General features: G+C 40.4%; 7 protein-coding genes across 8 annotated transcripts; 4 read left to right on the top strand and 3 right to left on the bottom strand.

Annotated features, from left to right (window-relative positions):
- Positions 1-12,448: 12,448 nt before the first annotated feature.
- VDAC2 (voltage dependent anion channel 2) lies at positions 12,449-24,572 on the bottom strand. Its single transcript, XM_086467499.1, has 9 exons — positions 24,536-24,572; positions 20,268-20,339; positions 19,196-19,245; positions 16,841-16,993; positions 16,699-16,751; positions 16,038-16,265; positions 14,805-14,955; positions 13,835-13,892; positions 12,449-13,001 (listed from the first exon to the last, which is right to left on the bottom strand). Exons 2-9 carry the CDS (start codon positions 20,332-20,334, stop codon positions 12,910-12,912), a joined length of 852 nt encoding a protein of 283 aa, XP_086323625.1. The 5' UTR covers positions 20,335-20,339; positions 24,536-24,572; the 3' UTR covers positions 12,449-12,909.
- Positions 24,573-46,575: 22,003 nt separating this feature from the next.
- Positions 46,576-54,549, bottom strand: SAMD8 (sterile alpha motif domain containing 8). Its single transcript, XM_009957904.2, has 6 exons — positions 54,260-54,549; positions 52,508-53,115; positions 50,653-50,748; positions 49,804-49,921; positions 48,860-49,010; positions 46,576-47,915 (listed from the first exon to the last, which is right to left on the bottom strand). Exons 2-6 carry the CDS (start codon positions 53,086-53,088, stop codon positions 47,611-47,613), a joined length of 1,251 nt encoding a protein of 416 aa, XP_009956206.1. The 5' UTR covers positions 53,089-53,115; positions 54,260-54,549; the 3' UTR covers positions 46,576-47,610.
- A 13,574-nt stretch (positions 54,550-68,123) lies between these two features.
- On the top strand, positions 68,124-70,056 carry DUSP13A (dual specificity phosphatase 13A). Its single transcript, XM_009950668.2, has 3 exons — positions 68,124-68,284; positions 68,581-68,798; positions 69,857-70,056. Exons 1-3 carry the CDS (start codon positions 68,124-68,126, stop codon positions 70,054-70,056), a joined length of 579 nt encoding a protein of 192 aa, XP_009948970.2.
- A 23,494-nt stretch (positions 70,057-93,550) lies between these two features.
- Positions 93,551-96,468, top strand: LOC104341803 (dual specificity protein phosphatase 13B). Its single transcript, XM_009954340.2, has 3 exons — positions 93,551-93,753; positions 94,872-95,092; positions 96,242-96,468. Exons 1-3 carry the CDS (start codon positions 93,593-93,595, stop codon positions 96,466-96,468), a joined length of 609 nt encoding a protein of 202 aa, XP_009952642.1. The 5' UTR covers positions 93,551-93,592.
- Positions 96,469-113,853: 17,385 nt separating this feature from the next.
- Positions 113,854-122,893, top strand: DUSP13B (dual specificity phosphatase 13B). The gene is made up of 3 exons (XM_009946042.1): positions 113,854-114,044; positions 114,725-114,942; positions 122,679-122,893. Exons 1-3 carry the CDS (start codon positions 113,854-113,856, stop codon positions 122,891-122,893), a joined length of 624 nt encoding a protein of 207 aa, XP_009944344.1.
- Positions 122,894-149,315: 26,422 nt separating this feature from the next.
- DUSP29 (dual specificity phosphatase 29) lies at positions 149,316-164,737 on the top strand. Its single transcript, XM_009946041.2, has 3 exons — positions 149,316-149,500; positions 159,410-159,630; positions 164,490-164,737. The coding sequence occupies exons 1-3, from the start codon at positions 149,316-149,318 to the stop codon at positions 164,735-164,737; spliced, it is 654 nt and encodes a 217-aa protein (XP_009944343.1).
- Positions 164,738-174,309: 9,572 nt separating this feature from the next.
- Positions 174,310-280,075, bottom strand: KAT6B (lysine acetyltransferase 6B). Of its 2 annotated transcripts, none has more exons than XM_086467481.1 (16): positions 279,455-280,075; positions 228,658-228,766; positions 222,395-222,510; positions 222,163-222,244; positions 221,049-221,181; positions 216,556-217,487; positions 215,495-215,616; positions 213,753-213,868; positions 211,629-211,770; positions 208,635-208,796; positions 206,156-206,249; positions 183,543-183,774; positions 181,264-181,423; positions 180,382-180,648; positions 178,835-179,144; positions 174,310-176,910 (listed from the first exon to the last, which is right to left on the bottom strand). In XM_086467481.1, exons 1-16 carry the CDS (start codon positions 280,073-280,075, stop codon positions 174,437-174,439), a joined length of 6,072 nt encoding a protein of 2,023 aa, XP_086323607.1. In that variant the 3' UTR covers positions 174,310-174,436. The 2 variants fall into 2 exon arrangements, with proteins under 2 accessions (XP_086323607.1, XP_086323608.1); XM_086467482.1 differs by having other exon boundaries at positions 217,105-217,487.
- Positions 280,076-288,358: the final 8,283 nt, after the last annotated feature.

Raw genomic sequence — 288,358 nt, 5'->3', positions numbered from 1 at the left:
TGCTTTAATATTTACTCCTATTACAGGAAAAGTAAACATTGATGATAAGTCTCTGCTTTCCAGGATTAAATTTCATATTTTAGAGACTGTTTTAAATTAATGTAGAAGCAAACATTATCTTTTCTTCTTATTCATATATTTCCCTAATGAGTTCCAAGCAAATTGTGCCTACTTATATTTTATGATTTTAAATAATTAAAACATTTTATGGAGGCAACTAAAATTCTCCCTGGAGTTAGCAGAAAGATTATTGATTGAACAGATCTCAAGCTACGAGGAAAAAATTATTATTTAGTTTAAAGGCACATAATTTTCTTCCTATTCACCAACTGGAAAACCAAGAGACTGTGCACTTTTACAGAAACCTTTTGAGTTACACAGGGGCAGGGACTTGGGTTATGTTAGTGAGCTGAAAGTAGTAACTTTTTGCCATCGTGAAATTAAGATTTGCAGAAGATAGTTAATAAGAGAGTGTCATTGCTGCTGTCACAAGTAAATGCAATGCCTAACTACTGCGTACACACACGACAATGCAGTGTTCACTACCCAGGACAAAGCCTAGCCATACATACACAACACTAAGAATTTGAATCAAATCCACAAATGCAAAACATCAACAGAAGTCCACTCTCAGGAGAGGACTGGTTCACAGGACACCCAGGCTCTACGTGCTATGTCAAATGGCACGGCTGTAGGTTATGGCCCAGATGTTACTGGCCTGTAGCACAACCCCCAGCAACCGAAAGGGGGTTTCTACCAGCATGATAAGATAAGCAAACCAACCAACCAAACCGCAACAACAAAAAAGAAACAGAAACAAGAGACAAATGTATTTTAAAACAGGTGCAGAGAAACCTGTAGAAGGGAAATGGGTGCTTGCAAATCTAAATGGAAATAAAAAATAATAACAGCTAGAGATAAAATTTAGGCTTATTTGCAAGGAACCTCATGCTTGTCCATGATGTCACTTGTATCTTTTAACGTGTAGTTTTTTAGGAAGCAAACATTAGGAGTTTACATTTAAAGGTAAGCAAAACACATAGCTCCTTGGACTAGTTAAAAAAAAAAAAAAAAAAAAAGAGAGAGAGAAATTACAAAACTTAGGCAAATACATATAAAGATCCAAAATGCTGACTTTAAGCATTATTGTTCACGCTGCAGGTCCTACCCTTTTTCCTATAACAACTAAACTCACAGGACAGTGGCTCACTGTCCTGGTTTCATCTGTGATAGTTAATTCTCTTTCTAGTAGTTGGTGTAGTGCTGTGTTTTGGATTTAGGATGAGAATAATGGTAATAGCACACTGATGTTTTCAGTTGTTGCTAAGTAGTGTTTATACTCAGTCATCAAGGATTTTTCAGCTTCGCATGCCCTGCCAGTGAGAAGGCTGGAGAGGCACAAGAAGCTGGGAGGGGACACAGCCAGGACAGCTGACCCAAACTGGCCAAAGGAATATTCCATACCATATGACATCATGCCCAGTGTATAAACTGCGGGGAGTTGGCTAGGAGGGGCCAAACCCTGCTCAAGGACTGACTGAGCATCAGTCAGTAGGTGGTAAGCACTACATTGTGCATTGCTTGTCTGTCTTGGGGTTTATTTCACCATCTGTTTATTTTCCTTTTCATTACAATCATTATTATTAGTAGTACTACTATTATTATATTTTATTTTTAATTCAATTATTTAACTGTTCTTATCTCAACCCACAAGTTTTACTTGTTTTTTATTCTCCTTCCCATCCCACCAGTGTGGGAGGGTAGAGTGGGGAAAGAATGAGCAAGCAGCTGTGTGGTGGTTAGTTGCTGGCTGGAGTTAAACCACGACACTCATGACACTCAATGCTTACTTAATTTCTTTGTAAGGTACATGTTTTTGCATTTGCCTACTACAAGTCAACATTGCTGATGTCTGCTACAGGTCAAAATCTGGAAGGCAGGAGGAGCAGTAACAGCTGCAACCATCAGAAGTGGAAAGTTTCATCAGATGGCAATGGACACATTTGAATCCAGGCAGACCTGTAAGGGCTGTGCAGGGACAGGGAGGGGGCAGTGAGACCTCCACACTGCTCTGTGTGGAGGGATCCACATCCGCCTCCACCTCTGGCAAGGTCCAGCTCCATGGACAGAGGTGAGAAAGGGTCCCTCGGGTGCCTTCACCCACAGCTCCCACCCAGCTACTGACATCTCAATCTCCCGGGCACTTCAGTAGGGTATTGGTGTGTCATTTCTGCAGTGTCACCTTCAACATCTTCTAGCCATCTAAATGTCAGCTGCTATAAAACACCGTCCCAAGACACTTAATCCATCTTTTCAATGTAGAGTAATTAGTGGGGTCGTTCCAAAGCAGAAAGCCACAGTTAATTGTGCAACTACTATGCCATCATATATTACATCAAAGAGATTAATACAACCTGAAAGAAATTGCAGGGCCCTCCTTGGTTTCCTTTGAAGAGCAGAGCTACATTATATTCCAGTGAGCCTCAAAGACATCCCCAGTGCAGAGGAGCATTAATTCACTATCAAAGTGCAATTACAAAACAATACTTACTAGGTCAAACTCCTAACAAAATGAGCCCTGTACAAAAAGCTGCAGTTTCTCCACAGATGTGTGGAGCCAGCTTCTACATCACTGCTGCGTCTTCCCACAGCTGTTATGGATTTTGGGCACAGTCATTTCCTCAGAACTCTTCCTACCAACAGGCAGCAGTCCATCTCCTCAGGTCGGGAGGACCATCAAGATGGAGCCAGGAAAGTGTCCCGCTGAGGGGGCCACCGTACCAAAGCTGAGCTCCCTTGACCCCCACCAAGGACTGCTGCAGGGACGTATCATTCTTGAACCTATCATTCTTGGACCTATCCTTACAATCCAAGACGGATCCGAGTTATCACTGAAGACTAACTTGAAAGAGGCAGAAACACAGACACATTTAATCAACACCCAGAGATCTGGGGCCCCAAAATTCCTTCTGGTGTTACAGAATGTGTCCCAGGTATCATCAAGACTGTCACACTCCCTCTGTCACACAGCTTTGGTTACTTTGATAGGTTCTACCAAATTCTCCTTTCTTGATTTTCAACAGTCACATTCAGCAGATATTGAATGATACCCTTTAGCTCAAACTTAACTTCAAGTGTATATTTAATGTTCCAGACGGGGACTATGGTAAACTCTTAATGAAAACTTGAGACTTACAGCTAGGGTCTGCCTATTGACCTTAGAAACCACTTATGGTCACCTTCACAAACTGCATTAAAGGCACATGATTACAGCTCCAAAGCTAAGCACTCAGAAGGTTACAAAAGACTAAATTTGGCCAAGCAATCTTAATTTTTACCATCCCTATTACTTATAGGTATTATAATATAGATTTTAATTTTATAATCAAACATTTCTGCATTCTACCTCTTATGTGCTCCTTCCTGACCTTATTAGGTCTCATTGTGCTTCTTTTGCTTTCAGGCTAATAAACTCAGAACGTATAAACAGCAAAATAGCTGGCTTTAGGCAGCCTGTGCCAGTAGAGGATTCCCAGGTCTCAGAAGAGCTAAACAGTCTTCTGCTATGGCCACATTTCTCCAGCAGAAGAAGTGGAAGAAATTAGGGAACCACCAGCAGAAGTTATAACTGCCTTTTCTGTGTTTAATTATCCTTTCTTTCTGCTTTGTGTTTACCTTACTTCTCTCTGTAGCAGCTACAGCAACACCAAATCATCTCAGCTAACTCCCCATACTTTTCCTCCAAGGGATCAAAGACTACTAAGCAGAAGAGAAGAAAAACAGAAGAGGGGTAAGCATAGGTTTTCCTATGCAACAGGAAACTTATTCTGCGAAGGAAAATACTAAAATTAAAGCCCTTCTTTTCCTGGAAAGTTTACATTTTGAATGCTCCTCTGCTCTCTTTCCTTCTCTCTCTTGCTGCTAACTGGCTGAGGTCTTTGTGCCTGAAACCCTGCCCCTCAGGTACCCATTTGCTGCTGTGCAGGCAGCTCAGCTCACACAGCCCGGGCAGGCATGTTCCCACTTGCAAACACAGCCACACTCTGCAACGTGGCCAGTGTGCAGGGGCCAGGTATGCCCCAGCCCCACCAAACTAAGCACGAGTCTTACAGTGACACACTATATTTTTAATTCAAGAAATCCCAGAGAGAAATATGAGAGCAATCTCATGTCAGGACGAAGAAGCTGGATTAGCCTAACACAAAGGCCTTGCAAGTCATGAGGCTTATGCTTCCTGCAGAGCACTGCCTTCTGTGCTCGGTAGTGAGTGATGCTTTGCCAAACACAGGGGGAACCAAGAGCAACCACCTAACTCCCTGGCGCTCCTCTTGGGATGGGAGTGTCCTGTGAGTTAGGAGGAGCTGTGCTGGGAGAGGCTGCTACGAATGACCACGGTGGGACTGCATGGTACACCTCTCTGCTACAGCTTCCCACAAAACAAAAAGAAACGGTAGAAAATGTGTCTTTGAGCCAGACTGTTTAGACAGCCCATGAGAAAGAGAGATTTTGAAACGGAAGGTAGATTCGTTGGGTTGTGCTAATGAAAGAGCTAAACCCTGACAATCCCTGACTAAGGCCTCACTGTGATACATAAAAGCTTTACTCATATATTTTTGTTTAGTTTCACTTATGTCTCTGTTTTCCTGAGTTTTCCTTCCCCCACAAGGATGGTTTTAGCTATTTGCTGAGCAAAGTTGACAAATAAATAACATCTTGCCTGACATCAAGGAGACAAAACTCCAGATATCAAGGAGCCATCTAGCAAACATCTACACGACTGCTTGTTACAAGAGGAGGTCACATCAGAAAAGGGGCCCTGGCTTGTGCTGAAGGAGAATTCAGCTAGCGTGAGGAAGACTATGAGCGAGCACCAGAGGGTGAAAAGACCCTAACCCTAAATTTACTGGGCATGCTTGGACTACATAGATGAATTCCGGGAACTCATCACCATAAGACTGCCCTTCTCAGGAAATCTGATGAATATGTATGATTTTTGTGTATATGAACTGATGTGTTTTGCTAACCCGTTGGAGCACTCATGGAGGAACATCCCCAGTGCTGCCCAGCACTGCAATAAAGAATGCCTGCTTAATAACACTCTGTTACTGAGTTTTCATCTCAGAATCCTTACCCAGCCGCACCTAGCCTCCCACCTTGGTGAGGAGTGTTAGAAAGCAAGGGGGTTTGGAAGCTCTGAATTTTGTATTGTTGCATAAAATCAGATTTAAAATGTTAGAACAGTGTGTGTGTTTTGAAACCTGTAACCATAGAAACTTCACCAGGTGATTGCAGTTTAGAAACTAGAGAAACTTGAAGCCTGTTATGCACCAGTAATGCTGTTTGAAAACCCCTTACCCCTCTTATTCTGATTTGAATATCAAGAATTCTAATTAGTAGATATTAGTAAGGATGACTAGTGATAATTTTAGGTAGATCAGTCTTAAATAGAATAAATGATTAAATATAAAATAAAATCTGTATTGCTTATGCTGCTAGCATGCCTCTAAAATTCCAGACCTAAGGTATTCATTAACCAATAATCTGCTAGCGGTTAGAAACAAGGATAGTATGTTGTAGTCCAAGATGTCTGCAAGACAGGATTTATGATGGTACCCACTGTGAATAATCTTTGAATCATGACCAAAGCAGGTACGAGCCAAGAGCCTGTGAGCCAAGGACATGTTCCCTGACCATACATGGTCAATTCGAGGAGTGGTCGAGACCTCCGACTCACGGACCACTTACCCAAATTACACCACCTACTCAAAAGAGAACAATAGAAGACTATGATGGAGGCTGCGTGCTAATTTGCATCAGAAGTGAGAAAAGAAGAACCAATCATTGAGAGGATGAAATTAAATATGCATTGTATAAACTAAATATATATGAATTTAATGTATAAATATCTGTTGATTGCAATGTGCCAGTGGACATCTTTGGAAAGGATCCCATGTCCCCGGTATGCATTGTTATTAAAGGACATCTCTACTTATCTAACTTTGTATAGATAGGTTTTTCTTACCCACTGCAGATTTGCAACAGTATCGCTAGCTCAGCAGGGAGACCTACCAAGACTCCCAACGTTTATGCATGCTTGTGAATTCACCTTATGACAAGCATGATGAAGTTAAACCAGGTGAGCTTCAGGCTATATGAGTGTGTTGTAAAAAATTTCAACAGCATGCTGATGTACCTTGAAATGCAGAGAGGAATTCTGCTATGAAGAGTTAGGTCTCACTGAAAGCCTACCAGTCTTGCACCAGGACTGAACGCTGTACCAGATTTCCCAAGGAACTTCAAAAAAATGAAACAAAAATATTTCCTCAAACACGGTGGAAGGAGATCAGCCTTCTGTTACAGAGGCTGTAATACAAGCTTACATCCACACTAAATTACAGTACCCTGAAGAGGTATTTGTGAATTGCGGTTTCCTTAAAAACATGTTATAAAACATGGATTCCTGAAACACTGGAGATGCCTGTTCACTCACCTGGTACCATCTCTGCCAACAGAGACTCATCAGCTGGCAGCCCACCACCTCCACTTGCCACATCCACAAGGATGTCCATCAGAGCTGGTCCCATTCAGCCCATCTGATGAACTTCCCAGGTACAACAGCAAAGAGCCTGCATCCAAACACTACTACAGCAAATGCCACTACATCCTCCTCTGCTACAAGCGAGCTTTTGTCCAGGCTAAAGGACACACATCAAGTACCACCACCATGAGAAGGCAGAAACACTCCCTGCCCTGCTCCCCAAAGCACATGCTGCCAATCAGAGAAGTGAAAAGGATACCAGGTGACTCTTGTGATCAGTTGCAACCCACCAAATCCACTCAACAAGTTACCAAGGAAAAAATTCACTGTAACTGTAAACTTGGCCTGGGCTCAGGCCCAGGCCACTTCACCAGGGCAGCTGGCAGTGCACCCACTCCTCCTGCCCCCCCGGCACCTGAGGGGCTCAACCCACCTGGCAAAGAGGTGTCTGCATGCTCTGCTTGGGCAGGGAAATGAGGCCCCAAAGACCAACAGAAGCCCCAAAGAGGAGGGCAGGACAAAGTGAGGTACCCTCCAGGAGCAGGCAGTGGGGAGACTGGGGCAGGAGTGCCGGCTGCACGGTTTGTTGCCCAGCATCATGGACACACTAGTCATCTGGTTTTGTCCAGGAAAGACAAATTCTGTACATGCATGAACACAATAGCCCAGACAAAGTTGTCTCTGCTCCCCACCCTCAACTGAAATATCCTGCACAACAGCTTTTCAACAGCCCCTGCGTGTGAAGGGGGTGGTGGTAGAGTTGCTCCTTACAGGAATGCTGACCACCCTGTGGCTGCTTCTGGTGGGAGGCCACTGCCCCACGGCACTGGCAGCTCAAGCAAGCCAAAGGGTACACATGCTTCACCACAGTGTCCCCATTGGAAAGGCCCTGACCAGACTTGCTGGGCTCTCTTCCCTGTCTCCATGCTCCAACCACTTGATTGGGATTTACATTAATTGCAAAGATAGGGGAAGACTTTGTGAGCTACCTCCATCGTGGTGATGCAAGATCCCTGGGCTGCAGCCATACACTCACACTGCTGGCACACCATGCGGCCACCGCAGGTTTGGTCAGCCCTGCTGTGGTGCCTGATGCTACCGGACATGGGAAGATCACACAACAGGCCACACTTTGAATCCTTCCCCTTTGTCTTCTGTTTTTTAGCAGCTGGTGTGCCCTGTCCTCCTGTCAGCAAGCGCTTCTTGAGAAGCAGAGTAGTGGAAGAGTAGTCGGAACATTTCTTTGGAAATCAAGGGATCTCAAGCCCTCTGGAGGTTTCTAGAAAAGTATTGTCAAGTCAGGAGCAGAGCAGCAGTTGGGAAGATAACCTGCTTCGTTAACTAATTTTGCATGGATAGGAGAGGAGATGCACCCAGGAACCAGCTGCCAGCAGCCCAGTGTAGAGGACAGGATCAACTGCTCCTTCAGAAGCTGGCGTGTGCCACACGGGGCTGGAGGACACCCGAGCGCCAGCGTACGCAGGGGTTTTCCTCCACCAGTTCTGTTTCTCCAGCTCAGAACCGGGTTTAGGCTTACCGCAGTTACCGCGATTTTCCCGCCGCTTTCTCTCCGACGGCGAGCCCGAGGGAAGGGGCCCCGGAAACACCCGGCGCAGCGGCTCCCCGGAGGAATGAAAGGCACCAGCGGCCACCAGGTGGCGCCGTTGGCCCGCGGCCAGCGCGGCGCGGAGCAGGGCGGGGCGGCCGGCGGACTCCGGCCTGTCCCGGCCGCCCCGCTCCGGCTCCCGCCGGGCAGTCACCGCCTTGGGTGGCGAGCAGCAGTGCGTTACAGCCACGCGCTCCCAGCGGCTGCTCAGTCGCACCTGTGCGGAAAAAAATACCCCTCCCCACAGCCCTTACCCACAGGGCAGCCAAGCCTGAAACGCAGCATCACAAAATTCGCTATTTCTTAAATGAAGATGTCATGTGTGCCTAAGAAGGGCTCAGTTAGGGTGTATTTTTAATGCCACCAGGTAGGAATAAAATACCCAAGGAGAGAGCTCATTGGTGCTTGCTCCCGCTCACAGATAGCACTCCACACCCGAACCCACCCCATGAAGCACATAAAGTCAGATTCGTGAGATTTTTGTAACAGCCTTTTCATCTTAATGCTCACAAGAGCACAGGCAAAGTAAAAAAAGGTACCGAGTTGCTATCAATACAAACGCACGAAACAGAGCCATTACTTCAGTTTCAGGGTCTTTCCCCACAGATCCAGGACAAAGAACATCCCATGAAAACACCCACAAACCCTTGAAAAATTTATGTGTGCACTACTGTTAACAAGCGGTAACTGTATTGCCATAGTGTTGGTTTCAGCAGAAAATTCTCATTTAAAACACACATGCTGTAGTAAAGGTCAAATGTTTGGAGCTGAAATCAAAGTCTGACTGCTTGCCACCTTTAAAGGTCTGTCAGCACTTTTCCCAACAGCAATAGGTAAATACAAGCATAGATATAAACGAAGCCTCACAACACCCTACATTTTGTCTAATAGCATTTTTTTGTAAGTTTTAATTGCATATTATTTTTCAGAAATTGCTGTGTAAAGAAAAAAGTTTGCCTCTTTTTACACAAGCATCAGTACCAAACTCATAGCTGAAGTAAAGACGCTGTATGTTAGGCTCATAAAAAAATTAGTTCAGTTGTTCATTGCATTCCATTTGACCCAGCAGCACATGGAAAGAAGAACAGAAATGGCAACTAAAAGGCCCAGGAACAATCACAAGAAGGGAAACATCACTAAAACACAATGAATATACACTAGAATAATTGATAGAATCTCTGCTTTTATTCCTATTCCAGATCAGGAACAGAAATATTCCACTGCAAAGGGAGGCTGACAAACACAAAATCACTTGCAACAAACGTAGCTCTTTCATGCCACATAACACAACCAGCTTTTTCTTTGGATTTTCCCTTCTGCCAGTTCACAGGAAGCATTTGTACCTGCCATGAAGACACTGCTGCCGCAGGCATGACCCAGTATTTACCATCATTAGTGGCTTACCTTGCATAGAATTGCTTCTGTCTTTGCTGACTGGTATGATAAGGAAACCAGGACCTTTGACATAAGCTGGGCTGAATCACCCGTGCAAGGGCTGTCTTCTGTTTGCTCCGTTCTACTTCCTCTGGAAGTGCAGCCACCGTAGATGTAAACGCATCTTTGTGCCCAGCAGGCAGCCTGTTCCAGTAATAAGCCAAACACCAGAGGAGGACATGAAAGGGCAGTAAGCGCACTGTCGCTGCCCTCTCATGTCCCAGCGATAGCTAACGGAAAGGTAAAAAACCATGCTTCAATGCTTGGGAAGGGAAAGGTTTCCATGCCTGTTCTGAAATAGCTGCAAATTTCCTGGTTTTGAAAGACCACAGCATGCAAGAGGCATTTAAGAATATACCACAGCAAGCTGAACCACGTGAAGAGTGCAAGGTTAATTGAAACGAACCTTGAGAATTTCTGCAGCACAGGAAGAACATAAAAGTCTGAGTCACTCAGTAAGTTGCAAAATCCACAGCATCATAATCTCATGTGAAAGGATTTTTATTTATAAAGCATAAGTAAGTCTCCTTGCAATATGCAGACAGCCCGCCCCTACTCCAGCTGTACCAGGCAGGAAGGCAATGCTACAGTTCACACAAACAAGACACACAGCCATGATCAGGTCACTGGTTATCTCAAGTGTTTTTGTTTTATTCAGAAGGGCACCTGAGGAAGGACTGGCTAGCACTGAAAGTCATCATTAAGCCTTTTTACATGTTCTAACAAAATGGAGCTATTTAAACTACCGACACTCTTTGCCACAAAATTCCAATTCACCACCACCTTCCCTAACACACTTGAAAAGTCTCAAAGCCATTTTTATAACCCTCACTTGAGAGACATCAAGAGATGGACAATGAACTTCCATTTTCATGTTCAAAGTAGTGATTTATGACAAAATATTTTAGGAAAACTCACACTGTCAGTTGTCTTAACTACTGCAGAGCCCTTTTATTTCTCCAGTTGCCTATCAGCATTGTAACAAACAAAACTACTTAAGGTTTAAACAAAGGCTGAGGACTAGTAAAGTGATGCACATGAAAACTGACTAAAATGAATGGGTTCAAGCTTTCCGTTACTAATTTTTATGAAGAGTTGGGGAGAAACGCTGCAGTACCTTATTTTATTTCACTTCCCCATTTTGTGACCTCAGGAAAAACAGCTAGTGGTGAGCAGGTAGTGAAGAAAACAGAGTAGTTGTTTCTAAAAAAACCCTCCAAAATAAAACACTACCACCAAAAAAAAACAAACACCTGTCAGACCACTTCCAAGAACTGGGAGACATCAGTGTTGCAACCATGCTGGTTTAAGGATGCAAACAAGGCATCTTTCATAAACAAAGGACAGAGTCCTTTATTTGCCCAGGTCCTACAGCTGGACCATGTTTATAGGCACACAGCATTTCTTTTTGAGAAGAAGCCTGGACACACTTTCTGAAGCACCAAGGTGGTAAGAAAAACTCATACTGAAATTCATGTCTGGCCACACAGTCCCTAGCTTTAAATGGTCTAGCAAGTAAAAACACTTCAAACTAAAAATAGAGTTTATGTTAACATGCAGTAAGAAAGCACCAAATTGCACCTTACATGCTTCTTCCATCACCAAGCAGTGGAAGCACTCCTCAGAAAAGAGCATTTAGGGACAACAGCAGCAAAGGTACTCCGAAGCACAAATGCTGCCAAACCTTCTCTTTGACATGTAACAAAACTAGTCAAACACACAAGCGAGCCTGAGCTGAAAGCTCAAGCTCTGCTCTATCTTCTGAAAAGGTGGCTCAGCTATTCCACAGCTAAAGCCTAAACACAGGCAGTTTACAACTGAGTACTTAAGAGTTTGCGTATGAGGGCAACAATGCAGGACAGAACAAGACCCCAAGCAAATCACTAGGACTTTTATGGGGGTTAAGTCTTAATCCAGCATGAACTGATTACAGCTTGTAAACTAGAGATAAAGCACCCTGATCATAAGCTAGCCACCTGCCCTATAAAGAAAGCTTCTGTGAACTACAGATTGTGAGACTTAAGTATCAAGATACCCTTCTTAACTATAAGAGACTGTATGAAGTAGGCTCCAGGCACTCCCCTGGACTCAGTAAATCCCCATTCTTACATGTAATCACTGTAACTACGTGTATTTAATATATTCCACATTAAAAGCATTCCCAGCTAGTTATGCTCGACCTCAAGGGATGTTATGTTCACAGATCAGATATCCCTTAATCTTCTGTTCTCTCTTAATCCTACCCTGGAAAAACATGAGAGTTTTTTCCATTATTCTGCATGTTTCTGGACTTAAATGGGTATCTGCCAAGATTTATTAGTCAAAAGGAAAGCAAAATCGGATGCATTTTCCTCCATCTCCATTTAAAATGAAGCCTTTATTTCAGCCATTTTAAGCAGAAACCTCTCACAGCAGTTGGGATAAGCAGGCTGTTATACTATTACACTGTTACATTCAGTTGCAGAGATACGTCTCACTTCATACAAATATAAGCAAAAGGTGTGCTTGTGGTGAGGTTTTTCACCCCCTGAGCAAAAGCATCAAGGAGCAGTTCTTAAACATCTCTGTGTGCCAAGTACATCATTCTGCACTCTGCAACAGGCCAACTAGCAACGCGGTAAATCTTGCCTATGGAACACAGGGGGAAATTAAAACCATCATGTCATGACAAATCTTACCCAATAGAAAGCACATTCAACTTGCTTGAGGAATCCAACTCTTCAGTGAAAACCATCGATATTCAGTGTTGTCACAGGTGAGGTGGGAGTCCTTAATTGCACAAAGGTATAGAGCACTACTTCTTGGATTATTTCAAGTTAAAACTTAACTGAGCACTACCCTCTTAACTCTTAAAATATCTGAGGCACAAGTATGTGTGTGTACTTGTTTTATTCATAATTTGTCTTGGGATACCAAATGTATTTCTGCTTCAGGTGATTTAACAAAATCATTGACCTCATTTCAAAACATCCACTGATCCATTTTTCATTCAATGGCAATATCGAATGTTAAAAGGAACATAAAAACAAACATGCACACAATTGTACAGTTTTCATAAATGTCTATTTCATTGTTTGTGGGGAGCGCATTAAACAGTTAAATACATTTAAATAATGTTTAAGTGACTGCACTAATGCAGAATTTTAACTAGATGGGTAACCAATTTAACTAGAAACCAGCTAACAAGTAACTGTCTAAATACTTCAAATACAGCTCTTGTTCTAGGTCATCCTTCTTGGGGAAAAAAAAAAAGCCTGCTGGTCACATTGGAAATACATTTTAAGGCCAAATTCTTCTGATATCCCTTCTCTGCAGCAGCTTCTTCACCTTTTTAAGCCTCCAATTCCAGGCCAAGACCAAGTTTATGGCCACCAGCATTGATGCTCTTTCCATCTAACAGGGCAGACAGGGTAAGCTTCACACCTGTAAGATTTTTAAACAGCATGTTTACAACATACAATCAAAGTGGCTTTCATGCACCTCAACCTCCAGCGTTACAAGTCCCAGTTTTCTATTTCGTTACTATCCTCTAAAGATTTCTACAGAAGAATCCATTTACCCATGAAATCTATTGAAAGCTCGTCATGTGAATCAAGCTAGATGCTTTTTGTAAAGACAGTGTTGTAAAGCAGATATACAAAGTCTCTAACTGTAAGTACACAAGACCTCTCCCTTTCTACATTAAGGTGTGCAAAGGTGGAAAATTATGCATAGAAACACAGACCCTTGTACTAAGGAAGAGATGGAATGAAACTACAATTTTTATAGGTTTCCAAATAAGGAACTAACCAATGACAATACAGCATTGACATGTGTTTTCACATTTACTCAGAACAAGTTACGTTCTGGAGGTATTTTTACTAAATACAAAGAGCACGACGTGTGTTCTTTTGACAATCATTATTTCAAGACCTGCTATGATTCAATATGATATGACTGGAGAAAGCAATGCTAAAAAAAAAAAAGAAAAGACTGCTGCACACAGCCTAAAGCTAAGCTGTCCAACACAATACAGACCTCTCCTACACAGATCAATGAGAAGTATGATGCAGAAATACTACTAGATACAATGCAATTTGTCTTGTTTAGATAAAGGTTTGATGCACAACACAAGCTACTGTAAACATCTACTTTGCCTTCAAGACAAAATTATTTTGAAGAAAGGAAAAAGTTGCATATAAATGCATAGATCTCAAAGATTTTCTTTGTGACGCATAAAAGACAGTGTTTGATATAATTCACGTGACAACCCTTACCTGGCCTCAGGGTCTGGGTGTAACCCACTCCAACTAGACTAGAGTTGTTCACTTTTGCCTGAAAAACACCCAAGACAAAAGCAATTGAAATACTGTAACTGATCAGTTCTTTGTTACCATTCAGAAGCTAGAATAATTGCAGTGTTGCCACAGTTACCAACTTAACCAAATTTCACTCAGTATCTCTGTGTTTACGGGATTCTCTCTTTCCAGCTACACCCTTAACCCACCACTTAGAGCTGAAGAAGCAACAGTATCTAACAGCAGACAGGACTTAAGGGCAGGGAGAACTGTTCCTGGAATGTAGTTTGGCAGGTGAACTTCCACCCTCGCTCTTTTCAGAAGGCCATAGGAATTTACCACCACAGCCTCCCAAAACAAGCCACTTTAGAAGAATCCTCCATGTTCGTATGTTTAAAAAAAAGAATTAGTATCTTGCAGGCTTAATCAGTCAAGCAGCAAATCATTTCACAATATCATCATAAACGATATGTACAAAATTATTCATCACTTCCTCTATAGGATGAACACCAATCCAGGTTAAATTCTAACTACAAAACATACAGAAAATTTTTCTGCATATTGTCTTTTCAACCACTATAAGTGTTACATAAGAGTTCTTATCAGCAGAACATGACAAAGCTCCCCAAAAACTGGTTTTAAAAAAATTATGTAAACTTATGGAACTAGACATGAAGGTTTTGGTTGTTTGAGTTGTGGGGTTTTTTTTAAATAAATACATAAAGTCCTCTACAGCAGCACATTTGACAGTCAGATTCTAAAAGAGACTTTGCTGTATGCAACATCACAGAATTTAAATACCGCTGGTTTAATTATAACTGCCTGGACTGTAAAAGTCCTACAAGATTTCCCGACCTATTACCTTCTTTTGTACCCGTAACACACAGATTCGCAGAGACTGAAAATAAACTGTGCTTAGCATAACCCCTTTAGTTACAGCCATACTTACAGAGATAGAAGCAGTGGAATCCAACTTGTACTTAGCCGCAATGCCAAATCGAGTGCTGTTGCTACCTGCTGTCCAAGCCAGGTTTACAGCAGTTTCAAGATTGTCACTCACTTTCTGGTAAATTGACCCACCAAATTCTGAACCATCATTGCTGCACAAGTTAAGAAAAAAGTTAGTTTCCTATATTTACATAATCCAAATATTTTTTTTACTAGTTCAAATTTTTATTCAAATAAGAATTTCAAAAGTTTGAGCTGTTTCACGTTTTTCAACAGAAAGGTAGACAAACATAATACTGAAATAAGTACTTGAATGTAACTCCAGATCACATCCCCACAAAACTAACAGGCATTCTGAATTCTATGATTATTGAATGCATAAATACATGCTCCCAAAGAATTAGATGACCTCTTTAAAAGCCTGTCACAATGTCTGACTGAAAGAGAATTCTTACAGCTCAGACTATAAAGTGTTTTGTAACATCCTCCCACACCTCCCAACTTCCATAAATCCAGACAGATACAATCCCCATTCTCCCCCTCCAAAAAGGCAAACTTCTACCTCAAAAATCAAGTTAGTTAGTTCCTAACTAAATGTATTAGAACACCACCAATTTTTATTAACTTGGATTAAAAACACCATGTTCTGATCAGCTTGGTCTGAAGAACATTTAAGATCTAAAGGTAGCAAGTCTGAATAAAGTTCATAAACAAGATGTCTTACACTTGTTTAGTTACGCTCTTAAGTGTTTCATGTACTCTTCATCCCAGACAGGCAAGAAGATGAACCTACTCAAAAAGCCCAAAAGCAAAGCTCTAGTCTTGCTCCAGAAACTGCTACTGGCCTACTTAAACAGTGCAATGCTAATTACTGCCTCTAACAAATCTACTGCCCTTAAATTATTAGTCAGATACAACCCAACGTAAGGGGAAAAAGCATATGATCAGCTCTGCATAACTGAACTATCGCACTTCCAATTTGGATGTACTTCAGTATTTAGTAAGCTGTAGCATGTATTATGCTCCAAGTGCTAACAAGCCATGGGTGTTTACTGTTTTGAAAAAGAGATACAGAAAGTAACATTTATCATTTATTTAGTTTCCAATTGAAAAATGCACTTCACTTAATGGCCTTGCAAGCACCTCTTGGTATTTCAAGCACTTGTATTCTGACTAGAAGGAAAGGTAGAGAAAGCCTGCTTCTGTAAATCTGAACACAATTTTCAGTACTTACACATTAGTGTGCAGCTGGAAGTCTCCAGTCTTGTAACCCACAGAGAAGTTATTTCTTGTCAATTTTGATTTGGCACTATCAAAAGTCATCTGATAACCAGCAAGCCAGCCTTCATAACCAAAGACAGCTGAACCATGGATTGCAGGTCCAGCAAAATCAAAGTCAACATCACAACCTAGGTTTAGGCATTCACGTTTATAAGCTGACTTAATTTTACCACTTTTCTTTCTGAAACAGAGAAACAGTTATCTTAAGACAAGGCTTGATCTTCCCCAGTGAACTACCAAATTTGAGTCATATGACTCCACCCGATTTATCTAAATGCCATGCACATGCATCCTCTAGACTGGGCTGAAGCACAGCTAGCCCATCAAGAAAGCACAGGGCTACCCCAAAGAGGCATTTTCATGCCTTCTGCAATCTTCCAAGTATTTTTATCCCAGAAAAGAAGCAAAATGGGCTGTTGTGAAATGTCCAATACTAACCCCGTAGACTAAGATGTGACACTAAAGAGCAAATGCCTTTAGCACTGGGATTTGCTAATTCAGATCAATAGCCAATGACACAAACATCTCTGTAAATACAACAGACCAGATGAACATTTACTGACCATAGGTGTTGTTACTGCTCTAAATAAGGTAAAAAGGTTAACACTACTTACCCTGTATTTGGTGAGAAAGTTGTATCAAATGTCAACTTCAAACCTTTGGCAATCTAATTGAAGGGAGAAAAGAAAAGATAAAAGCTATAAATTCAGTTCTGCTAGTTAGGTAAAACAAATACATACTCTCGTAATCTATTACCTGATCTTCAATTGCAATTTCTGTTCCCAGAGTGTTATCTGTGTTCCATTTTTCTGTGAAAGTCAGCCCATACTCAGCCCACTTGTATTTGGTCTCCAAGCTCCCATTCACTTTTCCAGTGTCTGTGTTCGATGAACCAGATGTTGTGAATTCCTAAAAAGGACAGTGTCCATGTTATACAGAAGATACATGTGATCCTGAAAGCTTTACACAGTGCCAAAAGGGAAAAGACTTTTCTACAGCAAACACTAAGATCTTGTTACTCTATGCAACAAGTTTAACAACACCAGATAACTTGCAGGGGTAGAAGGGGGAACAACACGGACAAGAACAAGAAGAAGATTCATGCCCACATGGAGGCCTCCCCCCACTCCACATCTCAACTGCAGCTTTTCTGCCACTATTACAAAACGTACAGGTTTGCAACATAACTCGAAAGCAAGACAGTAGTTACTGTAAGTATTCTCCTTAAAAGCAGAAATAAGTTCTTGGAATATAAGGTTAAGTCTGATACTCCTAACAAGCAAATTAAAAATCAAATCAAGAGCCAAGAACACTGTGAGGCACATAATGCAACTCCAGTAAAATTCTTTAAGGATCACATATGTATTTTCATTATTGCAGACAACCACCTCAGAAGATAAATTATGTACAACTGTAAAATGTCATAGAATGCCATCATTTTTCAAATTGGGGGTGGGTGGTGGTTTGGGGTTTTTTTGTTTGTTTGGGGTTTTTTTGTTGCTTTTTAAGAGTCCTCAGTTTAACCAATGCACCAGCCTTTCACACAAGCCATAGGCACATGCATTTTTACTGATGTCTATGTAATTCCTATTCCCCTGACACTTTGGTTTAATGACACACAGGAAGAACATTCATGTTTGAATTGTGAGCCAAGGCAACAGACTGATTTTATGCTTCTGGTCGAGTCTTACTCTGAACTCTTGAAAGCATTTAAATTTAGCAATATCACTCGCATCCCTTTATTAAACTAAGTAGTCCCTGATGTCTCTCGCTATTTGGATTCTCATAAAGAACAGAATGAATAATTTCTGTATAGCCACTATTCAGAAACTAAAGGCAATGCCTAGTAGAAGTGGAAGTCTGGTTTGCAAATGTATGTTAAGGAGCTCCTTCCACTGAAATACTAGTTTCAAATTGATCCCTCACACTTATCTCCCCCAGAAAGAAACATGGATTTGAAATCGCAAGTCCTTAAGCATTTGTATCTTCACAGCCCAAGACCTACTGCACATTGCAAGCTCACATGAGACTGTTCTTTAATGGTGGCTGATCTAATTTCACCATTGCGAAGACATTTACTTGTATTACGTTAGTGAACCAGTAAACCATCTATACAGTTGCATAATTCTAGTAAGGTATATTTCTTGGCAAGTGACAGGGACTATACAGCTTCAAGTCCAAATACCTTCAGCTGTAACTTCTTGCTTTGTGCTATTCCTACTGCACAGGATATATATGACTGCAACCACTGTGGTAGTAGCTTCAGGAGCAGCAAATTATGATATTATCTCTTATCTCTACTTTAAAACATCTGCAGTACATACAAGCCAGCACTCTTCTCCTGGAAGGATGGCTTTTAACAGATTCACATGAGAGCTCAGATTTTTCAGAGAGTTTTACCAGTATTACTGGTAGTCCTCGAAAGAAATCAGCTAAAATAAGAACAACTACATCTATGACAGGGCTCTTTCAAACTATACTTCAGCTAGGATACAGGCTTCTAGAAAAAACACAGCATAACCCACGCACCTTGTTTCTATCAGCTAGTTACACTGTTAAAGCTTCCAGTTACAGGAAAAAAAAGTAAAATCTACCTTTATATCTTGCAAAGTCTGCTCTAGAAATAGATAAAAATTACAGAAGGTACTGCTTGCATGACCATGACATCTTGCATGAAACATTACTGCAACACTTTAATAACTTTAAAGAAGAGCCAAAGATGACAGTGCTAATTCATTGCCAACTACTTCACACAAGCATTAAAATGCCAGCAACCTCCACCAAATACAAATAGCAAGGCAATAAATTCTGTGTACTACGACTGATATATTAATCACTTAAAAAACACAGCAGCTATTTGTTCACCTTCAGACACAAGACAAGGGAGAACTATACAAACCTTTTTATTTTACAAAGATTACTAAACAATGCGGTACCTCTGTTACGCATAGAATAAAGTCAGATCCTTAGTGGCTTCTGAAATTATTTTACACCAGTTTATCATTCACAACACCTATAAAATACTTAACAGCATCTGGAAGGTGTCCTTTCTAATTAAATATCAGAACATATCCAGAAAAGATTTAATGAATAAAAGGTATTTAAACTCACCACTCCGCTTGCAGATTTTGTTTTCACATCCAGTTTCACCAACCCAAAACCTTTACAAACAGAAGTCCAAGTTACACCAGTAGGCTTTAGCTAAGACCATGCACATTTTCCAAGAAGCTGGTTTTCCAAGCAGTCCCAGCAGTGTGCCCCATACATACATATATAAAACCCACCATAGGCTGACTTCAGCAATGCTCAAATTTTAGATGCCACAGCAGGTAGAGGAGGCCTCTCTAGAACAAGCCAGGAGTTCTATCATCACCACACAGAAAGTAGGGAGTAGCCTCTCAGTTGCACACTGTACACTTAACTACAATGACTTCCAAGAATAACTTTTGTGACAGACAAAAAGCATTCTTTTCTGTCCCCGGGATGACACTGGCTTTGTAGTCAATGCCATTTGAAGAGCTATCCCAATGCACAAAATCCACCTCTTAGCACCAAGAAGAAATATGTCAAAGTAAAAAAACATGAAAGTGAAGTCACTGGGAAATACACAGCTATTGGAACTGTAATATAAGTAGGTTTTATGAAAGTGTCAATTCACATTGTCACCCTTAGAGCTGAGCGACAGTCTTCATGAAAAAGCTCCCACATGCATTCCCAAAGACCAGAAAGAAACAGCAGAATTTAACCATGCAACTGCCTGGTTTAAATAATTTTAAAATGTTGAAGGATTCTTTATCCCAATAGCTACTACTCTTTCTGTTTCAAAAATGGCAATAATGTTACAGTGGTATATAACCCTTTCTACATCAAAAAATGCAGCACTGACAGATCAGTAATGAAAGTGTATTCCCAAATTAAATTACACTTGATGTTTATATTCTTGCATACTTGTACACCTCTGACATTTATGTGGCTAAAGCAGTAAGATTTAACAGACTTCACATCAAAACAGCCCACAAAGTCTCCAATGATCTGTTAATTGACAGTAGTGATATAAAAACAACATACCTTCCCCTTCCTAAGAAACATGGGCGTTTGAGCATTCAATTTTAAATACAGGCTTAAAAAGGTAATTCATTGCTGCACCACAAACATCATGCTTTATAAAAGGTACTATTCTTACCATATCCTTTATTGAAGATATCTCTGGCAGATTTGCCAAGGTCTACATATGATGGAGGAATCGCCATTGGAGCTGAAAGGTAATGGACTAATTAATAGTGAAGTTTTTACCATTGTGCACACAAAAAATGCTGCCACAACTCTTTAGAAATACTCTTTAAGACAGATTCATATAAGACAGTTTAATAGACAGATGGCTCAAACAATTACAGTATTCTCTGAAACACCTACAGATTTTCAGTGATGGTCACTGAATGTTTTCTTGGCTTAGGTAATCTGCTTGTAGAAAGGAGGCATTACAAGACCATCCAGTTCTTAACCTTTCAGGTAGATCTCTCCACACATCTTTAGCTACCAGAAATCGACTAACAACTCACATTTCCAGTTGGCTGTTACCACCAAAAAACCAGAAAACTGGAAATCTGAAAAACTATAATGCAGACAGTTATTTCCTGAAGAGAGATGCTTATGAAAATTACCTGAAAGGACCTACAAGGTTTTATTTTCAAAATGTAAATAGAGTGTGTATCTGTTTTGTAACATCATTTGCCCCATATTTAAATGGTAGAGATACAATTTAAAAAGGAACTTCTAATGCCATTAACCAGCAATCAATCTGACGAAGTTCCTCCGTGTCCTGTCCCGCCCCCCTCCCAGCAATAACATACAAGATTTTAAGTTTGGGGGGTTATTTGTTACTTTAAAACTCACAAGTAGTAGGAGTGCTGGGTCACTGAGAAAAGCTCTCTTTAAAAGTCCCTTTCCCAAAGGGGGAGCCTCTGACAATCTCACTGTTAAAGAACCTGTCATTCAAGACCAGCTATGACCCACCTGCCCTGGCCAGATGGACAGATACCAGCCTAAGGTCTCACACAGCCCTCTGTGGTTCTCCTCCCCGTGAAGTTACGTTCTATCTGTCCCTTCCTTCATGACTGTTTTCCCATTATTTCAATAGCAAAAGGCCACTGTTACAGAGGCACTGTATTTTACAGTTTTTAAAATATGCTCTGTGTTCTGTATTTTAAGAGTTAATAACTCTCCCCATGCCGTGAAAGGAAAAAAAAGTCGGAGGGGGACCAGACAGGGACAGGACAGACGACAATGAAACTAACTAGATAAGCACCATAAAAAGGCTAAACACAAGCAAACAAAAGTCTTATCTTTTCAAAGTGATTGGTCACATTTGTTTTGCAGAGAAAGTCAGATTAACATAATTGACTGTTTATCTTGCTCTTGTGTGGGGTGGTTTTTTGTTAGGTTTTTGTTGTTGTTTACGTAAAAGGAAAAATATCTTCAGAACCTCAAAAATAACAAGGGCAGTACTCTCACTTTCAACTGAAAGCAGAAAAGATTACTTTCACTTTTATATAGTACTTTTAACCAGGATTTAAATTTTCAGCACCGGGCTATAGAATTGCTTATCTTCTGCAGATCTCCACAAGATCCTAAATGTATTCAAGAACACAGGATCAAGGGAAGTTGGCTTTTGTGTCGGTTTTTTTTTTTTTTTTTTCTTCTCAAAAGTTTCTTTCCATCTTTTCATGGCCTTATCTACACAAAGGGAGAACTTTCCTCGAACACCCCATTCAGAAAAATTTCCTTTAGGGTACCCTTCCACTAAACAGACTGCTGTTTCAGAATAGCATCCACATAAAAAACATACTGTCACACACAGTCTAATTGTAAAAACCACTACTATTACAAAAAAAAAATCCACAACACCTATTATAGCAAACAATGGTAAGGCACAAGACTGTTTCTTGTCTTTCTACAATTTCTAATGCAGTTTTTCACCTCCCTAAGCCATAAGAGGATAACTTCAACCTCCTTTGAGTAAAAACATTTACATTCACAGTTCAACTAAAAAAAAAAAAAGTAAGGAGTAGTAAGGAGTTCTAAACTCTACAACCAGGCCACTACAGCAAGACACTCATCACTTGCTCAGGAACATAAAACAACTCTGTTTTTCCACAGAGTTAAAGTAAATCTCCTCTTAAAAAAAAAAAAAAAAAAAAAAAAAAAAAAAAGGAAGAGAGGTGCAATGAAAATGACTTAAAGCATGTGAAGCTTAAAAAGGCTTAGCCCAAGTTCAAGTCCATAATAAGTAAGTCTTGAGGAAAAAAAAAATTATATAGTAGAACAGACACTAATCCCACTGACAAGACATTAATGGTTCCTATTATTTATTCAATAAAAAGGAGGTGGTAGACCAAATTATGAGAAAGTATAGGAACACTGTTCTTTCCCCTTTAAGTTTCTGCTGTATAGCAACTATACAATTTATCACAGTTTAAAACAATTTAAAGGTTTAGCTATGTATTTTTCCTTTAATGAATATGTCTTTCTTCTCACTAGCACCTTCAAAAGAATAATTATTTCTAGTCTTAAAAGTTTTACACTAACCTTTAGCACAGATATGCTTTTAAAGTATAAATAAAAGAGTTTTTTGCTTTTGTTTTCAACGTTTCCAACCTGACTAGACAGCCATTACAGACAAGATTTATGCTAAGCAGTAATGTCCTGAGAAGTTAACAAACTGGTATCTGTGTCTAAATTCAAAGGACTACTACAGTAAAAAGGATGTTGCTGTTTTATCTGGCCTCGTTAAGCATCCTTCCCATTGCAAGAAAACCAATATTTATCAGACATTCCAGTCTACAGATGCAAGTTTTGTGATAAAAAGTTATAACAGAGTAAACTGTCACACTGTTGTTCTAATTCCACACTAACAGGGACGGACTAGGACAAAAGGGAAAACAAGAGTTCATTTTGGGTGTACTAAATAGCTGACAAGCCAGTGCCATCATCAGAGTGTCCATTAAATGAAAACAGGGCCAAAAAATAATCATTCCTGTGTCCTCCAATGTTGGCAACTTAGCTAGGTTTCCAAATTCTTAGAATCAGAAGTAAATTTCTTCAACTCTATTTTGAAGTGTCTTTCACTTAAAAACTACCAGTTAGAAGTTACTAAAACTTAAGTAATATATAACAAGATGTTTGTTGTGAAAGCAGTTATCAGATAATCTGATTCCTCATTTCAAAACCACAGATCTACTTGAATCAAGTGGAAGCTCCACCTTCATCTTTGTTCTATGCCACTCTAAACCAAAAAGTTTAATTAATCTATTACTCAAGAGCCACAAACATGCTTCATTCTTCTGTAAAAGGAAAAAAAAAATCCCAAGAACAGAAAAATTATTAATGTTATCAGAATTATTACATCTCAGTTTTCCTTCGAGGTAATATTTCAAAACTCCCTCAAACTCTATAATTAAAGGAATGCCAAAGACTTCTATAAAGCTTTCTAACAAATTTAAGATCTCGGGATGTTGAATATGAGGCTACAGGCAGACTACAATAAAAAACCTTAAGTACTCATGCAATTTAAAAAAAAAAATTGGCAGTAACTACAGTGAAATTGTATTCCAGTAGTGTAAATAGCAGCAGAGAAACTGATATTATTCAAAAAATATTGTGTTAAAATACACTAGACACGCCACTGACCTTTAGACTTACACCACTGCTAAAGCTTAAAAAAAAAAAACCCGAAAACTAAAATCACCCTTGCTTCAGCTCTCTCCCTATTTACACCTCGGAGGTGGACACGCTAGTCTGTGAGCCACAGCTAGGCTAATTTAGAGACTCTAAGGAAAAGTGAAATCATTAAACATCTGAAAATGAACGGCGTGTTCAGAAACAGAAAGCAGGGGTAAAGCAGAGCCTTCCAGAAGAGAAGGACACTGAACAGGAAAACTGGGGTGCAAAAAGCCAGGCCGGGACGCATGGGGAAGCAGCACACCCTTCCAGGGAAGGGCGCAGGCGGCGGCGCCCAGCGCCAGGTCCTTCCCCCGCGTCGGGCCCGCCGCCGCCGCCACCAAGCCCGCCGCCAGGGCGAGCGGCGCCCGCGGCCGCCGCAAGGTGAACTCCTCCACGCGGCCATCTTGGGCATCCCGGCCTGACCCCCTCCCGCCGCGCCCGCCCCGCCGCCCCTTATGTAACCGCGGCCCGGCCCGGGTCCGCAGGCCGAGGAGGGCGCGGCGCCCGCGGAGGCCATGGCGGGAAGCGGAGGGAGGCACCGCATGCGGACAGCCTCCCCGCTCCCGGCCGCCCCCGCCCCGCCGTTGGCCTGGGCCCCAAGGAAGGCGCCTCCGGCCCCGCCGCCCCAGGCCCCCGTCCCGCTCGTCACCCCTCCGCCCGCTCGCACGCGGGCGGGCGACCCCCGCCCGCCTCGCCTGCTCCCACGGGGCCGGTCGCGGCCTGGGCCTGCACCTGGCTAGCGCGAGAGGGCGGCGGGGCCGGGGGCGCGGGCGGGTGTCGCCGTGAGGAGGCCGGGGTGCTGCAGCCGCTGGTACTGGAGGGCGAAGTGAAGGAGACACCGATCCGCCCGCCCGCCGCCGCCGCCCCGCAAGACCCCAACGAGCCAGGGCTGCCCCGCCCGCCGCCTCCCCTGCCCGCCGCACCGCGCCGCCGCCTGGCCGACGAGAGGCGCCGCCGCCCAGGGACCACAGCCGGGGGAGACGGCGAGAGACGTCGCGTCCCCAAGCAAGGAGCCGGGCGGGGGCGACGGGATCTGGCAGGCGCTCTAAGGGCAGCCCCTGCGGCGGAGAGAGGTCCTTCTGGGGGCGGGGCCTACGGTGGAGGGCGGGGCCGCCCGGGGGGAAGGGCGGTGACGGAGGCACCAGGGGTCTGCGGGGCGGGAGGGCGAAGCGTCCCGAGGCGCGGCCGTGGGAGCGGCGGGGCGGGCTGCGGCCGCCGTCGGGTGCCGCTCCTCTGGGAGAGCGGAGCTGGGGAGTGGCGGAGGTGGGCAGGGGAGCCCAGCGCCGCCCACGGGGACAGGGAGGCAGAGGGCACCGCAAGTACCGGCTCCCCAGCCGGCCACACCGGAGGAGCGTTTCTCCTTAAGAGGGAGTTTAAGTAAGTAGACGTTTTCCTCCACACGGGGACGGGAGACTGAAGCGCGGCTCTCGGCAGTACTTACCGCAGGATCCACGCCCAGGGCTACTGCCCTTCCCGAGAAACTACTAGTGTTCCTTTCAGGGCCCACCTGCCCCCAGTCTTAGCACGCCGGCTTGTGGCGTCCTTCGCCTAGGAACAGCCACGGAGAGCAGCTCCGCAGCCGGGCAAGGTGGCGCCGGTGCATTTGCCCAGAGAGCGCTTGCTGGAGGCGGCCCTCGCCCTTCGCAGCCCCCGAGACCCCTTCCCCACAATGGCCAGCCCTTGGGGGAGCATTGGGGCGATGACACCCCTCCACAGGGAGGCTCCCATTCGCTCTCCTGCTTCCCACCAACTCTGAAATTCTGAACACGTTACAGCTAACGTGTTGCTCTCCTGTTGCTACTCCAAAACCCCCTGACACGCAGCAACATCCAGCAGCACAGTGGTCCCATAGCTGGTCTAGCAGCTTGTACTCCATCTAACAGGCTTCACTACCTCTTTCAGATAAGTGCCACAGTCTCTCCAAATGCTTAAGCTCCAGTTTTACCTTCCAGTTACCTCCCACCAGAAGACCCCACAACAGAAGATGGTGTATCTTAGGTCAAGAGAAGCAATAACCCTCAGAAAGCTTTCTTAGATAGTGCTGTCCAGCTCATAAGTAAGACCTCTTCGAGAAAACAGTCAAACGACGGTTCTGCAGCAGTCACTGCACAACTCTGCAGCCAGAAGTACTGAGTCACCAATGCAGACCGTTGCTAGGCCAAGGAACTGAAGGACAGGCATTTCTGAAATTCATAGTTCTCTCCTCCTTACTTGGACTATGACATGACCAAAATTCCTCAAGAAAGTAAAAATTAGTCACAAATACAACTTATATTTGCATAATATGAAAAATATATATTATCATCCAACACTACCAATTTACCAGAACACACAGTACAACAGTAATTTTCCAGGTTACTAAAAAGAGAGCAGATTAGCATCAAGGCCCAACACAACACCAGTCAGCACCTGCTAGTTATATCAAAAGATATAAGCAACTAATTTTTTATATATATAAAAATCAAATACTTTCACATCAGAAGATCCAACAGGTTAGTATGTTTCATTTTGATATTTTTAAATAAGACAGCTTGGCATTCCACAGAAGGATATGTATTGACGAAATAAGAAGGAAAACCACATGCTGAGAGAATAAATAGCAGTAGGAAAAGAAAACTCATTTATTGTATTGTGCACAGGAACATACATTAGAAATAAACAGAGGTCTGATTAAATAAAAATAGATTGTGGTGTAAGTTGTTCATTATTTAAAAAGACATGCACTTATTTTTCATACCCATAGTATAAATCCATTCTGAATAAAAGTTCAATTACTTACATGAGACATCAGCTTTTTGCTTTTTTTTCCTTTTAAAGATTAATATTTTAGTCATGGTTAGGCTTTATTTTTAGCAATCCAGGAAAGCAGTTACTGCCCCACCCTGAGCAAAAAAAGCAATGAATCACTTGCTTTGTGAAACAAAGCAGAGACATCATCTGAGACAGGCAACAGCACACCAACTCTGCATTAACATTCCAGGCTTTTGCAGCGACAGCCTCTGTCTGCCAGTGTTTTTCACTCTCACTCTCCCCACTCCTGACTTGTACAGCCATGCCTTATTTCTCACAGCATATCTGCTAAAGCTTAGAGTGCCAAGAAAGGCATGCCTTCAGGCCTGCAATTGCAAACCATCTACATTATTCTGGACCTTTCTTTAGTGCTCTCTTCACACCATTGAGTGCACACACCTCCCGTGCAGGTACACTCACTCTAAATGGGCTGGTGTGCCCCTGAAACTAAGCAGCTCTTGGATTTTGTGCCACTTGCAGTTTAACTATTATACTTTGTATGAATACAGCCATGCATATGCATAACTGACCTCACAGAGCCATATGTTTTACTGGTGCCATGTGGAAAAAAAAAAACCCACACATCACTACATAAGTTTACTTACCGCCATTTGAACACAAACTCTGCTTCTCTCTCCATATATTATCATCACAATTACTTAAGTAATGTATGTGACCATCAGCAAGAGAGCAAGTGGCTAGCTACAGTGCCTATCAGTGTCCATCAAACAGCTTAGATAAGTTTATGTTCCCTTCTAACACAAGCCTGAAGTCATTGTTTGCTTTGCCCTCCAGATGCAGACCTTCAAGTTGAAGATTCAGTGGAGAAGAAACCTTAGCAAAAGTCTAGCAATGAACAACTAAGTAAATTAGGTCTTCTCATTCTGAAACAAGTTGACCTAAGGGATATAGCAGAGATTATGAAAGTATAATCAGCAGGGAAAGTGTGGAAAATAATTGAAGCTAGCAGGACACAAATTCAGAACAAGCAAAGCAAAGGTTTTCTCACCAAAGAATGCAGTTCAGTGGAATTACCTGCCACAACAAGTTTATATGGGCTCCAGGGGAAAACAGACAGGTTTGTGGAAGAGAAATCCAGTGAGGATAACCAATTACTAATCCATTCAACCATTACATACAGCTGTATGACCTCTCTGGAGTCAGAAAATCCCTGAGCTGCAAATGGCAGTATCATTTAAGATTATACTGTTCTTATACTCTTTGTGGTGGTTTTTTTTTAGGCACACATTGCCTAAATCGTTGCTTAATTCATAGTCTCAGAGGCAGGAATATCAGGCTAGCTAAACCTTTTGGTTGATAACATACAACAGCCCTTATGCAAACCAGGCATCTGGAAAACCCTAAGACAACCAGCAGAGGCCCGTACTGCAGGAATCCTCTAGGCTGATAGACTTAATGCCTTTTAATGTTTTTTCCCAAGCAGTTTTAAGTAGTTTTCTTTCAGTTTAGCTTAAACAATTAGGAGGAAGTTTAACTTAAACTAGATTCTAAGATACACTTAAACCAACAAGTCCATACAGAAGCCAACAGATTTAAATCATCTGACACAGGTACCTGTGCAGATAATTCCTAAGCCCAGTAGAACACAAATTAATATTAGCCTGTGATTTTAGAGCTGGTAAAGTAAACAGAAAGCAAATTTGAGAAAGCCAACTGTTTGCAGGCCCTACTAAGGCTAATGGAGACATAGAGCACCTTATAGCTACATAGTGAACAAAAGCTGATTGCCCATAGCTCTACAGCCAAAGCAAACTGAAAATCCAGTCATTCTTGTTATGGCTTGTGGGGACACTACACACTCTTCTAGTACATGTTCAATGCTAAAGCACCCTATTCCCAAATAGAGAGTAAGAGGAAAAGGTGGAAAAGGTTCTGTTAAAGAACAAGAAGAAACTGAAACGAAAACTGACCCACACAGAAGAGCCTGTACTTATTCCTTCTTCTGGATTTGTTTTGGTTGATTGTAAATTCTTTTCCTTCATTTTTCTTTCTGTTGCAGTTTCCATTGCCTCAGGATTTTTTTTTATCCTTAGTAGCTCAAGGAATAAGCAACTTTTTAACAAAGCCATCTACCACCCGATAAATCTACAAACCATGTGGTTTCCTGACACGCTGATATAAGTAAATTAATAGGCTTCATTCCTTGGAGGAGATACCTCCTGGAAAGGGAAGGGCAATCAAGTAATCAAATGCTGGTTTGTAAGCAAAACGCAATCATTCATGCAAAACTCACTGAGAAACTCAAGGAGATATGCCCAGTGTTCCTAAATCACTTACATGGAGCAGTAAGTTTGAGTGATTGGTGCAATAATTCTCAGCTGAGGTAAATATGAAAACAACTACTCATTTCTGCTGTGTTGCTGACATTTCTGCTCATGGTGCACACTGTAGCCATTACTGTGTCAGATGGATGCACAGCACTTAGTTTTAGAGGTTACAAATTTTTGAATTATCTCAAGTTTTTTCGTAAGAAGTTGAATGAGGATTACACGCCACAGAAAACTCAGTGCATTTTATGCATTTTACACCGAAGAAATTATATTGCAGAGCAACAGGCCTCCAAGACTTTACTTGCCTAGCTGAAAACAGTTTGCTTTCCTCCATGATACCGATTGCTTCTCTCGTAAAGCTTGACCCAATGAGGCACACAGGTTCACAAGGTGCTGAGCAATGTTTTATGGCCTTGTCTCTCACTGAAGCCACCCTAGGGATAAGCCTAAATCCTATAAACACCGTGAAGGTGTGGGGGAACAAAGCTTAGCCATGGAGGAGGAGGAACAGCCAGAGGCTGTGCACAAGCTGTTGCAAGTTATGGCATTCAGAAGTGCTAACAGGGGGCTTGGGTGGGAAGAATGGGCAACGGTTTTCCCTCAGACAAATCCTTCCCTGAGAAAAAAAAAGATGCTTCCCTGACATCACAACCTTCTACATTATTTATAGGGTGCCCTTTATTATGCTCAGAGTATTCTGATGATGGTTTTTACTGTAAACTGTTCTGGATGCGTAGCTCCAAACCCAAAAGCATCTCTACAGTAACAGCAAATGTTGTTGGCCATTTGATTTTTGAGGGACTAAGTTTTCTTCCTCAACAAATAAACAATGAAAAAAATCTAAATAATATTTACTGTCATTCCAACCTGCACTTCAATCAACTTCTCCCTGAAAGTAAGTCTTTCTTAAGGTCACCTCTCTTTGTAGGGTGCCTGTTTGTATACAGCAGGCTTTACAAACACAGCAAGTGATGGGAAGCCATTTGCAATAGTCAAGCTGCAGGGGTTTCAGGCTGCTGTAACCGGAGCTCCTGCCCCTAATGGCCTCAGCCTTCGAGGAAGCTGCAGCGGGGGACAAGCTGGCTGAGGTCTGACACTGGTGCATGCCTTGGCTCCCAGAGGCCGAATGCCACCATCCCCTCTGGGTAGGTCAGGCAGTTTGACTTGCAGTAGGCCCACGCTGTGGGACATGGGCCTTTAAACAAGTGGAAAACTGAAGATTTCTGGAAGCAGATGTGTTAGAGGTAGGTTGGTGGTGCTGAGCAACAGGACAAGGCTGAGCTGGTCAGCGGGGCCCCGTGCCGTGCTGCGGCAGTCACTTTTTGATTCTGGGAGCATCTTTCAGCTGCAGAGAGTGGATCAGATGCCAGTGACCCCTGAGCGAGCTTGGGACCGACCATCATCCACCCTTAAGAGTGTGGAGTGGCCTCAATTTTATCCTATGGGCACACAGGAATGAAGTGCCTGCTGTACAGGTCTGCTCTGTTCTTCAGCCCCAGCAGCAAAGACACTGCTGAACAATGGATTCCCTGTCTGCTGCCTTTCAGGAGCACAGGCAGTGGAGGGCAGGCTTTCCCAGCTGGCTGAGCGCTGCCAGGTCCAGTTGTAGAAGGAAAACTGAACTGTAGATACTGAAACAGAGTCCAGGCTGTATAAAACAGGAGAGAAGCAAAGAGGGGGGAGTTGGATTTCTCTCCACCATCTTTGTAAAACCAAACTGACATCCCGTGTTACACTAGTGCTCGTTGGTATCTCCTCCACCACCCGGCAGCACATCCTATGGGGAAACAGACAACTTAAACAGATGACCTAAACCCGATTGATCTGTGATCAGCTAGAGTTTCACCAGAGCAAGCTGACATATCTGGTTATCTGGAAGGAGAGGCTTGTCTTGATAGGACAAACCTGTTATAAAACCTACAAGAAGTGATTTATCTGTAGATCTATTTTGACAGCTCTCATGCTAACAAATACCTTTTCCACCTCTGTGATTTCCTTAGAAAAGGAAATTAGACCACACCCTCACATGGCACAGGCAGGTGCGAAGTGAGCAACCTTTGCCAACGTATGTGAATTCTCCAGTCCTTCAAGGGTTTGCATTTTCATCTGAATATAAGGTATTAGAACACACAAAAAAGACCTGCAAGGTAATCTACTCTCTCTCTCTGGCAGATTTTTTTCCCTTTCACAGAAATTTGACTACCTGTATTGACGATCACTTTCTAGTTAGTTGCCAGGTGCTCAGTGCAGGACTCAGTGCAGCAGAGCTGATGGTAGTGAGTCTTATAATTAGGTTTGCCTAAAAACCCCCAGTAAAATATCCTATTTTAGTAATACTTTATTTCATTGACTCCTTTTCATTTACTCAGGGTGGAGGTTCTAGTCCAGAAATTTGTGTCAGCCTGAACATTTTGTCAATTTTTGATTAAAATGTTCAGTGCTTTATAAGGGAAAAATGCTGTTTACTCAATTTAAATAGTTCTTATAAGGGTTTAATTGAGAAGGCTCTGTGCTTTTCATGTTGAAGCAGGTATTTCAGACATCACATGGAAGGACAGCCCTTTTGCTGTCTAGTAAAACTCACCCATTCAATCTATAAACTTCAGAAGGATTTCCCATGGTATGATTCTTCAGTTGATTTCTCCAAAGGGTGTATTGATGGAGCAATCTTAATCTCTGCACTTAATGTAATTGGTCTAAACCATCTCCCAGGAGCAACTGAGCATACTTCATCCCACAGCTGAAGAAATGGGATGAGATTTCTTACAGGATTTTGTCTCTGTATTGTAAACCTGACTGTGATTCTGAGCAGAACAGACAGCCCCTACATGTAACCATTCAGGAGCATAAGAACCCCAAATGCCTCATATACGGAGGAGCAAAGAACAGAAAAGGCTATAGAAACAAAAGGCAAGACAGACAGGAGCATGAGTAAGCACTAACACAAGGGGATAATGAACTGTGAATGGAACAAGGGCAAACATGTCTGTTGACAAGAATGAAGAAATCAGGGCTTGACTGCAGATTTACATGCAGCAAGTAATTTTACTTCTCTTTAGAATTCTTTGCCCTTCTGCAAAAAGGGAGTAATGACATTGACCTCTTTTGTAGAGTCCAGCACAAAGTGAATGTTGAAAAAAAATTGTCCTGCTTTCCACCTGTTACATAACTACAACTTTTTTTTTAATGTCACATTGAAAAACTTGCGCACCCAGGTGTAAAACTAACAGAGCATGTAATAGAAATACGGATAAGATATTGCTTAAAAATCCACAGACAAAAATCCTCCACAGGTGACAAGATAGATACAATGAATGTGGCCTATCACAGTCTAAAGAGGCAATATTATTTGTATACAAACACACTACCAAGAGAAATCATGCGCTATTCTAAATAAAACTAAACAACTTCTTAGCTGTCCCCTTTTCTTTATGTTTGGAAGGAAGATGTGTCTAGGCATACCTATTTCATACCCTGAGAACACATTCACCACATACTTAGAATTCAGGCATTTAAAAAATTTCTCCTACACTATGGGTTGGGGAGACGTTTGTCTGGCACTGCTGCATATTTGTTTTAAAATGTATTCCTAGTGTTTATTATACAAATGCTGAGCAATTTCTGGAATAATGAAGTGTTAAGATAAATTTTAGATGATCCAAGAGTTCAAGCATAGCTGAAGATGAATATACAGACACGCTGCTTTATTAAAGCCACAAAGCTCCATCTCTCTGAGCTGGGAGTACAGACAAACTGTGGTGTTCCTGTGGTGGGAAGTTGACACAGATAATTGAGACTTTAATAATATTTTATGAATTAATATTGCAAATATGTATTTTGATGGAGGAACAGGAAGAAATACTTCTTATAGGGGTATCTGTTTATAAACATGTTTTCAAAACTACTCTAGACAGTATGCATCAACCTAGGAAAAATATCAAGAACTATTCTAACAACCACAATGTTACTGTCTTTGTGGCCTGAAAGGCAAATAGGCATTAATTTTGTTTTAAAAAGTTGTCTTCCATTAGCTAGATATTTCAAATGTGACATAAAACTAAGTAGAAGAAGTTATTGCTTAAAATGACTGGCTTTCAGATACAGTGTGATGCAGAGACTTGAAAAGCCTGTGTTAGGGAAAATGGATGCTATGTGTTTGCAGACAGGCTCACAGGTGCAGGCTGTGGAAAAATTCAATGTTATTCACTTCATCAGTGTCAGTTAGGACCGGAACAAAAGACAGATCTTTAGAACAAAGACCTGCAAGTAGTGAACCACAAAATACGTATTTCTTAAAAAGAACATCACTGAGGACTGGCAAACGAACAAACCTTTGTCACTTGAAGGGTTTTCACAGCAGGACACAGGCCAACAGTTCAATTAACCCAGCAATAGATTAAGGAAGTCATAAATGTTAAGAGGCTAGCTAGGACATATATAGAGAAATAGCCCCTGGTTCATTCATCATAAGGAACCATCACAAGGAAGGAGTCCTTTCAGAGAGAGAAGTGAGCCTTTGCTCCATTTTTATCACATAGAGATAAGTTTTCTAGAAAGATGTTTTCAGACCTAGGAGGAAAGTTTCCAGGCTTCCACATAACTCACGTGATTCAAGCAGAAAATCTAACCTTAAGGAACAGACTATAACAAAGAAATATAATTCAATTCAATATATTTTTATACACATTTAAACTCCACATTTCCAGCTGAGTTTTGATTAAAACTTAGGTACACACTACATATTTTAAGTTTATGCATGTAGTAAAAAAATGCTTCTTGAAATAAGTTGAATATTTTTACCAAAATAGCTTCACACATTAGAAAATTATTGGAACATATTATAAACCATACTGTTTTATACTGGTTGTCCACAAATGTATTCTCAAGGTGAGCATCAACAGCTTAGTAATGCTTCTTAAGTGACACTGAGGTTGGAGTCCTCCACTATGTCCAGAGTCCTCCTCGTGTGAATCCACACACTTTTGTCTGACAGGACCCATGAAATTGAGAAGTACGAATGGGTTTGATGCTTCAGTTACTAGGTATCTGACATCATGCATTTAGAAGTTTACAAAGCCAGAAGCTTTCCTTTCTGATGTGTATTTGCACTAAATTTGGCTTCTCATGTGTCTTGTTTTCAGTCCCATGTGCCGAACTGTTGCAGAAATCACCAGATTTAGGATTTTAGGATACTGCTTAGAAATCCCCTTACTTTTCCCATCTTGATTTGAATATCAAGAGTTCTAATTAGTGAATATTAATAGGAGAAACTAATGATTATATTGGGAAAATAAGTCTCAAATGGAATAAATTATTAAATATAAAATAAAATCTGTGTTGCCAATGCTGCTAGCATACCCCTGTAAAATTCCAGACCTAAGGTATTCATTAACCAATAATCTCTTAGTGGTTAGAAACAAGGATAGTATGTTGTAGTCCAAGATGTCTGCAAGACAGGATTTATGATGGTACCCACTGTGTATAATCTTTGAATCATGACCAAAGCAGGTACGAGCCAAGAGCCTGTGAGCCAAGGACATGTTCCCTGACCATACATGGTCAATTCGAGGAGTGGTCGAGACCTCCGACTCACGGACCACTTACCCAAATTACACCACCTACTCAAAAGAGAACAATAGAAGACTATGATGGAGGCTGCGTGCTAATTTGCATCAGAAGTGAGAAAAGAAGAACCAATCATCGAGAGGATAATAATGAATATGCATTGTATAGACTGAATATTTATGAATTTAATATATAAATACTTGTTGATTGTAACGTGCAGGTGGACATCTTTGGGAAGGATCCCTTGTCCCCGGTGCGCATCATTAATAAAGGACCTCTCTACTTATCTAACTTTGCGAAGATGTTTTTCTTACCACTGCAGATTTGCAACAAAACTGCTTGAAGTTATCCCACCCCAGGTATCCCTGCGGAAAGGGCTACTTCCATTCTTTTTGCAGATAGGCTTGGAAATTCAACCAAGCCACAGTAATTATAGTTCTGAGTCAGGCTTGAACAGCTGTGCTTTCTTTATCAGTACAGTCTCTCCCTATTTTCTCTGGTAATAGGGATAAAAATTAGAGCTTTTTATGAATGAAATAGAAAGCTACTAATTAGAATAACCTAGATATATTCATTCCTTCAGAGACTTTTTTAAAAAAGATTATGCTGTACCAAGGTTGGAAATAATAGCAGTAATAGAGATTTAGCTATGCAGGAAGTCTCATGGTTGGCGTTTGCAATCCTGCATTTCCAGTATTATTAAATCAGTGGGTACCCAGAAGTCATCCTTCAATATGTTGAATTCATGCACCAAGATGAGATACTCATAGGAGAAAGCTGTAGTGAGATTAGAAGATACTCATGCAAGATTTCTTATACAGTGCACTAAAATCTAAGTTACAGAATGACAAAGATAAAACTTGCAAGATGCTTCTATATGGAGATCTTCATTCTGTTTGGCCACAGGAAACAGCTCCATCAAGCAGCAGCCTAACATGCCTCAGCTTGATGACATCATCATTCAGGGATGAAAATTCACCCAGCAGCAGTGAACGGAAACATCTACACTTTGGAAATGTGAACTCCATCAGACAAGTTCATGGCTTTTTCAAACTCTTTTAAGCCAGGAAGGGCAGAAAAATCCTCCATTTGAAAGTCAAACTGTGTGAAATCCAAGTTTTTGACAGTCTCTCAGGTTGGAAAAAAGCAGTAATAAAAAACAAAACAAAAATCCTAAAATAAAGATGACCTTTGCATTAGTAAACTGCAGTTTCAAGCTGTATATCATAGAATCATAGAATGGTTTGGGTTGGAAGGGACCTTAGAGATCCACCACATGGTCCAGGATGACTGATTTAGTGACACTGAACTTTATGCCATTATACGGCTGTTAACATTTGCTCAGTACTACAGCATAAGATTAACTGCATTAAGTGCCAAATATGGCATGGGTCATATTGTGTACAGCTTCACCCCGTCCTGGAGGCGTCTCAGCTGAGCTGTGGTCGTTCCCATAAGGGTCTCCAGGCTTTCATGCTTCCAGCACCATTTTCAACATACTTATAATATATTTCTTAATATATTTAATAAATACAATAAACAACTTAATATATTCCTCCTGATTCAGGCTGCAGTTAAAGTAGTGCAAAGTGATACCATGGATGCTTTCTGATGCATCTGCTTCCCCGCCTTTTCTCTGCAATATACAGCCTTGCCTTCTCCTTGCTTCTATAGCTGGCGCTGCCAGCAGCTCATGAGGTTTTTGTGAGTTGGCTTATGTAGACTGCTAGATGCACGGGACCAAGAACAATTGTGTACATGTTATTTTTCTCTCTTTTTTTTTTTTTTTTTTTGGTGGTTTTACTCAGCTGTTCATTGCAGGCACAAACAGGCAGTTTTTCTAGCAGCATGTTTATTTTCTTTGACTGCAGTTCTGATTTCTTACTGTTCAGGGAATTTATATATAGGAGACTATGATTTAAAGATACTCTCTCTGTTTTAAATAAGCTATCTGAGAAGCCAGATGTGGTATAATAGGCTTCCCTGATTAAGCCCATTGCAATCTTTGGCATGACTGGGACTACTTCTGTGCTTTCATTTTCCAGGAGGATGAATTTCAAATTAAATCCTCAGAGCAGGATACAGATGTTCAAGTGACAAAAGCTAGTGCTCAGTAATCTTAATGCATGAGCATACTTCTTTCGGTAGGATCCTGGCACTCCAGCTGTTATTCTGATCTGCTGGCCAGCTGCTTTCCATTAATCACTTCTGGCAGAAGAAAAGGCCTTCCAAAGATCATTCACCTTTGGCCTATACTCAAGCAGCAAAAAGGATGTTGAAGAATGTAAGGCTTGTGCCAGAGGCCTAACAGAGAGAACGATTCATAGTTTTTTGCCATGAGATTCCCCATAGGTCCATCCTGGAAGACCCAACAATCTTGTCAGCCACACCACACCTTAGGTTTCTATATCTAAATAGGTGCGAGTCCTCAGTTACCCTGTCTGTGTTTGTAGCTAACTGACAAGTTAGTTCATGCCTAGCAGAGATCTGGAAAGACAGTATCACAGGGATGATGATTAGAAGACAGATAATGTGGCACAAGCTTTTTAAAACTTCTGTGCTTGAGGGGGGAAAAAAAGGAATCAAGAAAATATGGATGTGAATCCAAGTCAACTTCAGCCTTTTCTTTCCTGCACTTGAGAATGTTAATGTACAGAAATCGTTAGACAAAACTAAATTCCTCTTAGCAATCTAAAAAAGCAGAAAACTTTTAAAGAACACTACATTTCACTCAACATTAAGATTAAATGTTTAAGAAAGTCCGTACACTTGATTAAGGAACCCAATCTACCTTTTATTCTGCTTCTGATAAATGCCCTCAGAAACACTGATGAGTTTGTCTGTCAGTGCACTCTTACTAAGCTCCCTAATTTCTTACTAAGGGAGGTAAGAAAGTCTCCTTCCTAAGCCAGCATCTTTCTTACCTGTCTAAGGATGAATTTTCACAGTTCTTCAGCTGTTAGATTGGAGTTTGAGACACCAGGGATCCACACCCAAACCACTTACTGCCCCAGGATCCAACTGGGTTTAAATTCCCACAAGTTACACATCTGGAGACTGGTGACAAGTGCTGCCTCTTAAGAGCTGAAACAAAGAATGACACTGAAAACTTTATATGCATTTAGCTTTATGTGGTGGATTTCTTAAGATCAAGTCAAAAAGTTGAGCCAGTTTCCTTAGTCTTTGTGGAACTTGATGTGTAAAATCTTCCTGCATCTGATGTGTTCGCATTTATTAGGATTGGATTAGTTGGCATCAGACTTTGAACACCTAGATGGGATGTGAATATGCACACCAGGTAGCTAAAGGCTACTGTCTTCTCATGGATAATGTGCTCACCACATCACGTGCTGGCAGGGAAGAGGGAAGATCCTGTGACTTCCTTTTATGCTGCAGTGATCCGGGATATTCTGTCATTCCTTGCCAGTTCCCCCACGCCACAGCAAAAGCAGAGGAGGGATTTACGCATATAAATAGTATGTGGAAAACCAAGTGCAAATCAATAGCCATCAGATGATGTAGTCTACATCCCCACTAAAAAGCCAAAGTGAAAACAACACAAATTGTACACCATCCATCAACCATGCCAGCTAGTGCAGGTTTGAATTTAACTCAGATGCATTTGGATGTGGTAGAGATAATGCCCGAGTAGGACACTGTCTACGGATTTAGCTAGTGGTGTAACTCTGTCTTGTAGGCAACTATTCTTGGAATAAAATAAGTTAATTCTGGCATATAAACCCCAGTCCATTCCCGGTCAGTGTGCACACCATATCAGTGCAGCAGTGCTGCCGTAACTTGATCATGTCATCACACCAGTCCATCCCTGCTTCAACAATCCCAGTCAAGCATTGAGGCAGCATTTCTGCAGCACTGGGACAGAGATGGCACCTGTGTGGTCTTTCGTATTGCCAGCTAGCCAGAAGCAGACACCAGCCTTCTGCTCTGGTTTTTAATTACTGCAACGCACATCTTTGAGAAACAGCCTGATTAGGAGAAAACCAGAAAAACCAAACAGAAGACCACCTTTGTGAAAGACGACCTTTGTGAAGGAGTCATCTCACGAATGGCTGGAGCCTTCAGCAAGGCCTATGTTTAGCAGAGCCCATTGCAAACCACTCTCCTTCTTCCTCTGCTGTCTCCTGCTTATTTAATGCAGCCTGCAGGAGAGCAAGCACTTTTCTAGGTATTTCCAGTCTCATGATTGACAGCCTGTGATTGTCACACAAAGGGCTGTTACGCCCCTTGGCATTAGCCAGGGTGTCTATTTTTAGTAGGCAGGACAGAAATGGAGGTAGAGCCTTCGGCTGAGTACACTGCAACCCTCTGTTACTCACAGATTGAATCACTTTTTGGCACCCTCCTTAAAGCATTTGGCTAACAAACCCTGTTTGCTTTCCTCTTCAGAAAGCAAGCAGAAGTTGCTGACTGTGAACCAGTACCAGCAAGCTGTTCCCCCTGTAATACACTGAAGTGGTTTTATCCTGGGGTGGGAAGCAGGAGGGCACACCTTGCAGAGTCATTCATCAGGACACTGCTAACTGAGCTGACATGGCCCAGAGTCAAGTTAATATCTCACATGATAAGGCAGAGCTTGCTAAGACACACAGAAACCTATGGCGAAGCAAAGTAAGGGCTGCAAGAATCTAGGCGTAATTTGGGCATTGGCTACAATGTAGTTTGGCCAGAGCCTGATCTGGTGCAAAATAACATTTGCGGTTTTACAGAAGCTGGAGCTAGTGCTTTATGTTTTTACTGCCTTCTCTCTCTCTCCATAACTTTGGCTCTTGTTTCTAGGTCAAACTGTCACTTCATGTCAATTCAAGCATGCCTCCAAAGGCCTCTTGGCGGCCATAACTCTGCTACTCAGGCAGGATCTACTCTCCTTTGCTTTCTGCTGTAACATGAAGCACAGCTTCTGCTTACCTTGGAGCACAGGAGGATGGGGAGAACATCACTCATCTTATTTCTGTTTTTTGTGATGTGTAACATTTTTTATGCATGTGTAAACAATAACATATCAGGTTATTGTTCTGTATATATTCAGTATTACAAGCCTCTCCCCAATATTAAAAACCAACAAAACACCGAGGAATCTTTTTAAAAAGTGCCGTTAGGATACTAAAGTCTTGACTTCTTCACTTTGCCAAAACCCCCCCCCACCAAATGCTAACATCATAAAATAATTTGAACCAAAAAAGTTAAGGTCTGGAGGGGGCCTTTGTGATGAGACCTGTAACAGAGTTACAAAAGCCAGCAAAACTGCAGGTTACAGTTTCATCAGCCCCTTTCAGTGCTTACATTCATACACCAGAGAGATTGCATAGTGGGCACAGTCCTCTCAAATATTTTTTGGTAATCCCCCCGAACTTCCTTCTCCCCTCTCCTTCACAGTATTTGTGAAATAAATTGCTATTCCCTACATTGACTAAAGACCCTCCTTCAGTGCTACAGTAAGAACAGCAAACTTGTTGCCTGCTGCTGTCTCCTCTTCCTTTCTGCCCCTTTCTTTTTAGGGCTATTGCCTCCAGTTATAGTACCAGTGATCAAGAGACACAGATTCAGTTTTGAGGGCTTCATCTAGCAGAGTAAGGGGAAAAAAGTTAATTGCTTTTTATATTTAAATTGAATGATGCTCCTTTGAAACTAAGCATTCCCTATCTCCTTTCAAATTGATCATGCTTGCTGTGGTATGCTAGAGATTAGAGCTTGAAAAGAACCTTTTGAGAAACTAATGGCACTGTTAGAAAAAAAAAACCCTGTTACCAAGTCGGCTGTTAATATTTTGCACAAGTCAAATGATTACTATGAACAGTCCAATGAGTACCTATCCTAGTATCAAACTTCAGTACAGTTTCAACAGCAACAGGAATTATTTTAGTATTTGGCATCTGGTTAGCAATCCAGAGAGAACTAGTAATTTCACCAGAATTTGTCATAGATCAGTGCCAAAATAAAAAGCAAACCACTCATTGGTAGCTGCGGACTTAAGACTGTAGCTGTAACCTTTAATTACTACATCACCCACAGTTATTTCTCCAGAAATAGTCTGAAGTATATGCACATACTTGTAGCAGATTCACATGGTATGTGCCAACTATATTTTATCAGCATTACTAATTTCCATACTGGAAGAAGAGCTCATAACACCATCACACCTATGTTTAAGAAATCAGTTTAAGTTAATCCAAAGTTAGTTACGACAATATGCTCAGTCTTTGTAAGCTACTTTGACAGCTCTATGAAAGGCCAAGATTAACAATTCAATATACATTTTGAATTATGAACACTAAATGAGACTGACACCTGCACGTTTAATACATAAGAGAGCATACCTTGGAGAAGTTCACTGAAGAAAGACAGGATGCAATTATAAAATTAAACAGTTTGCAAGTCCTAAAGGTGTTTTAATGTCATTCATTTAGTTAATCAGGAGAATATTTTCTGTTCTGTACCAGTTTTTCTTATGAGAGTTTTGAAAATAAAACTGAACAAAGTGGTCCAAGAAGGACAATGAAATTAGTTATCCCCACGTTCTATCAGAGTCCAAGCTAGTGAGAGGCGTTTCACCTGCATTTTAGCATCAAACCTAAGCCCATCTGCAGAGATTCCATTTTATTTCATTACAGATAGCAGCAACTTTCTCTTTCAACCTCTGGTTATAGTAGTAACACCGAGAAGTGTGAGTTATTGTGGAGGGGAAAGATTTTTTTATTCAAAAGTCACATCTCTAAGCAGTATTGTAACATATTCTGGGAAGCAGGGAGCTATTTTCCCTGGAAATTTTCCCAATCTGTTTTACAATGCACAAAGCACATACTTGTTTGTAGTTGCCTAGAACACAATCTACTACTGGTTCCTAGAATATTAGACCAAAGGCCTAAGTACTCTGCAACTGGTATGCTCAACCTTATTGCTTTTGCTTCCCCTTCTTTGTAATTTTTTTGAGAAAGGTGTATCGCCACACCCATTTTCCTTTTTGAATCTGGTCTTTCACAATTGATTAAAAAAAAAAAAATGACACTGAGGAAGGGCTGTATATTCAGGATTCCTTCTCTAAATTATCAGATTGATTAACATTTTATAATTCAGAGGGAGGTAAATGAAAACTTTCTAACAGTTCAGTATGTTAAATCTACCTGGCTCACGCTAATTGGGGAATGTTTTAGCTGGATTAAGGTCACAAAATATATTTCAAAATTGTCATTTAAAAACATGAAAATACAACTCCAGGGTGCACAGCACACCTGGTATACTGTTCAAGAGTCTCCATAGGAATCAGTGGACATCCTTCCACATATCAGAAGCCTAACATACAAAGCCACTAGAAGAATATGTAAGTTTTCAGAATTTAACTTTATCCTTTCACAGTTTTTCCAAGTTTTTATAGACTGGTGATTTACTGTAACACTATTTTCCTAGAGACATAAAATATTTACTTACTATTTACCACCAATACCTAGAGACATTCATCTGAAGAGTCTTTGAAAGCCCTTGCATACTTAAGTGAGATGTTACGAGATGGAATACAGTTTCTAACTTTTTAATAACAAAAGTATTTAAGTGATTTGTCAAAATAATTTACAACTGGCAAAAACATCAGGCAAGCTGATATATGCATTATGCAGCATGCATTTTCACACCAGTAAACCAAAGCTTTAGGGAAAACAACTCTAAAACCTAGATTAGTCAGGTATACTTTATGGTCACAACACTAACAGAGATAGTGAGCCATCATTTTATATATAAAATAAATCAAACATTTGTCATCTTTCAAATATTTTATTTTAGTACTTTTAAATATGTTTTAATACAACAAAGATATAAAACAATATATTAATTCAATCTGAGTTTAGAATCAAAACAATATTTACTTATTTACAGTACTCTAAACTTCACTGGCATACCTTCTAGCCATTAGGTAATACTATTTTCTCTGTCAGAACAAAATAGAAGTAACTACTCAGTGTTAAAAGCCATGTTTCTACATGCCTATTACATTAAGTACCATGTACAATGCAGTTTGTGGTTTCTCACATTTGACAAATTTCTCATATACGACAAAACTGAATTGAAAGAGCAAAACTAAGTTACAGTTAGTCTTTCTAAATATGCAGTCACTGGGCTAATAGGTCAGGTTATTGTGCTCCACATTTATCATCATCTTAAATTCTTATGTACCTATACAAACCGGCTTTAAAAATGTGCATGTCACTGAATTATGCACATAACACTCACCGCAAATTTCTTAAGCTATAAATGGTAAGTATGCAAGATACTGCTATATGGAAGGTTCAGTGCTCACAATACTATAGTGTTTGAGAGGTGGTGAGGGGTTTTTTTGGTGCTTTTCTTCATATAGTGAAGAAGACATCAGTAGGTTCACTCCAAAGGACTTTTTTTTTCCCAGAAATACTGAATAGTAACAATGTCAAAGATACATCAGAAATAATAATCTGTATGAATCATCAGTGGTCTATCAGTTAACCCTTGACTGATAAAGTCTACATGCACAAAACAATTCAGAGGGTAAACTGGCTCACTGCTAGGACTTCTCCAAATATACTTCTGTCTTGACAAGACTGCGATGGTTTTTGTAGATATAGGTCAAGTTTCTATAAAAGAATCCTTGATTATTCAAATAGAAATCAATATTGTCTGTAGATTACTGCAAATTCTCCCCAACACTTCAGTACAAACTACATGGTCAGGATGAAAAAACCATCATAGTCATTACAGGTTACTTTTGTTATACTCCAGTCCACAAAACCTTTTTTTTTTTTTTTTTTTTTTTTTTTACCTAAGACAGCTTCTATTTCTTCAAATGCTTATTTAATGATTAAGACTCAGCTCCACAAGAGTTTTGGTGCTGGAAAACCTAGTGGACTTTCAGAAATAAAAAACACCCTAGCTAAATTGTGATGAACAAGCGTAGCATTAAGTATGCAAGCCTGCTTAAGAATCCCAAGGACATATTAACTGTTGCAAAAGACTTGTACTGATGTCTGAGTTCAACCCTTCCCTCTTTCCCTTCAGTACTCTTTTTGACATGAGACACAGCCATACAGAAAAGAAGGTAAGAGGAACCTGTGCTTTTATCCTCATTAAAGGGTATCAATACTTCTAATTAAATTTAACATGCTTGCATCAAAAAATAACTTTTTTCCAAATAATTTAAGTGACTCCTCCTGAAAGCATTTTTATATATATATTTGTACTTTTTTTTTTTTTTTTTTTTTTTTTCTACAGATTTAATGTCTCAGAACTCAGTTAAGTAGGAATTTCTCTGAAATTCTACTGGAATGTTTTCTTTTATAGTAAATGGCAGGGGGGGAGAAATCAGGGAAAACCAAGAAGAAAGTGACATTACCTATTCCCATTACTGTAGCAGTATACCACACACAGCACGCATTTGCCCTTATCAAAGAAAATGCTTACACTAAAATGGTAACCCTCACTGAAGTCAAGAGTATTTAGCAATTTGTTTAAAGTTAAGCATATCATTTGCTTCCTCACAGGCAGTATACTTACAGGATCCAAATCTTGCTAGTCTTGATCACTTAAATACTTTAGGCTTGTCTACATTTCTGTACCAACATTTTGTGTAAGTGTTTTCTTGTTTGCCAGAGGACATTAAGATAATTAGCATATATGGAAGCTTTCTACATCATTATTCAAGAACAGTTGGAGGAATCTTGCTTAAAGATCCTTCCCATAAGCTTTTGTCAGTTCAGTCAGAATTTGCTAAGAAACACACCTATGAAAATCTAATTTCGGTATGCAGGTGTAATGTTATGAAACCACTACTTTGAGGGATCTTCCAGAAACGAAAAACTGGAGGCAAAAAGTTTAGGGAAGCTATTATAAGAAGATGCATCATATGGTACAAAAAAAAAAAAGGGGGGGGGGGAGGGGGGGAGGGTGTGCCTATGTATCTTATCACTTGCATACAGATCCCCAAACTGATAATAATAAGAGCTCAAGACTACTGTCAAGTCTCAAATATTACTAGATTTGCTAAACTACCAAAAAAAAGCAACCCTCCTCTCTGCCCTTCTTCTGTATATGCAGAGTAACTCAGTTAAGGCTTTTCTACTTGATTAGTTTGTGCACTTTGTAGTACCAATGTTGTTGGATGCTCGCTGGCATAACACTAACTCATTCATTACTCTGAATTCAGATTATGTGTGCGCTCCCACAGACCACAGAAGATGACTTTGCACAAAACAAGTGCAGCAAGTTAAAGGACAGCAAAGACTGGTGCATGAACAGGAAGGATAAAGGAAAGGACAACCCTGAACATACTTTGCATTAAATCCAAGGCCTGATGATGCCCTGCTGCCTTACTTGAAAGTGCTTGTCAGCAGTAGAGAAGCAGCAAAAAGCTTTTGAAACATGGACTCTTTAAAAACCAGGTACAGAATTTTAAGCCTGTCAGTTACTTTTAACTTCTTTCCATCTAATTAACAATAAAGCTTACATTACCAACTTTGTAGACTGACCCGTGTTCTTTTGCATGTAAAATCAGATTTTTCTGTCTTCTATCATTTTCGAGTCTTCCTCTTCCATATTTATAGACAGACAAAATGAACTCCCGAAATAGAAGAGGACAATTATCCTGACAATGTTTTAACTCACTTCAGTGCTCACAAAACCAACCCCTATATATTACTTATCTTGGAATCAGGTATTTAGCATCAAGGGAAACCGCACAAAAGAACAAGTTTCCTTTAAAAAACACTGATAGGCATTGCTGATTTAAAATATGGATTTACTTTACAGGATTTGAAAAATTAAATTAGCACAAAGAGAGAAGCCTTATGTTTTGAGGTATTTGAACTTAATTTAAAAAAAATATATAGTATTGAAATGATAGCTTTACTTTCTGTAAACATCGTTACACTGGTCTGGACTTGAAAATTCTCCTGCATGTGTAAGCTGCAAAATAATTTTTCAGTTTAGACACAGCTATGCCAGTTAGCACCGACGTGGTTCTTTTCAGAATCAAGAACTTTCCAAGTTGAATTGCACACCTCCCCACTTTATAACTCAGAATACAATCCTGCACATCCTGAGAACAGAAGTTTCCTAGAGTTTAAAAAAATAGCATCCATAACTCTGTGTGCATTGCAAAGGCAAACATAAATTAACAAATAGAGCTCTTTGATTATGAAGTCTCAAAAGGAATGTTCAAATTCTGAAATCAGAAAGGTAAGAACAGCAAATGAAAAGTCTTTAAATCTTTCATAATATTTTCTCTTTTTTTCCTTAAGTATATGCATACTCCCCCAATTTGGATGGCAAGAGCCATAAGGCTATAGCATACATTGATACAGTATTAAACCTGCAATTTTGCTAAAAAATTGGAATGTTACAAATAGAAAAGTCTGCAGAACAGTACAATGTATGTGTGCTTAATAGAGTTGGCAGAGATACTCTAAGATGCACAATTCCTCTGTGGAATAGGAGATAAATTAAGTTACAAAAGTAATACGCTACAAAGACAAGAAGATAGTCAAGTTAGGAGAACCCAGGTTTATAAAAGAACACAATTCAGTGAGGAGTAGCCCACAGTAGGTTACAAACCTCCACATACAAAACTGCCTTGCAAAATTCCAAAGGGGTTCTTTTCCATGCAAACCTAAGTGCATTGGGGCCATCAAGTCAGCTTGCACCAGGCTGGAAACGCTTGGCGTAACTTTCCAAGGCTGACTTACACTACCTTTTGCACATACCACCCATTCTGAAATTGTAATAACCAAATTAAAAGTTCTATACCATTTTTATGATTTGCACCTTTTACCTATCAGTTTTCATTTAGCATAAATCTAATTTCAAGTCCCTACAGCCAACATTAGTATAGTCCCCTTACAAACCACCACATAAGAGATCACAGTGTGACCCTTGCTTACATGTTACGGACTTGGAGTGTTGGTTTGGGGTTTTTGGGGGTATTTTGTTATTTTTTTTTTTTTAAACAACCAAAACTCATCTGCTTATGGTACTTTCATCTTTTAGTGTAGTAAATGAGCAACTTAAATTAAGAACTAGTATCTTTTCATACTTGTTAGAAGAACATACACTCTGTGTATTTATATATATAAACAAATATACTGTGTATATATATCCAGAGATATTCACTGTATTGTTGACACCAGATTGCTAAAACATATATCAATATAAGCACTATTTCCAAATACTCACTATTATTACTTTTTCTGAAGAAGTTACTACATGCATTTTCCCCATCCATTTATGGGACAGTAAGATATATGAAGATGACTGTTCTGTTTTTCCAATGTTAAAGAGCTGCTCATAAAAAGCATTCACAGGTTTGGGTATAAAGCAATTAAAACCACACAAAAGTTGTTTTGTGGCTTTAAACTCACTAAAGCTAAATTAACTTTACTTTCAGTGGATGTAACATTTGCTTTAATTCAGTTGCTTAAACACAAAAGGTGAAACTTCCAAGTGCTAGAACAACCATATAGACAACTGATAGACTAGACTAAATAAGCTCTCATTAAAATAAAAAAATAACATCATCACTGCATAGCCACAAGGCAGACTTTCATTTTTGGCAATCTGTATGCAGATCATTTATACTGTCAATTATACCTTAAGACTTGTCATTTAACAGTTAAAAGACCCTTTTAGCAAGAAACTATACTGCTTTCTTCATTACGACACAGTACTCCTCAATCTTTAAGTATACACAGAGTTTGTTTTGAAAATTACATTTATGACTGTTTCAAAAGAAACTCTTCATAAAGTTCTAATTTTTTAGTCAGTAAATGTAAAGACTGGCATGTCAGGTAACGGAGATTATTTGGACCTGTAAAGGGTATATTATATTCAGTACAAGCACATACTTGAGGTTAAAGTTACGTAAACATTCACATAGAACCATACTAAGGGTATCAGCATTCTGGTTTATATATAGCCTTTACCAGTCCCTGCATGGTTTTCTATTTAGCAACAACAAAACAGAACACACCCCTGTGAAGTACGGGAACCCCATTTTATGGCTAAGAATCTAAGAAACAAGACAAGGAGGAGGAGATCACAGAGCGAAAAATGTTACTTTACATCCCCACCACGTAGGCTTGCAGGATCTTAGTCATAATGCTTCACAAAAATCTGAATTGACCCACACGCTCTTCAGCCAATCAACCTTTTCAGTATAGTAGGTTTTGAAAAGGGCCAGCAGTACTCATTGGGAACAGTACCATTAACATTGCATTCAAAAAAAGAAAACATCGGAAACCAGATCCTTGCTCTCCTACTCTGCTGATATGCTCTAGTATTAGCTAACGTATGGTAATACAAAAAGAGTCTTGTAGTGATGTAAAAGGCAATGAAGACATCTATAGAATAATGTTCATGTGCAGCCAAAATGAAGAAGATTCCAAAGAGATTCAGGACCCAGGACAAGGTGTGCAAGAAGTTCCAGCTCCTTGGTGTATCTAGGAGAAAACAGAAAGTGACTAACCTTGAATGTCTCAAAAATCTGGATCATTACAAAACCCAGGCCTAGGCATTGCAAGTTTTTATACAGATTTTTCATCCAAAAATGTGATGAAGTTACTGTCTTCATCTGGAAATATTTGTTTACATCTACACGTCCAATAAATTCAGTGAAAACAACCACACAAGTTATAAATGTCTATCATTTCATGACTTCATTTACAAACACAGCTATTATGCATTTCTGGATTAACAGAGCTTCCTAAAATGCTTTAGGACCATGCAAAGCAGAATTCTTTGTTCAGCCAACTTCTTTTAATGAAAATCATGCCTTATGTAATAAGAGGAAAAATGTCATAAATTACTCTGTTATTGCAGTCATTCCATCACAGGTGAACTCAAACTAATTATCTTAGCTTGCTACATAATGTACCAAATCACACTTTGTATTTACAGAAGAGCACTATTGTTTCATATATACCCACTCATGAGGTTTGGTATTCTGGTTTTATGGATTATACTAAACATACAGCCACCTAGCCACGTATTTTGCCTGACAACGGTGAGTAGCAGATACTAGAGAAGTATATAGGAACAGACAATCGTAAGTATTGTCCCAGTAGCAAGCTAGAAAGTCTTTCTCATTTTCTTGGCTCATGTGTTCTTTCAAATGTGCCTCACTTCATCCTTCCATTAATCTAGGTGGTGCTGTTCCTTTCCTGTCTGCAGTGAACTGTCAGAAACCTGAGAAAGAACACAGCAATCTGCGTTTATGTTTGTTTGCTTAAATGTTACACTCTGAACTTCTTGAGGAGGTCAAGCAGCAGATATTCTTAACACTTAAAGACATTTAAGTATTTACACTCTTGCACCCTTGGTTGACAGCAAGCAGTACACATTCTTAGCACTTAAGGACATTTAAGTATCGAAACTCTATACTTACATTCTGTGACAAAGAAGTTGAGCATGGTCAGGACGACAGTGTGGCCACTGAACATATAATCGCCGCACGTATGTACTCCCGTCAGAGTCATTCCAAAGCCACTCCATATTGCAAACGCCCGCTGGAGTTTTGCCCAAACATTGCCATACAACTAAAAGACAATGACATTAACCTTTAGTAAGTGCCAACCCCACTGCCCAAACAGTATATGCTTGAAGACAGCTGTATAGCACTACGTATGTTTAATACCATTTATCATGTTTTTACTAAAACACAGGTTAGCAGATCTTTGGATTTTACTGTGGCAGTGAGTTGCATTAGTAACTACAATTACTAGTTGTTTTCATCATACCTCTGATGAATACTGGAATTTAGAGCAAGTATTTTGTTGCAAGTGATTTACATACAGAGTCTGCCACCTTTTTTTGAATATATTCAACCTCCGAATGTGTCATTGTCAAGCTTCCAACATATTCGGCTCAAACTTCTTCTAACTAGAAAAAGTTATGATAAAACCATAAAATCCCACCTTTGATGGAATATCCCTTATCAGGAGTGAAATAGTAATAGGTGGCTTGGTTTTTTTTCAGAACCATACATTCAACAAGACAAAGCAGCAATTACTCTGCTTTCAGCCTTTCTTCATGAAGTCGGTATGTTAAGTACACATGCCTCTGATGTATTCTCTCTGGTTTACATTGTGAACACCCTTCCCCAAGTAACTGTCTCCTCTTCAAAGTGGCAAGTGCTTCTAGGATCCCTACGGATGCTTGCTCATATAATGGCAATTAATGAAGGCACATGGAAGGGAACAGGAGAGAAAAAACGCTGTTCTTACAAACACACATCTAACATTATGGCCACACAATCTTAATCATATCTTCAATAAAATTTAAAACAAAAAGGAAATAAGAAAAATAATTGCAAGCATTTTAAGTTTTTACCTTTCCAGTACACTGCAAGTGCTGGCCTGGCACAGAGAGTGAGGTAACAAACATTGTAATGCAACGTAGTAAGAATACTGTCCCCATGAGGCTGCATAGCCTTCGCAGAAGTATAGATCTGGGAAAAGTACATAGGAACTGATTGCAAGAATCCTAATATACTGTATTTTTAAACCACGAAAGTTATAAAAACATTTCCCCGCACCCCAGCTTAATCCCATTAAGTCCCTTCATCATTGCTGCAAGTTTCATAGTGGAAAAAAAAAAATTAAAAAATTAAGTAGTACTGTAAAGGTACGGTTTCATATGACAGGGTCAGACACTGTAGCAAGCTTGATATAAATATAAATACCAAAAGGTACAGCTCCACTCCTCTGCAGCTACACTTGTACGAGCTTTGGCACTCATACCTTCTGTTGGCAAACTGATAAAAATCAACAAATTGGTAAAAATTTAACTTAAAATATGCACGGACACAAAAGGGTTTTCTACCCTTCAGTTATAGCAGGCTGCTAGGCTGGCTCAGTCATCCTGTGGAATTTCAGTCTTGTAGGATTTTTCTTACATACAAAATTGTTGTAGTATGAGAGTATACACTGACAACTCTGAAATATATATGTTCTGAAGGAAATTACATACAAATCTGGTAGAAAAGTAAATTCAGATTACTCCTTTGTAAGATTCACAAGTCGCCGTTCTTGATTAAATCCTCCCTAATGCATTTTGCTACATATTAGAAGCTTACAAGATTCTTATTGATGGAAAGTCTTAAACAATCATCACAAAAAATTGTTACAGTTCTTTCTCTGAATCAAAAGTACAAGTTAATTGGAATTTTATATACTGTACCTGTGTTTGTGAAGCAGAAGAACCAACAGCCAGATGTAGCAAAGAATTACGCCACATACTTCAGTCATAGCAAAAGCCCATGGTATCCTAGGGACACTAAAAAAAAAAGGATGAAGCAAGAAAGTTAACTTAAAATAAAGAGTCTTAATTTTTCTTTCTAGTCCCAGTATTGAGAATAAAGGCATATAAAGTTCTAACTATAAAACTAACTTGCATTAATTTAAACAACAACAAAAAATTATTTTGTTAGACTGAAAGAAATAGTATCTGAATTAATTTTAATTATATAATCTTGTTTCAAATAATATATTTCCAGCAGACATTTACACAAAATTCATTAAATCAAAGAAAATCTCTAGTATGCTCTCTTAATTTACACATGTGATTTACTAATAAGATGTGTTCTTCTACCATTGTTTCCCAACAATCTTTTTCATTCTGACACAAACTTCCATCATGTCAATTATACTGCTTATGCTTATAAGAATGCCATGTCAACACAACTAAGGAAATGCTGCAAAGCCTAAAATCCTAAATACTTGTAATGAAGCAGAACTGCACAGAAAAGTGTTAGAAAAAATAAAAATTGTTTTCAAAGTTAGATTTCAGTGATAATCACTACATGCAAACCTTTTAGCCTCGCTTGTCAAAATATTTAAGACTTTCTTGCACACATATGGCACCAGTAACAATTTCCACTCAACAATTTCACCAAAATACAGATCAACGGATTTCAAGAGAGGCTGCTCCTCAGTTTTGTGTTCCCCCAATACAAAGGGGTAGCAAACCACTGCTCAAATACTAGTTTTGTAATAATCCCCTTGCACTGTTTTGTGAGCTGCTGCTTTCTGACCTCCCCCATCCTCCTGCCCGTGGTAGCGTCCTGGCAACAAAATCCAGTGATGCCATAGCTCCCAGTCTCTCTCCCCTCTTCCACTCTCCTGGATGTGGTCCATCCTTGCTGAGTTATACCTATATTTATGGGGCATTCTGCACACTTACTCGAAAGATTAGGCTCCTGCTGACTTCATGAAAACAATTAACAAACATGGAAATTACTGGCAGGAATAAGGAGATCACAAAGACTAAACTCTCCAACAGTTTATCTTGTCTTTTAAAACTCTCTAGGCAGTAAGTTCTCTGTGGTGCAAGTGCACTTCCTCAAAGGAAGCATTCATCCCCTACTAAATCTGTAGTCAATAACTAGAATTTTATCTTTCCTAGTGTGTCTCTCTTCTGCCTGAAATGGAATATTTTCTTTAAAAAATGAGCAGGTACTGCATAAGTCACAAAAGCGCTTTAGTACAGATACTCTAGAGTTAAAAAAGATGCTGGTCTATTCAGTCTACTTCAGTTTCCCTAAACCAACTGCAACAAGTTGACAGCGGGGAGGCAGCAAAAATACAGAATCAATGCTAATCCCTTTTGACTTCCTTGCTCACTAGCAGACCACAATATTCCTTCAAAAGTTTTTCTATATCAAGACATGTTAAGCTTCATAGCAGCATCTGGATTTCAGAAAAAGCATATGGCTGTTTATCTATGCCAGCTGACCATCACCCTTTTTTACTAGAATCAAAGGATGGACAAATTAATTCCTATGTTGGGATTAGCTAAAGATATAGAACTAAATACAAACTGGGTAGAACAACAGCTCAACTTATTTTCCCCTGAGAAGGCTAAATCTCTGCATCCAACTGATGCGTGTTTCAATCTTAGGAGAAGGGTTGACTACAGTCTAATTACTATTTTGCAGAAGCATCTTCAAGAGCATATGAAACTTGGAGAATGAAGAAAAGACAGCCAATACTTTAACCATCAAGTTACTATTCTATTTTAAAAGAAAATTTCTTACCTATCTAGAAATATGTCTGGTAGAGGTGGATATGTTTGCATGTCAGGTACTCGCTCATGTACTATAACCATAACAAATGATGTAAAGCCAAACACTATGAAGACATACACACAACTTAAAACAGTCTTCCAATACTCTGGGTCCAGCCTTCGCATAGAGTGTTTGTTTTTGCCATTTGCATATTGATACTGATCACCATTCAAGTCAGTAATTGGTCCATCATAGTCCCGAGGTACTTCACCATTACAAAACCAATCTGTACCCTGTAGTGAACCAACACTTGGGCATGCTGTGCTGACATGACTGTCACTGTTGTAACCCAGCTCTTCTAGGACATCAACATGTTGCTTCTGTAGTTTGCGTATGGACAACATTAGCCTTTTGATATCCCCCAGGACTTTGATTTCCAAAGGAGGAGATCGTAAATCATACTCAGTAAGTGTCAGCAGTGTAATTCCATCTAGCCTGTGTCTATTGCACAAAACATCCACATATTCACAGAAGCCTTCTTCCTTCAGCCACTTGGCCACGTTCTTGGTAGTCCAACGTCGAATGCAGAGCTGGTTATTGCCTGCCATCATCCTTCTCTATCCACCAATGAAATTGACCTGTTACATATTGGAGAAAGAGACAAGACCTGAATATTTAAGGAAGATTACAGAAATGCTAGTGTATTTTGTGCAATTTTAGAAGCTTAATTAGACAAAGGCTTCTTATATAAAAGCCAACTAAAAGACAGACATATAATTAAGTAATATAAAAATGCTTTTAAAACATAATTTAATTTTGTATGAATAAAAAAATCTCACTTGTTCCTAAATAGAAATGTAAAGCTACCAAACAGCGGAATATTTCCTAGATGCATCCAGTCTACTTTTACGCTTTTGTTAAAAGAATAAATAAATCCGAGTTTGTTAATTATGCTAGGCAATGAAAGACAAAGATTACTCTGTTCAAATACCAGCTTAATCATTAGTCTTTTCCACTGTTTGCAGTTCATAAACTAAGCAAGAAAGTATAGCAGCAACCATGTAAAACCGAATTAAAGCTAAAATAATGTATTATCGGTCCAATATTCCACTGTTTTAAATATATACTGAAGCTTTGGTGGCATGACATTTCCCCCTCACCTCTCCCAAGTAAATCTAAGACTAGGTATCTGAAATAATATTGACATGAGGCATCTTAGTTGTATGTTGATGGTGCGGCCATCATATTTCTATCTTTGCTTGATCCCAGTAATTAAGATAGATGCTTATTATATTACGAGCCTTTAAAATATTCAGCTTTCAAAATGACATTTTGAAGAGAAACAAAGACATTTCAGCATTTTAGTCACATGGAGGTGACATGTCACCAGAACAACTTAGAACAACAAACAGAAAAAAACCCACAGAATGTTACATGGAATAGATGAAAAAACTTTGCAAGGCTACTAGTGATGTGAAAGTAATAAAAAGCTTATCCAATATTTAAGAACTGCACCATTACGGAATGAATTTGTGCATAATTTATATTTGGTGGCTTATGTACAGCTACCATCTAAGAAACAGCTACAGCTTTACAGCTCTCTTGTACTCAAGATACCAGTCTAACTAACTAGGACGCCAACCAAATCTCAGAAAATACAAGCTGGTACAATACATTAGTGCCACATACATCATTCAACTGTCTTCAGAATGAAAGCAAGGAAACAGTCTATTTAATCTACTATTTAGTTTCTGTTTATAGTAAACAGGTATTCAAACCCACCACGAATATTCCACAGTTTCTACATCTTTTTCAGAGGCACAGCTTTTCCAAAACCAGAAGCTCTTTCCTTCTCACTTCTCTTTTTAAAAGACGTCCTGTACCTACTGTTAGAATTAGCTCTTATCACAATTATTGGATGCAATTTTTTCTTCCAGCTTGTATCTAATAGGACCACACACTATTTTATTCTATATCAGAGAAGATTCAATTTGTCCAAAGAGTTTTCCTAGCAGTGGAAAAGAAATAAAATAGTTTAGAAGAAAAATGAGCGCACAAATCAAAACTGTCCTTCTAAAAGAAGAGAGTGATACTTCTGAAGATACTCTCTCTGGAGTTATGTATTAACAATATGTACTTAATGTGTAGCTTTAATTTCTCAAAACTCCATATACAGTCAATATGTATAAATAAGCTTTAATACCTTGATTTAAATAGTTACCAAAACACTCATAAACCACTACTAGAATCTCTGCATTTACTATACTCTTCCTTCTCCATATAAAAGGGTATTTCCTCATTTCTGTTATCTTACCACTTTTAGTCTTGCCCAAAACAACTACTTTGCTCACACACTTATTAACAAAAGAAATTATGACATTAATTGTAATTAATGATCAGCTAATTGACCTTTTCTGTACTACATATTTTTATCTTACTCCAGTAAAACAAACAAACAAACTTGAGTTGCTTATCTGGACTTCCAGCTTTCCTTACTCAGAAATAGAGATGAAATACTGAAAAAAAAAAAAACTTGTTAATCACAGTGGTTTTTAATAACACATCACAAGTTTCCTAAAAGCAGTGAATTTAGACTCACCAAAAACACACTCAACTTACTGATTTGTCTTCTAACCAAATCAACTTCTGAGGGCAAAGGCAGGAAGCTCTCCCTAACCTACAAGAATTCTGCTCATTTGTCACAAGTCAAGTAGCCTAACATCAGTCTAGTGTTTCTTTATCTGGCATTACAGGAATACCAAAAAAAAATTAACCCTTTCCAAACATGCAATAAAAGTAACCTTACATCACTGAGTAAGCACACCCATCAAAGGTCACTACTGAATGGGCTGGACCTGGGAGAAAGTCTACATTAACCATAAGATACACCTGATAGAACCTGCTCCTGTTTTTAAATGCTGTCGAAGACAAGACATTTAACCAACTGGAAAAGATGAAGAAATCAACACAAGAAACAAGTGCTTACACAAAACACAAACTTAAGCCATTCCACGCAGCTGGTAGCTAATTGTCTCCACAGCAACAGTTAAGTTCAGTTTTGACGATAAGGCAATTTATTTAAACTCAGAAACTGCCTTCTCCTTCAGACTACTCATTTAGTGCCACTTTTGTAGTTTAAAGGGTAAAAAGCACTTTCCCTAGTAATCTTAGAACAGATCTCTTTGCCCAACTGCTCCTGTCCATTTCTGAAGAATGCTACATAACACTTCCAACATTACCAGTCCGCAACGCAAGACTAATGTAGCAGAAGAGACCAAGTCACCTAGATAACTGTACTTGTCTTCTAAAAGGACACAGCACTGGCAACTACTTTGCCTTCTATATTACTTGTTTTATTGCTGAAACCAAATAACGGATAACATTATTTAGTGATGAATATCACGCATGAGTAACGCAGAGCAAGCAGACTTCAGTGTTAGAGGGCAAAATATACTTTTTGCCTGACATCAGCAATGTCTGTAGCTTGATCACTTTTCTGCTACTGTGACTTTATACTTAGTCAGCTCATCAGCAGTACATATCATGTGTCCTGTGTTCATGAAAGGCTGGGGAAGGAAAAAGGGAAACAACCAAGTATGAACATCATGCGCAGGCACAGAAGTACTTTTTTTTCTTAAAAAAGAAAAATGTTACTTTATGAGCCAGGAACATTCCTACAATTTGGTTAGGGCATTTTAAGAAATGAGATGCCTCAGAAGCTGAGTATACCTTAGCTGTTAGCACAGTATTTTTCCTAGATGTACAGTTAAATATGGAAAATTAATCTCTCTCAAAATTATTATCCACAGTTCTATCATGTTTTCCTCTACTGAATTACTGCCGATCAACCATTAAGTCCCTAACTTCCCTGGCATACAGACTTTAAGTCAGTATATTGAGGTAAAAACGTGGAAAGTTGAATAGGATTATCACTACTCTAGCCAAAGAAAAGTAGCATTAATATCATTCTAACACTAGGCTGCAATCTTGAAACTAAACTTGATTACATCAGGATCATAGCCAAAGGGTTAAATAAGATCCCCACATCTGCAGCAGTTAGCAGAACGCTGACTGGATTTGCTTATTGCAAACACGCATGCAAAACTCTACCAGCACCATTACTGCTTCACCACTTACCCTCATGTGCCTGGGAAAGCCTGTGGCTCTCCTTGATGACATGCCTCTTATTTTTTTTTCCCAGCTAGGTTCAACTCTCACCATTCTTGAGAGGAATTCCAGGAAGGACACTAAAGAACTATCAGATCTCAAGATCTACATTCCTTTGTGGAAGGTCTCAAGCAGAAGTTTTGAATATAGGCAACTCCAACTCAGCCCCTCCTTCGCTGGGTGCGCTGGCATAGGAGCACAACATCTCACACCTCAGGGGAAAAGTTTTTCTGTACCAAGGCTGCTGGTTCGCGATGTGGACAAGACCCAGGTTTGAGGCCTTGGCTCCCCAGCACAAAAGCAGCCACACACAAAAATGCGTGCCAAGCCAGCCTGCAATAATAAGGCTACTGTCACATACCAACCTACTAATGCTATGCTGGAAAAAGAACATACAGCGCTGCCTTGTTACACATCAAAAGTCTCGGATACTCTGCTGACTTGCATCAGAAGCTTGTCACTTGCTCTTTCTGAAAGCTCTGAATTCTTCAGTGCTTATTTAAAGCAAATAGCATCAAAGATTTCCTTGCCATATAGCACATAGTGACTCAATCCTTACCTTCTAAATGACACCATATATAGTACAGTATCTTGTAAACAAAAGGAGAACACCACCACTTGCAAAAACAGTATGTGATTTTTCAAGTTTTTTAATAGTTACCATGCTATATTTAAAACTCAAACACAGCAAAATGCCCACTGTGAGACCAAAAAAATGGGTATTTTCCTGAAGCAGCCATACAATAACATCAAATGCAGAAATAGTCCTGTAAACCTTGCCTTCAGTTTTACTTAGTGACTTTGCTATCAGAGTTGTTTCATAAACATTTCTAGTAAGCTAGATTACCAGCAGTATTTTAACTGTACTCAAAGGTCTTAGTGCTATTTATGAAGGTAAGAAATGTCATAAAGTAACACTTGTTTAATATATGTCTTAGGGTTTAAATGATCAAGGAAGATGTGCTTTTCAAGAATTATCTATTGGTAGTGCTGCATTGTGTAAAATACAGAACTGACACAATAAAATCAAAGATTAGCTCCATACGCTTATAAGAGTCTTTCTGTTGGAATGGCTCCATGCAAAACTGAAGGCAGCTACTACAGAAAGTCCTGAAAGCTAAACATAGCTGTCTTAAGAACCATTAAGTGCAGTTACATACTGCAGCAAACTGAACAGAATACATACTGCTCCCTGACTTTTACACCTCATTAAACCAAACGAGTTGTACTACACTCAAGTGAACACTACAAGCGGCACAACTCCTTATCTACTAACCAGCTAACAAAACACGTTTTTATTCTACCACCATAATTCAAAACACACACAAGTGATTTTTAAACAACCGATCACCACTTATCTTAGGATGTAATTCACAGTATTTCATTAATATTTGTACAAGAACTTGAACATTTCTAAATGCTAAGTGTGAAGTATTTTTTTCCTCCAACTTCAAGAAATAGTATATCCATCTCCTAACAAAATGTTTGCTGCTCTTTGTCCTTATACAACTTAGCAGTAAAATAATTCAGGTTTGCTTTTCCCCTTTTATTTCTTTCTTTTCCTCCCACACTCCCATCTTAGGATTGAAATAGAGGAAGACATTAACAAACTCTCCATCCAAATTAATACCAGAACAGTACCTGAAGTGAAACTGTGTTCTTGCTCTCCACAACCATTTACAACCTGATCCTTCTGGTTTAGTGAAAATCTAGGACCCTTCCTCATTTTAGATGTATTAAAATAAGTAAGAAGTATTTTTTTTAAAAAAAAAAAGTTATGTGATTATCAAATAAACATTTATAATGTAATATGGTTTATGGATCTCAACCAGCTTAGCAGGCTGCAAAACTGATCTCTATACAAAGAAAAGTGATAGTACAGAGCCTGAAAGATTGCAACTCCTAGGCCAAGCTGTGTTTTTAATCATATACTACCAAAAAAACACCCAACCAGAGAGCAAAAAAAATCACCTACCATAGCAAACAAGATAATTCAACATTCTGGCTCTTTATAAATCTACATCAAAGTAGCACTTTTGCAACAAAAACTTACAAAACTTCCTAAAGAATTTCCTTCCACTAGCTATAAAAAAATCACTTTGCCCCAATGCTGCAAGTTAACTCCACCTTTTTTACTATATCACTGAGAGCAAAAATAACAAGACCACAGGAATTTCGTTAACTCTGACATCCAGCAAGAGGCACCCCCTACCAAACATAAGGGGCATTTAAATGTCAGGAAATTTCTTTTCACAGCATGATCAGCTGCTTGGTGGAGGTGGCACAGACAACCGTATCCAGCTGCGCGAGGGAGCTCTGTAGAGATGGAGCATACTTAGTGCAAGTGGAATCTTCCATCAAGTCATCTTACCACACAGAATGTGTGTTGGATTTTTATAAAATGAATTCTGTAAACTGAAGTATCAAATACACAACCACGAGGCCACTTCAACTCCAATTACAAACCAATAAATACATGAATGTTAAAACTGTCTCTCATTTGCCTCTTCTTCCATTAACTTACAGAGCTGAAAAACCTTCCCTTTTGAAGTATTATTTTTAAAAAACAGCAATCAGCAATCATTAAGTCAACAGTCTGAGGGGCCACCTAATGCGTTAGCAATATAGACTTGTGAGACTGAGTGGATAACAGCTCTTGTAGAGTTTCAACTTTCTAAACACACGCAGGCCTTAACTGTCCCACACAGGCAGACTCCTCCATTTAACCCTGAAACCGCATGCATGCAAACTAGTAACAGGACTTTTCCACGCTGCCTCGTTAATTATCAAATCCTACATGCTCAAAATTTTTTTTTACTCAAAACTAAATACTCTGCCCTCAGAAAACCCACCAATTTTACACCACTGGCAGAGAAAACAGTAAGAGAGCTGAATACCTGTTGTGACCTGGACGACTGTTCTGTTACTGACACAAAGCATAATTTCCAGAAACGATGTGTCTCCTGTGGAGGCCACACAGAAATAATAAACCAAGTGACTCCCCTCTCCTCCCAGACCTGCTACAACAAAAAAAACCCAGTAACAGCAGCCCCCTGTGCACCCTGCTGCTTGACCCGGTCTCGCTCAGCACACGGCGGCTCCCGCCACCTCCCCGCACACACGCTCACACCCGGTCTCCTCCTAACATGGCTTCTTGGCGACCATCGTTGAAATAGGAACACGTACAAAGTTCAGAAAGAAATCGACACAGCCAGGCACAAAACCTAAACCGCTCTGTCCTCCCCACGGCAGACGCAGCAACTTCAGGGAGAAACACGCACGGTTTTCAGTTTCCTGGCAGACTGGTTTCCTCAAAAGCCGGCAGCGGCACCCCAGACCTACGCTGCCGAGAGCCTGCCAGCCAGCACGGGATGACAGTCAGACCGCTAGGGAGAGGTGTCCGCGAAAGATACGCGCATCGCTTACGGCGACGTAGATTTTAGCGCAAACAGACAATACGAGAGGCTTCTCCCCGCCCCCGCGGCAGATGAAGCTGTTCTCCAACGCAGCCGCTGGAGCGAAGCGGCCCTTCCCCTTCCGAGACCCGAGGAGCCCACCCGCCCCCGGCCCCGCCGCACCGGGCTCCCACCGCCGGGGCGGCTCTCCGCGTCCCCGGCCGGCAGCTGGGCACGACTCCCGGCGGGGAGGAGGGGAGCGCCCCCCACCTCGCCCCCTGCTCCACCTCACCTGCCGCCGCAGCAGCAGCAGCGCTAAGTGGCGGTGCCGCAGCGCCCGGCGCCGGGGCGGCGGCAGCGGCGGCGGCTCCTGCACGCACTCCCTCTCTCCGGCGGCGGCAGCGGCCACCGCCACCAACCCATCACCCAACCGGAAGTGGGGGCGTCAGCGCCTGGCGGGCGGCGGAAGGGGCGGGGACGGTGCGGGGGCCACTTCCGGGAGAGGCCGGGGCGGTAGCAGGGGTTTCCCGGTGCGGCGGGGCTCGGCCTGCTGCTGCTGCCCTCGGGCGTAGCGTAGGGCCAGGCTGTGGGCGGTGGGTCCGTGCCCGGTTGTTGCCGCGGGCCTTGCGGGCACGGGCCGGGAGCACTTGAGGGGTTGATGCCCGCTGGCGCCTCGCCGCTGGGCCGGGCGGGGGCTTCGGCTTCCTGGGCCCGCGGACGCGTTTACACGCTGGTATCCCCTCATGAACCTCCCCCGTGGGACCAGGCCGTGCGACACGCGAGTGGCTCATTGGGCTGCCTCGGCGCTGGACTAACGGGAGGGGAGGTGTTAACACGTGGAAGTAGAGTGACAACTCCTTCAAACTCAAAATGCGCAAATGGCTCGCAGCAGACTTTTTTAGAAGTCATAAAACAAGAATAAATCACCTGTAATCCCCACAGAGATCAGATGGAGGGAGAAACATGGGTATCTTCCTTTTCTAACTGAAGGAGAACAGAACGTGCTTAAACCAGGCTAAGGGTATAAAACTACTCCTGGAAGACACCATAGTGTGTATTTTTCCAGTGTGATCTTTGTCCATCATTCGGAAGTACCTTAGTACAGCCTGGATGTGAGAAAGAGATGGAGGTTTCTAACCACACTGAACAGGATTTCTCATTGATTTTTTATGAGACAAATAAACGCATGAGTGATCCTGACAATTTTAAAACCTAATAGTGTCGTAATGAAAATATCCCCATCCTTCATTGAAAGGCGTATGTCAGGACAAAATAGAGAAAACTTACAGGACCTCATCCTGTCAATTTTCATATCAGGCAATCATTACAAAACATTTCTCTTTAGATGCACCATTTTTTTTTGCACCATTTTTCTTTCTGGTGTCTGTAGAAAAAATAAATCAAAACTGGCAGCTGGCTGACAGTACTCAGTCATTTATCCAAGGTGATCCAAAGCACAGATGACTTACGAAAGCTTCAACAAGGCACCGTCACTTCAGGAGCTCCATAACCTGTAAATATTACAAATTGAGGGGATAGAAGGAGACGGACGAATTAGAAACAAATTGTTCCAGTAACAAATTTATTTTGTGTATCAACTGGCTGTGGTAGCAGCCAGCCCTTTGCAGCAGCATAATGCAGTTTGAAGAACATTCAGAAATTGCTTTGTTGATGATGTAATTACTACAAGATGCAAGACAAGTCTAAGTTGTAGCTTCAGTTGAAGTAAAAGCAGGTGCCAGTGTAGCTCCTTTAAGTTAATGACACTAATCTTTTCAGAAAATTCAGCCTTCTGTTCTTTCTTCACAGAGAAAAAAAAGGGTTTTGCTTCCGTGCTGCTACAGTAAAACAACGAAATTCTGCATTTCAAACCGCTTCAAAGCTACGTCAAGTTGTCAAGTCATCAAGCAATCTAACGCAAATGTCCATGATTGTGCAATCTCAATTGTAATGGGCTATATACATTTTAAATAGATCAAATGTTGGATATTCAGAACAAAAACAAGCTGTAAGAACTTCTGCTCATTGCCACATGCCCTGATACTGGTTCGAAGACACTTATCTTGAAGCAGTCTGTTCCATCCTGCTTTTATTTTTTACACCAAATGATGTGTAGTTTCCCAAAGGAGTTGCTGAAGTTGGAGGGAACGCTCCACTTTATTTGCCAGCTTAGCAGCCTCTGCAAACAATGTTGGTATTAAGTGCAATTTCAGTCCTTGCAATGTTCCCCTTCTTTCCCTTTACATGCACTAGATGAAAAACTGACAAGTCTGAATTCATCAGTGACAAACATAGAACACATATGTATGAATCTGAAAAACAACAATAACAAAAACCCAAATGGATCTTGTCTTCCTGTTAATAATGGACCTGTTAATGAAGCTGGCTGAAAGTTGAGGTAATTCTGCTTACTCCAGGTCTGCTTCTCTACTACGTGCATTCTTCTCTTTTTCTGCCATTAATTTTTCTTCACCAACTGTCAGTTAATCACAACTTTTTGCATACTTCCAAGTGCCAAGTTGGTACAATTTACAATACATTGCTGCATTTGCTTGCATCTGAAAAACTGGTTTAAGCTGAAAATGTAAAAGTAAGTAAAAACTGAAATTAAAAATTGCTACAAAAATAACTGTAGCAGGCTACAGAGCTGTCTCAACACAGAATGGGTCACTGTGTCAGTGTCCTGAGCAGAGTCCTGGAGTTAACTCACCTTTCTGGATCTCATTCTTAGCCATTTCTTGGGAGCTGCCAGGAGAGTCCTGCTTTGTTCAGAGTGCTATGGCTTTGTTGTGCGTTTTTTTAACATGAACATGCACCAGGGTCCACCAGCTCACCAGACTGCAGGAAGGAAGCAAAAATGAAAGCAGAAGCTTCCTTATCCCGTTTCCCTACACTGTTTATAACAAGACGAGCAATCCACGTACAAACAACTTCCCAAATTCAGTCTCCAGGCTTTAGGAGTCCAGGTTGGAAAATGAGCCATAAATGTGTATATATGTGAGTCCAGGACCATCTGAAGTTTACAGGCCCTCAGGTATGTTACATCAGCAATAGATTTCCATGCAGTGAACCGCTGGCCAAGAGTCATATCCGCAGTAAAAATGGAGCAGACAGACATAAGCAGCCTGGCTGTGCGTCATTGGAGAGAGCCCTGGGCCTGGCTGTGGAGGCTGCTGGGCTCATTTGCAGCAGCGATTTGGCAACCTCAGCACCAGAGAGAGCCTCGACCGGTCGGTTTCCATCTGAAGTTATCACTGCTAATGGCATTTTTCTGCTCTGTCTAGTTTTATCACCTAACAAATATTTTGAAAATTATCAAATTGCCTTGCACAGAAAAGTCATAAAGAGCACGATTTAAAACTTGTAAATGAAAGTAGACATGTAATAGCTGCTTAGCCACTGTACATCAAAGCTGAAAACTACTCCTTACTAACGTTTGATGTTCTTTAAAAGGGTGAATTATCTAAATAGTTTGTGCTTTATTTAACAGAAATTTCCAATAAACCTCATTCCATCACTTTGCATTATGTCATTTCATGCCATGTGCCATGAATGCATTGATGTAAATTTGACAGGCAGTACCATTGCTGACATGTCAGTCTGAGAAGTTATGACAAATGATATGTTACAGATATTTTTTAAACTACTCCAGATTGCCAAGAAAAAAAGTCATTAAAATATGTAATTACACTGGGTGTATCTTTAGATTGATAACAATTTATTCAATTCACATAGTTACATTGATTCAATGTTCAGGCTGACACTTAATCAAAAAAAAAAAAAAAAGGAAATTTATGTTGAAATTTCCCAACTAGCTTTAGTTACATTATATTATATAGCAAAGGAAAATGAGATGTGTTCATGTAATGGTTTTTTGTTGGTTTTGAGGGGTTGGTTGGTTGGTTGGTTTTTTAAACACTGTCATTAAGTAATACTGTTAGCATTTAATAATTTGAAATAACCAATCTGTCTCAAGTAAATATCAAGATTATACGCAGGAAAGAAAGGCCCCAGCTGAATAATGAGTTGCTTATGAAAATTCTCTTCCAGCAAAGAATACAACATGGCAAGGGGAGGATCTTCCACTAGAAGAGCTCATTGATCTAAATAATGGTTTTTTCTTTTTCTGGGTTTTGGTGTGGGTTTTTTTGTTAGTCTCATTTTTGTACAGCTCAGGTCCTGCTTTATAATTTCTTTGTAATCTCTGTACTTCAGTTGAAGCATACTTAGATCAGTCATGTGTGAACTTTCAAGCATCTATTTTATCTTCCAATTTCTTACTCCTGTAATGGAAGGAAAAGAGACTGAACACCGAAGAGCTAATCAAATTAGTGAAATGTAATAATGTTTCAAGGCAGAAAATGAGCTTATTGGGGGGGGGGGGGGGAGAAAGAAAAAAGAGGGTAAACTTATGTACTAATCAGACAAGTCATATGTTAAAAATACATTAAAGTTGTAGAACAACAGAAAACTCTGTCTCACTTAGTATTGACCTAAATGTACCAGAATTCAAGTAGTTCAATTCTTCTTCAATAGCTAACCATCCCAAAAATCAAATCCTGAAAACAGGCTGATGAGTGAAATGGATTAGATCTTCTGCAGTTGGAGATGACTGTATCTGTCGAATCATAGCTAGCTGAACGTCCATGCTGTGATGTTTTCACTATGAAAGCTTTCTTCTTTCAGGATATGTGAAATGAGCTTGATTTTGGCCCAGTTTTCTCTAGAGAGATGGAAAGGTGTCACAGGCACAGCATCAGTTAGTACCGATAGCAGGATTTTCACTAGCAGAGCCTCCATCAATGTCCTGGTTTCAACCGCTGTGTAATTTTCCTGGTAATGCCATGCTGCGTGACTAGAGCACCCCATGGCAGTTTACACTGTTGCCACCTAATAGATTATTAGCCAGAGAGTGTTTGATTTAGATTATTGTACCAAGTACTACCTACAAAGTAATCATAAAGGCATAGTCCAATTAGAAGGATGCTTTCTGTTGGATGTTCTGAAATTAATCATGCATTAATTTCCACTGAAACAGCAGCTATTTTAAGATCATATATAATTGCACACAGATGTTTGGCTTAGAGCTGCCCACCATCCCAACAGTCAGAATGTACAAATTCTCGGAATCTCAAGAAATCCCTACTGCACAAAAAGCTAATTTTGCCTTTACTCACTGTGACCATCTATCAGTTTGTTGCTTTTTACCTCCATCCTTCGTAGCTTTAGAAGGGCCAGGAGAGGAGCAAAGCCATAGAGAGCCAAAGCCATCTGGGCAAAAGATTACACCTGGAAGGAATCTCCTGTCAAATTTGAGGACAAAGCTGAGTTCATGCTTTTCATAGTTTTTTTAGCATTTGCATTCAGGCTACTTTTATACAAACTAAAATACAACAATACTTCACAAAGTCAGAGAATCATGGCCTTTTCCTGAATGTTAACACAAGGACAAAATAAGGCGCTGCAGGAGCAAGGAGATGATGAAACAAAGCCTTCAACTTCACTTAGGGGAGTTAGCACTTCCGCTGAGAAGGATCTTCCTGGGAATTTCATGTCAAGGCACATCTCAGGAGCAGAGAGCCCCACTGTCCTGGTTTGACCCGATGGCTAAATCCTGTGTAAACACATGGAAGGAGAGGTATACTCAGACATCTGAGCCCAGTGCAGCAGGCAGAACTGCGGGCAAGGGAGAACACGAGGTGGAAGAGATGGTCTTGTTGTCTTTTGGGAGGTCAGTCCTGTGGATTAGTGTGTAACAGCTAGTCTGAAAGCTGGATCTCTGCCTCCTGTCTGTTTCAAAGACAGCTCCTGGCAAAAAAAAGTCAGTAACACAGCTTTACCAAAGTCATATCTGCAGACTATTAAATGTTTAGAAGCTGCTAGGTGCGGAAGGCCAGAGTTCTGAAGTAGGTGGCCATATACCATGCAAACGTTGGAGGCACACAGGGTTTGGACATGATTCTTCTGGAGTTTATGTTTTTCTGCTCATCGGCTTTCATGCTGCAGATGAACTCCAAATTCTTAATCAGTGCATTTGGGGTAGAAGCCAATAAAAGTTTTACAGCTGAAAGGGGCCAGATTTAAACATGAGTTTAAGTCACCTTTCTGACAGAACTTGATTGGCAACAAATGGGCTAGGCTTACCTTCAAAAAAACCTGCTAGTAAAGCCTCACCTTGAGCCTCCACCCAGAAACTTGAGAAGAGTAAACTAAATTAAACAACTTCACCTGCTCAGTCAGTTAGTTTTCCTCATTCATGAGCACAAATCAAGCAGCTTAAAAAGCACTAGTTTACCAAAGGAAAAAAAAGAACAAAGCAGGAAAACAAGGTAACATATTAAGCACATATACATAGTGCTTGGAGTATAACTAACCCTTTTTGCAGTCCTATCCCCAGCTGGTTTTGGTCAGCTGATTGCCTCACTCACAGCAGAGCCTGGCTGCATGTCCCACTGCCCCCCCTAGATAAGCACTGCAGCACTGTTGCTTGTAGTTTCTCTTATTTCATCTTTTAGGCCAGAACATATATAGCAATGTGAACTAACAGTCTCTTTGTATACAGGAAGCTCTTGAACATTTTATTCTCTAAATCTACATAACTTTAGCAATTTCTGCTTCATGAGAGACTCTAAACAAAATCACTTTTCTTGCATATAAATTTTGCCCTCTGATGCTGGAAACTATTGTGTTGTATTAAGGTGATCTCTCACCCCAAGTACTCCTAAGCATAATTAATTAGTCCAGACTTTAATACCCAGTTTCAAACAGCTCTCCATGATATGCCTCTTGATAAAATAAAAGCAAACCATCTCTCCATCATAAAAAATCAATGCATGTGGAATAAAGGTGGCTCAGACCTGACCAAGGGTTCTTTTCATTCATTGCCTTTTGTTTTTTTTTTTACAGACCAGCAGCAAGCTTCTCCTCTTGGGTTACCTTCTCTTCTGGATGGCTTTGGTGGAGGAACCGTGGCTCTGCATGTCAGCTGCCAGGCTTACAAAGGAAAAGCATCGGTATTTCATGTGTTTTGCCCTGTAGCTCCATCACTGACAGTTTTGCAGCCTCCTGCCAGGGGTCACACATCCTGCAAGCCAGAAGCACAGGCACTGCTGTGCTTGAAAGGCCCACTGATTCTATGATTTAGTATGGTTGGTCTCCAACCTGTGGCTCACCAGACCTTCCTATATAAACTCAGTGGCTTACAAATTTCACCTGACAACCATTATACTCACGTTCTTTGTTCTCTTTTCAACAGAGGGAGGTATCATACAATACATGGCAGGTGTATTGTATTAACACAGTGATGAAAGTAGTGACTGCAATAGAAAAGATTAAAAGTGTAACATACAGTTAGGTTCAGATAATTTTGCTTGGTGAAAAAACAGTAGCTTCAAGAAATACGTTTCTCTAGATTATTGGTGATAGATAAGACATCATCATCATCCACTTGGTGTTTAACCTCCTAGTGACCATGTTGGTAGGACACACTGATGCATTTCTGACTCACAGCTATGTTTTTAAGCAACTCAAAATAAATGGGAGACAGTTGTTACTGGGAGAGAGTTCCCACTCTTCTTGAACTGGACAGGTTTCTATGTTTCCTTTATCAGGCCTTTAATTGATTGTGATGAGTGACCAGATCTCACTGGCAGCTGCTGCTGTGTCAAGGACACCACTGAGGACAGTCACAGCCATGTCTTGGTGGGTGTCCTGCGGGCAGGGGGCTGCCGCCACACATGGCAGATGCCCCTGGCATCGAGGCTGCTGTGCGGCAGAGCAGTGCAGCTCTGGGTATGAGACCCGGGAGTGGACTGGAGCCAGTAATGCCCAATTTGGCACATGCATCTGTTTCAACTGGCTGTGCCTGTCAGGGCAATGCACAGCCGAGCAGCCAGCCCTGGGGAGGGGGCTCGGGGGACACGTAGCACGAGGGCGGCGTGGCTCGGCAGCAGGAGCTGCTGCCCAGCACCTGCCCCAGCCCATCTCCCGGCCTGCCCCGTGACCGCGCCAGGGTTGGCAGCACCCCAGCGCACAGCACTGTGCCTCTGGCTGGTGGGAGTGGGGGTCTCTCTCTGGCTCTTGCAATGTCTGGAGCAGAGGCGCTGGGCCCCTGGGGACCTGAAGGTGCTGGGGCATGCACGGGGGATGTCCCTTCCCTTAAAGAAATTGAGGAGCTCCTGAACACCGGGCGGCCCTCTTGCAACCACGTTGATGAAGTATGGCCTAATCTCTTCTTAGGAGACTTGTAAGTACAGTTTTATGGACACACCTCTACCATATGTTCTGTCTGTTAGTATGTCTCATAGGTGTGGCTTTAGACAGCTCATAGTTTTGCTAATTGCTGTAATTTATACTGCAGACAGCAGGGTTTCCAACGTAAAATTATGACTAAGCTGGTACTTGCTTCTCAGTTTGCCCTTTGAAACAATGCATGGGCTGACATTCCAGCAAATGGTTTGGGAGATGCAATCACAGTGCTTCTTCTGCTCTGTGAATATCTCTGCACCCATCTCGATTTGTTTGTCTTTGTCTTTTCCTTAGAGTAACAGCTCACAACAGATTTGTTTTGTGGAAGATGGGTGTGACTCATGTTTTAAATGCCACTCATGGCACAGCATACAGCCACGGAGGCCAGGACTTTTACGGAACAACCATTGATTATTATGGTGTACCAGCCCATGACCTCCCAAGCTTTGATATAAGCCAGTTCTTTTTCTCTGCGGCACGATTTATCCACAACGCCTTGAACACACCAGGAGGTATGAAATTATTATTGGTCGCATTTTTATGTGAGTTGGCCGCCTCTCATACCAGGTCAGCTCCACAAGCTCAGCGGTGGACAAGTCACTACATGGTCTTCTGCCAGCGGCTGGTCACCTGCACAGTGGGTGGCAGGAGGAGGAAGTGCTGGGTACCTGCATGTAGCTCTAACTAGATCCCAAAAAGTTGCCATGAGAAAAGGGATGAACAGTGCAGGAGAGAGACCAGGGCAGAAAGGAGGCAGAGTAGAGAAAAAAGTATCTGGAAGGAAAGGTTGGTTCAAAAAAGGGAGAAGCAAAAACATACATTTAAAATGGATGCCCTCTTTTGAGACCCTCTTATGGCAACTGTATTTGTAAGAACAAATGAATAAAGAGACAAAAGTCCTGATTTCTACAGCCACCAACAGCATGAAGAGGCTCATATATTGCAGTGAACAAGGCCTGCAGGGCTGTGCTCCTAAGAAGAAGGTTTACCTTTACCCAAGGAGATCTATAGCGTGGTGCAATAAAATACTAATTAACCTGTATTACATAAAAGACCATTTCTTAGCATGAGCAAACTGGCACTAATGGAGCTGTCTCAATCTGTATCATAAGTTCTGCCTTCAAAAGAGAATTACAGTCACAGCAAATCGCCTTATTATGCAATGGTACTAGGCCAGTCATTTTTCTTAGTGGCTAATGTGTTAGTGCCATCCTTTCAGGCCAGATTTTAGCATTCTTCTTCACCTAAGTAAACCGCTCTGAAATCAATGTGTCTCTTGCTCACAACAGAAAAACTTCATTGTTTCAACAGGGTTTTCTCTGATTTACCCGTGTTTCTGAGATCAGGTTAGGATCTCATGGCACTTCTCATACAAGTGAGTGTAACATTTTTAAATTAGACTTAATTGTTAGCACTTCAGAAGGGTAAGAAATACATCATGTTTGCAGTATTACTCTGACCAAGCTGGAGGAGGCAGAAGGGGGTTGCCTTCCCTTTAAATTAAACTTCATCCACTGTACTGCTTCTTTTCTATGGTTATAATCTATTTCTTAATTTTTTTTTTAACCAGCTAAAATATTGGTACATTGTGCAGTTGGAGTAAGCAGGTCAGCTTCCCTAGTCCTAGCATATCTCATGATAAACCACCACCTCCCATTGGTTGAAGCCATCAAAACAGTGAAGGAACATCGATGGATTTCACCCAATCGAGGCTTTCTGAAACACCTGCGAAATTTGGATGTTGAGCTACGGCAAAAGAAGGACTGCTGAAAGAGCAAACCCTTTTGCATTCACTTTTCTGAGTTTCAGCCTTCATAACCATTGTACAGGTACAGCTTCCTATGATCAATGCATGTCGAAAAAGTGAAGAAGATTATGCATCAAAGAAAGAAGTGAACAGAACTGTGAATGGATTAATTCTGATTGCTCAGTTCCTCCAAGACCAGCACAGCCAACATCAGCACCATAAGCTGCTGTGCTGCAGAGCTGCTGTGCCTAGTGTGGTGCTACCAGATCACTCCACTGGAGAGGTTAAGATGGACCGAGGTTGTTCCTGGTCTGTGCTAATGCCAGAGGCATGTTCAATAATTGCATCAGTAATTACCTAGTTCAATTGTACAGTATGTTTGAGTCCCCTTTACTCAGGAGTGTAACATAACCAGCTTCCTTGGCTTGGTTACAGTTCTCACATGCATGTTCTCATAAGAAAAGCTTTTTGTGTTTCAGGCCTGGTGATGGGCAAGAGCAATTTCGTAAGAGCCCAGGCACTGCTACAGAAACATTCTTCTTTCACTGGTCTGTTAAATATTGCAGCGCTACAGAAAGCTGTGACGGCCTGAAGACCCACGCCAGCAGAATAAACTTCTGTGCAGCTCTCTCTGCAGTCTCTGGGTCAGGAAACCCATGAACCTTTTCTTGTGTAAATATGTTTTCAGCAAGTTAATGTATATTATGTAGTATATTGAGGCCATTAAAAAAAGTAGGCCAGCTGTTCAAAGCATTTTCTAAGCTTGAACTCATTCATACACTCTCCCTCCAAGTTATCCCAGATCAGTTCTGTGTAAGTGGCTTTGAATCATCCCTGGTTTAACATCAGGTGGGAACTTAGCTCACATCGATGTCTAGGCTTAATTGATACAAATTAATTTTAAGCTGTTTTGAGGATGTCACTTTTCCTATCACCAGTTAATCGGTACTTAAACCAATGTAATTTTTAATACAGCAGCAGCATTTGAAATTCATGCTACCACTCTGCCTAAAAATTAGCTTGTTACCTTGTGGTGAACCATGAAGCAATAATCAAATCTATTTTTGCCCTTTGCTACTGGTTTGATTTATTGATTAACTGGCCTTATAAACCTTCCCTGCAAGATTAAGTAAATACATTTCTGTTTGTTTGTTTGCATTTGAAGCATCAGTTCTGATAATTTTCCTCTATGCTGGAAGAGACTTGCAAGGTTATTAGAAGACTTAAATAGTGGTGACTTGTGAGTTCTTCCCAGACCTCCTATCATCCTTAATTCTTGGAGAGGTTATGACATGAATGGTGATTCTGCCTAGCACTTGGGAATGCAGAAATTCCTCCCTATTTCAGTGTACACAAATGCTGTGCAAAATAAGCATATTTAAGGTCCTTTCAGAGGTCTATTTGACTGTCTGTTCAGATTTTCCTATTTGCCAAAGAGCTCCACTGACTAGAGAAAGAGAATACATTGTAATGTGAAAAGATCAAATAGAAAATCACATTTAAAACCCAACAGTACTAGGATAATCCTTATATCTCACAAATCAGCAGAGTGGTGGAAGAGGAGCTGGGTTTGCTTTGAAGTTCTCCATTAGAGTTAATAGGGATTTATATAAGTTAATATTTCTTTATAATTTATACTTCATTCATGTTACAGTAGGTTTTAGTCTGGAAACCTTTTGAAGACATGGCATTGAAAAATCTGAAATTCATGTGAGTGAAATAATGCATCTTAATGGCTTTAGGCTGGGCAAAATTAGGCACATGTGAGCAAGATTAATGGAACCTCCCATCAGGATAATGCTTTGCATGCCCCTAAACATCTGTCCCACAAAGCCACAGCTGTGAAAGCTGCTCCTGTTGTAAATTAGTACCTGCTCTCGGAGATACTGCTTATCCTGGGAGAGTATTTTTTCACTAGGGTAGAGAAGAGAAGAGTACAGAGCAAAGCTGAGTCAGTATGGCATCCATGCCACCAATGACATGATAGTGATCATGTACAGCAAGACTTACATACCCCAGTGGAGCGAAGGAATTAGTTAGAAACTCTTTTCAAGGGCAGTGGCATGTCACAGAAGTGTTTTTAATCTGTGGAGTTGTTGCCTATATTTCCTGCCTGCCTGCATTGCTCCTTTCCTTATATAGAGTTTAACTTTGGCTCCAGGTCTGCTCAGGCAAAAGGATTCCAATCAACATGAGCAAAAGAGGTAGAATTAATCCTGTAACTTCATAAAACAGAAAACACTGTCTGCTGTGATGTGCTAGGAGGAAAAGAGACCTTCTCACCTGTCACTTACACTACCCATAGTTCAGGTCATGATGTGACATGACATTAATGCTTCATTGTTTTCCAGATCAGCAGGAAAACTTGTATGTCAAATACTGGTTTGGCAAGTGAGACTAAGGAACCAAAAGAAAAGAAAAATACTTCCTCACCAGTGGCACTTTGTTCAGAAAATGCACATCTGCCAACAGGGTCTACACAACCGGGGATACTAACGGCACAGAACGTTAACTCCTAACTGAGGGAGGGTCCCATTTTGAAAGATATTTAAGTACCTAAAGGTAAGCTGGGTACCTCTGAGCTGGTCCAGAGTGCTTAGGCTCATGCAGCGGTGCCTGCATAACTTCCCAGGAGCCCGCATGAACTGTCAGCCTGATGAGGAGCCGATTACCTTCTATCTTCTCTGAAACAAACAGGCACACAGGCCTTCCTGCCCCAGGCTTGACTCATTACAGGGTCTCTCCTCAATCTGTTCTTAATTTCTTTATCTCTTTTCAATTTTCTTTCCTAGTGTTTAGTTGGAGAATGCATCTGACAAAGTCCACAGCAGAGTGCACGCAGTTCAGGAATGAGCTCCTCCCATGGGAAAGTACTATTCCAGAAAGAAGAGTTAGACCTCCTCTGAAGAGGATCTGAAAACCAATTTTTTGTTCTTTTAAGCCACCTTACTAAGTGGGTCTTGAGGGCTAGTGCCAGTTCAGCAGAGGCTGCAAGTGTATGTCTGTGAGCAGAGAACACAGGGAAAGGAACTCTTGCAGCTACAGCTAAGGCAAATGTAAATCTACTTAAAGCACTCAAAAAACCGCAGTGTCACCTGAAGGGAGCCACGTAAAATTACAGCAAAAACTTGCCTTAATTTTATTTTCCAGTACAAGAACTGAGGGCATCAGGTGAAGTCAGTAGAAGCCAGGTCTGAAACAAGAGGAGGAAGTTTGGGTGAGCTGTGTAACACCTTGCCACAGGATGCTGCAGAGGGTAAAAGCCTGTAAGCGTTCAAGGGGTAACTGGAAAACTTCATGGGACAGAAATCCATTCAGGGTTACAAATAATTAGAAACTCCATCCAGATATGGAAGCTCATGAGCTGCAGCCAGCTGGAAGCTGGGAGAGTGTTAGAAACCAGTGTAATTCATGCCCGTGTATTCTTTTTTTTCTGTAGGCATCCACTTACAGCCACAGTCAGATGCAGAATAGTGGGCTCGATGGACCTTTGGCGAGGTCCAGAACAGCTACTCTCATGGTCTTTAGTTGCACTCATCCCTAAGATGAGCTGTCCCCTCTTTCCTGGTAGCTTATTATTAGAACTGGTTCACATGAGGCATTTGGGACTGTGTCTCTGTTGCATTGACCGACATTTCTTCCACAGGGAAAGCTCTGTGCTGGCAGGCACAGCAATATAGCCTACATGGGCAGGGGAGCAGTGGTTTTTTGCATCAGATTTGCTTAGTGCAGACTTTTTATTTTTGTGGCTGTTCCCCGTTCCATCAGGGATGTAGCACTGAGCTAATTTGGGGAGGCGTCAAGGCGCATGCAGTATTTAGAGACAGCCACCTGCTTGGGAACATCAAGCGGCAGCAAAGAGCATGCTTCAGAAAAAAAAGTACCCTGTGGATTCTGCAGCAGCGGCATCCAGCCGGCTCTTCCCTGCCTAAATCTGCATGTGGCCACCAAAGGAGTCAGCGCCTGAAGAAGGTCAGACCCTGTCAGCCCAGGAATGCTCTGAGGCTTGCACTCCCTCTGCCCAGGAACTGCCAGGTATTTTGGACAGCTGCAAGGTGGAATTAAATCACATGGGGGAAGATGCCTAATCTCTAGATAGGCAATATGTGTTATTTGAGGCTGAGCTGTTCTGAAGGGCTGGGGAATACAGCGCTTGTTAACAACATATGCTGTCCAACTACTTTATTTAGTTAGTGTTGTTAAACTTACTTGCCTTAAAATAGGCTTAAGATTAGCACAGAAGAAAGCAAAAGCACTATTTATTAAAGAAAGAACCTACACAGCAGAATAAAATTAATTAAAAGGAGAGTAAGACTCTATTGATTTGCATTATTTTATAATTATTCAACATGTAGATTCTGTAAGTGCTGCACAGGACGGACTCATGATCCTGAATAGCCTTAAAATTGAACTATGATTGGTTTTTTACCTTTTTTGGTTTAATTTTAACTAGAATGGAAATTTTCACATAATAAGTATTCTAATTTTTGCTGTTGGTATGACAACTTGATTTGCAGTTGAAATTTCTGACAAAAAAATATGGATATTCTGAATGACAGCAAACATTACTGTCTATTTCTCAAACTTGTGTGGATGGTTGTTTCACTCTAGAGCATGGAGAAAGCACGCAGACATCTGCACTCAGCATGCCTAGTGCCTGATGTTATGCCAAAACATGTTCTTTCTACCACCAGCAGGTTGCAAATTTCTTGAAATATCTGGAAATTACAATTACAATAATTGCTAAATGAGAGTAGCAGGAAGAACTAATGGTCCTTTGGCTAATTGCCCATTGATTCCAGCTAAAAGTGGGCATTCTTTTAGCTCTGAAAAAGCAAAGCCTAAAAATGAGCTAGATAACATTGGGGAAATAATCCGTGTTTACAAAACTCGGTTTTACAAATTGCAGCCTGCTTCATCTCACCACATTTCTAATCAGGAACGTGACACCCTGCAGATGAGCTCTATGCACAGCGGGTGGCTGCCCACTGATAGGCACTTGTGGGCACCCAGAAACACCGTTGTGCTGGTCTATCCCTGGGTATGGAAAGGCAGAAGCCAGCACAGCATGCAGTACTTCATTGAACTTCAGCTTTGGTGATGAGGGTGGAAAACCAACCTTTGCTTTTCCAGTTAAACCTCATAACTATGCTTGGAATTTAACTTTTTTACTTTATTAGAACCATTTGGAGAAATAAAGATTTGCAGAATTAAGCCCAACAGGTAGTAAAACCAGATTTAAGATTTTATAAAAATCACTGAAATTGTATTGTCTTAACACCATCATTTGATTATAGACATTCCTCTAAGTGCAGTTTTAAGACCTCTTTTTTATGCCTGTGGGTATATATGCTCCAAATTATTCTTGCATGTTTATTTTTAATCATGTCCTGTCTCTTGGAGAAAAAAAAATAAATGGTGGGGAAAAAATACATAGATAACAACAGCGTGTACATGTAGTAAGGAAAAGGCGACTTTGAGAACATTCAGCTAACAGGAATAAAAATGTAAACAGGTTTGCTAATGCAACAGCTGATTGCTAATGTTGAGCTTAAATACGAGTTACAGACTGCAATGAGTGAAACTGGAAGTTTATCAAGTGCTATAGATAGAATTTTCTTTATTCCTCCAACACCAATATGACAAATATGAACACCACCTGAGAATAAGGTTTCATGGGATCTTCCTGAGGTGGAAATGGAGAATGGAGAGAGTATTTGCATTTAGGGCCCAACCCAATATTCAGTCTATTGACTTCAACAGAGGATGTTTCTGTTACTGTGCAAACCTGTGCCAGCGTCAGGACTTGTGCCAGAGATAAAATAACCCGAAGCAGTACCATAAATTGTCACTGCTTGTTTCTGTGGAACCAGTTATGTGCAGTTTCTGAAGAACTACTTGGAAATTAAAGATCAATCTAGAATTAATGCTGTATTTTAGAAGAAATCTTTCTTATGACTTTACCTGAAATTTGATGGTTAGCCTCTTTAAACAAGTTACATATCTCTCGTAAAATAAAGTAGGGATGGCTGATTTTACATGATGTCTTTCATCCTAGAGGACTTTGAAGTGCTCAACAAACTGATTATTAAATATTTTTCTGGCTGTCAGCCATTGCTGATACACAAGGCCAAGGCCAAGACCCTTTGGGTTGAAAGGTAAGTTATTTTTAAAAGTGCTACATAATAAGCAGCTGAGGGCACAATATGTAAAATAGCCTGCAGAAATCAACTTCATGCTGATCAGGCAGGTTTATCAACTGTAGTTTAGCCAGATTAGCAAGGCTAATACCACTGCAGCAAAGAAACTTAATACAATTACAGGCTAAGGCAAAATGCTTATAGGCTATGCTAAAACCTGAGTGAGTTCTTTCAACATATGTATTTCAAGTCCAATTATAGGACCTGAGCTACCTCATGAAGTGAATTTTTGTAAGGTGTTTGGGCCAGTAATTCCCAATGCCTTTGTGGTCAACTGGAGCCTGTACCACTTGTTAAGGTTACAGGAATTTATAGGCAAGAAACTGTCTTCGCAGAAGCAAAATAATTTTGAATTCTGCATTTACACATGTATTTTGAGTATATTCAGAAATCGCAATCTTTTACCACTTTACTCTTTCTTACACAACATGTCTCAAAGCATGGTGGGCATCGGGCTCTACAGACAGGAATACATTACAAGACAACAAGATAACTGGACTTGCTTTTTGTCGTGAGCTTTTGTACGATTCTCCACAGCTCCATAGCCCGTAACAAGGAAGACCTGAAGAGACTTGGTGTCAACCATGCACTGAATGCAGCGCATTTTGCATGGTGGAGCAAAGGAGACCAAACTTTCCATAGGCAGGAAATCCATTATTATGGAATACCTGCAGAGGACTTGATCGACTTTCATCTTGGTGCACATTTCTGTACCGCTTCTGAGTACATTCACAAGGCCAAATGGTGAGTCCCTTACGTATGTGGCACTTTCATTAAGCAATCACAAATGACTACCAGCGTTAGCTAAACCTCACTCAACCACTTGGGTAAGCTTAATTATCCACCTACAGAGATTGTCTCCATTGGCAGGTGGGAGAACAGCAGGATCCTGAAAGATTAGGAGTAATAAACAAAACTATGTCCAGATCAGTGGCAAGTGGTCTACTGGTAATCATCAGAGTGCATCTTCTGGAGCATGAGAGAAAAAAAAACAATTATAAAAGGGCATGATGCTGTATTTTAGTGAGCAGGGAGAAAGTTCTGAGTTCTCAGATGGAAACCACAGATTTTTTAAGTTTTTCTGTATTGATTCATTAGAATACATAACAGAAAAATTGTTACTTTGTTGTTTGAGAAACAGCCAAAAGCTGCAAAGAGCTATCATAGAGACATGCCAACTGGCCACTTACAAAGCCTAATGCCATGTGTTTTCCTCTCTTTCTGGACTCAGATCCCTACTAACAAAAAGTGGTTCTTGATTTATGAAAGGCATGAACATAGTACTCTGGAGGCTATTTTATCTCAGCTACTGTAAATTGGATCTCTCAGAGATGAGAGGAGATGAATGCGAGTGAGGCAGAAGTACAAACTTATGGAATCCGTGATCATGGCACTATTCTGTGCAGCCTGGAGCGGCGCTACATGTATTAATTTCTGTTTTGAAGGGAAAATCTTTGTTCACTGTATTCTTAGAAAAAGCAGCTCTGTTTCCCTTGTGCTGGCTTACCTCATGATCTTATGTCACTTTCCACTAAGCAATGCTATCCAAAGAGTTATCCAGTAGTGAGTAATTTCATCAAGCTGAGGATTTACATATTGAACTGAGATAGAGTATACACCTATGTAAACTCTAAACTCTTATGAAATAAAATAAGATCAAAATAACAGGGAGAAACATCAGACAGGCAATTTGAATATGAGATAAAGATGAAAGGAACATGACCTAAAGCTTTGGCATCAAACCTATCTTTCCTCTCTGTCTAAGGGGTAGAAGGTTTCTGAATTTCATATGCTCCAGTCACTCTTCAATCATTTGGTTAAACAGAAGCAACAAATGCGGTAGGTACTCCTTTAGGATACGTTCCTGGTTTGTTGTCCATTCTGCTCTTTAAAACTCATAAAACCCAACTCCAAGAGAAAATAAGCCCCTGTTTAACGTTAAAGCTCTTAAGGATATCCCTGGACATAAAAAGATGCTGACCTGTTTTGCTGCTTTGGGATCAGCAAATGAAAAGGGGGAAAAAATGTCGTAGTCCAATACGTACAAGAAGTCACCCAGATGGGGGACAGAATTTTCCCACTCTGGTGACAATAGATGCTCAATGTCCAGGGACTTTCCAGAGGTACCTTCCTCCTGCAATGCCCTCTGCTCAACTCTATCTTAGCTTTATGGACCTGAGATTTACAGCAAATATAATAAATTTTCAGCCATAAATTAGCCTTCTTTTCATGCTCAGAATTCCTCTTTCCCACCAAAATTCTTTTTACACAAACATTGCTGTCTTTAGCACTAGTGAACGCAGAAAGAGCCAAGTTCTTTAATTTTACAGGAATATTTCATAAAGAAACTGGTCTTTCAACCCTACTCTGCTTGCTCAGAAGACAGGTTGTTCCCAGTACCCTGTCTTCTATCAGTGTTTTGCAAAGGAAAGGGGACTGCAAAGATCAAATACTGATCAGACTTTTGAAATGACTACCCAAACTGACAAGCTAAGCTAGACCACCGTGGGGTAGTTCTCATCTTAGAGCAGGTCCTGGAAAACGAATTGTATTTTTAGGCTGAAATCCTGGACATGCAGAGGTAAAATACCTGGGGAAAGTTCCTGGTGGCAATTCCAGCATCTCAGCAGAACTACATAGCATTTGCCCAGAGTTCATTTGCTGAATGCGTGCATTTCCATACAAGATAATGCAGCGCAACATAAGAACACTAACATTGGGCCCAAATTAATCCTTGGGGAAACTCTCACCAAAAACCAGTGGTGCAACTCAGGGCTGAATTCACCTTCCTATTTCCAAAAAGAGAAGTCTGCCAAGGACATTATGGCCTAAGAGGCACACAGAGCTGGCAGGCTCTCAAGTGTCAAAATAGAACCAGCATTGCTGCCGTGGACATCCCATGCTTCGCAGGCAAGACACAGACAAGAAAAACAATCAAGTTGTCTGGTGGATAAAGCAGCTTCCCAGGATCGCCCTAGCCACGGTGTAATTGTGATCAATCCGCATTGGCAAGTATCAGCTTTCCATGTGTGTTTCGCCTAGTGCAGGCTGCCTGCGGAGAGCAGCTCGGGCAGGCTGATGCATGCTTGTTATCGCCAGTGTAAATATCTCTGCCTTGGGTTACTGTGGCACAAAGCAGCTGGACCATTTGAAAATCATTTAAAAAGCACTATAAAATTAGGGCTCCAGTGCTCTTTATTTTATGACTTTCACGAGCAGCCATTGCCTAGAGAGAAATTATCCTCTTTATTTTCAAGGCTAAAGGTTCTTTTAACATTCATCAAAATCAAAGTGCACCCTTGATAACACATTGAGCTGTTACTTATCTAGTACAGACTCTTTACCTTCTCCATAATATCACATTTGAGATCTCAGTTCTTCATATACAACTCATTTCATTGTGTCTGCTGTTGTTTTCACCAAGTGAATTTGCATAGTTTCAGGAGAGGCTGGCTGATGCCCTGAAACATATTCTTTCCATAATTCCTATTTTTTTTTAATTTCTAGAACAATAGCCTGGAGAGTTTTTGTTACTGATCCTTCTATAGAAATGGTCAATTACCTCTTCTGGCGATGGATTTGTACAGACCAATTAAGCACTGTAAGCGAAAGATTTTCAAGGGCATAAATAGTACTTAGGTGCATATCCTGAGAGGCTCCCCTCTCTGCCTTTGAAAAATCTCTCCCCTGTACACTAAAAAAAAAAAAAAAGTCTTTGATAATTTCCTTTTTTTTTCCATTCTTGTTTTCACAGACAGCTTCTTTACCAAACTCAGGAAAACGGTGAGTGAACCAAAGCAGCATGACAAAATGCAAAGAGTACAAAGGGAAAGCCATTCTTTTTAGGAATAAAAAAGAACAGCAGCTGTATCAACCATACTTAAAGCTCAGATCTGAAAGGCTTAGGAAAAGGCACTGCATGAAATCCTCAGCCACAGAGGTTGCGGGTAGGGAATGGTGAGGCCCTGCACATCCTCTGTCCTGCAGCTCAGGAAAACCACTGTTTTCCTCTGCGTTGTTTCACCTGCCTTAGGTTTCTATAAGAGACTGGTCACCTTATTATCCAGACATCAAATACAGGCTGAAAATAAACATTTAGAAAGTCTGTTCTCATGGTTCCCTCTTTGGCTAGGATTTTGTCTTATTTCCTCTGGGGGTTGCAGGCTGCATTCCTGCACCGAAAGGTGGCACGCTTTCAGATCTCTGCAACGGGAGCTGGTTGGTGCTAATAGATCCCGCCATGAAAGCATGTGTAGCCACGTAGAAGAGCTGTAAAGTCAAGATGCAGCATCCTGCATGGAGATGTAATGGGCCAGAAGGCAGGCTGCATGTGTGTGAAGAAAGCCTTGCCACCATGCAGCACCTCTGCTAGCAGAGGGAGTTTGAATTTTTTCACTGTAAACTGCCTGTCATCACCCAGTTTGTGATTCATCAACAGGATGCTTAAGCTAACAGAGGGACGAGAGGGAGTTACTTGGTAATCGCAATTGTTTATGACCCTAGGAAGGCAGAAAATGGGACAGGCATGATCAGCAGACCCTAGCACAGTCTGCTGTCACCATGGGTGAAGAAAGTGGGACAGGCATTTAGTAAGTCAGGGTGAGAAAGCACCTCAGCTCTACAGCACATTTTTTCTGTTCCAACAGTCAGCAAGTCAGTGACCACCTTCCTGTCTCTGGTAGTTACTGACACAGGGCCCAACTGAGCTGACCTCGCTCTGGGCTCCTGCATTTCAGACCAGATTTGATCTTTTGTGTTAGTACCGAGATACCCAGTCTCAGGTCTTACTTGTAGCAAATGTCAAGAGTAAGGGGCAGGAGAAGAGCAGAGTTCAGTGTGGCCCTCTCAAGACATGATCCAGCACCACAACCGTGATTGTCACCTATGCAGGACGTTCCTCCCTTTTAAGCTGACCTGTGTCTATGCTGGTTCCCCCCGCAGGTGTATACACCTTGCTCAATAGAACAGAAATAGAAAACTCAGGTATATACACCTCACCCAGTAGAACAGAAATAGAAAATCCCTTCACCTAGAGCTTTCAAATTCCTGGAGAGCCCTGAATTTTCCTTTGCTTTGGGGATAAACTACCTGTGCTGAACTGTTTCTCACTATTGTCTTCACTAAAAAAAGATAGCAAATTGACATTTGAAGTTCATGCTTCAGTGCTGAAAGGGGAGGATTTTCCTTTCAAGCATGGAAGGGGAACAGATGTCTATAGAGAGTTGTTTACCCCATCCACACATACCTACTAAAACCTCAACCTGTAAAGGGTATGTGCTTGCTCACCTCATGTCCAGAGGAGAATTAAGTATACCCTGGAATTGCTTTGTCCTAGATGATCAGATGCTGGAAGCCTGACAAAAGGACCCCGGTTGTATGATGTCCTGGATGAGGCAGATTCAAAGTAATTTTGTGCTCTGTTAAATCTGTTCATTTTCAGGAAGGCTTCTGAATAGCAGGTGAGACCCCATAACTCAGAGGAGGGCAGCCAAAGGGCAAAATAAAGCTCCTGGATGCTGGCAGTGCTCTTGTGGTGTTGCCAGCCGTTGCAGAGCTTCCATCAGTCCCTTTCCTCACAAGATGAAGCTGATTCTGCTAACCACAGAACGAAGCTGCGAACAAAGTAATTTTACCGAAAGAAGCAATGTGAGAAACAGTACCTTAAAAAGCCAGGAAAGATCAGAATCCTGAGGGGGAAGGTGTGAGGGTACTGGGGTCTGTGTTAGCATCACCTCATGGGGCAAGTGTGTTCCTGCCCAGGTGATGGGCATCTATATTATCAGTTGTTTTTCCTCATCATCACAACAGCTGAAAGTTGCTTTAAACATTTTTCTTTTGCTTCTTCACTCTTGATCCCTTGTCATCCTCCTCCCTGCTGCCACTGTGAAATAAATCTTCATTCATTGTAACAGATGTCTGGAAAGCAGATGCTGGATGTTTGGTGCCCATGTTACCTAATTTGGTATTTAGTGATGGATGTTGTGGACACCTCATTCAGAAGATAGGTGGAAAAGTTGTCAAGGCAGTAGGACCTGAAGGTCTGGCTAGTCAGTTGTTCTCCATGATTGGAGAGCAGAGCCTAGGGGAAGACAGTGTAAGAAACAGGACGACTATAGAATGATTTATCCCCTGCGTTATCTTCCAGCTTTTGGCCTTCAATAGAGCAGCTACTTCCTAAACCTCATGATGCTTTTAATGACTGCAGACTGGACAGAAGGGCTGGTCCTAGCACAAACCTCCCGAATTACCTCCTCCTCCTGCCCCCAGCAAGCACCCTGCCTCCCTCAGCTCCAGGGAGGTTAGCTCAGGCTGCGGGGAGAACAAGGAGAGGAGGGGTGAAGGACACTCGAGCCAGCCGGCGCCGCCGGGGCTCGGGGCGGGCCCGCTGCCGCTGGGTTTCCAGCACGGCCGCAGCGGCCCGGAGCCTCGGCCCCTTGCCGGGCGAACAGCAAAGCTCCGCCGTGCCTCCCTCCGACGCGGGCGCACGGCAGGCGGCAGCAGGCCCCGCCGCACGGCTCCCACCGGCCGCGGGGACACCCGGCGGGGAGCGGCCGGGGCCGGGGCCCCACCGCCGGCACCCCCAGGGTCTGCGCAGTGCTGCCGCTCGGAGATAACGCCTACCCGTTAATAAGCGCCCGGTAATTTTCACCGACGCCCAAGAGCATTTGCAAGTTTTCTTTGGGTTTCTTCGATCTGTTGGGAGGACGAAAGGGAAGCACCCCTTCTGGAGGGGGGGGAGTAATGCCTTTGGTTGACTCAAAGCCCCCAGCCAGGCTGATTGCACTTTCCAAACCAATTTCCATTCTTGTCGAGGGTTCATTTCCTTTAAGACAAATATTTGAAGTGAAAACACCTGGGGTGAGAGCATGAACACCACGGACTCCTCCATCCAGGCCCTTTCGAAGCCCTGCCAGCTCCTGGGAGAGGCTCAGTCCTGGCAGTGGAAGTGTCCCCTCTGAGACCCGTGTTACTGAAGGGTCAGTTTTCCCCTGAAGAATCAGCAGGAGAGAGGCTGGCTGAGGTGACCACCACCGCTAGCACAGTGCCCAGTCCAGCAACTCAATGCAAAAGGTTGTCAGTGCTCAGGCGTGTTCTCCCACCAGGCATCTGCCCCTCGCGCCTCCCTCTCTTCCTGAAGGCCAGAGGGGATGTTTGCACTGCCTTGCCTCTTTTCCTGCTATGACTGGAGGAACTGGGATGGGGAAGAGAAACATATTTGGACAGAGAGAAAATAAAACTGAAAGAATCACCCTGCTTTTTACGTTGGGGGGTTGCATTACGTCCTGGACTTGTTTATACAACAGATTTTGCCAGTGGAGCAAAACCAACAGGCCAAAGGCACTATGCATAGGAAAAAATGAGCGCTGTTACAGGCTTTTCTTACACAGAAGACCTGCATGGGAAAGGATACAGTGTAGATCATGTATACACCCAGGTCAATACCAATTAAATTTATCGAGTACATTTCACATTTTTCTTCCATCCAACCAGTACAGTTTCTTATGTATCAGTAACGGCTCACTTTAAATGCCAGTCATGGGTATACTGTCTATTTTTAAATAACTCAAGATTGCTTTCTTCTGCCATCTTCTGGCAATATGAAAAATCACAGCGTTTCAGTAAACAGTGCCACTGTGCTGGTCTAAGGCAAGGATTGCCAGTAAAAGATAACTAGATCAGTTGGCATAATTGGAAAAAAAATATAGCCCTTCTTGCATATTGAAGAGCTTGCCTAATTCTTCTAGCTCTAACAGTTGATCTACTAGCAGTGGTTATCCCAGAGCAAAATGTCTGTTTTGTAGACCTTGTGTTTCTTGCATGTCTGTAACAGCAAAGAAGAGTTTCATAACATGTGAGGCTTTACCATTTTATACCAGGACATCATCAAATGTACCTTAAATATTTTGAAAAGAGTCCCTTTTGCCAGTTTTGCTCTCAGGTCTTCATAGCTCTTTGACAAAAAGACATTTTTGTTTCCTACGAAACCACAGGAAGATCTTGTCTTACAGGCATGTAAAGCTTTTCCTTCTACTGCAACAACTATTTCTGTCTGATTTCTCAAGTAAACACCACAAATCATGCCAAAACACTTTGCATTATTTGCTTAATTCTAAACTAAAACATTTTCAGTATTTTGTTAAAAATATATAAGATTTATATAAGACTAAATTTTGGTTCCTGGGTTTTTTTCCCCCCTTTTTCCACTATCACACAGAGGTTCTTTGTAAATGACTACTTGTGATCCCCACTTTCCTGTCACAATACCTTTTCCCACATAGCTATGCTAAAAATATGAAAATTATATATTATAATTTAAAAAAAAATCCAAAAGGCAAAAATGCCAATATTTTCCCTTAAAATTCAGAGCCAGTGAGAAAAACTACTCTCAAAATTCCATCCTGCAAAGAGAACATAAATAGAAGCTCTTCAAAGCTTTGTTCATTTTCACTAGCACCAGCAAAACTGACTGCTTGGGATGCCAGGTATTGGAGAGAAAGGATGTTAATGCTATTTATAGCTCACGGGTGGCTCCCATTACTATTGTACCTGAGAAGCTCACAGTCTGTAACGTATTCCATCTCACAGTAACTTTCTCAAGCAGAGGACAGCCTTCACAGGGCTGTGCTGGAGCCACTGAGGTTTGCTTTGGGAAAATGGACTGTTACATTTGCAGCCTGTTCCCAAACTGTCTATTACAAACTGCATGCAGCAGGCACAACCTCCGGCAAGGCTGCACCCCTCCCTGCTACCTGTCCTTGACTCTCCCTCTTGGGAACTGTGAGGCTGCTGCTTTGCTCGAGGCTCTTCCTCCATCACCCTGCCGGTTTTGGCATTGATCTACAGTCCATACCAAGCCTCAGCAGGAGACAGCATCAGAAAAACAGCAGAATAAAACCTGGCAAGATGAAGGTGAAAAGACCCTCCAAAAACTTGCTGGCACATAACAACCCTTGCTCCTGCACTGCCTGACCACTGCAAGACTCAGGTGGCACCAACACAGTACCTGGGGAGTGGGGCAGCAGTGTGCTGATGTCTCCTCACAGAGACAGTGCAGCAGGGGCTGGTGGGTAAACTCCTTCCCACCAGCCAGCAAACGGCAGGACAAGCTCTCCCAGTGACCCTGGGACTGGATGTTCCACAGATTAGCAAGCATGTCCCCTGTGCCCTTGTCCCCTCATCCACCACAGCCAGCAGAGGTGGCTGCACATGCCGCTTTACTCACACCCACTGACTAGGCAGCTCTCTGGATCACTCTGGTTTGTCTGGTACCCCAATACCAGGCAGGAGCAACAGGAAAGCCACCCACAGTTTTATTTCTTCAAATTAAAGATAAGAAATTAGGAGCAAATATTCATCAGATGGATAATTAAAAGTTTGCAAGAGAAAATAAACCCCAGTTCTAGATCTTAATATCTTCTCTTGGTTGTTCTCATGCACCTCATCAGTGGTCAATTCCTTTGTGACATACAACCACCCTACTTAAAAGATTACTTAATCAAAACCCAAATCATTATTTTAAAGTCAGCAATTAAAAAAAACCTAAAGAAAAAACATTCTACTCTGCCCAAATAAAGCTGAGAACGTCCCTTGAAAGCTCTATTATGTGCCTGAAAATACTGAAGTGCCAAAATAGATCTTCCACTATAGAGTTTTGAAGTCTTTTTGCTCTTGATTCCACTGTAAAGAGTTTGTACAGCTTTGTCAACCTTAGAAAAAGGCGCCTTTTTCATATGTACCCTCTCAAGCGAGGCAAGGCAAGGAGCGCGCTTCACTGCTTACATTAAAAGTGCAGGGAGAGACAGACAGCTCAAAGATACCCCTGCCAAATGTCTGAGGAATATCAAACCCTGTTTACTCCTGCCTTCAAATATTCTGAAATCTTGCAAGCTTGACAGCATTGTCAATTTTGTATTGACAGCAGCAGTCAGACAAAAATCATTTGAGGAGTAAATCAAGGAGAAGAAAAAAAACCCCTTTAATTCACAGTCACACAAATCCATTCTGCCTGCAGAAGGGCAGGCACTTTGGAGAACCTTTTAATAGCAATGTATTAACATCCTTGTTTGTTTTTCCTGAAGCTTGCAAGGCATTTCCCTCCCCGCCCATCCCCCCCTCAGAGTCTGGTCTCTTTGACATCATTTATACAAGCACTGCCCATAACTTATGCCTATCGACAGCTTGTGACACCGATGAAATCTCAGCATAGCGCTGGCTGTGACAGCACTCACTGAACTGTTATCAATATCAAGGTCACTTTGTTTTTCTTGCTCTCGCTGGAGCTCCTCTGCCCTCAGGGCATGGGCTGCCCAAGGAAGCTTTCTGTCTAAGCTCCTCACAAGCCACAGCCTCTCTGCTCCATTACTGCCGTTATATAAGATTAGAGTGAAGTTTCTACTATTAGAAGCAGGTAGCTGCATGGTGATTGTGTGCTTGCCTGATTATAGCATATAGCACAGTTATGGCTGCTGGCAGCAGGACTTAAAACTACAGCTATTTTAATTCAGGGAGAAGCACAAGTGTAGTCAAGATGTGTCAAGAAAAACAGTACTTTTGTGGGGGATTAGTTCCTAGCTGTGGTACCCTGGACAGGAGTGCCCCAGAAGAGAATTAAAGGGGAAAGCATCACCCTAGGCTTGACAGATACCCACAAACGAGTTGGAAATTACGGTAGGGGCCTGTGGAGGGCAGCGCTGTCACGCTGGGGATGGTGCGCTGAATAGCTCACAGATGCCAGCTGCTAAGGTAATACTTCTTTTTTTATCTCCTTTGAATCTGAAAGCTGCAGATTTAAAAGCTGTCGTCCTGCCATAGCCATGGCCTGTCACTGCAAGTATGACCCCCCAGTTTTCCACCTGCCACTCCCATTTTCCAAGCATCCTTTCCTGCAGGGTTAGACCCGTGCAAGGGCAAGTGCCTCTTCCTCAGCTGTGTGGCTCTTAAATAGGGGGGTTGGGGGAGGCAGGGTGGGGCTGGAGGCAGCATGGAGTTTGTCCCCCTTGAAAAGACAGGGTCTTGGGAAAATATGCGCAGATCCGTTACATTGCAAAGGAAAGGAAATGGTCTCCAGGCGCTCTTCTATGATAGCAATAACATCCTCTCCCCAAAAACCAGCAGGGCACAGGCGAAGTTCACCCACGAGCCTGAAACCTGCTAGCAGCGCCATGAGCCTGATTCAGCAAGCTCTGCCCCTCCTGGGGTCTTGCCTTGTCCAAGGACAACGGTGGCTGTGTGACCTGGGATGGGGCTGCTGGAAGGAGCCGTGTGAGAGCGAGCGGTAGGAGGCCTCGCTGGGGCTTCCCACCTCACTCAGGAGCCCATCTGAGCTGAGACACTCAGGCTTCATCTCCACCTGCACTACCTCGCAGCTCTGCTCATGCCTGGCCGCGCACCCCCTTGACTTCCCCCTTCACCTGGGACCTGCCTCACCACTGCAAGCTCTCCTGGCTATCCGAACCCCTGGCTGAGGCTGGTTACCCTCACCTGCCCTGCCCTCTGACTGCTCCCGCTCCTGAAACAGCCTCGCATATCCCTGCCGTCCCCCAGTGCTCACAGGTCCTGTGGGGCAGCGGCAGGCTGTCTCTGCCCTGCAGCAGCTCCTCTAGCCCCAGGGGCAGCCCTGCACAGCGACGGGAAGGCTCACGCAGGAAGGAGTCTTTTGCTCTTCAGCCCAGCTCAGGCTCCTCGCAAGCAGAAGCTGGTACCTTCCAGCTCAGTTTGAAGGAGTCAGAGGGCCCCATCATAAATGTACAAGGCCGGACATGAGTGGAGGTGTCAGGAGGGAGACCAAGCAGTGAAGAGGTGTGAAGACTCAGATTTTTCTCCCACCCAGTAAAACATGGCTGCCAGCCTAGGGCAAGGGACATCTGCGAGCTGAGCTGAGGGGTAGCCGTGGAGGAGGCTTGCAGGGCTCCTCCGCTCCTCCCACTCCTTCCCAATGCTGCAGTTAAAGAGAGGGCTGTGTTTTCCAGAGCCCTCGATCTGGCATCTTTCCCGGGTAGTAAATTCTCCTAAAACCCGAAACAGAGCTTTAATTGTACATTCTGCTTTTCTCTTCACTCTGGAATAATGGCAATGGCATTAATACAGTGCTGCGTTGAACACATGCCCACACTAAGGCCGAGGGACCGATTCTGCTTTCCATTATTCAGGGGCACTGCCTCTGGTAAGGCAGATCAGGGTTTAAACAGCGAGCAGGAGCAATGAACTTCCACTGTTCTCCGCTGTTTGAGTGTGGGCAAAATAAAAGGCCATAATATGTGATGCAGTCAGCCAAGAAAGCAATATTGCTCTGCCATGTGCACGGTCTACACTGAGACGAGTCCAGGATCTCATTTCTAAATTCCCATAGGTGCCTCATTTAAACCATCAGCCATAACCTGCTTCTCATTTTCAATACCGCTTGGTATTAGAACTGCAGTGAACTGCTGGTGAGAGATTCTAATTCCTGCAAACAAGCCCCTGTAGGCTTGCAAGGAAAACAGAGAGTTCCCCTCTCGGTTGCCTGCTAGGTTCCCATCTGGCAGTTTTAACTTTGCTATCGCTTTTAAATGTGCCTGTTTCTGCACATGAGGCTTTCAGCTCTACCTCAAGAGACTCCTGGGTTCTCTTAGTGTCAGCTTTTGACCAAAATGTAGACACACAGATTGGGTCTTCTTAACAAAAAGGAAGATCGGATTTCACATTACAGTATCTGAAAGATTAATTCCACTTACATGATCATTTCCCTGTGAACCACACTTTTTTCCATCTGGATTTTTCCATCAGGAGGACAAAGAGCCATAGTGTTAAGCACTACCTGAAAGAAAAGAGTAAGGAGTGTAAAAGATGAGTGCAGAGATGCCTTCTGAGAGGCATTCCCCCATGTGAATTATATTCTGATGTCATGCTTTGGTATTTTGCACCATTTAGTTTGTCAGGTTTTGATTCAGGGAATTTAGGATATTTGGCTGCAGGAGTTTTCTGTATCATGTTATTGTTAGCCAGTGTTTGTGTTATTATAGTAACCACATGTCCAGCCAAAACTGTGGTGCAGTAACCACAGGTCCATGCAGGCCCTGTTGTGCCCGAGGCTATCAATAATCTCATGTAAGATCTTGTTATTGAAAGACACATCTCCCCATCCGGGCTACCATCACAACCACAAGCAGAGGTGTGCCAGCTAGGAAGGTGCTAGCAAAAGGGATAAAGGAAAGATGACTTGGGACCCAACTAAAGTCCTGTCACAGACTCCTCTTGGGACTTCAGACAGTCATTTAATCTCTCTACAGCTCAGTTTGGTCTTTAGGAGACAAGGTAACAATCATTGCAAAATGGCAAGAGCCTTTCCTGCTGTTATAGAGGTGAAAATTAGGGCTAGGCAAATACATGGCTGCTCAGTGAGTTTGTGTTCATTTTTAGTTAAACAAAACATGTTTTTCCTCAAACAGGAACAAGCTGCTTAATTTTGTTTTAATATTTTAAAAGATTTTATGCAATGCTAAAGTAAAATTCCAAAACAAAAGTAACTTTGAATAGAAAAACGGAAATTATAATTTTTTTGGAAATAACAAAATGAATTATTTCAAACCTACAATATTGGAGTGCTTGCTTTTATTTTTCAGAACTTTGCTGAGCTTTCTTTCACTGCAATCTGCAAATGCAACACAAATCCGTTAAATACTTTAGACAATTCAAGTCAGTGGGGGTTGTGTGTTTTTTTCTTTTCTTTGCCAAAAAAATCTTCAGTAGAAAACAGCAATTGTTTCCAGTGGAGAAAAGGAAAATAAATAAAACCCAACAAAAAAAGCCTTGCAGTACTCAAGTGGCCGGATAGTATCAGGGAGATACAAAGGTCGACTAGGTTATTGTAGACTAGGTCTTGGAATGACCAAGTCCCTCGGGAGCTGCACCCAACTTCATGCAAACAGTGTGTGGAGTCACCCGCAGCCCTTCCTGGGGCTCCCTGTAGCTCGGCAATGCCAGCCCCACAGCCACCCGCAGCCTGTGCCACTCAGGGTGGCTCGCGTGCCCACCAGGACAATCCAAGCCTCCCTAACACCTAGAGAGGTGACTCGGGTGCCACAGCTCAGCTGTGGAGCCAAGCAGGCCCTGGCCATTTGGGGTGCACCTAAATCATGTGTTTGCGAACTGAGGCGTAATGACAAAACAGTTTTAAAGCTTGTGCTACCTTGTATTCTGTCGGGGAAGCAAGGAGGTTAATACATCTGAACGGCCCTTAAAATCTCTATCCGGTCTCAAATGTCTCCTATAGGTAGAAGGAATTTTTTTTTGTTGTTGCTGCTGTTCTGGTTTTGACCAGCAAAAAAAAAAAAAAAAAAAAGGAAGATAGAAAGAAAGAATCTAATGAGATGGTCTTTAGGTACTTCCAGTCTACAGTTCAAAAGAAAAGTAATCCTATCCATCTTGCATGGTCTAGATCTCTGTGGAAAACGTTAGTGACCTTGTAAGACAGATTTTTTTATTTTTTTTTTCCCAGTTACAAGGGCTCCTGCCCTCCTGCAGTCACTGGCTGGTTCCAACTAGAGCGGCTTCTGGGAACCACACAGGAGGAGAAGCTTGAAGTAATGTAGCACTTTTGCTAGCTTTGCAGTATCTTAAAGTAGAAGGGGTGGGGAGGAAACCCTCAGCAAAGTCCCTGGCCTTCAATTAAAAAATTCATATTACTTTCCTCATTAGTCCAATCATCTGGTAGAGCTATTTCCAAGCTTATCCCAAAGGCTCTGCAGAGCAATTCAATTTCAAGGCCAGTGCAGTGCAGGATGGAGCGGTGCGCTTGGGAGGAGCTATGCTTCATGTTGACATGAGGAGCTCACTTGTCTGGCATTAGTCATGTGAAGTAAATGATGCTGATGCACTTTTTGGAAAGAGGAGTGCTGTATGAAAGGGAGCTCTGTTGCAAAGCACCTCCCTGGCTGCAAAGGCTGGAGTTGCCTGCTAAGTTTCACCAGCACCAAAACAACTCAATTCTTTGAGAACCTCCTCAGAGTCAAGTCTTGAACAAGAGGCCTCACAACATAGGTCTCTCTGCTAATAGTCTCCATTAGTATAACTAGCTGACAGGCTACAACAGAAGTTTAAAGCAGTGGGAGCTAGAAGAACCAAAAGTTTAGTATCCATTTGCTTACCTCCACAACTTCAGCCTTTAAACATCTGCAGCTATTGAGAGTCAGCCACACTCCTTGAAAACGAGTCTGTGGTCTTATGAATCTCCTGATGTAGAAACTGCATTATCTTTTTCTTGATTTCCTTTTACTGCTTCAGCTTAACGTTCTGTGTTGGTGAAAGTACAAACAGGTCATCATGACGATGCTGGCAGTAGCTCTTGAGCACAGTGCATGACTTTCGCAAGGCAGTAAAACTTGTAGGGCAATGCACAATATCTTCTTCTGTGCTATTCTTCATGCTAATCCGTGCTGGGATTGCACAACATACTCCTTTACCAAAGCTCTTGATGTTACGTTATCTGCCCTAAAAAATCTGTAGGCTTTTATCCCTATATTCCTCTCCACTTCCCTGCATTTCTTTTCCTTCATCATTGAAAGTAAAACCAGTTGGCTTTTTTTCCACCTCTCCCATCATTTTTATTGTGTTTTTCATATTTTGCTTATTAAGAAATTGCCCTAGGGAGACTTCCTTTTTATTGGAACATAGAAAAAGCTATAACTGCTCTTAATAATTGTGAGGAGGGGGAGGAAGAAAGGGGCAGGGGAAGCAAATGTAGTCTGAGGTCACAGAAATATATGTAGTGTGGTTAATAACAGGCCTTGCGTCATCTCTATTTCTTTTTCTATAAGCAACAAGATATTCTCCCTTGCTTTCTGCTTATTCCCCAAATCAGCCTACACCGTTAAAAATAACATACCTGGATGTTCAGACAAAGTAGTTGTTGCTGCTTTAGGAGCAACATTCATCTGGCTGCTGCTGCTGTGGGGCAGGAGACAGACTAGACTACTTCCAAAGGCCCCATCAGCACTTGTTTTCTAGAATTGCTGAGAAAATAAATCCACACTCTAGATTTGGGCATTCAGGCATTAGAGTGAAAGCTGATGCCACATCAGAATAAACACTGTCACCCCACTTTGGGGAGTTCTAGTGTGGCTCACACATTGATTATGTCTTTAATACCGACAAGCAACCAAACAAAGCTCATCGATGTTTTCTGGGGACGAGAACAGCAATTCAGGATAATGAGATCCTGGCAGGAGAAATGCTCCTAAAGCCTCAGAGAAGGGACTACTTGGATATCTTTGAACTCTGGCTCTCAACTGAGCTCTGCTTCAGGTTGGACCAGCTGGCCTGAGCTTGCTGGGTCTAAACCAACATTGCAAAAGGGGTGCCCATATTCCACTGCAGGATCTGTGAGGGAGCAAAACAGGGCAACAAAGCCAGAACTTTTAGCTCTATGATTTCCCAAAATTCAGGTGCTCTTTTTTCTCCCATCCCAGATAAGTACTCTACCCCTCAGATGAGAGAAACAGCCTCTCTCTCTGGAGGCAAATAGCTATCACGTTATTTATACAAAGTGGAACAGCTCCCAAAGGAGACACTGAGACAGACAGAAGCAAGTATACCAGTGTAGCTGAGTGTTCAGGGCTAGGCACCTGAGAGATAGAAAAAACTAGTTCAAATTCTCTCCATTTCTATTTATGTACGTACAGACATATATATAGATATGTATATATGCATGCGAAAATCTGTTCATATGTATACATGCATGCGTATGTATGTGTACATGTGTTTAAATACATCCCTATAAATGAAAGAAAACTGTACGCACATACATTTTACATACATATACACATACACTATAAGAATATACATCCTAAGATTTCCACCTCGGCCCTAGAAGCTTTCTAAGTACAAGGCAGTCCAACGAGTCATCCTTTCAAAACTTCCAGTTTTAACTAACCAGAATGAAATGTACACAAATACTTCGGTAACTCTCCAACATAAAGTACTAGAGTTTTCCTGCATATACTCATCGGCGTTATAGTAACGGAAATAATACATGCACCTACGAGGTTCGGCCAGCGTTGCATTCAGTTGGCACAGGATGTTCTTCTTCAACAGCATTACTTGACAAGAAATTAAATCATATTGTCTTACACTGCTGCTTTCTCAGGGGATGCATTACATGCCTGTAGAGTCCTACCACGGAGTCAGTCCTGCTCTCTCGATGCTTTTAGCAACACCTGCAGGCCCTGCTGCACACACTAGTTATAATAATGTAATACTATTTGGAGGGTAATGAACACGACTACTTTCTAGGGAATATTATTTCTATATGAAAATTTCCTCTTAATTCATTTCAGAAAAGCTGTCTCTGATACAGCCCGAGCGTGTGCAAGAGAGGAGCAAGATGCCTCACAGCAGAGACTCTTCATCTCCGACTAGCAGTGCAGGGAGCAGAGCTTCCTATGAAACACCAGCCCTATCAGACCTCCAGAGGCTCTTTTGGTTCAGAGGAGGGTCTGACAATCATGTGGACCAAGTCTGGCCAAATATTTACCTGGGAGATGCGTAAGAACATATGGTCCTATCATTAAGCTGTTATCAGTCCCTGGAAGGAGGAGGAAGGGGTGTGGTACACTGGGGAGCAGCTTTTGGGTCTGCAGGAATGTTTTTGCAATACAGGCTTCCAAAACTGAAAACACGAGGAGTTTGGATGTCATGAAAAACACAACGTACAAAAACAGTGACTTAGTCATAGTGTGTCTCACTTGGGTTTTCTACATTCTGTGAACCACCGCAGATTTGGCAGGGTAAGAATTATTTATATTCTAGACAAAAGTCCTTAAAGAACCCATCCCAAATTGGTGTCAACTCTGAGATGAGTTACCTGCCCTGGAAACTGTGCTCTAAGTCAGCAGACAAGAGCACAGTAGCCCTCACACTCAAATAGGAGTAACAGGATCAAGAGCCAGATGGAGTAGGACCAAAACAAATTATACAACAGGGATTTTGCCAGTCCAAATCCAGACTTTCTTTCAAACTGAAAATATCAAACAGGAATTTTCATGCAAATACCTTATTCTTGTGATCACTTCTATTTATTGGCGTTTTCTTCTGTTTGGATTGCTGTAGATTACATAGATCATCAGCTCATTTTTCCCCAACTCCTCCTCCTCATGAATACATCAGTTAACGATCACAGTTTTGTGGAATAACTTCAGTCCCAGTTTATGGTGGGAAGGGGGGAGAAGCTGGCTGGTGAGCATGATGCGGCAGCTTCATGTCCGAACCAGGAACAAGGTGCTACTGCATCTACATGGGTTCTCGCCCTTGTGACCCATGCACACTATGTATGAGAGATTATCTCTAGAACTTGCTAAATAACTATTTAAAGGAAAGTCTTGACCACTTTATACAGTAAGCCATGTTCCAAGGGGATTAATTGCTGGGAGGCATTTGCTTAACTAACAGTATCCCACTGGCAAGCCGGTGCTCTTGCTGCTCTCCACAACACCATATCACATTTTTCTGTGCAAAGCACTATGGGCTTCTTGAAATTTGCTACTCTGTAAGCAAGACGCAGTTCCTGCATCCTTCCCTAGCGGGAGCAGGCACTAACTTCAAACCATGCTATTTCAGCAGAACGTTAGGAGTGTTGCCAATGAGCCCTTCATGTCTTTCAACAGGTGGGCTGCTAGGAGCAAAACTACTCTTCAAAGCCTCAACATTACTCATATCCTTAATGCAGCAGATGGGCCATATAGCATCAACACAGGAGCCAAATATTACGAAGATCTGCAAATAGAGTACTACGGAGTAGAAGCATTTGATGATCCTTCCTTTGATTTAAGTATCTTCTTCTACGATGCTGCCAATTTCATAGGCAAAGCTTTAAACACTTCAGGAGGTAAGAGAGAGGCAAAGAGAAGCTTTGGGAGGAAGTTTCAACACAAGCCAAATGGCTTCTCCTTGCCATAACAGGCAGACAGCAAACCTCAGGTGCAGCAGACAGTTCAAGAAGGTGCACGCAGAACCGCCGTGCAGAGGATGGGAGAAGGGTGCCTATGCCATGTGCTGCAGGGAAGGTGGCCACAGCCAGGTCCCCAGGAGCTGGGGAAGGCTGGCTGCCCCATGGCTTGTGTGGCGGGAGGAAGGACCAATTCCAGGAGCGGAGCAAGAGGGAAGGGCAGAGGTTATGGCACTGTGGGTGCTCCCCCCGGGTCCGTCCTGCAAGAACTGGCAGGATCTGTGTGCCTCCACGCGCGCCTCGCACACTGGCACGGGCTCCAGCCCGGAGATCCTGCCCCATGTACCGCAGGCCTGCTCCCGATGCACTCAGCTGGTAGCAGCGGCACTTCAGCGCTGGCTGAAATGCTTCACATGCTTAAATGCTTTGCAGAATTGGAGCTTTATTCAGACTGTCTATTGAGCTGCAGAAGCAGCAGAAGTTAATGAACTAAGTAAAAAACTACGAGCCTGACCCACAGCCTGCTGAATTTTTGTGAGCAGAGTTTGGATTATAGCCTAGTTATCATAATTTCCATTTGTTCCAGAGTTTGCTCCGACTCTGACTGGCTGCGAGATCTGCTGCTTTCACTGGAGTGCTTTGTTAAATCCCCAGTTATAGCTCACACTGGGCTGCTGAGATACAGTAAATTATGAGTCCATTTTTACATGCAGACTATCCTACAGAGTTTATGGGACTTGTCAGTGATCACAGCCAGGGCTGGGCCAAAATTTTCTGCCAAAACTGTGGCTTTTTTTCCACAGAAAACTCTACTAACAAGTTTAGTCGCAGAAAGCTTCTCCTTCCACAGAAAATTTCAATTATTATAATCTGAGGCCTAAGTTAGGTGCATGAGGTCAGTATGAAATACCACCTTGCCTGAGATGTACTGCATGCTCTTATGCTAACCATCCCTGAAAACATAAGTATCTGCTAACTGTCGCTGTTGTTTTCCCAACTTACTTCTAGTAGTTTTTGTCCTTCCTGTGTCTTTCTCGCTTTAGAAATGCTAAAGCCCACTCACCTTGCCGTGCCCCTTTCTTTCTGCAGGTAAGGTGTTAGTTCATTGTGCCATGGGGGTGAGCCGCTCTGCGTCTCTAGTGCTTGCCTTTTTAATGATCCGTGAAAACATGACACTCGTGGATGCTCTGAAAACAGTGAGCGCTCACAGAGACATCTGCCCGAATTCAGGGTTCCTCAGCCAGCTCCGGGACTTGGACATTAAACTAAACGAAGAAAGGAAAGGAATCAGAGCATCTGCTACCAAAGAGCTGTAAGACAGTATTGCTGAAAGAGAGAGGACAAAATGTTACCCGAGTTGCCTGTAGCTCTTTTAAATAAATTACATTTGTAAACTAAGGACGCATGTTCATGACACACCAGAATGCACGTTATTACTAAAAGTAGGTTTTACTTGATCTTTCCATCTTGCAAAGCCCTCCTAGATTATATTATGACTGGTTGTACATTGTATCTTTCACTCTCCACCTTAAAACATTGCTCTCTGCTGGTGAAAAAAAAAAAAAAAAAAAAAAAAAAAAAGTATCAGGTTCCACTTCAGAAATAGCTGTGTTTCAGCAACTATGAAGCTCATACCACTTTATGAAGTGTTAGGCTATTTGAGGTGAAAGACGCCATATTATTTATGCTACAATAATGCTTAGAAGTTTTCTTATAAACCAGCCCCCCACCCCTTTGCTCCTTGTATCTAAAATGGTTTGTATTTTGAAACTTGAATCTGGCACTGGTTAGTTCTTGCTTTTACAATTGGTGGAGCCCCTGAGTTGCGGGTAAGAGGCTGTTTAAAGGCAGAGCAGCTGGGAAACAACACAAGTCACTCTTTAAGAAATTATTCCAGGTCTATCTATAGTGTTTTCCCTTTGACTGTTCATCAGATTTTTTTTTTCTTCCATGAAAATACCTTTGTTTGAGAGGCCATTCAAATATTGTTCATCTTCCCTAGCAAAATTAATCCAGGAAATGCTATGGAAAAGCACCGTTCTGAATAGGAAGGTGAGTTCCCAGCTGAGGCTCCAAACAGCTGCATGGGCAGTGGAAGTGGGTGCAGCAAAGCATTTGACAACAAAGCTCAATGTATCCCAAATTTGTCTGACAGTTCAACGTTATAAAACTTGGGATTTTCTTTCTCAAAAATAAAGGTCGTTAACATTGCAACATCATGTTCTGTGGCATTTGCTTTTGTGAGGGGACTAAAGTGAAAACTGAAGGGGCGCAGCGATGGCAGGGGAGGTGCTGACAGGCATGAGGCTTTCATCTTTATGTCTCTGGGCCACCATAAGAGCACTCAATAGCTACTGTCATCTGATGGATCAGTGCTGCCTGGAAACTATGTGAAGCACATCTGGCTCTCGGTTCCCAGCAGACAAACATTCACAGCACAAAGCCAGCTAAGCATGGCAGTTGTTTGCATTCCTAGTACCAAACTCAGGAATGCAGAGGCATGAATACTCCCCACCATGTGAGCTGGCTACTCAAGAACAGTACAGCAACAGGGAAAACATTCCCAGTGCTGTCTACAAGGCAAGGTTGTGCCTTCAGGACAGACAACTCAGCACCTTTTATAACGCTCTTTAGGGGTATCTACATCTGCTACTTGGGCCAGGCTATAGGAGCAGAGCACAAAGCAGAGCACTTAGCCCTGAGGACCTGACCCTCACACGGATGGCATCTCAGGGGCTTTTGCTTTGGATTAAACCTGTGGATTGGACACGCCTGAGCAGCAGGAGAGCAGCGCTGGAGCACTTCTTTACTTTAGTTCCCTGCACAAGGAAACCTGCTCATTAGCTCTGAGCTGCTCTGCAAGGTCAACAAAAACACAACAAGTAGGACCATGAGCTTAAAAGGCCCAAATCAGAATTTAATATGCATGTCTCCATTACCAATTAACTCTAACAAACTGATTTCAACTTACAGAACAAGTGGGGAAAAAGAACCTGTAGATCTGGCCATGGAGATGCTCCAAGCACAAGACCTACGTTTCCTTACACTTCCCACCTATAGGAAAAGTCTCCTCGCCTTTAGCAGCAGCAGCAGCAGGAGCGAGGCCATTTTCGGCTGCGGAGCGAAGGGCACGGCGGGAGATGCGCTCGCTGCGGGTACGAGAGCACCCGCAAACTAAACGCCTCTCACGCCACGAACGCACGGTTTTGAAGTACTGGTGGGTGCAGCTGGGAACCCTGTACCTTACTGGCGGTGACAGGCTGCGCACGCGGCGGGCAGCGCGCGGGAGACCGCTCCTCACGCGGCAGCGTGACACACGCCGCTGCCCCCAGGCGGCCCAGCGCGGGCTGAGGGCGGGCGCTGCCCGCGCCCGCCGTCCTCGCCCGCCGCCTTCGCCCGCCTCCCGCGCCAAGTGGCGCCGCCAGGTGGCGCCGTCGGCCCGGCAGGACCCGCGGCGGGCGGCGGCCGCTGTCCCGCCGCCCTCGGGCCTCGGCTGCGCGGTAGCCCTTTTGTTCCGAACGCGGGTCAAACCCCGAGGGAGACGGAGCAGCCGGTGCCGGGGGGGGCTGTGGTTGGGAGCGCGCCCGCCCTGGCACGCCCGGGCGCAGCCCACCCACACCCGTCCCGCCGAGAGGGATCCCAGCGGCCGCGCTGGCAGGGGGCCTGGGTACAACACGGCACCCTGCAACCCCTGTGCAGGGGTAACCCCAACCCCGCGGTGCTGCACACAGATGGGGTAACACCCAGCCACCCATCTGCCGCCCGCTGCAAGGATGAACGCCACATACCACCAACACGGGCGGGCTGGGGTAAGACCAGTCACCCCCCAGTTGCTCTCATCTGGGGTAAACCGCAACTGCCCTGCCAAAGGCGGACATGGCAAAGCCCCAGGTGATCGGGGCAAACCCCAACCACCCTTCACAGCCTTGGTTCAAGCCCTCACGTTGCCACCGGCACTGGCACGACCAGTGTGAACCAGCGCAGCCCCAGCAAGGCTGGCTGGGTCCCATCTGCTTACACCAGCCTCTTTCCAAACTCAGCCTCCCACTGCTGCTGCCCTCCAGTTGCCTTGTTCCGGCTGACGCTTGCAGGTCCAAAGTGGGTAGGGGATTATGGTTTATAAATAACACAACTAAAAATAGACTTTGAATAAGCTGAACACAGAGAGGCTAGAAATCTGTTGTGCAACTGGCAAGTTAGGAGGAAACTAAGTGATATTATTCAAACAAAGGTAATCCAAGACACCGCAGCGTGGGAGCTTCGACTACCAGGCAAGTACTTTTAAGCTTGTTTACAAGCCAGCCCCCAGTGAACTCAATACATGCACTGCACAGCATGAACGTAACCACAGCGAGCTCGGCAAGCAGTGAGACAACTGCAGGGCTCAGCCAGATTATCGTCTCTGCCGTTGTACTCATAAACTCTAATATTTGTGAAATTCTAGTTCGTTTTCCAGCTGGATTTCCAGGCTGCAGATCTCTCACCAAAAAAGATGTTTAAATTCAAAGGTTTGGTTTTTTAAATACCAGTTTGGCTTGTATTTAAATTTCTTACAGATTTGTCTTTAAGATAATAGCTATAAAACACTGTACCTGGGTTTCCTTCTTCTCAGCTGATGTTCACAAGAGTCATTCCTGGGAAGGGAGAAACTGGCCAGCCAGTTACACTGAAGAAAATATGAAACAGACTATGAAGAAAAAGCTGTGCTGTTTAAAAAAAAAAGAAAACAAAAACAAAAACAAAACAAAAAAAAAAAAAAAACAAAGAGAAAGATTAAGATGTTTGAGAGGGGAGTAGTATGTTTTCTTTTTGGTTTTCCTTTTCTTTTTTTCAATACTCTTTATAGTTTGGGGCTCCTATAGATAATTTATAACCAGGATAGAATTTTCAGACAGAAGTGGGATTTTTAATATCAGCAGTCTTCCTCAGAACATTTTTATTGAGGAAATATATTTGTATGGCTGTGGAAGCCATCAGGATGCTTGGAGTAAAAGAGTACAGAAAGAGAAGACTAGGTTAAATTAATTCCTGCTAAATACCTACCAGCAGACTTGCTGTCTATGTGGGGAGCTGGAGACAGAATTTTACCAGGGTAAAAAGGATACTGTGTCTATTTATAGCACTGCCTTCAACACCGTAGGAATTCAAAGGAAAACTCCAACTCGGCACACAGTCTTCTCATCATCTGCTTCTGTCAAGATTAAATCAGGGCTGAGATCATTCCCTTCCCCTGCAAATCTCTGCTAGGAAGGATCTGCTCCTTTCTGCAGGTAAAGAACTACCATGGTACAAACCACTTCACAGCTCATATGGTCCAGGCTCTGGGAGTCCTCACCCAGCCAAATGTCACCTCTTTCCTCTTGGTAGTCAGAGCCTCAACAAGCCTCAGTGCTTTATCAGGAAAGACTGAGGGTGTTTCACCCACTCTGCACCCCTGTTCCTTGTACGGTCCCCAGCCCTTCCCCTCACACTAGGTGCTCTGGGGCACTCACAAACAAAAGGTTAGCATAGCTCCAGTATGCTCCCAGTGCCAGGTGACAGGGAGGGGAACAAGAACAGGGTCTGGGCACATGGTCACGATCACTCATGGTGTCACTTACTGAGATGAGGTCCTTTTACCCTACAGTGGTATGTGCCCCTCTTGCCACTGCAGGGCCATCCATCTCTGGGAAGGATTGGGCTCTGGTAGGTGTGAGGGGCACCTATTTATCACTAGAAATTATCTCTGACGTTAAGAGTACAAATAAGAGCAGCCTTGGAAAAGGTATTAGCAAAAACCTGACCGCCACTCTAAAAATAAGGTAGGATCCTGGAGTTCCTTAGCTCCACTCTTCTTTTAGCATCACGGTGCCTCAGATCTTTCATTCTCATCTTCCACCTTCCAGTTTCTCTTTAATAAGACCTGCTCTTTCATTCTTCACAAAGCACTACCTACTCTACTCTCTCGGTGCTCCTCTTTTGTAATTCCATTATCAAGCTGTCTGCTAGGTGGGGAGCAGAAGGTGCAGGACTTGGTGCTGCCTTTGAGGTACAGGTAATTATTATGTGCATCTGTTATTGTGGTTGTTGCCTCAACAGGTGGAAAACACGCTGTTCTCTGATAGATTTGCAGCAGTCTGTGCTCTTGCCTTGTCTTTCCTCTAAAGCCAGTCGTGTGGAGTTCCTAAAATAATAAACACAGCCTCACTGCTGCCACAAAAACCCCTGGTAAATATATTTTTATGGGAATGAAATATTAAAGGATTTGAACAGTTATTCACTGAAAGCAAAATATGAGCAGTAAGGTTGGGTAAGGATTCAAAGGCTGGTTTGCTTCCTTTCCCTGGGGCACATCAAGGCTGTATTGTTTGCACTTTAGAGATGGATAGTGGGGAATTACTTAACCCAAAATGATGGAAACAATTCAGACTATAATAATTTAGCATGAGAGTTTCTCACATTACATCTATTCCTCATACTCCTGGCTATATTCTGCCTTCAGATTCACGTGCGCAACTCTCATTGGATTCTGGCGGAACTATATTTGAAGCCAAAATGTATTTCATTGTCTTTCTGAAGTCTCTGTACGGTTTAGTTGCTGAATCCTGAGCTCAAGGACTGGGGACAAAGCTTGTCTAAACACTTCCCAATGTCTGTCTGTGTGAGATTCCCATCTGCTGTGTTTTATTTTGAATTTCATCTTCCTACTTTCCTAAAAACACAAAGCAGGAACACACGTCTCCTCTGCCCTGGAGTGCAGGAATCACCAGATTTCCCAGCAGGGTCTCTCACAACATACAATGGATCCATGTTTGTTTAAAAATGCTACAAGCCCTTTGTGGAGTAGAAAGGGAGGAGATCAGAAATGTGGGCCAAGTTTCTGAGTGTTATGAACACCCCCCATCCCCCAGAGGGACTCCATATCCTGTTTCTTCTCTCCCAAAAATTTCACCTGGCTTTGCGTTTCATTAGGAGAAAAGCACATTGCTTGAGTCCAGGCTCTAAGTCTTCAGTTTGTGCTTCCTGCTGACACTGCAGAGACTACAAGAGCCACGAAAGCTGAGTCTGACCTGGGGGGCTTCAAATTTACTGCAATAGCAGAGCAAATTAAATGGAGAGCACGTTAAGCAGGTTGGGAGATTGTTGTTGACCAACAAATCTTCATTAAGTTCCCGCACCAAGCTGTGCTGCACCTCCGATGAAACTGATTATGGTGTCTCCATCTGTGTTTCAACTATTTCTCCACCAGGCTTAAAAGAAAATCAAACTTGCTTTAGGTCTAATTAGAAATAAAACACAATATTAATCTACCTTACCCCATGCACACACGCAGTTTGGAGGTGTTGGTGCATCATTCAAACAAGCCAAGTTCCACTCTGTTCACCACCAGTTATTTACTATCCTGCTTTTTGCTAGCTCTTTTATTTACTGCCAGTGCCTCACAGAGACTTTGTTCACTGTTTTATGGTGACTTTCTGGATTACTGGTTTGCATTACCAAAGACAGAGTCTGAGGTCAGTTCCTGGCACTGCTCTCCAGACATTTCAGCTCAAGAGCCACCAGCAGAAACCCCAAGAGTTCATACGACTCACATCTCCCATACAGCAAAGCCTGTGCTCGGCATAACAGCAGCTTTCACAGGATTAGAGCAAAGGCCTTTTCTGATGTTCATGACTGAAGGGAGGCTACCACAGCTGGGGCCTCTGACAGCCTTCCCTGCAGGCCACTACTAGAGATACAGCTCCACGGCTAAAACTCAGGTGCCAAGCTACTCTGCTGTATGGGCTTTAAAAACTCTCTGTCCAATTTAGGCCAAACACAGAGAGGTTTGAGCAAAAAGTGCAAGGGAAGGCAAGGGGAATTAAACAGCAATACTGAGAGCTTTAGCTTTAGCATCTGCAGTGTACATGCAGAGCAGGACCTTCTGCCACAGACTGTTCTTGCCCTAAGGTAAGGTAAGAAACAATTACTAGATATTTCTCTTCTAAATATAAGGTAAGAAACAAAAGGCACATGCAGATATAGCATGAATGAGGGAGTTAGCCTTCAGTATCATTCTTTGCCAGGTAACATTTGTGGTGGCAAATCTATGTGTTGGCCATGGAGACTGGCTGTACCCCATATCATGTTGTCCTCAGAGTCAGATAATACTCGAAAAATGCGGATGGGACTCAATCTTTTCTGTATCAAAGAGAAGTCATTGATTATTTGGGTTTATGCAGCAGCACCTCCACATGCAAGCTGTTACTTTAGCACTTGGGCACTCTGAGGCCACCTCCTCTTAACAAAGCTGCCTGTTGTGTCCCAGGCAAGACTGAAGAGTGCAACCGCAGCAGCTGCCTTCTAATGTGATCTGAATTATTTTTTGCAGGTGGTTAATTGGTTTCTATGCTCTAGAAGAAAATGTGTTCTCTTCTTTTTGTACCAGCTGATCTATGACATTTGGGGGCACATATTTTTAACTGCTGTTTTGGTTTAGAAATACAGTAAGAGTTAATCTAAAGCACAAATAATTAGAAATACCTGTAATCCCAAGAGCTAACACAACTGCTGGGAAATTCTAGACCTGGAATCAGGTGTGCTACAGAAGATAATGAGTTCCTATTTTTTTCCCCTTCGGCAGGCTTAGTAGTGAGATTTTACAATGAGAAGAAAGCAATTTGCTTAGCTGACTTGGGATTTCATCTCCTTCCGTTGCATCTCTCAGACTAGATGCACATCAGCAAGCAAGTCTAAGCTCTGTTCAGTCTCAGTCTGACCTCGGTACTAACTTGATTTATTTGGTTTAGTTCTCAAATTCTATATTATGTTATACCCCAAACGGTCTGATTAGAACTGGCCAGTATTTTAACAATTTATGAGGGGCATCTGGAACCGCATGGGTACCATACGTGTTGTGTCACTGCTACAGAAGGAATCTGTATTGATCATACCAGTGTGCTTCAAGACAAGAGTGTGTCCAATTCCAATAAGCTTTAGTTCACAAACCTGATTTGACAGGTGGCCAAGCTTGCACTGGGACTAACCGTAGTTCTCATGGCGGGAATAAAACAAAACAGCTGGGTTGCTTCTAGCCATTGCATTATGACAGGATTTCCATTCCTTTCTCTTGTTCTGTTTCTATTTTGCAGTGCTTAAGGAGTTGTTTATCCTTCCCAGTTCTGTAGCCAGAAACCTGGGCAATAGGAGCTTGCTATCAGCTCTGTGGTTTATCTTTCTGCCAGAAGATACTGGTGAGAAATACAGGCTACTGGAACTAGCCTTTCAAACCTCTCCAAGTCCTGCCATGACTACCACATTGCTAAAAAGTCTCTGATCAGAGAGGATGGGGTGAGAGAAAGAAAGATGAAGAAACAATTAGAAAGACAGTGCTGTTGCTTTTAAGCCATAATATCACACCATTTAATAAGGGATCATGCAATTTTTATAGGGTATGTCTAAGGAAGGACTTTGCAAGCACTGAAAGAAGCGTCTCAGGAGCACAGCACAGTGATAGAGGGTTTCTGTGTCCTTGTTTTCATTTTGCACATTCAGAATTCTATTTTAAGCACCAAAGCCAAAATCTGCTGAAGGATTCCTGGGAAATCTCATCCCCAGCATGGAAGTCCAAACTTGACCATGACTTTCACCTCATAATGTAAGCTGCCTTTGACTCACTAGAGGTAGGCACAGCTTATGACTCAAATTAAACCCGAGAGTGACTCTTTACCCAGGTTTGGCTATCCCTACTAGTGTTGGGCAGCACTTGCCCCTGGGTTGCCTCCCAGCTCAGACTTGTGGAGAGATGTAGAAAAATCATCCAACTTAACTCTACCATCTCTACCTGTGTGGTGGGAACAGCAGTGTGTCTTCACAGGCTCACTGTGATAACAACTATAAAATGCATTCCAGTGCTCAAGAAACACCAGGGAACCACAGCCACCTACCTCCTGCTGTTTCCCATCTTCCTTCCTACTCAGCCCTCCTGCTACACCAGCATAGGGATATGTGTCTGTTGTCTCCTGTAAGTTGGGCAGCATAGAGCGATCTTCATGGTGATGGTAGAGACTACAGGGCAAGAACAAAGAGCAGAGAAGCTGTCAATGTCCCCAAACAGAACAGACCCCCAAAAAAGGGCAATATATTTTTTTTAAGATAGAAGAACATACCAGAGCTAGTCACAGGGGAGAAGGGCTTTGCATTGTGCCATCCTTTCAGTTAAATCCTTGGGGCAGAAACCATTCATTTGTAATGGCATTCTTTGAATTCTGAAGCCTGATGTTTCCAGCACTGGGCTGGAGGACACTGCTATATTAGTTATTGTTACAGCAGCCTCATTCACCTTCAGATGTGGCCTGCTAAACTCTGGTGGGGACACAGGATGCTGACCTAAGGGACAGCATTACAACCGGGGTTCTGTGCAAGGCACAGCACAGGAAATCCTTGGCCTCTGAACATTGCTGAAGCAAGAAACAAACATGACTTCTGCCTCAGATCATTTTGGAGGTGACCTCAGAAAATTATATCAGGCTAGATTAAGAGTATGCAACACAGAGTAAGCCTGAAAAGTAAAGCCATAGCTGAGAGACTGGAAACAAAACCTAAGTGACACTTTGTCCTTCTTTCATTAAGCTAGATGCAGCATGCCCAGCAACCTGTCTGTGGCTTTCTTGGGTTGTGTTCAGTTGGAAATGAGATGCCTGGATCAACATCCCTTGCAAAGTAGACAGTACGTAAAAGAGCGTAGTAATAGTCACAGTTTGACCCCCAAACAGCCACAGGGAGGGAGCAGAGAATGCACCCTGCAGCGTACAGCACTAACAGACTCTGCCTCCCACACAGCAACAGTGCTGAGGCTGAAACGTATTGCCGCAAATGTAAGCCTCCAGTCCACTGGATCTGCTTCAAAGAAATAGACTCAGCACATTTCAGGCAATCAGTGAATAAACCCAAGCTTGTACCTCTCTGCAGGGTCATGCTGTACTAACATCATCCAGTAATGAGAGCACCACACACTCTCTGCAACTGCAGGCTGCAAATATTGGTAAAGCATTACTAAAAGTTACGAAAAAGCAACTAGGATTTGGGTTGTTCAGGGAGGGTGAAGGCTTTGGAGTGGTTATACCAAAACACCAGTGTCAGCCAGATGACCCAGCTGGCTACTGGCAGCTCCAAGAGGAAATCGAAGTGGCACATGTTTCTCCTGATTTACAGCAAACTGCATCAACTTGCCAACCTGTCTTTCAGAAATGTTTCATCCTTTGAGCTTTTAAGTAATCTTCTGAAGGTGCTTCCAGAAGAAAAAATAGAGTTTACCCATTCAGAGTATATGAATTTTCACCTTGGACAAGTCATTGCTGGAAGCAATAGAGCATAGGGATAGCAAGAGTATCTCATGAGTGTAGCACGTCCAAGAGCTGTTTAGTGCTACAATATTGTAGATTGGGATTTTTGTTCTCAAGAGGGAGTGAAAAATATTGGTACTGAATGGAGGAAGAAGTTACAGACTCAGTCAAGTCTGATGGCTGAAGTCCATTGCAGAAGCCACTGCAATGATGTCTGATCTAGGAGCAGTAGCCTGACAGGGAGCTAGAGAGACTCTCAAATACAGGCCTGCTGTTGCAGTGACAAAGAGCATGGAGATGTGGCAGATGCATTTTGGACCAGCTACTGTCTTTGTGTCATATGCAGTGTGTCTGTTTCTCTACCAGATCAGGTTGGGTTAATGGGTATAAGGATGCACTTGGCAGATGAGAGCACAGGAGTACAAAGAGGCTCCAGAGGGCCCAGTTTTGCCGCTGAACTTCTGCGCTCACAGCCAAAAGCCAGGCATCTTTGCCTGGACTAGGGCTGAAGAACTGACTTTGCTTGCTTGCCAAGAGCCAAATTCAGGTCCTTAGAGCCCTACAGTGCTCTCGCTCCAGCTGATGACTTCACAAACACCTAGCATGGGGAGAAATGCAGCTCCCTGCACAGCTTTTAAATGTTTGGTTTCCCTGCATATGCCGATGACATCATTGTCACCTGAGGGCCTGAACTCTGGTCTTGGCAGGTAAAAGCCTTTCGGGTCACCTTACATTGGGGTTCTTGCTCTCGATGCATATTTATGTAATGATTGCTAGATGGCTGTAATTAAATGACTGTAAACCACGACCTAAAATGCATTAGTATTAAATTCTTAATAGCTGATGCTATAACAAGCAGTTACAAAAAAATATATCGTAACATGCAGATTGTTAACAGTGTCTGGGCCTGTTTAATGCACAGCTTTAAATAGTTACAATGCACACTATTAAAATGGCATGTAAAATTTGTAACTAGTAAATAAAAGCTCCAATTCAGCAACAAAACATACCCAAGCTTCAGTGGCGAAGAAGCCACAGAAAAGCTTGGGGTAGGTGAGCTATCTCCTCTTATCTCTGCAATCCTTCTGGTGGTGCTACCTATCAGCCATGGTTTCTGTAAAGCATACTCCATGTGCCCACCCCTGCCTGGTGTAGACTCGGTCCTTGCCTCTGTCCTGACTCAGAAACATGGTTAGGATCCCATTTATATTACAAAAATGCAACTGTGTCCAGAAAACCCTTGGTTTTGCATTCCATGAGGAAGGGGTGGGTCAGGGAAAATCCATTTAGCTGCCCATATTTTTCACTTCTCCTTTACCCACTAAAAGCTGCAATGTGGGCAGTATCTCCACAGAGATGATTTTTCATGGCTAAAGAATAAAATAAATATACTTGCAAGACCCAGAAAAAATAGCAAAATCAGCAGGTGGCCAGGTTTTGCACATTTGGTACAACATTGCTGCATGTGAAAGTATGGCCTCTTCTGTCTAGCCACCGTCAGGAACCACACACAAGGTAGGTAAATACAAGTGTACTAACAAGCTGGCGACAAGAGAATATTTTATATTATGGTTACAGACAAAAATGAGGCCACCCTGCCTCGGGACTTGCATGCTCATGTACATCCTGAAACAGTCAAGACCATCAGGTCTGAGCTGCGCTGGCTGGCCCATAGACTTGCTATGAAAAAATGAGACATTTTTGAGGCTTCTGAGGCCTGGCAACCCATAACATCATTGGAAGCTGTGGTAAATTCAACATATTTAACAATCATTATGGGTTGATTAATTTCTTCCTTACATTTGAGTAGTGTTTTGCATTGAAATATTGCTGCTGATTTCCCTGGATGTCACATGGAGGAAAGTTCTACTTGAACAGAGAGGAGCTGTCATGATCCTTCTCCAGTTAGGACGGAAATTTTGGTACCATCACAAAACAGGGGGCGGGGAGGGGGGGGGGGGGGTGTGCAGAAATCCCATGTTTTCCTCTTCCTTGTTCTGCTCAAAGCTGTCCAATACAGAGATTGCTCCTCAACACAGGCTCTGTGTGGTCTGCTGAGAGCAAGTCCACCTAAACAGATTTTGCCAAGTCACACCAAGTGGGTGCCTTGCCCTAAATGTATAGCCAGGTTAAAGTTGTGGGTCTGGAAGCCTGTACTAAATTTGGAAGTGCTGTTCAGATTACATCCTCCAGCTGCTAGAGAGATTTTCTTACAAACAGTTGGCTACTCAAATACCTTGTGCCTTCCTGGAAACTGCCTCTATCTCAGCTTTCAAGTCCAGACAGCCCTACCTCAGTCATCACTGTATTTGATTCATACCATCTATATCCTGTAGCATTCCTAGCTATTGATAAATTATGGCTCCAGTGAGACTATCGGGTTAAACACCAAGGAAGAAAGAATGATGACAGTAATACTTGTCATTTGTGTGAAGATGTAGCAACACAAAACCCTCTCTCAAATATATGTTATCTTGGAGTAATCTTTCCAAGGGATAGGCTTTCTGAGAAACGTTTATGACTTTTGAACACGATAGGCATGAACTTGACACGACCTACTTTGGCCGAGCCCTGGGCTTCAGCCTGGTCTTTTACCACCACAAAACAGTGTATTTGAAGTGCAGTCAGACTGATATCTTCACTGAGATGACAAGGTTACAACACATACCAGCTTGAGAGAAAACAGCTGTAGAGCACTTTGTTATCAGGATTCAAAAATTCAGAAATATTTTTACTGAAGCCAGAGGAAAATGGCTATGTTCTACCCATACACAAAAGCCAATACAATGCCTGGGATGAATGAAATATTCAATACATCATTGAAATGAGAGCATTAACATCCTTATATTATTATGTCTCCAATCCTTCCTTTATCTTAGCACTGGAAAATGCAAAGAAAAGCAGAGGATATAAGGGCTTTCTACTAAATACCCTAGACACAAGAGTTGATTTTTCCTCCTGACTTTCCACAGCATCATGCTGCATGGTTTTGTGTCACCCCATCTCAGCCTTCACACCATCCTCTCAACTTGATCTCATACAATGTAATGCCAAATTGTCAAATTACACTGACTTTCGAGTTTGTTCTTATTTAATTAAATACTATGGCGCTGGAGACATTGGACAAAAGGTGGCACATGTTTCCAAAGACCGAGACCTGTCAAGGGATATCTGTTTCTAAAGGTCCTCTCCTCAGCACAGCACTGAACAGCACTGATTATATTACAGATAAGGTGTAGTCACTGAATTAACTGAAAAACAGCCAAAGTGTCCACAGTATATGCAGTCCACAGGGGCATTCCCTGATGGGGAAAAAAACAGTCTGGAAGGAGAGCTGGGAGCTATCACATGACTACTTTCCTTTCTTCCAGGGATTGTCCAGATATAAGGAACCATTGACTTGTTTGCTCTCATAGCCCGACTGCAGCAAAGTCACTAACGGTTTTCCAGAAAGGCGGCTACAGATGCAGGCATGGCGAGGTGACACGTACAGCCTGTCACACTCTAGGTCACTCTAGATCATCAGAATGACCTTCTGCTATGAGATAGGCCTCTTTGATTGCAATTCTCCTGCTAGTCATAACTAAGGAAATTCTTCTACACAGTTCAGATACAATTACAGTTATAGTACAAACTAATTCAAAATTAATCTAAATATAATGCTAAAATTTCTCGTATGTGATTGAATAATTGCTGCAATACAGCTCCAGTAGGGCAAAGAGCAGGAACATTTCATATGAAGATCATTCAGAAACCAGCATTTTAAAATTGTGTTGCTCGAGCATACAACACACACCACAGAAACAGATACACTACAAAAAGTGAATATAGAGGAATTGAGCTGAGAATCATTAACAACATATTTTAAAATTAAGAACAACCACATTATTACTATAATAATTTTCCTTTCACACTAATTTGTTTTAATCTATTCACACTCCTTATAAATCATTATGCAAAATTTTAATCATAGCATTGTTTTCTTTAAATATATGCATTTCAGTAAATGACACATGCATGTATAAATTTAGTGAGTGAGACTGATGCTAGAAATGAGCAGTCATTTATTCAGAAAAAGATTGCCTTGTTTTCCTGTCCGTAAATTTTCTATGGAAAGCTATTATTTTTTTCAGTGTATTCATTATTCAACATGTTAGTTGTATACAGAGAATTCTCTGGTTTTGAATCATTCACAGCCTGTTAGTTCCAATTATTTCACATCTGAAATTTGAACCCCAGTCCTTCCTTTTTATTTGACATAGAGTTTACTTGAACTGACACTGTTCTCCAGTTGAAAAAATGTGACCAGAATCCAGATGGAATAACTTCTGTACACAGAATCAGTAGTTCATGTCTGTGTTTCAACAGGAGTGAATTGCTTAGCTATAATACAAGATCAGTGTGAGCACAAGCTGAAAGTCATCTTAGGATAATTCTGAAGAAGAAAGCCCATCTTATAAAGACCATTATTCCACAACTTTTGATATCCACATAGCACGCACTACCTTCTTTTGCCAAACCTACACAGTTATCTTCACTCCTAGAAAGACAACTTAAAAAAAAATCTCCAAAGAAGCACTTTTCTTAAGATGTGCTGTATTTCAGAGTTACCTGCCCAGCTGTTGGGATAGAGTTACAGACCTGGAAAGCACAGCTCCCAGAAGGAGCGTGCATCTTAGTGTCAGCCTGAATGCTGCAACTTTACCAGGACTTTTGGGCAGTGCCCTGCAATTCTCCACTCCTGTGAGGCTTAGTAAAGCAAGGCTGAGAGCAGCCTTCAGTTCTCTGAGACTAGGCAATAAGAAAATCAAAGTATTTATACATGGAGAGCAAGAGAGGAAGGAATAACAGGCAGTACTAAATAAGAAAAAAAAAAAAACACAAAAAAACCACACCCAAAAACCAACAAAAAAGCCAGACAATTGAAAGCCACTTTATAGGGAGTGAGAAGCGCCTTAGAGTGGTCATTAGCCACACTGCAAGGAATGAGATACATCAAAAAAGAGGAACATTTGCTGCAGATACTATGAGGTGGGAAGTATTGGAGGAGGCTGTTACTCCTGAAAATATTTAATGAACTGGCAGGTGGCCCTGTGGTCAGAACACAGGAAATGCAAGTCCCATTTCTGCTGCAGACCTCCTGTGTGGGATCAGAGGAGTCACACTAGTGTCCAAGATGACCACTGGGAGCCAGGCAGACCTGGCACAGTGGGCATTGGGGTGCCCGGTGTCAAAGAAGCTATTGAAACTGATGGAAGATGTCCGTTCCAGTATGGGAATTTCTCCATGCCTCCTCTTGCATAAAGCCACCCAACATGGGCAAGAACATCTGCTTTTGTTTTCACAGTAAAAGCTGACACTGGAGGAGATATGCACATTTGGGAGGGAAGCACATTCCACAGTGGAGCTGTGTAATACAAACAATACAAGACCATCCTGGGAACATCATTATTTGGTGAAAACTTACTGTATTCAAGGGGACAAGGCTGCCTGTGAAGGTAGCAGAAGAAGGTGTATTGAAATAACAGAAGGTGTCTCTTGGCATCTCGGTGGCAAGGCAAATCACCCAAAGTGTATGGCAGAAGGGTGGCTTCTAGTCAATATTCAGTGGCCTAACACTGACACCAGTCACTGCTTCCCTCCTTCATTTCTGTGGACGTTTCAGGGATTTAGTTTCTCCATTTCTCCTTCCTCAAAACAATGGATTAATATAAAGGTGAAAGGAGCTCCCAAAGCAGGCTAGTCTTCAGACTCTCTGTCTTTGTGCATGAGAAGACAAATATTTTTAAACAAAATTACACCAAAATGTGAACTTAGGGCTAGTGAAAGTACCTTAATGGGAAACTAAGAAAACCTTTCACCACAGTTAGTGGTGATTTTGGAAAGAAATTGTCAATGGAGGTGCTTGAACATGAATACAAAAAAATGATAGAGATGTTCAGCAGAAAGTTGGAAGATTTCAGGTTTGTTGTCCTGGACTGTTCTACCCCAAACCACGCCTCTCATCATTTATGCAAAATACATTCAGTAAGCAGTGTCAGAGGAAGACTTTGACTTATTAACAATAACTTCACCCATGTCCTAGACAGATGCGTCTGTTCTAAAGCTGCATGAGTTGACAGACTTTCTAATATCTCTGTAATGCAGTTGCTTGACTGATTTTTAGAACATTGTAAAATATATATATTTTTAATATTTTCTTAAAACAGTACTCTGGTAAAAATAGAATTTCTATTCCCCTCTTAAAAAAATCCTCCCAACAGTTCAAATCTATAGCTTACACAAAGAACCACTGTTTCAAAAGAAACATATCACATGGGAACAGAGTAGTTCCATAGGTAAGCTGGTGCCTAAAAATGTTTCTCCTTGTAACTGAAGTAGTTACTTCAAGATTAAAAATGGGATAGTTCTTGGAGGGGACAGAAGGGTGAGGAATGCAAATGAAACAACTTACTAAAAAAATGTATCAATGCTTATATGAATAGGAGCTGGAATCACCATAACTCAATCGTGTAGACTTTTTCTACCATGAACATTTGTCACAAGGACAAGAATGGCTGGAAACTACCATAGGAAAGATGGAAAATCTCCTTACAGAGTTTCCCCTGTTTAAAGTGACAATAAAGAACTAACCAGTGAATAAGATTTTGCATGACCAATTCTAATCAGCTCAGCTTGGTTTGTTGAATAAATTATAAAAGATAAATCAGAAAAAGTATGTATAAGTAAGTCCTACTTACATGGCTAAAGGAAAACTCAGCATACCAAATTAGTAACTTGTTTCCGTACCCACCGGGTAGCTACATTTACACAATACATTTTCCATGGCATTACCTCTTTCCATTCAAAAGCAGAACTCTCATCCTGGCATATTGAGGACCGGGCTGTTTCACTGCAGTAATAATAAAGTCTAGAATTCCAGACCGTAGTATGATCTTTTCCACTTCCTATGAAAAAAAAAAATTAAAAAATATAGTCATGAAGTTTTAATCAACTGTTTCACATAACTAGAAAGAACGATTGAGTAGTCAGGTCAAAATAAGCCTGCTCAGGCTCTGAGCCTAGGAGTTTGCAGAAGCTTTCACTTCCAATTTGCCATAATAATATAAAACTTTGTTTTAGAAGCACAGGCTTCGAAATCATTGTCTGGACCACAACATGGGACTATGTGAGCCACTGGACTCTATTGCTTAGATTGCAACAGTATTCCCAACTCCAGTCATGGCCTCTGCTGTGATAAGCATATAAACACACAAGACAGACAGTATCTGCCCCCAAAAGCTTACTACCGTAACTGTGGGCAAGCTTTGTGAGGGGGTAAGGGAAGGTGAGAGGAAGAGAGGGCAACCTCAGAAATGTCTCTGGCTGGTGGTGAATGTCTGCCCTCCACCTTTCAGGATGGCCTGGGACTCCCTGTGCAGCGGGGACCTACTGCGCCCCAAGATCAGAAGTGCCTCAAGCCGGACATCTGGCAGCCAGGGCAGTGCCAGAACACCATCCCTGGAAGAGCTGCGCCACATGCTTTGGACACACATGGACCCCACAGGGCACGTGGATGAAGTCTGGCCAAACCTTTACCTGGGAGACCTGTAAGACAGAGGGAAGGGTTGAAGGTGTTAACTCAACTCTTAGCCCCCATCCTATTTCCCCCCAAATCTTCCACTATTTATTTAAAAAAAAGAGCTAGGCACTAATTTGGGGACCCCTCACAGTAAGTGAACTGTGCATAGGATCCTGTAGCATAAAGAAAAGACATCCTAAGTACCCAAAAAGAATATTGCCCCTCCTGATTTCTCCTCCTGCATTAGTACAGGAGTCCCGCACTGCAAGTGCCTACTGGGGCCATGGCATTGGTACTGCAGGCAGTCATGCCAGAGCTAGGTAAAACAGAATCAACCTCCATTCTCTTCACATTGCCAGATGGCATCAGTCCCGTGAACCGATGGATGCTCAGCAGAGGTGACTAGGTGAGAAAGCAAACCAGAAAACTCTTGGCTTGTGCAGAAATATGACCACCACCCTCTTCTTTTTTGTCAGTTGAGAAGAACAACCTAAACTGACATTTGGGAGAAAAATGCAGGAAATGTACAAGTCAGTTTCTTAACGAGTCACTTTCATCTTGAAGCATTTTGGTGGATGTTTTTGACCTGATCAACCTGTCAGAAAACAGTCATTACAACTTCATGCAGTTTTAATAAACTGCACCATCATCCTCATGTTCTACCCTGCATTGTAATGCAGCCTGCATAACCCACTGTCCGTCTTCCAGGTATGTTGCTCGTGACAAAGCGCAGCTAAGCCGAATGGGCATCTCCCATGTTGTGGATGCTGCTGCTGGGCGATTTCACATCGACACCGGACCCAAGTTCTACAAAGACCTGCCTGTGGATTACTATGGAGTAGAAGCAGAGGACAACCCAAACTTTGATCTCAGCATTTACTTCTACCCAGTTGCTCGATACATAAGAGCAGCACTGAATTCAAGAGGTAACTAGACCATCTGTGCATGTTGCATATCTTCTGCATAGGACCCAAATAGAGCAAATTATCAAATAGTATGTGGCATAAACCAGCCACCTGCAGATGTGGGTAAGAATGGAGATACCCAAACCAAGTAGTGTCACGCCTACCTCCTGAACTCCCACAGTGAGTGGGAGTTTCCCTGAAACAGGGAAGGATACACTGAACAGGCTTTCAAAGGGGTTTTCCCTATGCCTAGTGCTATTCATTACCAAAAGACAAAATAGCAAGTATCCTTTATTACCTATAGGGACACACTGATTTGGAAGGAGACATGTACACTTCATCTTTTCAAATTAATGATGGGATTTAAAATAAAAGCTGGGATGGGGTAAAAAGAGGGGCAAGCATCATATTTGAGCAAGAAGAATCAACTATAATGCTACAGCCTGTGCAAGTCCTACAAACACAGGATAAGGAAGAACTTGCTGGGAAGCAATTCTGTAGAAGAGAACCTAAGCAACACCACCAGCCAGGAGAATGTCATACTGTTGTTAGAAGGAGTATAACCTCAAAACAGGAAGATAATCCGCAAAATCCTTGGACTCACTAAACACAGACCAGGTACAATGTCAGAGGCCTGGGGCTAGTGGGGGATCATTACTATTAAGAACAAACCTTCAAAAAGCAAGTCTCCACTGTGCCACAAAACTGTACAGATACCCACTCAAAAGTAAGTGATATAATAGTAAGAGAATAGTTATACACTCAGCAAACTCTTTTGCTTGCACCATGATGAGCTTTAATATCAATGAGGGTCCTAAAATACTAACTACCCAGCTCAGTTGTATGCAGCTAGTAGATCTGATTCACACCATACAAGCTAGGAGAGGAAGACACAGTAACTGAAAATAGAGTACCTCCATGCTAGATACCTCAGCATTTACTGCCGTTTGGAGAGCTTGACCCATCCCATTAGAAAGTATTCGCCCTTATGCAACTGAAGGCGGCCTCTGGATTTCAAAACCGCTGACGTATTTGGGGAATTTGGTTCTGCACCCATTTCTATTACAGCAAATTCTGTTTGCAATGGAAGTCATTACTGGTGGTGCTCCAGAGAAAGGTAAGATCCAAAGTCTTTTAATGCATGTGTAAAAAAAAGTTCCAAATCAATTGACAAAATTCAGAAAACAACAGACGAATCATGGTGGCCACAAAAGCAAACAAATCCAGTGCTTTGCAAGATGCATGCCCAATTCTGAAAGTTTTGAATGCAGAACAAGTTAGGGCTCAAGGCAAACACAATGAACTCATCATGTCTAGAGTGCATATTTATCCCTACTCCCAGGCTTTTAGATATTGCTTTACTGAACTCCATATGGAAGCAGGGTTCTTGGAGTGGAGACAATGTGAAATTCAATCACATACAGTCCAGCTGTTGCTGACATTCATCATTTTAAGGAAAGTGCAACAGTTTAGAAAATATATAAACAAGATGTTCTGGAAGCATAATTTCCTGAGGTACAGAAATTTAGAGCTAAATACCCATGACCTATGCAGGAATGAGACAAGGAGGGGATTGTTACTCATGTAATTTAGAAGAAAAGAAAAAGTGGAATTTATTTTTTTTATTTTGTTCAGCAGTGATGCTGAAGAAAAGAATTATACCAGCTGACAAGAGGCCTGTTCATATTAAATTCAGGATGTAACAGGGTACTTCTGTTTAATTGAGAAGTCATTTAAGACTGCTGCTTAACTACTACAAGCAAATTCAACATCTTTCTTAATGGAATTAAATTATCTTTTTCACCTGGGAGGATAAGTCAAAGTTAAGACTGTATGAGGCACAAACATATTTAAAACTATGAATCAAATACTTATTAGAATTAAGTAAGAACCGTTATCCCACCATGCTTGAAGAACTCCAGGAAAAAGCATGCATATTTAGTCCAGATTTCTACCTTAGCTGAACAGAATATATCTTCGGTGATGTAAGGAATTTATTTTTAAGGCAATTTCTTCAAACCTGGATGCCAGAGCATGAGCAAAAGGAATCAGGGGAGCATGCACTCACATGCTCCTAATTGGGAGCTATTCCTGTCACAGTGGTCAATGGCTGCATTGCACCCTGAATGACTTCCTTCATTGTCTTTGTCATACAGATTAAGAAATACATGCACTACTATTGCAGCCATGTCATATAAGCTTTATTTTATTAACTCTGCCTCCTTGGCTGCCTTTTCTTCAGCACAGCCCTGCTGTTCCTTTGCCTACATAACAGAGCTCTTTGGGAAGGCTCAGCCAAGAGCAAGTGTATGCACAATCTACCCCCTTCTCTGCAAGGAAAAACGTGGTGTCAGGGAAGTACTGGCCTTCTCCCTCATGCTCATTCTCAAGGGGCTACACCTTGAATATCAATCTCACCCCTTTGCACAGCCATCTGTACAATCTGAATTCTTCTGGAGTACAGCTAATCCTAAGCATAAATCAGCAGAGTTCGGTAAAGTCTAGCAAGAAGAGGGATAGAAAGAGAGCTTCAGAGTGCAGATGAAAGAATGCCACAAAAACTATTAAACACCATGCAGACATAAAGATTTCCAAGTAGAGAGCTTCTCCTTTTATTGACCTCCAAAAATGTCTAAAACAGGTAGGTTAAAATCACCCATTAACTTCCTGAAATGGCAAACCCTCCCAAAGGCATTTCCCTCCCTCCACTTCACTGGAACAAATGAAAAGCTAAGCTCCCTCTCCTGCCGCCTTCTTGGTGGTGGTGGTTATGAAAGAAGCTTAACTTAGAAGAAAAGGGACCTCTCTCTTCACTCTGATGTAGGTGCATTACATACATATCAGTTTGACCTCCCATGCTCCAACAGATGACAGCCCTTACCTGTTCCGGGAGGTGTGGGAAGAAGGGATGCACCACCATTTAAAGTTCTCCGTAGGCTTCTTGCTATTTTCAGCTATGACAAAAAAGACACTTGATTAATCAAGAAATAGACAATTAATTCTGCACCTGGCTACAGGACTGTGGCTAAAACATAACAGGAGATGAGAAAACCACAGTGGAGCGGGAAGAGCCCCTGGGGCCCACTAGCCCAGCTGAGCTCTCCTCCTGGTGAGCAGCATAATACTGCTGTATTCAATGGAGTGAGGGCAGCTGGGGCATTCACTTGGGGTGACGGATCTGGAGCCTGGTCTTAAGCCAAACTGAATTCATCCTGCAAGAAAGCAAGGGCTAGTTCAGGACATTTAGCTCAGTTAATGATGAGTAGCAAAAGGACAATAAGATATTATGTGTTTTAATGACTGATTTGTTCAACAACATTGAATTTCCCAACTTGAATTTGGCCAAAGTTGAATGTGCAACCTTATCCCTAGTGCAAACTCTTTGATGTCAGTAGAGTTACAGCAGGCATGAGCTGGATATAATATCCATAATCCGTTGTTAAAAACCAAGTGTTATTGTTCTGCACAAATCCCAGTCAGATGACAGTTATTGTCTGCCTCTGGAAAAAGTAGCTCGAGATGTGCAGTGCAACATTTCAAATAAGGATTGCAAGATTTAATAATGCCAGAAGCTAAGGGCCCCCACTTCTCCTCAGTTAATCCCATTATTCCTAAGGGATCCTGTTACATGCTCAGAGCGAAGGTTGGAACATGGCCCTCTAATGTAGGATCAACTTCTCTTTGCACTGTATATTAAAACAAATTAGGGCAGGGAAGGCAGAGTTGGAGGGTGTCAGCTTGTGGCATAGAAGAGCTGGTTATAACCTCCTTGCCCACCCCATGACAGGGACATGTACCATGACTGCCTCTCTGGACGCTGCTTTCCCAGGCTGGAGTCCAGCAGCCACCCAGGAATCTGCGCCTTGGTGCTGGGATGGTGTATCTCAGCTGCCCCCCAAGAGAGGCTGATGCAACACGCTGTTGTCAAGCCCACTGCGGTCAGCCCACATGGTGCAGACACGCTTTGGGTGCTAGTCAAACGCAGTATATCATGGTGGGTTCAGACTGTCACTTAACCCATTTACAGCTACTGCTACAAAACAGGGGCCTGAGCCTGTAAACAAAATCAAATAGCAACAAAGCTTTTGTTTCCTGACTCAAGTCTAACATTCGTTTGCTACAAATAATCACATAGTAAATTCAAATCTGCTTTCATTAGAGCAATTTTACGTTAATTAAATTATTTCACATGACTGATTTATCTGCAACAGTCATTTTATTGTCAGTGTACCAGCATTTATCATAACCTCTGTGCATGGTAAAACAAAGGCTAACAATGTGGCATAGATATTGCACGTGTAAAAGAGATAATACACCTGCATCCTCATGGGAACAAGTGTATTAGAGAGCCATACAGATTAGGTCCAAGGACAATAGTTGGGCCTCGTACAGGCTTCTGTTGAGACACCTTCTAAAGCTAGTTGCTGATCTAGGAGGACTCTTCTGAAGTGCAGATAAGCCAGAGAAGCAGGGAAGAAAATTTAGTGTGTTCTTACTTGCTACGTCCTTCTCTCAGACACAGAGTTAGATACAAAATTGCAGAAAGCCAGTCTGTACAAGCAGGAGCCTGGAATTTGTTTTGCTTTCTGTGGCCCCCAAAAAGACACACCAGGCAATGTTTAATGGCAGCATCCATTCCTGTGCTCAGCTCAGTCTTCAGTTCCAGACTGCAGGCAGAGCTGAGCATTTTCAAAGGGAGAAGGCTCCACTTGGGTGGAAAAAAAAATGGACTCAAAAACAATTTTAAAGAAATTAGGTTCAGAACAGCAAGTGTTCTGTCCCCCATCCAATTTCTGGCCAAATTTAGATTGAATTTCAAAATATTTAGTGTTTCAAAATCAAATCCAGCATCAAGGCCATCTCTTTTTTGTGGGGTTTTGTTTGTTTATTGTTCCCTCCCTGGTGCAGTTCAAACCAGAATTTCTTTTTCTTTTAGTTGCAGAGTACCACTAGCTTAGAAGATGTGACTGCAGAACATGTTGTTCCTTGGCTTCTGTTATCTGGTGTGTGTGTTAGGCTGGCTGTCTGGATTTCCCCAGTCCCTGCCACTAGGTTGCAGTTAGGCCTACTGCAAACTACTGCAAAATGGATTTTCCAAAGACCTTGTGGACTTAGCCCTATTTGCAGTATTTCTTAAAGAGAACGTGTGCTCCCGACTCCTTTACGTTCCTCTGAAAACCTCAGACTGGGGTTATTTGGGTCTGAAATGAGTCCTCTGAGGAAGATAATACAGCATACATAGCCCACAAGGTTCGTGTGAAGGCTAATGATAGTGCAGCACATTGAAAAAAAAAAAAAAGTCTAGTGAAAATTCTAATTATTATTATCTTTTAGGAGGGATACAAAGCATTTCTCCATATTCCCATAAAAAACAGGACTTCACTTCCAAGAAGCCCCATGGAGTTAATGGGATTGACAGATAGATGTAATTTACCTTGAATAATGGCATCAGTATCTCAGTAAATTCTATGAGGCTGTATCTGAATTGGAAAACACAAGTGGAAATCACTTGATCTTCTAATTCTGCAAAATTGACATTATGCTGGAAAAACCTCTCCTGTCCTCTAAAGATTTTGATGCCCAGTTCGAGTCTGCTGACACCAGAGCTGTTTCTGCAGCTTCCTTGGAGACTATATTTGTCCCTTTATTTCTACTGAAGAGATGTCTATCTTTAGGGCTGAGCTCAGATTTCTCATGCCAGGATAATGAAAGGTGGCTGTGTCACATACATTGTGGAATTCAACACTTCTCTCAACCTGCTGGCCAAAGCAGGTTTTTACAACACATGCTTGCGCTCTCTGAGCATGTGGCTATGCCATCATCATTAGTCAGAACTGGAACGGTTGCTAAATAAATACTGTCACAAACAAAACAGGATTTAAGATGAAAAGCTGTGCACAAAGTACCCAGAATTAACACCCAGGGAGATGGGGGCAATCAGTCTGAGGGTTTTGGCTGTATCTAGGCTCATCATCCAAGAAGGATATTTTTGTTTTACTCTCTGGTAATAGAGAAATTAAGATGCTGTAATCACAAACAAAACAAGGAACTAGCCCTGAAAAGCTGTCCGTTCTTTCTATTCCTCCTTACATTTTACAGAGAAGCAGCATCTGAGATACTTTATTCCATCTCCAAAGGAAAAAAAAAAGGCAACATGGGATTGTTTTTACTTATTTTCATCTTTTTCTGGATATAAATTGTATTGTTAAATTGCGTTTTGTACAGCTATACAATTAGTAAACAAGAGACTACAAATGTGCCAGTCTAAAAAAAATAAAAATTACAAAAAATGTAGAAAATATTTAATTTCATACTTGTGAAGATTTCCAGTGAAGAAGTCTTCTAAAATTTTCACGTTAAAAAGACAGCATTTTTTTCAGCTGCCTTAATGGGAGACAGACCTGTCCATTAGGTGGTCAAAAGTTCAAACCTGAGTCTAATCACTGGTTACTTTAATAATGCTCAATTGCTGAGTCGTGGTCTCTGTGAAAAGACTAGGTCTGACTGCTGCACAGGACAAGAGAGTTTGAAAATTTTCAGGCATGCCTATAACTGAGTAGAACAACAGGACATTTTTTTCCCCAGTTAAAAATTTCTCATTGAATCATACCATTTTTGTGAAAGTTGAAGTGCTTTACAGTATTTACAAGATGCAGGTTTTCAGGTTCCACAATGAGTTCTTTGTTCACATCCAGAGGTAAAGGACTACAAACCTGAGTTTTTCCATCTGAAAGCAATCCTTTTGATAAAACTTCCTTTAATTTCACATAAAGGCATTTCAAAAAAATGTTTATCTCCTTCCAGCATAGGTCAAAGACACACATTAGAAACTGTGAAGCAGTCATCATACAGAATTGTGTTGCTAACGGAAGCAGCTTGAGAAATCACAGCAGAAAAACCAAAAGCAGGGCAAAGGGAAAGAAGGAGCTATACTCCTGGATCCCTGGAAGGTCTTCCCTGAGGCTCGCATACAGCAACATGGAAGGACTCATGATATTCCTCTTAATGAACTCTTAATGAAGATGCACACCTCACACTGAAATCTCTGGGGAACTCAAAACATTTCATAAAATTTTTTTCTAGCGATTACCTAGTACAGAAGGGAAGATAAAGGCATTAGGGAAGGATAGTGACTATAGATGTACAGGGTAGGCTACAGAAATAAGTAAGCTGGTGCAAATGGTATATACAAACAGGAGCTGTTCTTAATGGTAACACCCATTTTCTCATACACTTCCAACAAGGTTTGGGCAGCAGTCAGCACTCTCAGAAAACATTACTGCCCTAAGCAAAGAAGAAAAAAAGAGCTTGTGGAAAACAGGAGTGTTGCTGTAATAGCAGTGAACACTCCTGAACACTGCATATTTGAAATCCCAAGTTTCCAGGCCCTCTGGTAGTAAGTAACCTGCCAAGGCTGCTTCCTGTAGCATAGCCTCCCAGTATGAAGGCTTGAAGCTTTGCCAGCAAGTACATCACTCCCAAAACCCCACGTGAGCAAGCAGGGACACCATGGATAGCCAGCTGGGCAGGAGGGCTAAGGGCATGCCATCAGGCTAACAGCTAAGCCCAAACGAGTAATCATGGATTCTGGAGTACGATTATGAATTTTCTGTTCCCAGCCATTAAAATTCCCCAACCAGCAACTGCACCACATCTGCTCAGTCCCAGTATCAGTACCACTTCCATCTCTGCTCCAGCATGACAAACCTCACCATTTGGCCTCCTGGCAAAATTGCATCTCTCTTTCCTTTTTCCAGGCAAAGTACTAGTTCACTGTGCAATGGGAATCAGTCGATCTGCAACTCTTGTCCTCGCTTTCTTAATGATCTGTGAAGACATGCCCCTTGCTGATGCAATTCGGACCGTGTGCTCACACAGAGGGATCTGCCCCAACTCTGGCTTCCTTAAGCAGCTTTGGGAGTTGGACATCCAGTTAGGAAGGGGGAAAGGCAGAGGAGCAGAGGCCTGCTAGTGCTGAGGGGGCATATCTGGACCAAGAGATGCTGCCCTCACTGAAGACAGCACAAGGAGGCTGCTCTGTAGCTGCACAGAGAAACTCCTTGGGAAACGGCTGAGCATGAGAAAAATGGTAGGAGTTCAGTATGTATGTTTTGGATAAGCCCACTAATTGGAAAGAAAATGAAATAAAGAAGGATTCAAACCAGCAGTTTTGCCCACCTGGGCCTGTTTATTTAACTACCTGTTGGGCAGGGCATAGGGAGCAGTTGGGTTTTCATGCAGCATTGAAAGGCAGCACAGTCAACTTGAAAAAAAGACTTTTTACTTGCTTATAATTGCATTTATATGGCAAGAGGGAAAATGGCTAAACTAGTAAAAAGAAAAAGAAAGCACAAGGTTTTTAAGGAAATCTTTTAACATTTCACATCCAGCTGGCACAGCGTGAGACTTCAGGTTTTGCAAGCTGCCACACTCCTTTAGTCTGACATGGTAACACTAGTCAGGATCCAACTCAGACCTTGAGCTCCCTCTGTTAGAAGCCACAGAGGCTCTTGCTGGGACCTTCACGAGTCCTTTCAGTTTCAAAGCTATGGCAAATACTCAGAACTTAAAAAGCCCACAAAATCCTTAGGAGCCGATACTGGAGGTCCCAGCCAGATGCTGCACCCTGGGGCACAGCTATCAACAGCCTCACTGCTGGTCAGAGGGAAGGAAGGTGTAAAGCAAGAAGAACACTCAGAGCATGTAGGGCAGCAGCAGTGCCAGACAGAAATGTTCTCCTCTTGACTTGCAACCCAACGCTCCAAATCACATTTCCCAAATCTCCCTGTTTTAACGGAAAGCCAGAACCTAGTGTCATCATGTCAGAGCAAAAATGAGCAATGCCTCTAAAAACCCAAAGCAGCAGCTCTGCATTTCGATTACTCTTTTACACCCAATTGGCCACATTTAATCTTGTGAAGAACTCGAAGCAGATATTTGCTTCAGTGCAATCACAGCCACATACAGAACATTGGCAAATGCAAACAATATAGAATTTCCACTTGACAGCAGATTAATTTGGTGTGATGTTTTCCCTTGAGAGGTCTAAAGGCTTGCAGTTCTGAAAGTACCCTGCAGTTTGTATTTATAGCACTATGGATGTTGAACAGAACAAGAGAAGCACATACTCATTCTGAACTGAAGTTTCTTTTGCCTCCATATATTAAAAAAAATTAACTGAGCATAGCACACTTCCACTGCATTTCTCATAATGCAATATGGAAACATGATTTCCCTGCAGAGCCTATAGAGAAATTCAGGTGGTGTTTCCACTTCATAAACATACTAAGTAACACACAAGCAATGCCACAAACTAATTTCCTCTCAGGGAACAGAGAGATGGGTCTTCCCTCCAGAAAGGGTCCCATGCTTTGAGACTGGAGTAAGCAGTCAGAAGGGAGGTCATAGCTAATGATGGAAAAATCAGTGAAGTTATAGCTTTCACAGGCCTCTTACTGGCTGCCACAGCACAGAGATTAGATTTCAGCGAGAATGGTGGCTGAACCACTCCTGGCACTTGGGTCTGCTCCACCTCGGTCTGTCTGGGGATCCCTTTTTATTGGAGATCATGCTGTAGCTGTTTTGTGAGTAGCCTTTTCAGTTGTCTTACTAACCACTCCAAGTCTCTGTAACTCAGCCTACGCCAAGTCAAATGGCACTATATTAAAGCACAAGGGGTGTATGAAACACAACAGTCCAAAATCTCCATTCATTGAGCCTTTCAGGACAGGTCATAATTCCCAGCAAGCTATACATCTTGAAACATCTGTAGCTGCAGGACAGAATTTAAAGTGAACAACTTCTCAGAGTGACTGAGCCTAAATTTATCTCTGTTGGCCAGTGGAGGACTATTTCAGCTGGCCACAGACAGTCATAGATTCCCCTGCCATGTGTGACTTGCAGCTGGGAGCAGTAAGTCCAGCTGGAGCTGCAGCCCACCAGGAAAGCCAGGGCACTGGCAAAGCATGGCTGCTGGCTGGATGTCACTGTTACAGGTGTGTAGTGGCAGCTTCCTCTTCAACCTGGAAAAAACCCAACCAAACCATGAAGAATGAGAGGTCAAAAACACTGACCCAAAGACAATAAAGTAGCTATCCAACCCCAGGGGGAAAAAAAAAAAAAGAAAAAAAAAATCCCCTTCTAGAAGAGCCTGAGCTGATTCCAGTGCTTTGCATTGCTGCAAAGTTCAGACAGTGGTGGCTGGTCCCCCCATCTCCTTGCAGTTTCTCCACCTTCCAGAAGATGACAGTACCTGAGCCCACCATTACCTTCCCTCTGTGCAAGGGGTGCAGCATCATGGAGGTGGCCTGACAGGGGCAAAGTGCAGGCTCACTAGTTGATGACAATTGAGCAGGCCTCATCTCTGACCCACATGTGTTACATGCTGAGGTGGCTCATTGCCTCTGTGCTTATTTAAGCAAAAGTTTCTTAAAATTACAGCTGGAATTAAGACAAAGAAAATGAAAACAATATTGGGGGCAGTTCCAGGTATTTCTTGTGCAAGCCACCAGCTCAGCCCAAGAAACAAGAAATAACTTCTTTCCACCACAGCCATCCTTGCTAACAACAGGGCTTTTGGTCCTGGCTTGCCACTATTGATTTTGCTGCTGCTGAGTCAGGCAGAAGCCGCCCCACTCACTCCCCTGCAGGTGTAGTGCCTCTGCAGCACCAGCTGTAATCACACTTGCCCGGTGCCCTAACTATCACCTGCCAAGAGCAATGTCAGTTGAAACTACAGGCAGGGTGGAAGTGATCAGAACAGCAGATTCAGACATATGAACAGACAGAGCAGCATTGATGCTACCATCTTTTTCACGCCTACTTCTTACACAGTGCAGAGCAAACACTGAAATTTATTTATGAACACCTATCCATTCTGCAGGCTTATGAAGGAGCGACCTCCAGCACCATGGTCCATCTGGTGTACTTCCCACACAGTAAGTCTGCAAGGGAGGATGGGTGCCTTAGCCCCTTTTCACAGACAAGGCACCTGGAGTTTGCCTGAGCTGCAGCAGCATGTCTGGGGAAAAGCACAACGGGATTGCTCTCCGGCCTCCAGAACTGGCACGAAAGCATGAGAATAGTTTTCTCAGATAAGATATCTTGCCTTCACCAGCTTTTCCTCCCAGACTTTCAGCAATGATAAATACAGAGAATATTGCTGCGGGCATGTCTGCACTGTGTTATTTATCCTTTGGATTTGTGCTTAGGGTTTTGTTTGCAAGAAGAAAGTGGGACCATAAATCTGCTCTGCAAGGAGCCAAGGGAAGAGAGGATAGAAATTTTCAACAAGTGGCATGGAAGGAGATGATGCCAAGGACAGGTTTCCCATGGAAAGAAATGTCAGACAGGTTATTTCCCAGGTACACACTATGGGTAGTGGCAACAGCTAAAAGCGTCAGCCTTTTATTTGCAAGTACATTAATTCATTCCTCCTTGCACATGTAGTTTTGAGATTGCTGCAGCAAGGATGGCCCTCCTAGGGTACCTTCTTAATTCACAGCTTTTGCCCTTTTTCTCTTACCAAAAAAATAAAATTAAAATTCTGAACTCGTACTAGAACAGACCACAAAGCTGAAAAACTATGTGTGACCAAGACTAACTTGTCAGGGTTGAGTACCAAGCCGCTAGACAAGCCTAAGCTGACCACATTCCAGAGTGACCATTTTGTTCATGGCCTTCAGTGTACATGACGGCTCTGTGGACACAGCGCCGGTAGGTGAGGATAGAGGCAGTCTCATAGGCAGATCCTCTGGTTCTGCATTACACTGGCCTGTTCCACTTTAGCCAGTGGCTCCCACTTCTGCTTTAGCTTCAGCACTGCCCATCAAGTTCAGATGACTTTCTTCTGCATAACCCTGATGTCTAGATCATGTCTGCCCAGCTCCTGCCAGGCTCTCCAGAATTGCAAAGCACTAAGTCTACTTGTCAGACGCTATCATGCTCCTGTTATTTTTTGTCTTGTATTTTCCTGATAACAAGGCTGAGCTATGTGTTACTGTGGAGAGGGTCTTCAAAATAGCTTGTGCTTTGCAAATTTACTTCATCGTCTAAGGTTCAAAGACTACAGGCAGCTCCTAACTCCAAGTCCAACAGGAATCTAGGGCCTGTGAGGCTTTCAACAGTTAAGTTTTCTTTAGGCTACAATTATTTTGCTTAGAAACTAGACCTTTGATCTGTTGCGGGAGGCTGCAGTTTAATAAAGTCAAACAATTTGCTCTTTGCAATGTACTATTTGTGGTACAAGTATCATTGAGTTATACTGCTCCCCCTCAGCACTGCCTGCTGGAACGCCGTCTGTTTATACACAGGAAGCACTCCTAAAAATACCCAGTGATGTTAGCAGAGGATCTGTCTCTGTCTCTCCTCCTGCTGCTTCTGCCTCCATAACATCCTTCCATCATCTTCATGCTCAACAAACCTGGATGTTCAAGTAACCCTATCTCTGTCTTAACCTCTTAAAAAAAAAAAAATTGTTCTTTTCCTTCCTCCTCTCCCACTAGCCATTTTCCACTCTGTCACAGACCAACTTCCATGATGTTGCCATGCCACATCCCATTTAGTGTATCCTTGCTTGATCACTAAATTACAGTGAAGCCCACATCATCTTTATCAAATATTTGAGTACATCTACGTGGCTCTGACCACTTTTCAGACGATAAGAAGTCGCCAAGTTGGGGCAAAAATAGTACCAGGAAGAGAGTAACATCTTTTACTTTACTTTAGGAAGGGGCATTTGGAGACCACAAAAGACGACGCAGTACTCTCCACAGGCTAACTTTTGAAACCACTCTCAGGGAAGTTACCCTGGCAAAAAAGCATTTCCCAAAGGAAATACCATTGCAAATAAAAACATTTTCACAGTAGTATAAATAGAAAATCTGCACAGCAAAAGTCCAGGCAGCTGACAAAAACATCAGTTATTAAACTTCAGGTAAAATTCAGAAGCAGGTCTGGGACTTAGCTCACACTTCTGATCTGTCTGTTGTCCAAGACGTGGGCAGAGCCTCCCCTCACACAAAATGCCACCTGTCAAGGGATAGGGTCTTCCAGTTGCTGCAGTCTGAGCCTGCTTGTTGTCAGTCATCTTCATGACCACAAAGATCTTCCAACACATTCAGTAGGCACCCAGTACATTCAGTAGGCACCTAGCACAGACTGAGATTTATATCAGTGCAAAGGATCTTTGATCCTTCAGTCTGTCCACATATCACCAACTTCTTTTCTGTAGGTGTTGAGCAGACAGACCCTAAAAGTAAAAGCTCAACAACTCTGCTGTTGTAGTAGAGAAGATCTACCCTTGTGGTTATTCCATGGGTACATGTCTTCTGAAAGGCAGCTGCTCTAACAAACCCCTTTCTACGAAAACAAAGCATCTAATTCCTCCTAATTCAATAATACTTACAATTAATCAGTTCATCTAATATTAAATATCAACAATGAAATAGTCACAAAAATTTAGAACCAAAATGATTCCTTAAAGCCCTTAAGATTTCTTTTGGAGGACTAACAGTTCTTAGACAAAAATTCCCCAAACCCAAGAAGCACAGAACTGTAAGAAGTGAGACACTGATAATTTTTGCACAAAAAACATTTAGGATGCTTACAACAAATAAATAAATAAACAAACCAGTTCTTCACAAAACCCCCACCTATCACTGGAAAACCATTATGCAGAAAAGAGCGAGCAAGGAATTATTTGCTCAGCTCTGGTGACAATTGGCTGTTACTAGAGTTATTCTGACACATTGTTTTGGAGAACATCTGTTTCCACTCTGACTCCTTTAACGTTCAGATGTGAAAAACAAAAGCTCATTTTCATGCTGTGTCTCCCCTCTTCAGCTGGCAATAGTTGCATGATTATGAAGTTATTGTTATGCTGGATGATCTGTTTGTCAGTTTATATTTTCCTATCATATCTATTTTTAGCTACTCATTAGTATTACTTGGAGCCTCTCCTATAAATCTTAAACATTTATAGCACATCTCAACAATTCATCAAATGGAGCCAACCTCCAAGGAAAGGAAACCCAAACCACTTCCCCCTGCTCAGCTGAATGAGATTCAGATCCTTGTCTTTTAAACTTCAAACTCAACGTTTTCCCATCTGCTCTTTATACACAACAGCCCTTTTGCTCCACACCAATATTTTATTCTCCATTCATAACTTTTTACTTCCCTCCAGAGGTTTCCTGATGCTTTTAGTCTTCTGGACTCATAGAAGACTTGGATTTTGGAGGGTTTCCCCCCCATACTCCATTGAAGGGGAAAAATAATCATTTAGCAATGAATGGCCACTTTTCATTACTCCTTCACAAGAGAGACACAGCAGGATCCCAGGGCTGGAATCAAAGACACTTTTCTTTGCCATTCTCACAAAAGCAAACCAGCATTTTATCAGAGACTATTCAAACTAAGGATATTTGGAAAATTAAATTTACTTTCTACTCTCTGTTCTATTCATTGACTTGAATTTTTAATCCTCTGTGCGTGCATGTATAACTATCAATCAGCTGCACAATTTTTGTAGCTATGGCCATGCCTGGAGGTACCAGTACACATCATTTGGCCAGGTCACCCATGCAGGGAACATTTCTAAATGGTTCAGTCTATAATGGCCAATGACAAGATGATTTCAAGAAATAATAACCAGAAGGTGTTGCCTGGCCAAGAGTTTTGCAGAAGAAAAATCTCCACTCGTGAAGAAATGCCACCCTCTGCCAGGCAGTGCTTGGCTGTGCAGCAGCTCCTGGCTGGTGGGATCAAATACTGCCACAGGCCAGGGGAGATTGCTCTTCTCCTCGGCTGTCCTGGGGAAATCCCAGGCTTGCACATTTTGCACATTTGAAGGCTAAGCAACGCATTTCTCAGGTGCAACTGCTAATTGTCTGTATATAATTAGCTGGTACTCAACTGGAACACCACAACTGACTAAAAATCAGACCGACCATCTTTTTAATTTCGTACATATTTGAATTAATCAAAGCAGACATCATATAACATGAAATGAAAACTCTACCAAGGAAAATAGTTCTGGCATACAAGTTAGTCTTACAGAGTGACTTCAATTTGAACAGCTCATCTGATCAGGCAAAATAGCTGTATGTTGCTTTTTAGGTAGGAAGTGCTTGGGAGAAGGCAGTAACAGAAAGGAGTATTTAGATTTTGAAAGCCAAAGTTGCTTTCCATCAATTCACACAGTTCCTCAGTTCAACTGATGTCTTTTCCTACTGCCAGTTTTCATGGAAGAGAAAAAAAAATTAGTTTAGTCTCAGTTAAACCTCCATGTGGTTACACTCTGATTTTACAGTCACTATAACCTCCAGCAAGTCCTCCAGTTTCTAACCAATCCTGCTTCGCACCAGACATACGTCAACTTAGCCGCATCTCTGCTATCCCAGATCCTTTTGGTTAGATGTCAAGTATCAGTGCCATAGCAGTCCATCTAGCCAGTCGTCCAAAAGCATTTCAACAGATGAATACTAACACATCTTTTTCAGGCTAGGCATGTTGACGACAGTCATCCCAATGTTCAGAAATGCCTGCCTGCCTGCCAATAAAGATGTCAGCTTGCTAAAAAAATAAAGAAATAAGTTTTGGGCTACTTGGAAAAAAAAATCTTGGGAGGCTAAAAATTCTGATTATTCTCAGTTATCTCATGCAACGTACTGCAAGAGCACTTCTGGAGTGCTGTGATTGTATTGGCAGAATATTGTACTGGGGAATATCAGCTCAGAATGTGGAACACAGACATTTTGAAAAAAAAAAAAACAACAAAGCAAACTGTGCAGGCACAATGACTCACAGAGATGAGAGATGACAGCAGCAAACCCAAGCAAGTCAAAGAAAGCACCACCACTTCAGGATCCCTTCCCCATCCCAGCCACTTTTCCCATGAAAAGAAGTACGCCAAATCCCTTACAATACTTCCAAATTAAAACATAAGATTAAACTGAAGATTACACAAACTATGAGGTTCAAATCTTATCCAGATTTCCCTTAGCACTAGACACTTACAGACCTGGGATCTTAAAGTTTATTATGGTAATAGTAACCTTGGATCCAGAATCACAGCTAGAGTCAGACACGCATACAAATGATCCCTGTATCTACCTAAGCAAGAACTGTATTTCTGCCAGCCCCAGATGTTCAGAACTCCTGTATCACTCCCACTCCCTCCCCATTGTGAGAATGTCTTTATAAAGCACAGGATTTTATTATTATTATTTGTCTTAAGGTTCATTGTTTTCATGATTCTCTTGACAAGGGCAATAAATTTATATTCCTCCTCCTCTCCTCTGCCAAGGAAAGCTGAGATTCTCTGGTAGGTTCAGGAGTGCATACCATGTTATGAGACATGGAAAAAGCTGTGAGAGCTACAGTAGTGCCACCTGGTACACCACAGCAGTGTCCTAGGGCTAAAGCAGCTGGGAGCACATGCTGTTCCATTTACTTGGCTATGCCTTAAAATAAGCAGTGCCAGGGAAGGATGTATACGTACACATATATTACAGCATCATCAACATCCATGACGCTAGGACATTGAACAAATCTCTTCACCTACCAGCAGCTCCAAGCCCTGCTCTGTCAGCTTTGAAAAGGAACAGCCCTTTGTGAGCTGTCAGTCACACTAAGATCCCTACTCAAACTGAGATTATTCCCACCAGAAAGGGGACATTTGACTAGGCCCTGTGTTATCACATATAAAGTGATGGAACAAATCTGTGTCTCAATTTGAAGGGGATCGTTTCCTAACAGAGCCATAATCAATCAATTTTTTTAAAAACATCTGGAAAGACCATATAATAATATGAGTTATACAAGGCTTTAGTCTTTCGAAGGAAGATTTAGCTACATTAGCCCATTAGATGCATGAATTGCCCAATTTTGAAGCTATCCTTTAGTATACATATACTCAGATGAGGGTTTGGCTGCAAAAGCAGGGAGAAAGTTGTGTGCCACTAAGAAGTAAAGGTTGTAAGATGAACCACTACGTAGTCCAAAGGAACCCATTTGCAACAATGAAAACATTATTATTTGCTTTAGTAGCTAATGGTATAAATATTCCATAGCATAAGAAACATAACTCAGAGACAGAAAACACCTCCAATCTGCACTTAATGCTACCAGGATGCAAGAGACAAGCCCCATGAGCGTGCAGCAGGCTGGAGTGGCAGGCAGCCTGGTGTGTGCCAAGCCACCATCCCTCTGTGCTTGCCTTTAGGACTTCCTCAGATGCTAGTGCTCACCCCCACAGGGGCAGAGTGATGCTTCAGCCCTGAGCACAACAGTTACTGACTGCGGGGTGGCTAAAGGGACAGGAGAAGGGGGCAGGATGTAGCAGGGACCACGGGAGGACACAGTCTCCAAGTCGCTGTGATAAGCCGTAGCTCATCTTGTCCAAAGGCCTGAACCCCCACCACAGCACAGTGATGCCTCTCCCAGGTTGTTTCTCACAAACCTTAATATGGGCTTTAGGTTTTCACTGTCCTGTCATGGCTGCCTGAAGGATTTAGAGTTCAGGCTGAAGACTCTTAGTAATTTCTGCCACAGCAGCATAGCAGGGCTCTTGAGACACTGACAGTATTTATAGCAGCCTGAAAATTGTACCTCTTCTCACCAACTGAACCAGTTCCCTGAGCTGAATGCTACAGCTAATTGAGAGAAGACTGTCATATAACATCAGCTAAATTTACTGCTGGTCCTCAAGATCAGGTTGTGCTGACTGCATTGTGACAGCAATGTCTAACAGGAGGTCATCTTCATTTCTAAATTTTCCCTCTAGGAACAAGAGTTTCTTCTGCATCTGCACTGCTAGGTTTCTATTTATAGGCTTGAACCCTGTGATGTAATCTTCCTTTTTGTTTCCAAGGAAACAATATTTGATGTATTCTACTTTCAAGATTTTCTTCCTTTAGGTTCCCCCCACCGCCCACCTCCCCTGCCCCCCCAACCCTGCACCTGCTTTCCCTCCCTTTTTAAAGAAATAAGTCAATAGATAAAACCTGTACTTACTTATCTCTGGCACACAGCATAGTTCTCTCTCTAACACCAGGCTTATTCATACAATTAAAAAAATCCAAAACATTTCAAAAATATGCTTCGCAGTAATTTTATGCACTGTTTATACATATCACTCTTCTGGTAGCAAATGAGCTGTAATTGCAAGAGGTAGCAACTCCTGTTGATAGCTCAATTTTCTCAAAAACTTCAGTTCTGCCTCTCAGCCCCAAGTCCTCTTTTCCTGGAAATGTTTTTTAAAATTCCCTCACTGACCACCCATCCAGCTTTCCCCCAGTTTTAGTCCTCAAGCTGGCGCTCCTGACAACCAGTTCAGACCCCTGGCATTGCCTTCCTGGTGGCAGGGCATCTCCTGACACCACTCTGCACACTCCTCTCTGGCACCGGGCTGTCTTCTCAGGTCTGTTGTGGCTCTGGGTTCATTTTCATTCATATGAAAATCCTCTATGTTAATCTTCTATGTTAATCTTCTTTTAAAGCAATTGGTTGTCACTTCACTGTCTGTAAGTTAGGAAAATGCAGGGGACTGAATCCATGATTTCTGCTGAAATCAGCATCTGTAACCACTGGAATAAAGTGCATTGAATGAATTCTTGGAGAAACATGGGTACTTTGGAGTCTTAATGGAAAAGCAAGGGTCAAGCTAAAAGCTTTCCTTAAAATTCTCAGTGTGAGTGTGTTTTTGTGGATGGGTTGAAAGGCATGGGAAAGACTGTCTGGTTTCACAAAAAAAGACTATTTTAACACAAAAATTAAGAGTAGCAATGCTCATAAATGTAATTGATTAATTCTGACTGGGAAACATGTACTCATTTTTATCACTCCTGTCTTATGCCTCTGTGATACAAAACAATAAATGAGCTGGACTGATGAACTTCTGCTCTACATACAATGAAGTTACAGCCAGAATTTTTTTTAGTAACATAGAAGGGCAGGGAAAATCCCAACCTAAATGAGATGATATAGACTAAGAACACTCAATAAGAGTTTGTCTGGTGATGGGGAGAAAAAGTGTTAAAGCACATGCTGGATATAAAGTCAGCAAATAATACAAATTTTATGCTATCAAAGAAACCATCAAAGTGAACACAGAAATTGTCTGCAGTCAGCATCTTCCATTGTGGGTCATACGGATTGTAGAATAACACCCATCAATTCCTGTGTCAGCTCCAAAAACAGGCCAGGCTCTTTTTTAAGGATCTGATATTGATTCAGAGGCTCCAAGTCATTCCACGAGATCTCTGACTTGGCAACAGCAAGGGCCATGGGATGGCAAGACTTACATGATCTAGACCACTGCCAACATCTCTGGATCCTTTTCAAAAATTCGTTACAGTTTTTCCTCAAACCCCTAAAATAAGGGTTTCCCACATTCTGCATTCCTACTGGAAGCTGCTCCAGGAGGCCACTTCTCTCCTCCTTCCTCCTCAAAAGCATTCGTAGTCAGTTTTGTCCCAGAGGATCACAGTCATTATCAAGCCTTTGTATCTCTCAGTCCAACCATGGCTTAATGACTTGACAACACTGTCTCCTTCCTAGTGGTTACTCAGTCTCTTGAAGAACCTTGGTAAAAAACACATTTGACAGGAAAGGGAATGTAGCAAGCTTCAAGTGTTTGTCACCAGGTTTTGTTAGTTTATTTCTCAAGTAAAACATTTCTGGTAGCTAAAATGCAGAGTGCATTTCATGGCCTGGCAATGCACTGCTTTAGAGATTGTGGTTCTGTAGAGTGAGCTTTATAAAGTTTGTTTGCTTCTCAAAGACACTCCTTGGCACCGGACAGGTCCAGTTGGGTCTCAGTAAATCAAATGCTTATTTGATGTCAGTGAAACTAAGATGCAATTGCTGTTTGGTTCAAGGTTGTCAGACAGCTTTTCAGTAATCACTTCCAGCCAGAATAGATGCTCAATTGTTCTTCTTTCCTGCTGCAAGGGTGGAAAAAACAACAGCTTGCTCTTCCTCAATAATTCCCTCACATTTCATTTTTAATCTCTTAAGCAAATTACAAGTGAAGACCTTTGATGTATGCGCCAGACAAACTCATTCATTTCTCAGTACTTGCTGTACTAGAGAGGATCTCCCATTCTTATGCATGTGGATGATAACAACAACTTCAAAGCCCCCAGGCATGTGTTAGCTTTCCCTGATTTCCTTTCTAAGTATGCATTTCGTGGGCCAACATAAACAGCTGCATTTGAATGCCATCTATTAAGGCAGTCTTACTATCTCTTATAGTGCAACTATTTCTGCTTCACAGAACTACTCGGTCTGGCTTTTGTATTTTTCCTGAAATCAAGTACCTCATTTCCAGCATTTATGGTGTTCTCAGCTTAAAAATGTCTGGAACCTGATCAAACTCGGAGCAAAAAGCCATTAAAAGGCACTTGCCCTGAGGTGGTGTGGAGCATTCCTGGTGAATTACGAGGCATTGTTTTGCTGTTGTGGAGTTTTATGACATGAAGTGTACTTGATTACTTCTAGGAGGATGGTAGGTTGTAGCCATATGGTACCACAGGACCAGATGTTCTGAGTATGGCAGAACAGCTGCACCTGAACAGTGGCTGGGCAAACTTCCCCCCAGCTTGCTTAGGAAAAATGAAAAGGGGACATATTTCAAACCAGTTACCATTTTAAGTTATACTTATCATCATTTAGTCTGTTGAACTCATTATCAGAACACTTGAAGGCAAAGAGCATAGAAGAGTTAAAGAGAATATTGGATAGTCATATAAATAAGAAAAACCACCGGCAGAGACAATTTACATTGGAAGAAAAGAAATAGTTTTGGAAAAGCTGTAAAACTTCATGCTTCAGGCTTCCAGCCAAGCTTTATCTAAGGAGGTGCAGTGGGGAGATTAAACAGATATTCTGTGGGGCAGATAATTTATCCCATAAGTGGGGAGCACAGATTTAATTTACTTTCCTTTAAGGCATCTTTTACTGACCATGGTCAGTGGTAAAGACCCCGGACTAATGGCACCAGCACGGCAACTCTGGTGTTCCTCCATCTGCACTGCCAGCGAGCCAGAAGCCTGTACCAAAAGGACAGCAAACATCAATCCAGTTTCTGGCTCTCAGCCATATTTAAGTCTAGTTTTGGCACTCCACATACCATGAGATTACTCTGACCTGAAACCTGCTTTCAGCATGTCTGGACAGAGCTTTCTGATCAGTTACATACCAAATATCTATTTTTTTTTGTTTATTTTTTAAAAACAAGCTATGCTTACGGAATAGGTTGGACCACACATTTCTGGAACCTCTGCAGCCATATGTTATTAAGGATATAGAGTGGTTGAAAAAAACCTTCTTATTGCAAAGAACAGTAAGAATAGAAACAAACTGGCAGTTTCCCAAAGTGTCATCAAGAGAATTTAAGTGCAATGTGATATATTAGGGGCAAAACCACCTCAAATTTTGGCAATGACATTTGGGCAGTTTATATGCTATGACCGGCTGGAGGTGCCCAGTTTTTGGACCTCAGGAGCACGTCAGGATGCCCTGTATAGCACAAAATTATGTACTTACTGGTTAATGCTTTGTGTAGGATTTCTCTGGTAGGTGCTTTTCTCACAGGGCTTTCTCTTAGCACTGACTGAGAAACCAGGGGGTAAGCAGTTTGAGGCCCCAGGCTCTTCCTGTTCCCAGAATTCTTCAGTAAGGGGAGGTTACAAGAAAGCCCTCATCGCTTATTTTCCACATTATTGTGCTTTGGGATCTATACTCCATTTCAACACAAATCTCCCAGAATGTTTTTTTCTGCTGGCAGTGAGATAAAGCAGAACAGTGAACAAAACGTCTTTCAGAGCCCCAGCCCCAGCTTCCCCCTCACAAGCCCAGGGAAGGCCAGGGAACCTCATTCACAACTGGGGTCCTTCCTTCCTAGCCGCCAGGGAGCTTGCTTTGTCCCTAGCCTCAAATACTGTCTGCCTTATAAACACAGCCACTACTGCTGGGCTATTAGCCCTGTCAGAGACACAGCAAGAGATGCATCAGCCAGTAAATTCGACTCTTACCAGGCCAAATCCATGTTACCCTCCTGACAATACTGCTAAAGCAGCTTATCAAAACAGTATTTCTACCTGTTATACTACTTGGACAAACAACATCAACTGTTATCTACAAGAACACTTGCTTATTGACTAGAAAAAAAAACCAAACCCACACCATGAAAAGTAATGTACCATGAGTGTCATTCCTGATGGACCTTTCAGTTCCCCCTATTTTCAGAATTTCAGAAATGCTCTTAATGTGTTGCCTTAAAACATTCAGATACTGAAATCGTCGCCCTGTGAAGCAAAGATGCCCATTTGATTTGATTTGCAGAATGGTCTCATGAGTCAACATCATTTTGATTCCCCTGCTGATAGAAGCTAGCACGACCAACATCTAGCTGAAATACAGTAATGAACACAACAGACAATGCTTACTAAAAAATCAAATAAAACTCTGAATAGATCAATCAAATAAATGTATGACTAATATTTTCTGGTAATCCTTAATTAGAAGATGAAGAGAGAAGCACGAACGCAGGCTCAAATGCTGGGTTACATAGGGCAGTAACTGTCCTTTTTGTTTTATGGGTCTGCAATGGCTGCCTCAGCAGAGCACCAACCTCTGATGAGGGCCATTAAGCAACATTTCAGTATAAAGAGAAATTAAACAAGTAACACCCAACTAGATACTCATGCACACAAGGTATTGTCAAACAAGTTTTATGTAGTGCTGCATAAACACTGGTTGACTTCAGCAAGAATCAAGGGCACAGAGCGTTTTGTTAGGAGGGTGCACAGTCATCTAAACATTTCTCTCTATCTGCAGTAATCAAAACAAGTTACGGCCAGGCTACAGCTATATGTCTAGTTTGAAGACTGTTTGTCTGTGCAAGAGAGAACCATCTGGATTTACTTTACGGTTAACTTTAAAATATATATATATAAGGTTTCTTAACTTTTGCCAAACAACTGGAAACATAATGGTTTCTGCATGCTATTAGCATCTCAGCACAGCTGCAAATGTCCATTAGGGCAATCTTATATAATTACATGCTTGTTTTTCCCATGCAATTGTTAAAAACCCAGCTTTTCTAAATAATAGCATATTTTGCAGCAAGGAGGAAATCTTCCAGTTCACCAGGTTGGAATGAGGAAGGGAAGTCTTCTAAAGCAAAACTTTACTTAAAGCTTTTATTTTAAACTAACATAAAAACTTCAAGCCTTAGAAAACAATGTCAGATTTTTCCAGCCTCTGGTGTGGTCTGGCCAGAAATACATAATTTCTCTCCCCTCTCCTTTTCTTTACCCAGTGCTTGTGGAAGAAATTCAGTCCTTCTAAATTTTTTTTAAAAAGAAAAGCTTTTGGTGTTTTTTCGCCCATGGTCATGTTCTGGTGTTGGAGCTGCTGCAGTTGCTTTGCTAAGGCAGGCATGTGGGGCCAGTGGGTGACCTTATGCAAGAGCTGACCACCGACAGCAGGGACCTGCAGGCTGAACAAGAGCAGGCTGAACACCTACAAGGCTCCAGGAAGGGGGAGTGACCTGCACATTCAAAGCACCATCATCAGCTTAGCCAAGATTTTCAGAAACAACCAATAACACGGCAAATATCTGCTTTTAGGAGCCCAAGACAACTGTTCAACTTTCCAGAGGGCAGGTGCTTACCTCTTCCAGAAGAATAGCCTTCCTGCTGTGTTTCCCATGTGTTCAGGTTCCAAAGCACTCTAAGTCATTGGCCACTCTCAAACCATCTCAGCAGCTAGTATTTTTTACTTAACAAAGGCAAAACTAATGGAAACACACACAACCAGTCCCAAAAATAGGACATTTTCCCAGGAGGTGAACAATCTCTCCCTACAAGTTCTTGTGACCCTACAGAGAGAGGGGCACAGGAGCTCATATTGTTTTGACAGCCAGGCAGACAAACAAATGCTTCTGTTTCAGCTTAATATTCCCAGAACTCAAAATGCCAGCCTGAAAAAACAATACCACAAAACATTGTCATGCCATCAATCTGACATCAGAAAGACAATCTTGGGGACTGACAGCCCAACAGAAGCAACAGACCACTGCCCATCCCTGTGCCGTGCCACCTGGCATGCACAGACCTTGATCACACACCTTTACCGCCTCCTCTCACCAGCACTGCCGGTCTGCTGTATCTACCCATATTCCCCCATACTGGGTCACCTGCAGGGATAAAAAAACCCCAACAACTGCTGCTAGTTTCTGTTATATGGGGTTTGTATTTCCTCCTCCACAAAGTTTCTCTGTTATCAGTATAGAATTAATTTGCACAACAATCTTCCAAGGTAACTTAGAAGGCACAGCAGGTTTCTAACATCTAAGCTCTTTCTCGTTTTAAGAGCGACTATCTGAATAATTGGCAGGGAGGAGCTTGGCTGCTCTGTAATACAGCAACTTGGCTAGAGTGGATGCTGTTAGCATCAAACAGCAGCAGATCCAATGCCCAGAACTTGAACTGAAACAGTTTGTTATTACTTCACATCTGTACCGCAGTATTAGCCATGGGCCACAACCAAGCCTGGTCCTGGTCCTTCTGTGATGAACTTTTTATCTTCTAAACAGACAGGGGATGACAAAGGTGGTTGGAAGGGTTTAAAGTAACACTAAAAATAACTGACAGAGTCAGGAACTTGCATCCCACTGAAAATTAATGGCACCTACTGGGGGATTAGGACACCGGAAAAAACCACTTGGGCAACCTGAAACTTTGGTCAGATACAGGCATTTGCATTCACAGAAGGCTGTTTCTGTTCTTGCACGAGATCAAAAAAGTTCCACAGTGGGTATTCCTCAACAAATGGCTGCTTTTTACATGCACTAGGGTGAGAGTAGGGAGCACTGGGTCAGAAAGATAGGCAAGCAGTGCATACAGGTCTACTCAGAGACATTTCTAAGATGGTCATCTCAACAGAAGGAGGTCCCAGATAGCAGGTGTAGAGACCAATGGGCTACTTCCCAGTGTTGAGTGCTTGTCCTGACTGGTCTCTGCCTGCTTCCCCCACTCCCAGGCAGAAGGCAATGGATCTGAAGAACTTTCCCTGAGCAGGGCTGAGCACCACATCACTTTCTTAGCAGGGAAGGCATTTCAGATGTCAGATACTGAGGGTGGTAGCACTGAAGAAAACCAAGACAGTAGATAGGGGAAGGTGGCTTTCTGGTGGTACACACGCAAGAGATGAGGATCTTGTCAAGATGCCACCTCTCCCAGTGCCTGTTGTTGTGGCAGTTCCAAACCACTTGTGCACAGCATGACAGGAAACAGGAGTGCAATGCTCCTAAGCCACATGCAGCAGTAAACATAGCATTGGGCTTGAGAAGGGTACAAGAAGTCAAAAGGTGAGTTTTGTTTTATTATAGTTGACACACAGGCATCACACTATCTTTGTCATACCAAGGCTAGGTAACCAATAGGTTTAATGTTTCAGGTCACATCAAGGAATAGTTTTACCAGCAGATGTAAAGATTGTCCTTTCGAGTGGGTAGCACTCAAGGTCAGAGTCAGCAAATCCTCCTCTAAAAATAGAATTTAGTTGCAAAGTTGGTAAGATTTCCTTTGTCGTTCTGCCACACTTCACAGGACCCAGCTAGCTAGAGCACCCACCTAAGCTTACAGGTAAGGCTAAGCAATATATATTTTCTGCTGTACTACTTGTGCTCCTTTTCTTCTGTTTATAACCTAGTTTAGTAAACCAGGGAGAGGACTGGGAGCTGGCAAACTTTCTAAGGTAACTGATAACCTTCATAAACTTGTTGCAGAGAAAAAGCAGCTTAAAACTACTGCAGAGTCAAAGATGTTTTGAAAGTATAATTTATAATTTTTTACAAACCAAATTGGTCATGTTACAGAAATGACTTTATAAAATAGGAAATGAGGTGCCAAAGCTGTATTTATCTTAGAGATAATTTCAATTTAAATGTTAGGAATAAAAATGCAATTTTTCAAGCTGTTGTAACATCCATCCCAGAATATTTTGCTTATTTGTTGATAATTCTTCCACCCTCCAGTCAAATCTAACTTTTCCAATTGAATTATAATTCTCTCAGATGACGCTGTGTTTTAAGTTTCTTTGGCCACTCTCATAATATTTCATGAGATCTCAACTTAGTCTGTTTTAAATTAACCAGTCCAGTCAACAATAAAGAATGAGGGCAAAATTAAGTTTTTAAAAAGTCATCAGTGGCTTAGAAAAATCATTGAAATAGCTGGTTAGTTTTGAATATTCACAGCAGGAGGGTCTGGGAAATAATTGCACAGAGACTATGATTCTTCTGTTTTTAAACTGTTTAAAGACAAATGCACTGGATGAACTATTCTACAGTCCCTGAACGCTTCAAGCATAAGAATGCAGGAGTAAAATAAAGGACCTGAAGTAAATGAGAGTTTTTGGTGGATTAGGACAGGAATAAGGAACAGAAGATTGTGTTAGTCTTCACTTCAGTATACTGCAGGTACCCCAGCAATTTCCAGTTTTGGATGTACAACACTTTGCTTAATTCTTTTAGGGCTCTTTTAGCAAAAGATTTTTTGAAGAACTTATTCCTTCCTCCCTCCCAAGAAGTATTTGTACAAAATTATTTTTTTTTGGTCAGTGTTAGAGGAGGAAAAAAAAAGAAAAAAAAAGGAACCTTTGCAGCACTGTACCTCATTGCAGTACCCTGGGGTGCAGCAAGTGCCAGGTTACACAGGAAAGCATACAGCTCTTCATGGCTACTGCCGGCATTTGAAGTCTGAGCAAAATGTCATGAGGATGGCATATCAGGGAGCACCATTTTAAATTCATTTAGTTAAGCTAGCCAACAAAACAAGCTTTTGTTACTGCAGCTAACCAACTCTCAGCTCAACTGATGTACTTTGAGTCACGAGCAGCTTAGAAACCAAAGCACTGTTTACCCTCCTCCCAAGTGCAAACACTGCACTCCAGACAGCATGTGCATTGGCTTCTGCAAGGAGAACTTTACAGTTTATAAAACAGCCCTCTGCTTAGTCATACTCAAAAAGGGAAAGTCCTTTGTCACCCTGAAGGGAGGTATGTACCTGGCATGCTGGCTGGAAGCAGAAGTACAGAACATTTCTTAAGAAATCAGGAACTTGCTCAATAGATCCTCCCTCGCTATTTCTGAAGACTATCAGTCATTTGATTTGATTTTTGTCTGCCTTCATCACCGAGAGAGTGCTTACTGGAGACAGGTTACTAGACTGCCTTTTGCACATTTTTTGAAAGTGTAGCAGAACTGGTGTTCTCCATCCTTACCTTCCCTCAGGTACTTCCCTCTCTTGTACAAACTTGTTACAGACACTCTTTCTCCATGAAGGTCTTATCTAAGGTAGTTATTAAACTGGAAGAAGGTAGTTACTAAACTGAAAGAAATACAAATAAAAGCATTATTTTTGCAGTTTTCTGGAAGCCAAGAAGGTCTTGGGTTTGGACCCCCTGGAAGACAGACGACCTCTGATTTCAGTGGTGTTTAATTCTACCTGATAAATAAAAACATTCAAATAAGTCAGCTCTCCATACAACATCAGAAAAGAAAATGGGAATAATTTCTCAGTAACAAACACTTCATGCACAAAAATGGTTTCTTAATCATAATTACAGGGTTTTTTTTCCACTTCATTGTTCTTTCAAATTTAGTGTCCACGACAGTAGATAAATTCAGTCTCCGGACTTGAAAGTCAAACCATTGACCAGTTTAAGGGAACCATGTTTATCACCTACTGTACTGGTGTAGGCATAAGGTCTACTGGAAATGTCATCACTACTGTAGACTTCTCATGAAAGGCCCAGAGCTGACAGACAGATAGTCTTATTCGGTTATTTTCCTTTCCTCCCTTGTCAACTTGAAAAAAAGCCCTTAAGATATCACAGCTCTACTCCTTTTTCAGAGCTGTCATGAAGAAAGGTAGAAAGCAAATCTGAAAGCATCAAAATGGGAATAAGATTAAAATTTGCCTCCACATTTACAAATAGGTTATATATCTAGGTGTTTGCTGGATGCTGAAAACCTTCAGTTCCCAGGTAAACCTGAGGAATTTGCAATTGCTTGGTATTTTCAAGGAGAAATAGCTTTTAGACAAGTCTGAGTACAAAACAGGCTGGTACACTTGTGCACACCATATTAAATTTAATAAAGCCAGCATCAAAGGCCCCACTAGCACAGGTGATTGATATCATATGGGCTAGGAGAACTCCCAAGAGCAGGAAACATGGGTGTTAAAGAATTTAAGCTATTCTGCTCTATAAATATGGATTAAAGTGGGCATAAGGCAAGGAAGCCCTATGTCAGGCAGGACAGAATAGCTAACAGGATTACTATTTCCTCTGAAGGAAAGAGTGAGGAAAATTGTCTTCTGTCTCAATTTTTCTTCCCATCTTTTATTTGTTTAGCTGCTCTCGTTGCATGTTTGTACCAACACCATTTGGCTCTGACCTTATTGGGGATCTGTAGCTTTAGGCTCACAAACACAGCTACTAACTGGCAGCCAGAGTACATATGCTTGAGACAACAGCAGGGATGGAGGAACCCCCCTGAGTCAGGGAGGGGTGCAGAAAAGAAGTGGAGAGGGTACACAGGTCCTGGCAAAGGACAAAGGCAAATACAAACCGTTTCTGTGCATGTCTGCTTATATTTTTACTATTTTTTTTTTTAAATCTCTACAGCTGACTTGGATCTTAACTCCCAGGCATAAATCTTGCCAAATTGTTTGGTATCTTTATACACAGCACTAAGGCTTGCACAGCATGTTGAGTCAAAAATACTAAGAAATATAGTATTTTGTTATGTAGATAATGACTTATAGCTTTCAGTCTCAAAGTACTCAGAAACTTCCACCACATCTGGAAAAGCAGCAATAGAAATTTACACACCACCACCAAAGCTCTGATGTTCACCTCTAGATATGAACCTCATTTCCTTGCCCCCCATCTGTGGGATTACCAAACTATAGAGCTCATGACTGATGTCTCCAAAAGCATTAACTAATCCCCTACAAATTTTGGGGTGGGGAGGCACAACCCGCCAGTTGAACAAATTTTAAAATGTGCCATTATGTTCTGTGACTTCCCAGGGCTTCCCTGGAAATTTTGGGTTGAGTAGTTCAAGGGACTCAGAACAAGATGCAGAAAGGAAATCTTTGACTGCCATATCACTGCTCCAGCTACCAGACTGTGTTCGCTCTCTGAATTAAACAGCAGATAGACTGGCAGATTTTCCTTTCTTTTCCCTTGCACTTTCTTTCCTCCCTCCCTGTTTTATTTAAAAAAAAAAAAAAAAAAAAAGCTAAAGAGCTCTATAAGAAATTCCATTTGGCAGCTGTAGAGTGGATAGTGAACATAAAGAAGAGATTCCTTTGCCGTGCCTAATGCATGTTGCTTATCCAAATTAGCCACACAATTACTTCTATCAATGCAAAAACAGTTTAATGTTTTTTTTTCTAGTGCACAGCACTTGAGAACAACTTAAAATGCAGTGTAATTTGCCACAGTGTATGTCCTGAAGTGGCTCGCTAATGAAAAGAGGATTAACTCTCCATTATTCTGAGTTACCATTTTGTGAAATCACTAACTATATTTTCGTTTATATACATATAACCCAACAGGGAGAAATATTCCAGCCATCCAAGTGATTAACAAATAAAATTCATTAGATAACATGCACTTTGGTCTTATTTACAAAGAGAAAGATTAGGGTATAAAAATGCAAATGACTAAATTTTTATCATCCTTGTTCTGATAACACACTTAAGTCCATGACAGCATAATTGGTGAGTACCAGCAGTTCAGCGTTACATGCACATGCTGGATTGAGAAGCAGAACCCGCAGGATGTGAGGCTCAGCAGACAAAATCTCACAGGCTTGAGCATCAGACCCCGGTCCCACTGAGGTGGAGCCGGCACTTGGCTGCTGACCAGCCACCGCAGGGTGGGTGCAGAGAGGGAACGGAAAGGTCTCAGCAGCTCACGTGGCCTGGCCTTGGCACAGCACGGCAGAGCAAGAGAGGAGCCATGGCTTGAGCACAGGGGAAGGGTGGGACAAGCCACAGATTGCCCTGCCTCACTTCACTGGAAGGAAACTCCTGTCCCCAGATGCAGGGCTCCATTCCTCACTACGTCTCAAAGCTGGGCTTAAACCTTCCTGCTGAGGAGAACCTCTTGGGGAAAATGGCAGTTCCTCATAGCTGACCCTCCTCTTCATCCGTCTCCCATGAAATAAGAAAGGCTATCCTGCACTGGAGCAGCACTTCCAGGAGCAAGCAGAGTACAAAGTCCCTTATGCAAAGGGCACATGGACTGTCCCTACTGCAGAGAGCTTTCACATCCAAGGTTGTGTGTCCCCAGCACAGCGGTTGTGCCATGAAGTGACTGCCAAGTTGGTACAAGAAAGCGGCACTGGTACATCATTCAGCTTCCACTAACTAGTCTATAAGGCAAAGTATTTTAGCCCAAATGAAGCAACACAAGGGGTGGAAGACTGCTCCGACAAGCCTGTGCATGGATAACCCTGCAATCTGCCTGCCATCCGACTGCACTGGGTGAACACCCTGCAAGGAATGGTCTCCCCTCCCCAGGGGTCTGCAAAACAAATCTGGGCTTTCCCTGCCTGGGCTTGTGCTAGACAGTCACCCTTATATAGGCAAACAGTCATTCTTATATCCACAAAAGCATTAAGAACAGCCACCCAAAAAAAAAAAAAAATCCAATCCACTTTTCACTTTCTAATCTAAAAGGGCAGGCCTAGGGAACAATCTTCCCTCAGCTCCATTTGGTGTACACAGAACAGCCAATAAAAGAAGAGGTTAGACATCTTTGGTTCCTGGAAAGACACAAGCCTTTCTGTTCTCCTCCCCCCCCACCAAATGTTTCATGACAATTAATTCCAGAGTTCAAGTAGCAAACCAGCCCCTTTTTCCCCCTTCCCCTTCTCCTAGTTAAACTCCGTTACTTCTTACTTAGTCTAGAGTCAAATCTGAAATACATATTTTATTAGAGGAATATCAACTGATGCTTTCCTGTGCTCTAATTCAATTTAAAAATCCCTGCAGCAGATAGCATTGGCAAGGCATAAAAGAACATAGCTTGCCTGAAAGTTCAGGGAGCATATGGCTTCCCAGGACAGACAGAAACCAGTATTTCTCAGCAGTGGTCCAACTTTGAGTGCTAACCAAGCTTCAAACTGAGATGGTGTTACAGTACCACAAATGATCATTTGCAGACGTAATTGCCCTGTTTTGAGGTCTGCAGTCTACGAGCAGGACTATTGGTGTAACAAATCAATGTGCTGTGGCCACCGAGCGCAATTACTGATTACGTTGCTTTCTCTTCTTCCCTTTGTTTCATCCCCTCCCATTTTACGGAGCTGTGAATAAAAGCACAGTCAGTCCTTCAGCATCAAAGCAACAGGCTCTCAGTTAAGATAATTCCTTACTAGACAAAGAGCAGTTCTTATCAAGTTCTAGGCACCAGCCTATTCACTTCCAGGCAGACTGTATTAGATTTGTATCTCTGACAGTCTAACATTGTCTACACTGTCGAGTCTACACGTAGAATTAGCATAATTCTGGCATGGGAAGGAAAAAGGCTCTCCTGGGGAATAGCTACTGGGGGCACATAGATGGGACTTCATGCTACTCAGAGGCACGCAAGATCCAGCCCAAGGTAAATTTGCTAGAAGCTGGAATTCTCAGGATCCTTTACAAATCTCAACAGAGGACCACTTAGCTAAACATCATCATCACGTTTTTAGAAAACTTGGCTGAAAGATCCCCTTGCCAGTGAAAGCAAGCCAATTTTTGAACAAAGGTGTACATGTGCCAAACAAAAACCAACTCCACAATCTTGCCTAGCTTTGAAGTAGGAAAACAGGAATCATTTTGCTTTTTCAAGTTTTGCAGAGAAACAGAACATGGCAGGCACAATAGAGCCCAAACTGAGGAAACAAACCCCACGGGTACACAGGATGTCAGTGAAAAATGGTCATCCTACTTTCAGGAGAGCTTTGCAACAGCTGCATGAAGGCATGAGCCAGATTTTTATAATTAAAAGGACACAAACGTAACCAGCGGCCCAAACCAAAAATTTGTGGGAGCCACTACAGGATTTGTTACCTGCAAGAAAGGTGGATTTTTGGCAGGCTGTACTTGCACACTTCATAAGATCAAACCCAACTCTATGTCTTCCGAGTCTCCTATGGAACTGCAAGGTTCAACTTCTCCCTTCAAGGTGGGGAGAGACAGGAGCAACTGCTGCCCTGAGACATCAGGGAGTCCAGCAGGAGAAACAAGACAGACCCAACAGGGAGATGGAGCAGATAAGAAAGTCTGCAGCAGAAGGCTGGCAACATGGAAAAAATGGAAACTTGTTTCAGAGGACAAGACGGTAAGATAGTTAAGTGACAACTGGCAACAGGGTAAATAGGAGCTCAGGCACATGGCCAGCTCCAGATTCTAGTTCCTAGAGGTTTGCTGCAGCGTAAAGACCAGCTGCACAAGCAGTTTAACTTCCTGCTGACAACTTGCAGAACAAAATGTGCTTTGCCTTCAAAATGTGCAAATCCACAGAAGAAAACTAAAGGAGACATTACAACACCCGAGTCCCTCACAATAATCCTTCTCCGACATTGTGCCTGGATCTATGACATAAGTATTTGTCTGGTAGCGTGCAAAGTTTTCAGTGCTATTAATTTGGACTGAAAAGCTCTCATGTGCACCTTTATCACTTGTGAATCACTCCCTTGTTTCTTCTTTACAGAGTACTGTACCATAGCTCTGCCCCTGCAAAATTTCCTTCAAGTAATAAAAAAATTAAAATAAAAAATAATCTGAAAAACCCTTGACCTAAAACACATCCAACACTATATGCGTGAGGATACCAGCTGACGTCTCTGGCAGGACAGTTCAGTGCCACACCTGAGCGAAGGAGCACAGCATTGCACACTTGCAGCTGTACTGCACCTGCAGCGGCTGGTACAGTTGCTGCTGGTGCAAGGGTTTCTGTAACACAAATATTTCACCAGGCTTTTACCCAAGATACTTCAGCTGCAGGTGATTAGGAAAGTTAAACATGGACACAAAAACCCCACCTGTCCAAGAGACAAGAATATTCTTGCAATCCTACAGCTACCTGTCATGTCCTAAGACAGTGTCTTCATAAAGGCATGGATCGGGAGGTGTTGAGACTCAAGTTAGTCTCTGGTGTCTAACTTCTCACCACCTTTGTGAAAACTCCAGGCTGCTCACAGGGTCAGTGCTCAGCTCCTAAGGCATAGCCTTGGGGAATTGGGGGACAAGGGAGACTGCTTAACTAGCTGGGCTGTAACTGTTGACTTCACAGCTGAGGAAGGCAAACTCTACAAGGGAAAGCCTCAATCAGGACAGCAGCTGAGGAAATCATACAAATAGGAGAGAATCTGTAGCTTCAAGAGATGTGTAAAGCTGACACCAAAGGATTCAATACCAGCAGATAGCTCATACACACGGGACATCACGGTTGTCAGTTCTGATCAACACAGCTCTGACAGCATGGCCAGGCAAAGGGTGTTGGTTTTGGCAGTATTAACAATACTCTGATTTTAGCTACAGGATATCATTACTCCATTGCTCCCTTCTATGTATTTATCTTCATCAGTACTTCTTCCTACCCACTTCGCATGTATGCATCTAGGTTAAAAAAAAAAAAAAAAGCAAACCTGAAAAAATACTGAAAAGAAGGAAGTCTGTCAGCCCATCCTGGCTAGAAATACTTTGTCAGTCAGTCAGTGGTGCTGCAAAGATGCAAACTGTCATTCCTGCAAAAAGCCTACGAGTTCAGTGTGCAGAGCTGCATGAAGATCTTGAAAGAGTAGGACAGGTACATCCAGCACTCACCTGAATGGACGCATTTAATCTACCCAAGTTGCTGAAAATCACATAAAGGAGAAGCCTTCAGGAGGTTCACAATTAATGATAAAGAAATATCTTAAATTTCCCCCACTCAGTTCCCCTAGCTGCTCTAGATCCCTTGAATCAGGCTGCTAGACCTACTAAATTCTTACCAGTGGATTTTCCAGGAAACAAATTCCCAGTGGAGACTGAACTTCAGCAATCATAAACCTTTGGCTTTTGTTCCCATCACTGGTGAGCTTGTTCAACAAAGTATTCCTCACCTAGATCAGGGGAGGCAGAAATCCAGGTGCAAGTCTGTGTCTTCCACAAAGCAGGTACCTCAATCTCATACCATGCCCAGCCCAATCACACCTGGCCAGTGCTGCTCCCAGCATCCCACCACCAGAGCAGGACTTGCTTGCTTTGTGCTTCCTCAGGTTAATGTTCCATTTCAATTGCATTCCAGTTTGTTGCACATCCTGAGCACACTACTCCATGGACAAGATGTCATCAGCAGGTTTGAACGCTGGGAAGAAAAATGCATACACAGCAATCAAAGTAGATCCTGATGGGGATTACTGTACCCCAGGTGCATTTGAATTGGAGCGACTCTTCTGGAAAGGATGTCCAAAGTACACTCATGTCAATGAAGTCTGGCCCAACCTCTACATAGGAGATGAGTAAGTGTACATACTGCCTCTCTACATAGCAGATGAGTAAGCGTACATAGTACATGTCTTCTACATAGGAGATGACTAAACTGAGATGCTCACCAACAGAGCAGGGTGTTTCTTTCCTCCTCTTACCAATTCATGAGCATTTATTGGCAATGGTGTGTTTTGATGAGCTACTGACAGATGCCAGAGCTCAACAGAGCAGTCAGAGCCTAGCATGGTCCTTACAGATAAAGGCTTACAGTGTTGGTTGCTGCTGCTTCAAGAAAGCACTGGGTAAGTGCAGTGGGGTCTACTGTTAAAGACTGAGTAATAGGAGTGTTTGTGGCACCAGTGTAGGCTGCATAGGTTGAAGCTAGTCATAATCTATTTTTAAATGGCTCATTTCAAGGATGGGTTTGTCATTTATCTCCGAGTGAAAATCCTTCCACAGTTATACTGACAGAAGAGCATGGCCTAGATGTGTTGGACTACAGCTTAGTTTGGTTTAAGCCTAAAATGTAATTCTTGAAAAGTGATCGAAGAGACAGCTCAACCCACAGTGGTATTTCTGCATTTCCAAGCCTGTGCTTGTGTACACTGAATACTCTGCATTTCCAAATTTCTCAAGAGACTAAAACAAAGCGAGAACCCTGTGAAAGGCAAAGCTGCAGAGATGTGTCTCACTGATCAGACCAAGTGTGATTTGGAAAAAAAAACCAAACCCACAAAACAGACTTAGCTCTGCTGAGCAAAGGACTAAACTAGAAACAGGCTATTCCAACAAGCAGAGATGACTACTGCAGCAGGGAGACATGCCATCAGAAAATTCCCCAACCCAAACCCTGGGCAAAGCAAAAGAGCTTTTCTTACCCCTTAGGCATTATTGGTTCACTTCGCATTTTCCTCTACACCCTGTGCTAGCATGACATTTATTTTACATCATTACTGTAAGGCACAAGCAGGAGTGTCACTGGCTCCAAAGTTCTCAATATTTTTTTAAAAGGTCCTAAAATTCATCTGTTGCCAGCTTATAAAAGAGGAAAGATATACAGCCTTGAAAGTTACAAGACTCTGAATATCATCGACCAATTACTTCTGTGGTGCCAGAGGCAACAGAAAGGCACACAAGAGTTCTGGGCTTTCACCAAGCTGGGGCTCTCACTTTCAGAGACAGAGAAAAAAAAAAAAAATTAAAATTAAGCCATGGGAAGTGCATGGCCAAATATCTCAGGAACAAAGGAAAAGGGGCTTGAGTTGTCCTCTCCCCATCCTACTCTGCCCCTCTTGTTAGATGCGCCCAACAAGATTCACTGTAAAGAACAGCCTCTTCTGGCATTTATTTCCTACTTCCTTGTTGAGAATCACCAGCAGAAGTATTCTAATGGCTTCATTCAGACTAACTTCTCTTTTATCTCTGTGATGATGCTACAAGCTACAGCTCCGCCCTCTGAGCAAAGACATCTAATGAGACAACAGGTCTTTGGACAGTCAGTCTCTAAGCCCAGGACACCAGCCACTGACTCTTTCCTGAATCATTCCTGTAGCAGTGGCTTGTTATACCTTGTAATTTAGTAAATGCTGGGAGGTGTGAATCTGAATACAACGCACAAACTAACCAAAGGAAAGAAAAAACAAGCTGCTTGAGAGGTACTTAAGAGCTATACCCACTTACACTGGGCAGTATATTTCTGCAGGGGACCAGTCTTAAGTCAGGAGGAAAAGCAATGCTGCTTCAAGGGGAAACAAGTCCCCCACATGACTGGGACAAAAGAATGAGAAAGCCAGAGAAGGAAAAAGAAGTGAGGAGAAGGTGGGGGGCTCCCTGAAAGCAAACTACTGTCAGCCATATAAGGACAGCCTTGACATCCAGTAGCAGAAAATCTGAGATGAGCACTGGTCTGCAGGCAAGATGCAGCTTCCATTACCAGAACTAAAATTTTATTTGAAGCAGACAAAGTCCTGGGACCTCTATATCTTTCCTCGGCAAGCTCCGCATCATACTTCTGACCAACAGCTTCCCCTTCAGTGTGGACGGTTTTCTGTATTGTTTTATTTTAAGATCTTCCTGTAGCCCTGGTCACCAAAGAGCTGCCATGGAGATACGAACAGATGTTGGGTGTATTTGCATCCTTAGCCATGCTAAATTAAGGTTGGTCTTGAAAGAATTTAGTGCGACTCATCAACAAAATCAAGTGAACACACACATGCAGAGTTTATCTTCAGAGCCTTCACATCTGTGCTTCATTCCTACCTCCTGCATTTACAAGGTTAACAGGACTTGTGACTGCCTATAGAAATGCTAATTAATTACCCTGACTACGTAACCACATCTTTCTTCTAATGCAATACAGGCTATCAAGGAGCCCTGTGAGGCCACTCAATCCTTTTGTTACAAGGCTTCACTGCAGATGTTGCCCAGAGGCAATGAAATCTCCATGAGCCTGTCAGGCCCAGAATAATCAAAGCCTCAAAATGTAACATGCTGTGTTCAGCTCCAATTGAACTTTTCCTCCAGCAAGTTCCAAGGACTTTTAAAGACCAGACACTGTAACTTGTAGGAGACAGACCAGTGATAGGAATAAAACATGCTTTGCCAAGATTTTGATTCATTTGCTACCAGGGTTAGTACTTGCATGTATCCTCCTCACAGCCAGAAGCCTTCTAAGGGCATAGAAAGGAGCTCTGTCTTGCTCCTTTCTTTCACTGGTCAGTAGGTTACTCACATGGGCAGTTTTACTGGCTGATTCCAAGCCTGCTTGGTTCATTGCAATCACATGGAAAATCTCTGCCAATTATGTAGCTTGTAGCTTTTTCTTGTGGCTCTTCAGTGATCACCTTATTACCTGATATGACAGTTCCACATTTCTGAATTTCAAACAATATTTTAGCTGAAGACAAAGGACTCCCAAGACTTTGTTTTCCTCCTAACCATCCTCTAGCTTGCATTAGAATTTAAGGCCTAGTCGCAATTTCAGGTCTTTCTGTGTTTTCAAATCACCCTCAGAGGAAAAGTAGTCTTCTGGAGTCTAATTCCTTACAGGTTAAATATGAAAAATAATTTTGGGGATATGCAGCTGAACTGAGCTTGCACTTCAAGAAAGCGATGTTCTGTGCTTGTCCAATAAAGCCTCGGGGCTTATGGTCTTGAGAACTAACACAGGTAAGGTTCAACAAGACACAAGTAAGTTAAACCTACAGATTGGAGTGTGTGATAATTAAAATATATAACTAAACTTTAAATACATGCTTAACTAAAACTCGCTGCCCCCTCTTACCTTTCTCCAGAATAACAATACAGTATGGCTTTTTCCAGGTAACTCAGTAGAAAGACAATTTATATTGCTCTAAAAGAAAACAGATGGGACTCACTCAGGGTAGCAAATGGTCAGCATTATGAACTCCTAGGATCTACACCAGTACTAATCATACAAAACCAGGAGTGTATGCAGATTTACATTATAACACCACCCTTGAGGACATAGTTGCAACTCTGTTAGTACGAGACTCTGCCAATTGTAACCGCAGTTTAACAATCCAGAAAATCAGATCTGTAATAGGGGACCATAAACCACTTAAGGCAGCAACAGTTTCCAAGACAAGTAACACTTCCCGACACAAAAACATCTCTGTCTATAGATGACTTCTAACACTTGGTGAGAGACTGAAGACCAGGAACTGACTGACTACATCACATGTGTTTGATGCCTTTGCTGTATAGAAAGCAGAGAGGTATTTTCTGTCTAGGTTGTATCACTTACAAAAACATCCACTGTTTTGGGCTAGAGGACTACTAAATCTTTTTCTACCACACATTATGAAGATCCTGTTCAGTATTTTCAGTGGTACCTTAAAATTCTTCCAATTCTCACTGAACAGGAGGTATCCACAGAAATGGAGCAACACCTCAGAAGCAAAAGGGGATACAATGCTGCACTATCTCTAGATTCCCCTAGTGCTGGAGTTACCAAATGAAATTGGGTCAGTATTATTGGAAATTCTCAACATCTCTCCTCAGGAGGGAGAACTGCCAGATTTTCTTAAGGAAGTGTCAAGTATTGCCTATATTCAGGAAGCTTCTTTCTGACACAGACCATCTGGTAAGTTACCATCCTGCATTGAGCTTTCCTTCACCGTTTAAGAAAATGGAAAATTTTGAGAGAGACGATTCGTCTTCTAGTAACATGTTACCTCAGATTTCCTTGTGTTTTGTCAATCTGGGTCACGTCAACCTGTAGCTTTAACAATCTGTAATGAAATGTGTTTGCATTGCTCAACCTTCGCATGAAGCCTAAAGAGACTTGGTTCTACTTAGAGCTTAAAAGCATATCAGTCGTCTTGTTGACCAGTACCAGCTATCAGGTGCTGACTTACCTGTGGAGGGAGCTACTCTGCCCACAGCCTCATGAGGCATTTTGAAGGACTACTTGCTTTCCTTTAGATGCACTTGGGTTTTCATCATGAGCCTGCTTCTTTTCCCTTTGTTAGCTGCTTTTAATATACTTCATGTGGAGGTGCAGGCTGCAGTGCCTGCAAGTTGTTTTTCCCTCTCTTCCAACTCCATTCGTTTGGCCACCTTCCTGATGAAAGCAGCTAGGACAAAAGCTTGTTATGACAGTATTTTTTGGAAAGAGAGAGAAGGGATTTGATATGCTGGAGATAGCAACTTGAAAGGAAGGATCTTCTTTCACGTTATAACTACTTACATTGTTGCTTCCAGAAGAAGGCAGAGTTTGCTGCAGCACTTGCTTTTAATCCTATGAATCTTACATTTTAAAACTGACATCAAGCACAGTTAAAAAGTCTTGGACAAGCCCTTTACTTGCCCTCATACAACCCAAAAGATGTAAATAGTCTTTTGGGAACCATCTGAAAATGGATGACATTTTTATCTGGGCCAGTTCTCCCTCTTGATGATAGTCTATTAATATCAATATATCCCTATGTGAAAGTGATTTTTATCTCCAATTTTCACCATTTAGGTGGCATTCTCATATCAAAGTACACCCCCCTCCCCCCCCCTTGACTCAGAACTTTAAAAACATGTTTATGAGTCCACGTGTCCTACTGTAAATACATGGTTTGATTCAGCAAATCACTGAGCTTTTGCTTAAGATGCTTTGCTATAGAGAGGAGGACTTCTGGGTATGCTTAACTTTTAGCATATATTTATGTGCTCTGAACTGAGGAGCTGATGAGTTTTTACACGGGACCAATCTGCCCAGTTAATCTCTTACTAAACTGAATTATACTGAAATTTTCACTGTTATCTCCCAGTGCCGCACTTCACCTTCTCTGCATAGGAACACATTCAAGGCAGACACTGGAGACCACAACTGCACCACGTAAAAGAAAATCAAGTGCTAATAGCACAGATGGTGAAGGCATACAAAGTGAAAACAATTGCAAGAGTAGCCAAATGCTTATGGCTTCACCTACAGTGGCATTTGTAGCAAACTCTTCTTTACAATGGCTACTTAAAATTCAACTATAATCACAAAAATAGAAATACTAATTGCAATTTTTTAGGAAGAAGCAGCACCCAAAGAGGGAAAAAGAGGAATATTGTTAGCTTGACTATTAAACTCTGTTAGTGAGCCAATTGCAAAGGAAAAAAAATACATCTGTGCCAGTTCTAGCTGAAAGTGACTTAGAAATAAGTTATAAATCCTCCAATAAGATATATGATTCATATACACCTGAATGATTCTATGCTACTAGTCACCTCAACCAACTGGATATTTGCAGATATTTATGCTTGATTTATTCCTTCCTTTCATCTAAAATACTGATACCTCAAGCATGGTAAAAACAGTAAGGAAGAACAAAAGCAGTCCCCTCTCCTTGGGATGTAACCAGGAGTATCATGCATGATGGAACACACAAAAAATTAGGCTCTGATTAAAGTAAACAGATAACGAGGAATGCTTCCACAATGGCATCTACACTAGATTCAGCTGAGGCTGGAAAGGCATGTCAAGAGGCACAGTAACATTTCCATTTACAGGCATATGGGTCCCCCTATATGGGGGCTTAGCAGCCTGTTTCTTGCTCTGTTAGCTGGAAATCAACATGCTGCAGACACAGCATGACCTCAAGTTTAACTGCCTATATTATGGCAATGTCAGAGTTTCAGCACAGGCTGTCCCTGCCCAATACCATTTATGATCAATAGGCAAGGTAAAAAGACCGCTGATGGGAGTGAAAAAGCAGACAAACCCGGGTCAGTATGACAAGTGGTGGTCCAACTGGGCTGTTTGCTAGCTTTTAGGGAAAGGTTTTACAAGAAAAAAAAAAAAAAGGCAAAATTTTTGAAAGAACAGATATTTTTTTGTGAAAATGTAATTATCAAGTGCAATACCAGGAGGATGGAGAGAAAGAAGAGAGTGTAAGTGCTTCCTAATCTCCATATCAAGTTGAATCCAAGCACTCTTGCTCTTGAAAAAGAATGTCACTTCAGCTTTCTTTAAAACATACAGATTCTAAAGCCCAAGGCAGGCACCTCTTGCAGTCCTGTGAATGCTATTTTGTACTGCGAAACAACTGTTTCCTCAGATCTCTGCACAAAATTACGTATTAAAAACCTTAGGAAAAGCTTTCCATAGCTCGTATTGTCCAGAGTATTTGCTGGAATAAAGGTACCCAGCATCCTCTTTACAGGTAACACACAATAGCTCAGCCTGCAGATGCACAAGCCACATACCACAGGACCTACACTGACCCTTCTCCACTTAGCCAGGGCAAATGTTTAGGGTCTCCGTTCAACTAACAGGCCCTACAACGCCTACACACAGCACAGTTTGAGTATCTATTCCAGTGAAAATGTGGAGATCTTAACAGATTTAAGTGCCCAACACCGAGCATTCATTTTCTGGAAGTCTTCTAGATTAGCAGCATCAGTATAAAGAAGAAAATGTGTATCCATATTATAAAGAAAAAGATTATATTGGGCAAGGTTACACTCACACTCCAAAAGGATATTGCTGAATCAGTTTACGTATCAAGTGCAATTAAAAAGCAGATGACATTTTAAAATCTGCCTACCCCAAGCACTGAGGAAAAGAGAGTATAAATTCTTCAGTGCCAAATCCAGTGGAATAGATAACCCCCAAGTATTTCCTTGGTACACTTATAATTTACTTTTTTTTAAAAAAAAAAAAAACAAAACAAACCCAAACAATAAAAAACCAAAAAATACCCAAAAAAACAAACACCAGATTTCATAGAAGATGATTTAGCTACATCTGAGCATTTATGATGTACTTTTTGCAACAGCATTCAAGGTTGATCCACTGCCTTTTCTGATTCCATTTACAGCCCATGCCATGGGAAACAGAGAGAGCTAAGAGTAACAAAGTGCATATTCCCAAACTCCAGCAGGCCAAGGACAAAGCGATGGCTAATGCAAATGCAAAATGAACACCTGACTACCTTGCCTTTAATTGATTAAAAAAAGAGAAGGAAGATTAATTCCATCCTGGGCCCCAAACTCACCATATGCAGCTACAGGCAAGAATGGGAAGTGGAGGGGGAAGTTCCCAGGAGCTTGGCCAGACTGAGCTGACTGCTTATGCAGTTAGTGAGAGAGAACATCCCTTCTTTCTGAACACCTATTGAAACACTGGGGCTGCTGAACACTTAGATATGAGATCCTAAGACACAGAACAAGACTGTAAGTGTGACTGTCAGAAACAAATGCATTAGTTGCACCCACTGTGTCAAATACTGAGAATCCAATCAAGGAAACAGGAAAACTGGATTTCAGATGAATGCAAGTGTCAGATGTTAATGATTTATGTGACCTATTGTTTGACGTTGTCCTTGCTCAGAACAACTTCATCATTTACTTCAAACGCCGTTTATTAGCCTGAGCAGTGCTTGCAGAAGCCAGTTTGGTAGTATCTACAGTCCATCAGAAACTTTGTCTTTCCACTGACCCTAACTACTTACTATTCAGCATGTACATGTCCACTTGCAGGGGTTCTAATTGAGTACAGATCTCTGACTGAAACCATCAGTCTTTTGTGGGTTGTTGGATACATGCCTTGGGACAAGTCTGGTGAATGGAAAACCTATTTTCTCTACCCCAACATCAGAGAGGCAAAACAAAATAAGGCTTAATTTGAAAGCAGAATCTTAGTTCATCTCAAGCACATCAAAACCAAGAGAAGTAGTTATTTATTGCACCTTTACTCTTTGGCCAGCACATTTAATCTGTTTAAGTATCAGCGATCCTTATAGTTCAGAACCGAAGTGCCTTTGCTGGCAAAATGCATGGAGTATATGCACCTGAAGAGAATCCTCAGGCACAAATGCCCTAAAAGGAGGGGAAAAAAAGAAAAGTCTTTCTAGGTCAATCAACTGCAACAAGAACAGAAAGGGAAGGAGTGAGCATTATTTAACCTAAGGTGAAGATGGCAAGTCACGGCAGTACCAGCAAGATGCTGCTGCTTCTCTGTCCTTCACAGCTTACTAAGCTTAGGCAGGCATCGCCACACTAACTGGAGATTTTATCTAATTTTTAAATAGGGAACTTACAACATTATTTCATAGCAAAAATGCCAGTAAGGTCAAGACATTATCGTTCCTGTCCAGAAAGGAATTTCTGCAGGGAGGAACAACCAATTATCATGGGTTTAAAAAAGGAAGCATAGGTAAGGCCTTCAGTACCCATATCCCACTTAAATGCTCTAATCACTAGGTTCTTGACCGCTCAAAGGGGGATTTTGACTTTGACAGAGGCTGGAAAGGTGAAGCCAGCTTCAAGCTATTCTGAGCTGTCACCACTAGAATTATGAAACACAACAACAGGTAGTGCACCATAACGTCCTGAGTGACAGCAGCTGCATTTACACACTGAAATGTTAAGGAAACATTCATCGAGAGAGGTATTTTTGTTTGGAAAAAGCTGCTTCACACCATGCACTAATTTATTTATGGCAGCAGTAGTTATGTGAAAATATATTAAGAGAATAAAGCCTACGCAATTTTTTGTAAAAAGCTCAGTAGTCTTCCTAGGCACTAATGAAACTTGATACCTTTTCCAGAACAAAACTTTCTGAAACTAAAAGCTTTCTGTAACAGAACATAAAAGTTTTTACATGCCTGTCCACAAACTCTGCACTTTTTGAGGAATTTCAGGCTGCTGACAAGCACTTAAGAGTGGGTATTAGGCACACAAAAATCTACAGTTTCCTCTCCTATCTGACTTCCCTATTCCAAGGGAGGAGAAGTCAAAAATAAATTAGAATATTGGGCTAAACTTCCAGCTTTCACTGAAGACTAATATCCAATTTCCATATCTAGTTCTTTTTGCTTTAGACATGTCATTTAACCAAACATGACAGCAAAAGGAAACCTGACAGGGAGTTGTGACCCCAGAAGGGTGGATTTTTTTTTTTTTTTTAATTATTTTTAAAAACAGAAATGGAGAAAAAACTCAGTAACATTTTTAGGGATGAAGAGTTGCTCTTTGAATCCCAGATGATCTTACAACTCACATATAACTGACTCTTTTATTAGTTCCGCAGTATCAATTAATGGTACAGAAGGGGAAAGCAACATTTGTAGGTCATATTTCAAGTTCTGCCCCTGATTTGCTTTTACGACTTTAAATATTCATTCTATTTCTTTCTGTATCTCAAGCTGCTTCTTGCACAAGACAGATAGAAGCCAGTATTACCTACATTACACAGCCACCACAAAAATACATCAATTTTTAAGGTGCTCTAAGGACACGGGAGAGATAGTTATGAACTCCAGAAGAATCTTTCACTCTGAATGACAGTACCTTAATATCTTTACAATGGTAAATGATGCATTTTTGAAGCGTTATCAGGTTTATTAACATTTAGAACGTACCGAATCGGAGATTTTTTTTTCTGCCTTGCTGGGTAAGAAGCTTCTTCACTTACATCACAGCTCTTATTTTAACAGGAAAACCGCGTTAGATCGCTACAGCCTTGAGAAGGCAGGCTTCACCCACATCCTCAATGCGGCCCATGGTCAGCAGAATGTGGACACAGGACCAGAATATTATCGTGATATGACTGTGGAGTACCATGGAGTGGAAGCAGACGATCTCCCAACTTTCAAGCTCAGCCAATTCTTTTATTCAGCTTCTGAATTCATTGATAATGCACTTCAGGATGAAAGAAGTAAGGAGGGTCCTGCAAATGGTTAAAAACAGTACAGTATTTACTCCACCTGATTATAAGCGTAGTTCCACGGCATTCAACCTTATAAGAATGAAACAAGTCCAATACAGTTTAACAGAGAATATAAAACTAGTAGCAGGGAACTAGTTTAAGAGAAGATAGCGATGTAACTAGGACCTTTCTCACTGTAGCACTAGTACCAGCCCAAGAGCCCCTTTAAGCACTTTGATAAAGACTTGCATTAAGGTCTTCTGTCTGATAGAGGGTTTTTTTGATTGTTGTTTTGCCTCCTTCATAAACATGAGAGACAATCAGACATCGCACAGGTTCCATAAATTAGCTATCTTTTCCTCAAATTAGTCACTATTAAGAAAGGTCTAATGAATATTGGTTGCATAGTGGTAGGAGTGGAACATGAATGCTCTTCACAGATTCCAGGCTGTCACTGCACAGCTTCATGCCCTGCAGCAGTAGATTCACTTACAAACACAAAACCCATCTTCCTACCTGGCAATAAGATTACCCCAAACTATAACAGGTCTATCCCTCCACCATCTTCCAAGCAGCAGGGGACCGAAGCAACTCTGACTGCAGGGACTCAGAAACATTTCATTAAAGCCTTTGTAATTACTCAGCTTGATTACTACAATTCATTATTTGCTGAACTCCGGCATTGTCCTATCAGAAAACTTTACACCGATGTGAAATGCTACAGCCTAGGCCTCACACTGGCTTTCAAAATTACTCCTACTCCTTCCCTGCACACGCTTTTTTTTTTTTAAAAAAAAGAAAAATCTCTACAGGATATTTTACCAGAAACTGGCTGAGAAACATTAAGACTTTTCTGCTGACCTGCAAAGACCTTAATATCAGAGGGTCACATAACAAGTTTCTAGCCTCATGTCAGCTTCTGATCTTGGCTGTTTAGCTCAGCTGTAGCCAGCTACTACCTGGCTTGCCCCCAATAGCCAGCCAGGTCTTTACAATTTTACCCTTTCAGCAAGTACAGTCTACAGCAATAGTCCCTTCCCTTGTTCAGGAGAAAGTCTTGAAAGCAATTCAGTTTTAAAAATCAAAGTCCTAATAGCAGGAGAAACTGCTTCAGGAACTTACTTGCTTGTGAAGGAAGCTACTTGACATTTCAAAAAAGTATGTCTGAAGCACTGCCTTTGGGAAGGAGTGGATAACTATCACGCACCTGTGTCTAGCCTTGGCTGCAGGCCAGAGGTCAGTATCAGACTGGAGTAGCTGAAATAAGAAATGCAACTTCCTCACTCCCACCACCCTCCTCTTCCTGCAAGACCTTTCTCTGCTGCACTGAGGTAAAGAAACAAAAAGCAGCAAAGGCTAGAAGAAAACCCTTGCATCCCAATAAATATTGGGGGAAGGAAGGATGGGATGGGGGTGGTGGTGTGGGGTGGTGGTATTAACCTTTTTGTTTCAAAACCACATCAAAGTCTAGGAAGTTCTGAGACAGTATCAGGCACCAGTCCAGCACCGAAACACAAGACCAAATAAAAGAGTGACTGGATGAAAATCTACAAAACAAGACATTGAGGTTGAATGCATGACAGTAGTTTTCCAAAAATCATTTACAGAACAACAGAATGACTCCAGACGCTAGACTAAAGAGTCTCTTTAGTCTAATTAGTCTAAAAGACTAATGTCTCTTACACTTACAGGAGAAAATACTAGAGGCAAGTTCACTAGTGCTCTCCTCCAACAACACAAATGCATTATTTGTGAATGCACACCTAGCGCTGAAAGGTGCTCTATATTTCAAATGTGTAATGAAAGGACTATTTGCATGCATCTTCCTAACTGACAAACAACAGCCAGATTCCTAAACAGGATTTCATAGTAAGTAACGAAGTACCTACCTCCAGCGGTGATAATGTGGGACTTCAGTACATGGTGCTAAATACTTCTGATCAGAAACACAACTGGACTCATTTGCTACCTTGCATTAGAACTGAGCAAATGCAAAGACATGGAAAAGAGGAAAAAGAAAAAAAGTTTCGACTTTTGTGACCAGAATGTATGTATTAATGAATTACTTTGGCTGTATCACATTGTTTGGGAGGTGACCTTCAGCCAGCCAAGTGATCAAAATCATTGAATAGATGTCTTCATACAATGCTTTTTGCTGGGAGGATGATCAATAGTCACCATTGTTGAAACAAGTTGTCATACAAATGAAGAAGCCTCTCCCTCTGTGCAGCAGGCCAAATAGCCTGGCAATTTGGATGCTCTCAAAACACAGCCCTAATACAGTAATCTGACTTAACTTTCAAAATCTTTGTGATGGTGAAGAAACTCTGTGATCAGAGCAGTATTTGTAGAGCTTAAGCATGGGAAGATGGTCTTCAGAACAGTGAAAGCAGTTCAGTTATAAGAGTAAGTTTTAGAGGAAATCTCGAACTGTCACAATTATGCACGCTATCATTCAGTTGTGCATAAAGATTTCCCAAAACATGTAATTCATAAGACAGCTTAAAATTTATACCAGTGAGGCCTGATTAACCTAAAAGGAAGACATTATTTTAAGAGGTTTTTAAGTTCCTTACTATGCTACAGATTTAGTACTCATTCCCTTGGTGTCTTAGGTTCCTCAGAATGTAAAGTAGAGAGGAAGAGCATTTTCTTTTCATGTGAAGATGTCATGGGAAAAAATACACTAAAGACAGAGATTAAAAAAAAGCAATGCGAGTGGAAACATACAAGACAAAGACCCAAGGCATTTCACCAAAGACACCTCAACATTCATCACTCCATCTTTCTCTGGAAAGGGAGTGCTGCATCTAGACAGATTTTCAAGCAACACAAGCCCAAGTCAAGTGATCAAAATAGTTCAGGGACCTGTCACCACTCAGCAGACCTCTGGCTCTGCACACTGACGCTTTATACTCAGCCACACCTTGAAGGATATAACTGGTCAGAATCAGAGACTGCAAGAGCAGATGCCCTCTTGGGGAAAGAAGGTTCAGATCGGTCCTTAGGTCAGAACTGAAAAGACTACAAAAGAGTACAGAATGAACATGGCTCTGCAGAGTAGTACCAGCTTTTTTTTTTCCTCTAACAGGCAGTCAGATCTTGAATATTCACACACAGGAAAGGACAGACTCAATTTTTGTACAACCAGAAGGCAATTTCAGAAAATGGTACAGCCTTTTTTTGCCTTTGATAATACAATATAAAATTGTACATTTTCTCCTAGATCCCCTGCATTTGCCACCCACACAAAGCAAAGCCTTCCTTGCCCTATCATGTATTTTATCACCTCAACAGCAACCCATTTACAAGATGGGAAGCTCTAAAGAGAAGTATGAAGGGCTGAACAAATGAGAGTTTTCATCCGTTTCAAATATTTGCAGTAATAATAGAAGGGATTATCATTTTCCAGAAGAAAAAGAGGCACTTTTAGTTATCAGAGAGACTGGAATTTTGCCAAGATGCCTCTAAGACTATCTGTTGGGATTAGGATGCACACTGTAACCATTAATCCTCTAGTGTTGGCAGCTCTTGATGCATCCATTACACAGCAATGCTACTTGTGCCAAGACATCCTCTTGTGCCTGGAAGCAAAGGAGTTAATCGGCAGGAATCACGGCTTTGCACCCAACACTTCTCACTAGACATAGCTGACAGAGATAAACTGTTATTGGCCCTGATAGGATTTTTTTTTTTTTTTCTTATGGCAATTCAGCTTAGCAGGGTGTTAGAGTGAGTGCTCCAAATCTACTTCCTTCAGCAGTTCAACCCTTTGTGAGACCCCCTCAAGGGCTTGGAATTATGTTTGGAAATCTTTTGAAGTGTTTCAAAACCTGTCAATCAGACCTGAAGCCACTTACTCTTCTCTTCCCCCACCTCCCCCAGACACAGCAAATGGAAAAGGTTCCACTTTCGCTTACATCCTTGTTAGTACCTGAAGCCAAGGACTTTCCTGCCTCTGGAAGTCCAAAGTTAAACCAAGCAACATCACAAAGCTACATCTTGAGGCACATTTATTCAGAGATGAAAACTATTAGCAGAGAGTCTGCACTCACAGTATATGAAACAGGCCACTACTGCAACGAGATGGTCATATAAAACACTCGGAGAGGTGGTGGTGGTGGTGGTGAAATGTTACTTCTATTCAACACAACAGAGTAAAGGTGACTAGACAGATTTCTAAAGCTTTTCTACAGTTTAAGATGTGATTTCTTTCACTGCCCTCGTTATACACCTATTAACTTCTATGAACTTTATTATCCTCTGACCTCAAAAATATCACTGTTAAAAAAACCTTGTTCGCTTATTTTTACATATGAAGTATTTAGGCATAAAGTGATACAATCCAGATCCTGAAGGACATTCTTGTCAGACGAACAACAAAAATTCAGTTAGCTTTTGTGTCTAGCTGGTAGAACTGAGTAAGGCACCTCCGTGAATGCCATTTATCCTCACGGAAGGATGGTTTGATAGCATACCAAGCCCTCCCACACCCTTGTGCTTTGATCGTAATGCCCAAACACAGAATTACATACATGCTTCCTGTGAGGCGTTTTAAGATTAGGCTGCAGTGAGGCTTGCTATAGTACTTAATGCAAGGCTGCAGCCCCCAGGTCCTCTCTGCAACATTCATTCACAAATAAATTCAAAGATACCTGGTTTAGGATTAAAAGGGTAATCTCCCATGTAGACGGTGTTCAGTTATTACAGTAAGATTACAGCCTCAGTTTCCCCACCTGTAAAAAGACGGGCCTTACAAAAATGCTGGTAAGGGTAGTGAAACCACCAGGGCCCATACAGAAACCTTCACCAGCAAAACCTGGAATTACCCAGTGTTATCTCTGCATCATTTCTCTCTGTTTCCGCAGACAAGGTTCTGGTTCACTGTGCTATGGGTCGCAGCCGGTCAGCCACATTGGTCTTGGCTTACTTGATGATTTACAAGAACATGACAATAGTGGATGCCATTGAGCAAGTATCAAGACACCGATGCATCTTGCCAAACCGGGGCTTCTTGAAACAGCTGAGAGAACTGGACATAGCATTGGCAGTGCAAAGGAGGAACAGCAAAAACAGCCTACCATCTGACGATGATGAGAACAGCACCACGATCTAGTATTGTTACTTGCAGGGTTGTGCTACTGGAAAAGAAACTCCACAAAAGGAGGGGAGTGGAAGATGTAGTTAATTACATAGTCAAAAAGATAATTCGTTATTTGGAAGGAAAAACAAAGTCATTTCAAATGCTGTCAAAATGAGAAAGAATGGAAGCCAAATGTAAATCCCATCTTCTTAGAATGTTCCAGCCTTAACAGAGTTCTTTGTTACATCAACAAATTTTACCCTCTGTAAAAAAGCTTCTAGAGCACAAAAGCAGGCGCAACTTAAAGAAAACCCTCCAAAATCCTGATCCTAACCCAAGCACATCCCTGAAGAAATTTTGCAGGAAAAACATCAAGATGGTAGCAGCACAGATGAATTGTTTAGTCCCTGAGTCTTGAAGGATTTTGCAGGAGTTTGCCTTTTTATGCTGTTTCCTGCCATCTCCATTTCTTCTTTCACAGTAATAACCTAGGGCAGTACAGCATTTACAGAACCTTCAGATGAGGATCAACTACCCATCTTCACAATGGACTTCGCAGCAGACCATGCAAACCAGAAACAAAGGAAGACCCTTGAGAAGGTCAGATGCATAAGTAGTTATAATGGACAACAATTCAAGGAGATACACATACACATGACATTTTAGCTGTTCCAGTTCAAACTTGTTTTTCCTAAATGCTTCAACTGCCTGAATTTTAAGAGGTCTTATGTACACGATATCCAAGTTAATTTGCTAATCCACAAAAAAAGGACTGAGAAAATGATGTGTTGTGACTTGTTTTCCTGCACTTGGAAAAACTCACAGCTAGAACAATACACAAGAAAAACAGTATGTACTTTACGTTGCTAAGAGGAAGTTCAACACTGAACTTGTGCAGCACTAATAACACCCTAAATAATAATGGATTACAACCAGTTCTAATGAGATTTTAGTTTTGATTAAAAAGGCAAGAGACACAGGCGAAGCCCTTAAAAAAATATTTTGCAGTGATCTGACTAACCAGGAGAAAGATGCTGCTGCGCTTCCAGACACCACTGTTTATATTTACCACTACCATTGTTTCCTCCTATCTCAGCTTTAGTCACCTTAATACATTATTGTGCTCCAATACAGTTGCTAATCGCATTGTTGACAGAAGTAGTCCAAATACACAACTAGGGACACCAGATCTCCTTTTTGGCCTACACTTACTCAATTTACTCTATTTGATACACATTACCAGGAACTGTGTTTTGCCACCTCAGTAGTATTTGATATTCTTAAAATATACTGCAGAGGAGAATCACAATTAAGCCATGTTTACCTTTTTTACATCTGCAAAAAGGTCAAGTCATCACCCTCCCCACTGGAATTTTGCCTAATTCAATGTATCAGGTAAGAGCTGTTTACTGCCTCAGTGCCTCAGAGGAACAACCTAGCCACTGAGAACATAGGAGAGTTCTCTTACTTCGGTAACTTTGATGCAGTATGGACTGTAGAAGTCTTGGATACTTTAAAAAGAAAAAAAATAAAATAAAAGATAAAAAGGACACCAGGCACAAATGTGCCACTGAGAACTGCAAGTATACGCTACAAACTCCATAGAATCAAGCACAATTTTAAACTATTTTTTGTAGATGTTAATAGCTCTTTACAGGCTTAGCATCTCTAGTGTGAAGTCCTTCCTATTCCTTCACTTCCTTTTGGGGCTCAAAACATAGTAAATCATCCACCTCCAAACAGCAACTGTAGCCAAGCTACAGGTACCCATAATGCAATGCTTTTTACTTAGAATTTGTATTTATCTGTGTAACAAATACCTTACGTTCAAATTCTCAGACAGCTAAACACAATAAACACAGCTAGACTACTGTTAAAAATCCAAATGAGAAGACATAATGTGAACAATATTCACTACAGAGATACACAAACTCTAAGACTTACAACAAATTAAGTATCCCTACACCTGGATTAGAAAAAACCCACACCAACAACCAACCAGAAACAAAAGGAAACTCAAAGGAAGTCATTTGACACTTCAAAAATAAATGAGCAGTCACAATGGGGACTTAAAGAGTCAAAAATTTCTTGGACAGAGTCCCTCAACTCCCTCCATCTACTTCCGTAGGCCTTCAAATGCACCTTGTCAGAGCACCTTACTCTCCACTGCGATTTAATTCGCAACCCAGAACGCAGCAATTCTCCCAGCCTTGTGTCTGACAAACCTGCCTTTCAGACACGTGGCCCCGCTCTTTCATTTACCCTGATGGAGAAAGCTGAACTTTCTCACCTCTGTGGCAGCAGTGTATTTCTTAGCATTAGCCTTACAGACAGGAATTCTGTACCAAATCAAATACTAAAATACAATAAATATCTACCAGGATATCCCTCAATCAAATTACAGGTTATTTTCTTTCTGGTACCTTGCATGATAGCTTGATGACTGCTGTAACTGGAAGAGGATGTGTAGCTGATTTGCATGCAGAATTGTATTCAAACAAGGTTTTCTGGGGCCTCAAGATGGGTATTTCTTTTGCAGTCTGAGACTTGTATAAACACAAGAAAAAATTTTATTTCCTGAGGCCCAGTTGCTTTTGGTGGAGATTGACAGAGCTTTCAAATAGTAGCCTCCCAACTACTGATAGAAAGCAAAATACTAGAACTCTTAAGTAGTTCCCACTCATTTTATCTTGCATAGGAGATTAGGAAATTGGCACATGGCAACATTGACATAGCGACAGAAGAATGTATCCACAATTTCCAAAGGACAGGATTCCAAGCTACTCAGAAACTAGAAGCTGCTATTCCTGTAAAGAGACCAAAATAGCACAAAACTGATTTCTCAAAAAGTAGATCAAGCCCTGTATTCCAGTGCTTCTACACATACTACTTGAAGGCCTTAAACATGACTTAACTAAGCTTATTTATTCTTACCTAGTAAATGGAGAAAAAATTACCAAGCATTTAGATCACTTAACTAAAGGTATGATAAAGCCAAGACTGCAATCCTATCTTGTATCTTCTTACAAACCCCCTCCCTACTCCACAGAATTCAAAACAACAACTTTTGATCGCTGCATACCTGAGCTTTGCTATGGAAGGGTTGACCTACATGACCTGGAGCATAGGTTACTTTTTCCTTTCTCCTTCCAGTTGTGGACAGTGACACTAGAAGAAAGAGAGGGACCCAGTCTATAAACGTATGGCTCCAGGGCTGGCACCACTGCCACAACTTTGTTTTTCTTGATAATGGGACAGCCTACATGGCACCATGGGGGAACATCAACTGCCCCAACATCTGCTGGAAAAGTAGCACAGCAAGCTGTAGTCAATCCAGGAAACTTCTGAAATGCATCGAGAATAACTTCTTAAGCCAGGTAATAGACAGCTCTACCAGAGGGAATGTGATACTGGACCTGATGGTCACCAAGACAAGTGTGTTGATCAGTGACATCAACATTGGAGGCAGCCTGGGCTGCAGTGATTGCACACTGGTGGCGTTCACAGTCCTGAGGGATATGGGTTAGGCAAAGAGTAAAGTTAGAACGCTGAATTTTAGAAAACCAAAATTCCAGCTCCTCAAGGAGTTAGTCTACAGGACCCCCTGGGAAACTGCCCTCAGGGACAAGGGTCCAGAACAGAGCTAGTAGATCTTTAAGGATGCTTTTCATAGAGCACAAGAGCTCTCGATCCCCAGATGTAAAAAAATCAGGAAAGCAAGGCAAGAGACCAGCATTGCTGAGTTGAGACCTGCTGGTTAAACTGAAGGGGAAGAAGAAAATGCATGGGCAGTGGAAGCAGGGGCGGGTATCCTGGGAAGAATATAGGGACACTGCCCAGTTGTGTATGGATGGGGTTAGAAAAGCCAAGGCATGGCTGCAGCTAAACTTGGCAAGGTACTACAGGTATTTCAAGCAGAAAAAGAAGGTTAAAGAAAGCAGCCTGCCCACCCCCCCAACAAGCAAGACTCCCAAGCTGGTAACAATGGACAAGGAGGTACCCGACAGCTTTTTTTGCCTCAGTCTTCACTGGCAACCTCTCTTCTCCCACCTCTCAAGTGGATGGGCCCCAAGATGGGCACTGGGGGAGCAAAGTCCATCCCACTGTAAGAGAAGATGAGGTTCATGACCACCCGAGGAACCTGAACATACAGAAGTCTATGGGACCTGACAAGATGCATCTGAGTCCTGAGGGAACTGGCTGATGTAGTTGCCAAACCACTCTCCATGGAATTTGAAGTCATGGCAGTCAGGTGAAGGCCCTGGTGACTGGAAAAAGGGAAACATTGCACCCATTCTTAAAGAGTAGAAAGAAGCACCCTGGAACTACCGACCTGACCTGTCAGCCTCACCTCTGTGCCTGGGAAGATCACGGAACAGCTCCTCCTAGAAGCTATGCTAAGGCGCATGGAGAACAAGGTGATTCATGACAGCCAGCATGGCTTCACCAAGGGCAAGTCTTGCCTGACCAACCTAGTGGCCTTCTACGATGGAGTGACTGCATCAGTGGACAAGGGAAGAGCTATGGATGTCATCTATCTGCACTTCTGTAAAGCCTCTGACAGTCCCCCACAACATCTTTCTCTCTAAATTGGAGAAACATGGTTTTGATGGGTGGACTGGTCAGCAGGTGAGGAATTGGTTGGATGGTCACATTCAGAGGGTAGTGGTCAACGGCTCGATCCAGTGACAAGTGGCATCCCTCAGGGGTCCATACTGGCACCAGTGCTGTTTAACATCTTCATCAATGACAGACTGTGGGATCGAGTGCACCCTCAGCAAGTTTGCAGACACCACCAAGCTGAGTGATGCAGTCGACACACCTGAAGGGCAGGATGCCATCCAGAGGGACCTGGACAAACTTGAGAAAAGGGCCTGTGTGAACCTCATGAGGTACAACAAGGCCAAGTGAAAGGTCCTCCACCTGGCTCAGGTCAACCCCTCTGACATCAATACAGGCTGGGGGATGAAGGGATTGAGAGCAGCCCTGCCAAGAAGGACCCTGGGGTACTGGTGAATGGAAAGCTGGACATGGGCCGGCAACATGCACTCGCAGCCAAAAGGCCAACCGAATCCTAGGCTGCATGAAAAGCAGCGTGGCCAGCAGGTCGAGGGAGGCAATTCTCCCCCTCTAATCTGCTCTAGTGAGACCCCACCTGCAGTACTGCCTCCAGCTCTGGAGTCCTCATCACAGGAAAGACATGGACCTGGTGGAGCAGGTCCAGCAGAGGGCCATAAATATGATCAGGGGGTTGGAGCACCTCCCCTATGAGGACAGGCTGAGAGAGTTGGGGTTGTTCAGCCTGGAAAAGAAAAGGTTCCGGGGAGACATTACAGGGGCCTTTCAGTACTTAAAGGGGGTCTACAAGAAAGATAGGGGCAATCTTTTTAGCAGGGCTTGTTGCAATAGGACAAGGGGTAAAGGTTTTAAACTAAAGGAGTGTAGATTTAGACTAGATACAAGGAAGAAATTTTTGACAATGAGGGTGGTGAAACACTGGAACAGGCTGCCCAGAGAGGTGGCAGAAGCTCCATCCCTGGCAATATTCCAGGTCAGGTTGGATGGGGCTCTGAGCAACCTGATGTAGCTGAAGATGTCCCTGCTCGCTTCAGGCAGGTTGGACTAGATGATCTTTAAAGGCCCCTTCCAACCCAAACTATTCTACAATTCTATGTAGGCCATAAACAATGCTGAAAATACATAGTTTTAATCCAGAGAAGTATTAAAAGTAAAGGGAAGAGGAAGAGAGAGAGAGTCATAGATACTACACTGGCCAGTTTGCTCGCTGCTAAAAGGTGTCAGTCTCTACACAACAGGCAGTATTAGGTTCACCTTCAGCCAGGCCCATTCTTTCTATTCACCACATAGTATATAAATGGAGCTTGTTTCCTTCTACTAGCCTTCCTGATGGACAAATTAAACAGCTTATAAAAGTAAAAGACATAGACAGTGATCTAACAGGAAAGTCTTGTACATGAACTGTTTCTGCTTATATCACACAGCTTCTTACACAGTTAAGTCAAAAATGGGTTTTATTTTGCCCACTGTGAGGAAATCAGGTAGCCAGAGTGTAACACCACTTAAAAATTCCTGTCTTTGCTAAAGGGCCAGAGTGCAGCTTTCAGGAGTACTGTCATTTGGCAGCTTCCAGATTAAATAGGTTCTGCTACAAAGACAAGTATCTTCCCTAGAACCAAGTCCAGCCTGAAGCACTCTGCTGCTACAGCTATGCCAATTAAGCAATTCTGAAGTAAACATACTTCTTTCTTACTTCCCAGCTTTTTTCCCTACTGTTCTCTCAGAACCAATTAGACCAAATCAGAAAAAGCAGAAGTTCTGGAACATTTAGCTTCCACAAAGTAGGCACTCTTCCAAGCTGCTAACTAGCTAACAAGCGTTAGCAGCACCAACTTCACCTACAAGCCAGGTCTGCAAGCAACATACACGCAGAATGAGGCAAGTTTATTCCTTCTTGCAAATCATTAGTGGTATGAAGTATTCCATTTGTCAAATCAAAGACTAAGATTGCAGGGGCAGGGAATCCTCCTGCATTTTACAAGAATCATCTATTCCAACACTGTGAAGAATTCTTTTGAGACACTAAAAGAAAGTGCTACTTCTCAGCTGGTGTAGTGCTAGAGCACGCAGTCAAAACTGACTCTGCAATGGGCACATAATACACGGAACAGGTAGATCTGTCAAGGAAAAGACAGCCGCCTTTTAAAACAGAAATTTTAGTGCAGTAATGACACTCACAGCTTAATAGTCAGCAGGGGAAAAGATGTAGGAGAGTCATTTGTCATTCTGAAAGGAATTCAGTTCTGAAATAAAAATAATATTGGACACTTGCCTGTTGTGCACACACAGTACATAATTTTCCACCCAACTTTTAATCTATAAATTGCAAATACAGAATTTTAGCAATATGCTGGAGTCAGGATGCTCTGTTTCAGGTTAGCACACACTGAAATGGTAAGGTCTGATTTGTCTGTGTATTACAGGCTTGGAAACCTGAAATTAAACAACAGTGGATAAAGACCCAGGTGCCTTTTTCATTCACTGTAGAAACACAGAAATTAAAAAAAAAATAAAAAAATCACAAAACAGTGCTACTTTGAGATGCAATTATTCAATAAAGATACAAGATCCCAGTTATACACACTCAAAGGCTGAACGTTAACTGTGTTGAGTTCAACTTTCCTTTTCCTAAGTACAAAAAAAGTGACAGTGACTTTGTGAAGTCACATACATATAGTTTAAGTACTAGGAATACTCTCTGCCTTCAAAAAGCAAATTTGACAGTGTTAAGTATGTGAACAAGGACCTTTTTGTTGTACTGTGTTCTTATCAAGCATTCTGAACTTCTAAAACACAAGTTACTCCAAATTACTATTTGATCAGCAATTTTAGCTCCCATTCAGATCCAGAGTTTTAAACTGCTGCCCCATCATATTAACACTGAACAGGTTATGCACATGAATCTGTAATATCAATTTCTTGACCTGCAACACCACACACTTTAAGGGTTTTATTTAAAGAAATACACATTTCTCTGACTTTTGAGTATACAAAATATCACCTATAAAGCTACTTTATATACCAGAATGGGGACACAGAGTTTTCAGTCATGAGAACCAATCCTTTCACTTTAGCTAGCAACCTTCCTGCAGTGTCAGTGGGCTAGAGGGGGAGTTCAGTGGCAACTTTCACATTAGAAGTATTTGGAAAAATTCTTACAAGGATTTTTTCTGGTGCAAGATTCACATGCACCCAATTTAAACTTGGTCCACACACAAGCTTCATGTATAGACAGCCGTCTTGATTTTTACACACCTTCTATCACTAGAAGTGTTCATTTATCTGTGTATGTGTTTGTGTGCACATATATACATGCACATACACAGAACTCAGAGGTTCAACACAAGATTTGCACTGTCTTGTAACCCAGCAACAATGACAGAGATTAAAATTCTATCATTAAGATACAATTCAAACACCATGTCTGTTACTATCATATACCCTTTTACATATATATTAACACTTTCTATAGGAAAGAAGTTTCATACATTAAATATTGACAACCTTGTAATGTATTAAATACATATTTATTCAATATTTTATTAAGATTATTTAAAAAAATAATCTTAGATACTCTTATTTTCACAAGGTGTATGCAATTATGATGAGTAACCTACTTAGGCTCTAACAGCTGAATCCAAACCCCATCAACTTTAACAGGCTTTAGATCAAGCATGTGAGAGCGCTGTAACAAACACTGTTACAGGAGGTAATTCCCATGCAACATCAAACTATGACAAGACACAAGAGGCTAAAAATGGCTCATCATAATTTATTTTATGTTAAAATGTACAGCTTGGGGAGGGTGTTGGTTTTTTTTGCAGTTTTTATTTTTGTTTCTTGGGTGAGAGGTTTTTTTGTATTTTGTTCTTTTTTTTTTTTAAGTGTCTGACTAAAAAGATAACAGATAAATACAAGAGTGTCACTGGGTCCTATTTTTACATGTATCAAGCCTCTTCTGTTCGGCCCTTACAGTCACTCTGTACAGGTACAAAGGCTACAAAAAAGGAAGCAATATAAACAGACACAAATAACTTTTGCCTTTTTACATGCGATCTGTAAGCTTAGTTTGAGCTATTCACACGCTACTGCTCTATTTTTTCCCTTAAAAAATAACTCCAATATTTTATAAAGATAGAAAAATCTACAGATGGAATGAAAATGTAAAGTTAGAGGCATTTCCATAAAATAGCAACTTTACACCAAATTCACTACTTCTTTTTTTAAGTCCTGCCAAGTATTTGGACATATATGAAAGTGTTTCAAAACTTGACAAATAAACACTGAGATGTTTCAATCAACAAAAAACCGTAACAGTATTTATAAAACAGAAAGCTGCCTTTTTTCCTACCCCAGCCCAAAAGAAACTGGTCACAAAAATGGAAGAGAGTCTCAACTTTACACTAAACATACAGCAATAAAACCCTTTGAACTAACCAAAATGTGAATAGCTTTCGCAGCTTTTTTTATTATTTTTTACAAGTTTTATAATTAACAAAAATATAGTTCTGGTTTTTTTACCCCTCAAACTAGGGTAACCTAATCAAGGCAAAAAAATTAAGAAATGGCTTACTGTTAAGCACAACACTTGTACAGTACTACAAAATGCACTGTCACTAACAAAGACATTAGCGGCATGCAGAAGTGTCACCTTCAGAAACAAAATAATACAATAAAAGAACTGCTAAAAGGCATTTACATGTGGGGAAAGGAGAGAGAAAAAGCTCACGATCCAATACTGTCTGATAGTTTTGGAGTCTATTTATCCACATTTTTAATGGGAGCAGGCACATAAAATGGCTCTGAACCATCAGCTGCTGTGTAATTGCAGTTCATAGAAAGAGTTCTTCCTTTCCAGAGAACTTCAAGCTCAATGAAATAAAAAAAAAAAAAAGGAAAACCACCTAATTCCCCCCCAAAGAAAAGAGATGTTAAATCCCACAAAGTTAAAAAAAAAACCAAAATGAAACAAAACACAAAACAAGAAAAAAAGAAAAACTTGTATAAGGCTTTCTGCTGCATACAGCTTTTAAATGGTGCCAACAAATGTTTTTGCATTCACACCAATTGCTGGTTTTGAAATCATACTCTCCAAAAGATATTTGTGCAGATCAATCCAGTATGCCAGTTTTGTAGTCTGTCTCTCCAAAGGGCCTACCTTCTCATGTAAGATCCATTAAGAGACTGTTTAGACATGCCTGTATTCATGTAGCCATGATGCCCCGGAGGAGTGTACATCATGTTACTGTGGGGTGCTGTCTGCATTGGTTGCTGTGCATATGGCTGAGTTCCCATCATCCCCATCTGCATCTGCATTGGGTACTGGGGTGTTTGATTCATATACCCATGATTACTGTGATATCCACTGTTCATCATTGGCTGGGACATACTATAACCATTCATAGCATTAAGGGTATTCATATTCATGTTCACTGAATTGACATTATAAGCTGGGGCTGGCATCAAATTTACACTCATGTTCATACCACGCTGCATCGTTAAGGTTCGCGCAGGCCCTTGCATGGCCACAGTCTGTGAAGCACGCCCATAGATTTGTGGCTGATGGGCTGCAGCAGCAGGTGGCAGAGGTGTGGATTTGGTTCTTACAGAAACATGACTTTTGCTGGCCATCTGAGTCTGCAGTCTTTGGGTGTGGGATATCCCAATATTTGATGAAGTCATATTACGCTGCAAAAGGGGAGGTGGCAAATTCATCGGAGGAGGAGTAAGGTTGGGGGGAGGAGTCATAGTAGCCTGTGCTTGGGGTCCTCCAGGAACAGCATGTGGAGACTGAGAAAGCTGAACAAGCCCTGTATTACTTAAGGGGGTGGACAAAGAGGCACTGTTTGCATAGGAAGTTACAGCAGCTGAATGGCTGTAAGGCAAAGAATGATCCATAAGCGTGTTAGTTAACTGTTGCAGTTTGGCAAGGCTGAAGGTGGCAGACGGCTGAGAGTAATGCCCTGCTCCAAATTCACTCTGCCCCATTCTTTCATATAATCCAATGTTGGCATTGCCAGTCTCTGGGATTTCAGTTAACTGCATAGGTGGTGTAAAATTAGTGGCCATGCTGCACTGGGATAACTGTTGGTTGCTGCTTGGAGGTCTTTCAACGACACAACCTTGGGGAGATTTTACATTACAAGTGGAAGGAGAATTGATGTTCGTTTGTTGCATCATACTGCAGCTTCCATTAATGTTAGACATCTGCTGTGTCACTGCACAGCTACTCTGTGTAAGGTTACTAGATGTAAGGCTACTGTACGAGCAACTATTTTGAGAAGAGTTGTTTCCACAGATACTACTACCCATTGTAGAATCGTAACTGCTTGGGTTTTCATAGTTTTCTGTTGTGCTCTCAATGCTCCCTAAATCACTAAACCCACTATCTACAACTTGTTGCGAATGATCAGAAACTGAGGGAACATCCATCATTGGGCTCGTCTCCATGTTCTGTAGAGATGGCACAGAAATGGCACTTTGATCTGGACTGATCTGGGCATAGCTGTTCTCTAAAGGAGCAACATTTGGACTATTAACAGAACGAACTGACTGGCTGGGATGAGAGTGCACAGATGAAACTGGGCTACTGTGGTCAGACTGCTGACAATCATCCAGTGTGGTCATTTGGGGACTTTGGTCATTATGGGCATAGTTTTGCAAACTTCTACAGGCCTCTTGAGTCTCTGCACAGTCCTGAAACGTATCTTCCTGTTCACTTGCTTCTTGGGTTAGAGACTGTACTGCTTGAACCGTCTCTGAATCAATCTCCATGGTCTCAGTACTCTCTCCCTTGAAATCGGAATGTGATTCTTCACCAGTTTTTTGGTCCTGGTTGTTATCTGTATGATCATCATCAGATTCGGCCACCGGGTCTGAATCTGTAGCAAGTTCTTTCTGGTCACTTTCACATGCATCAGCTGCAAGGCTAACTCCACAATCCATTAAGTCCTCCTGATTTGAATTACCAGTTTGAACATTTACGTCTAAAAAAGACTGCTGTGTTTCCAGCATTTCTTTGAAAGCTTCACCAGGCACTTCCTCTTTCTCCACTTCTGTTGAACCCATGTGGCTATCATCTTCATCATCTGCATCATGATCCTCATTGTGAGAAGGTTCTTCATCATCCTCCTCATCCTCCTCCTGATCATCCAACTGCACAGACGCCTGTTTTTGCAGAAACACGTCTTCTGCTTTGTCTTTTTCTTGATCTTTTGATTTGATTTCACCTTCTTCTACATTCCCTTCTTCCCCAGCTTTCATCGTATCATTTTCTGGTTTTTTGAAGGGTTCACTTGGTGGATGCAGAGGTTCAGGTTCTACCTCATCATCTGGTGGTGGTAATACTTCAACAGGCTCTTTAATCGCTTCCTGCACAACAGCAGGAACTGAGCAGGGCTTGTCTTCAGCTACTTCCTTTTGTTCCTCCACCAGCACCTGATAGTCAGGCTCCATAGGGGTCTCGGGTGGAGTGTATAAGTTAAGCTTAAAGCCAGGTTTTCTTTCCTTACTTTGCCTCCATTTAGATGGACCACGCTTAACTCCTTTGGGCCAGCCCTGCTTAGTCTTTAAAGGTTCAAGATTGTCTTTAGTGCTTTCTTCCAACACAGCTACATCCTCTGTATTATCTTTGGGAGGCAACAGAGACAAAAGAAAAGTCTTAGCTTGCAAAAACTAATCAATATTTTCGAACATAAATTAAAAAGTAATTTACAAACTCAAAACGTATTAAGAAACTCTGGAACAAGTGTTATAAACAAATCACAAACCACACCAGAATGACATTATATCTACAGCTTACACAGATATGTTGTTCTTGTTTGGTGGCCATTTAACAGTTACCATCAGAACCACCATTTATACACTAGAAGAATCCCAGAGATTTAAATCACAAGACACGTAAACTAAAGCAAAAATATTGTCCAAATATTTGATTATCAACCTTTGTTTTTAGAATAGAGGTATGCCATCACTTCATATAAACATCAATCTAATGCATATTCATCTTTTTGACAGCAGTAACATGACAGTCTGGAGTTTCCCATTTGACCATTCTGGAGGACAAGCCATAGTAAGCATATAATCATGCTTTAGTATCAACACTGGAAAAAAAAAGGCAGTTCATTCTAGTATCTTCTTATGGGCAGCATATCATGACATGGCTCACAATACATGACAAAAGGCAAAAGATAACTGAAATTAATCACAGAATGCATCACAATACTAAATTAATCCATTGACTATAAAACCTACTCAAACACATTCGCTCCTCTCCTCTCTCCCCAGATACCACTTACACATACACCAGAAAAAGGGAGAATTCTCAGGATATAATATGCTGCACTTGGGAGTGTAATGGCTTCAGCAATACTCTTTCGCAAAGTTCTGCCTCCCACTGTAGCGTTATAACACTCTTACAGTCAATTAACGTGATGACATGGTCCACGGACAAATACACAATACCAGTTTAGTTAAAGCAGTGCAAACCTGACCACTGGGACATACCTGGAACTCTCTGAATTTGCTACTATTAGTTCAATTCACGTCTATCAAGAAGAAGAAAAAAGCGCTAATATTGTGATGTAATGCACTGGTTTGTAACAGCACCAATATTCATAAGCATGGTTGCTCTAGTTGCACAAAAGCCATTTAAGATAGAAATCAATGCATGATCCCTCAACTGAGGATCGCAAAGATTAAGCTTCCCATGCAATTATGAAAACACTAAAATAGTTCCCACTGGCTCCTTAGAGAAAATATACAGACCTCAGAATCCAGTCATTCATTCTGGAGTTGAAACTTAAAAGCGTAATCTGAGAGCCAGGAGGTCAAGGGATGAGTATACATTCAGAATAGCTCATTAGTAGTTTCAATATCCACCCATTAACTTTTCTGCCAGGAAATATCCTTGAAACCGAACTAGACAAGCGGCTTTGAAAGAACACAGTTAAAACTATCCCTCTCTTTTGTGGGGAAAAAAATAGGGACCCTAGTGCTGAGGACATATCATGCCCCAGAAACAACATTTCATTGAATTACCAACAATGCCGATTAGAAATATATTTGTGTAAATCAAATCTTACTTTTTGCTTGTATCCTTTACCAAGGATACAAAAAACAGTATTAGACAATATTCCAGTGATACCCCTGCTCTGTTGAGTATGAAATGCCCTGTTGTAGGGACATAAAAGTTGGTTTTGGCAACATGACAAGGATTGCAGTGCTTCAGACTGGAAAACGTTTGCTTTCTGAACAGAAAAAAACAGATTAGAATATTAATGGGCCAAGAATAGCAAAAGTAGTAAACGTAATAGAAACAAAACAAAAAAAATAAATCTGAAGCCACCACTGAATTCTAATAAATTATATTAGATTAATGGCTCTAGTCGCACCTCTAAGCGGAAAGCATTATTAAGACTGTAAGATTTTAAGACCAAAAAGGCTAAATACATCTTGTCAAACGTTTCCAGACTTATGACAAAAAGAAACGCTTCCTCTGAAGGCTAAACGGCAAATTAATTTTGTGAAGATATAAGAACATTTTCAGCTTACTTGTACTATTGTCATCACTCCTGTAACAAGGGATATCTTTCTCCTCCTTGTTTTGATCTTCTTCCTCCTCCTTCTCCTGTTTCTGCTGCTCAGGCTGATACTCAAAAGCTTTTCTAATCACAGGCTTCAAGTCATCATCTTCCCCATCCATCTCACAGGTAGGTTCTAGCTGTGGCATGGGACGCTCTTCATCTGAGTTATCAAATGGCTCATTCAACACCTCTGTTGTTTCAGAAATTGTCTCTGTTGTAACGCTGCTATTAATCCTTCTGCGTTTACGGCCCCTCTTCTTTTTCAGTATGAAAGGTCTCTGAAAAATAATTCCACAAATATAACTCTTCCTACATTCCTGTTTGCTAGCTGACATTGGACATAAATAATTTTTTATAAAGTGAGTTTACAGTAATCTATTTACTCATGCAAAAAATACCTTACATTGCATCAAATTCAAATGTAGGCAGAATCTAAAAGTAAAATGTCTAAACAGTTAAAACAGGTATGTATCTATAAATGCACACAAACCTTTCTGTAGGTAAAAATCAAGACTAGAATTTTCTTCACATTGTAGTGACTTTTACCTTCTGTCAAATAATATTCCTAGCAATATTACATAAATCATACTTACACATTTTTCCTCTGTAGATTTATAATTCCCCAACCACCTTCCCAAGTATCAAAGCTTATTCTTCTACATTTCTGGTTTCTGCTATTTTAGAAGTAAGTATGCATATAGAAAAATAGGTAACAGCAAAGGAAGTGCACCTCAAGCTTCTCATGGGTCTCAACAATACAATAAAAGAATCCTACAGTTGACTGCTATAAAGAAAAAACTGTTCAACAGTATTTCTATTACTATGCATTCTCACAGACTTATAGTTTGCTCATCTAAGGTATAAACAATGGGACATTCCAATTCCCTAATGCTCACCACAGAAAACCTCAATACATATGGTAAGGTGAGTGCTTTAAAATTTTGGAACGCTTAGTTCACTAATTTGAACCATTTAAGTAGCTGGTTTTTTCAACAAAATTAAGAATTATGTAAACACTGCAGCAACCAGAATTTAACATTTAAATCTCTTGCAAATTAGAAGACTATGGGTAAAATACCTGTTTTGTTTTAACAGCATTTGCTTTTGAGAAACAGTATTCCCCTTTAAGGAGTTCCTATACTAAAACCAATACAAACACAAACCCCACAAGCTGGACTCCATCTTAAAGTGACAAAAGGAAGAACCATTAAAATATTGAACCAATACCAGTGCCAAACAGCAGAGGGCAATCACTAGTTTAAAAATTAATAGGAAATTCTGGGTGGTTTTTTTTTTGTCACTAGTATTTTACAGTTCTGTGAAAAGTTTGGAAGATAAAAAATTGGATGAAGAGGAAAAACAGAAGACAGGAGTTGTTCAGTGTCCAAACAATAAAGAAAGGATTAAAACAGTCTAATAAATGTTTGTAAAAAACCCAGGTTGTTATTTCTATGATAACTATTTGATTGAAATCAGAGATGAATGACTTTAAACCAAACCATTGAAGTAACACACCTTTCTTTTTATGGCCAGCGACTGTGGCTTTGTCAGCCTGGGAGGCGAACTCTGCTGATTCTCATCCCCACCATCCTCCTCGCTGCTTTCCTTAGATTGCTCTGTGGATTGCCCTCGCTCCCCCACCACTGCCACACTTTCTGGAGATCGCAAATATTTATTTTTAGATTGTACTTTTGCAGGTGATTGCCTACTATTAGTTCTTGTGGAGAATATTTCTTGCTCTTCCTTTTCCCAGCAGCTAGCTTGTTCCATCAGACGCTCAGCCTGAAGGGTTGAGGTTAAGATAACGGGTCACTGAAACAGCATTTACTTAGCCATATCCTTTACGTTCAGCTAAAGAGTTACAATAAGTCAACTCTGATTAGCACTGCTGGCTAACCTAGCAACAACATTTCAGTTGAATCATCTAGCAGCTTCTTTACAACACTTAGGATAACAAATCAAAGAAGATTGCATTTCATGGGATATTTAGCCCTATTAACGATGCAGTGAATTGATTTAAGTCCTTTAGCACTACATTACATGCCCACTGACATGGATCACTTTGAGCAAGCTCATAACACAAAGAATCGATTGACACTGCAGCCCCTGAGCTCTGCACCAAATTTGATCTGATTACATGCTCTTTGACTACCTCAAGAGTGATAAACAGCTCCATGGTAAGTGACTCATGTTTTAAGTTTTCATATTCATCCCCTCAAAGTTACCATGTCTTGCTGCATGGCTTCCAAAAATTGCGCATTACAATAATATCGGTACCCTCTATCATTAAGCAGTGGTCAAAGTTAAAACTGCTCTACTTAAGACAGCCTAATGTTGAATGTTCAGTGACGAAAACTAAAGAAAGGGAAATTCAGTGTAAGAAGTTTCTGCTATTACCTCCTTTTCTGCTTCCCTCTCTTCTTCAGAAACTGCAGCATTAGAAACTAACAAAGGAGTCCATCTCAAGCTTTCAGGATCTACTTCATTGATACGTGGATTCGCTTTCAGTTTCTCCATATGACTTGAAATCAGCTTTTCCCTTCTAATAATTACAAATCTACAATTCAATAAACAGTAATTTATTTTAGAAAGTAATCACCTAAAACAACCTTCCTACAGTTTAAATTCTGTTGCACAGCAACCTGTGAAAAGATGGGTAAATAAATGGATACATCAAACTAAAAATATCAGCTGACACACAGATAACATGCCTTCACTACTGACTGTTTACAAAGAGAAAGTGAGGAAACAACAGTTTATGAAGTGAAACCTCAATACTAAACATCGCTAGGGCAACAGAGATGAAAGTAAAGGTTTTATAGTTAACTACTCTAAATCCATGCAAAAGGTTTAGTGTTGGCTCTTCAGTTACCACCAGAACAATTTCCAATTTTAATATGATATACAGGCATAAATAGACAACACTGGATCATCAAGTAAAGACTAAGAAAGTCATTACCATTACAACTGAAGATGGTGGCTAACTGGACAAGAAAGTAAGTTAGAAACATAGGTTTTCTAACAAATCATAAAAATGTGCCTTAGTCCTATGCTGATGCAGTAGAAAACAACTTTCTAATTACTATGAAATGAAGTAGCATTATCAAAAGTAGGTAAAGACTAACATAATACAATATGCTAAGATACTAGCAATATCCCAAAGTCCTCTGTTACAAAGAGTAATACAATTCTAAACAACAACAAAAAAAAAATCACTTTTTTTAGCAAGGATTTCAAATGCTGTAAAAATCAGGTAGGTTAAGTGACAACATTGCTTTTCACTGAGAGAATGCTTTAAAAAACAAAATCAGATCCCGGTGAACCTTTTTCACAGAATTATGACAAACTTCTACTAGACTATATGTAAGAAAAATTTAAAAGATGCAGGAAATCATAAGAAGCCATACCCGATTCCCAAGGTAAGTGTCTGGCAGGTATTTCAAAGATATTATTTCTTTTCCTGGCTCAACCACAGACCTTCTGGATACCTTTAGTCAGATCATTTCATGTCCCTGTCTAAGCTTTACTACCTGTGAAAAAAGACTAACTGACACTGTTCATAAAGTATTTTGAATTGAATAGATGAAAAACCCCGTTATTTTCCAATTGCGTGTCAGGGCCTATAATTTGTGACAGGGCAGAAGCTGCATGTAAGTAGCGAAGACATATTTGATTCTCCCTTAAAATGCGTTTGTCCCATCAGGCTGGCCATAGACAAGCACCCTAGAAAGTTAAGGTTTTAATGCAATGGCAACACTCCTCTTACTACGCTCACAACACCACCCTATAAGCTAATCTCCTTTCTGAAAGCTTGCATTCTTACTAGTTCAAAACTTACTAGTGCTGAATACTAGTGCTGGTGCACATAAAAGTCATGAGGCTGAGCTATTCCTGATCTTAATTTTATTTTTTGGCAACCCACTGTTTGTAAGGCAGTTTTGCTTAATTATGAAGTTTCTATGATTGGAATATCCAGAAAGAATTAAGAAGCCCTTCAGAAACACAAATACCATTGAAAGTCACTTAAGGCATGTTACAAAAAAAGAGAGCCAAACAACATAAACCACCCACTTAAAATCTAAAATATCAATAAAGATGATTAAGAAAGAAGATGTTGATAAAACAGGACCTCACCTTCCCAATGCACTAACTTTGAACATTGGTCCTAACATTAAATAGAAATTCCAGTACCTTGGGCAGGAGGACTTCATGTAGAGTCAATCTGATCCCATGGCTTGTGTTAATTCAGTAATGATTGAGAAAGGGTGTGTGGAGAGAAAGACTACCACCCACAAATGCAAATCTTCCCTCCCTGGTATTCAAAGCAAGATATTTGCAAAGCAAGAGCTGGAAATTTTACTTACAGAAGATGATACTGAAAGAAACTAAATTCTTCACTGAAAACATTTCAAGCTAGCTGCACCCCTTCTAATAACCATTAACATGAAAGAGGATCCAAAAAAAAAAAATCACCATTTGTTTAGGGAGAAAAACTCTTTATATAAGACCCATTAACAAGACCGAGCTGTACTGACTTCTTCAGTAAGATTATTATTAATTTTTAAGCCAGGATTTTACACAGACATTTTTCACATTAACAGTTTCGTAAGCAAAGAAAGTGAATATTTTGTCTCAATATTTTGTAAATTTTTTTTTTTTTTACAAGATCCACTGACCTATCTTCTCTTTTATCTATCATGCTATGTTGCTGCAGGGTTGTGGCAATATCATGTGGACACATTCCAGTAGCTCGACTCATTCCTTTGATGCTGATTTGTTTTTCATGGTGGCAGTTAAGGTATTCTAATATGACACTTTTCCAGTAAGCCAAGTATGAGAGACGACCCAGATCAGACAACGGCTTTTCAGGGGATCCTGCTTGACCCTCTCTTCTAGAAAGTAAATAGCCTAGAATGAAAAGAAACAGAATACCTTGTTGAGGTAACAAAAACTAAAGAATTTTAACTACCCCTTCAGAAAGCTGTTATTAATAGAAAGATCAGCATGACTGATTACAATATTGGTAACTCTTGCAATTAAAGAAATCTTATCCACAGAAGAGATTTGTTTTCATCATTATAGTGGCATAGAAAAAGATTAAATCCTTGTAAGAGACTCGGATCTTATGTTATGAGAATCAAACATTAACCAAACCGCCCCTTCCAATCATAAGACAAGGAGGAAAAAAAAAAAGCCAACATGTTTCAGAACAGGTCTCATCATACATTATCTCATTTAGAACTACAACTGGCCTTTTGAGAAACTTTTACACCTGAGTTATGTCACTGAAGCCAAGAATTTTCAGAAGAATTTCAAGAGGAAGTGTCACGGGTAGTATCAGTTAAGCTAGTTTTCTTTAAGAAGGTGACTGAAGTTTCTGATTAAACAGCTAGTAGTTGTATTACAGAGGTGACATATAATTCACAAGTTCAGCTACTAGGAGAATTACTTAGGAGAAATAATTAAAAAAATAATCTCCCTTAATTCACATTTAAAAAGATTCACAACATCCCAGTTTGCAGTCTTCAAGACAGTAACCGATCAGCTATCATACAACACACCACTTTCATATTATATTCTATGAATGTTCCAAGTCCTTTTTAACTCTCTTCAGCTTTAAGAAGCTTTTACAATTTCAAGTAGACCACACCTGCTCGGAGACAACAGAAGTAGCCTGGTATTTGCCACCATTAAAACTAATTCAGGATAAAGAAAAAACACAATTAATAAAATTAATCCTTTCACAGTAATCCATCCCTCCACGATACATATTCTGCACCATGCCTTAAACACCAGGCTTACAAAATGCACGTTCCACCATAAGCATGGACATCATGCTTACGAAATTATATTATTCAAAGTAATTTGGAGTCCATCAACATATACAGTTCTTTTGCCTTCCAATATTCTTAAACACTTTTTTTAGAAAAAAGTTGAAAACCCTCCTTTATTTTTCAAAGATTGCTTTAAAACATATCTAGTATGTCACACAGCCATGCCACATGTTCTAAACAAGTCCTCCTGACTTCTTCAAAAAGTTTCTCCTAATCAAGTTAGCTATAAATTAAAAACATATGATTAACATCCAACTTTGAGTGAAGCAGTGGCTGTTTCCTTATTTTGCTCTATGCTCTACTATATACAAACTGTACACACACGTATCTTTTATATATATAAAAAAAATATGTAAAACTCAGACATACATACATACATGTGTATTTACTCAGCCTGAAACAACGGTCTTCCCTTTTTCAGAAGCAATATAGACGGTCCACAACAGGATTTGGAAAATACATATGCAGTGGTTATTGTACTCTAACCGCAAGTTTGCATAAAAATGTTTAAACTGAAAAGCAGACATCCTACTACATTCCAAGTGATCCGTAACAACTTAGATACTGAAATAAGTAGTGCACCCTTCACATCTATTAGCATCATTTATGATAAAATGCCCAAGCTTCAGGAGAAGGAATACCATCCCACATCTGCCTAATTCTACATAGCACACAGATGCTTACATAAAGCCTGCCTACATCTGTATGGTACCACTGGAAACTCAGCAATTAAATTTATTCTGTTTTACAGAAGAAATACCACCTTAAAACCTAAGAAAAGGAAGGTGTTTTAACATTTGAAGTGGCAGCATATTAATTTTTTTGATAACTAGATGATACATCTTAGTACTAGATGTAACCGTTGCTGACGGGAAAAGCCAAACTTCACATTCAAAACCACACTGCACCCTGAACAGTTTTAAGGTAGAGAATTGCTGTTTTACTTCCAACTGCACAAAAGGAGACCTATAGCGTGCAGCCTATTCTGCATAATTTTAGACAAAGCTTCACTTGTACCAAGAAAGAATTTTGGATCAGCTTGTTTACAACATATAAAGACAAGTTTCATACCAAGACATCATTGCCTACAGAAAAACATGCAAAACTGCAGCAGTACAAGTAGTGACAGAAGTCTCGACACAGGAAAAGAGAGGGAGAATAACTTAGATTTTTAAAATAAATCCATGAGGAGAACTTACAGTTGCTTCAAGTAAATTTACAGTTTAACCTACCAACTTCACATTCAAGAAAACTTGGGCTCTAATAGAAATTGTTTGTAGGCTGTTTGCAAGACCTGGATTTCATTCTTGTATTTTACTCTACTTCCATTTTCCTCATATGTAACAGGGCTTGAACTACACTTCCTTGGTAAACATCTTATGAGGCTTAATAAGAAACCACTATCAGGAGTTTGGAATCATTAGCTAGGCAACCACAAGTAGCTTCAGTTTTATTAGTATATCCTTGCTCACTGGATCATTCTAATGGCTAGGGACTTTGAGACTATTTTAGTCGTCATTTTCACATATTTTTATTCTACATTAAAGCAGTGAAACTTCACCTGCATGGCAATAACATCTGTCAGTATTCTTCTACCATTCTACATTCTATCCAAGATACTCATACTCTACAGAATCAAATACATAAATCAGAGGTAACAGTCTCAGTTACATTTAGGAGCACTGAACAAAGTTTCTCTTAACAGATTCTGTGATTGGAATGACATCTATTAAATTAAACTTACCAAAGAGACGTCAAATAATTGATCTAAGTTGCAGGTAAATAAAAAACACTGATCTTGGTAGCTCGTGTATCTATCCTGAAGCATCTGAAATGAGTACAATATGCCCCTGTTAAACAGATACCCCCAGTGTCATTGTGTCTACCTAATCTTAATAATGGATAGCCTCAAAGTGGAAACCTGAAAGAACTTTCTTAAACTATAACCCCTGATATGAGGGTATGAACAGCAGCAACATTCAGAGGACAAAATATAGCTCCTCCCCACCCCCTCCCCCCAAGAGTAAACAAGTCAGACTGTATGTTACATAAAAACAAAACAAAAAAAACAAACAAAACCAACACAACCCCAAACACACAACAAAATACAAGACCTAATCTAGAAGAATAAAGAGTTGTCTATCTTATCTTCTGGGCATATGAGTGACAGTATCACAAAATTAAACAGCCAAAATATCATTAATGATTTTTATTTCTTGCCTTATCCTGAGCCTTCATAGTGACACAACATGCCACATGCGATTTACAGCCTTTGATTTTTGTCATGCAAACCTCCCCAGAACCACTTAAGATTTAAAACAATTAGAAGAAATTCAATCTGAGAAAGGGAAAGTTAATATAAGATACATTTATTTTACACCTTCAAGACAAATTAAGGGGCTAATCAGACATTAAAACATACATATAACGAAATTAACTTCAGCAGTATCTTGTAATTTCAATCTACGGCATTCCCAGTAGGTAACTCCAGTGAAATAGCTACAAAGTCCACAACACACTCATGTGAAAACAGTAACTTTATACATCTGTGTCAGTGTTCAGAAACTTTCAGTTAGTTAACTACTGATTTTGTTATGCTCGGTCCTGTCTCTTAAAACAAATTAAGCAGCGTAAGATCAGAGGTCCAGCGTGATAATACCCTGTTCTGACAGTGGCCAACAGAAAAATCCAAGGGACAGACTAAAACAGGTAACCATCTTGTGAAACTCACATGCAAACAGAGTTAGTCAGGTTCTGTTCAAACAAATGGAAGCCACCAGATGTGCATCACCCCTACACTTTTTGGTATTTTCTAAGAACTTATAAAATTTGTTAAGTAACACTGTCTTGCAAGCAGCACAGAGTCCATCTTCCTCCTCCATTCACTGCATTTACCTATGTGTTCACTGGTACTAGTCTTTACCGTCACGTCCACTAATTTGCCTGGTACTGACGTGAGGTGAACTGACTTGTATCAACCTTTCTCTCTCCTGAAGATCTTCTAAAAATCAGGATATCAGCCCCCTTTCAATCCTATGGCACGAAAGCAGTTTTACGCATACAAGTTACAAACTGCCATAAGCAGCTCTTTCATTACTAAGTCTCTTATCTCCAAATCCCCAAACCACATCCTTCTTTCCCTATCATACATACTTTCAAACTTCATTCACTACCTTAGCTTTCCAACATTAAGCATAAATCACTCCACAGTTTTAAATAAGGCCGATATGATTTAGCTTGAGACAGCCAAATTGAATTTTATTATCTATTGAAGAAATACAGACTTGTCCCTTTGCTTTTAACATGGTAGCAAAGGCAGGCTAGACCTCAAAGGTGTAAGAAGACAGAGACGCAGATTACACAGAGGGCAGTGGCATAGGAACAAGCAGCAAAGACACTAAACAATTAAACTGGTATATTGAGAAAGACAAGTGAACAAACTAAAACTGACAAAAGGAAGTCAAATGAAACTTGAAGATATTCTTTAAGGACTTTCCCGCAATCTGTGCGCTCTTTCTATATGCTTTATACTCTATAGCAATGAACAAACCAATTTATCATCTCATTTCTGATGAAAGGTCAAAGAGATCTAGCTAAAAAAAGTTCACTTTCTTTAAGTGTGTTTAAGACTGACCACAACCATCATAAAATCATTAGCTTTCCAAGTAAGCTAAGTAATTTAACTGATTCAAGTAAACAACCCCCCCCCAAACAAAACCTCCCGTCTTGTCTTCCCTTCCCTCCAGCCTATTTGTGACCTGGACGTACGTGTCTAAACTACACTTTGTGTGCACACGAGACAGCATGGTCACACTGTGTCTCAGTTACACACAAAAATAGTTCAGCTGTGGTAGGCGTATTACAGAGAATTGAATGAACACTTCATTAGTGGTTTCCTATTCACTTGACAAGCAAGAGAGCTTAGCCAATATGAAGGTTTTGAACAAGTATTTTTGTTGTAATTAAATCTACTATCTCTATTTTTAAAACACTTTAAATCCTGAACAATCCTAGAAATGCTGTATTTTATATTAAATACAAAGATTACTCTGCTTAGCTTAAGAACAAGCAATAGTCACTTTGTTAGCATCCACACTTTGGAAAATAAAAAATTACAGCAGAGTAGGTTCCAAGAAGGCTATATTTGGCTTGAAAAGTAAGTGTGTTAGTCCTTTTTTTTATGAAAGTAGCACAACATCTCTTCAATTTTCAATGGGCAATACAATTGCACATTTTACTAGAAATTCAACATAGCCAGAATACAATCAACCCAGAGCATCCTGAGGCACTTTCAATGCAATCTACTCTAGAAGATGCCACCAGCTGAACCTCCAGTATCATTTCCTGTGTTCTATATGCATGTGTTCACTTAACGGAGCATCTGACAGATCAATCTCACCCCACACAATAGACTCTGTGACATATGCAATGGACACTGTGCTGATCTAACACAGTTCCTCCACTCCTTGAACCTAACTGTTTACAGGCAGGCATGTTCTTTGAGAACAGTGCCACAAGGAGAGAAACTCTTGTGAGGACATCATGTATGACGTTTAACTATGGTTCTGAAAATATCTTTCACCTCATTGTATTGCACTGCAATGCATTGCATTGTCTTCAGCAGAAACAGACAGAATCAGCAAAAACATGCCTGAATGGCAGAGTACTGAATCTCATTCTGTACCTGGACAAGTACTTATAAATTGCAGTTCCTCTCGCCTATGCTACGAATCCACATAGTTGTTTTTCACTTATGCACTTAAAAACTAAAACAAAGAGTCTTTTAAAGTTGACCCTGAGGGTAGGGATTCATGAGTCCTACATTTCAGCTAGGATAGGTTTTTTTGTTTGCGACAAGAAGTTGGAAATAATAGTTTACACTGAAAAAAAATTACATTTATCTGAGAGTCTGTGAGCTAGGAAACAGTTTTATGTATCATTCACATAATGCACTAGAAACAAAACACAGTTCTTATCTTATTTGAGAAGTCATGTTCAGTATCACTTTCTAAGAAATCAATAATATTAATCTCTCTGAATAGGTAAGTTACAAATCCTAGTGAAGAAAGTCTGTTATGCTCTTGTAACTGATGCAGAACACAGTCCATCAAAAACCAAGAGGACAAAAACATCTTAAAATTAGGATGTTTACTACCAGAGTACCCCAGAGTCCTCATCTTGGATCATCCTAGCTGTTCCAGAGAACACATCTCTTCACTAAAATTTTGCAATTCAAACTTAGATCCTAACTTTTTTTTTAATCATCTACAGATTAGATTGGCTTTTACTTAAAGAAAAGCTGAAGCCAAATGCATTCTTACTTTCAAAACCAAAACTGCACTGGTGGCAGTTTAATGTAAGAAAAGCAGCAGAGCTTTGCTTCACTGTGAACACTCATTACAGCGAAATGTTTACATCCAGTTTCATCCCTCCACATTCACAGAATTATTAACAAATGCAACACACAAAGCTCTCAAATAGGAGAAACTCTAACAGAGTACAAGAACAGCACAGAAAATGCAATGTAGCAGACATCCCTAGATTAGAATAACTCCAAGAGTCTTTCAGCAGTAACCCTCCACTATAACCTATTGGCCTTTGAACAAGAGTGGACTTTGCAAATAGCAAATCTTTATTCTATTCATCAGGGTTTCATCAAGACAGCTTCTTCTCGTGCTTTTTAGGCTACAACCTTCCATGCTTACTAGGTAAAACTGCTTGATCATCATCATGGTACCTTGCTTCAAAGAGGAAAGTTTCTATCGTGAATCTTTACTTCATTTACACAGAAGAAAAAGACTCTCCACCTTTTAAAGTACAAAGGATCAAAATTTAGGAGAAGTATCATTGCAAGAGCATTAATTTATTGCTTGCATTTTAAAATAATACCCACAAAACAGACGATACTATATTATCACATCTGAATAATCTTCCAATCATTTTTAAACCCAGAAAGTCAGATGCTATGCTTGTAATAGGTAATGACTGAGAATCAGGGTGAGGAATAAACCATATGAAGAACCAAATTAAAATCTATTAACCTTGGCTTCCAAAATTAAGTCTCTTTTGACACTGTAATTCGGCTCACATCAAAACACAAAAGAAAACTTGAACGGTTCCAAACTTGCTCAAGCCTTACCTCTATAGAAAGCCCATTTTAAAAACAGATTTCAACTCACAAACAGGAATGACATAGCTTAGAAGAACTGTCAGGTTGTCAGCTCTCAGAGTCATGAAACAGCTACCAAGCTGCTACAACATACAGCATGTCATAATAAGGTAAACTGTCACCAGCTTCAGTTTGCCTACAAGACATGTCATCTGTATGTACGGGTATTCAGCAGCTGAGTTGTAAATGGCTTAACTGCCTGTGAATCAAGGACAAGACAGACAACAAAGACAGAAGCACTGTTGCCATTCTAAGGGACATGCTTGCTCTCCATCCATACACTAAGGCCACTGCAATCAAATTAATATGAACAGCTACACAGAATTTCTGTCAATGCACAATTAAACTCCATTTAATCTTTCTGGACCTGCTCAGCTATACTAACAATAGTAATACATCACTGATCCTATAAATAGGCTTGAAGAAAGCTGTCACTGTTGAGTGGCACATCATCAAGTCCAGTTCAAAATTCACCTATGCAACACAGCGTTGAAATGACAGCCTGCTGACAGCACTTTACTTGCAAACTTCTTAAACTAAAGTTTACTTCCAAAGTTCTCCTACCATAAGCTAATCTAATGCTAACCACAGAAGTTTCAGAAGCCAGCATATGTCGAAACACCTGTAGATGCAATTTATACAGATCCAGAAGCACTTTAGCATTTGTTATGTGACTAATATCAAGTCAAATGCTCTATCATCCTTGTAGTATCACGATGACACAAAATTTATTTCACTCATTGCTGTAGTTGTCCACCCTTCCTTGTCTTTTTTAAAGATGCATGTAACATTTGCCACCTTGCAGTTACTGAGGACATTGCCCAATTGCCATGACTTCTCAAAGATGACAGGCAGAGGTCTCGCAATCATGTTAGCCAGTTCCCTTGGGTGAATCTCACCTGGTCCTATGGGGCTGTATATGTCCATTTTACTGAAGTATTCTGGTAACTTGATCTTCCTTTACCATGGATAGCTTTTCTCTCTGCTCCTTAAATTCTGTCACAGCTGAGAACAGGCCCTGTCAGTGAAAGCCAATGCAAAGAAAGTACTGACTACCTCACATCCTTTCCAAGATCCCCACTACACTCCCATGTTGTTACATGATGCCTACTCCATTTAGCAGCAGGGTCATGTTCTGCTTACTCTTCCTTTGACTGTCCACATACTTTCAAGAGCTCTCCTTTGCTCTCCACATCCTTCAGTTTCAACTCCAACCAAGCTTTGGCTTAATTCCATTCCTTCACATGTAAGCAATACCAATACCTTTTGTAGACTTTGGTTTTGCTCAAGACAGAAGCTCTCCCTGCAGCCTCGCAGGGCTACTGTCATGCCTGCTATTTTCATGAACATTAGAATGAGTGATTTTCGCTGTGTGAGGAAACTGCCTCTGGAGATCAGGGTGTCCTGTGCTCCTTTGCCCTTCACAGCAGCCTTTTACAGGACATCACTTACCAGTTCACTAAACAAGGTAAAGTTCTGGGCCTTAGTCTACTAGTCACCCTACCCACTTCCCTTAGGATCAGAAACTCTACTATCTCATGGCCACTACAGCCTGGGCTGCCACCGACTATTACTTGCCCGATCAATCCCTCTTTATTTACAAGTAGCAGATGCAGCAAAGCATTTGCCCTAGCTAATCCTTCCAAAATCTGTGTTGAAATATTGTCTGAAACATCCTGCAGAAGTCCACTGGATCACTTGTATCCTGCCGTGCTGCCCTTCCAACAGAGTATTTCAAGTATCCTTGAGAACAAGGCCTTCCACTAGCACATGTCATCCAGTTGCTTGGAAGGTTCATCCTCTTCCCTTTCTGATCAGGCTACCTATAACAAATGCCCACCACAGTATTCACGACTGCTGCCCTGTCCTCTGATTCTGAGGCATACGGACTTGAAGGCCTATCACCCATGCTTTAGCAGAGCTCCATGCTTCCAAGTCATTCCTTTGTTTAGACACAGCCTCCCCTCCTTGGCTTCCCTGCCTGTCCTTCCTGAAGAGACTGTTATCCATTGCAGCAGTCCAGTCTTCTGAGCTACCCCACTGCATCTCTCTAACCCTAATGAGGTTACAGTTCTACGACAGAGCACAGTATTCCAACTCCTCCTTTTTGTCTTCAGGATTTGAGAAACTGGAATAATGCGATCTCAAAAGCAGTGCGAGAGGGCCCCCTTCCCCTGCCCACCTTAATCACATTGTCTCTTGCAAACCCCACACTTTAAGAAGCCCAAGACCTGGATGGGTACTTATTCCCCTAGAAGTTCTGTCCAAGTTAGTTTCTCACGTGCCAATGTGCTCATCACCATCACGGTTGTGTGAACTCCAAATGGCTCTCTGGATCCTCTGGACACTCCATTCTGGGCCAACTATTCCATTAAACTCCCAGGTTTGCATGCCTTGGTCATTGGTGCTATCTACGTGTTTCTTAAACAGAAGCTGGACACAAGTCTCCTCCACCTCACTTCAAGACTTCCTACTTGAAAAGCAACTTATCCTGCTGTCTTTCGGTTCCCAAACATAGTTCACTCGCCTTCCTGAATGAAGGATCCATCCACATGCTCCTTCCTTCTATGCCGTGCTCCAAATGCTCATGTTGAGTTAGGAACCAGATTAGATGTACACAAACTTATTTCCCTTTAACTACTACCACACAGCTCTAAAATCTTGTTTCATTTCCTACCATTTAGTTTGAACATTGCTCAGTACAAAAAGCAATACAAATATTCTATCATGTTTTACAGCATATTGATTTTACAGCAAGGGTCACTGGCATGACCTTTGGGGAGGGGCTCCAGCCCCTATGAGGGCAGGCCAAGACAGTTGGGGATGTTCAGCCTGGGGAAGAGAAGGGTCCGGGGAGATCTTATAGCAGCCTTCCAGTACTTAAAGGGGGCCTGCAGGAAAGAGGTGGAGGGACTCTTTATCAGGGAGTGTAGTGACAGGAGAAGGGGTAACAGTTTCAAACTGGAAGAGGGTAGATTTATATTAGATATAAGGAAGAAGTTCTTTACTGTGAGGGTGGTGCTGAGACACTGGAATAGGTTGCCCAGAGAAGCTGTGGCTGCCCCCTCCCTGGCAGTGTTCAAGGCGAGGTTGGATGGGGCTTTGAGCAACCTGGTCTAGTGGAAGGTGTCCCTGTCCATGGCAGGGAGGCTGGAACTGGGTGATCATTAAAGTTCCTTCCAACCCATATCGTTCTATGATTTGTACGTTTTTCTACTCTTATGAGAAAGTGAAAAACATAGGTCAAACAAGTATGGGTCTCCATGAAGTTTTAAGATAGACAACTAAAAGAAACTTCAGCAAGAGGCAAATATATTCTCCTATTACTTAAGATTCATCTTGGAAAGCACTTCTATGATCTTGTATCCAGACAATAGTTGGGGAAGGTTCAACACTTTTGGGTTTTTACTATCGACATTGTAGATAGGTTTCTGCTCATTTTAGACACTATTTTCCTATCATGAAGTATTATCTCTAGCATGAGTATGCCCTCTAAACTATATATACTTGCAGCTGCTTAAATAACAGATGACACGCTCACAGGTATTTCAATTCTTCATTTGGTCTAGAGCAATTACATCGTAAACAGGAACATTCGGACCTCAAATGCATGCACCTCTGCACCAGCTGAACAGATTAACTGCATTTCAAATTAGAGCAACAATACATGCAATTAAACATTTGGATCATATTGGTTATTCACTTCATCGTGTTATGCACTTAAGCAGTCAGCAATGAAGTCTACTGATCTAGTCTATCTGCCACTGATGACAGATCAAAAACATCCCCACTGACCAGAGCTGCTGGACCATAGCAAAGGGATAGGAACAGTGTACTGATATTATGAAAACGTGGAGCCAAACAGGAGCAGGTTGCTTGGATTGTAAGAACAGATTTTAGTCTACTGATCTTTCCCCAATTTTGGGCTGAATGTAGCCTTCACAGTAGAAGCTATTTAGAAACATGAACACTACATCAGCAAAATGAGAAATTAATGCTATGCTAGCATTCTGGACCTCAGTCTGATTTATAAGGGTAAGAGCTTTTCCTCATGCACTGTGTAACTTAAACCTGTCAATCTCTGGTTCATAGTTATGCATGCACATCACAATCACACATATAAATGTTTACATATGCTTCCACACATAGCAAAGGTATCCCAACACCACTGAAGTAACTCTCATACAGAAGACAGAATCAAGTTTCTTATGAAAGCTTTTCAAATACACACTTTTAAAGATGCCAATGCACTGCTGAAAACCCAAAGCAGATAAGAGCCACAACAAAATTAAACTACCGCCAGAAGATGGAAACAGCTTGAGATCTACTTCTGAGAGGCCCCTAGACATAAAATGGAACCTTTCTGAAAACTGTAAGCAATAGTTTGTGCTCAAAAGATTGCCCTTATATAATCAGCACTGTTCAACTGCTATTTATATTTTGTTAATGTTTGTGTCAAAAGAAAACATATTCATGAGAATCTATCCAGAACAAAAGAAGCAACCAGTAAACTATTTACCCTTGCATGTTCTGAGTTCTTCTCAGTCTCTTTGAAGGCCAGCCCCCACAAATGAATTGCCAGACTCAGACAGATGGAATCAAACACTTTTCCATTAACCTTTGTTTTGTTTGAAACACAATCAAGTAAAATAAGTCCCTTAACATGGAAAGGAAGAAGCCGTAAGTTTTCATGCAATGTTCTGTATCAAATCAGAGATCTGAAAGAACAGCAAGTGTTAGTAACTGTTTTTATAATAAAGTAGTATCTAAAGTGAAGATTTCCCTCAAATCAGCATTTCAAATTACCTTAAGAGACCTTCTTTTGTCTTATAGAACATCAAATACTTTGTTTTGAAATTATATGAACAGGTTGTGAAGACAGAGGTTCAAATGGGTAGTTGGAAAAATCAGAACAGCTGAATATTCAGACAGGGCAGCTCAATGCAGTTAGGTCAGCTCAGCATTCCAAGTTCACAGGCATGATCATGAGTGGAAGGCAGAAATAGGTAAGGCGAAAGTGTGAGCTTATTAAGACTTAAGATTCTTAAAATTAATTCATGTTACTGTTTTTTTCCGTAACTATTCTGCGTGCCTCTGAACTGTTATCTATGTCAACGGGAGGAAGGTCAAAGATAGAGGACCTTAAATAGGTGTTAGTACCCTCTTTGAAAGCACTTTTGAGGCAGCTTCAAAGGACCCCGATGCCAAGATCCACACAAACACTGTGAAAAAAAAGAAAGACTAAACGTAACTTGAGATGCTTAGATCAGTGAACAACCTGCTACATTCTCTTTTCTTCTTTGTCTGGTTAAAGAAAAAGCTTTCTTCATGATGAACAGAGCAAGCCAAAGATTCTCTCATTATTGTTACAAGAAATAATACCAGCTCTCATTTCTCTCCACATCCTCAAGTAAACTCAACACAGGGGGCCCAAAACCTTTAGTTCCTTTATAAAAAGCTTCAGAGAAGAGGTTAGGGCTAAACAAATGTCCTTCATGAAGGGAAGGAAAGGTAAAGAAGGCTGCATTACAGTCAGACCAATAAAAGGCACCCTTTGAGTGAATTAATTGGCTAACATTTTAACTGTGACAGTTGCCAGTAAACCCCTTGAGTGGAGGTTCTGTGTACAAAGTGGACTACTTACATGCGTAGTGAAAGCATAACCAAGAGAAAAAGAACTGAAGTACCCTTAAAAGCAAGACCTGCATGCACAGACGGCATCAGTTCTGACTACCAATTGGATGAATAAGTTAGCAGTAGGTTAAGTAGTTTAGAAGATCATTAACAAGGCTGGATTGTTCTCAATTTTATAAGCAATGTTTTAAGTTATTATTTAAATTTACATTTTTAACTATTAAATACACCACACTGAACAGTAAATTATTTATACAACTGTTGAATGAATTCCCTTTAAGGGCTGCCACTACCTTCTGGTGTTTAATGTTGACAGCATATGAATACTGTTGTCAAAAGTATATCAAATGTGCTTATTAGAAAACATTACCTGTTTGCCACCTTATAGGCTCTACATACGCCTACAAGACTCAATTGACAAAACAGGAATACTAGGCATAGCCTCCTAGGTCCATCTAACAAGTAACCTGTGTATGCCCAGACCCTTTACACGGCATTGAGGCCAACCAGCACACACAATATGACATCCATACCATTAAATTCCGACTCTCAGCTAGAGCATTAAACTGGCTGTTAATATAATTCTCCCAGATTCTTGGCTCAGGAAAATTGTTATCATACTTGCAAAGTGACAGATGCTCTGGACCAAAACCATACCAGGTATGATTTTAACAGTTTTAGAGTAGATAACCAAGTTCCAGAGCCCAAGAGCTTTTCCTATCATTGTTTTATTCATGTATACAAAAGATAGCCTAGTAGTCCTAAAGAACATGAACAAAAGTGAAATGGGGAGTCAGTACTGAGAAGTCAAAAGGCATATCCAGGAAATCACTGCAAATACTGTAGTTGCTCAGGTAAGCAGTCACAACACACATACTCCGTAAGATACAGCAGAAGATGCAAACTCTGTCTTACGTGAGAAGCACACTATCATTGCTGTTCATTTGTTCTACTAATGCATGTTGTAAAGCAAGGAATTAACCAAGTAAGATTCAGAAGAAAGAACCAACAGATGAAGGAGGTTACTAGAGAATCTCATTGTGATACCTGGTTAGGCAGGAGATACAGAAACTGCATGATAAAAAAAAAGCACACATTACCTACCAAGCACTGAATACAAAAAACCATCTATTAAAACACATTTCAAAAAGCTAAGTCTAAGACATGGCAATCTGCTAAATATTTACTCTTACTCAAAACAGCAGGAAACAATCAAAAAAGCAAAAAAAAATTCTTTACAAGAAGGTAGAACTGCCTGATAAAAGTGATGGTGCTGGAAAAGACAGACATATGTTAAGAAAGCCACAAGGTTATCTCATTGAGGTGAAACGTCTCACCGAGCCTCAACAACAGGGTGACAGGCTACAAAATACTCACTTTGTCCACTGACTTGCTGCAACGGAACTACACTCTGCAGTCAAAAGTAGAAACTCCTGACCATTAGATGCACTACTTAATTAAAATCTGTTTTCAGCCACCAGTTTTTGTCAGATGGCTTCTCCTGTTCACTAATGTCCTATAAAGACAGCTTTGTCCAACATTTGTCTTCATTGTTACCATGTTTGGCCTTGCCTTTTAGCTGTTTTCAATGCTATCTGAAATAAAAGTGCTCTTCAGTTATAACACTCTTACCTTCTGTATCCAAAGTGACATGCCCACTTTCTTTTGCAGTTCGGATAAATGCAGAGTGTCTTGAAGCTATATAAAAGCGATGCCAAGAAATCCCAAGAGGCTGATTTTCTTGGAATAATCTTAAGTGAACAAAGCATGATTCAAAATCCCGTCTTTATTCCCCTCTCATCTAAATCTCAGCTTGACAGAATGTTCCTTATTAGTTATTTAGGAGAAGCCAAACTCATGCCTTCAGGTCAGCAACATAATCGATCACCAAGAAAAGAACAAAAAATAAGCAGCAGCATTCAGATTCCCTCACAAATTCACAGCTCCCAGACATTTTCAACTCCCTCTTAAAGAAGAAAAAAGAAATAAGGCTGGTAATTCAATCTTTCATTTGGACATAATACATCTGTAAACACACCAACAAAAACTACCAGAAGATTTGACAGTGTTCTGTATTGGGATACATAAGAAAGTCAGTCAACAGTAAAAAAAGCCAAAACCCAGAATGATTCAGTATGGGGCACCACAGGTAATAAATGACACAGGCCCATTTTATACAGATCCTTAAATTTGCGGTGTTGACTTCCTAAGTGGAGTTTGAGAATACATTTTTCCAATAAAGCCTATTAAAAAAATCCTGTTCCTCTCCACCCTCAGCCTCTCATTCTTACCCTCAGTTGTTTGCCACACCCTCAGCAGTAACAAAACAGTTCTTTCACGACTGTAATGTAAGAAAGAGAATGATGAAATGCTCCTGGTTAAAATAAATTTTATGTTTTAAAAATATATGGCCCCACTTCATTCCCATCTCAATTCTGTTTACAGAGCACAACAAAGTATAACTGTAAACAATCAGGTTTTTTAAAATGTGTGTATTCCTAGATTGTCTTTCTGCTGTATTTCAGTATTTGTAACAGCAAACTGCAAAACATCTTAACACCAGACTTTGGAAAAGAACAGTGTAAGGGGTGTTTACAGAAACGGTTCATTATTCCACAGACAGCCTCATTTTTCAAATGTTATTTCTACTTCATATCTATATATTTGATTAAAGTACTTATCCATTTAAATTTTTTTTTTTATTATCATCTTAAAGCAGTTTTTCCCAAACATTACTTTTTGGCCAACGCATTATTTCCCATGACCAGCTTAAGGGATTTAGACTATCAATTCTATATAAACACGTAACAAAGAAATAGATCCAACCACTTACAGCCCACTGCCTCTTGGGCCTAGCTCTAAACAGCAGTCAGGTATCAGAAGTGGTTCCCAGCATTTTCATAAGCATACCAGAACTTACATGCTGCACATGTGAACACACTTCCTCTCCTATATCCTAATAATTTGTTCCATTACAGCATCCCACTTTACTCTCCCCACCCCCAGCAGTCCTCTCTGTTTTCCAGACATTAATTTATTAATTAGTATAAAGAACACAAGTTCTCAGTTCAAGATCTGTGCCTTGTTTCTAGCTGTAGTTTTAAATCAGTCCACTCCCACCCCCCCAACCTGTTACTACAACTCTACACAGCTACTTAAAACATCACAAGCTAAGGCTACACAGCAAAGAAAGCATGTGAATTCACCATAATGAAAACTACATGTCTTTTCATCACTTTTGACCTCTTTTGCCCCTTTTAGTGCTTCTGTGCTCAAGTATTCTTAAAAGAAGATACACCACCATTTCCATACTGTAACGGCTTTGCTCATTTGCCTTATTCCAGCTTCCCATTAAAAAATGAAAGCCCTTCAGTAAAGAAAATTTGTCACCTTTTCCAAGGCTTTTCCTTTACTGATATAACACTTTCTCAGACCCACTGTAAAAAACTCAGGCAGCATTTTTACTCTATTCCACCACTTAATTCCAACACAGATTATGTATTTTAAAAAAGTAACTAATCTTCAAAACAGGGATGACATTTTCCAAATGCTAGTATCATCTATCAGACCTAAATGACAGGCCACATGTGTCCATTACTAGTTTCAATTTTTGTTCAACTTGACTTTTTTTTTTTTGGATGATTGCATAAACATGGTGCTTCACAAAAAGTCATTGCTTTTCAGATTTCCACAGAGGAGTAATCTGTTGGGGTTTTTAAAATTTTTTTTATTTTTTTAAATATATATTTTATATATATATATAAAATAATAAAAAATTTTTAATTTGCTGTTAAAGCAGAAAGTTCAAAACACTATAGCAGTAACCAGAAATAAGAGAATTATGAATTCAATCTTCTGGCACAGGAACCTTTCAAAACCTTCCTAAAACACCAAAGCCAGCGTGGAAAGTGGAACTACAACAGCTCGCTGTCCAAATGGCAACTAGCCATGGAAAGTTCAACCCTCACTCCTTCTGAAGACACTGCAAAAACCCAAGACATAGTAATGGACATGAATAAGATCTTCCACATTTCTATACTGAGATGCAGATCATCTGAAACAAGTGCAAACTGGAAAGAATTCAGGAATGCACTTTAAAAGGCAAATGAACACACCACCCCACCAAATCTTGTTCACAGGCCTTTGCTGAGCCATTTCCTATTGAGAAGCCATGTACCTAACCTAACTGACTGAGCAAAAAAAAGTGGATTTCTCTCTCTCTGTTACCAATTTATAGACACCGGTCATGGTACTGACCTCCTTTACCAATTGCTTTGATGCTTACTCATAAAAAGCATTTAGGAGGAAAGACGTAACTTTTCATTAACAGTTTATTTTCCCTTTACTTGTAGAGCCAATTTTTTGTTCCTCTCATCCTTTGGGAACTTGCTTTCCCTGGTGCTATAAATTAGCTGTTGCACAAGCGCTGCTACTGCTGGTACTGTTGCTTCTGCAAATCAGGACTTGAAGATTTACTCACCTGTTTGAAATGTAACAAAAAAAAAAACCCACCAAAACCCACAAAAACACTTGACCATGAAACAGATTTCAGATTTGGGGAAATGAGCAAACAAGAACATTTAACAGAGCCACTTTTCCTACACCAGAATACAACTCCTCAAGTAATATAAATTCTGTTTATTTCTTCCACTGCCAGACTTGAATTGTCTTTCCCTATCATGGTCCCCTCACAAAAAAAAAAAAACCCAACAACAAACAAACCCTGAGCTACACATCCCAGAAGGGAATCAAGGTTAGTTCAAGTTAATGAGAAAAAAAAAAAAGAAAAAGAAAAACATTAAAAGTTGCAGGCAATAAATGATACAAGAGGTTAAAAAGTCAACACCAACTTTACCAAACATATAGACAAGTGAAACAAAGAGCCCACACACCTGAAACAAAGCTCAAATAGAATCCCCACATCATTAAAACAGGCTTTTGCTCTCTGGAGCAAAAATAGTAATTTCATAATGAACAGATAAACCAAAGGAAAAGAAAGAATTCTGAAGGGGAAGAAGAAACTGCTACAATCAGTTGGACCAGAAACACCCTCAAGATAAACAACAAGAGGCTACCACGGACTTTGCTCCTCAACATTGAATCCAGTTGTCACTGTGATGCAAATGAACCATCAATATACTAGACAGCACAGCTGGAAAGGTTTATCCTAATATTGCCACATGCATTTTTTTCCTCTAACAGCTGCTAGGCCTCCAGCATGGAATTTGCAATCCAGGAAGCAGAAACATGGGCCTGTGATGAGATCAGCTTTATGAGGAAGTGTGAATCAAAAGATTGTTTTGCACTTACAGAAAACAAATAAAATACTGCGCTATTTCATTCTAGTAATATTGAACTCTATGTTAGATATGTGAAATAAAAAACTACTGGTTTTCGGCACTGCAGCCTAATGAATAGAAATAGAAACCATATGAAGAGTCAAGGCTTTGTGAAAGCTCAAATCAAAAAAAGTAAAGAAAAACTTCTCATCTAGAGAAGCTGCTAAAGTTTATAACAGAAATGAGACTTCATGGAGAGGAGCAGCTACAACACTGTAGCTTCAGTGCTTGCACTGTCAACGCCAGAACAGCAATACCAGCTGAACTGACAAAGGACATCTAAAGATTCACCCAAATGCAAGTATATAGAACCCTCATGAAAGGAATGATAGCTGTGTATCACCACAAATGGACATGAAGTGAAACAAATCCAGAATGGGATCTTATGCAATAAAGGCCTGTGCTCTGGTTTATTTCTGGATCAACTTAAGCTGGAGTCTACTTGCCCAAAATTTAATTCAGAGCAAATACAAAACACTGAGACAGAAGTCACTTATTATCCCTCAGGTACAACCCTGAAATCACAATCCAAGTCAACCTCACAAAATACAAGAACAACAAGTGAAAGCAAAACAAAAATCCTGAACTCAAGAAGTTTGGCAAGAATTATCAGTCCTGCAAAAGGCTGGAAGGTATACATATAACAAGCAAATTAAGACACTTATTCATTTTCAGGAACTACTTTTGTACATTTAGGTACACCCCAAGAAAAAATTGTGTTCCCTCTGTCTAAGGGACAGACTGCTATAAAACAATATTTATTAAATCATACTCAGTGTAAATAAAATGAAGACTTCACATAAACCATTCTGTCTTCAGTATGACATGCTTCCAGAAAATAAAACAGGTTAAACTGTTCTTATCTTAAAGTGAATTAAGCAAAATGAAGCAATATCAAGTCTGCAATTCTATAAATCAACATTTGATAAATATTTAGAACTAAACTTTTTTTCCATTTCTAACAGCCCAACAAGTTTCTATCAGGCAAACCCCATAACTTCCCTAGCAAAAGAATTTAAAAAAAAATCTTACCAGCTTTAAAAAAAATAAAAATGAAGAGGTACAGTTGCATATATCTTGTTTTTGAAAACATTTCTATTTAAATGACCAATGACATACAGAAAACTACATATGAAATTTTTGCTGAAGACCATCAGCCTATAGCGAATTCAGGCATTTTACGGCACACTTTCTTCTCACAAAAGTTAAAGTACTCTTCCTAAAAAATCTTTTTCCCACATGTGAAGTTATAGATTCCTGAAGAGATAGGCATTTAGATCTTACACAAAGCTTTATGTTGCTGTCTATGGAGTAAGAAATAACAGTATTATCAGTTTCTATTTGAAATATAGGTAAGTTTAAATGTAGTTAGCAAACAGTTAAAAAAATAATCAACGATCAGAAAACAAATATCTATTTTTCTTTTAGGAAAAGAAAAGAATTTCTTTTCTCTTGCAAGCCATAGGAGGACCACATAGACTCATTTGTAAAGATCAAATTAGTTCAAGACAAAAGAATGCATCACAACCTGAACAAACAAATGCACGCCACTTACCTAAAAAGAAGCAAATTCCGTACAACAAACTACATTTTCACCAGACTGCTGACAAAGCAGAAGTTGTTTAGAGGCTTAAAGCAGCATTCTTTCCAACCTTTCTAACTATCAAGTGCCTAGATACATACAAAGTAATGTGAGCAGTCAACCGCTTGCATGCAGTTCTTGACACCTTCCCTTTTGTGGTTTGTAACTTTCACCTTCTGAAGATTACTTGCTCAGTTACATTTTTATTATTTTTCCCTAAAAACTGTTCTGCTTACTGTTATAAAAAAAGACAAGTACCAATAACTGCTTCACGGAATTTAAATAGAGCAGTTTAGATGCATTACCCATGCAACAAATGAAGACTTTAGACAAAGAGCATAAAATTTATCTTCCAATAACTTTATGAAAACATGACAATCCAGACAATGTAACTGGCAAAAAATGTTTTAAACTATAATAAGCTCGCTCTATTAAAGTTTAAAATAATAACTGAGGTTTTGTTTTATCCCATCTTCTCAAGACAGTTAGAGCAACTTATTCTCAGAAGACCACAAGTAAACGGGGTGAAGTACAAAGACGACGGTAGTCAGTCAATTACAATATAGGAGGTAGAAACACAAATAAAATTCCAAGAAAAAAGTAAATAGTTTATTTTGAAGGCTTTTTGTGCAAAGACAGATTTTGGACTCACTAACTCAGATGAGGCTATAGCTGCCCCATTTAATGGCATTCAGCCTCCATCCTGCAAAAGGATATAAATATAACCTAGGAAAACAAGCCCTGAAGTATTATCTTCCTTTCTAGACCTAGGGAAGAACAGCTACAAGCAATTCTCTCACTACCTTGCATTTAGTTTGCACCTCACTCTCACTACAGAGCTAGACTTTCCAGTCACCTCTTTGTTCTTCATCCTATTGGAAACTGAGACAGCCTGATTCCTAGTTAGTTAAGGGAACCTCTCTGTCCAGAAAACAAAAGAAAAATACTGTGGAAAGGTACAGAAGGACTGACTGCATGCTTACGAAGTTGGCAGTCTGTTAGCTACAGCAGAAGCTAAAGCTAGTCTCTGGACTATGCCCAGAGTGTATACAGCTGCAGACTACACCTGTGATATGAACACATCTGCAAAGAGGAAAGGCATAAGAATAGCACCAAGACAAACTTCAAGCTAAGGATATCATTAGGTCATGTTCCAAGTTATCACAGAAATCTTAATGATTCAAACAACCTGAAGTGCTTCCAAATTTTTCCAGAAGGGTAAGAGGGACAGAACACCCTAGTCATTTTTCCAGATTAAGTAGCTCATGGCACAGCAACAGAGCACAGATCCAGAGAGACACCAGTATATTCATATCCAGATCCTCTGTGGAATCCACAGGTTTCATAGCTGCGCCACCAGTTTTGTAGATGTAACTATCACAAACTCAACCAGAATAACGTTTGTCAAGAGTGCTTTTTTTGAAAGACAGCACAGAGTAAAAAGAAAAACAAAGAGAAAGCCTGGAAGTACTTACCAGTCGTGCCCAGTAAGAGTTCTCCATCTTCTTTCGCAAGAAGAGATCTTAATCCTAAACCAGGGCAAATTTCTACCTAAGTAAGCTTAAAGTTCGCTCCACAGTTCCAGATACACAAGGTGCTTCTCACTGCTTTTCCTAAAAGGTTGCAGAAGGTACACAATGGAACAGCTGTTGCGTTCCGCTCCAGTGACAGAGACTTTTCAGTGGTGGATTAAGTGGTCCAGAACCATCCTCACCTAACTGACAGGGGTATAGTGAAGACTGCTTATAAAGCCATACAATGATGGGACACACTAAGTATCTTTATGAAGTCTAGTGTAGTCATGCTGGGTAGAACAGTACAAGACACAGAACTTGAAAACTCTACAGTTAGAAATTGTTCTTTGTCCCGCTGTTATACTGCAATGTATTATTATTTGCATTTTAATGTTCTTGCATACATCTTCAGGGCAGGAAACCTATTACCTTAGTTACCTCTATTGTCAAGTAATTCTACAGTGCTTCTAAAAACCATAAGTAATAGTGAAAACTAACCACATACAATATACAATAATACCTTATCATTCTCCCTCTAAATGACAGCAGAAAGCTGAATACAGTACTACTGAGGACACTCAGCTGAAATTTCTTTAGACAATCTTGTCTGGAGTTTCACTGCAGCTTAAAGATTTGGGGAATAACAAATCTATATTTAAACAAGTGTGCCTGAAGCTTTCTAACAGGTCAGACAGCTCAGCAACTACATATACAGCCATGAGCACCTATGCTTTTTTGGTAATGGTTTCAACTAAGGAAGTGATGAACTTGAAGACAAAAACGAAAATGCATTCCTTCTATGTGGCAATTCTTCAGCTAAAACAGTTTTCTAGCTAAAAGAAGATACAAGTTAGAGACATTACAATGTAGAGAACGCCTTGGACTAACACCTTCTTAGCTATAATCACAAATAATTGGCTCTTCTTACACTAATGAGCAAGGCAAAATGGAAAGTAATTCAGAGAATTCATTCAGGGTAATAGCTTTGTGAGCTAATATTACTGCTGAGAGATCCAGTCTCAATTTCCTTAAGTACAATAACAGAGCAGCTCTAAGTTTTTCACTTCAGGGAGCTTTTCTATCCATGTAAATATAAACAGAAATCCCATTATCTATTGATAAAAACAACAGAGCAAGTTCAAGTCTCATATGTTACAATTTCTTATAACAGCCATCAGCTCCCTGGAACACAAGTGTAAATAAAACACTTCACTTACTGAAATCAATGAGAAACCTTCCAAATCCTTGCCTTTGGTATTGGGGCATGATCATTATGCAGGAGACATTGTACTTCTGCTGGCAAAGCTTTTCCTGTGGGAAGGAGAAACAGATCAAGTACATCAAAGCACTGCTGAAGTGGGCAATTGCCTGCACCTGCCACTGTCCTTGTAAAATACACCAAATAAGGTGAACAGACGCATGGGGTCAGTACCAAAGTCAAATAACTTGACATTAATATTTAATTATAAGTAGGAAGTAGCAAACATACTCTTCAAAATATTTTTTTATTAGTTAACTACTCAGTATCTTAAAATTTAAATACATTGTCTAAACAGCATAATGAAGTTAAGTGCTGTAAAGGAGAAGGATGGGAAGAGGAGGGAAATATTTTCATGCTTCACTGACAATTCTGTCAAGGATATAAAAGTGGAAAATAATATCCGTACACATGGTGAAGTTGTATTTTCTGCATTTGCTACACTAAGTGCCTGCTGGTTTCCATCTGTATTTTGTCTTCTCTCTCTGAATGAACATGGGGTCAGGGTGGAGGGGAGAGACACCATATGCATAGAACTAAGAAGTTATACTTGAAGCATACTAACTTTTTCAAAGCGGAATGCTTTTCACGTGAATCCAAATCAAGGCAGAACGCTCAGAAGCCAGAGCTCTTTCAGACAGAAAGAAGTCATATAACAGAGACAAATATTACTGATGTTTAAGACAACAAAAGGAAGAATCTAAATGAGGAAGCTGTTCTAACAATCTAAGGTTATAAGGTTCTTTCAGATTTACTAATAAAAAGGAAGAGCCTTGAAGTCTTGTTACCTTTAAAAGACTACATGCAAAACAGCCCCCTAAAATCAGCACAGGTAGTTTTGAGGGAGATCAAATAAATCAACAAAAAATATCCAGCTCAGCATAACTGATAAGAAGTTGTGGCAAGGACACATATAGTTTAAGACACCACCTATCACTTCAGCCTCCACACGTAAGATGACATCAGACCAGTGATGCTTCCAACAGGATTGCATGCCAGTACGTTGGTTTCCAAACATTTCTTCAGCTATGAGAGCAGATACCCAAGCCGTATTTTGCAAGGTTTCTTAGTTTCTATGGTACAGTGAAATATTTTCTCTGTACAGGCTTCCTAAACACTCAAGACTGCTGCTAGTACAATGATCACATCCTGGCAACATATTCGTAATCAGGGAAAAAAAGCTAGAGCTAGAGCACACGCACTTTTTTTTTTTTTTTTGAAAGGAAAAAAAAAAAAGGGGCACCGGACGACACATGCAATTCAGTACATAGTTTGAGATTAAGGTTTTTTTCCTAACTTTAGGTATCTAAAACATTTGTGATCATCGGATGTGACAAATTGATTGGCCAAAAGCAGGAGTGAAGTGGGGGAAGAAAATGCATCCTTGCTGAAAGAAGGAACAAACACTGAGAGACTCACTTTAACACCTGCAGTATCTTAAATAAATCCAGAAAATACTTGCCTATATCAGAGTTCACATGTTTGTACGCCTGACATAAGAATGTGCCAATTGTGCCTACACATCTCACTGTTACTCTAATGCCAGTAAGGCCCACATCTCTGAAGGCACTGGTCAGACCCCCAAGAGATCACTGTAGAATATGCAGGTACACTGACAAGATTTTTAGACTTCTTCAAAATAGTATCTTCATACAAATCACTTTTTAAAGAAAATCATATAGGTAATAGGAGGTGGTGATATAGGGTCAAGAGGTACTGAATTTCTGAGTAACTGTACCAATTCATACACATTTCTTAGGGACAAATTACAGAAAATAATGGAAGCTCTTCCTGTTGCAGACATCTAATTATACTTCACTATTATTTTTCATAATTTTTTCAAGATCATCCACATAAGTATTATTTTTGTCTATAGCAGCCACCTATTGCTTTAAAATTCAAAGCAAAACCACAACCAAGAGACACATCCACTCTAAAGAGGGCATCCACCATAAAGTTAGGCAATGCATTCTTACATTCAATGTAATCAGTAACTTGATTAGATCAGACTGTACCCAAGAGATGAACGTAGCTGGCCATTTATGTCTAGATAGCCAGTTTGAACTGCTAGCAGCAAAACCATGAAAACACACCAACAATTCAAACACCTAGCACTTTTAGAAGTTAGACTTTGTATATTATTGCAAAAATGGGAGGAGGAGGAAAAAGACTTAATTTTCAACTGAAATCACAACACATTTTGGAAACCAAAAAACCAAACAAAAACCACCCCAATGAATGTGGCTGAATGCACATACAATTTCCCAATTTGCATCAGTCTGAGACAAGAAAGTACAAGTGTATTTGAGACAATGCACATTATATTTAAGATTTACAGAGAAGATTTCAAGCTTCTGAACTGTTTTTCTTCGCTATTGGCACAAGCATTAAGGAGAGCAGGAAATTACAAATGTTTAAAAAATTTTTTTTTTTTTTACCTTAGAGAAATATCCAACTAAATGGCAGCCTTTCTCATCATTTTTTGTAAGGACATAGAAGAGGAATGGTTCAACATCATAATACAAGGTTTTGTGGTCCAGAAAGAGCTTAGCTAGCAAACAAAGATTCTGACAATAAATTTTGCTCACATTTCCATCAACCTAGAAAGCAAGACAGATGCAGTTATTTCCATCCCACCAACATGTTAGGACAAAACAATTTATTGAATCAATCATATCCTAGAAGGAAGCATGAACTATATGGCGCTACAGAAAAAAAACCACATTAAGTTTCAGAAAAGAAATGCCCCAGCTTCTCGTTAAATAAGAATTCTCCAGTTACTACTAATTACTTTGTGTTTGGAAGTTTCCTCTGAGTATCCGGATTTATTAAAGAAAGTAACTTCACCTTTTCATTATTCAAGTTAGACTTAACCTCTTTCATTTCATTCCTGGAATGAAAACGAATATGACTGGCAGACAACAAAAATGTACTAGTTAAAACTACATTAAAACTGTGGTTTGCTAGAAGGCAGTGGTGTAGAATAATTAAAAAAACACCAACCCAAAACCAACAAAAAAAACCCCATTAAAGTAATTATGTTGAACCCTTAAGGTGTAAAGCCAATGAATGAGTCGCCAATCACGTATCAATCACAGCAATGTTTTAGACAAATTAGACAAGACAAAATTTCTATGCCAGACTAAAACACTATTGAGTGAGAGAAGCAAATTTTCAGGCTAAGCACTACAATTAGTCTAGGTATGTTGCAAGTGTAAAGAGTCAAGCTGTGACTCAGCCAGCTGCAGAAGAGCTAGACACAGATGCAGATTTCCTAGATCAATTAGTTACTCCCTGAAAGGGAAGGCTCAGTCAAAGGCAACAGCACTTTTAAAATAAACTTCTCAATCAAAAGGTTTGCTTGTACTGATGTTCTTCGATAAAGTCACTAGCTGTGTTTCATTCACAGAGACAGCCAAATGGTACGCACACCCTGCCAAAGAAGCAGCCATCTTCTGTTCTAATTTGATTTTAGTAAGAATCCTAGTTACAAATCTGAGTAAAACCCAACCTTTTGGCTGCATTTAGGGATTTCAAGGTGCCTTCAGTAGTACAGTCTCATTGTCTTGATTAAAGAAAAAAAAGCAGTTAATGGAAAGGGGGGAGAGGAGAGAAAAAAAAAAGGGGGGGAGAGGAGAGAAAAAAAAAAGGGAGGAGAGGAGAGGAAAAAAACAGGGGGGGCCCTGCAAGTTCAAAGGCAGGCGTTTATCAAAACTGTCTTGTCTACAGCCTAGTAGTAAACTATGTCAAAGTCTTCTCTCAAATCTGTCAAAGTCCTGCTCTGGGCAGAGGTACATAAATCTTAAATGCCAAACTCCTTTCTATTTCTCTGAAAACCAGAAAGCATGAAGGAAACCACAAACCCTTCATTCTGCCTAACAGAAAACGGGTGTACAGAATTCCTGAAAATATCTGAGGAAGGACATCAACTGATGAGTAAGTCTCTATAGTTAATCAGAGTAACAACCAACATTAACCTTTGAAATAAAAAACCCAATTTATTTCAGAAGTCTTAACATAAATGCTTCCTGAAGCACCTCAACTAGAGAAAGGGAATAAAAGCAGCTGAGAAGGAGTGCTTTCACACGCACCTTGTTTTCCATGTGATTTTTGTGTCAATGTCCCACCTCCCCACCCCTCTTCTCAGAACTGTATTTTACTTTTTTTTTTTAAGTTTTTATTCACATATTGGCATTAGGTAGTGAAAATAACTGTAAAGCAGGATTTGCCTATTGTGTGCTGCACAGTTCTTAACACCTGCTAATAAATGTAACTTATTTTGGACTGACTAGGACAACTTTGTTTCTTGACAGGAGAGGAGTTACAACTTCAATCTTTTGCTGGCAGATCTACAAATTTCATAAAAACTGCACAACTCAGGAAGGAAGCAATTTTAATGCAGCTAACTACTTTTTTTCACAGCACAAAAAAACCCCAAGTGAACCAAGTATGAAGATCTAGTTTAAGGACTTCAAGACTGCATCTACCATTGCTTGAACAGATAACAGCAATGACCAAGCAGAACAGACATCTATACAATATCAAATCACAAGTTTCAAGGAGAATGAATCTATGATACCTGCAATTAAAAGTTATCAATATACACATCTAAATACTGCTGTTGAGAAACAGCCTTAACAGAGGCCCTAGTAACCCCAGCAGTCTTTTCTGTTAATGCAATCAGTAACAATTCTTGAGAAATAGGAACATGGAGGTTAATGCATAGCTTTAATAACTGCAGGGATGCTATCTGAAACACAGAATTCTATTGTCCAGGATATCCTTAAAATATCAAACTTTAAAAGAAGTCATTACCCAACAGAATAATTTAGATCATAAAAGAATACTTATCCACAAGCTTAACTCTGGACTTTCTAAATTAAAAGTAGTGTGTTCTGGCCAAAGTTGGACTCAACCTCCATAACCCAACCAGGATGTTTCAGGGCAAGTTTCTCAAACATCCAAAAGGAAGGCAAGAGCACTTAGTCGCCACATTTGTATTTTCAGAACAATACACAATAAACTGCTTTGCTTGCTTTTACACATTGGAAGCATCTGCATTAATGATTAGTATTCTCCCTTCATCCAAAATACTCAAATAGCCAGAAAGGAATGTGTGCAAGAGGCACTTTGCTCACAAGGGAAAGGAAATCCAGTCAAAGGGCTTCCAATTGCAGTCTCCATCTAAGATGCCTACTATACAAGTATCTGAAGAGGCTGGCTAATGCATGAAGTACAAATACAGAAAGTAAGAACTGTGAGAGAACATGGCAGGGTGGAACAGTAGAGGGAAGATGGACTTGGTTTTGCAGTATAAGAAGTATCCCCAAGGAAGTATTTAAGAATGTTAAACCTTTCACTAGTTCTTCAACTGGTCTGTAATGTCTACAAACTTTGTTACTTTCAGAAATTTAGGTATTTCATATACCTACCTCAAATACAGAAAGGTCATTTCTTCTGTAGATTTCATTGGCTGGAGGATGAAACCAGCCACATTTCTTTGAGTGCCTTAACAAAATGTTTTTACTTTTCATGTATTTAAGACAGAATTCACACAGGTAAAGCTTTGGTAATCTGTACGAAAATCAGAAAGACATTTTATACAAAAAATTCATTAAATTATGTAAATAAAGTTACCACAAAGCGAAAGGCCCTCCCTATTTAAAGATACCATAAGTAAATGCTGCTTAAGTTTAAATAAATAAATAAATAAATATCACATTAGAGTGAATGATTAAACTATACACACATCAGCCATTACAAAAGGAAGACAGGCAAGATGAGATTCAATCACAGTGATCCTAATTCAATAGAGCTGGACTGTAGTCAGCTGTTTTGTGGTCCAGCCTCTGGCAGATCCCAATTACATCCCCCACATCCCACCTAAGCTTTTGCTGTGGTCTCCATCAAAGTCGGCACATTGGAGTCATACCTCAAATTTCACCTTTCTTCCAGTGAAGACAAAGGAGGCACACAGTAGAATATAGGGATTCTCCTTCCCTTTGATCTTCCTTATTTTGTATGTAGGGAAGGGTAGGAGATGACTTTTTTCCCCCCCCATTGTCTTCCAAATTCTTGCATGGGACAGCAAACTGTAGTAGGATTGTACACCCTCACCTCCACCTAAACTATCGCTTTACTTGAACACAGAAGCCAATCCAAACAGTTTGCATAGAAGCAAAACGTCTCTTCCACACATCTCCATGACACAGGCAGCATAGGTTATTGCAGTCCTCCAAGAAGGATACAGTTCAGACTACAAGTAAGCCAAATGCCCCATGTGAGACAATACTGACATACGAGAAACCACTTCAGTTAGTTTTATGGCTGTTTACCTTCATTTTTAAATCACTGAAGCAGTGGAAGACTACTTCAGAAACGAAATGGTCTACAAAGTTTTAGAGCAGAGAACAATCTTTAGCTGCTCTGAAATTACTGGCACATCCTGGGATCACATTGGGATCATAGCCATGATTTACACTACTATTTAAGAAAGTTTATTAACAACAGAAAAAAGTAGTTTGAACTGTTTGTTCCATGAGGTAATCCCACTGCACCAAGAGCAGAGAACCACACTGCCTCCTATAGATGACATCCCACTGTTGCCTCAAACTAATTATTATCCATCATTACTTCTCTATCTGGAATTAATTTACTTGATGGAACAGGTAACACAATATGACATAAATTGAGGGAATAAAAAAAAGTAATTGAAATAAAATATTAACCCTACAGAAGCAGTGGTAATGAGAGGAAATAAAAATGCTCTCTACACTTCTTTTAGCCCTTGATTTTTGTATTACCAGTTCACAATATATCCCTCATTCCCACCATGCAAAGATGACTATATCTAGGAATGACAGGGATGGAGAGAAAAGGCAGTTTAGAGCAACACTATGCAAAGGCATTTTGGAACAGGCCACATAACTTGGTTGCTTGCTACAGTAGTAGAGCTTCATAAACACACAGTTCTGAAAATCTCCATGTGTGCCAGAGATCCAATGGATTCATAAGACATTTATTTTCAGCACATGCAAAAAAATCAGCAGAAATCTGCTGAGCACACGTACTATAGTTCATGCTCTCTGCCTGACTCTGAGGTGCACCCTGGCAAAGACGGCCAGAAACAAGATGCTGCTGCCACAATTTGCACACTTTATTTATCTAGCATGTTCAGACTTCTCCCTGGTCCCTAGAAAAAGGAGGTTAACAAATTCTGGATGACAAACAAGATTAATTGCTCTAAATGGCTGGAAGTTGGACATACAGTTGCAATGGTTAAAAAAAAACACCAAACAAACCCAAACCCACACGACAAAACAAACGCACGCTCCCTCAAAAAACCCAAACAAAACTATGCCACACTGCAAGATTATATTTATGCAAGACTAGGAAAATCAGTCTTTTTAATGCATCTTTCATTAGAACTACTAAAAAAAGACAAAACCTTGTTCTCACTTATAATTACAAAAGCATATTTACTTTCAAAAGTTGTCAATTACAAACAATGTTAGTAAAAATTCTAATAATGTAAGACAATCTTGACAACTTGCTACCTTGCATATTCCTGTGGGTAAGGTGAAGAGTACCAGGTCTGGATCTCATATTTTCCAAACTCAATCACTGAAGGGTATCGCCCACCTGTTTCACCAGTGTTTTTACACCCAATTTTCTGTCACATGCAATAAAAGCAAAATGTTAATTATAGAAAAAGTAAAAGCAAAGTTAGTTTTATATTGTCAATTTCACCCAATGAAGGTATGAGAAACCTGAAGTATTCAAATCAGTTGCTTAAGTTCTTCCAATCTGGACAGACAGAGGACAGAGTTTGCAAACAGCCAAATATAAACAGTGAAAATTTCTTTCAAGGTGCCAAACAACTACATATGAAGTTAAGTGAGCAGTGCTTACAAGTAAGTACACACAAATAGACGGTGCATGGCTCAGGCAAGCAAGAGGCACAACCGCCTCAGTTCTCTTCTCCCACAGAATCTAGTGCAAGGACTTCTCTACATTTCTGGTTCAAACCCAAAGCTGTCCTTTTGTCAAAACAATGAGGAAGAAGGCATCAGCAGAACCCTTATAGAGGCCTTTGAATTTACCTAGTAACAGTCAACAGTATACTAAGACACACTAATCTCAGCTACCATACTGAAGTTGAGCTGACCAGAAAATGCCTGCTAGACTCTAAAGGGCTGGCAAAATACAAAAAAAGAAAGCTAGGCAGAAAAAAAAAAGAAATTTCAATGCCGTGCATTTTAGATTTTTTGGACTGCATATGAAAGACAAAGAAAGGAGGAGGTGGGAACCATTTCCACAAGCAAATGGAAGCACAAAGTAATAATGAAGTTGAATCTTTAAACTTGGTTTGAGTTTGTTGATTAACACACTCTGAATTAAGACTATAAAAAGGTCATGGCATTAACCCATAGCAGGTAATATCAGTTCTTGTACACTAAACCTGAAAAATATTAAGTGACTTACCAAAAAGCATACAAGTTTTATGATGCAGTTTTATAAAAAGCAGTAGTTGAAACAGTACATGCACCTCCCTTCTGACCCAGGTTCTCAAAGACACTGGTTGCTCATTTCACAGACACAGAAAAGTAAAAGCCTAGTTTGCTATAAGAAGATACAGCTGCCATGTGCTACCATGTGCTTCCTTGGGGAAAAAAAAAAAAAAAAAAAAAAGCTCAGGCTCCACAAGCTGTAGATTACCACTGCATACCTCAAAGAGGAGCATTACCAGCTGGTATCAACAGTGTTAGTCAGATTCAGCTCAATTATTTTCACCACTAAAAAAAGTCTATACTACTTGAACTCAAAGTGTGTTAATGAATGGGTAAAATTAAATTACGCACTCACTAAACCCAGTATTTGCTGGGACAGACTTAACTTTTCACAGTGGATGCTCCATCTGCAGAGGAAAATCATCAGGCACATCTTACCAACCAACATCCTCTCAGTCCTGACCAGGATGCCAGCTATACTTAATCTCTATGCTTAATCAGTGGTAGTCCTGTGTCCAAAATGCTCAAGAATATCTTTCAAAGTCTATCCCAAGTGTCGTTTATCTGACCCATTCCAGTGTGATTTCTAGGCATCACATCTAGGAGAATGTAACTGTATATACAGTGCCTCACAAATTAAATTCACAGCGAGCATGACATACTAGATCAAAAGGAATATATTTAAAATCAAGATGGGTAAACATAAGAAAGTGAACTTAGTTTTTATTACAGAATAAAATTCTGTTTTATTACAGAAATCACTACATTTTATGCAACATGATTCTTACCTCCAGGGAAAGTTCTCGAGCTTGCTTAAATACTTCCAAATCCTCCTGTGTAACAGTGTCCTTGCTTCCCACCAGAAATACATCCGTATTTTCTTGTTTGATGCTTAGTTTGATTTCAGTATCTGTTATTTAAAACCAGCAAAAAGCTTATTCACAGACGTGAATGTTACCACTTGCCTTACCAAAATGATACTCCTAAATAGGATTGTAGCAACTATGGCTGTTACAACTCCCCATTTTAACCAAACTTGGGATTACTACGCAAACAGAAATGAAACCTTTCCCCCCCTTCTCGTTTTGTAGTTTGCTGTTGCATAAGCTATTTTTGGTACTTGCTTGTCTGCCTGTATAAGCCTTTATAGTCCAGTTCTATTAAATTAGTTTTGAACCTCATGAAATGGAGTAATTCTATCACTAGAACTATGCCACCTGATAAATGCCAGTATACTTTACAAGGTAAAAATAAGATAAAAAAGTTGCCCTTTAAAGTTGGAGACCAATGCTAAGCGAAATCTACATTCAAATTCTATAAATATATTTCTTCTTAAATAAAATTAATATAAAAGAAAGGTAGCTCACAGCAGTACAGATCAAGTGTTGTGGAGACTGTAGCAGAATGGAATTGTTCATGAAAAAGCAATGGAGCAGAGGGAAATGAATTGAAATGTCCACCATTATAAGCACTGAGAGCACACAATCATGATGACAGCACTACTGCCAGAAAAAGGGCATGGTAAGAACAAGGAAGTAGCATGAAAAGTGGCTACTCATGCGGTACTACACAGCCATAAGCAACATTATGAACACATTTGGGGCTCCTAGTGTCACTACAGATGCAAAAAATAATAAAAAGGTGGTGTGGTATTAGTTAGGAAAAAAAAAAACCAAAACCAAAAAAAATGCTTTGGAGATTTAGTCAGCATTAGATAAAAGGTCAAAGTTTCATTGCTTTTGTATGAAAGTGAAGTGAACAAGAGAAATAGCTAAGACCTATGTGACAATATAAGAATTTTGGTTTTGGACGGGACGCAGGTTTGGTTGGCGCTTTGACCTTTGCTTACCATCATCCTGATCAGGTTTAATCCTTCCGTCTGCCAAGCTCCCCTTCCCTGGTGAGGGGGTCCCCATCTGAGGGGTCACTTTATACTTTAATCTGCCTAGAATCCTGTGCTTTTTAAGGAAAGTTGTTCTCTTGAGGTGAGCAATTGCTTTAAAAGCATGTCCTCTAGACACACCCCATGCAGAAGTACAGGCACGAGAAATAAATCTACTCCTAAACTCTTTCTTTCCATAGAAATGGTTATTAGATTTTGATGAGGAGGATAATTCTGGTTTACGATGCAAATGCTTGGGTGGTGCATAGCTTGGGTGTCCCTTTTCTCGAGACTGTCCCTGAGTGGTATAGATATGAGAGAGTCCATCAAAGAGTCCCTTTAGCTGACTGTTACTAGGAAGGCTACTAAAGGAGGGTACAGTTAACTGACTGGAAGAACTTTGGGGAGAGTTAGAAGAAGTGGAAATGCTGGACTTTTGCGAACTGTGGCTCTGACCAGAGATGGGGGTTGGGGGTAGAAGTGAAGAAGGTGGAGGTTTTAGCTTTTGTGTGGTACCTGTAGCCAACACAAGAGAAGTGCATGATTGTTTCTGAGAGACCTTTTTCCTTGGACGATAGTGCTTTGAAAAGTCTATTATTTCACCTCGCGATCTGCGACCATCAGGTGATGGTGTAAAGAACTTAGTAAGGCCATCAATGAGCCCTTTGGTTTTCTTGTTAACTTTAAGTGTAGAGGCAGGTATGTAGGTGGAGGTGGTGGTGATTTTGGTGGTGGCACCAGGCCGAGTGGGGTCTGTAACAGGCAATCTGCTGCTTGAATCCTTCACAGATGCAGCATGACCAGATGAAGGTGTGGTACAGACTTTAGTCTTTTGACCCCTACCAGGTGACCCCCTTCCTGTGAATGCATTCACGGATCCTTCATCACTGGTTACAGACCTATGCAAAAATTTGGAAAATAAAAATCGGCATTAAAAATCTGTAACTACTGCCAAATAGTACTACAGTTTATACAAGCTACTTATGCCACTGTACTTTAAAATCTTTAAGGAAATGTAAAGACATACACACTTTGGAAATACATTCCACACTATGACATAACATCCAACTACTTTTCTTTCCCTTTTTCTCTCCCCCACCCACCCCCGCCCCCCCTTATTTAAAAGGGGGGACACAGTACATATAAATAGAAGCAGCTGAGATAGCAAGATCTCACAAGTACACAGCCTCCCCACCTATTTTAAGCGTGACAAAAATGTGCTTCTTTGGAGAAAAACATCAACGCACTGTGTCCGAGTACAATAACTGCTCCATCATCTTAGAGTTTATTGTACACACAAAGGAGATACGCATGTTCAGTGTTAATAAATTCTGCATTTCAAAACACTTAACTTCAGACTACATTTGCTTAAACTGTAGAGAAAGTCTATTAGTCCTTTAAAGCAATACAGTCCATTTTCAAGAAACTGCTACTTTTTCCACACTCTTGTTGGAATATGTATATCAACACTAGTAGTAAAAACTGCCACCAAAGACCTAAAAGCAAAATGAGGTAGTTTATGAAGAGCATTACAATAAAACAAAAGAAACAGACTCTGTTTTCTTTAGAAATTGTAATAGCAAAACCAAAAATAGCAAAGGAAGCAAAAGAGTAAATCTGTAAGACCAAGTGTTTTTTGCAAAAGAGCTGTAAACCAACCAGGCCTAACATGGAAAATGCTAAGAAGGAAGAGTGGTGAATGTTATTTTAATGCTAGGAAGAAAAAGGGCATACTGAAAGCCAACATTTGTGACACCAGAACTGCAGGTTTAGCTGGTCGCTAATGACTGCTGAGAGGAACAACACTGAATGATATGCTGAAGAGTACTATACTGTAAGTATACAGAAACAGATAATTTAAAAATATTTGCAGTAAAACAAATAGATATCAGGAGGCATGATCAACTGCAAATCCAAAGCTATATAGCTGCATCAAATGCTCCCATTCCCTTTCCCATCCTGCTCTTTGAAGTTAGCTTATTTACTTTGCAGCAGAAAGTTTTCTTCCACAGATTTTGCCTTCTTAATTGAGATGCTGAAGTAATTAATTCCAACAGGTTACTTCTAATTAAAGATTGAACAGCCTGGGGCTACCATCTGGTTTACTGAACTCCAAGGGCCTACCACTTTAAGAACTAACCCCTTTTCCACTCACACATCCTTAAATTTGGTTAGCTCCTAAGAAGTTTCTGGTTTTGTTGCCTCTAAGTCTTTTGAATCCTTTGGTGCCACAAGCTTATGTCCATCACAAGACCTGTTCTCACTACCAGATGTAGTAATCACCATCAGTGCCAGAGGCCACCACACATCTGGTTTCAGTTAATTCTACACAGTAATTTGCCTGTGAAGGACTTCCTGCAGATGGTCAACAGGCAAAATATTGTTCCAATACTACTGGATGTATTTTCTTTGTACTACACAAAAAGAACTAAGTGGCATTAGCTAACCTTCCTATGTGACCACACACTTTTAGGTATGACACTGTCATCTCCTGTATCCCATGATCACTTTTAAACAGGATTCCATAAGGAAGAGTCTCGTGTCTTATCCTACCTCCTAATCACTCCTTTTCCAAAACAAGATTAATGTTTTATATTTATTAGACATCGAAGTAATACAAATGTGCCCACATTATTGCAAATATTTATTAGAGACACCACCCCCAAATAGTACTTTAACATGCTCACGTGCCACAAAGAAAAGAGAATCTTTATAAAAACATTCATAATCATCTTCCAATGCTAAGAGAACTTCTGCATCCTTTAACATGACATTTATTTTAGAAGTTGTAGCTCAGAATCCCATTAGCAAAATGTAACAGTAAAGGTTGGAAAGGTTGTGAGGGTTTTTTTTTTACATCTATGAGGAAGGAGGCGAAGCAGAATTAGTGTCAGACAGACATTCCTGCTAAATCCACTGTGGGAACCCAAATCAGGGCCATGTTTTTAGAGAAGTAAGATGGCAGTACTGTACTAGAACCGTAACCTCCAGTTGAAGGCTTAGAAATCTTCAAAGGGGCAAAACCAGAGGTGTAGCTAGAGATATACGGAGTATTTTAACTACACACACAACGATATACAGGAATTTCAGTTACAACACTGAAAGTTGTATAGCTATTTCAATGACCTTCAAATTCCTAAGTTATTTAGTCAGGAGGAGAATGCAGAAGTAAAAGAATGTTCACCCATTCTTCTTTTAACAGCATGCTCTCGTGAGCTGCTACAAATATATCTTTTATTTTTATGTAGCACCACACTTCATCCTTGTCCTGTACTGTTTTCCTAGAACAACATACACAACTTTAGGACAAGGACCAAAAAGGAAATACAACAGAGAGGGGAAATAGAATATAGCAAGCTACACAGGACCAAGTACATAAACTTGACTAGTGTGCTTGTACTCTAATACTGCAAATGTTGGGGTTTTTTTTCCTTCTGTTTTTACATATTGGCTCTACTGGCTCCAGAAATCCTTGTTTTGCAAAATGCAAAGTTTTACAGCAGCTACTGCGCAACTCTGAATACTACACAGGTGTTCAAACTATAGAGAAAAATGGCTGGGTAACAGCCACTTGACAGAATGAGTAGTAGGTAGAGCAGCTGCTGAGTTGACCATGGCCAAACAGTTAAATAGGAGGAGAAGAAACACATATGTGAATAGGAACATGTGATGGAGGGCAACATTCTACTGGAGTTAACACAGAATCTGCTCCTGTTTAGTACTCAGTGCAATGTCAACTCAGCATTTGAATGCTACTTAAACAACCCTCCAACCAAGCCTTAAGATGTCCAACTACAGTGATCCCTTGAAAGACAGATGCCAAAAAAGAGTTACAGCTCTCTTGTCTTAGACAAACACATTCCTGAAAAGCAAGAGGAATTGCTACCTCTCTCCCTAGTAACCAGTGGCAGCTTAATAGCAGAACTCAAATAATAATTTTTTTTGAAGAGAACCACTGAAATCGGAACTTCTGCAGTACTTGCAGTTTGCTGGTTTGGAACAGGTTTAGCAAGCTGACATAAACTAACAAAGTTGTTTTTATACATCTTTTGAACAGATCTTTAAGCAGAACAGTCTCCTGAAGTCAGATAAAAGTAACTCAGTATTATGCACTTAGTATATATTCTGTTTGTACTCCAATTATTTGAAGTTACACTTAAAAGACAGCTGTCGTATATGTTATCATACAGACTTTTATTTACATATGCTATAGGTACAAGTTTTGTTATAAGATCTAGATAAGTAAGTTACAGGAAGTTTTTTTCATCACCTTTTGACATGACACAAAAAGCACCTGCTATCATTAAGAAGTTATTGGCCACTGGGCTGAAAGGCATACAACAGAATACTCATCACCTACTTTCCCCAACTTGAAATAGTTAAAAACTGTACTTGAACCTGCATCAACTCTTATCTGACTACATTCTCAGAAACATTAAAAAAATTCAAGAGGAACCTACAACATTCGTTGCTTTAGTTTATTTTTCGGTCGTCCAATAGGTTTTGCATATCTTCGCCTTATTTGGGCAGCTTTCTCATGAAGTAGCTTTCTCCCTTTCTTCTTTGGTCTACAGACCTGGCAAATCCACATCCCTACAGAAAGAAAAAGAAGTTTAATTGTACACAGCTTATTTAATCTGTACTACCAAGATACATGTCAAGTACACAAGGTCAACAAACCATCTTATGAACAGGACATACAGGGAAAGGGAAGCAGACAGAGAAAGTGATCTACTTCTACCCATATTTTGAAATTTTTGAAAGCAAAGTGCTCATGGAAAGGGGAAAAAAAAATGCAACAAAGATCACAGAAAAGATTGCGAGCAAATGGGTTCTTAGAATAATTTCTGTTCTAGCTTGTCCCTCCTTATACTACCTGGATCTTTCTTCAGACACAATTAAGACATGGGGAAAAAACGATGTATGCATTACAAAGCAATCTAGGCCAGAGTGCACTACAGAAAATACCAGATCATACCTAGGTATGCTTGTTAATATACAACTTGAATTTGGCATCCTTTTAATGATGGATGACCATGTCTGAACACTTTATTATAGATAAGGTTAAGGATTTTAGGGTGGGGGGTGGAAAGCTGGAAAAAGTCTTTAGTGCAACTTTAAGATTAAAGAGGGAAAGCCATAAAGATCTGAGAACAGAAGTGAGAAGTGCTACATAATCAGAAATCTAGAGATTAAAGAACCTGAAGATACAGGTGTTTTGTTTGTTTGTCTGTTTTTTAAATTACTCGTACAAAAGGCATGAAGAAGCAGGCTTTTTCACCTGCTCTAAGGATTTCTTTGTCAGTATATGTACTCCAAACATTTTAACAGCCTTCACAAAAACTTCAATGAACTGGCCAACAACTCACCTGGTCAACTGACCAGACCTCTACTATTTTCCTGAGGAAAAAAAAAAAAAAATCTCACAAAGAAAAATAAATTGGCTTTGACATGATTGAAGTCATACTGTTTACCAAAGCAAAAATAATTAGCATGCTCAAGAGCTTTTGGTCACTTAATATGAGAAAAGGCTGTGAATGAAAGTATTTTCACTGAAAGGATTTTTATTATCACCTTTTGGCATTCGGGAAAGTGGTGGGTCACAGCACTCCATGTGGAACCCTCTATCACAGGAGTCGCAAAAAAGCATGTTATCCTAAGGGGGGTGGGGGAGGAAGAGGAAGAGGAAAAAGAGACTTAATACATCATTGCTTGAAGTTGTACATCAGTGATTTGTATTTGCACATTGCTAAGTACAGAGCTACAGTAAACGAAGAAATATCAGATAACACTCAGTCTAACTTACTGCATTTTTGCCTTGGATCCTACATGCACTGCATGTCTTGCATTCAATACACTGCCACCTTAAGGCCTTCACATTTGTTGTTAACTCAGGACAGAATTTCAAACATGACGGATGCCCTAAAAAAACCAAAATATTTAAAGCTTGAGATTTAAGATTGGTAAGATTGATTCTTAAGTTCAACAGGATGTAGCCAGCACCACCAGAACCCTGCAAGCACCAGCCGTTTTCAAAACTTTGCAACACATTAACTCACTTACTTTGTAGAAACACGTGGAGCAACTGCCATGAAACTCATTTAGGAGGAGGTGTAGAACACTGACTTTTACTGTATCTGACACCTGTGAATAGCCTACACAAGCACCTAACATTGAATTTTTATTTTCACTAGGTTATTTCCACAGCATATTAAACTGCCATTGGTTCCGAAAACAGTGTTTTTACAAACTTGACCTCACTCCCCTTTCATAGCAGTGCAACATAAACAGAGGAAATCTTTAAATAAAACCATGTAAGTTTTTCTAAATATACTTAGTATATACAAGAGAAACTTAATAGTCAAACTAGATGCACTTTTCATTCCAACTCAATACAGTTTCAGAGCAGTAAGAAGGAAAAAAAAAAAAAAAGAAAAAAGAAAAAAGAAACAGGCAATTGGCACAAGAAAAGCTTACTACAAAGGAAGATTTAAAATGGGGGGCAGAGGAAAGGAGTAGCTGAACTACCACCTCCCATGAAACTATATTTTATTCCCTGTCAGGACCATCTTCTTTTTGTGGTAGCCTAGAAGGCCTACATGGCTTTCCAATTCATACAAGACATTAGACAACAGAACACATACGCCACCTCTTAGGCAATACTGACAGTGATTTTTCATGTCTTCCAACAACCTCAACAGAGCGTACCCTTAACCCAGAAAAGATAAAGGCACTGCTAAATAGGAAGGGAGAAGCCTTCCCAGGGAAACAGTTTTTGCCCATATTATATTCAGAGTTTATCAAGAACGTCAACTCCTAAGTTGTCAGAGAAGTAAGAATCCCTGAAGCCATGCTGCACTTATAGATGGCTGCAGTTATGTGACATGCATGAAGGATGCTCTCTTCTCACTGTCAAGAGTCAGGATATGTGCTTTTTTCCAGGTAATGGTCTAGTCATGGTGACTCAGTCTTTCTCCATCCACTGTTTCTCAGTCCAAGACTGAGCTAAACTATACAGACGAATCCATGAGCATTTGCTATTTTTGTTTTGGTTGGGGTGGTTTTTTTTGTGGGTTTTTTGTTTGTTTGTTTTTAAACAGACTGAGGCATGAATGGCAAAGATTACTGATGAAATGCAAAAGCCACTTTAATAAGGGCAATTCTCAGATTTTGTTTCCTTTTATTGTATGTACCCAAGGCTTAATCCACTTGTTGTTAAAATTTAAAAGTCAACTTAAATTGTGTAAATATAGCATATTCTCAAAATGTAGGAATATAATTAGTAAAGAACAACCAATAATAAATTCAAAGAGTAGTTTCAAAAACTTAAGTTATTGGAAAAGCATTGCCATTTGATTCCTGGCATACAGTTTAAAATACATTAAGAAATCTTTATGGTTAAAACCAAGTATGCACCTAAAGAGACTATTTTTCTTGAAAGTGACAAATATACTCTGTCACTGCACAGTTGAATTCAATGCTACACTGTTGCCTTCCATAAAGCTTAACAAGGGCTTCATTTAAAAAAAACCTGCTAAGAAATTAAAAAAAATCCTCCCTAGAGTGGCTTATAGTAATAATCAATATCACAGAAAGACTTATTTCATCAACCATGACTTAACAACTATATTAGCACATTAAAGCGTAATCATAAACCAATTACCTCCATATAAGTACATTTAATTCCAGTTACCGACCCTGCACACAAATCATTTATTTCAAGGAGTAAGTAACTTTTGCTTTAAATTGTTGATTTTAACTTTGCCTTAAGTAAATAACTGAGAAGTATAAACATAAGAAACATCTATTCCCCCTGGTTAACTAGGTACACATTAGGTGTAACAGTTACTTTATTTCCCTCATCTATCAACATAACATTTCTTATTTAAGCAATTACACAGCATAATACATTTGTTAATATCCTTAAGTGTTAGATTTTACTCTCGGACAAAAATTCAAGGGAAAAAAAAACCCATTGGTGTTAAATACGAAGATTCTACCTGTAACTCTAAGTCCTTGAGCCACAAATAACTAAAGGCTGAAAGAATGCAAATGAGAATCATCACTATGTATTTGCAGAGACAGCACAGATATTTTCAGATTTCAAAATACCATAGGGCAACTGTTCTTTAATAGCTGATAGTACTTACTCCCTTCATTTTGGACATAATTGACATAGTGTAAACATAACAAGTAGAGAGTAACGTCTACCAGACATGAACTGGTAATCGCCACAGGTTTCACTTTTAAAAAGGACTCTGTTTAACTGCTTTCATAGTTTAACAAATTTCTGTAGTCAGTTAAACAGAGTCACTGTGACCTTCAGTAATTTTACAGCTAGTTTCTTTAAATTTGAAAGAGCTGAAGAGATAAAGCATGTTTATGGCTTAAAAATTCACAGTATTGCAGCTCTAGCTGATCTAAACAGAAATTCAGAACATACTATCTTCTCCATACCCAAAAGCTGCCAAGAGGTTTTCAACACTTGATCGATCTCTAGTTTGCAGCATTTCAAATGGTAATTTCTCCTGGTTCAATCACTAAACTTTTTTTTTAAACCTCAACAGCATCAGCGTAGCACACAAGTTTAACAGGTTACTGGAAATTTAGACCTTTGAAAGCTAGCAATTTCCACCACAAATACATATAGGCGTACTTTAAAATAAAAGTTATTAAAAATTAAAAACTTTAAAATGAATCCTTATCCATCCCAGTTAGAAAAGGTTAAGATTTGTGATACGTTGATGTGGCAGAAATAGGTAAGATCAGGAAGCTGAAACAGAACGTCTCACTTCTGTGACTGAAAGCAACCCCTTTAACCTGCCCACTTTTGTTTCCTTGTTGCAAGTTTGAGGCTTGTTTATTCTTCAAAGGATTTGACAAAACAAATAATTGTATTAGTAACAACAATTACTTAGAGTGCTAAGTTAGACATGCTAGTATCTCCAGTTATTTTTAACTTTGATACAAATGTTAGGAATATGTAAGATAATTCACACAAAAAACCCCTTGTGTTTTATTACCTTTTAGGTAGAAAGCATTATTATTTAGGGTGACTTCAGCTACGAGCACAGACGATCAGTGCACCTGAGAGGATTTTGGGCACACAGTAGGGTTTTCCCCATACACATTTCCTAGCAGTTCGTTTTATCGAACTGGGCAACATCCTCCCAGAGGCCACAGTAATTAAGACAATCCACATATTCCCTTATTCTTAAAGCATACCCTAAATCTCCCTTATAAAGCCATCTCTGCACAGTCCTTCCCAAACATTTTCTGTCCCTATTCTGTCTTGACCTGACTGATGTATTCGTTGTTCTGCTCTCCAGCCCCTGGGTTACCCATCTTTGATTGGTAACCCTCCTGCCTTCTCAGCCTAACATACTATTTGTTTCAATAGACAGTACCCACAGGTATTCCACTTTCAGCTGGTTTTTCCCCCCCTTTTTTTGAAATATTTATTATAGTTGCCCAGTAACTCAACTTTTTTTCCTCCTCTTTCTAAAATTTCAGCTCCATCTTAAAACCTGTTAGTAGCAACTCTTTAATTGCTTCTGCATCTTTCAATTGGGAAAACGGAAGTAGAGTTCGATTCCAGTTCTCAAGTCTATCAATTGTTCAAAATCAAAAGATAAGGAAAAAAGTGGAGCAAGAGGGGGGAGGGAGGAGCAACATTTGCTTTCATAGTAGTAATTGTTTTCTCACATCTGACATCCCTCATTTCCTTTAGAGACTGCCCTATGCAAAGTGACATAGCAGTGCATTTCACTTCCACCGCCCAAATGCATTTTCCTCCTAAATACCATAAATTAAGAGTAGAATCAATGAAATGTGCAGATTTGCAGGTAGTTTCTGCTTTCAGAACACAGATGCATTACCTGAAGAGACACAAGGAACTAACAGAAAAACATAAAGGAAAGCAGACATGCCAGTAGTGGGCACTGCAAATTAATCTCTGGTAACTCAACAATTTGCTTGCTGTGTGCAACATGCAATTTCTTTTATGTCTGTCAGGCAGCAAGATATTGCACTAAGATTGGGTTTTATTTTAGTTAGGCAACAGTAGCTAAAGTTTAACCATCCAGCAATCTCACTGGCAGTCTCAACATTTCATTCTTTATATCTAATACATCTGATGAACTAATTAAAGATAATTCAGTCTTAACGAGGCAGAGAAAATGTATCAGTGTTAATTCAAACGGAAGCTGATCCATGAAAGTCAAGACTTCCAGTTCTAAAGCATCTTAAACCTACCAGGGGATTACTACACAACAGAAGAATAGCTGATAGCTAAACTCACCTAATTAATGTAAACTCTGTGTACCAGAGTCTAACCAAGCACAAATCCTATTCAATTTCTCAATATTAGAATACAGATTTGAAAATACAAGAAACTGTAAGCCATTAAAGGAAGGCAGTTTAAAATCTATGGGGTTTGGTTTTGCATACTGGAGTGAAAAAGCCACTTCCTTACTTCACTGTTCAGTCATTTGCTTAAAAATACTAAAAACCACACCAGCTTAAATACAAAGAATCTGTCTGGGGTAACAGATTCAGAACCACACAATCCAAAACATATCCTGATTAACTGAGAACACATTCTTGATCCAAACTGTTTTGTTTTTACTCAAGTACTTATGTAGCTGTCACAGTACTCAAGACAATCTTCAGCACACCTACAAAACGATGATGCACATGGACTCTGAATTCAAAGACACTGAAACAATAATTTCACTTTCATTGGTCTCAAAAGCAATGCTGACTCACACAGACCCTACTGCTGCTCTACTCCTTTCCCTCCCAAGCACTTCCCTCTTCTTCATTCTGACATAAAAGTTGGTATGGCTCTGCAGTGAGCTGGACTGGGGAACTGATCAATTTTGTTCTATTTCAACTACAGTTCTTCCTCAATCCAGTTTAGAGGAGACCAGATGACAGCACAAAGAGGTAGCACCAAGCAGTTGGATGTTGCAGCCTCTGACTTTAAACAGCACTGCTATTTCATCTTTGAGCTGGGATGGGATGGTCTACATTGCAAGGCTTTATCAAAAATACTTCTCAATGCAGCTGTAAGCTTCTGGGAGCAAAAGTTTTTTTACTGGCACAGCTAAACAAAAGCAGTCCACTCAACTGAAACTATACTGGCCAAATAACTCCTCTTCCAGCATAAAGCTATTTTCTACCTGGGATTTTTTTCAGAATAGCTAAACTGATCAGAGAATTTTCACATCCAGAACTCCATAGTTGTGCCTGAAAAAGCTTTATGGCATAGAGTTGCTAAAGAGATCTGCCCAGGTTTCTTAGCCAAGTCCCTCTGTGAATCAGCAATAACTTAGGCCAAGAACACATTTGCTATCATCAATGCGCAAGCACTGTGCAAACCACAAGTGTGCTGCAGTATTTCATTTCAAAATTAACCTAGTTGCTCACTTTAGGGGAAGCAGTTGCATTCAGAACAGCGACATGGAGTCTGCAATTGCTGCTGCAAAATACAGGAGCAAGGTACATATACGATAAGTAGAGTCACTATCTCGTGCCTGACAAGTAACAGGTGCCTAACAGCTTTAGTATGTTATTTGAAATATTATTTAAATTCCCACTTGAGGTAACAAAATAATTTTATTTTAAAAATATTAATTGGATACACAAGATATGCAACAGCAAAGACTGCTACAGAGTCTTTATTACTATGCTTATCCTTCAGCTTCTGAAATGTTGCAAATATGTGCAGGCAAAATTCTTGATCATTTGATGTCACAAAGCAAAACTGAGTTTTCAGATTAAACAGATTCCAAACAATAACAGAATCCTTGTACTTTACAAGGTGGTTTCCCTATTAACTTACTCAGCAGATCTATACCTTCAGCATAAAGATGAATTAATCTCTCTCATTTGTAGTTATTAAGATGACAACATTTTAGTAAAACAAATAAGTCTCTTCCAACCACTGTTTTGTTTCATTCTCAACCTATGTCCAAAAAGAGGATGACATTCAGAAGCTTAAAATATTTTTAATACCTTAAAAACAGACTTAAACATTTCAAGTAGTTGTAAATTCAGCCAACTTACCACTGCTGCCACAGTCCGCACAAGACAAGAGCTCTTCTGGTTTTTTTTCACGATTTGATTCTTTTGTTCCCAAACAAAAGCTACATATCGGGATGGGATCAGCTCGTGGCTAGATACAAAAATAAACAGAGAAAGTTAGGCAGCAAAAAAGAGAAACACACAAAAAGCCTCAGTGGTCTTTTTTTCACTTTTACTTGACATTTTCTCGTAGTCCATATTAATTACCAAAACAAACACCCATTTTACTAACTTTGGAGTAACAAAGTTTATTATCCTAAAGTATTTCATAAATGTTAAGTTGGACAATAATAAGGAATCTTGCATACTAACCCATGTAAACCCTTCCAATACAAGACCAGTGTTAACAAAAACAAGGAAAAATTAGAACTTTGGACACTATTTTTGAATACACCATTTCAACTCCAGAACACAATCACTTGTTCTTGAGATGTAATAATGCTCAAAGATTAAGATGCAAACTGGCTGTTATTACAGATCAGTATAGTTTCTTTCCAGAAAAAAGGGAAACAGGAACTTCCAAAATAACTCTCCAGTGTAAGACATGCTTTATTACTTTTCCATCCAGCATAACGCACACCTTCCTCCAAAACTACCATTTTAGGGTAAAAACACTGTATTCAACAGATCAACAGTTATCCATTCCAATCTGATGACTCCAATCAGCTATAATACACAACCAGAATAAAAAAAACCCATGCAAATCTTGCAATGCCTGGAAGCAATACAGAGAGCTTTTCAGAGAAACAATAAATAATTAAGATATATTTACTTCCTCATCTCTCTAATCTACTATGTGACAGACATATGTGACAGAGATTAAATGCCCCAGAACAGTTTCTGCAGTAAATTTTAGAGCTTTAATGAAACTACTTACCTGCATCGTCCAAAATATTAATGTATTGGTGCCTATACAGAAGTATCTGTAAACAGATCTGTAACAAACAAAATCATGTGCAACTATTTCTTCAAGTGGGATACTCAAATAACAGAGCACCTTCCCAGACTGGCTTCTAGCAGCTAGTATCGCAACAACTCAAAAATTAAACTGGTTTCTTCTGCAAATTCATAGCTCCCAGATTTCACTAAGCACTGCTGTTAGTTTTATATATCAAAGTAATTACTTCTTGTTGTCACCTTCAATTTTTACATTTCCACTCTATGCCACAGTACTTGGAAAGCTGACAGACTATCTTTGTCTGACCTACGAATCTGTATTCCATTACAGTTCCGGGAAGTGGGGAATGCCTGTTGTTAAGGGCATCCTTGAGAAGGCATCAGTTCCATAGATATGCTCTCATACCTCAACACAGCATAATACAGAAATACCAAAATGAGGTTGATATTACTGAGTTTTAGGATCATCTTAAAATCAAGCAGCAGATTCTAAAGAATACCGACACCAGCAAGGTAAAGTTATACTACCCAGCCAAGAGGGGCACATGTATCCTTACCCTGGCCTACAACCACTTCCATATAAACAGATCAAGGCACAGCACTTTCCTGAAAGCTTAGTCCTCAGAAGTCCTCTGCCCACTGTTCATTACAATCCAATTATTGGAATATTGACATACTTGTATACCCTATACATAAAAGATGACCAGAGCCAAAGACTTCTTCTAAGTATGGAGATGTCTGTTCTTGTCCACAAACACGAAAGGAAACTGTAGTATTACCTTCTTCTAACTAATAGGAACAAACATAATCTGCAGCCCTCAGTCTTACTAAGACCTCCGATTATATGAAGACCTGAACGATTAAATTTCTACCTGGACAAAAATAATTGTTGACGTTAAACTGGCAGATTTCCAATTTAGTTATGCTTCAAAAAATTAAGAGTAATTTATTGATGTTCTTTGTCAGTTTTGGCAGGATGGCGTTGAATGAGATTGGTAATTCTATAGGTGGGAAAGGATATACCAATTACCTGCAGAATTTTTCACTTGCAAGTTAAAAAGCAACGCACAAACAAATAAAAGAAAATGAGTTAGTTACTATTCTTGCCAGTAAGATGATATAATTCAACTGATCTGTTCCATCATTATGCTTTTAAACAGACTTGTATTTGCTGCAAAATATTAAGAAAAAACCCCCAAACAAACCATAAATTACACCAACAATCATCAGTAGAAAAATGGTCTGGAGCTATCCAAACACAACTGTTCACTTGCAGCATCTTGTAGACATTTCTTAACTGCTACTTCAAGTTTAACACAGATAATTTTAAAAGAAAGATTATTCTGTTAGTGGAATCCAGTAAAAATCTCCTCATGGCAAACATACCATTCTCCTTCCCTTCGATATAACAGTGCTTTAGCCATTTCAGAAAGGCTCGCTCTGATAAATAATCTACAAAACATCACCTATCATTCAAATCCAGGTCCACAATCTCATTTATCTTTCGAAGATTTTTTTCCTTGCTCTAGAATAAGACACAGCCATTAGCCAACACTCACTTACTCCACTATTTCAACATCCACCTACACCCCCCCCTTTTTTTTTTCTTAACAAGGTAAAATAAAGGACAAAGGTTGTGGGTAGTTCAGGGCTACAGAGACTGATGTTCCCATACCAAACCTAACAATAGAAACCTTGAAAGTCCTATCACTTAACACACAAGTTTTCAAGAAACTTACAGGCTCCAGTATACATTTTGAAGCCATGTACATGAATAACAGTATTACTGGGTCTGACCTCTGAGCTACAGAAAGTTAAGAACACACACATTCCTGTCAGCACAGTAAACAAAATGTAGGTTTTTTATTGCTTTAGATTGTGCAGTCAAAGCAGAACGACATTCATACTGGTAGTATTATTTCTGGCTCATAACTGTCTCAATTTGGATAAACAAGTGGGGTTTGCATTGAGTTTTTTGTTTGGTTAGTCTCACTGAGTCAGAACATAATCTAAACATAAGTGCATCTCCTACCTGTATCTCTTAATCACTAGTTTCTTTCTATAAAAATAGCAATTGAGTATCATTGTCTTCTGAAAAACAACGATTAGACACCAGGAAGGTTAACTCCATTTCATCTCCTACAGAAACTGGCGTGGCCAGTTATTCAACACTGCAATACTTTATACCAGATGAACAAGTAATATTTTTCTTGTTATTCAACCTCAGTTTAAAAAGAAAACAACTTTTTCATCTAATATTTAAGAATTGCATTAATAATTGTGTCACAAAAATTTTAAAGAGTATGGTGCCTGCTCTGTCACTGAAGACAGGTATGGATAACACTAATCCAGTAGCATACTATTATTTCTTCAACAGAGCTAACAATCCGAGAAGATTCTTTCATTTCTTTAGTTTTGGGAACAAGGTAAATTACAACTTTCAAAAGGGTTTAGTTTTCTAGGTTACTAGAAATTGTACATCTAAATTTAAAAGGCTGCCCTGTTCAAATAACTGTATTTCCAGTTGCAGCAGGGGCAAATTTGCAGAAAATCCATACTTTATGCCAACATGCAGTTGTGCTCAGAAACTGAAGCTTCACAAAAAGCAGTCAGGCGATAGGATTTTTTTTTCTTTTAAAAAAATAATAAAAAACATATATACCATAGAGCAATAACAGTCCATCAACTCAGCACCTGTAAACAGGTTGGGGTTTTATTTTACTTTCCAATTAGAAACTGAACAGTACTTATTCAAGCATCATACATCCAACCACCAACCCTTTAAAACATCATATATCCAATGACCACAGTCCATCTATCCTCTAAATAACGCTAAAATGAAGTACCATATCACAATATTTTTACTGACATGAGTAATTTTGGCTTAGAAACCCTCATGATGTACACACTGTGATCATCTGCCCAAGTTTACATTCTTCATTTCCTACGATAAGGAGGAAAGAAAGGATTATGTTTTAAAATACAGTATATAAATTCCTCAAACATATACAAGCTTTAAACAGATTGTATTACTTTACACTGACGAATGATTACAGTTTGGTAGGAGATACCTATTTAATCCTACTACACATACAGTACAAATTTTAAACCAGGCATTATTTTTAACATTCATAATAGGAAGTCTCAAATGTATCCCCCCTTCCCTTCAGGCAAAAATGTAGAGGCAAAACTGTTCCTATAGACAATCACTAACTGCAGCTGGTAAGAACACTGTCATAAAAGCTGTGTGAATCAGAAAAGCTATGCAGATATGTTTTCAAGAGACTGGCTTACTAAAAAGAAAAAAAGTCCCAGCCACTGTCTCTGCTTTAGGCAATATATAAACCCTTGCTCTGTTCTCAAATGTACCACCTTCCTAAAAGGCACTAAAAAGATGAAGAAAGCAGTAAGGCCTGCAGCTTAGTTACTCACACAAAAATCTGTTATACCATATACACAATGATTTTTCGCTACTGCATAAAAGACCGCACAAACAAACCAAAACTATCAGAACCAGCATCATATTCAAGTGCCTGCCCTTAAGTGTCTAGAGAGAAAGACTGAAGACCATCAGATGGTCAAGTTTGAAAGCAACTGCCTTTCACAAAGAGGGCAATGCAAACCCATCAATGACTTCACCTCGGTATGCCTACTGTCCTCAACCTGAGTGATGGGAGAAGGAAGATTTCTGAGCTGTTACCCCACCATGAACAGCAGAACAAATCATGGGGAACTGCGGTGGGGGGGTGGGTGAAGGGGTAAGATGAGACTGCAAGTTGGTGCAGCAGGTGAGGTGAAGGACAGCACCACAGTTCATCCTCTTGCATGCACTTGATACAGCACCGAAAAAGGAAAGAAAACCAATCAACCACATAACAAAGAAAAAGAGAAAATGCATGAGTGACATCACTCACCATAAAGAATCTAAAATATCATCCAACTTTAATATCTGGCAGAGCAGAAAGAACAGAGCATTAAAGAACAGAGATTAGTTTTTCCAGATTTTGGTTACTGCAGCCATTAGAAACAAACATGGGCTACACAAGGAATACTGTGAGGTTTCCAGGCCTAAGAAGGATGCCCATGTCCACAGATTGGCAAGGACTCAATTATAGCATCGAAGATGTCAGTAAAGTATTGGATGCTACAGCAACCTCTCCCACACCCCCATCTCTGTTTCAGAATAAGCACACCTCCAAAATGTAATTTCCTAACATTCATGGTTTTAAACCCATTTTAGACAATAATAATTCGTTATTATCCTAACACTTAAGACCATTTTCACTAAAAATTATACTAATGCATGTACACTAAGTTTTCATCATAGTTTCATTTCAGTCACTTCAGAAAACAAGAAAAACCATGCTTAGTAAGTTTGTGCTACAGATAGAGACTAAAAATAACAAAAAAACACTGGTTTTGGTGACTTTAGGAAATGTTTCGTAATTATTTCTTTTTTCTTTTTTTAATTTTTTTTTTTAAACTATTTAGCATAGTTTTCAAGTTCTGAAACATGTAAGGACGCACTATCCTTACTGGTTTCTCACAGTCTTGACATATATTGCAAACTCTGAGATCGGTCCACACAAAAATCATACTAATTTAAGAACAACAACATAGTGTTAGCATTTAGTTAAACTAGTGCAGTTTCCATATTTAAGCAAAGACTTAGAAGTCATTTATGCAACCAGTAAATTATTTTATTTTTATGAATCACAGTTATCTATTCCGCAAAACTAACAGGCTTTGCCACTGCACAAAACCAATCCTTGGTATAAATTCAGCCGGACTTCTGTAACCTCATGCCAGAACTCGTCTCAAGTAGTGAGGCCCAAAATAACAATTTTTTTTCCTACTGTAGTTTATGGGCTGGTGGAATTTACATGCTCATCTGACTACACTTCTAATTCCCGTGAAATTCTTAAAGCATTTAGGATGTTCTAACATCCCACCTCCCAAAAAGTCACATTGTTAAGTCCTGAAAAGTCTTATTTTTGAGTCTGCAAAGTTACCCACAACTATAAGCAAGGAGATTACTATTCGCATTGCAATAGCACTCTGAGGCTTTAAACAGATTGTCTGAAAACTGGTAGGCGTTAGCTGTGAACACATAATTATGGTTTTAAGTGCCAGTCTCATTAAACTTTATATACACATTAGAACAAATGAAGTTTCATATCAGTCCCCAGAAATTTAAGTTTGAACAGTAAACCAAAACTGCTTCTCAATGCCTTTTCAGAAACATCTCAACATCACCTGACAACCTGCTGAAGACACACCCTTATGCATGACAAGCAGGTATTAGATCTCTATTACTCTCTGAACAGAAACAGCATGTAAGTAATTTCAGGGTTAATAGGATAGAGAGGCATATTTTCTTGAAAATGGAAACTGCCACACCTTCAGTAGAGATCCATCGTTCTGGTCCCAATCTTCACCCTACTTCAATTACTTAACTATTTACAGCCTTAGGACGGACAGAAGCAGCAAGTTTGCTTTCTCAGATGACCTACATTTTCACAAAGCACCTTTTTTTTGGACCATCACATCACATCATAGTTCAAAAAAGTAGTCTTTGAACAAGAAATGCCATCAGCAGCATCTATAAATAGAGTTTTTAAAAAAATTAATATTGGAAAACAAAACCTGAATGAGTCACAGGTACCAATTTCTAGTCCCAGCTACTGAAACAGTTGTTCTTGGTCACAAAGCAAGGCAAGGCATTATGAGTACTTTCAGTTGCAATCCCTTTACTGCACCCATTCTGTGAGTAAAAAAACTGAGTTTACTTTCCACATCTGAAAAAAATCCATCATGTTTCAGGAACCAGTTACTACTAGGTAAGCTAAACATTTTTTAAAAACAACTTCTTAATGACAACTGTCCAGCAGATTCCATGTTAGCTCTACAGTACCACACAGGTACCAATCACATGGTAAAAAAAGTACACACTAACTCACATGATGGTAAAACCATGCTGACAGGCTATTACTGCAGAAGTGTGAAAACATTAGACCTTCTACAAACCTTAATGTAGCACCTACATATTCAGAGAGCACAATGCAAAAGCCAATACAAGCGCAGTTCCAAGAAAAAAGGACAGTCCACAGTGCCAAATTTTTTTATTACACCTTTAAGCCAATAAATTACATAAACAGTGTGTGCTGAGGAAAGGCTATAGTCTGAAGCTTCTCCTCCCAAAAAGACCATCTTCACTGCTAGAATACAGGTTTGTAGTCTGTTTTGCTCTATAAAACTCTGATTTCCTTACTACACAGAGGCTTCCTCTGCTCACATCCCCCTCCTGTACTTTCAAAGGGTATGTCTGTATGTGAATTGTGATCTAAAACATAACTGTCAGAGGTACATAAATTACCCGAAACAGAGAATTTTAAAACCCTTCATGTCCTCCTGGATTCACAGACCCCAAAGGCAACTAACTGCAACAGTGATACTAAATTTCAGAGTTCGAAACACATTCCTGCAGGTCCGCGACCTCTACTTTGTGTGCACACGCAGAGCAATCAGCAGATGACTGGTGAAGAAGATTGTGAGGGCATACATACAAAGACTGTGTCTCAAACAATGTTCTGGACTCGTCTTCAAAACTGGGAATCTCACTTCCATTCTGCACGCCTGATGAGACGGGAAACTCCTAAAAGTGCATCCAAATGGACATATTTCTACAGGTAACAGCAGGAGAGGGAGCACTCTCCCACCTCAGCCCGTAAGAAAACTACAGTTCCTTAAACAGACTTAAGAACTCTGTTCACCTAGGCACAGTAGTTCCCTTGCAAACCTGAGCTGAAATAATGTAGCAGAGTATACAGTAAGCTATTCCTACCCTTTTCATTGTTCTTCATGTAATAATTCCATGTAATATTCTTAAAACAACTTTTTTTTTTTTAAAGCCAAATAATGTAAAACCGAAAAAACTTGCCTCTTCCTTCCTACCCTGAAAAATACGGCCAAGCCTACAATGCAAACTTGTACGTTTAGAAATTTCTCTCCTAGAGTACTTTAACTAGCTTTTACAGGAAAAATACATCATCTACCTCCCCGGACACAACGCATCCCACTCAAACGCAGCTCTCAACATCAATTTGTGTGCCTTAGTACTAACCTCATCAGTCAACAAGCATCACACAGCTGATGGAACTGAACAGACAAAAACCTAACCTGCATCTTCACAACTAAGCACTGTAATGAGGAAGACATGCATAAAATGGCATATGCTACTAGACAGTTTTCTAAACAGAGTTTCTATTCTTAAGTTACTGAACGGAGCATTCCTGCTGCCTCTTCAAAACTGGGAAACAATACAACCTGGAACAGGGGAGCTCACAACAATTACTGCTTAAAAAACAGAACACAACTTCAGGCTTCAAATGCCTCTTTTCCTTGCAATGTGGAAAAGATAATAAAAGTCAAATTGTCTTTCAAGACTTTTGTTTTTTCATATAACAGTGTAAGAGACTAGAAACAAAACCAAAACTAATTTCAATTTATTAAAGTTGCTTCAGCTGTATTCAAGAAACCAACTAAACATTATTGCTCTGCATAGTAAATATTGCTCAACACACAGGGAAGAAGCAACCCTGATCAAAAAAGCCAAAAACCTCCCAAAGAAACACACATGCACACACGTATACCTTTTCTAGAAAGAGTTTCATTCCTTTGCCCTGGTCCTCTTAATTAGCTTCACATAAGCCGGCCTGCATTTATGTTTTGTTTGCAGTTTATGTACACTGAAAATCTTAAAAATTCACTTTTTGTTGAAAAACCACCATCCAAGGCACAGGATACACCCCCCTGGAGAAGGGTGCAAAGCAGCAGCTCAAAAAACACAGATACACCTCCCAGTCCTCTGGAGGCTCAGCCTTCATTTTTAACAGAATCAATCTAAAGCCTCTACATTCACAGAAGAGAAGCTTTCAAACCATAATCCAAGTTTAATAGACACACAAGACTACTGTAGACAGCCTAAAACCACTACTTTGGATATGTATATGCCCTGCTATGATTTCATACGTTACTGAACTCAGTTACTTTACTTATTTAAATTGTATCCCTTCTGTGATGTTTCATCAATTTCTATAGAAGGTAGCACTACAGGAGAAGGTGGCTCTTCTCTCCTAAATGGGAGGGAATTTGTTATTTCATGTGTGGGTTTCCTGCCTTGGTCCTGCACCTGGAACTAAATTTTAAAAAAATTTATTTGCCTTTGCATTATCGTTGTAGTACAAATGTTTTTAAAATAATAAAGTCCTTTAGCCAAGGCTATTAATGTAACTGGGCTATGAAGAAGGCTATCCATAAATCCCCCCTTCTGCATTCTCCACTGTGAGATTAGAGCCCAACTACAGATCCTGCCACTATGGGGTACTTGTGCTTACCAGCCAGGCTATAAATAGCTCAAGCTGTAAATATATCCTATGTACACTGCAGTTTTCTAATTGCAGCTTCCTGTAATTCTGATGACCATCACCTACAATGTCCAAATCTAACCCTGGGCCAAGCAGTTTTCAGACTCCTTGAAACTTGTCTCTTCAGTGGTTTTCAAGTGAAAAGACCAAGGCCGGGGGGGGGGGGGGGGCACGGTGGGGTGGATGGGCAGGAAGTTAGTTTAGTTTAGTACTTTTCAGCTATGTTTTTGACACCTGTGGCAATATATTCTCTTCAGGAATACACATTTGAAAGTTGTCTCTTGTCACTATTAAGTGCGCCATCAGTACTGCATGTAGACAATGGTCCTCAAGTCCACATTCAAGTACTATTTGGTTTATTCCCTTCTTTCACCTTCTGCAAGGTACCCTTGGGAAATTAATTCAAAACATATTTGTAAGTTAGATTTTATATAAAGGTAACTCAGATCCATTTTCTTTACATCCAAGATGTAAAAAAATCTGATGTCTTCAAACTCATTCGAAGGGATATTTCAATAACAGCTAAAATTAGAAGGGCTCCAAAACTTTCTTCTTTTTCAACTCCAAGCTTCATCCTTTCCATTCCCTTACTCACCTACTCTAAGACCAGCAAGTGGTTCAAAATCTACGTACCTTGAACTCCAGCTTCTGGCTTAAAAAGACTACTTTTTTTTCCCCCCAAATTAAACTCTTCAATCTGGCACACAGAACAACCTCAACAGGCTTGCTTTCCTTCATTCCCTCTCCGAAGTAGTTCATTGACTCCCGTAGACCAAAGTGAAATCATAGAATCAGTAGGTTGCAAGAGACCTCTAAGATCATCAAGTCCAAATCACTACTGCAGATCCAACGAAGCAGATTATACCTTAAATTGCATTACTCCTTCCACAGCAATCAGTAGTCAAAGTATGTCATCTTCCAAGTAATACCTTTGCTTTTTATATAGCTCAAATTCTTCTTTTTCCAAAGTAATGAGAGTTTTCACTCTTCACATTTCCCTCAAAAAACAATCCTTTAAATCCACCTAGATGTCTTAAGAGCATCATACCTTTGTTACTTGCCATGCACTCTGTCACAAAAATGATGCACTTAAGCCTTTAAACAACTATCGTTATCATCCTTATCATGACCTTACCTTCTATACCATCAACCACAATGCCATCCATTGTATTTGATGACAGGTAGTTAAAAAACACACAACATCCACATTATTAATACGTAACCCTTCCAAGAATCTCACCTTTCACCTTTAAGTATACTTCTGAGTATTCATTCAGAGGTAAACTTGATCACCTAAGTATTGAGATTTCTACAGTTCTGCTCATCACTCGCTTCTTATTTCCACATATTCTTCATATATATCAGTTCTTCATACGCTTAGGCGATTTCAAGAATTTTTGGAATGGAATCCACTGGTTTTTGTCACACATACATGCAGTTGTCTGAATGGGATTGCATTTCCTAACTTCAAATTCTACTTGTTACTGCAATGCAACTAGGATAAACCAGTTAATCACAAGCAGGTAAGCAGTGCTCCAATTCACAGACCATGATCCCATGGGCATGTCAATTTTTATATTCTTTGCGGAAAATTATTGCTTTCAAGTAGATTAAATAAACTCCAGTATGAAAAGCACACACTTCATTGCCACAATATTACGTTTACTCAGATGTTTGTACACAAGCATATTTTTATTCATAATTTATTACCAAAGTCACCCTACATAAATGTATATAATATGTTTGCAGTGTGACACAGGATAATTATTAGTTGTCTTGATGTTAATTGCTCAGGGAAAATGTTTAATTGCATATTAAATTGTTTATATGCATATTTTATTTAGTTTACTCTTTGGGGCAAGTTTACCGTCGGCGCTAGCTAGATTTGAGTAGTGCTATGCTAAACACAGAAGTAGGGCTTTATGAGACTGGGCTAGTGTTTGAAATGCAATTTGAAATAAAACAAGCACAGTCCCATTCTACTTCAAGATGAAGCATCTGAATTTCCCTGCAAAGTCAAGAAATGTCCTGCCTAGTTGCTTCACATACCTGAAACAAAAAATAATAGGACCAAAGCAAAATGATTAAGGCTGAAAATTCCAGGATCTGATACGGAATTACAAGATCTCTCTAGATTTCTTCCACTGATGTGATTATGAAATGAAGGCTTTAAATAGAGCTACCTTTTTTTAAAAAAAAAAAAAATTACTTTTTACACATGCATATAACTTGACATCCTTTCTTCTCTAGCAATTATTTTAAGAGCAGATGTAATATAAATAGTATCATTGTAAACAACACTTCTCTTACTGAGGCCCAAGTAGTACAGAAGTAACATAGCTAAACACCTATATTCCTATGGGCAACAAGTGACAGCAGCTAGGCCATCGACCTTCCTGTTGCCAAGTCACTGGTTTTGACTTGGTAAAAACGCTGTCACTAAGATACTGCTCTACCAGGTGAGCTACAAAGCATTACAACTAATAAAAATCTATTGTTCATGTATCTATTTATTTAAAAATAAAGTAATTCCTGGACTCCTTTCTGAAGGAGGAGAAAGCTGGACAAATAGCTGATTAAATACTAACAGCTTCATTGCCCCCCCACCCCAACAGGAACTGAACTTTATTCTTGCGAGCAAAGCAGTTTATTCAACAGCCAAGACACTGAAATCACTTGCAGGCATTTATCTTTACAAGCCATTGCTCAAGACAACGCCACTGAAAATCCACCAGATCCATAAAACACATGCAGCATGTTTTATAGAAGACCTAGGAGAATAGCAACTTTTCCACTTGATCAAGTGCTGAAATCCATAGCAGAGGGATAATAAAGGTGAATAGGCAAAGTAGCCCTACACCCCAAGGAATTACCCAGGAGGCTGGCCTTTCAAACATATGAAAGATTGCTCTATTAGTCCCTGCTTCTCTGTATGTATAGGCAATGATCAATATTGACACACAGTGAGGAAATTACTCCCCAAAATCAAAATGTAATTTTCGAATTAAAAACTCAGATTACTGTAGTTCATTTTACACATACAGTAAAATTACCTCCATTAGAATATAATGAAGCACTGCTAACTAGCCATGCTACATAAACCAGAGCTCAAACGGCCAGAGCAAAACAAGTATTTCAAATGAGACCAGCTTTTCTTAGAAAAGTTTCCAAGGAGGACCATTAAATAAAGTTAAATGAAAAAGTCTCTTAAAGGAAACAGGCTTGAGATTTGCCTTCAACGATTACATCTAAGCTGGGGGCAGGGGGGGAGCAAATATTATTGCAGCAGCTTGTATTGCATGGCTTCTGGAAACAAATCTTGTCAGGCTGGTTTTAATTTATCTTCTACACTATCTCAAAATCTGTAGTATTAAAGAAATCCCATTAAGTCCAAGAGTCCATTCTCCGTCCAATAACATTAAGTTGCCATACTGCTCAGGGAAAGGATGTCATGCAAGGAAGGCTGCAATTCTGATCCCTACAGACTCTACATAGTCTGTAGGGATCAGAATTGCAGCTCCCTTATAGGCTAGGGTGGGAAAGTATCTTCCCTAACCAATAAGAACTAGGAAGTAGACAGTGGACCAGGCACAAGCAAGATTTGCTATACCACTATTCTTAACAGCCTAAATCAAAGTATTATTTACAGCTCTTGTCCTTTGGTGGCTTAACTAGCCAATATTTACTTAAAATGCTTACAACTAAGCATCCATGCTTATGGCGTAAGAAAGAATGCCAATGTAGTGAAAACAAAAAATTACATGGGGTCTTTTTTTAACAGCAAAGCTAATTGAGTAATTACATTTAGAATGAGCACAGTATCTCCCTCAGCTTTGCAAAAAGCAAGCATTTGTGAAGTATCAATTAAGTGATGCAAATCAGAATTTTTAAAGAGTGTAGAATAGGTTTTGAAAACCACTTGTCTAAAACAACATTTAGTTCAATAATAGACTATAAAGAATTCTATATAACCCAACCTACAGAAGAGGCCCTTTTTCTCTCTACTTTGATGCTTACAATATAACCTAAAAGCCTTCATTACTAATAAGTCTTGCTAACAAAGTCAACATCTGAAAGACTCAACATCTACACCTCGAAATTTTTGGAACATAGTTTAACTGTACTGGATAGATTTCTTGAAAACACAAAAACAAACTAAAAAACCACCCTAACCCTGCAGTATAAATTGTACAGAAACTCCTCTCCAGACTTAAAAGTTCTGGTTGAGATCTTGACTCCACTGTCTGCCAGCTCTGTCACTAATGTCAATGCAGTTCGGATATAATGTATCATTCCCCTATTTTTTAACTTCTTGCAAAATTTTCTCTGAATATGCCTTCTAAAGGGTGCTCAGCTTTAAGGAAACAACTATAAATTTTACTATTTGGGAAATAAGACAAACTGGCAGCCCAAGCTAGTTTCCTTTAAAATTTATTAGAACCCAAACACAAGGTTCACATTAACTGACCAGTAAAAGCAACATACATTTCATGTTCCATATGTAATCAGGTAATGTATATAATAGTTAATACAAAGCACTCTAACTTTACTTGCTCTGACCAGAGTGCCTTCTACCACTGCCAAATAAATAATAAGTATGATCTAGTAATTCCACATACACCAAAATAGTTACATGATAGGCTAATTAATCATGAACATAACTTTTCAGACATTACATAATTTCACACAGACTTTCTTGTAGCTCCTGCCAAAGAAAACAACAATTCGTATGAGAAATAAATCTACACTTGAAGAAAGATGACAGTGACAAAACATGACGAGAGGAAGAAAAAGAGGGGGGGAAAGGAAGGGGAAAATATTAGTATCGCACAAAAACCCCTGTATAATTTTATTACTCAAAACACAGCAAAGCTTAAAAGCCAGAATACATTAATCAAGTGAACTCAGCAACTGAAAACAACTTTTCACTCTAATCTTCCTTATTTTTTTTAAATGACAGGCTGCTTCTTGAAATGATGTTTCGATAGAACTTCAGAAACACAAACCTACATCATGCAACTGTGACACATACTTGAGATCGGGAATCTCCCTCTAACAACAGTGGGTTTATTTCTCATTTGGGGTAGATCTAGTAGTACTCTGATCAAGCACAGATCATTTTTGTATTTCAGCAAAACAGTCTCAGATTTACATTTCCAACCTGCTAATAAATTAATATGTGAATAATATGTGATTAATTCAAATTACATGTCAGAAACATATACAAAGAAAACCAGAAATGCAAGGAAAGCCAAAAATAATTTTTTACTCGTAACCTACTTTTAATCCCCCCCTCGTAGGCCCCCTAATAGTGCATTCAAACCTGAAATGGCCAAGGCATTCTAACTGATAAAATAATGACTGTGAAGGCAGACAGAAGAGTTGATTTAAAGGGTGGGAAGGGGGAGAGGGTGTAAGATCAGACTGATATTCCAGAAGCATTAATTTCAACTCCTCCAAGGGCTTACAGCAGCTACCTAACTCACAACACAAAACATGCAAACATACAACTCTGCTCTATGACACACAACCCCCCCCAGCCCCAATGTAAATCTATGAAACAGCTACATATTAATACATATACTCATACTGTGACCAGTTTGTTTTCTTCCATTAAAAAGAGGAGAGGCAGGTGGTGGAAGAGGGCATGTTTCCAGTAATTTAAGACATTTGTAAAGGTGTTATATTTCTACTAGTCTTATATTCAGTATCTTCAGTTATGCAGAGAGAACAGCACCATTCTCTGGGGCTGGCTAGGAGAACTGAAGCCTGCACACAGCACCTGCCAGGTGCTGATGCACTATAGCAGTAATTCCACAAATTGTTCACCATGTGACTTGAAAGCAGGCAGAAGGGACAAATACTTTCACATCACAACAAATATTATTTTCTTCACAGACAGAACACTTAATGTTACTGGATGCTAAGTACAGATTTCATTTAGACTGAGTTTATTAAGCAAGACCACGAAGTGCATACTAACGAACAAAGTAATGCATTCTGAAGAGGATTTTCCTTGAAAGACAAATCATGTTGTGAGTGGTTTATGACATTGGCTTACACAGTCTATTCCTCTTAAATGCTTTTGAAGTTTCATTATACCTGAGAAAACAAATTTGCACTTGTAACATACCTGTACTTTGCTGTTCAGCAAAGTTAATGAGCTTGTGGTAACAGAGGTTTCTCAGCAATTTCTCTGCTACATACTAAATTCTTAGGGACAGCAAATCCTTTCCTTCCACTGGGAAAATTCACAGGTTGTAGTTCTGCTGCCACCAACTACTGAATACAACTCAGCTCTCTCCTGACCATCAATGAATTGGTAACAATACAGTTAAAAAGCACTCAGGAAGAGCACCACAACTACAGCCTCTCTAGCTTCTGCTTTCATAATGGGGGCTACAGCCCCTCCTCTTGCAGAAACGAGATTAGGAAAACTTATTCCCCCCCACACAAAAAAAAAAAAAAAAAGAAATCACCTCACCCTGAAAGAGTCAGGAATTTCTACTGCAAGAAAAAAAGGCTCTCAAAAGGTCTCTCCAAGTCCCGTTATCAGTGACAGCCTACACAACCTGCAGATTTATACACTTTATTTATATAATTTCAATTTAATGATTCTGTATTCATATGAGCACAATTATAAGTTTGACAGTTATTCACTGAAGTAAGGTTTATTGTTCAAAGTGTGCTGGAAGAGACAGAGGAGAACCTGTAACTTCGTTACGTATTATACCCCATACACCTTGCGCATTAAAAATGAGGCAAAGATCACCTCCATACCAGAAGCTACCAGTAGAGAAGCAGCACCTATAAGCCAAATTTGCTGTTAATATCATGATTCTCTAAGTGTTTTCTAATATCATCTCTCTCCCAGAAGCTCAGGAGAAAGAAGTTGCACTGTAACATCCCCAAAACATCAACATTAATTATGAGATCTTTCATGCATTCACAATATGAAATGTTGTCTTATGGATGATAGGGAAAAGGAAGAATGGATTTTAAGCACAAAAACCATTTAAGGTCTGGAAAATTTAAACTAAAATTACACAAATTTCTGCTTGAAGATCTGCATCTCTTCAAATTTAAAAAACCCAAACAGGACAGATAAAGAAAACACCATCTACTCCTTCACAACAGCTACAGATAACACCCACAAATACAGAAGGAAGTAGAAAAGTCAGGACATCTGGCAAGTTTGTATTTGTTACTTTTTTTTGCATCTTGTAATCTTCTCCATAACCGCATTTGAAATAAAACATTACAAGAGTCTTTTTCTACATTCTAAGATTTCTTTTTACAGGGAGAAAATGCTGTTCTCCTGCCCATAATCATACCTAATCACACAACAGTCACTGTTCTAGCATTGCTTTCTAGGAAAAAGCAAGACCATCACTAAAATGTCTGCCCCCCTCCCCCCCATCAGAATCTACACAGCATCCTCTAGAGGATCTGCACTGCTTGGAGGGGAAAGGTGGAATGGAAGTAGAATAGAACACTGAAGCCATCAGCTTAGGCAAAAGGCATTCTCCATACAAATCTATACAGCCTCCTGAAAACATTATCTCCCAAGTTCACAGTATTTTCCCCAGAATACCTCTGTTGAATCCTCCCTCTAAGGAACTACAGAGAACTTCTATGGTGTGTCCAGAAGAGAGATATTCACAGTAAAAAAATAAACCGATGTCAAGTCAGGTTAACAGAGAAACACGACAAAACAGTGTCACAGAATCCTGAACATGGCCAAGGAAGGAGATTCAACAATCTCTCTGGACAGCCTCCTGACTTTTGCAGAAACAAATCCTTCTACTGTCACAACCACGTTCTCTGAAAGCTTGAAATCTCTGAATTCAAACAGAAATAAGAATCATATACAACTTATCAGCAAGCAGATCACAATGGTACCACCTGACAGGCTTGCCTAAGATTTCAGAGCCATAGCTACAACTCTTGTTTTACAGGGGCATAAATCTATTACTGCACTACTTAATCCCTCATTCCCCCACTTAACTGTATTTTGGCTACAATACTAAACAATGTACCAGGGCATTTTTACAGCTTTTTCAGTGTCCCATTTAATTGAAAGCATCTGAATTAAGCTAGAAATAGCTGCTGGAATACTAATTCAATGAAGAGATTCAGCTTCTGGTTTGGACCTGTGATTTGACTCCCTTCACACTGTCTTTGGATAGCTGATTATAGTTATCACTGTTAAAAAAAAAGAAAAAAAGAGAGACTAGAAGAGAGTACCGAGTGCTGCTTGTAGAACTTAAGGGCTGTTCTTTCCTACTGTAGCAATACTTAAATACCACCAGAGAGAATCAGCACCTAGAGGGTCTGACTCTATCCCTTGAACTGGGGCTGAATATGCAGTTGGACTGTAGTTCTGCACACACAAGAAGTCAGTGTGTCATGGTAAGTGATACGTGAGGGGAGAAAAACAAAAGGCGAGAATCCTACAGCACAGTAATACCCGAAAGTGTCAGCTCTGAGAAAGTAAACATAAGAAACTAATATTAATTCATTCTCAGCAGTGGTTATACCAAGAACTTTTCAGCTTCCAGATTACAAGTTTACAGAGACAGAAGGGACTTCCTCCCCACTCCAAATCCCTAAGTACACAGAAAACAAAAGTAAGAAAACTGCAAAAACTGTCAAGAGTGATGAGTTTCTGGGACACCTACAATATAAAGCAGTTTAGAAGTGACTGTCAGTCTTCATTTGATGCTGTAATTTAGCAGAGTTAGTGAACATGCGTTCATCTGTACTCAGTCTGCTCAGAGACCAAACAAGCAGAATCTCTCTGAAGAAATGTCACTATTTGCCCTTGACATTAGTTTAGTATTTTAAAGCAATTCTATTCTCAAGACAACATACCCACAAACTAACAAGCTATTCATAGTTTTAGACTATCCCACCCTGTCTTACAGCAAAAAACGTAACACCTTTCTTTTTTAAACTGACCCTTCCAGTCTTTCGGATATATTAGGAAGAACTAAGGGAGATGCCCTCATTTTATTTCAGTTTGAAAAGTGATCATCTGACAATCAAATCCTTTCACATATTTGTAAGAATAGATGCCTATTTGGTATGCATAAAAGTTGTATGGACTGTGTAGTCCGTAAAGAAAAATCAATTAAAGTATTTGGTCATGTGATCGGGGGGTGGGGGGGGAACACCAGAAATCCCAAATTTCAGTTTTGACCATGGGAAAGGGAATTTCCCAGAGTCCCCAAAATAGGTTCCTGGGCCCAAAAGTCATCCAGCATTTGTCACCCACAGTAACACATCATTTCAGCATACATAGTTTATGAAGACAGAAGTTCTCAAGCTTAGCTTATGCTACTTCAGCAAGTGAAGTAACTAATGCTAGAAAGAGCATCTCTGTGTAGCAAAAATAGTCTTAAGCCCATTAGACACATTTTTGAAAATACACTTGCCACTCAAACTGTTTTTTAAAAGAGCATGCATCTCTAACAGATGTCCCCATTTCATGAAAGGGCCATTTCCAAAATTCAGATTATAAAAAAAGGTTCTGTCTATAATATTTATGTTATGAAGTATGCATAATACATGTTGAGAGTTTAAGTCCATCAGTATTTCCTTCTAAATACACTACTCATCTCCTCTAAGAAGTAAACCCATAAATAGGAGTTCAAAGGAAAGAACTGAAGTCTTGTGATGTTGTTTTGCCTCCTGAGCAGTTTAAGCCTGCTTGTAGCTCTGCAAAAGAAACAGCATGCCAGAGCTGCAAACTCTTACCACTGCTGTCTAAGGACCATTAACCTAATCACAAATCATAAGTTATACTTAATGCTAGAAATAAAACAGCTGAACAAACTCTGTGAATGTGCAGGTTTAACTTATACCAAATTGATCTAATGTGGTGTTACTCTAAATCCCGCAACTACATACAACTAGAACAGAGCAAGAAAAATATACAACATGGGCAAAAGAACTGGTTTATATCTAAATTAGCAGGGAGCCAGGGAGAAAGAGAGGAAATTTAGTGTACACAGGTGCATACACTTAAATTCTGCATGTAAGACATAAGGATGCAAACTGATGCAAACAGGTTCTATTGCTATAATCATCACAATTTTGATACTAAGGACAACAACTACAGCCAAGCACTTACACTGATTTGCCACTTTAGCTTCTCAATTAAGTACATCATCATAATCTGATCACAAGAAGTTTATAAAGCAAGACACAAGAGTAAACATTAAGATGAGATCAGCAAATGATCATGCTTTAGTAGTAAATTCGAGGATAATGAAGGGGGGGGTAAGGCGGGGTAGAGCAGGAGTTTTCCTGTCAACATTAACCTTCTTGGAAGACTGTTATATCTGACAGTTAAGACAAAAGAGCACTAGAGAAACACACCAAGAGGAAACAGCAAGAGAATGTACTGTAGAACAGGAGCAATGCTGAAATCACTGTTTCCTCTTTAAGGCTTAGTACCATTAATTTCTCCATGAAGCCACTAAAGCATATTGCAAAAGTAAGGAGAATTAAGCTTGACACAAATATAACTCTCCCAAAACAGGCCACTAATAACATGACAAGATGTGTCTCTTGGATGCATCTTTAAGTAACAGTTTAAAGTGAAGAAACTTTTAAAATAACATGTGATCTGCTCACTCACAAGCATCAAAAAAAAAAGGCAGAAGTGATAGTACAAGCCATGTTCAATGCTTAGGCTTATAAAATCCTCATTTGGAAAAGGCTGGAAAAAGTCTTACCCATAGTTATGACAACACTTTCCTGGAAGAGGTAAACATACTTACAGAAGTAAAATGGGTGTTACCACTAATAAGCTACCATTGCCTTTTGATTCTTTATTATTCATTATACCCAAAAAGGTGTATTGGGTCAGGAAGCAATGCAAGACTAACAATAAAAGTATGTTTTTAATACAAAATTGTATGATTATTGGGAGGAGAATATTTTTGTAAACAAATAAATAATCTTTATATGACACAAAGAAATGGATTATGTCAAATACGAAAATATGAGACCAAGTTCATATGTACTCTAACCCTGGATATCAGTACTGCAGTAAAACCTATGACCTTTCACACTTTTAATCAAGTGTCTAAAAACTGAGTACCAGAGTAACTGTAAAGCAGCTTTTTATGAAAAAATGCTCCAAGAACGAAATACATGCACAGTGTATTAGACAATATTACTTTCAATCAGCTCTTTTTTAGACTTATTTCCCCCCTCTAATTTTACTTCACTGTCAAAACCAAGTTTCTCTTTTGTTAAATGAAAAATTCCAAAAGTTTAAATTAAAGCATTGAAATTATAATCCTATTAGAAAATGCAATAGATAGTTGAGCAATTGCTTTGGTCTGGTCATCCCTACTGGTAGCTAAGTTCAGTAGGGTGAAAGGAGCAATGATATGCAGATACAGAACACAATCTTATCTTACACAGCTAAACCAGGTGAGTGCTCATGTCTAACTGCTAAATTCTGGCAAGTGATAAAGTTAATGCAATAACTTCCTGGCATGGTCCAGCTGATGAAATCCAAATCCCCTTCTCCAGCTGCCAACAGAAAGAGATATGATCAGCATCTATTTCACTAGCCTACTCGACAACAATTTTTCATGCTGCAGTTTGTGGTCTCCCCTCTTCCTCTCTCCCTCCCCTTTCTATCCATAAGAGGAGCCTGGTATGTTTTGGTTTCCACTCAGTTTTACTATAACATCTGGAGTAACTCCAGTTTTGTTGGATTTATCAGAGAAGAGTAACTGCTTTCTGACAATATATGCAGCACCACATGCTACAAAGTAATCTGCTTTCCAAACAAGCCATTGAAATAAGATGTAGATCACAATCAAGCCACTTGCTCAGATCAAAAACCTCTTCCCCAACTTCTAGCTTGCACACTGAGCATTGTGATAGATTCTCTTCAGTTGCACTGTAATAGCTATCAAATATCCTGCACTAAGGACCATTTGAATTTTTGAATAAACCAGATACAAGTTGGGACAAAGGATTCTTCACTGGTTGTGTGGATTTCTCTCTAACTAACATGGCCTGCCCAGAGTAAGCTACAATGGTGAAAAACCAAGACTGCAACATTCTTGTAGGAAAGTGTGGACTTGTTAAGTCTTGAAGCAACGCTTACCTCCAAATCAACAACAATGAAAAATATCCCACCACTAGCTGACTAATTTGTTTAAGAATATATTTTCTGTGAGGTGGTTTGGTTGGTTGTTTTTTTTTTTTTAAAAACAGCAGATTATAAATCAGTTGTCTTCAAAATTACTTGCTATCTCTAAAGCTCATGCACAAAGACAATTCAAGCACTTTGGAGACAAATCTTTTAGGGGCATGGGAAAGACAGAAGCAGACATGGAAGTAGGATGGATTTCAGCATTTCTGAAAGTCTGACCTACAGTCTGTTCTGCCAGTATGATTTCTTGGTGTAAATTACAGTTGGCGCGTTTATTTAGAGAAGGCTCTGTGGACCACACTGCACAAAGAAATTAAGATCTCCACACGGGATCTTTCCATTCTTACTTCTGTGCAAGTGTAACTTCATGGAAGTAGAAAACAAGTACGCAGTGCAAGGAAAAGCAAACCCCTTAATCCTACTCCCTAGTACCACAATCCTATAAACTGGTGAGCTGTAGTGGTAACAAGGAGTCAAGAGCATATAGTGTTTCAAGCACAACCGTCTGAGATGCTGTCACCCCTCAAAGCTAAATCATGTTCAATCCCAAGTTGAACAAGCACCAGCAACACTCAGGTAGCCAGGAACACAGAGGTGCAGCCATTCACCACTACTGCTGCCAGAACACAGGCTAAGCAATAGAACAGTGGCATTTAGTCCTCCCCTTAACTGACATTTATCAAATACTGACAGGGGAAGAGGGTCCCATACTCAAGATGCCTGTCCCATTCCTTAAGTGAGTGTGTAAGAATCACCCACCAATCAGACACCAAAATACAGTAAGAGTAACCCCCCCACCTTCCATCACCAAAGCAGATACAAGCATTATTTACAGTGCCACAGACTAGAGAGACACACAGAGAACTATTTTGGAAATTAGAGAGAGGAAACATATGTCCTTTTCCCACTATTTACATCTGTTGTACAGAAAGTTCTGTTTCATATTTATTAGTTGCATTTAATTTAGTGCAGATCTAGATAATAAAACATCTATTTTAAAAATATCATTAGCCTATTACTAGCTACACAAAAACCAAGTATTGGATTCCCCCCATGCCACCTCCCCCCCAGTGATACTTTACTTGATACTCATTCATCTCCAGGATTATCATATAACTAGCAGTTTAGAGCTGGATCAATGTTTTTTCACTTCACTGAACAACCCAATCAATAGCAACAAGGACATTCTGCTGTCAAAACCAAACTGCTGCTCATGCTGCTAGTCCCCCCTGGGCTTGGTGTTACAGAACCATGTTAGATAGATCCTACCATGCAGCACTCAATGTGACACTGATCACTCTGTAGACACAGTGCAGAGTATTGATACCAAGTATATGGCTAAATCCACACAGCTAATTGCTTGCACCTTCAGGAAAATAAAGCCATAGTCATGACAAACAAGTTGTAAAATTGAATTGAAGTTTTCAAGTTTTTCATCCCAACCACTGGAAAGCACATCGCTCTTTTTACAACTCTCCAACTTCTGGAGAGCTCTGCAAATCAAATGTGTCACTGTATACTTTTCAGACAAGAATCATGTTTTGTAGTTACATTACGCAAATTCTGAGAGGAAGGAGGGAGTTGTATATACAAGAGATTCCAGGGGTAATATCTTAAGAATACATGCAAACAGTGTAATCAAAGCAAAACCCACTCACCAAGACATCTATTTTGTATTGTCTGTCTGTAGCCAAAGAAAGAAGCACTTACATTTGACTTCTGGATCATCTTATTAAATAAAATTAAGCAATTCCTAGTTTTGTTGCATCTTCCATTAAGGTACACAAACGGAAAAATGTGTTTCTTGAAACCAGTTTTGTGTAACCGGAACAGTATGAAGATGACAGAAAGGGCAGAGATATCACACCAAAGATATGAAAAGTATTTTTCCTTACTATATCTGGCTATCCTAGCAGACTAATTCCACAGTCTATGCTAAGGCACAGAATATGCAGATCCTTTGTTTAAACAAGATGATGAAATCCGCATCTGGTGCTATAAAAGAAGAAAAACAACACACAGAGATTTCCCATTTTAGGCTATAAAATAGCCCTTAAATCCTTGAGAATTCGAAAGTACTTAGTTTCATATTAACAAAGTTAGCTTAACCTAAAGTCTTGGACCTTTATGAACAGTCCATTTCCCAGAACAACATATCTAGTGGAATCTGGCTTCTGATTGGATTACCTACCTTGTATTTTCTTCACTACCTCACCTCCAAATTCTCAAACTATATCCCTCATGCTCACGCTCACATCCCCAGTATTCCTCCTCCTCCTCTCTATTTACCCTAGGTTTCCATCTTGCCAAGAAGGAACATATGCCACATCTAATCCAGTATCACGTATGAATTGTCTAGCTGACTACCACCTCTACCATTATCTGAAATATCAACAACAAAGATATAGATAGAGCTGTCCCTCCTTTTTCTTCAGCAATAATGTTTCCAAAGGCATCCCCTTGCCATTTCCATAAAACCTATTTGTCATAACTTTGCAACTGGCCAGTAAGTTAAACTTTACTGAGGGAAGATATGCAAAGTACATCCGACTGACATTGACTGCAGTTGCAATGTAATTGCAACTTTTTTTTTTTCTTTAAATGTAGGAAAGCAGAAAAGTAAACTAACAAGCAGGTAACCTTGCCAATGTACCATTTTTCCCCTCTCAGAAGTTTTAGCTCCAACTCTTCTTCTCCTGTATATTGGGCCAGCCTCACCCTAAGCACCTCTATCTAAGAGGGATCTATTTCAAAAAAAACCTAGCTCTTTTGAAAGATGCATAGAAATTAGAAAATTCCCATCCAAATAAAACCTGTCTATCTGCTACAACATTAGAATTGCCTTTTTTTTTTTCCCCCTGCCTAGTTTTCCTGGGCTGCATTTAAAAACAACCTTATACAAGTCAAACCTTGGACACTTTCTCCCCTGGCCCAGCTACACCCAGAATTAGCAAGCTGTCAATTTTTAAGTGTAGTTAGTCTAGCTTTTAATAACCACCAGATAAAGGAAGTACATAGTGAACACTGCTGCTAATGGCAGCGTTCATGTACTACAAAGGCATGTAAAGATGTGGAAGCTTCTCAGAGTTTCATAGGAAGCCAATCTACCTGCACACTTAACTTCCAAGAAAACATTTAATTCCTTGAACAGCATCACATCTTCATGAACTACGGGCCTGTTTTGAGATAATGAAGCCATGTTTTCCCCTTTTGTTATATTAAAAAAAAATAACTAGTAACAAGTAGTCTTGGAACTCATAGGACATTCATTTAAACAAGATAAATTAGATCTCGAGACTATTCTGTTCTGTTAGTTTGGGACTGGGCAAAGTGGGGTGGTGGTTCAATCACATCCAAATCAAGTAAGCCTAAGTTCAAGCCCCTCTCCTATTAACAAAATGGTTTACTACATACTACATCTGCCAAAAGCACACCCTACCTCTACATCTGGGGTTTAAGAAACAACCACACCTGCCCCCATGAGTCAAGCAGCAATTAACAGCAGCCACCTGCAAGGCCCCAGGTCCTACCAAGAAAATGAGACAACAGAAGAAAACTACCAGCTTGCTACAGTATCACACTGTAACAGCCCTGGGAAAAGGACTATGTATTTTTAGCATGTAAAACAAGGTACAATACATGAAGTTTCCTCAAATGTGTTTATCAGATGGCTTCAGACATATTCTAAGAAATCAAAACAGGGATGACTGTATTAAAGTGCAATAGCTTCACATACTTCCTATGCTACAAGAGACCAATGGCCAAGACCCTCTATTGAAACTTACAAGACCATGAAATTACCCTGATTAAGCGTACAATGTGCACCTGCCCATGAAGAACTGGACTGAGACTCCCTGTCATTTACATAAGCCTGCAAGTAGCCAAGATAACCTCCCACAGTAAAGTGCCTGAACCATATTTCAAATAGTCACCTGGAGGTGAAAAGCATCATCATCAGCCACGTAGGGTAAAATCAACCAACAATAAACTGCCAAAATGCTGTCAGCTAACAGTTTAATAGCCAAAGCAGAATCTGAAGAAGATCCACAAAAACACAGACTGAAACTGAAGCCAAAGTCTTGCCAGAGGTTCCCAATACTAACACAGACTTGACAGGTGCTTCCTATCACTGGTGTCCTTAAACTCATGCTAGAGTTTTAGTAGAAATGCAAGCTTTAGAAGAAGCAGGCTGCTGCAGAAAACAGTGATGACAGATCAGAGAAGAAAGCTGAAGACGGACAAACCATTATCAAGCGCTCACACCACAGAAGCAGTTAAAATCCCTAAACAAGGTGCCAATAAAGTAACTGTTAGACGAAAAAACACTTATTTTAGAATTTGTTTTCCTTTCTTCACCCACACAAGTCAAAGACCACCCACAACTAGCTATGCTTCAGTGAGGTTTAGCATAACTCTGAACAGCTATTTCCTTCTAATGCCTTTGAAAAAAATGATGATTGAAGAAATCACAATGTGCTGGATCCACTCTGGGGCATCAGTCAGTATTAGCATAATTCTTTATAACACATGGTCAAGCTTACCATGATCCATTGCTTGAGTCTATAATAGAAGTGTTGGAATGCATGCATCCATATGTACCATGTTTATCAATTGCATCACAGGAATACAAAGAAAGCTGAAATATAATGTCCTACATCAATATAAATTCCATTACACTAAAACTGAAATTACCTTACTGAACTTGAGAACAGAACAGGAGTCACATTTTGCTAGAGTGAGAAAAAGGGTTTCTAATGAACGATTGTTTTGTTTGGCATTGAGGCATGTTTGTTACAACATGTGGTAGCTTTCTGTGAGTATATGCAGTCCTTGCCAGTATGTACTTTGAAACTATATTAATACTCTCTAGCAACAACCATATGATGTTTTGCAATAACACTGTAGCTCAATCAAGTGTTGCTATATTTCAGAATGAAAAATATTTCAAATTAACTCTAATTTTACTATCGTAATTTAAACTATGTAGCCTCTGGAATTACCAACACACATGCTTAACCCAGGGAAGCAAGACAGTCAAACTCTCAAATAGCAGATCTGATGCCCAGTCAATCTTTAAGTCTGACAATTTTATTAAGCCTTTGAGTATACACACAGAATTAAGAGATATGGATCCTGATGATGTAACCGTCTAAATTTCTGTACTTCAACTTCTTCCATTTTTCTTGTTAACTGGCAGTTCCTTGTCATTTGTCTCCTATTCCTTCTTCTCTATCCAAGCCTTAAGTCTTCTCTAGGTAACGCTCAACCCATACCTATAATTTCTCCCCAGTTTTACCCAGACAGATTTTTTTATTTTTTTAAAAGTGATTTGAGAACAGTATTATGTATACCTGAAAAATAAATAAGCAAAACTGTGGAAGCGTAAGCAAAGCAGAAAACATGAGCGAGGGAAAACTTGTGTACATGCACACTACAGTGTATTTCTCAATGTTCGACCTAAACATTATTTTAAGAAACATGCCGAAGTTTAGAAACATTTTTGCAGGCACAAGCAGGAGAAAAAGTAAAGCCTTCCATTTGACTTAAACTGATGCAAGCTCTACCGACTTTACTGAGGCCAAACCAACATATACCACTTGAGAAACAGCTTCCTAACCCTAAGAAAAGTTCTGGCAAGAGACAAGCTACAGTATAGTGCCAGGTATCTGTCACCAGAGAATGCTGGAAGACATTCGATGAAAGTAGGCATCTTCTGGAAACCCTTCTTTAGCCATAATCTAGGACTAACAACTACCATACAAACCTCCTTTTGCTATTTATTCCATTTTTATTACTTCATCTGATTAAAATCTTTTTAAGAGCCATAGGAAGTTTTTTCACTGCAATAAAAAGCAATCCTGGCCAAGAAAGGATTTGCCCATTACTGCGCTATCTCCACAAAGACAGTAACCTTATTAAATTACAACTGTTTGAACAAGGTCAAGCACTCAGGGTTTAATTCAAAGTGTTTCCAGGTATAATGCTGTCAGGTCAACTTAAACAAGCCAACAGAGGCTTTGAGCTTGATTAAATATTAAAACAGAATCTTTCACATCTATTTTTACCCAAAGAAGAAATTACCGTACATCACTTCAACCAGCTCATTAATATACTAAACACGTATCTTGCCTCAAAAGGTTACAGGAATATCAATGCTTTCAGAGTGCCTGCAGTGAAACCTACACAACTCAGCTAGAAGTGAGGTCACTGCATACTTTAGCAGGATGTCAATATTTCTTTATAAATGTGAGAGGTAATCAGTTAGACATAGATACATTTTAAATTAAAAGATGGGAGCCTCCAGTGAAGCTAAAATCAGTTGCCTTTGATCTGAACCTTTTAATCACTCATCTCATTTTCTTTGATAGATAACTTGATAACAGACATGGAACAGAAAGTTTGATCCGACAGTAATTATTTTTTCAAACTGGAGGGCTGTCATGTCCAACTAGAAATCTGCTTTTTTAAAAAAATTTGGACAGCACAATTTTTAATTGAAACATAAAAAGGTCTATCAGGATTATCTATTTCAACACCTATCATTTCTAATGATACTTTGATGCCATGTTAGGGTAGGGGAGAAGAGAATACATTTGAGGATACAATTTCTTTGACAATGATAAATACACTATATTAACTACTCCACATGGCATCTGCTGCCCTTTAAAACACAACCAAAAAAATAGATACTCCTCTAGCATCATCTTTGCACAAGACAGGAGACATTAGTCAAATCATGTTTCCTGACTGCAACCCATAAAATGCACAGACAAATGAAAGTCATCTATTTAGAGCAACAGACGTACAAGATGGGACTTGGAAGAGAAGCAATGGGAAGCATTTTATGTCTAAACCACGCTTATCCCAGATGAGAAAGCGGTCTGTAAAACTGTATCCACTGAAATTGAACATAGACATCTTATCATTTGTAAAATAAAAAAAAATTTAAAAAGCAGACAAGTACTGAATTTGCCACAAAATGTTCAAACTTACTATGCAGTCTTAATAGCACTCTCTCAGGGCAGGGGAGCAGGAAAACACTGATCAAATACAGGTGTTCTTACACAATGAATAGGAGAGACCCACTAAAAACACTTCTGAATCCCCTAGCATCTATTCCAGGAGTCAGAACTACACATTTTAAGCACTAGTAGTTAATAAGGCATGAGACAATTTGCTTAAGACAAAATAAAATTCCAATACAAAGCAGTCTTCTACCACCCACTAATTTACACTTGAACAATACAATCAACTAGACCCAACTATGCTTAATGTAAAGTCAATAAATTCCTTTTTGTCTATTGACAGGAAAACCTACTGGGAATTAAACACTTGAGGAAATTAATCATTATAACACTCTGACTCAATGCACATCTATATTGAAATAATTTGGTCTTTAATCCACTTTATTTATAGCTGGCTTTAAAGCAGTAAATTTGATTGAGGCGAGCCTCATTAAACCAATCTAGTTCTAACTGTCTTTCATTAAGCTTGGTGTACTTGAACAAAGTCAAAAAAAGATTAATTTCCTTTAAAACAATTGTGCATTATAAAGTAACCCAAACAAACCAAGACCCTTAATACATAATACAATACAGGCTGTTACATTTGATCTGAGCAAAAGCCAACATTGATGACCTATTTGCTTTCAATAGATATTCTTGAGGCATAGAAATACTCTTTTCTTATTGACCACAGAAACTCACATTGACAAATAGCAGGAAGACCACCAAAACAGTGTCTAGAAGCCCAGGCTATTATGACAATCTCCCAGCTTCCTATTTTAAGAGTTGTGTTTAATTCTTCTAACACAGATGTGGGTTTAGCATCGTGGCTCCCAGATTTAGTTGGCTTGGAAATCAACAGCAGCAATGGGTGGCTAAGGCAAACCCATGGGCTGGGTTAACTTGTGCCGAGTCACTTGACTGCAGAGAAGTGACCAAGAGAACTATACCAACACTCCTCTCTACGTGAATTCAAAGCAGCAGCAACCCTGCAGAAGGTGGCAGCAATCACAACTCCATATGTAGTTGTCAGGACACACTGAACAGTCCCGCAGTCTTGGCATGTTTCCAGCTTGAAGTCTTTACCCTGGAGCCTTTCAGAACAGGGCATGATGGTCACTGTATATTATCACGAGTCCTGATGCCTGCATAATGCAGTATGAAAACCTCTGGCAAAACAGAGATAGTTACACTGAAAATGTTCTTAAAGACATGTGCAGTAACTCAAGAGCATACTGTTAATCACTTCCATACACATTTATCTTTCTACTATGTTCTACTTTAAGAGATAAGGCAGGCAGTGTGCTTTATGCAAAGTGACTGCTTGCTCTCAGGTAGGCACTCAAATAAAATCCTGGATGATATGAGTAAACTGATATATCCAGCCAAGATTCTATTTCCTCAAAGTGCATACACATCATCCACTTTGGACAGACTAAATCTCTGATGTGATTTCAAGAGGTGGCGAAGTTCACAAGTTTTTGTCTTCCCAAGACAATGCTGTGTCCTGTCCCATCCCTCCTGCTTTCACTACACAAAGTTTATGCCTCCACATCCTTTCTTTTAGAAACACAAACATGCACTCATGCAATTTCAGGCCTTACTATGAGATACAGAACAATACCTATGCCACAACTGAGTTGTAAATAGTGGTCACGTGTTCAACTGGGGTGTCAGGGAAAAGGGGGATAACCTAGTACAAAACACAACAGTATTCTTAACAATTAAAAAAAGAGCAAAATTCCCCACTCACTCTGAGCCCTTATGAAAAGGTTCTCCCATTCTTCAAAATAAATCACTACTACCATCCAAAGCTATTTAGCATGCTACTTTCAAACCAATCCCAGTTACTACTACATGCTGGCAATGAAATAACTCTGCACAAGAAAATACAAGATAAGATACAGGACACCGTAAGTAACAGAGAGAAGTGCCAGAAAACATGCCAGTGGGCAGAATTCCCTCAGAAGTACATCCTGATTGTTGCAATTTTATAGCACTGTTTTCATCAGGAATAGCCTGAAAAGCAGTCTACACAACAGCAAACTGCTTCTTTACAGACTTAAGACAGATACCACCTTCCAGTCTTATTCCCCTCCTCCTGCAGTAGTAACTAAGACAGAAAGGTCATTGGCTCCTCCCTACCATTTGCATGTCAGAGGCAGCAGCACTACCTATGGGGAATGAGTTCTGGTTCTTATAAGCATGGCACACAGAGACACATGACGAAGTCTGGCTGTCAACAAGCCAGGATGGCAGCAGAAAGCCTTCCGGCATCACATTAAGTTTGGAGTTTAAGGTCCTTAAGATGGACCAGTAATCCAAGGACCAGCTCTGCAAGGAATATAAAATCTCTCAAGGCTTTATTTTTCAATAGGGAAAATTCAGTAAATGCAAAGCTTTGTTGCAAAAAATAAATTTGAAAGTGAAGGAGAAGCAGTGGTTGGTAAGTTGATGATCAGAGCTGGTTACTTATGATCTTTACATGTTATCTAAAGTTTTCAGAGAAGCATCACAGGTAGACACTGAAACAACAACTCTGAAAGTACTCACAGAGCATGCTCAGAGCATCAGCTAATTCTCTGTCATTGTAACCAGCAGAATACTTAAGGTGTTCCAGGTAAACATGTAACTTCACAAGTTACAAATACTAGACCAAAAGAAAGAGTGGAGGACATAAGCTAGTTTGTCTTCCTCATAACCTTTAATGGTCCATAAGGCTTAGTCTGGTATACTTTTGTGACTCCAAGTTGTGAATTGGGATTCAAGTACTTAGAAATCCTCACCCACCTCCAAAACCAGACATCATAACAGGGTTATTCAAGTGATGTTCAGGTGACTACCACTCATTCCGTGAATGAGCACTAAGGAAGTGTGACAGGGCAAAGACCATTCCTTAAGTTCTTACAAAAAAAAGAAGAATCACCTGAATGGCTGTTCTACTGATTTTCTCTTAGCCCTCATATAACTTCCTCACAACAGGTGACGAACACACTGACATCACAGGTTCTAGGACAATTTTGCTAGTGGTTTCAGAAGGCCATCAAACAACACATCAGTAATAAAAGCCTGGTTTATTGCAGTGGGACATGGTGCCATGCCACTTGTTACAGCAACTCTGCATCTTCTGGCCCAAGCACCTGCAGCTATCACTAAGTTACTCAAGTAAGCTGAAAAGACAACTTAAAAACATCAACACTGCTGAATGGCTGCCAGTACCAGCAGAAAGGAAGCTGTTCTTAACGATAAACATCACCATTATAAAGGTAACAGTACACAAAGTATTTTCTTTTTTCACCTTCCTTTCATTCCCTACAGTCTTCCATTTTCCCCTTCCATCCTCACTGAATCTTGCACTCTATTTTTCTATTTTTAAAATTAAAATCAGTCAGTCTTCACAAGATGACAAGGTCAGTAAATCACTATATAAATGAGTGTGATGCAAACAAAACATTTTTTATATATATATATACACACATATACATCTGCATATGAATATAACTGTAAAAATGGAGTACCCCAAGGCACACAGGAATCACTTATCAGAAGAAAAAAAAAAATCTTCCCTGGAAGCTGTTTAAAACAGTTACTTGCATCAATTCCTGAATCGCTACTGCTAAGTCGCATTAGAATGTAAAATCACACTCCCACAGTTTTCTCCTCTTGAGATTTACAGTTAAATTATAAGAAAAATACTTCCTGGTTAAATTGGACAGATAATGCAATACAGCTTTTATCAAACCAATAAATATGTTATAATACATAAGCCTCTGGCCCTAAGATACTTCCTTCTCCAGGTGCTGGCAGTTTATAAATAAATTAGCTAATTTGTACCATAGAAAAAGCTTCATAGCTAGTACCTAGCTTATCATTAAAACCTTGCAGTCACTGTATGACATCACAGACTAATGAGTCTGGCTCTCATTTACACACTGTTTTCTGGCATCTCAGTACGGTCCGTCCCTTTATTTCCTACATAACTGATCAACTTCAACAGCTGCAATTCTTCTCTTGTAAATACAGAACATATTGCACAAGACAGAATCATAGTTATCACTCTTACAATAACTCCACATAGCATGCAGTTTAAGTACGACAAGGCTTAAGATGCTTTGCCCTGCAGCCAGCAAAAGTTTGATTTCAAAAGCACTGTACAATAATTAGATTTAAACCACAGAATTACTTGAAGTACCACATTCATTGACTGGCAGAGCTTTTACTGCAATAGATTAGACTCATTACTTAGAGATCGAAAAGCAGCTCAAGATTCATTTACCTCTGGTACTAGAAATTAATACATTTACTTCTCATTACAGCAGTGAACGAGACGTGCAGACAAGAACTTCTGCATCTCCAGCCATGCCAGATACCCTTCTGGACTAACGGGGAGCAGGAAGTGTCCTAGCTGACTCAAATCTCAATTAGAGACCAACATGCTAAAGCCTCCTAAATTCTTCTGGGAAAACCTGGAATGCATGTTCTTAGAATTTCTTCTCACAAACAGCTTGAAATGGCAACCCCTGTAGCATAAACATGGAAGACAATGGATAATTCAGTATTTCATTTCAAATAGCCATGAGAAATCCTAAGATGTTTTCATCTACTTCTGCAAAATCTTCATCTCCAAGAACAAGAAGATCTGAGAAAATACTTATCTTGTTTAGCATAAAAGGTCTGAAAGCCAAGAAGCGCTTTCTTACTGGCCCTCCACAGATGTCATGAATGGTCTTCAAGGAATCAAAGGAGAAAGCAGTAATAGAAAAGACAGACAGGATTCAACAGCCTGCAACTATCCTGTATAATACCCTGTATCCTTACAAAGCAAAAGGCAATGAGGGAAGCATGTTTTTCAAAATCTAAGTGTTTGTACACTGCTGTGCATAGACACAGAAGGTAACTTTCATAGGAAGGTACTATTTCCCCCCCCCCACTTCTACCCTTTATTTGATAGCATGAAAGTAAGTAACACTCCTTTTATAGTTTCTTTGCATCTTGCTTAGAATTTAAAGGACAACATCTGCTAACTGCACAATACAGCTTTTTCTTAAGACTTTCAGGGTTTTGTTAATACTGTTTTCACATCAGGTATATTCATGATGGCTTGGAATTTCAGATAATTGAAAGTATTTTATTTTGTATTACTAGGAACAACCACATGAAAAAAAACCCAAAGAGCAACAAAGCTGCTTCCTGTTAGGAGGCAAAAGACTCTACTTTTTAGTTGTGCACTTTTAGCATGTGTCACTTGTCAACCCTCACAGCCAGCAGAGAAAAACCTGCTAGCACTCAGGACATTTTCCTCCAGAGAGAATGTATTTTATCAAGGATAACACATTAGCCAAATGTCTCCATAAGTTTTCACAGGTAGGTGCCCATCAGTATTGACAAAGTTAGTTACCAGCATACATTAGTTAAGATCATATACAGATAAAGTTGAGGATAACAGCTTGGTCCTCTATAAGGAAACATTACTTTATAACTTCACATGTTAAACAGAAAAAACTATGTTACTACAGAAGTACTTCTGCAGGACAAGTCAGGCTACTCAGTTCTGAGTAACGTTCTATTAATAAAATTCCATCTTTTTTAGTTGTTTGCAGAACAGCTCTCTCCTATAATCTAGGTAAAAGCCTTTCCATCCTCAAATAAAACATCTGCATGACACCTCTCAAGACACAATCTTCTCCTGAATCAGCATAATTGAGCATTAGGCTCTAAAAAACTATCTTCACTGCATTCATTAGGTCTTTTGAGTCTACTCTACTGGATTATCTATTTAACTTAAATCACAATTTAATCCAGTGTTATAACTCACAATCAAAGAAAGATTACTTTAATCCAGCTATAAAAGCTTGAGCTCTTGAGCTAACATGCAAGATAGCCCTATTCTAAAGCTTCACCTGTGCCACTGCTGCTGCTGACCCTGCAGCACGCCATAGCGTAGACAAGACTCATCAGACTCTTACCAAGGCTTTAGAACCTTAAGCACTGCTTTAAACCTGCATTTTCCAGTCAAGTCTACTCTAGTCAAGAAATACATACATTGTAGTCAGGGCCTCAAGCCAGCTGTTTTTTCAAGTTGTGTCAACTGAACAGCAGAAGGCAGGTAGGTGGGTAGGAGAAGCTAGTGCCAGTGAAATAGAAAGGTGAGAAAGATTTTTTCCCCTCCTTCAGCAGATGAACAGTCCAACACTTGCCATGTATGTTTCCCACTTCCCCAAATTATTTTAAGCTAAATATATTTTAATACTTAACTCTGCAGAAGAGCCTAATAAAAATTATGACATAACAGGGAACAGCGTGAACTGTGTCCTATACCACAACGGTACCATCATAGCTGGCTTTTTCCTTCCCCTAATTATGAGCAATGAAACCACAAAACCTATGTTAAGATCTTATCGATTAAGGTCCCCTCATGGGAAAAGTTCAGGAACAGCTGTACAAAGAAATGAACACTGCTCACCTTGAAGTTTCCGAAGTAGCCACAAATTTAGAAGAGAAAGAATTAAATCTGTCCATCCTGACACAATATTTGGGCCTCGTCTATCACTTGTGCTATTTTTATTAGTGACTTCCTAATCAGCACTCTGAAAAAGCATTTAAATTGACTACAAAAGTAACAAAAACATACGGTATACAGTTTTCACTGATGCTAATAGCACCTCAGAAGTATAGAGTCTGAATACAAACTGCTAATTTGGGCAAAAGAACCTTGAGAGTTTAGCTAAATTATACATAGTGTGATCAGGTTTTATATAGATTATATGTTACTGCCTCCCACTTTCATAACAGGACACTTCTCACTACCTCCATGGAAGCTGCTAATCAAGTATTTACTATAGCTTTTCCCTCGAGCTTTATACTGATGAGGCTAAACAAACACCGATCTCAAAAAATGTCTTCAATGCACTCGTAAATCAGCATTAAAAGCATTTTTAAAAAAACAAAACACCCCTATGCTTTGCTATTGTTTTCACTAACTGGGTTAATCTGTTCTAGATTATGCTGCTTTTGGAAAAGCCTGAAAAGTATTCGGAACCCCACACCTAGGAAACAGAAAGACAGGCATACAGCATAAATACCAAACCTGTCCCCTCTGGTAATAACTACAGAGGGAACAGGTGCTGACAGAAAGTATAAGCTGGATCAAATAGAGCTGTGATGGAATTTAGTAGATCTACTAAGAAAAATATTTTTGTAGACTAAGTACTTACTGTTTTGTGAATACGAATGAGTTAAAACTGCAAATACAATATAAACATTACTTTCTTGTAGTACTACCTTAAAAAACCTCTAAGCAAAACTGGTATTTTTACTTCTACATAGAAGTCAACGTATCAACAAACTACAGAAGAAGAAATACACACTCATACAGCTCCTTACGAGCCATAGCTGCCATCTTAGTTTGAAATGCAGTTCAAAGTCCTGTTTCCCTGTTGCTATTCTGCTTCTACCAAAACATTTGTCATTATACCTCTGCTATTATCAGCCCTAATTAAGAATTTAATTGCCCTCTCTACTACAGTCTAACAGCCTATTTTCAATAGAGTGATATAATAAGGTAATACACAATATTCCCTATAGTAACCCCTCCTGATGAAACTCCTTCCAAGAAAACTGTTTAAATTTAATATTACGAAGTTAGGGGTTTTTTCTCAAAATGTAGCATTTCAGAGTGTTTTATTAAAAAGCTACCGAAAAGCAAGCACTCTACCTCAGGACTTAAAAAGACTTGAAGTAAATGGGACTGCTGGATCACACAACAAAGTAAAACTTCCCAACTTGTAAAAACTATATGCAATGCTTATCTGTGCTATTTTTGGCCACATTACAGCGCCACCAAGAAACAGTGCCATAACCATAGCTGTGCCGTAAGCTGGCATTTTGAACTCTGATACTAGAAGCTGGTACTTTTGAAGTTATCATGCAGTCTGTGTATCTTCGTCTTTGTCTCCAATGAGGCCACAGTCCCTTGCAACTGAAAGATACCACTGCATGAGCTATTATATTTTGGTCTGGTTTGCCTGAAGAAAGCACTAATAATCAGTTTACCTCTGCCACCCAATATATTCTAGCAAAGGCTGCTAAGAGATGAAAGGCTTGACTTTCATATATGCTATTACACAACAGTTAGCTTTAACATTAGGGCAATCATAGATGCTAAGCAGACCATTTTTTAAAGCTATTTCTCTATGACAGTATCTCAGATTTTATACCCTATGAACACAATTAACTTTCAAAACACGAACCAGGTCATGGAAGAAACCTGTTACATATTTAATAGAAGTGGAGAGGAATTCTTGGAAATGTACTGGAGTTAGATATCAGCGTTTCAGTAAACTAGAAGGGGAGAAAAAAGTCTATAAAAAAATTCCACTAGGTACAAGAAAAGAGCAATTTTGTCAGTCTGAGAAGCTATTTGAAACATTTATGATGGAATGTGTTCTGCCTAAGTGTTAATGCTGTATTCCAAAGTGGAAACCAATGAGATTATCAGTGCAAAAATATATTGGGGGTAATCAAACAAATATGAAGCCACTTACTGTTTTGCTTGATTTCATGCAGGTATCATTCAACTGTGGTATTTTTACAGCAGGGAAAACATTTCAGCTCCGAGGCTTCCTGCAAAGATTTCTTCAGAACATCATATGCCCATCTTACTACAGTTTTATGTAACAAATAGAATTCATTCAACTTAAAAATATATTAATTTATAAATTCTATACTTCTAATACTGATTTTTTTAATCAGCTTTTTCATTGTAATCCTGACATCAAAATAGACTGTCTAGTTTTTAAACAACATAGTTTCAATAGGAACAGCCCAACAATACTTCTTTAAACCACATGGGAAGATGGGCAAATATTTACTGGCAGAAATCTAATCAGTATGTATGATTTGGGTTGAGGGTTGGGAGTAAACATAAGAACCCATCAAAACATTACATAGTTGACAAAAAATAAGAATACACCCCACCCCCCGCCTTCAGCACTTTCAGGAAAGAAGTCAAAGATATACTTAAGCAGAGCAGGGAAGATGAACCTAAACTGGATCTCAGAAACAGTCCTATAAGGTGCATTAGACACTAACCCTTAAACCTCTTAGCCCTCTTCCCTTTACCCCTCACCCCGGAAAAGAGGTAACTTTTCCCAGTTCTATCTATTTCTAAATCTCGCTGAAGGACCATAATGCCTTGAGAAAGTGGCTCGCTAGAAGATCCTTTAAATCCCCAACGCATTACCATGTTACAGAAGAGAGCAACCCTTTTATACCGCACTGCATAAAAGTATACCCCTTCATATATAGTTGCTGTAATAATACCTTGCTCTAGTTAAATTTTACTCGTATTTCTGAAGCAATAGAATTATTCTCCAAAAACATCACCTTTCAGATCCTTTCAAAATAGAATTTTCTTGGACAAAGCTATACTGATCTGAAGACCTTAACTGTTTTTTGAAAGTCTGTAAACACAGTCTAACAATCCAGAAGTAAGTTTTTGCTTTCTGCCATCCAAATCATTTAAGCTTTACCTGGGGAATGCTCCAATTCCTTCCCCAATCCCTTTCCAAAATTGTTCTAGAAACTAAATACTTTATTTAAATCTTGAAAACAGTCTTTAGTAAAAGCAGCCTAATTGAAAACCTAATTCTGCCTACTAATTTGTTTTCAAAAGGGTAAGGAAACAAGTTTACAAGCAAGTTTTAACATCACATGAACATCCATCTTTAAATATACCCCTCAACAGACGAGGTGCACACTCAAGTAAGTATAACGCAAAATTGATAAACATATATTTGTGAACTTTACAATCATCAGATTACTTAAAACTGGTTTTGAGGCAAGTCTCAAACTATGAACTAGTTTTAAGTGATATTTGTCCCATAAGAAAGTATGACATCTGACTTCCGGGGTGCGGGGGTACACAACACACAACCGGGACGGGCACAACACACAACCAACCAACCCACCCACCAGAACAATACACAACCCCACACTAATACAAAAAGCAGGCAGAAACAAGAGTTACTTGCCTTTGCACCAGTTTAAGAAAGGCAGAGGGAGAGAAGTAGGAGGGAGGAAAAAACATCATCAACAGCTCTTTCTGACCTACTGCCAAAGTTTTAAAATATCAATGAGCACGGAGTGACAAAGTCAGAAAATACAGTTTAGTTAAAATGTTGAAGATACCGGATTGCCCTGATTACTAACACACTGAAGGTAGTACTAAATAAAAAAAAATTCTTACAGTGTTACAGTGGTCCAATGCTCAGTACCTGGAACAGGACTTAAATACTCTTTAGCATAATCTTTGTATTCACTAAATCCAGAATTCAACAGCAGAGCAGCTGCTCAGTGCCTGGTCTGCAGAACTCAATGAACAACAAAAGGTTACCTTAATTCAATGAGATAATCAGCACACTAATTTACCCACTACCAAGAGTTTTCCAACCATCTGCAAGGCGGCAGAGCTAACTGCCTATAAAACAACTGGTAGCAGGCTGACATGTCCTCACATCCCTCACGTCAATGAAATTTTATCTCTTAGCAACAGCTAAAAAGAAGCTGAACTTCCAGAAATATTTGAGATGCATCACGAGCCAACAACTTCTTTATAAGTGATTTTGATTGCTACTGATCTCCAACCAGATGTCTACTCTAATTGGTAAATTCTATTAAATACATACTTAAAAAAAAAGAAAGAAAAAAAATGAAGCTGTCGTGGCTAAAGAAAGGAATAACAATGGGAGTCATTATAGCTGTACACATAAAAGACAACAGCTAACCTTATTTAAAGCTGCTGGCCTCACGATGATATCAGTAACGGTGAAGTAAACAAAATGCATGTGTTGTGGGGAGAGAAAAATATTTGCCATTAAGGCTGTTGTCAGAAAGTGAAAGGTAAGACACAAGCCTGCTAAAAAACAAGATAAATATTTTTGAGAGGAAAAGCAAAATTAGAGATTCAAGGTTAAATCCACGTTAGCTACTAAAACTATTTTGGGATTCCCTCCCCTGCTACAGAGGGGTGACAAAGTTACTTTTCTTCTCTTCTACAATTAAGAACACTAAGATATTTCTAACTTAACCAACTCTAAGTTAAAATAGAAAATTTTAAGGCATCAAGCTTTACAGGTAAATTCCATACAAAACTAAGAAAATCTAATTCATTTGTTTCAGTGAAATTCACTTGTAATAACAAAATATCAAGCAAATTAGAATTTTGCCACCATACAGAGATCAGGAAAGGGAAAAAGCTTGTCTGTAGCTGTATTAGTAGCTCTTCTCTAGAAATCAAATCTTTCAAAGACCACTTCAAAATACATCCAAACACAATATTTAGAAAGGAAAAATATAAATCACTAAGATTCAGGTTTATGTTAGCAGATTATGGGCAGTTCTGTTTAGAACCACATACAGAAAATTAAATATGGCATGTTTGCACAGTAAAGCCTGAATATCCAGCTTTTTTGTTCTGTTTTCTTACACAGAACAGAGCTGCCAGCTGTCAAAGTAATTTTCTCAAATAAAGTCAACTCCAGCAGGTTTATTAACACAAAGCAAGATAAATCAGTTTTATTTCTAGTGTAACTGAAAATTATCAATATCTTTTCCATAACAGGCTGAAGGTGTCTAATAAACATGTTGAAGATGTTACGTACGGCAGCAGAGGTATGAATGAGAAAGAGGTACTAAACAAAATTCCAGTACTTCCCTCTCCCACCACTAGTATCTTCTAGGAGACATAAAAAAAAATCTGTCAATCTTGGGCTGAATAGCAGCTGCAATTATTTCCTTAAATTCACAAGCAGAATTGAGGTACCATCTTCAATTCCGAGCAGTATAGGAAGTTGGGAACATAGGGGAAGATTCCTCCAGTGGTTTATTATTTGAAGTAAAAGACTCCTACCATCCACCTCATGTTCAGAAAAGCTGAAAATATGCCTGCAAGATGAACAGCTACTCACTGGTTTTTAAACACAGTGCACAAATGCTTGAAGTGAAAACAACTGCCTATCACCACAGACATTCTAAGTGGCAAGCCCAGAACAGAATTCATGTTTTCAGATTCCTAGTTCTTAAATAGTTTTCAATGAATGTAAAAGCAGGAGTAGCTAAAGCCAGATTTTTTTTTTTTTTAAACAGCTACTGCATTCCGTGTTTTATCCAGAGCAGAACATCTTTGACTTTTAATCATGAAAGAGTGAAGTTAAACACATAGACGTAAAGAGGAAGGATTGCTTGACTACAACAGAGGCTGTCACCTTTACAAATGTAGTAGTTTAAAACTTGTTTTAAGAACGTTTAGAAACATTAAAAGACATAAGTACTAATAATTTCCTTCCTAAAGAGTATGTCAGACAGGCATGTCAAGTGACCCAACAAGAGGAATTCTTTAAAATGTCCACAGAAGAACAATTCACTGGTTTCTAAGACAGTATGAGCTCCAATACTTATTCATGTAGTTAAACATATGCATATACAAGTACAGTGACAGACCATTCTGTATGCACATAGCATGTGCTATCTAAATTCAGAACTACCCTGCGAGTGGTTTTCTCTAGTCATTTCTTGGCTGATGTAGCTATAATTTTTAGACCTTCAGAAAACATCTGTAACATCTGAAACATCTGAATGAAAGCTTGCTTTCCTGAATCAGCAGAACATGTGCCAAACATGTCAAAATAAACAGAAATTCTTTTTACTACACAATTTCCAATATTAGAGGAGCATTAACATTTGTAAAACAGCATTAACAAGTTTTCAGTGACATTCAGTTTTCACAACTGGATAAAGAGGGAAGAAAGCTGGACAGTTCAAAGCAGAGCAAGATTACTCAGATCAGAAAATACCATGTTTATGTATAACCCCATTTTTTATTACATAAACCTCCATGTGTATATTTATAAACTGATTAATAACCAAAGACTTACCTGCAGGAGTCAATACCCTGTTCTCTTCCTCCACCACACTAAATTATTCTTGTTAACCTGACTCCCCTAGCAGGTATAGTAGTGTTCAGAGGACAAAAAAGAAAAAAAGTAGGAAGTGAAAGCTGAGTATCTTTTCATTTTGGAACAGCAGCCTCTATAGGCATAGAACTTGTCAACTAACTACTACTAAAGTTCAGTGATTATAATGGAGATTACTTTGGTCTTGAGAATTTTTTTTCAGGCTCAAATATCACCTTTTTCATCACCCTTTAACTGTATTTTTGTAGAACCCCTTTGCTAATTACTACTAATTATCCACTAATCCTAAGCACTTTAAAGAATTCCACAGTACTTGCAAGTTTGGCATCACTCACATTTTCACAGATCAATATAAAGGACAACAGTTCTCCAAGCAGCACTAGATAAGGTATCCACACAACATAATGGTGGAACTTAAATGAAGCCTAGCAGGTTTCAGACCCAGCCTCCTGGGTCTGGTATACAAAGCTGAAAGTCCAGCAACTTTAAGTTCTTATTTTTCCAGATTTTGGGAAGTCCAAAGAAAGCAGAAATCAGGATGTTCACTATTCTTATGAAACAAACTTTAACAACAAAACCCAAAAATAAACATACTGTGATTTCTCCAGCAATGGTTTTCCCAGGTGAAACTTCCATCCCTCTTAAAACTTCTTTAGCTTACACTGTGGCTATTTGATGCAGCTGTCTGGAAATCTTGATCATCATAGTCTTCCACAGAGAAACTATACTTTCTGTTTTATTAGAGGAAGCAGATAAACTTTCAATTCAAGTTGAAATAGAATACTCTAGGCTGGGAGAGACCTCTGGAGCACGTACCCCAAACCACCACTCAAAACAAGATCTAACTCAAATGTTCCCTCAGGTTGCTCAGGACCTTGCCTAGTCAAGCTCTGACCACCTCTGAGGATAGAGATTCCACAGCCACTCCAAGCCCCTGTTCCATATCTCTCCATCCTCACTATAAAGGATTTTCTCCTTCATCTATCTGGAATTCCCTTACTGCAACTTGTGTCAGTTATCTCTCATCCTTTTGCCATCTGACAAATAGCAGTCTCCATCTTCACTATAATTACTCTCCAGATAGTGCTGGAAGAGATGCTTTAACACAATAGTCCTGCCCAAAGACAATAAAAATGCCACACAACTATGATAATTTTATCTTGACTATACTGCTTTCAACTGTTACTTGTAACTACTTATTTGTTAAATAAGAACTATGTGTATTCAATATCTGAAACATGGGTGGCACTGACATTTGTCTCTTACTGAGCCAAATGCAAACACTGCTAGTTAATGTTGCCATGGATACATGGACATTACATAAAAATTAATTCCTAAAACTGTAGTCAGTCATCGGAAAACACAGAGCTGTGAAAGTGAAGCCAACTTCAAAACACCACCAGTAATGAAATTAAATGCTGGAAAGCACGTGGAAAGTGTGTGGCAAACTTACCACAGCTTATGCTAGCCCTCACTTCTATTAAGGATTCTTCCTAGATGAGGAAACATCAGCCATGCCTCCCAGACAACTTTGCTGAGATCATACACAGCCTCTCCTGTGCCAGAGTCCTGCTTCTAATTAAAAACAGAAGTCGCAAGCCTACTCCACCTAGTACTACATTAGTTGGTAACTGTCCCACAACGGGAGATAAATGGGACTTTGCTGCTTTAGAGCCAAAACACTCGAGAAAGCAGAAACTCTGCAAAAATGCAAGACACAGAGTTAACAATTTACAAGTCTGCAGTATCCCTCCTCTCAAGGACTTTTTCCTCACATAACATCTTCTCTACAGCACAACCTGAAGTCATAACACCGCCACCAAACCTAGAACTACATGCAGCTGCCCTAGAGTTACCTACACACATATCCCTTTAACAGTTCACACCATTCATTTTGTAAGAAAGCTGCCTGTGTTTGCAAATTCAAAACTTTAAGCTGTTCTGCAAGAACCTGGAGAGGAGGGAAAAAAAATATGGAAAAATCAAAGGGACACCAGCTATAATTTCCGTCAATGAGGAGGAATATAAGCAGACAGGGAAAAACAACAACACACACACAAATGATCTTGCAACTGAAGGGAATCACACTAGTTTAAAAGTTGATTTGTCTCTTTCTTATCAGGTAACCACAAACGACTGCAGTGGATCTGTCATCTTAGTGGTACCTGATTTGATGTGCATCATTCTCAAAATTCTACAGCCACAATCAGAGCCCTAACAGTTCTGTTCCAGTACGTAACAGCAACCCCCTCCATTTGGTTCCAGAAAGTCCTAGTGCCTCAACTTGAGACAGGCCCTCACAATCACTGGAACTATCGTTCTGTCCTTATACACAGGCAAATTTTGGACTTTATGATCTTAGAGGTCTTTTCCAACCTAATGATTCTAAATATAGTCCTGAATACAGAACAGAGTTGCCCTTTGAAAGAAGATGCTAACAGGACCATAAATGCATTCAATGTTGTAAAGAAAACTTTTACATCAATTGGGTAAATTTTCTTTTCTCAATGCCAGCTTGAAATTCTTTCAAAAGTGACAGTCTTTTCACAGCATGGTAAGGGTTGGAAGGGACCTCTGGAGATCACCTAGTCCAACCCCCCTGCTAAAGCAGGTTCACCTACAGCAGGTTACACGGGATTGTGTCCAGGTGGGTTTTGACTATCTCCAGAGGAGACTCCACAACCTCTCTGGGCAGCCTGTTCCAGTGCTCTGCCACCCTCACAGTAATGAAGTTTTTTTTCCTCATGTTTTCCTCATTTCCAGCCACCAAATTGGAAAACTACAGTGGATCAGTGGTTGATCTACACCTGGAGATCTTTCTCAAGGGAAAGAAAAAAAAAAGGCAAACAACCTCAACTGCAAGTTATCAAGGTTTTTCATCACCTGTTTTATAACAAAGTTCCTGCAACAACAAGAAACAACATGGAATTTATGGCATTTCAACTGCCACAGAAAAAACACCCAAGAGTCAAGATTATCACTATTATTGAACACAGAAGAGGAAAGACTTCAGATAGGTAAGGATATAGCACTGAGAAAATAGGCAAGGTAGTTCTCCTTATATTTAAGGCAGACTTCTGGCGTTTCTATATTCTAGAAAGAATCTTGACAAAGGAGATGTGCAGGTACTGAGTAGTTAAAGAAAAACTAATCTTGCAGGAAAAATGCAAAGAGTAGAACCTCTAACTGCGGTTTAGGAATCAAACATCACTCCCAATTAAGACAGAAGAGTTCACAGAAAATAGCATAAATGAACAAATGCGAACAGAATTGATGGAACTACACAGGATTTCTTTAACTCATTGCTGTCAGTTTCAATACGGAACTCTCTGCAGTACATCACACCAACTAATTTTGAAGAGAAACTACCATGAGAATCAAATTTTAGCAAGGTTTAGGATTAAACAGCTTGCAGTATAAGGTTTGGAATCGCCCTTGCAGTAAACAAAAATCATGAGCACATCATGCGGAACTATGTTTCAAAACATCCAGCTTGAAGAAAACATGATGAGCATGGTCTTCGCTGAAGGTTCTATCAGGAACTGCAAACAGATGACCTGTTTGTAGAAACTAAGTCACTGACATCAGAACCCAACCTTTCCCCCTGCCCTGCCTTATGAAGGAGCAGACCAACCCAATGTAGGAAATAGCAGTTTTTAGTTTCCCTACCTCCATACAATTCAAGAAAAATTTTACAAGCATGCCTCTTGGTTTGATCCAAATGTGCTGAACTGTAAAATACAAAAAAAAGCCCCGAAAGCCCGATACATCTATCTACAGCGGTATGAGCAGCTTCTCCATGATACAGGATGACAACACCTTTCCACTTCAGTTTTACCTGCTCAAAAGACGGCACAAATCATTCTTCAATTTCTAGTAAGCGCCAGTATGTCAAGTGTGAATAGAATCTATTTGTAAGTGTTTTCTTGGCTTATGCATGGAGTTGGTACTTTTAGCATTTCAGAAGCTACAAGGACAGCAGAGAAATGAGAGGGAGCAGCAGCACCTAGCAGTCATCCAAGAACCTCAAGGACAAGAGCTACATGCACTGAGGCACAGGTCACCCTTCCAAGAAATAAATGTATCTTGTGATTTGAGATAATGAGAAGCACAAACATGAAAGTTAGTGTTTGTCAAGTTACACTAACATTCCTCAGTCTTTTGCCACCACGAAGATATTTCGAGGGGGGAAACACCAGTTGTCTCTAATGACAATAGTATTTTATGGATTGACAAACAAAGTTCAGGCCTAGATTTCATTTTTCTTTTTTCATACCCCTGTCTACAGTCTCTTCAACTGTAGCACTACAGAACCTCTCTTACAGAAACTTACCTATCCCAGCATTCTGGTGCTCAAACTCACTCTCAGGAGCACAGACTCCACATAAAGCCAGCTCCAAAGTTAGGCATTATGAATATCCCCTTACTTGTACATCAGTAAGATACATGGTGTAGCACTACCTTTCTGACTAACTTTCCTGCTTCTACTCAGTGCAAAGTCTAGAGGTCAGAGGGAACAAGGTAGAGCAAGCAAAGAAATCTTAGCCAAGAGCCTCTTGTTGCCTACCCACAGGAAGGCAGTAAGCTGAAAAACTGAGCAGGGAGGAGCCTGAATGCCAAAAAAGCAATTCTCTATAGATTGGCCCTTTGCCTGAAAGACAGAAGGAGGAACACCCAGTGTCTGCACTGGCACAAGCTGCATACCAGAAAACTGAAATTCAGCCCATGCCAAGTTTGAAAAGCTAAATGTACGTAGGCCAGTGAAAACAAAATTAGATAGGAGATCAAAGTATGAAAAATTAATAAAACAAGTTGGGTTTTGAATGAAAGTCAGCTTAGAAAGACAAACCGAAAGTGAAAGGGGGATAAATAAAAAGCTTTCATGCCAAGAATCAGATGGAAACAACTACTAATACAGTTGCTGAGCTGTTCAAAACAGTGCTTGGGAGAACCAAGAAAGCACAGTATGGATCAAGTCATCTCCATTTGCACTGCATCTTTCAAAGTATACTTTAGTAATTATTCTGAACATAGCAACGATGTAACTACTGACATATACTATACATTCCCACAGTCCTCTGAGAATGTTACAATGGCCATTGCCTCTTCACCTTTAAAAGCTGGATTTATCCTTTTCAATTATGTTTAAGAGGAAGTAAATAAAGAGCTGTCTACAGCCTACAAACATCTGCTGCTTCAGGTTCACAGTCACACAGCATTTGTTGAGAAGGCTAACTCCCAAGATCTAGTAGGTTTCATGCAGTTCCCAAACTGCAGAACCTTCCTAGCGCTTGTCCAAGTGACAAGAAAAACGAGGAACAACACAGCACACGCCCACAGAAAACACCACCAATACTGCCATTCTGCAATTGACAATTAAAGATAAATTAAACACCCATTTAAAGACTAACCATAACTTTTAAATACCACTTTACTGCTACATTTCCAGAGTTGTATTTTAATGCATCAACGGCTTATTGAAAAGCTAAGTATCACTCAACATATTCAGGTTCATTTTCCTCTCTGTTCACAGCCTCTCCTACTATATTATCATTTTTTACACTGAATTTTCTGATTAACATACTCATACAGCTCTTTCTAGAAGATGCTGGGTGAGAAGGTGTGAAGCACAAGAGAGAAGATATCTATGCAAGATACTCTGAACACAAGGAACACGTAAGAGCAGTTAAATTGTTAAAACTATGCACTGCAAAAGATCAAACTACTGAGCACAAATTTCCTTTTCTGCTTTCTTGTCTGTGGGGAGGGGTTGTTTTTAATTGTAGGAAAGAAAAAAAAAAACCCAAAAACATTACAAGTCTTCATCCAAAAGGACACCACTGTTTTCAGTTTCCCTTCACCGTTAAGGAGGCTTCACCTCTGGCTGGAGGCTGGTCCTTTAACACACCAATTTAACTTTTTAAAACGGGCATCTTTTGAAGTGCTTTGATTCACGTTACCTGTCCACATCAAGTAAGCAACTACTTTAATGTAACCACAAGAATATTTAGGATAACTGGGATGTCCTTTTGAAATGCTATTTATATTACTCATTACACTTTATATGATGTACAGCCTAGACACTGTATAGCTGATGACAGCCGCTGACCTTCCAATGGAATGTCCTTCCTACGAGCTTTGTGCTTGCATCTCTTCATACAGAAGTGAAAAAGCAATCTGCCACACACAATAGGGAATGGAAAGAGGTGGAGGAGAGAAGATTTAAACAGCTGCACTGCATACTTCCTCTTCCTGTAACTCAGAGTTGGCACATCTTCACCCAAATCCAGAAGAGTCAGGATAACACTTGAAGGAAACGTACCATTTTTACACAAATGCTTCCTTCCAGGCCAATATGGATACAGATAACAGGAGGAAACACAGCAATACAAGCTGTATTGCTGTAACTAACTGCAGCTATTTCTACACCTAATGAAATCAGAGGACTAGATCTAGTTGCATTGGATCACCCAGTTAATACGAAGACAAGAAAAGCAGCTCTATATCACCAAGACCAGGAGGAAAGTTTCACACTTGCAGCTCCCTGTTCCTCGTGACTATTTCATCGAATGCAAAACACTCAACACTTCCATAACATAGTCAAGGCTCCAAGTCTGCAAAACCAATTTCAGTGGCACCGCATTGCAACAGTATCTGTCTTCTCAGTGCACTAGACACTCTGATGCCTGGGGGTGGGGGGAAGAGTGGAGGGAGAGAAGAAAAAACCAAACCAAATCCCCCACCCACCCACACTAAAACAAAAACCACAAATAACCCAACCACACACAGGGAGTACCCAGCAAAACGGGTTCAGAGTCTGCATCTGGTACTGTGAGTGTGAAGTTCAGATTGCCAAAAAGAGCGCTCTCATACACTTGTAATGCACTAAATCTTGTAACTGTCTCATCCTGACGAGACATTAATTACGCACTAAAACCAGCAAAATTACTCAAACTTCTGCAGTCATCTGAACAGATTTCTGCACATCCTCCTGTTCTTCTCCTCAAGGGAAGTCAACAAAAGACATACTTGACCTTCACCTCAAGTATTTAAAAACAAAAACCTCCAACCATCAAAAACAGCCACTCAAACAAAAAAGCAACTCTTACTTGTGCTAGCTATATAACCAGCCAAAGAAACTTTAAACTACACTAATCTCTTCGAAGACTAGCATTCCCAAGATGCCAGTTGGCTGAATTTTATTTTATACAATTCAATAAATAATCTTGACATGCCCCATACTTCCAATAAAAACAGGCGAAGTTTTCCTGCAGTGTTGTTCTGCTTATTCATGAACTACCATCAACTTCAAATGAACATGCAGTCACATCCCAATAACAGACTCCTATTTACAGTTAACAGTCAAACTGTCCTTTAAGTGTATTTAAAGCCATACAGCTTCAAGACCAGCAAAAATCCCATATTTAAACCAAGTCTATATATATTTGCCCACTAACCTGTGCCACAACTAGTAGAACTAAGGAGTATACTACACTGATACGCAGCTACTGATTCACCAACCTCACATCAAAACTATTTTTGTCAAGAAAAAAAGCGTATGCCAAACAGTTTTTAAACACACAAGTCACATTGCTAATTTTAAGGCACCCAAATGAAAGCTTACTTCTTGCCAAAGCACTTGCTACAGAACAGATTTGTTTGGCTAACTTCTAAAACACAGATTTATCCTTGTACCAGCATTTTAGTATGGTAGTAATGGCTTTTTCAGCACCATAATCCAACTAACATTGCTTGCAATGGATGCCAGTCCCAGCTGGTAGCCTAACAAGGGAGATTTTTCTTTCCATCGAATTCATATGAAGCATCATAGTATTAAACTATTTCGGCTCCTCAGTACTCCAGTCTTCAAATTTTTCATGACACTAGAGTATCAGAATTACAGAAGAATCTCTGAAAGTACTTGAATAACAGACAGCTTTATCACTACAAGTAATTAAATCTTTATAATGTATGGCTACAGCAGTAATCACAGTAAGCAACACTTCTGAATTTGCATTCTGATTACTGAGCGTGAAGCTTCATGCATCCTTCAAATACTTGATAAGTCCAATCTGACAGAAATAAGATATCCACATATAAAAGCAATCATATTTAATACATATTTAGAGAAGCACACACACACACAAAAAAATCAATCTACAGCTACCAACATTTGTAGTGTCACCTCTCACAGTTCCACAAACTAGTGTTCTTGTAGACTTCATTAAATACTTCTAACACAAGTACTTTCTACTGTGCACCCTCCAGCACCTCACAATCAACTGCAGGAAAAAGGCAAGTAAAAACCATCATGCAGTTCCTAGGAGGAGACACTAATGGCACCTCTACAAAGGCAAAGTTGTATGGGTCATTCCATGCCAAAAAGAACTGCCACTGAGAAAAGAATAAAAAAGAAAACCAAACCACCAAGTTACAAATATTCTAAGTAACCCAATTCGAATAGGGCAGATAGATTCCACACCCCCACAAGTACAATGAAAATTCAAAACACACTTAACCATACTAAATGGGGAACATCAAAGAATGCCTACAGACATGTCTTTGACGCTATCTTTTCATAAAGAAAACACTAATTCACACCCCCTTCTCCCTCGAGGCTTAAACTGTGTAAATAATTAACCTGAAAACAAGGCCCAAGCAATAGCAAAATAAACCCATATAGGAAGTCCAACAAAACTGAAAAAGGATTCTGCAGTTTAGCTCAATTTGTCACTCTGACACCTTAACTTATATTCCTAGAATATTTACATTAACTCCAGTTCCTATTAACTGTAGTTTTAAAGCTATGTATCTACAAACAAATGCCTTTAAAAATAGTAATTCTAACAGTCTTAAAATATCAAGAGTTCTACTGGTAGTATTTCAGGTAGTGTTCAAACTAAAAGAAAATCAGTATGTCCAGGCTTAAAATGAAGGTAAAAGGCCACAATCAAATCACACAGGAGATTTCAGCAACACCAGTCTGCCAGACAAGACAGAACAATCTCACACCTAGAAGAGAACATACAGCTGTACTCTTCCCTGCTGCTCTGTTTAACTACTGAAAATCCAAAGAGCAAACTATCCAACACAGAATGGCAGGACATAGGGAGTTAAGTAAAATTCCTTTACCAGAACTGATTCTGCATGGATCTTTGATATGCATCCTCACTTATGTACATTTAAATGGGCAAATAAAGAACAAGAAGAATCATTATTTTTGCATTAGATAAATAAACAAAGAACAACAAGAATAATTTTTGCACTACTACATTTGCTCTCATTTTTCAGACTTACCTGGTCTTTTTCATGGGGTAGAAGGCTGACAGGTGGAAGAGAAGATGGGAAAGTGCTGGAGTATTTTGGAGCTCCTTTGCTTTCCAAACTGCCATAATTCAATCTATACTGAGGTCCATCCTTCAGTAATCTCCCATTGTTCACAGCCCGTTTGGCCCCCAGACGCAACCTCTGCTGAAAGGCAGGATTGTTGAAAATATTCGCAAGGTCATTTTGACTTCTCAAATACTTCTCTATATTTTTCAGGGAGGAGCCATTTGGTTCTTGAAGCCCTTCAATTGCTCTTCTCAAGAGTTTATTCCAATCCACATTACGAAGCTCATTACAAGCTCCTCTAGATCCCTTAACAGATTTAGGAATAGTGCCAGGCTTAACAGCTGAAAACCGTCCAGGGTTATCCGGGTCCTTGTAGGACGCAAGGCCTTTGTTGGTAACTTTAAGAATAGAACCATCTTGAACACTAAGTTCCAACTGTTCCGAAACAGTCTTCTTATCTAATCCATGGGAAGCACAAACAGCATGACATATTCTCTCTTCGGAAGGCCTTTGCTTTTGCTTTTTAACTTTTTGTATAGCTTCAAGAATCCACTCCGTATAAAGAGGGTTGGCAAGTTTTACCATGGTTGACCAGTAATTGTTTCCAGCCAAGGGTTACCCATAGAGGTTCCTCCTTATCCTTTTAGCAGATCTTTCAGAGGTTGTTCACACCTCAAGCCCAAATCAAAGGATTCCACACACAGCAGCAGTGTGTGGAGGCATCTCAAAAATATCCATCCTGAAGAGCTGGAAAAAGGAGGGAAATATCTGCTGACCGAAACTTCCAATTACTTTACTGTTATGGAAAGGTAGAAAGGATTCATTCGTGATGATACTGGTACATCCTTACAAGAAAGTTTGTTGTGACCTTTGAAGAGGAAAAAAGAAGAGGCAGGGAGAGAATACAGTTAATGCTGACGTAGTAAAAAGAAACAGAATGCATTCAGACACGCATTCATACTGTAGATGCTGCAGTATGCAAAAAATTTTTGTGAGATTATACGAAATGTTTGCCAATTCCCACCCCACACCAAACAAGTCATAAAATCCTTCCACTTCTCACAACATTCAGTGCACTTAAGTTTTCTTAAATTCCATCATCCCAACACTTAATCTACTACTGACTTATTGGACAATTTCTGTTCAGCCAGAGATCTGAAACTATTCTCTAACACAAACTGCCTACAAGTCATTTCTCAACCCACTAGTATAAGAAAATTACTCAACCCACTAGTATAAGAAAATTACTATCTGCGTGGATTATACATGCACTAAAAAACCCAACAAAACACACAAACCACAAACAAAAAACAACCCCCAACTGATTAACACCAGATTATTAACCACTGCCATTTCTTACGGTATGCTGTCTGTAAGTGTCATGCCATATGTTGACTATACAACTCAGAAAAATCAAACTCAAAATATCAGAACTGAATTACTAGTATTACATCCTTCATTAATACCTAGGTACCCCACGATACAGCAAGGAATCATAAAGGCACTTCTCATTCTAAGGTGTGCAGGAGAGGGGCATGCATTTTTGATACAAACTCTTATGAACAGAAATGAAAATGAAGTAACAGGAAGCATTTTCACACAAATACACTGTCAGCATGATGACATATAAAGAAATCATATTGACAAAGTAAGTTTTGGTGACTCAGTGTAACAAACAATTTTCTTTATTTAATTATGGAATATATCATTCCAATAGAAAATTCAGTGGCTACAAAAACTTATATAAGAAAACTCAAAGAACACCTTCCTCAGCAGTTCATTCATTCTGCAGGACAACATATGAAAAAAAATATTAAAAAAACTACACAAATTAAACTAAGACAGTAGTCACCTAATGAATAGATAAATATATTTGAGGTATTAAGTTTTTTCTGTCATGAAATGCAAAGGAGAACTTTTGAAAACATTAATAGAATTGTACAATTACTTCACTTCAAAGGAAAATAAATAAAAAACAGAAAGGCAAAATCTTCATTCTCAATAAATGGGTTGTCTTGTACGGCAGAAGATTCACCAGTTTCACAGCAAAAGTCTGAAACAGAGTTCATCTGAAACTACACTATAAAGCCATGGCAAGCAGCCTATAACTAACAATAATATCTATGATTACACAAGTCTTGGACCTCATTTTCATTAATCTATTCAAGTCATCTTGCATTTCAATCATGAGTAAAACTTGAGTAAATCATAAATAGGAAAAAACCCCAGAACTTATGCAATAAACTAAATTATTTTCAACTTGTTAAAAAGATTCCTCTGTAATTGTGAAGAGAACGAGTATAAAAACCACTTTTGGTCCCATACCTTCTCCTCCCTTTACGCGCCCTCTAAAATAAACTCCAGATCATGTTTCACACATTGTTATCCCTACACAACAGGATTACTAACAAAAAAGCAGCTGGTTATTGGTGAATATAAAATTCTTCTATACCCAAATAGCAGAACTGCTAATCAATTTGTTTTATTAATCTGTCATTCTTTAGGTTTGGTTGAAGCTTAAGCATTTTCAGATTTACAAATATGAAAGTTCAACTGACTGCCAGAATGAAAAGACACATTCCTGGTACAAATGCAGGCCAGAATGTTTGATTGGTTCTCATACTGAACCCTATCGATCTGCATAGATTTGATCCTGTTTCTTGCTTCCAGTCTGTACTCATACAAGTTATATTCAATAACAGTTCTGTTAATTTCGAGTATTTATAATAAAACGGTAACTTGTTCTGTAAACAGACAGCTTAGCTAGCAAAAGCCATTCAGCATGGTTTCACTTTTTTCAGATAATTCTAAGATAACACTGTAGCTGCAAAATGCAGAAAAATATAGGAAAGAAAAAAGCTTCCATAGTACTATGAATCCTACAAATTCTCTCAAGACTCTGACACTGAAAACACAACAAAGCAGAACTTTATATACGGTGGAGGCTCACATTCAGACTGTTTTACACACTCTGCTATAGATTTGGAAGTTCTCTGTAGCTACATACATAGCCCCACATTCTTAGAAAGCTACTTTTAAGTTTAGAAGTTACTTAGTTAGGCTGTCCTACTACGAGTCTTTGTGAAGAGTCAGTACTTAAATGCTGAACACTGCATTTGCCGAGTCAGACGTACTTGCCTCATTTTTAAACCTGCTGCACTACTGTTGTATTAAGTTTCATACAAGCAACCACATCACTTCCATTAAATTCCGCAACACACAGTGCAAGGTCTGTTTCGAGCACCTGGACACCAATAAACATTTCAGTATAAACACTGTTACTTGTGGGTTACAGGAATTTTTACTGGCCAGTGACTGTGGCAAAAGGTGAGCATAAACCTGTATCTTCAGGTAAAGTCTGCTGCTTGGTACAGGAATTTCAGAGCAATATAGATTCAGAACTATCTTTTTACTTATTTACTTAAAACTCCCTATGTGTAATACAACCCCCTGCATATTAGTGCCTACTAAATCAACACTAGTTGAGTGTATCAGCAAGAGCATGGAGTTTCCAACACACAGGACAGAGTATTTCAAGAGGAACATTAAGACATCTTAAACTCACACCTTCCAACAGCATCTAAGTTCATTCTGCTTTAGGAAGCCACACAAAGCTCATCCAATCCAATTTTGGAATTGTTTTACCACAACATAGAGTCTCTGTTATTCTGCCACTTTGACTGCATATGTACTTGGGGTATAGCACCCTGATCTCCACAGCTGATATGACAAGATCTACTACACATAAGATTCAGAATACCTCTTAACAACAAACATCTTTGCCAGCAATATAACTCAGCTCAGTGATCCTGGAGCTGTAAGTTAAGAGACCTTTCATAAATCCAGTTAAGACAGAGTGATCCAAGATTGGCAATAGAGAGATACATACATGCTGAGTGACCAGATAAAGACAAAACAAACCGCTTTAGAAACAAACTTTCCAGATTCAACACAAAAGGACACACAAAATTACATTCAGGTTTCTAATTTTAGAACTTAATTTCACCAAAACCACAAAGAGGTGGTCATACATCATTTAACACAAGAAGTGTGATGCTTACCCAAACAGATCTGGAGGCAATACCAACTTTTGAAAGTGATTATAAATTAGTAGCAGGCACTCACATCTATTTATTTTTTCCTCCCCTTGTAATCGGATAACTTCTAATCAAACCCTCAACGGTACCCATCCAATCACAGATTAGGTTTTCCAGAATGTTAAGTGCACAGGATCACTTCCAAGTTTTATGTCAACAGTCATTAAGGTCTTTCTATGTCATATTTGGGCTTCTACACTCTATGGTATCTGATTTGGGATATAAGAACATTTAATTGCACTATATTACTGACCAAGTCTGTTAACAAGCCTGCTACTGAAGAGCTGCAGAACATAAGCATTTGGAGGGGTAAGTATAACATATTACCTTTAAACTGTGAAAAACCATCTCTAGTCAAGGCTTGTCCCTCTACCCAAGTCATAAATTATCAGATAAATACAAAGTCGTTGCAAAATTGCAGCTTGGGATTTAGAATGAATGCAAATAGTCCTTTATAAAGAACACACCTAATGTACAGCTGATTCTAATTAAAGAATGTACTGACTGAACATGTCATTCTTAGGTGTCATCAGTAATCCTATAATCCTGTAATAACGTCTTCTTTAGACTGAACTAGTATCTGGAATTATTTCCAAGTGATCCAGATTGTGAAAACAAGCTGTGTAGTCAGAAAGACCAAAAAAAAAAAGCTATGCTTCCCGCCCCAAGAAACAAAACTAAAAGTTATTACAGAAGTATCCAAAAAGCATTTCACAAAATACAATCTGAAGACTTTTTTTTTTTTTTTGAGAAATTAATGAAAAATTCATTTTGGCTCTTTTACACATAAACGTAAATTTTTTAAACTTAAAAAACGGAGGTTAACACAGCTACCAAAAAAATTAAGGGGGTTGTTGCGGGGAGGAGAAAATGACAGCAACTTGTGCAACCTCTCGGTGACCTGTGAAGCACAATCTCATCCTGCTCCCTCCTATCTGCTCTGCACTCACTCAGAAGAAGCAGCAATAGCAGGCCAGCTCTCTGCTGCAGCATCAGGGTCAGGTAAGGATTGCAGCAGAGGAGGAGGAGGAAGGGAAGACTGCCATTGCATTTAGTAAGCTTTTTGCCATTTTTCTTTCCTCCAAGCCATTACTTAGAATTCTGCAGCTAATCAACTCTGTATTCCACCCCCACCTCAATTAATGATGCAAAAGAGGCAAGATACTCGTTTCGCCATTGCAAAATACATGCACCTACAAAGAGATAGAGAGAAAGCAGATCCTGGCAAGGACTCCCAGCATACATGACACTCAAAATTACTCAGATCATGAAGCCAGCTATTGTAGTATACTTTATATTACATACAGTTTTCAATTAAAACAAGAAAGGGTAATGACACTTACATATGCGTTAACAGATGAGGAGACATTATAGTAACTTCAAAACTACACCAAAAGACTTGGGGGTGCGGGGAGTAAGAGTAGTACAAGCGAATCGAACTGATGAAGTGCTTGCACTCTGAGACACCCCAACAAGCTAGTTTAAGATCACATGCTAAGATGCAGTTCAGAACATGACACTAGCAAGCATCACCAGAGGAAACAGCATCAGCACAACATGACACGAGCAAAATCACCCAAATTCACCCTTCCCACCCTCTTCCATGGAAGTTCTGAGCACTTTAAAGATACAGTATTAGAGAACATCAAAAAGCATGGGAACATAATATTTACTGCCAGCAGTTAACCTGGGAAGAGGGTTCCACTAAAAATATTTCTTCTTGGGATAGTGATTTGCAACAGAAGGGGTATCTGTTTGCTTTTTGCAGAGCAGGTTATTTTCAACGCTCAGTGGCAGAATGCTATAGGTGAGGTCTGGGCAAAGAAAATACGGTGTGAACATCACTTCTGAAACGTGGCTTTAGAGGCTTGAATATTCCTCTCCCCAACTTACTCAAAATTTTTGCAGTACACCCAAGCCATAGAGATTTGCAACGCCTAGAGCCTAGCGCCAAGGCATTGTTTATTTAACAGCGGCCGAGCCAGGGCTGGCTTTTGAACCCTCCAAGCCTTAGTCCGTGATTTTTCATTTCAAAGGCAGAAACCCCAAGCCCGCAAGCTCTGCTCCTCGGGGCACAGCGACCTCGCCGGACACGGCAGCCGGGAGAGGACGGCGACGACGCGCACCTGCACCCACCCCACGGGGGCGGCGGGCGGGCGGTGCCGGCAGCAGCGGCCGCGCCGGTCCCCCCGCCGCGCCGGCAGGAGGCCGGCTGAGAGGGCCCCCCCTCCCCGGTACCACTCACCTCCGCGGGACCGGGGCCGCGGGGGGAGGAGCCTCCTCCAGGCGCCGCAGCGGCTCCCCCTGCTGCCAGCTCTTCCCTTGCTCCCGCTGCTGACTGCGCCGAGGCGGCTGCCCCCGCCGTTGCGCTGCCCCCCTGCCGACTCCCCCTACCGCCGCGGCTCGCCTCGCCTCACCTACGCCGCCATTTTGTTTCGCCCTGTTGTACTTTACGTGAATCCGACATGACACTGATTACAGCCCAATGGAGTCTCATTAAAACCTTACCTACCCCCGCGCCCCGCCCACCGGCGCCCGCCATTGGGCCGTCCTGCGCACGCCGCTCCACGCTCACAGGCCGCGGGCCCGTGTCCATCAACCTCCCACACCGGCCCTGTTCCGCCCAGCAACCAGCCTGTCTCTCCCATTGGAAGTCGGGGCGTGTCAATCACGAGGGACGCCTCTTCCCCCACATGCAACCCCGCCTACCTGTGGGAAAGGGCGGGGCCGGAGGCTGCTATTGGCTGCCACCGCCGCCACACACCCGCATGGCCCGCCTGGCTCGCCCGCAACAGCCCGGCCCGCCTCATTGCTGGGCCTCGAACGCCAGCGATTGGTCCCCCGCCGTAAGCGGAGGCGAGAATTCTCGCAAGCCCGCCCTCCCGTTGGCTAACACTGCCGTCCGTCTGGTTCTCCCCGGCCTTGCTACCCTCCCCCACCCGCCACTGCCCCACCCGCTCCTGAAGTTTGTTCGAGAGGGTGATCGCTAGCAAGAGACACCGCCGGCGGCCGCCTGAACCAGCCCGGCAGGGCGGGCGGGCGCGCGACACACACTAATAAGCAGCCTTAAATACTGAGCGTCACGCGCGTGTCTCAGCCCCTGCCGCACGCCCGGGCGGGCAAGAAGGAACAGCACGCGCCCAGAACAGCCCTCCCCAGGTGCCTGGCACTGGCAGCCGCTTACCGCGCACCCGCACCGCCGAGGGAGGGGAGGAGGGGGTGGGAACGGCGACAATGACTCCCAGCGCTACAGCCACATGCAGGTCCCTGCAAGTTTCGCCATGCGAAGCGCAGGGACTTCTGTGTCACCCCGTCTGCGAAGGAACAATCGCCACCTCAGAAAGACAGGGTGGGAGCATGCAACACAAAAACCTCAGCCATCCCCTACCTCCCTCCGCCGCTCCGTTCCCCTCTCCCCACCACATCCAACCCAGCCATCACCTCCTGCCGCTGCTCCCCCTCCGCTGCAAAACGCAAGAGCATTGCAATGCATTTACCAAGCGCAAGTGTCTGCAAACACGTGCATCAGCCTCCAATGCAAAAGAAAAAAAAAAAAAAAAAAAGTACCCAGCCTAGTGACAAGCCCCCTGCACTGAGAGAGGGGAGGGAAAGGGGGTTATTATGGCAAATTGCAGCCTGTCACCCAATGCAAAACCAAACCCATCGCATGCTCCCTATTAGCCCCCACACAAACTCCTGGGAATCTAACCTCCGATGCAGGTTTCCCCCCTCTGCTTGCAATGACCTCCTTTCTCTGCCTGTGTGTGTTTCTGCAGCAGCGGTTCCTGCGGAATGTGCTGCCCCTGAAACGCGATCGCTGCTCCTCTCTCTCTCTCGCTCGCTCGCTCCTTCTCTGTCTCTCGCTCGCTCTCTCGCTCGCCCGCTCTCTCTCCCGGCTGCAACCAGAGCCAGGAACACAACAACAACACAGCCTCCCCCCACCCCCTTCCCCAAACACATACACACTGAAGAGACCTAGCCAGGAGAGCCAGACGAGCCGGGGAGGGGGTGGAGGGAATCCCCAGCCAGCGGATTGATTGCACCAGTTACCTTCTCCAAGCCCCTTCGCAAGAGGAGAAAAAAAGATGAATAGAGAGAGAATACCTTGTCTCCCCTCCTCCTCCTCCTCCGCGGGGCTCCTCTTCTCACTCCAAAATACTAGAAGGTGGACGGGCAGATCAGACACAAGCGTTCGGCTCACGGCGGGGGAGAGGCGGGGGAGGGGAACCACACAAACAATTAGCATTAATTTAGAAATTAAAACAGAAACCCACCCCAGACCTCCAGCCTTCCCGATGCCGAGCGGACGCAGATTGCGAGCACTGGTGCTAAGACACAGGACCTGATAACAGCTAATTAAAAGGTTAATCTACATAGGCTGTGACAGAAGAGGTCCCTCCCCACTTTTTTATCTGCTGTTGGCAAGTGGGAAATTGAGCTCCCCCCACCTTTCTCCCTCAAAAAGAAAAAAAAAAAAAAGAAGAAAAAAGAAAACAAAAAAGAGGGAGAGAAAGGGGGAAAAAAAGGAGTAAAGTTTGGGGGGAGGCGCGTCCCCGCGGTGGCAGGCCGCGAGCGCGGCGGCGGCTCGGGGCTGAGGGACGGGGCGCGCGGGTGGCCGTCGCGGGGCGCGTTGGGCGGGAAGGCGGCCTGAGGGGAAGCGGCCACCGCCGCCTCCCGGGGGCCCTCAAGCCGTCCTTGGGGCTTTGGGCTGGGCTCTTCGTCCACTATGGGGCGGCTTAAAACGCCTCGGTGGAAGCACCGGCACAGGCAG

This window comes from Leptosomus discolor, chromosome 6 (assembly GCF_034619465.1).
Source record: "Leptosomus discolor isolate bLepDis1 chromosome 6, bLepDis1.hap2, whole genome shotgun sequence".
NCBI lineage: Eukaryota > Metazoa > Chordata > Aves > Leptosomiformes > Leptosomidae > Leptosomus > Leptosomus discolor.
This window is presented reverse-complemented; position numbering and strand designations above follow the sequence as displayed.

Coding starts and splice junctions, on each gene's coding strand:
- VDAC2 (XM_086467499.1), bottom strand. CDS start 20,334: ATGGCGATTCCTCCATCATATGTAGACCTTGGCAAATCTGCCAGAGAT. Junction 16,994..19,195: donor CAAAATCTGCAAGCGGAGTG/GTGAGTTTAAAT, acceptor TGTCCTTTTTAG/GAATTCACAACATCTGGTTC. Junction 13,893..14,804: donor ATTCCACTGCTTCTATCTCT/GTAAGTATGGCT, acceptor GGTGTTTTTCAG/GCAAAAGTGAACAACTCTAG.
- SAMD8 (XM_009957904.2), bottom strand. CDS start 53,088: ATGATGGCAGGCAATAACCAGCTCTGCATTCGACGTTGGACTACCAAG. Junction 49,922..50,652: donor CTTCTGCTTCACAAACACAG/GTACAGTATATA, acceptor TACTTTTCCCAG/ATCTATACTTCTGCGAAGGC. Junction 49,011..49,803: donor ACTTGCAGTGTACTGGAAAG/GTAAAAACTTAA, acceptor ATTGTCTTTTAG/TTGTATGGCAATGTTTGGGC.
- DUSP13A (XM_009950668.2), top strand. CDS start 68,124: ATGTCTGGAGCAGAGGCGCTGGGCCCCTGGGGACCTGAAGGTGCTGGG. Junction 68,285..68,580: donor AATCTCTTCTTAGGAGACTT/GTAAGTACAGTT, acceptor TCTTTTCCTTAG/AGTAACAGCTCACAACAGAT. Junction 68,799..69,856: donor CGCCTTGAACACACCAGGAG/GTATGAAATTAT, acceptor TTTTTTAACCAG/CTAAAATATTGGTACATTGT.
- LOC104341803 (XM_009954340.2), top strand. CDS start 93,593: ATGCCTCACAGCAGAGACTCTTCATCTCCGACTAGCAGTGCAGGGAGC. Junction 93,754..94,871: donor AATATTTACCTGGGAGATGC/GTAAGAACATAT, acceptor GTCTTTCAACAG/GTGGGCTGCTAGGAGCAAAA. Junction 95,093..96,241: donor AGCTTTAAACACTTCAGGAG/GTAAGAGAGAGG, acceptor TTCTTTCTGCAG/GTAAGGTGTTAGTTCATTGT.
- DUSP13B (XM_009946042.1), top strand. CDS start 113,854: ATGGCCTGGGACTCCCTGTGCAGCGGGGACCTACTGCGCCCCAAGATC. Junction 114,045..114,724: donor AACCTTTACCTGGGAGACCT/GTAAGACAGAGG, acceptor TCCGTCTTCCAG/GTATGTTGCTCGTGACAAAG. Junction 114,943..122,678: donor AGCAGCACTGAATTCAAGAG/GTAACTAGACCA, acceptor TCCTTTTTCCAG/GCAAAGTACTAGTTCACTGT.
- DUSP29 (XM_009946041.2), top strand. CDS start 149,316: ATGGACAAGATGTCATCAGCAGGTTTGAACGCTGGGAAGAAAAATGCA. Junction 149,501..159,409: donor AACCTCTACATAGGAGATGA/GTAAGTGTACAT, acceptor TTATTTTAACAG/GAAAACCGCGTTAGATCGCT. Junction 159,631..164,489: donor TGCACTTCAGGATGAAAGAA/GTAAGGAGGGTC, acceptor CTGTTTCCGCAG/ACAAGGTTCTGGTTCACTGT.
- KAT6B (XM_086467481.1), bottom strand. CDS start 280,075: ATGGTAAAACTTGCCAACCCTCTTTATACGGAGTGGATTCTTGAAGCT. Junction 228,767..279,454: donor TACCCCATGAAAAAGACCAG/GTAAGTCTGAAA, acceptor TTTTGTATCTAG/CCACGAGCTGATCCCATCCC. Junction 211,771..213,752: donor TACCCACAGGAATATGCAAG/GTAGCAAGTTGT, acceptor ATTTTCGTACAG/ATTACCAAAGCTTTACCTGT.